Source organism: Psittacula echo (assembly GCF_963264785.1).
Source record: "Psittacula echo genome assembly, chromosome: 10".
NCBI lineage: Eukaryota > Metazoa > Chordata > Aves > Psittaciformes > Psittacidae > Psittacula > Psittacula echo.
Genome location: NC_137741.1, coordinates 19,450,322 through 19,726,331, shown reverse-complemented (window position 1 = coordinate 19,726,331; position 276,010 = coordinate 19,450,322). Strand labels below are relative to the sequence as shown.

General features: G+C 48.0%; 6 protein-coding genes across 12 annotated transcripts; 4 read left to right on the top strand and 2 right to left on the bottom strand.

Moving 5' to 3' along the window:
* Positions 1-12,458: 12,458 nt before the first annotated feature.
* On the bottom strand, positions 12,459-39,878 carry PLEKHO2 (pleckstrin homology domain containing O2). Its single transcript, XM_080626101.1, has 6 exons — positions 39,662-39,878; positions 34,736-34,888; positions 28,444-28,560; positions 21,390-21,494; positions 18,884-18,982; positions 12,459-16,878 (listed from the first exon to the last, which is right to left on the bottom strand). The coding sequence occupies exons 1-6, from the start codon at positions 39,668-39,670 to the stop codon at positions 15,640-15,642; spliced, it is 1,722 nt and encodes a 573-aa protein (XP_080482227.1). The 5' UTR covers positions 39,671-39,878; the 3' UTR covers positions 12,459-15,639.
* A 15,963-nt stretch (positions 39,879-55,841) lies between these two features.
* On the top strand, positions 55,842-89,558 carry PCSK6 (proprotein convertase subtilisin/kexin type 6; the record flags this gene model as incomplete). Its single annotated transcript, XM_080626791.1, has 21 exons — positions 55,842-56,057; positions 61,687-61,791; positions 66,080-66,190; positions 66,716-66,859; positions 67,424-67,500; positions 68,080-68,168; positions 71,489-71,661; positions 75,196-75,408; positions 76,831-76,931; positions 78,530-78,633; positions 79,084-79,201; positions 80,211-80,399; positions 80,643-80,779; positions 82,698-82,877; positions 83,459-83,561; positions 84,081-84,274; positions 85,153-85,240; positions 86,344-86,435; positions 87,607-87,736; positions 88,924-89,036; positions 89,461-89,558. The coding sequence occupies 21 exons, from the start codon at positions 55,842-55,844 to the stop codon at positions 89,556-89,558; spliced, it is 2,775 nt and encodes a 924-aa protein (XP_080482917.1).
* Positions 89,559-94,214: 4,656 nt separating this feature from the next.
* SNRPA1 (small nuclear ribonucleoprotein polypeptide A') lies at positions 94,215-100,159 on the top strand. Its single transcript, XM_080626110.1, has 9 exons — positions 94,215-94,347; positions 94,957-95,104; positions 95,638-95,716; positions 96,099-96,145; positions 96,876-96,978; positions 97,484-97,563; positions 98,724-98,799; positions 99,204-99,297; positions 99,880-100,159. The coding sequence occupies exons 1-9, from the start codon at positions 94,266-94,268 to the stop codon at positions 99,936-99,938; spliced, it is 768 nt and encodes a 255-aa protein (XP_080482236.1). The 5' UTR covers positions 94,215-94,265; the 3' UTR covers positions 99,939-100,159.
* A 93-nt stretch (positions 100,160-100,252) lies between these two features.
* SELENOS (selenoprotein S) lies at positions 100,253-113,406 on the top strand. Of its 7 annotated transcripts, none has more exons than XR_013957724.1 (8): positions 100,253-100,399; positions 100,525-100,659; positions 102,293-102,399; positions 103,162-103,251; positions 103,353-103,431; positions 105,388-105,459; positions 106,204-108,272; positions 112,168-113,406. XR_013957724.1 is itself a non-coding variant. In XM_080626104.1 (7 exons), exons 1-7 carry the CDS (start codon positions 100,267-100,269, stop codon positions 106,260-106,262), a joined length of 675 nt encoding a protein of 224 aa, XP_080482230.1. In that variant the 5' UTR covers positions 100,253-100,266; the 3' UTR covers positions 106,263-111,516. The 7 variants fall into 7 exon arrangements, 4 of the variants coding, with proteins under 4 accessions (XP_080482230.1, XP_080482231.1, XP_080482233.1 ...); XR_013957725.1 differs by lacking the exon at positions 112,168-113,406 and having other exon boundaries at positions 106,204-107,539; positions 108,043-111,516; XM_080626104.1 differs by lacking the exon at positions 112,168-113,406 and having other exon boundaries at positions 106,204-111,516.
* A 1,450-nt stretch (positions 113,407-114,856) lies between these two features.
* Positions 114,857-188,487, top strand: CHSY1 (chondroitin sulfate synthase 1; the record flags this gene model as incomplete). The annotated part of the gene is made up of 3 exons (XM_080626672.1): positions 114,857-115,125; positions 123,675-124,170; positions 186,479-188,487. 3 exons carry the CDS (start codon positions 114,857-114,859, stop codon positions 188,069-188,071), a joined length of 2,358 nt encoding a protein of 785 aa, XP_080482798.1. The 3' UTR covers positions 188,072-188,487.
* Positions 188,488-195,630: 7,143 nt separating this feature from the next.
* LRRK1 (leucine rich repeat kinase 1) lies at positions 195,631-268,711 on the bottom strand (the record flags this gene model as incomplete). The annotated part of the gene is made up of 33 exons (XM_080626528.1): positions 195,631-195,808; positions 197,776-197,877; positions 198,446-199,284; positions 204,303-204,419; positions 205,732-205,849; positions 207,453-207,604; positions 208,414-208,608; positions 208,797-209,074; positions 209,738-209,935; positions 210,899-211,065; positions 212,493-212,739; positions 214,304-214,443; positions 215,660-215,823; positions 217,258-217,429; positions 220,359-220,635; positions 221,272-221,431; positions 221,691-221,811; positions 223,735-223,907; positions 225,588-225,752; positions 227,784-227,998; positions 228,856-228,968; positions 229,507-229,636; positions 232,894-232,970; positions 234,118-234,230; positions 237,271-237,408; positions 238,118-238,281; positions 238,537-238,664; positions 239,176-239,402; positions 246,993-247,141; positions 247,754-247,936; positions 249,859-250,027; positions 250,661-250,824; positions 268,645-268,711. 33 exons carry the CDS (start codon positions 268,709-268,711, stop codon positions 195,631-195,633), a joined length of 6,000 nt encoding a protein of 1,999 aa, XP_080482654.1.
* Between the last annotated feature and the right edge of the window lie 7,299 nt (positions 268,712-276,010).

Genomic DNA, 276,010 nt, shown 5'->3' with positions numbered 1-276,010 from the left:
GCCGAGCACTGCACTGATGCAGCTGACCCACTGCAAGGACTTGACTGTGAAATGGGGAGGTAGACCCTAAGCTCTTGAGCTCGCACAGATTGTGTGTGGGTCTGTGGGTAGCTGCTGGTCTCAGAGCTTTAGATTTGGTGTTTTGTTTTCCTTTTATTCAAATTGAGTTAAAAAAAGACACCCGCTCTGCTAGGAAAAGCAAACATAAGCTCTGTCTGGATAAAGGGGAAGCCCTTCTTTTTGCACAATAGTTCAGCGGGTAAAGCATCCTCCCCGAGGGAAGGGGAAAGCTAGGTTTGATCCTTGATTCTGCCGGAGGGGAGATGCATTCCCTGGCCTCCACAAGACCCCAGAGAGTCCCATAAATAGCAGGCTGGGAGCATGTCTGGTGGGGAGAGTTTTTCTGGCTCTTTCCTGTTATTTTAAATAATTAATGATTTGATGGAGCAGGGAGTGCAGAAGGCAGGTGTCCCCTCTCCCTGGAGAGCAGCCTGTGCACTCGGCCAGACAGAGCCCTGCTCTCGCAATGAATATTTAAGTGCCTTTAGACAGATTGGAACGGCTCCAGCAGGAATGACTGAGAAGGGGTGAGCCCTTCCCACTGGGTACCCCAGAGCCTGGGGGCTGGGGAAATAGCCCTGAATAGGGCAGAGAATAATCCCTGCTTGTATGGGTGGAACATCCATCCTAGTCTTTGGTGGGACCTCTGGCTCTTGGTAGGCTTTTGTTGTGCTGCAAGAGATCCTTGGATGGAAAGCTGTCTGGATTTAACCTGCCACTGTTAATGTCATTGTCTGCACCTCCTCCAGAGGCTGAATCAGCCAGGACTGATCACTTACAGCTCTTCTGGTGCTTAATGCTGACCTCAGGAGAGAAGTAGCGCAGATGCACTGAACATTTGCATCTGCTCGTGGGCTTGAGTTGTTTCCAGCAGGCAGGAAAAAAGCAATGTAGGCAGTTCCTTCTGTCCTTACTAAATAGGTATGTGTTCAGGGATGGAAGGGACGAAGACTTTCTGCTGATACTAAGTACAGAGTGCTGCAAGGAGTTATTAACGATGCTGAACACTTGTCTAGCGATCCATTTATTAGCTAACAGACCTAAGAGAGCTTTTGGATTTTTCCACTAACGCTGTAGCATAACAAATGACAGGGGGAGGTGGTAATTTGGGCTCTTTCTCTAATATATTCCAGGTATTGACCCCATCTTTCAGAAAGTGTTAAAGTCTTTGACTCTATTTCACTTGAAGAATAATTTTAGCTAAGGCAGCTTTGTGCTCTTTCTCACTTGGAAGTGAAGCTGTCTGACATAGCATTTGTGCTCTTACCCTGCAAGCATGATTTTTATGTGTTAGTTTAGGCTAATCACTCTTTTCAATCTCCATTGAAAAATCAGGAGCCAGGCTCGTTAAATCCATGCCACCTTAAAACATGCCTCTGTTTGCTTTCTGGTTCAGTTGTATACACTGTGATTTTAAAGTCAGTCAGATTTGCAGCTAGCCATGTAACACAGCCCACAAACCAGTATGTGTTTATGCAGGAACAGTTGCTTACCTAAAGGTTTAACAAATTGGACTTTAATTTATAATCTTCCTTTGGAAACAAATCTGGAAGGTGACTCCTCCTGCCTGCAGCTGCCTGTAGTACAGGAAGCCAAGCCCCTGCTTCACTGGAGCTGCCTACAGTGGAGGAGCCAAGCTCAGGGAACTCCAGCCCTGGAGGATTGGTTTCTCTGGCATATGCTGCAAGGGAATATTGCCACTTGAATACTGCATGGGAAAATGGATGGCCATGTTACTCTTTCAGTGCCTATGGACTGTTTTTACATGACTGGGTATCAAACAGCACCATGTTCTGAGATAGCAACCATGGGCTCTGCACCTAAACCAGGTCCTTCAGGCACTGTGGCACAGAGCTGCCATTGATGCCGTGAGGAACTGTACGTTTGTGGGGCTTTATGTCCCTGCTGTGGGTTTGAAAGGAACTAACAGTGTGTCCTGGTTTGCAAACCACGCTTCCAGGTATGTCCCGTTAGAATGGAGTACACGTTACAGCTCTGGCTGCATGGCTTCATGTGTGGCTCTGTCTTATTTATTTTTTGTCTGGGTTAGGCTTTTAGTTGTCCTGTAGACTAAGTTATTTTTAGTGCTTTCTTTGATAACTCTGTTGCCGTGACATGCTGCGAAGCCAAAACTCCTCTGGGAACATCCCAGCAATGCACACAAACATCAGCCCTGTAGCTCCTAACAGTCAATACGTGAAGCTTTCAGAAACCCTGGACCCCTGACAGGACTCCACAAACCCACTCGGGAAGCCTGAGAAGGGATCCAGCACTTTCCTCAAAGGCTGCATTCATCTCCTTGCAAGACTTCCACAGAGGAACAGCTTGTCAGAGGGACCTGTGGAGCTTGGAAGCTTTGCCAATAACAATTCAGGCCCAATTCTGAAATCAAATATTTGGTTAAACAGAGACTGTCTGATGACTGGATTAAACACAGACACAGCGGAGGGAGCTCGCCGCTGCAGGGTTTTGTCAGTGTCCATTTCACAAGCCTGTAATTCCATTTTTCCTGTCTTCCCAGACTCTGCTCCTCCTGTATAGTGTTTCAGACAACGCAGGAGGAGGTATTCCAGCAGAGCTGTTGCTCCTAGCTCAGGAAGCAGCCTGTATCACAAAGTGATGCTCTCTGGTTTAGGAGTAATCCAGCATTATGGCACTGGGAGGAAATCACATGTTAGAGAAATTGAGGGGTTTGTTTGTTTGCTTGTTTGTAAGGAAAAGTCTCAAGGAAGGCAGGAAATGGCAGAGAGGGTCAGTGAGTGAGTCTTGCCTGACAAGATGCTGCTGCATGGGCTTGTTCTGTCCATGTTAACAGCAACTGGAAGTTTCAGCTGGTGAGTTTGAACTTCTCTCTGCTGTCACTCTCACATCCCAAAGCTGATAGGCCTTTAAATCCCTTGGAAAGATAAATGGGCTTAAGCTTCTATGTAGCTTTGAAAGCAAATCTTACACACAATTAGCACTGTGGCCAGGGCTGTTCCTGACGATCAGGTCACTCCTGTTGAGCCCTGGCCTCTGCATAGAGCTTATTGACATGAGTTCACCACATCTCCCAACTCAGTATATTCTCCTTCCAGGTGTGGAGAACTGGGCTCACATCTCTCCTGCAGGAATATGTGAGAAGCAAAAAAAGGGTCCAGTATCATTTGTACCTGAATGATATCTTAGAAGATACTATGGGCGGGGGGCATTTGTTGTTTCTGTGGTGCTTTGCTGAAGGAGGTCTGTAGGAGCCCATCACAGTCAAACTCTCTTAATGCACGAGTCCTAGGTTTGACCAGGAGCTGGTGTGACAACCTCCGTCTCACAGTGGTCAGGCTGGCCTTGCTTTGAATTGCATTCCTTAACGGAAGAGTGGAGGCTGGTCTTTCAAAACCAGGACTATAAGACTAATGTGCTCTTAAAACACTGTGAACAAAAGCAAGTGTAGCAGGGAAGGATCTGAAGGGCAGAAAAATCTTCTTTCTTGAATTTGAGAAGAGAAATGGAGTGATGGAGCTGGGATCCCAGCCCTCCCTGCCTTGAATGCTGAGCAAGTGTTTGCTTATGGGCAGTGGCAACGGCTGCATTGTATAAACCAAGCAAGAATGGACAGTAAATCCTAATCCCCTTGCTGACATGCCTGCAGGCAATGTTTTTATTCTCACTTTCCTGCATGTGTAAAAAGAGGGAGGATCTTCTGCTTCCTGAGCCTCTGAGGGCTGTCTGGCTCCTAAAGACAATCCCTTCTCTGCTTTTTCAGGACAAAAGTGCAGCTGAAATGTAGGAGCTTACAGCCGCAAACCTGAAAAGCTGAAACTTACAGCCAAAGGCACAGCCCTGCGCTGCTCTTACGCCATGCTGGAGGAGCCAGTGCAAAATCCAGACCAAAAGATCTTGTGTTTGAGCATTTAGTGACAGCAAAGTGGAAGCAAAGGGTCACCAGGCTGTGATGCCATCGCTCCCTTCTTCTCTGATCCCATGGGAAACCACGGAGTGCAACAGGAGTAAGAAAGCACGCTGTTAGGAGGCAGCAGCGCAGCTTTGGAAGCGTTTCATTTCTCTCTCTCGGCAATTCTCTTCCAGAGCCCAAAACATCTGTCTCTGCCTCCAGCCACATGCAAGTGCACCGAAAGAGTTTTGTTCCAAACCTAATGAGTAATTTCATGGTCTTGGAACTAGAGGCAGGAGAAGGGGGCTGGGACAGCAGCCACAGTAGTGTGCTCTCTGAGGAGCTCTGCTGATGTCAAATAGCTTTGTGGCCTTTGTTTTATTGCAGCCCACCAGGCTTCCCTTTAAAGTCTGCTGCTGGTGATCAGTGCAGGAACAGCTCCCACAATGGGCTGCTGCGTTCCAGGGGCTTCCTCGCTTCTGGGCATAAGCAGCAACATGGAAAATCATGACATCAGTGGAGAGAGGGTGAGAAGCTCGGCTGGGTGTCAGCTCTGCTCTGTGCGGAGGGCACACATGAATGCAGGAAGCACTGTGCCTGCCTGCTTCTGGCTCCAGTGCAATGAGCTGGTAGAAGGAGGGATGAGGGAACAACCAACCCCAGGCAGATGTGTCATCACATCACTTGAGCATGTAGCAGATGATGCCGAGATGTGGTGATTGCATGTGGTCTGAGAACAGATATAGAATGAGCTGATTCAAACTGTAGCTGGTCTCAGCAGCGTTTGAAAAGCATAACCCCTCCTTTCTCTTTAAGGACAGGGTTATCTGTAGAGAGAGACACTCTGTACAGAGCACAGGAAACAGAAGGCAGATGTTGTTATATATATATATCTCATATGCTTCCACCAGAGAGTCTTCCTTTGAGACAGGCTTGCAGATCCCAGGCCCTGCAGCAGGATTTGCACAGCTCCATGGATGCACCATGCAGTCAGTGTTTATCTAGAGCAGAATACACAGAGCTCTTCCTCCACCTGCCCAGGTTCTCCTGGTCTGAAGAGGAAGTTTATAGCCACTGTCTGTGACTCAGCTACTGAGCCTGACTCATTTTCATGCTGTTACTCATAGAAGGGGAGAGCCAAATGGCAACCAGTCTGTGCCTGTAGACACCTGTAATTCTCCAGCTTTCTGCTGTTAATCTCTGGATGAGTTTCTGTTTATCAGCACTAACACAGTTACCCTGCTGCAGCTTTTAATACTTCTCTCTGCAGAGGAAGACTGATGAGAAAATAAAGTTTTCTACCCCTAAAGCGAAGAGGAAGTGTGCTGAGTCTCCATGGCTGCTTGCGGAGCTCCCAAAATGGGACTGTTTCAAGTGGATGCTTCATAGGCGTAGCAACGGCCTGGAACCAGATGGAGCAACGCCCAGGAAGAGCTGGGAATGGCTGAAGAGTTACTGCAGCTCCTGAGATCTGGAGGGAGTTGCTGGTGATTTTAAAGGTGTTCAATGCTCAGTGCTAGGAGATCCTGCTTCCAGCGATGATGGCTTGTTGGTGACCAGAAATCTGCCTCACCAGCTCTCTTGGCTTCCATCCCACTGTAATACAAGGACTAGAGCTGCTTGGGGTTCTGCAGGCTGCCAGTCCTCAGAGGAAGGGATGGTGTGTTATTTGTGTAAGCCTTTGTTGCACTGCCAGCTCAGGAGTCTCTTGAGACCTGGCTGTTGCTCACTGGTGCATATTTTGTCTGCTCCTCAGGGTGCAGGGAAACAGCGGGTCCTCGTTCCTTCTTTTGCAGCACATTGAGTGGGTTACTGTATGTTAGAGACCGCATGAGCATGAGTCAGATTTGAAAACCTCACCCAAGATCTGCACAGGGAGGCTTTAGCTGAGAGGTGCAAACCAGTGCCTGGCACTATAGCTGGGCCAAACCCAGCCTTTCCCATCACAGCTTTATTCCATGTAAAAACCACAGTGCAGCCCTTCCAGCACTGCACAGGAGAGCACAGTGCAAGGCTCCAGGTGGGTGGGCTGGCCGGAGCACAAAGAGGTATCTTGGGCCTGGAGCTGTGTTAGAATTAAGGCAGTTTCCTCTGGACTGTGGGAAGCTGAGGTTCAAGTCACTACTCTTAAGTCTTCCAGAGGGAAACTTGGCCTCAAATTTGTCTCTCCCGTCTCAGCAGCCTGCTGCTGGGCAAGAGGCCACCCTAGGGTTCTGCTCTCTCATCATTCTCCTTGATCCCATCTGAAGAGCTTTGATCAGAATTGCTCCATGGACTCTCAAATGAAGAACTGGCGGTTTGGTTATTTTATGGTGAAGAAATACTTAATTGGAAAAAATTCCTACGTGGCCTTGGCATGCTTTCAGCTGGCATCCTGCCTGCCACTCTGAAAACACTGCTCATTTTCAGTGCAAGCTGTCCATGCGAGGCTGGTTCCTTTGGTTGCAATCCCTCACTTGTTAGGTTTCCTTTTACCTTGAGCAGATGGTAGGAGCTGGCCTTTTGTTACACGGCACTGAAGCGACCTTCTGGGGCTGCCTGCACGTCCTGCTGCCCTTCACAGGAGAACATGGCTCAGAGAGACCGGCGCTCCTGTAGGATTTAAGGAGCAGCCACTGCTCCTGGCTGTCTGCTGTTAATACTTGCCACCGCCTCCAGCTCTGGCAGCCGTGTCTGCAGAAAGCTCTGCAGGCAATGGAAGCAAGCTGGTTTCATCATGACAATGGAGTTATCCTTTAAGGGAAAATTCCCTCTGGGAGCCAACCCTCAATTACCTCCTGCTCCAGTGCCTTCTTGCTGGAGATGGCTCCTAACACAGTGAGTTACAGCCACAGCAACTCCAGTGAGGGCCCAGTTGCTCTGCAAAAGAAATATGCATTAAACTCTGTTGGCTTCTCTTGTTGGTATATGTAGAAATTGGGGTCAAACCCCAAATGACCAGCTCCCCTCATCAGTGCATTTGTGCATAACCAATCTATGGACATTGCATCTTCAAACCCAGATGCTATTCCCATGGTATTAATGGTGTTGTATGCACATCCTGTGTTCTTCCCTACAAAAGGTTGTTGCAATATTCAGGAGCTCTGGATAGAACACGACTGGTGATAATCAGCTGATGCAAGTGCTTGCTGAATGCCAGGGAACTGGGGTAGGCAGTGCCTGCATTTCAATTTGCTGTTATTCACTGTGGTGAATGGGAGGGGTCCTCCAAGGGTCCTGATTCAGAAGCCAAAAAATTCCTTCTATTCTGCTGACATGGCTCATAGTCCACAGGGGTGATGTCTAACCAGAACAGGGCTGCTGCAGAGGTTGCCCTCTGCCTCTGTCGCAGTGAGCAGAGGTCTTTCTGTTCTATAGGAATGGTGCCTTTGGCTGCAAGCCCCCAAATTTACATCTTGTGTGTTTAGTGCTGAAAATACTCTTCATTCTAAACGAGCTGCTTACCAGAAGAACATGACACTTTTGAATCCAAACGTGTCACAGGAATGAGACCAGACTCCTTAAAGAAGTTCTAGGGACTGCTTTCGACAAGTGACAGTTTACTGTGACTGTCAGAGAAAATAGCATTTTCTCTTGGGGCAATGACAGACTCATTTAAAACCCAACTCTGTACCTGTGCAGCTACTGCTGTGTGAGCCAAAACAAATGGACCACAGACTGGATCATCTGAGAATGAAACAAAGCTCCTTGGAGGAGCAGAGGAGCCGGGCTGGATCCCTGGGCCCATTTTGAAACACACAGGAATCCTCCTCTGTCTGCCTAGGTCAGACTGAAAGAGGTTTGAATTCTCCCAAGGGTTTGATTTCTCTTCCTTTAGCAAGAGCAAGGGAAAAAAAGAATAATTCTAACTTCTGTAAGCAGAGAGGAAGCAATCACATGAGCTCCATCAGAATATGTAATTTCATGCTTTAAAAACTCTTTGGGTAACTTAAAATGTTGTAAATGAACTGAAGTGCTGAAATGGTGTTTTCATGTTGCGGAGCAAAACTGTCCCCTTTTGAAATGTCAAACTTCTCAAAGCTTTGTATGTACGTTTGTTTAAACCAGGACACTTCCCCGCCTCTGGAGCCTCTGTTATCAGTGTGGGGTTGCTGGTTTGCCCTGAAAACATTGCGCCAGGAATTTCTCAGCAGCAATTCCCAGAAGGTCCTGATCCCACCCTTAGAGGTGGGTGGGTTTGAATCCGCCTGGATTGAGTGTGGTGGCTAAGCTGAGAGCCATCCTGTCGTTCGAATACATAACTATTGTATGAACTGATGACCTTTCAGATGTTCATTAGTTCTTGGCAGTCAAAACCAAGTGGAATTCATTTGCCTGGCTTGGGAAACTCAACCCGTGCTGTTGAAAATTCAGCATTGCTCCAGAGAAAGGGCTGGTCACCGGCTCTGTTGTTGGATGGGATGATCATCCACATGCTGGGAACTGTCACCAGAGAACGTCGGTTCAAATCTCTATCTCCTGTGATCTCCCATATGACATCTGGCCATGGTTTTTAATTTGAGCTTCATTTCCCCTTCACCACGGTCATACAATGCGTGAAGAACTGGGCAGAGCTTTGCTGTCATGGTGATGTGCTCCAAACAAACCCTGAGTATTCTGCCAGTGTTGACTTCTTGTTGCGAATGAAATAGCAGAGGAACTTGCTGTTTTGTTAGAACAGATCCTCGCCCAGTTAGTCATGCTGGCTTGCATCTCTGTTGGGCTTTTGGAGATACTCTACTATTGATTTCAGTGATAATTATCCCAGTAACTAACTTTCAAATATCCCACTTTCTGGATATGACTCTGCTGTGTAGTTCTGAGGGGAAGGAGAGTTTGGATCTGTTTGTGTTGCGTATGTGTCACATCCTTACCCATGCACAGGAGCTAGTACTTAGCATTGCTTCCCCATGTCTTGCCTTCTTCCTACCTCTGACCTCTTCTTCTCCAATGCACCCCTTTATACTCTCAGCTCCAGATGGCTTTGTCTTTCCTTTCAGAGCATCTCCAAAATACTTCAGGTTCTTACTTCTTACTTTAAATGAACAATGTGGTAGAATTAACAGCTGTCTGTAGGATTTGTGCAGTATGTCTCACCTGTTTATGGGCTAGGAATAACAGTTCTTTCACTGTCATATCACCCAAAGAGAGCAAGATTTGGACATCCATTCCCATCCCTGCTAACAGACAAGTCATCAAAGGACAGATTCTCAGTATTGGCTGGGTTTTTTTCTGCTTTACTGTTTTTAGGAGCTCTTCCTCCGGTCACTGATGTTCAGGTCATCTCATGTTTGCTGCAGAATGTCACTACTGCACCAACTGAATGTATCTGCTGCAGGAGGATGGGTTTGGAGCCCAGCTCTTCAATGCTCTGTGCCTGTGCCTTCATTCTGCAGGTTGAGAAGCTCCACTGTCTTCCCTGACTGTGCTACAAGGCAGAATTCATTCATAGCCACAAAACACTTTCAGGTCTTCATACTGAAAGATGCTATAAAGGAGAACCAATAGTGGTTTTAGTCAAAAATCTGAGGTAGTTTTAAGCCCAGCTTGGGTTTCCAGCATTTTCATTCCATTCATTCATTTATTTTGAGCAAATACTTTTAAAATTCATTTCCTGGCTCTGAAAAATGCCCACGTTCTGCAGCATAAACTTATCCCCCACGGGGATGTGGAAACTGGCTCGTGAATCCGACGGGGGCGACAACGAAGGAGGTTTTCTTGGCAGCAGCACAACTAAAACTTATGGACAGCTTCTATCAACACAGCGCCGAGCTTTCCAGGAGTCAGTTGTTCTGGCGGAGAAGGGGCATGGGATGGGAAAGTGGGGAGAGATGAGAAGTGAAATCTGGAGCAGAAGGGGAGCAGAAAGCTGGGGAGAGCAGGTCAGGCTGAGCAGGTGTGAGCAGGGTCTGTAGGGGATTTCTAGGGTACCATGTTTGTCATCTCCCAGCTCCCCAGTGAGAGGAAAACCCGGGTTAAAGACCTACATACCCTGTGGGCTTTATTATTATATTTATATTATTTATTTGCAGGCTGAGGGAGCTGGGCTGGTTCAGCCTGGAGAAGAGAAGGATCCGAGGAAACCTTAGAGCAGCTCCCAGTGCCTAAAGCGGCTACAAGAAACCTGGAGAGGGGCTTGGAGCAACCTGCTCTAGTGGAAGGTGTCCCTGCCCATGGCAGGGGGTTGGAACTGGATGAGCTTTAAGGTCGCTTCCAACACAAACCAGTCTGGGATTCTATGATTAGCCCCCGAGTCTTGTTGCTGAGGCTCCTGCCAGTGCCCTGTGGAAACAATATAGTCAAGAAAGATCTCACACAACAGTTTCATCCACCTCTCCATATGAAGGAAGATGCACCCACCTTCCCTGTGTATCTACCATTAAGAAATCCCAGTGCTGGAGGTCTCTCTGTAGAGCCCATTCTAGAATACGTCCACCTGGGCCTGGAAGACTTTCCTAAATAGAAGTTTTTAATCACTTTTTGCTGCAAATTAAGCCAACTTTGTTTTTTCCCTTTCCCCAGTCCATGTGTTAAGCTGCTGACAGCCACCCCTCCTGTAACAACTTCTCAAAACCAGCATTTTGCAGTATTTAACAGTTTTCTTCTTCTTTTTTTTCCCCTGTAGCTGTGAATACATGTGCTTTATATCTCATCTTTAGTAAAGCTGCACTAAGGTAGGATTCCTTTGCTCTTTACTCATCTACTGTATTTTACAACCTCTGAGCTGCCAGGCTGGGCTGGCTCAAGCTGAGAGGACTTACCCTGCACAGCAGATGCAAGGGCTAAAGCCTCCTGCTGCTCTCTGAAGTGAAACTGGTGGGGCTGGGCCTGTGACACCCAGGAGGGGATGGAAAACACATGGCTTAAAGTACCTCACATTGACCTCAGACAGCAGGATTGCTGCTGAGAATGAAATTGTTAATGCCTTGTAGCATCACATTGGCGGTTGTCACAGGACTATTGTGGGTAGCTTAGCTGTGAGGTAAGGTGCTAGAAGGACATGGTGATGGACTTTCCTGGAATAAATTAAGCACTGGCTTTCTGAAGTATGTGAACTTGCACAGCATAACAAAACAGGGATCTCTATCCTCTAAACACAGTGGGTATCTTCTGTCCCTGCCAGTTTGCTAACTCTTCAGCTGGAAAGAGGAAACCTTGGAGAGCTTCACTGATGGTGACTCATATTTAAGATAAACCACACATTTTTTAATAGCAAGAACACTTAGTCATCAGAGTAGAGCAGCCAATGCTGTTGTAAATCTTCTGGCACCCTGAGACAGGAAGAGCTCTTTCTGCTCTTTTTCAGTTGCAGACTGAGTTCTGTGGGATCACTGGATGGAACCTAGGACCTGCATTTTCTATTTCAGATTGCATATAACGCAGTCAATCCAGTAACCCATGACTAGCCATTGAATTGAAAGCAGTCAGACAAATATGAAATACTATGTATGTTTTCTTTTGCCTTTCTTTAAATCGTGTTGCCCATAGCGCTAGACACTTTCTTACCAACATCAATCTCAGGCCAGAATGTGATGTGTGATTTGCTTTCTTACTGTGAGAGGAAGAAAGTGCCTTTCTCTATAGTATATTTTTAGAAGTTAAACCTGTGTCTTGGAGCTTGCTTTGAGGAACAGCCTCCTTCCCAGCAAGGGAATAGAGGGTTTGCTAAGCACATTTTTTACCCAGCTGAAGCCAGGCTTGTGCAATAGGATGGCATGTATACTTGCGCTCTTACCCCTGCTTCCTTGTAACTTTTGAACCTACAGACCAGTTTCTGCCCAGTTTTCACAGAAGGGAAGCAGTCACTATGGTACCAGCTTATCTTCCTGCAGCTTACTTGCATCTGGCCAGAGGAACAAGGCTCTGGTGCTTCTCATCACCAAGGGAATAACTGCAGAGTGAGCTCCATGTTTTGTAGACACCAGAGTCCACATGAAGGTGTTAAGGGCAGCCCAGACAGCACTGCTGACGGTGGTGCTTGGTGAGGATGCTTCCCACTGCTTTCCAAGAGGAGCAGGAGCAGATCCTGGCCTTGGCTGTGCTTTCTGGCCAGGGCAGCCAAGCTGGCAGGCAGGGATGACTCAGGAACTCCACTGTGTGCAGCAGCAGCAGCTCCAGCTCTGTGTCTGCTGCAGCCCCCAGCACTTCTCCTTCCTCCAGGCTTGTGGTTAGCACAGCATCTAGCTCACCACAGCCTACCCACAGCCTGTGCAATGTGCCCCCCTTCAGAGCAAAGCCTCAATGTGCTACTCCATGTAGCTCTTCTTTGCTTCTGTTTAGGACAAATGGCTCTTAAACAGTTGATATTTAAAAGGGGGTTTTATTGCCAAGTCTCAAAGCTCTTTACAAGCAGAAGACAAAGTGCTGCCTTTCCACAGGCTGCAGCAGCAGCTTCTCACATGGACATCCACACTTGCTTGCTTGCAAACTCACTTCCTTCCTGTCACAGACACATAACCTGGTGGCACAGCCCACAGCACAGACTCACACCCCAGTGCTCCATGCCCAGAGGGGTTTCAGGCACAGAACCCCAGCCTTAGTGCAGCCAGAATTAGATGGAAGTTGAAATGGAAGATTAAAGGAAGATTTAAAAGAAAAGTGCATGGTGGCAGGATGTACGCTGAAGATGGGAGTCGCTGTGGAAGGTCAGAGGTGCCCAGCACTGCCATTTTCAGAGCAGCATATAAAAACAGAGGGCAGTTGCAGGAGAACCCACTCGCCAGCCTTAGGCAGGGCCTGCCCCATGATCGGAATATGAAGAACAAGTGGGAAAAGCGCAGATGGAACATGATGGGTTTTTTCCTGCAAAATCCAGGTGAATCAGGCTTACATCTGGGCTAGACATCTTAGGATGAAACTTCTAACCCTAGTAGAAAAAATAGTTAAAAGCAAAGAGTCTCTAATACAGCATTTTTAGCAGTAGAGTTACTGGGTGCTACAGAGATTCCACTTAAGTTATACCTATTTACAAGACATAATACAAACCTAGTAAGTTCTGTGTTAGTACAGCAATTACAGTAACTAGCTGTAGCTTGTAAAGTGATTTAACTTGCCTATTTCCTAACAGATACAGGGGTTTTTATCTGTTAAGATTCTTACTGATGAGTATTCATTAAAATGTCAGACATTTATTCATTGGAATATTCGGTATAATATAAAAATATACAGTAAATATAAGCACATCCTCTAAGTTTGGCTGTAACAGATAGGGATATCTGGGTATTTTCATCAGCACTTTGCCAGATGGGTATCCACAGAACACACTGCCACAAGAAAACACCCATGAGAGCAAAAGCATTTGTATATAATTTAGGGGATTGAGCTATCCCATAACCTGTTTTCATTCTGTGTTTTCAGTTCCAGGCTTTGATTTACTCACCCTGGAGTTCAGGACTGGCTTCAGCTTTGGGATATGAACCTGTAGCTAGAGTTTGCCCTGGTTTGTGTATATTCCTGTTAGTGTGAACTGGTCTGTTCCCTATCGAATTTATCTCTCGTTATAGCACTGCATCTTGCAAAGCCTGCCTGCTCTCTGAAGCTGATGCTTTTTGACTTCCAGTGCACACCAGGTTCTGACAGCTCACATTCATACCACACAGTGATCGGTAAACAAAAGTGCACATGCAGAAAAATACATTTAGATAGCAGATAGGCACTGAACGTTGTCTGTGTTATTAGCCCTTGTCCTAACTATGGCTGGAAAGGTGAAGAAGATCCATGGTTCACATTGAATCTACAGCAGCAAATGACACAGATCCAGAGTTTGCTCCAAGCCCTGAGCCTGGAAGTGGGCTTAGGATGCAGGAAACCTTTTGTCTCAAAGCAAAGCTTTTTGGCACCTGAGCCCTGAGTGTTTGGCTGTGTAGAACTTTCCACGTGACAGAGTAACAAGTGAATTCCCATGCACTGTCTATGGCTGACTTGACAGGGGGAAAGATCACTGAAACCAAAGCTAGTTTAAGAGACAGAAGCATCAGTTCTAGTCGCTACCTGTGTGCCTGGCTCTGGGTGGTGAAACCAGGATATTTGGAAGCCTAAAGGCAACATTTCTGTGCTCAGGCCTGAAGCGCTCACTGCTTACCCTAGGAAAAGGCTCAGATGAAGCTTTACTGGGCTGCTGCTATAGGGGGATGTTTGCAGCCCACTGCAGCCTTGTGGAACCTGCGGTATTATATAAGAAAGAAGAAAAAGAAACGGGTGAGCTAAGAGGGCAGTGCTGGCAAATGAGAGAAGAGCTTAGGTGGTGTGTGTCACTCCTTAAAACCACACTGGGAAGATCACCTTTTTCCATGCTTCCAGAGTCTGACTCAAGCAAGGGAGAAGCCCTTTGGGCTGTCATATGATTCTTCTCAAAGCAACTATAAAGAATAGGGGAGGAGACCCAGCTCAGGTACAGTTTACAGCAGTGGTGCAAAGACATGGTTTTATCACAGCTGTAATCACTAAAGACCGGGGCACTGTGGTTGCTTCAGGAAGCTGTGGGAATTCTGCAATGCCTTCCTCAGACCCTTCTGTAGCAATGCATTGCTATTTTAATACACTTAAGCCACTGGGACCAGCCCCAAAGTTGTGCGTGCAAAATGCCTTTCCCTCCATGTATTCCAATTCTGTGCCAAGGCATGGCTCTCAGGCTAGCCAGGACACAGCAGGTAGAGACACGTTAAATAGGAAGAGGGATCTCATCCAGACCCGCTGCCTGATGTGTGTGTTCCTGTCAGTTAACTCAAGACACCACAGAAAGCAAGCCTACAGCTAAGGGAACACATATCCCTAAAGCTTCTTAACGGCAGCTCTCTTAGGAAGCTGCTGGGAATCTCCTGGGCACAAGCTCTCCAAATGCATAGCTCATTGTTCCCAATAATGATGAGGGGATTCAGAGTTATCAGATAGGAATGGTCTTCAATAATAAACCTGTGGTGCTGCTACAAGACACTCCTTCGAAGGCCAATTGTAACCTCTTTGCCTCAAGTTCCCTATTAATGAAGCAGGAACAATTAATACATGCCTGGCAATGATGCATTGAGACTTGAATTCACTCACACAGTGCTTAGCTCACCTAAAGCTCTGCAGAGCCAGGCTCAGAAGAGCCCTCACAGCTGCTCCAGATCTGAGGACGCTACTCACAGTCAGGAATTGGCCAGTGCTGTTTACCTCTGTGTGAGGTCACTTTTTAACTGTGGATGTGGTTTTAGAAGTATCTTTGGAGAAGATTAAACCATTTATCTTTACATTCCTGGATGTCACTGGGCCAGGTGGGCTGGGAAACCTCGCCAGCAAGTGAACAAACACTGACTACATCTATCCTTGAATTATTTAACTGGGAAAACCAGATGGGTGCCAGTGTAATCTGGTAAATACAGACAGACAGGGGCTTTTGCTGGAATAGCCATTCTGCTCCTTTCAAACACCTGGCTTTGATTACCAGTAATTTTTTAAGGCCTGATCCATTGAAAGGACTTTGGACAGAGTCCTTAAAGAGCATTCACATTTCTGAAACTGTTCAATGTCCTGTAACCTTCTGCTGTGCTAACAGGATTAGATCCACGCTGGTATGTACAACATGAAGAAAGAGAGAAAGAGGCTGTAACTGAAAGCTCAATTCTGTCCCATACACATGGTGTGTGCACAGCAAAACACCACCTTTTAAACACTGGCCTAGCAACGGTACAAATCATAAATGGCAAATGTTTAGCTTTGCTTTGGAGAAAGAAATCTCTTTGAAGAGTATGTCAGGGCGCACTTCTCCTATAGAGAGTCACTAGAGCCTTTTGCTTTTCTTTCTGTTTCTGTGTTCCTTCTTTTTTCAGTTCTCCAAGACCTTTAATTTCTTGCAAAACTTGTGTAGCTTGCCGAAGCTGTTCTACTGCCTCATTGAGCAATGTCTCTGCCATCACTGGGGGTCCATTCCCCTCCTGGGCCTGTTCCAACCCCTCACGTAAAACCTTCTGCAGAAGTTTTTCTGCCTTTTCCCTTTCGTTAGCCACTTTCTCCTCCATTTTAGCTAAGCATTGATGGGAATCCTTCGGGAAAGCTGGGCCTGGATGTGCTCTCTGTGTAGTTTTGGAATCAGACAGCAAGTCTCCCAGAGAAGAACTGCGAAGTTTGAGACACGAAGTGCTTTCTACAGACTCTTTCTTCTCAATAGTTGCTTTTACACTCTCATGGTGTGCTTCTGTAGCTAAGGAAGTCTCTGTCTCTTCTCCTGAAGTTTGCTGTTCCTTCTCGGCAGAGGTTCTCCCATTTCCTTCTTCAGTTTCAACTGTTGGGGATGCGAGATCTGCTGCCTCACTGTCTGCAATCCCATTTACTGGGGGCTTGGAGCTGCCAGACTCCTGGTCTTCCCAGCCCCTGGATTCCAGGTCACCATGGCTGGAGTTCATTGTGGCTAGCATTTTTTCCGACAGAACCTTAGGAGGGACAGGAGGCTTTGCAACATCTCCAGCAGCAATCTCAGCGAGGTTGTCTTCACTACTGTCTCCTGACAATTTCAAGTCTTCTGTGGTTTTAGGCTCAGAGGCTGGTTGGTCCCAAGCTACTTTTAGCTTGTCTGGTACGCTCTTAGGAAGAGGAATCGGAGCTTTTGCTATGCCCCTGTTGCTGACCTCAATGAGGTTCTCTCTGTTCTCCTCACTTGTTGCTTGAGATCCTTCCACATTCTCCTCTGGGCTTACAGAGTCCTCTTGCTTGCCATCTACATTGTCCTTTGATGTTACGCTTTCCTTAAGCTTCTTATCTGGAGGCAGTGGAGGAGACAGAGGCTTTTTATGCTCCTGGTTAGGAACATTGTTCTCTGCATCTTGGTTTTCTTTTGTGCCGGTTGGTTTTGTAGGTGGCATAGGTGGCTTTGGAGTCTCTTTCTGAGGTGGCTCATGGTCACCTTCACTGATAGTGGAAGCAAAGTTTGGTGGTCCATTGTCTACTATATCCAGATCTAATCGCAGGATACCATCTGATGTAGACTTGGCAGCCTGAAATACAAGAGAGAACTTTCTCAGTATCTGCCCCATCACCAATCCTGTGCTCCATCCTTTAACTTAAAAGTGCAAGAACCCCACAACCAGCATGGCAAGCAAGGGGTTGCTGCTTCACACATCCACCCTGTTTAATCTGTTGAAACTGCAAGAAGAATCTGACTGATAACAGAAATGTTTACTACTTCCTTTGAGAAGAACATCTCAAAGCCTGTTCCACACTATTTCTGGGTTCTTCTGTTGGTGCTGGCTCCCTCTCCCTCTACCCCCATCATTTACAACGTGCCTAGCCAAAGCACATCTGCTTTCTGCTTTAGGGGCTGTTATATTTTAACTTGAACCTATAAACCAAGCTGATCTTTAGATCATTTGGCCAGGGATACTGTTGTAATACCACTGTCTTCTGCTTGCTTCTTCCAACCTGATGTCATCCCTGTCTTAATAGGGCCAAGCCTCAGCTGGCTAAACCTCCTTCAAACCACAGGCTGTGTGCAAATCACTCTAGCAAGGGGAGGTCCTTAAAAGGATGGACTTAGTAAAGATGTTGCAGTGTGTAAGCTCCCCAGGAAGGAAAAATACGGTGACAGTTCCTGTGTGAGGGAACCCAAAACCACACCAAGGTGTAGCTGCAGCCAGGACCAGGCTTCTGCAGTGCAGAGAGTTGAGTTACAGTCTCTCTTTGCCTTTCCAGCCCATTAGAGGGACGGAGACAAGGTGCATCCTGGCAGCTTGGCCCTGACCCATCCTCACCTGGCCTGCTTTGACACTGAAAAGCATCATTCATCCCATTTCCTTCATGATACTGCAGCCAGCAGCTGTGATACACATCTTTCTGCAGGCTCTATCCTCTCCCTTTCCCCTCATTCCCACTTCTGAATTCGTAAAGCCAGTTTCCCCTGAATTTGGCTGAAGGTGAGAGGTCTTACTGGTATTAACCTTGGAGGTATCTTGTGAAAACAGTGAGCGGAGCACTGAGAGATCTTTTTAATGCTTAGGGAAGGGCTTCCTACCTTACCCAACCCATATTAGGCAACAGAGAATCCACACTTCAGTGCTGCTGTGACTTTTGTCATGTGTTCTTCTGCGGTTTTCTGGAGGAGTGGATGGGAATCTATGATTCATTCCATGCATGTCTCCAGAAGAGACATTCTCCCTCCATTTCTATGCAAAGTGAAAAGTCTCAGGGCATCTCCTTTTCTGCACGAGGGGCCTGAGTGCTGTGCAGACACAAAAGTCAGAGCCTTGGAAGTCTGAAGAAACTTGAGATTAATGCTCTGCTACAATATCTATCTGTCTGTAGCAACTTCTCCACAAATCACAGGAGTCAAACACTAGTAAGAACCTCTCCCATGGCAAGGAACTGTAGGTTTATTTTGTGGTGGTTTTGCTTCCTTTTCTAAGTGACAGATCCAGAACATCAGTTACGAGTAGACAGGTAAGCCCATAAAACTGCCTGGGAGAATAATGTATTCTGTTTCACACCTAAGAAAAGGGCTTGTAAGCTTGAAAGCTTGTCTGCTTTTTCCAGTTAGCTTAATAAAAAATACAGCTTCTCCCCACAGAGAGTGCAGTTCTTCTGCCTTTACACCACTGCAGCTACAAAACCATCACTTCATAGAAAATAAATACAGGAGCTTCGTTTCCTTCTGACTGCAGTGACACTATAATGGCTCTCCCCACATGGTCAAGCAGCTCATGAGTTATGGAAAGCTAAATATATCATAACATGTTGCAGCAGCTACAATCTATGGGAACCTGAGGCTTCCTCAGAGAGGTCCTGGTGCAGGCTTTCCCGGAGGAAGCTTGTTTCCCTGTCAGCTTCTTCCAGGCTGGCTGTGCCAAAGGGGTTTTCCCTGGGGTTTTGTAGCTGTGTGGAAGGAGCAGCTCTTGGTGATCCCAGCTGGGGAGACGGGTCACGCCATTGGGGGTTGGAACTAGATGATCTTAAGGTCCTTTCCAACCCTAACTATTCTATGATTCTATGATTCTATGATGCACTTACCTCCTTTAGGTGGCTTCTCGTGGGTGGCCTGCGTCCTTGGGTCATTTTCACTCTGTCCCGAGTTACATGGTCCAAGGAAAGACTCTCATCTACTTTCACCTTCAGAAGGGAGAAGAAGAGGGAAAGAAAGAAAGAAGACGGTCATTAATTTCTCAAGATATGTCTATGAAGGTCTCACTGTCACACATGAAGGGATGCAGCATTTGGATAACTTTCACCACTACCGTCTTTCCCTCAGACCTTTACACAGCCTGCCTGCAAAGCCCTGCACATACATGATGGATATTTAAGGTATCTGACCTATATAGAGCTGTGTTTATCTAACAGACACTCCAAAGAAGTTTGCCATGGATAACCTCCCCTCTACCTCAGGGGCAGGGCAGGAAGGACACAAGGCAGCTTTGTTGTCCTCACTGCAGCCCAGCCTTGGCCCAGCTCCTGGCCGTGGCAGAGCCCAGCACTGAAATTGCTGTTGCCATCTTAGAGGTGAAAGCTCATTAATAACCGTGACCTGACTGTGAACTGCACCAGCAGTGCTTCATTACAGACCTTCCCTTCTACAGCTCTAATGACGGCAGGATGCTGAAGAGAAGGTGTGAGCAGTGACCTGGATTAATTGCAACTCTAGCTGAATTAACGAATCTATTTCCTGGAATCAGATGAGAAATCCACTGCCTCCCACACGTGGGGAGGGAGGTCTCAGCCACTGGAAGGTATTTCTCTGTGCTGGCTCTGTGACCAAGCAGCCACTCTGTGATGGAGGAAGGCTGGAGTCTCCTCCATGCAGAGGGGTGGCACCAGTGAGTGGGGATGGTGAAACATCAGTGTGTCCTTGGTTTACTGGTCTTTGTACAATCAGAAAGCTGGCCAGGGTGAAATAAGGATTTAAAGGGAAAAATGGGTCCCAATCCCTGGCTGATATGGCAGAGTGGGTTTATACGTCTTTCAGAGGAGAACGGCTAATCCAAGCCAGCTGAGAGCTTGACCCATTAGCTTGTGCTTTAAATCTGGGGTTTGATCCTTACTGGAATGAATGAGAATCGGAGGCTGGCTCCCCCTGAGAACCAAGGCCCCCATAAGGAGGATAACCCCAGGCTGTGGCAGGGAGGTGACCTGAGATCCCACCTTGCCGTGGTGCTGAGGGAGTGTGCAGAGCTTGCTGCCCACTGGAGAGCCATGAGCTGGGCCCCTCCAGGTGCTGCATTACAGCACATCACATCTCCCATCTACTGAAACATGGGAGCAGACCTGGCTGCTGAGCTCTCTGCTGCTAGGTTTTGTCTGCTCAGGCTGCTGCTGGTCCTTTTAATTCCACATGCTGTTTCCCACTTGGTCTGAAGAACCAGTACATCCCACCACCAGCTGAGTGCCATTTGCCTAGGCTAAAAAGAAGCTTCTCCTCCTGCTTTTGCCCTCTGCTGAATAAAAGCAGAACCCAAGCTCTCAGAGTTCACATCTCTAGCACCATATCTGCAATGCTTAGCCCTTTTCTCAAAGCTCTTACTCACTCTTTGGTTTCCTTTGCTGAACAGATCTTGCTATTGCTTTTTTCCCTCGTTATGCTGCCTGCTCCTTCTTGTGCCGTTCCTGTGATGGTGGTTTTGTGCACTTCCTTTCAGTTATGAACCAACTGTGGAATAGATGCTGCTCCTTTGCTTTAGCTGAGGGCTGATTTACAGGTTAACAGGGAGCAGGGCAAGGTTGGTCAGTGCAATTTTCATCCCTCCCTCTGTGCAGCAGGATGGGAGGAGGATTTGGGAGCACAGGTATGCTGAGGCCAGCTGAGAGGCAGGCAGGTTTGGCCAGGGCCATGGAGTAACTTTCCAGTAGACTTCTCTCCAGGCTGAATAGCTGGTGGACTGAGTCACTTCAGAGTTTTCCAGTCTTCAAGACTGGGCTATGTCCTAACCAAATACCTCCATTTCCAGGCTGCTTGGTACTGAGGATCATGGCAGCGTGGGGAAGATGAGTCCAGACTGCAGCCCCAACTTTACACAGCTCAGTGCTGCAGCTGCTTCGTGCACCTGCTGCTTCCATTGGAAGAGAACTTCCATGCACTCGCTGATCCCAAACCCACTGAAGCCACCAGACCATCTCCCACTGACTTTGGTAAGCTCTTGTGTCCCATGGGCCTCTTGAGAGATGTTAGCTCTTAGCAGCACAGACCATCCCTGTGGCACACCATCTAGTCAACCAGCTGCCCCTGCCTTCGGCACCTAACCCTGGCCAGGAGAGAGGGAAGGGCAGCAAGATGCAAGGAGGGTGCAAATGGCTCTGTACAAGTCCTGTCTTCTTGAGCTGGGAACTGAAGTGGCTAAGAGCTTCCTAGCCTGTGGGGAAGCAACCTGGCCTTCCTTGCATACCATCTTTCTCCTTTCTTTGACCATGGCTGGCATGCAGGAATGACAAGGAGCATGGGGGCTTGGGCAAGTTCTGCTTTTGGCTAAACCAGTGGATGAGAACTGACACAGAAATAGAGGATTTGTTTGAAAACCATTTCTCTTACCTCATCAAATACTTTGTTTTTGCCTCTATTGATCCCTTCATTAAGAGCTTTTATCCATGATTCCTTTTCTTCCAAAGTTGGAGCTTGAAATTTGATATCATGAACCTGCAAGAGCAGAGAGACAATTGTTGTCTGTCAGGACCAGCGAGGCAGCTCTCTGTTCTCACTTCAGCTTCTCTATAACAGACAGCTCCAGCCTATGTTTAAACTACAGATTCCTTCGTGCTTTGGCAAGTGCTTCACTTCATAGTTCCCATGAACAGGACTTTGTTATGCTCAACAGCTTGTTGCTGTAGTTTTATTTCTGCATCTAGTAACTAAAGTAGTACGAAAGTAAGAGTTTCTTCCTCTGCAAAACACTCAGAATAGCTCTTAGAGCAGCAGCAAGTTGTATGGTCACACTGTGTATAAAGTCAGATTGAAAGTCCAAGTCATTTTGTGTTGGTTCAAATGCAATAAAGTACTTTATCTCCAACTTCTCCACAGGCTGCAAGCAACGGGAAGGCTGCGGGCAGTGGGCTCTGCCTGCTTCCCTGTTTCTGCAGTTCTGCAGAACAGAACTGATACAGGAATCTGGGGCTCTGACCTTGGCTGCAGGAACCCCAATTCAGCTGAGCACGGACGTGATGAGACATAAGGGCAATGTAAGTGAAAAAAATCACCATATCTTTTTCTGTTTGCAAAGAAATTCAGCAGTAAATGCTATAGACATACACACTCTGGGGTTTGAACAGTTGTCCTAAGAGGAAGGGAAGAGTTGGCCATACTAGAGGGAGCTGGCAAGTAGCATGGGACACAAGTGAGGAGGGAGTGATGGGTGATGGTATGGCCTGTCCTCCAGCCAGCTCTCCCCTTCCCCCAGGGCAGTCCCATGGCTTTGCTCAGTGTTTCGGATCAATTCTTGACCACAGCAGAACAATAGTAGGGTGTTATTTATTTCACTACTGTGTTCTGTGAGCACCTCACCATATTATGTAGCTTTGCCCCAGCATACACTTCAGGTGAGAGAAATATCGTCACATTACAGGTAGCTCTACAGCCAGCTTGGATCCAAATAGCTCCATGTGGTGCCCTAATCCACACTGCACAGGCACATGGAAATACTCTTTTGCTAAAGAACATCATCAAAGTTGCAAAATCAAGCACTTGCAAATGAGATAATCCCAGCACTGCTGGACAGTCCTAACTCAGCCTGCAGTGCATGTTCCTCCTAGCACTATCTCTAATGACAGGGGCAGCACGTCTTACTGAGCTATCCCATTTGTGTTCTGTCCTCATGGGTCAATATGTCTTATTGATCACACTCTGCCCTGAAAACAGAATTACTGATTCCCCTGACAGTCTTTTCTTTGCTGTTTATCACTACAGTATCTGAGGGCTTCAAAAATTAACTTTTCAGAGCAACCAAAATTATCTGCCTCTTGCAGGTGGGAAGTGAGTTACAGAGAGGCTCATTCAAAACATATACTAGTGGGGTCTCATTTGGAATAGATTTTTTGGGTGTTTAACATCCTATAGGTATTCTGCGCTTTCCCATTGCCTTCCAAAGCAGCTGTAGTCCCAGCCTTCTTGTAAATGAGGCCCCACATTCTGAAATCACAGCAGTGTCTCTATAAACCAGGGACTATCTAAAATGAGGGGGACAAAGCTAATAGTGACTGACAGTCGAATGCTTTTAGCAGCTCCTTGTTTCGCTATGGCACAACAAAGTGGCAACTCTTTTGGGTCTCAGCAACTTCTGAAGGTGCCATCAGAAACTCTGCAGAACTAAAACCTGACCTCCTTACAGCACTCCTGCTGTTTAGCTAGAAACCCACTGCCCTTCCTGCATCTATTCCTCGCTTCATTGCATAGTTTTACATTTACACATCACAGCAACAAAGTGCCAGACCTTCACGCCCAGCACGGCAAGCAGGGAGTTAAGAAGCAATTTGGGGAAAGATTATTTACTCAATTAGTTTGCACAGAAGGTGATGGGACCACATGTCTTCCCAAGAGCTCAGAGGAGAGGTTAGGCCCTGAACCAGAGCCCTCTGGAGAAAGAGCCCTTTGTCTGGGGTGCAGAAGGGCCACACTAACCAGGGAACTTAAGGGAAGGCAAGGCTCCAAAACAGAGCGACAGCCAGGTTTTGATGTGTGCTTAAAAACTCTTTTTGTTTGGAAACAATTTTGCCCCAAAGCTTTCTGATTATAAAAGCTTATTAGAAAGCTCTGCTTGTGAGCAGCTGAGCTGCTGCACTGCCTGGCAAAGACCTGGCAGCCAGCACCAGCATTTAGAAATCTCTGTACATGTTGTTCAAGGGACGGATTCCTGCCTCACTTCAAGCTTCCTCTTCCAATGCCACTTTCTGTGCCTCGTTCTCCCGAATAAAGCTTCTGAGAGTGTGACTAAGTGCTGGTGTCAGCAGCCCTGCAGCCAGACAGAGCAAAGCCTCAGGGGGATGGTTCATCTTTAATGAGAAGCTGAGATGTCCCTTTGGCATGCAAGCCTCTGCCTCACAGCACAACACAGACCTACTGCTGCGGCCACCGAACACAACAGATAGTGAGGCAAAGGGACTCATGGGAAGATGCTCCCAAGGCAGCAGCAGGAAGATGCAGGAAGTTTCCCAAAGGACTCAGTGAAGGAGGACAGGCAGCACCCTGTGTGGGACCCTGCTCTCTGCAATGGGGCAGTGAAGACAGTGCCCCCACTGCACTCCCTGCTTGCACAAGTCCCTGGGGCTGTGACACAAAGGGGAATCAGCCTCAAGGCTCGCAGCAGCTTCCTCCCAGTATGCCCAGCTATCTGTGCTTGAAACCTTTTCCCTCCTTTTTAGAACAATACCAACAGATAGCAAGGCACAGTCAGGCTGCTGGGGCTCTGAAGCTGGTGCTTGGGATGCTGCCAGCCACAGTCTCTTTGTTACCTTGCAGTCCCTTGTCTGTCTGCATTCATCTGTGACTCACATCTTCAGCCATGGCACTGGGAAGAGGAGACTAACCCAAAGCAGAGTGGAAGCTCTCTACACAGCAGACAGCTGCAGAGCAGAGGCAGGAAGAGCTGGAGGAGTTCTCAGTCCTGCCTGCCACTGGGTACACTAATCTGAGATCCCCAGGTCCTCCACAAACAAGGAACAAATGAATTTATCTTGTCTGTATTTTTACTCATTTGGGTATTCGCAGATATCAGAGGATGCACCTGAAAATGGATACTCCCCACAAAACAGTAAGCAGGGTCTGTTCTCCAGCAGCAATTGAAGGCAGAGAGTCAGTGACACCACTATAAGAGGGTGGAAGGCAGGGTAACACATTTCCTCGCTTTCTTGCTAAGCCAGCTGAGACTGAGTCATGTCTTAAACAACAGGTTGGTGTGCCAGGAAAAGCTGTCATGGCTAAAGCTAATGGGATAGTGACCATTGTAAGCCATGAATACACACCACGCAATTTACTGTCAGTTAACCCAGAGCACAGCACGGCCAGTCAGCTCCTGCTGAATCACTGGCTTAATGTCATGCAACAAGGGGCTCACACACGGGTCACTGTGCATGACAGCAGCGAGCGCAGCCTCCCCGGCTGCTCCATGCTTTCTTGACGACATCAGTCTCCTCAAGCAGTGACAGTCTTATGGCTATGCTGACCCTGCCTTCCAGGAAGGAGAACTGTTACTGTGGGCATTTTGTTGTGCCGGTACCAAATGATTTAACAGACAAGCTCTGAAGAGCTGAATAGCTGCAGTTCAAGACCTTTACCAACACTAGCTCTTCGCTGAGTAATTCTGTTAGATGGCGCTGATCTGCAGTAGTGGTGGGTGACAGAATCCTGTGCTTGCTCCTCAGCTGATTCAGTGCCTGCTGCAATTCAGTGGGGCTGGACTGTGAACTGCTTGTGAGCTGCTGGTTTAGGTGTGGGAAGTTCCCTTCTGCTGGCTTTTGGTACAGGATGGTCACCTCCAGCAGGAGCCAGAGCAGAGCTGGATTGGTAACACCTTAAACTACTCAAGAGTGCACCAGAGTCTATCTGCCAGATGTGAGGCCATCTCCTGCCTTCTTCTACATGACTTCAGGTTAGATCCTGGAGGGAAAAGTGGAAGCCAAGGGACTGTCAGTTAGGGGATTCTTGTGGTTTTCTGCAGCTGACTTGAGCTCCATCATCCCTGGGACTAACACAGCATCTCTGCCAAACTGTCAGACCCCAGGAGCAGCCTTCTCCATGCACAGGGCAAACATGCCTCAGTGTGATCTACTGCACCTTCCAGGCTGGACCCCTGCTGAGGACAGCTACAGGTACCTCCAAAAGCGGACTACGGGAAAAATAAGCACTGGAGGTTTCCACCTCTGCCTGCAGGTGTGGCGTTTGTGTCTGGCCACAGTAGGGAGGGATGTGTGGGGAGCTGCAGCGCTTGCTCATGGACTCTTTCCCTTACTACCACCCTCTTTCTTCCCACTCTTACGACCTCCCTGTAGTGAAGGCTTTCAGACCCACTGAATACCAGACTTGTGCTAATCTCTGTAGTCTCTAGGCAGTTTGCACCAAGCATGATTTCCAGTGCTTTCTGCATTGTGAGTACATTTTCAAGTCTTCAGGCCAAGGCTGCTGCTCTTTCTTACAGGTTCAGCTCTCTGCATCCAACAGCTTTCATTTAATTGCTGTGGGCAGAACGAAGCATTTGAGATTTCTAAGCAGAACGGGTCTTTTGCACACTGCCAGCTTCCTTTGCTGGAGAATCAAAGCTCAGGGGGCAGTGCTTTCTTTCAGTTCCATACCAGTGCAGGTGTGTGACATGCTTATATTGTCACAGCTTCACAAAAATGTCATCCTTGTGAACAGGGCAAGCAGAATCTGGGGTATATCCATCAAAGACTAGTGTTTAGCAAGGCAACTTATTTATTTGAGTGCAACTTTAGTTGCTGAGTAGTTTTAACTGAGTGATTCATCTCTGCTCTTCAAGAATATCCCATCCAGTATTTAAATTGGGATTTCCTTACAGCTAAACTGGGCTCCCTGTATCCCAGAGGGAAACTCCTGTTTGTGCAGTGAAATGGAAATGACCTTTCCTAGCTTGTTCATAAGTCCCACAAACTCATTGGATTTCTGCATTTCTCAGCATCCTGCTCAGGAGAGGGGGCAAAAAAAGCCCTAGCAAGGTCTGGCAGGGCTTGGCCAGCCAGCTCACAGGGTGATTTTCAACTGAGGATGGCAGCAAGCCTCCCAAATGGAAAATGTTTAGCTGATATATATCGCCACAGCTGCGATTTCAAAACAGAAGAAGGACAGTTGTGTACATTGGCCTCCTAATTGAAGCCTGTTCTAGCATCTGCCAAAGTATGTTGTGTGTCAACACCCTCAACCGATTCCCAGCCAAAAGGAGGGTGGGAGGGGAGCTACAAACAGGGAACTTTTCATTTATAAAAGCCTTTCCTTTCACCAAAAGAGCCTTATAAAAAGTAGCCTCTATCTAGATCTCCATTTAATCCGTGGCACGCAGAACAGAGGAGCCGTACGCTTGCCAGCATGGCAAAAGGATGAAGTTACCCTTCCAAGGCACAGTTTGGGCCTATGTTTCTCCTAGCAAGAAATGAAAGGTTTAGGAACAGGTCTCATATGCCGTGCTGATTCATGTAGCAGTGCAGACATACACAGCTATTACACTCTTCTAAGTAACATATTTGCCGATAACAATAATTCCTACCGTGCCACCCATCTCTGAGCACACGGGCTTTTATTCATCTCCCCAGGAATAGGTGTGCACTAGGAGTTATGGTGCCACCCTCTAGCAAACACACCAAGGCTGCCGGGGTTAGCCACTTCTGATGGAAAATGACATGATTTCTGATTAATCAAGTTACAAAACAAACACTAAACCTCAACTCAGACTGGGGAGACTCTGCCCCAGGACCGGGTGCTGAGCAGGAGCTCACTAGCTCAGGATGCACTTTTCCATCACTATAGTGCATGGTGCTTAATATTGGTTTTCTCCTTCATTGCAAAACAATCATTCACCTTTTCTCTCCACCCCACCCTGGTCCATGTGGTGTTTTGGGGCAGGACAGTCTTGTTTTGTTGTTCTGAGTGAAGTTTAGCACAATGAAGCTCTGAACTCAGCTGAGGTCTTACTATGGGAATAAACACTAAGTGACTAGAGTGAAAGAATAAGCAACAATGACAACAAGGACTAAACAATCTCTGTTTATTTAAACAAACTGGAGATGGGGGAATGCAGGCATGGTGGTATTTTTGCCTGTTCACTTTCTTATGGAAATGAGTATATTTTGTCCCTCTCAACCTCTCAGATCTACACAGGAAGATTTAGGAAGATCTCTTAGGCCAATAAAATCACACTGCAATTAGAAGTCAAAGTGTGATGCCTCAAAGCAACAACAGAAGCATCCTAGCCCATAAAGGTGCTGAAATGGATAGTGTGTAAATAGGAACTAAGGAGAACATTCAAAGATGTGTAGTGATGATGAACCTACATAGGAAGTAAGGCAAGCATGTCCTTGCATGCAGTCAGGGCTCAGACAGATATATAGCTTCTTTGCAGCACCAGCCTGGTTGTAAGGTTCTGGATCTAACCAGAGGCTGTGCAGGATGATAAAGATGTAGAGTTTCATGAATTCTGCAAAATAAATCTTTTCTCCTAGGAACTGTTTGGCTGCAAGTAGCTTTGCACTGAGGTTTCTCAGATCAATGGTTCCAACTCCAGGAGCAGACTCCTTACATGGATCAAGATCATTGATTTCACTGGAACTTGGGCAAAGCTGCAGCATCTGCAACTGGGACAGGGATACTTCCTTGCCCAGAACACACTGGGGAACATAAGGAATGGTCCTTCTGCAATGCTCAGGGAGTACTGGAGGAAGAAAATGATAAGGCAGGAAGAACATCAAGAGGAAAGAAGAAAGCCTACAAGACACTAGCATTCCTCCTTACACACTGTACACCATTCACAGCTAGAAGTCATTTCTCCAGCTGCCAAACAGCCAGATCTCAGCCTTTCATCAGCTTTGGGTGCAGCTGCCTGGGAACTCAGTTGGAGTGAGCAGACTGGAGGTGATGAGAAAGGCAATCCTACCTTCTTACCCGGGGAGCGGATCAAAATGAAACGGTTTTTCCTTTTGAGTAGCGCTCGCAGTTCCTGGCACTTGTCATAACTCTCCAGTTCCACTGTTTCTATGCACTTCTGCTCATCCTGCAGAGAGGGAATGAAACATTATGAATAGAAGCCATTGAAATCAATCATATACCATCAAACTCTGCATGTCTTCCCTTTCCATCTGTCTAAAAGCTCTTCTGCCTTAAAAATAACCCGCATGCAGACAGCAAGCCCCCATAAATCAGGCTGGCATCTCACTAAGGAAACACCCTAGTCTTTAAGCTACAGGACAATTTGCAGCTGGAGGTCCACAGTGGCCAAGCAAATAACATATTGTGGACAGTAACACCACCTCCTGCCATCTCTGTTGGCCTCATCCTGGGATCTGCAGCCAAAAGTGAAACTACCTCCTCCCTACAATGAACACAGGAGATGTTATTCTGGTTTCTCACAGGGAAGATGACACAAGCATCACCATGGTCCAGGCAGCTCCCTAGGATGCCAGAGGCATAGTGGAGATAAGAGGGGAGCCCTGCTACCACTGGTCCTCACATCGAAAAGGTCAGCAGAAGCCACGTGCAACTGGGACACACTCCTCTTGCAGCCACGCTTTGAGCTGTCAAAGTGCTTAGGACTGGAAATGCAGTTCCATACAGCCAGCAAAACTGCGAGGGCCAGTGTCTCAGTGGGTGTATTTATCTCTGGTGTCTCTCCACTGATGACTGCCGGCCACGTCTTGGCTCGTTTCTCCCAGTAACATAACTGAAATTCCACACATGGTGCGTGGCTCAGTTCAGCTGCACAGAACCAGCCGTAATAGGAATCAGTGTAACACTGTGCAGATAGTGTTCCTCATGTCTCAGTAGCCCAGAAGAGACCAAAGCTCCCTTTTGCTAACCATTAGACAAATAAGCAGTGAGAATCACAGAGCAGCTCTTGCTCCAGTCAGCACATCCCATGAACCACCATTACCACCCTGAATTCAAACCATTGGCCATGACAATCCCCAGCCCAGGCTCCGCTCCCAAGGCAGCTCTTGGTACCCGTCTGAGTTTGTATTTAGCAATTCCTGTAGCAGAGAAGGGGGTGTGGGATGAGGAAATGTATCGCAGCCAGGAAGCTGCTGCGTGGCTGGAGGCAGGGAATGGAGAGTTCAGAGGGAAGTGGGCTGCAGGGAATTTCCTCCCTTTACTGCCTGACATTTAAGTCGCTGTGCAGAGCTCAGGCTGTGTTTAGTTTGTTTTAACCCTCCTATCTGGGGATGGGGGCCCGGCGGAGCCGATGCCGGAATGCAGTGCAAGTTCAGAGCCACTGAGGGATGTCTGGATCTAATTTAGGTTTATTATTTTAATGACATTACTGTTTATTTCATTTAACACTGAGTAGGTGAACGTGACCAGAGAACCGGGAGAACACATACGAGGAGGAGCAGCTTAATGCTGCCCAAACCTAAACCCCAGCAGATAAAATCCTGCTGACGATACCGAGCCCTTTGAAGGCACAAGGCTCCTGCTGCAATCCTGCTGTCGCAGTGTCACTGCAAAAGGACGGGGATGGAAATAATAACCCCTCAGCGGCCAACAAATGACAGAGAAGGGTGAGGTCAGGAATACATGCCTCGGGGATGGGTGATCTCATCCTGGCCTTTGGTGCACGACCGCCCACATTACAGCACTGCTGCACGGCCGGTGCGGTTACCAGCCCCGACGTGAAAGTTTGCTGAGCTCCTTCATCTCAGAGACCTGAACTTCTCAAGTTATCCTCTATAGGGAGGGCGGGGAAGAAAGCAGCCAGGGAAATAAGAACACTCCATGTCTGAGGCAAAGCAAAAGCATCTGAGTTCAGGGAGCACCAGAATGGGGCTTTTGTCTCTGTTTTACCATTGGCAAGCAGCCATCCCCTCTATGTGACCCTACCTGGGTCACAAAGAGATCCTTTATGTTTGTCCTGCACCACTAAGATAAAGACTGAAAGACCCAACCCTGCTGCAGATCTCCAGGTGCCCTTCAACCTCCTGGGACCAGGAGGATACTCAGCATCACACAGCAACAAGGTTGCTTCCAGAGTCCCATTCCAACACATGGGTGTTAGACACATGTTCTGGACAAGCTCCGGCTCCATTTGGTCTCTAGTGTCCCAGAGAAGTTAAAGCAATCCTTTTATGTCATCCTGAGCCACAAATGTTGTGTTCTTACTCAGTGGTCACACCTCCCTGCAGCACACAGCTCACAGGTTGTCCCTGCATCTGATCAAGGCAGGGAATTCCCTTCAGACCACCTTTCTCTTTTCCTTTACAGACTTCAGGGCTTGTTTTTTAAACTGCTTCTGTGCTTGCTGTAAGGGACAATCAATAAGACACTTAAAATCCTACTATAGAAACCCCTACATTCATGATTTAATGCAGAAACCCAATTCCATTAGCTATTCATTGAGCAGATGCTGCGAGTTAACATGTATCTGTCTGTAGGCTTGGCCCTTAAGAAGGAAAATACCTAACACCTAAAAACATTAGAGCACCAACCAAAGAACCACACTAGGCAAACAACTGCCTTAATGAGAAGTTGATATAAAGGGGGGGAAAGACTCACTGAAACTTGTATTTATATGAAGTATAATTTCCAGCAAAGGCCTCTTCAGTGACCCACATTCATAGGCTGTGACCCCCCCGGTTCAGTGCACAGCGTCTAGACTGCCTGCAATAATAATTTACTTCTCTATCCAAGGAGCTCAAAGTGTTTTAACAGATCACTTTTGGGTATGTATTGCTTTTACCAGGGGCAAAATACAGATGTTAACTGCATGACTGTTAAATGCAGAGTGGATCCTCTGGTCTCTAGAAGGCTCTTTGTCTAGCAGGGTTTTAACCTGTCAAACGATGCACTTTAAAAAATCCCCAAAACAACAAAACCCCCAACTCTAAAACCTAAATATAAAGCACTGTTTAGGGGGGAAAACCCCCAAACTCAAGAGTGACGCTGTCTAATCTATGGAGTGTTGATACTGGTCTGTGTAGTCTCTCTGTGCAGGATTGCCTGTTCCCTGTTCTCCTGCTTGCTGGAGTTTTGCAACACTTGATTTTGATTCTAGCAAGAATATGCAGAAACAAGAAGAGAAAAAAACCCTTTAGAAAATAACCTGCTTGGTTCTGCGTGGGCCTGCTGAATGCATCCTGCCTTCCCAGAGACTTCTGAGCAGCTTCTGAGGATCTGAGCATGCCAGAGCTGTAAGTGTTCGCACTGACGGCTCTTTTCCTGCCACTGGGGTATGTAATATCACACAAACATCTTGCTTAACTAAGCCTTCACTCATGTGAGGGTGCAGAAGTAAGGGGCTGTAGATGGAGGCACAGCAGATAACAAGAAATGCATCTCCCTTCATTTCACATCTGCTGAAAGAAACCTGAAGCCAGGTGGGGTGACTTTCACCCCCCATCTGCTCCAGGTAATACAATAGCCATTTGCAATTCTTCGTAAACCAAACCCAAAGCCTGACTAACAAATGTAATATGGAAAACACTCTCCCAGGACAGGTCAGGAGCACATTCCAGGAGGTTGCTGTTGATGAGGACAAATACAGTATTTGTATTCTGCTCAGACTGTACTTTCTGGTGATACAGTACATTACTGCCTGCATCTTGTGTTGGCCATCCCCACTGCTCTTGTTCTGCACACACAAACCTCAGCTACAAGTGCAGCCAGCCTCATGCAATTGCATAGAGAAACGTGCCTGCATTAGAAACAACTGTTGAAGGCAATATTAGCACCTCTTCACGAAGGGCCTCAACACGTGAAGGGCTCCAACATGAGGGACCCATAAAAGCACAACACATCCAAGTCGTTATCTCAGTTCCTGGAAATCTGATGGGCTCAGACCAGCTGAAAGCCTCTGAACCTGCCCTCCCACATGGAAGCTGACCTCCCTCCCATTTAACCCACCTAGGTCTAACTTAGGATACACATGGGAAGACGCTTGTATTGCTGTTGCCTGAAGCTTTATCTCCTTTCTTTTTCTAGGGCTCCCATTCAGCAAGCACTGAGCAATGCCATTTTAAAGCATTTCAGCCTGAGAATGGTCTGGGATGCTGTGTCTGTCTCCAGGGTCACACAAAGCCAGCTCTCAGGTTCCACAAAGGTATGTGGAAAAGGTCCAGCAAGAAAAATGGCAGCTTGAGCTCCAGAAATAAAACCCACACTGCACCACAGACTCTCCTTTGACACTGGCCCTTCTCATCTCAAAAACTTAGTTCCTCAATTGTAAGATGGAGACAGCAACACTGCCCTAACTCACGTTAAAGGAAGATAAATACAGTCATAAACATGAACTGCCTCAATTCTGTAGCAACAGGACCCCTCCTGAGAGCAGAAAATTGCTATTTCCTTTAGTTCCCCTGTAGTAAGTCTGCACAATCACATGCTATCCTATTGTGCTACCAGATAATTTTGTAGCAATTTCCTCTCTTAGCCATTTGACTTCACTGTAAGCCAGTTTAATAGCCTATAGATATTAACATGATCCCTTATTTACAATAATGGGACCTTGTAGCTACTGTAGCTTACAGATGCAATTTATTACAGGATGTTACCACAATCCGCAGGCTACCAGAAAACGTTATGTCTGGTTGTTACAAATGCCATTTTCCTTGTTTAGATAATAAAATAACCCTTTAAATGATTGAGATTTTTCCTTCTTCTGAACATCTGTGAAAATTAATCTTACTTTAAAAGCCTCCTTTTCCCTTGTGGTAACGAAAGCCTCCATATATCTTGTTTTTAAAGGCATGCCCTTTAAAAAACCCTACGTCATGACGATAGAATTTGAATCTCTGAGTTCCTGAAGCTTCAGCTGGAGTCAACAGGTATCTGGGGCACTGGGAAGCAATCTGCAGAGCGTCAGTGGTTTGCAGGACCAGGCTGCAGCTCCCTGTGTAAGAGAAACCCTTTCCCTGCTTCCAAGCCGCTCATCACCTGACAGTGACTTCTCATCTCATTGTTCTTGCACTCTTCCTGCCATTTCACAACTAAGAACAAACGCCTCCAGAAAGTGTTGGGATTTGGGAAGAGCAGGAGGGCTCAGTGTAAGGGAGGAGGCAACACCCTTTAACCCAAACTGTTTTTAACAAATCTTTATTAGGCAATCATGTGTTTTTTAGAAAAGAGAACCGAACTCACTGTCAGTCCTGTTCCTGAAACCATCGCATCAAGGCAGCTGCTGAAACATTTCCCCATTCTTCTTCCCTTGACAAACTGCACACAAAGCTTCACATTACTCTGGTCTTCTATCATCTTGATACCCACGAATGACCCAGATCCCCTTGTGTCAGACACCACACAGACACGTGGTCCTTGTGCCGACCACACAGTGAGAAATCCTCTTCCATCCTGATGCTCACACAAACTTCCAGCCACCATATACCAGCAGGGCTTAGTCTGACCCACTCCTAATCTCAGATGGTTGTAGCCTGTGCTCTGCACTGTAATTTCTAACTTTGGGGCAAACTCCACTCTTGCAGAAGCCCCTTCTAACCCAGGAGCCAAGGGAAGAGCTCCCTTTGCAGCCCAGCAGGACTAGCCCTGCATTTTTCATTCTTCTAGTATGAAGATGCAGGACATATTTGGCTTGGCTTTTATTTCTCATTTGATTGGAAACAGCTCTAAATGAGGCCATGAACTTAAGGCATGCAATTTATCTAGGGAAGTCCAGGACAAGGCTCCCAGGAGTCCTTCGCTCAGTACTGGCTCAAGTAAAAGGAAAAGATGAGCCAAATCCAGACCGTGCCTCTGCTTAAGGACAGCAAGCACTCACAATCTCACCCTGCATCCATCAGAGACTCTGATGAGTCTGGCTAGCAACAATCTGAGCTGCTTGAAGGGTGCCAAACAGCTGCAGGGTTGCCTGCCATTCCCTCAAGCAGCAGGTGGGAAGTCACCCTGCTACAGTCCACTTTTATCCTTTAAACTCCAAAACCACACAGCACATATCCTGCTTCCGCCCCAAGCTTCACTCCCTTTGCCTTCTCACAGGATGTCCTGCCTCCATTATTTTTCTTTGGCAATGGAACTGTCAAAATATTTACTGGCTAAAATATTTATAATATATAATATACCCTAAAATGCAGCTGCTGTCTCTTCTTTATAGCATTTACCCTTCCTGGAGATAACTGGAGAAGCCCTTTTGAAAGGAATGAGCTGGAGAGAAGAGTGAAAAATGCAGGAACTTGTGTCACCAGGGGCCTGGTCCTGCCCCTGCTCAAGACCTTCAGCTGTGACCGTACCTCATCCTCATAGACCACGAGCTGTGTTTTCCGAAGCTGGATGTAACGATCCTTCCATAATCCCAGGAGCCCCCCACTGCTTTTCTTAATCCAGCCGTATTTCTCTGCGGTTGGAGCAGGCTTTGGTTTCTCTGAGACTTCCTCCTTTGTATCCTGCAAGGACAGAGAGGAGAAGGAATTACAGCAAAAGCACTTTCCATCCATTTAATCAAGGTCCTCAGAAAGCTTGCCTAGAAAAGACCTCAGCGCTCAGCAAATGTGGTCCCTCCCCACCATATCACAAGGGAAAACACTGGCATCTTCCAGAGGAAAACTCAACCAGATCCCATAGGATCAGGGAGTGAGGATGCACTCTGGCTACCCTGGGGGACATTGTTGAGATGGCAGTAAGACCACCTTGCTCCTCTGCTTCCCCAGTGGCTCTGCTCCCCTCTCTGTGTAGGTACTCCCTGCTCAACTGTGTACCAAGTGTGCCTTCAAAACTAGCACCTTCCTCTCCACTTTGCTCCTCCAACTCTCTGTTGAATCCCAGTGGGATGGATCCTGCTGGCATCAGTAGCAACACTCATATTTTAGCCCACGGCCACTTCTGTAAATGTCTCCTCTAGGTCTCTATGTTTGGACAATGCTTCCAAACCAAATCCCATGGGCAGATCCATGGCATAGAATGGTTCACTTTGGAAGGGCCCTTAAATATCATGAGAGCCATGACTTCATCAGAGCCACACTAAAATATTTCCGGAATGCTCCTGTGTGGTTTGCACGCAGAGGGAAGGACCAGCAGAGAAGGGAACACCAAGAGAGGGGTGGTTTTAACTGTCCTGCCTTTAGGTCCTTGCTGTTTGTCCCAGCCTGCTCTCGCCTGTCTGCAGCAGCATGGGGAGCCCCAGCATCCTGCACTGGGAGGCTGCTGCCTTTCCAGGCCTGGTAAAAACCAGAAGATGGATAACTTCCCTGCTTTGAAAAACATCAGAAATATCCAATATCAATATTCACGTCAAACAGAGACAGGAAACCTAAGCCGGGAGCAGGGGCTGATTAGCTGACTGCCTTCACCAGCAGACTTGGCTAAAGCTGAGTTTTCCTCCTCGCTGGTGCACTGGAAGAGCCTTTGCAAAGGCAGGATCCCCATTTCCCCTCCCTTGGAGCACCCTGCTGCTCCCAACACCCCACAAACCCTCAATAAGCCTCTTTGCCCGGAGTGAGGTGAGGGGAATCCCTCGCTGAGCCCAATCCCCTTACACAAACACTTCACCAACCTTGACACTTGTAAGGAGAGGCCAACCCCAAACCCTCCAGCCTCCTCCCAGGAAACACACTGACCCCTCAGACTTGGTTTCCTCCACATCCCGGTCTATAACAGCAGCAAATCCTGCTGCAGAAAGCCAGCACACCAACCATCCCCAAACAGTCCCCACTGACTGCTGAATGAAACCTTTTCCCATAGGAAAAAAACCCCAAACAAAACAAGCTGGACTGGCTGGAGCTCAGACATCATGTTTCATAACATGAGGAAATCCCACATGCATGGAAAGGAGTCAGAGCTGGATGCTCCCATGGCCAGGACAGAGCGAGTCTGTCGGATGGGCTCCAAAACTTGGGAGGAGAGCCTTACTAACAAATCTCTTTTCATGCACTAGATTCCCAGTAAACACACCCTTGGACAGCAGCTTTGCTTGCTCCAAAGAGGGAGCTCACGCTCGTAAAAGGAGGAAAAACACATTAAAGACCCCATGTATCCACATTTATTCTGATCCCTGCTAAGGTCAGGAAGAGGCTTGGCCTTGCAGGTAGGCTCAGGAGCAGATGGGGAGCAAGACAAATAAATCATGTATCACCTAAAAGAAAACCAGGCGGAAACCTGCAGCATCCTTGGTGCCATTTGTAGCAGTCATTTGTGTTTGAAACAGCCACAATACAGGATGACAGAGCACTGAGAAGTTTTCCGGGAAGTGAGGGGGACTGGGGGGGGGGGGTGTTCTTTAAACTTGACTTTTTAGGTTGCCAGGAAGTTGTATTCAGTTGTGATCTGTGACTTCAGCAAACAGCAACTGCTGCACAAATACAGACCTGCTGGTTTCCTGATCGAGCACCCTTTTGATGGCATTTTTAGATGGTTGAGCACAGACTTTAACCTCCCCTGGAGCAGTTCTGCATGGATGTAGCTGTACTAAGAGTTTATTCAAGTGACTCCAGACCAAGAGCTGCCAAGAGCTTACTCCTTAAAGGGTTTTTTTATGCTTGGCAGATGAATTCTTGCTGTTCTTTTTCCTCACCTGGCAGAAAGACTTTCTGCAATCACATGGCAAATACATCTATCCCTGGCCTCTCCAGGTGCTCTGCAGAGTGAAAACTACTCTGTCTCCTCTGGATTTAAACTAAAAGTACCCCCTGTGAAGACACAGCACTTAACATCTACCTCTGCAAAACCAGCGTGTCCCAGTAACAGTTTTTGTTGGAGCTGCACTTCTCCACAAGGCAGAGCTGCAAAGCTAGAGCCGAGCTTGTCTGGCAGCCTCTGAGGCTGCCTACTCCCCATGGGCTCTCCGGTCTTCCGAGGACATCACCTCTCCTCCATGACATTGCAGGGTGGCTTTGCAGCTCACCCTGTCCCCAGGCCACCCAAGAGCCCTGGTTGGAGCATCCACATGAGGATCTGTGACTCTGAGCCTCCGCCTGCCCCAGCTGAGCAGCCCAGGAGAGGGAAGGTGAGATGAGATGGAGAGTGCTGGGCTCAGCAGATGACAGCAGCCACAAGCACAGGGCTCTGTCCCCAGCACTGCACGGGAGTCACCTGAGCTGGAGCTGCCTGGTGCCTGCTCCGGTCCCCACTACAAGATAGATGTGACAGAGCCATCTGTGTAAAAGCCCAGATGATGCAACCTGTTTGTTCTCATGAAAGCAAGAAGAGTCTTGGAGATGGTGCCTGACACCTTTGCAGACTATTTTTATGCCACCACTGCCTGGAATTGGCACAAGAAGGTTGGCCAGGGAAGGGCACCAAGAGCAGGGCTTTGTGCCCACCATTCTGCAGCTCAAACCAGGGCATGGCACAAAGAGACGAGCTGCTGTGGTTATACTTCCTCAAGTATAGCTGAGTTATTCAGCTATTCAGCTACTCAGCTATTCCTTCCACAAGAAACACCAAGATACCCTTCCCAGGATGCTCTTGGGCTGGATTCATTCCTGATGCTGGTGTAAATCCATAAGAAGAAACTCCCTTACGTCAGCTAAGTGAGCCAGTGTAAATGAAGGAAGAACTGAGTTATCCCAACACTGGCTCATGCCAAAGGAATCACTCCCCAAACCAATCTGCAGGAGCCACTTTTGCAGTTTATACCACGATGGCATTTGAAGTGAGACATGAGTTTCAGACTGATGATGTAGAGATGACAAATCAGGGGGACAGGATGGTGGTTATTTCTCCTCTCCCCATGTACTTTAAGGGCCCACAAGCCCACATACTTTCCATGTTTTCCAACACAAAATCAACCCACCAGTTGGATCACGGCAATGCTTTTACAAGTTACATGTACTGCACAGAAGCATCTCACCCAGTTACAGTCACTTCACTTAAAGTGAGCAACTCCTGTATCACACACTCCTCTCTAGCAAGGCAGTGATAGACACCTCCCAGGACACAACCTCCCTCTCCAGACCTCCACTGTTTTCCCCCCTTTCCACATCCCCTCCAAGCCCCGCTGTTGGCCCTTCCACTTCTCCCTGACCCGCAAGAGCAAAACCATCTTATTGGAAACAAACTGCTCAGATCCATGTGAAGCTTGGGAAACAGCATCAGACACCCCCCCACGCCCCCCCCGCATGCAAGCACTGGAGGACTCATTTATCATTAATGAAGAGTGGATGGTGAGATGGTTGGTGGATGCTGGGGTGGGTGAGAAGCCCCTTTGGCCACTGGCCGCCAGCTGGAAGCAGTTTCTCTGCTGTGGATTAATTTCATGGATGCCAGTGGATAACAACTCTAGGTTGCTACCAACTTGGGCTGCTTTGCCATCTCCCTGTTGGTTTAGGAAAGCTCTCATTCTTGCCACAAAATGTTGAGGGCTGAAATAATGGGAAAGAGAGGAAACAAGCCACAGCTACTGGCATCACATGCATTAGAGGCTGAAGTCCTGCAGCAGACCGCCCTACCGGGAGCTTGCTTTGTGCATGAGCAGTAAAACCTCATTTAAGGAAAGGAAGCAGGAATAATTATCTGGACAGACAAGGAGAGAAAACGACCTGTTCAACTCACTAACAAATCTGTGGTGTCCTGATCCACACAAGGATGGATTACTGGGGCGTGAGCCCACGGATGTGTAAATCTACATGTGTAGAAGCACTGCTGCTCTTCTCCGCGTTAAACCCGTCCCAGGCAGACGCGGAGGAGGAGGAGGACAGACTTGGGGAAGGCTGCTAGGTATGTGGCCATGGCCAAGCTTGCGGTCTGACCGAGGCCCAGCTCCAGTACGGAAGTACAACACCCCAGCCAGAGTCAGCAGAAGGTGGCCTGAGCAAGCGTGGCATTTGAACAAGCCCGACTCTGCCAGCACTCGTCCTTCGGCAGCGCCAGCGTTCGCCCGGCAGCCTCACCCGGCCGGCTGGAAAGTTTAAATCCCAAGAGCTCCCGGGATGCTCAGCCCCGCAGCACCCGGGCCAGGGTTGAAGGAAGCGGGGGGGCTGCTTGGGAAAAGGAACCCCCATCATCTGCGTCTCCATTTCTGCCCCCGCCGCCTCCCGCTGTCGGAACGGGATCGGGGATGTGGCCGGAGCGGTCCTCACCCCCCGTCCCGGCCGGCAGCGGCACCGAGGGGCTCCCGTCCCCTCCCGGTGGTCCCCAACAGCCCCATCTCGTCCCAGGGACTCCGCTGCACACCCCACCCCATCCCATCCCGTCCCGTCCGGTCCGGTCCCGGTCGGACTCACTTGCTCCATGGCGGGCCGGGGCCGGTCGCTCCTCGCCGCCCGCTCAGGGGCTGCGCCGCCGCCCCGCTGCCCCGCTCGGCTCCGGGCTTGCGGGCATGCCGAGCTGAGCCGAGCCGAGCCTGGACGGGACGGGACGAGCCGGGTCAAGCCGAGGCGAGCTGCACCGAGCCGGGCCCCGCGGCTCTCGCCTCCGCACCAACTTCTCGGGGAGCAGCAGCAGCAGCAGCGCCGGGTTTCCGGCGGCTCCGGCGCTGCGAGCGAGGAGGCGGGGATGCCCCCGCCGCTGGCCCCGGCCCCGCCGCCGCCTGGCCCGGCCCTCCCTGCCTGGCCCGGCCCCGGCCCCCAGCGCACGGGCGGACTGGATCTGGGGGAAGGGAGGTGGGACTGAGCCTAAGGGAGAGGGGATGTGGAGTGAACAGGGAGCCTGGGGCCAGACGGTGGGTGCTGGGTGCGACGTGGAGCGTGGGGTGGAACAGGGTCCTTGGGGTGGGACAAGGAGCTTGGGGTGGGAGAGGTCGCCAGGGTCAGGCAGGGTCCCTAGCAAAAGATAGATACCCTAGGGATTACATCGGGACATCTGGGATCAGTTTGAGATTGCAAGCGTCAGGCCAGATCCCTGTGGCAGGATGATGTCCCTGAAATCGGAGGTTCCCCAGGATCAGATAAGGTCCCCAGGGATCAGATCAGGTCGGCAAGGATCAGGCCAGATGCCCGTGGCAGAACAGTGTCTCTGAAATCGGAGGGTCCCTACGGTCAAGCAGGGTCCCTGGGGTCAGGGTGGGACAGTGTCCCTGTGGCTGGGGTCAGGGAGATCCCCAGGAGCAGCAGGACGGGGTGCAGAGGGGTAAGGGATGCTCTCTTGGCACTCTGGGCATCACAAAGCCCATGTGGAGCAATGCCTGGGGCTCAGGTCCATGTGGCCGCAGCGGTGGCTCCTGGCCATGGGGTGATCTCAGGACAGCAGGTTTCAGCAGAGGTGTGATGTGGTTCGTGAGCACAAGAGGAAACAGCTGGGGAATGGTCTTTGGTGGCAGAACTGGTTAACGCAACTAGTCACGCTCAGAGCTATTGTTCTCCACTGGTATTCAGCTCTGCAGACTTCTGCTGCTATTTCAGGTCTGCTGGAGGGCTCATGTACCCAACAGCCTGCCTGGTTTTTCTTCTAATTATTTCAGTCAGTCTAAAAAAAGATATTACCTCCCTCTGCAAACCTCGCCTCCATTGTTCTCAGCTGAGAAGATGAGAAGGAAAGGAGAAGAAGTCTCGACACCCGTTAACTCCAGGTTAAGTGATGTTCTGCATAGGTACGGCAAGTGTTGGGAGGAAAAGCAGGAGATAGCTTCTGCTCATCAGAGGTGGAAGAGATACCAGAGCATCCATCCGGGCTGGCTGCCCCCATCCTGCAGGGCCAGGGGTTAATGGAGGAGCCGGGAATCACCCTGAGACACACCAGGATTGGAAATGAGAAATCCTTGTGCTGTCACGGGGCATTGACAGGGAAATGATCGCCATGTCAGCAGAAAGACATCCCCACGGCGGGGGGAGGAAGGTGCTAATAGATGTGCTGTGGTGAATCTGGGTTTTGACAAGAGGCTGAGGCACCAATCACGCTTGGATAAGCAAAGGGATGATGATAGGGTCTATCATCCAGCACTGGTGTGAGCTGGGAGAGGACAGCACAGGCATTGCACTCACCACACTTGCCCATAGGGTTTTGGGGCAGGACCCCCCTGTTTGTTCCTCTTGCACAAGGCTACAAGAGCAGCAGGGGCTGAGCCAGGACTGGAGCTCTTAAGATCAACAACACACAAACAATTATTAGTGATAATGAGCAAAACCACACTGATGGCATCTCCTTCGTATCAGCTTAGCGCTGGGTTTGGCAAAGGCTCCAGTCTCGCTGAGATGATCTCCTTGTTGTGTAAACACCTTCTGTGGCCTTCCCTGTTCCTCCTCCGTGGCTGAGAGCCAAACTGGGCAAAGAATGAGTGGCAATGAGTGCTGGCAATGGCAATAAAGAGGCCTGGCCAGTGGCTTGGGGGATGTGAGCATCCTTCACAGCTCTCCTTAACCTGGCATGACTGCACTGCTGAAAGGTTTGACCGGAAAATCATGGCTGGCCATGGTCACCCAGAGCTGTCACCAAGCCAGGGTTAGCGCTCTGCTGCCGAGCATTGGGTGGGAGCTGCTTTAAAAGCACGGTGTCTCTGTTTAATTCGCTGAGCCATCAAAAAGGGGCTTCACCTGGGGAGTGCGAGCACCCCAGCTCACCCACAGCCTCCTCCAGTGGGTGCGGGAGAGCAAGGCAGGCTGCAGCAGTGCCGAGCTCGGCTCCAGGATGGTGCCAGCCATCACAAAATGAGCTGTTGAAAGAGGTGATATTTTATCCAGGCTTTTAAAATGACCAAAAATACCCCCAAAGTGCCAGGAATGCTGTTTGGTGTTCTCTGTTTTCCCAGCAGGGCTGGGGGAGGAGAGGGAAAACCTCTGGCCTTACAGATAGGGTGTGGGCTGTGGTTCCAGCCCTCCTGCAAAACTGTGATGGGTGAAGAAGTGAAGGATATATTTAGCGTGCTGTCAACAAGCACATGAGGATGTGTGTGCTGCGAGAGCAAACAATGCAGAGCCCACATCCCTCTGAGTTAGCAGCTATCCTCACCCTTGCAAGCAGACCCAGAGAAAGCCACTGTGACTTCACTGCGGTGGGGGGACCTGTTGTCTGCAAGAGGCTGCTCATTGCATGAGGCCATGGAGGATGGTCCGAAAATGATATGGGTAAAGCCATCAGGCCTGTGTCTGCAGCTGGGGTTGGGCTGCCCCTCCAGGATGGGATGCACTGTCAGACCATTATCTTCTTCATTGGTAAGAGGTGGTGCAATGCTGCTCCAGCAAAGTGAAACTGAGTCATGAGTATATAGCAGCCTTCCAGTACCTGAAGGGGGGCTATAAGAAACCTGGAGAGGGACTTGTTGTAAGGGCATTTAGGGACAGGCCAAGGGGAATGGCTTTAACCTGACAAAGGGGAGACTGAGATGAGCTCTTAGGCAGAAGCTCTTCCCTGTGAGGGTGCTGAGGCGCTGGCACAGGGTGCCCAGAGAAGCTGTGGCTGCCCCATCCCTGGCAGTGCTCAAGGCCAGGTTGGACACAGGGGCTTGGAGCAAGCTGCTCCAGTGGAAGGTGCCCCTGCCCATGGCAAGGGTTGGAGCTGGATGAGCTTTAAGGTCCCTTCCAATCCAAACCATTTCATGGTTCTATGAGTGGCACCAAGGAGGCTGGCTGGGTGAATCGCAAAACCATTTGCAAGGGGACCCGTGGTCCTCCTGCTCTGCACCTCAATGGCCATGTTTGGGGTCTTGCAAAACTTGTGGGGCAGGATCAGAGGAGAACAGCAGTGCCGGAGGTCAGGAGGGATGGCCACAGCGACACAGCTGCCTTGAAGCCACTGAATTGGGGCCAGCATGGGTGAGGAGTCCCCACTGCCCTCCGAAACATGGGCAAACCTGTCTCTCCAGTGACAGGTACCACATGAAAGAGCTGTGGTCACCCTCATGTCTCCCTGCCATCCTTTCCCTGCTGAGACAGGAAGCTTTGGCTCCTGCATCCAGCCCGAGGTACCTCGTGACATGGGTCAGCCACTCCATCTGCTCCCAACTTGGTTTCCCTCCACCTCAAATGGCAATAACCCATCTCCAGGGTGCCGTGAAGCCAAGTTCATTAGCGCCAGGCTTCATTAGATGCTCTGAGCAGGGCTGGGAGGGCAGAGGCCCATTATCACAATTGCCATGTTATCTGCTAAGCAGCAGGGAGGAGGAGGTGGCCATGCCAGCAAGGCTGGGGGTCAGAGCCAGGCCCCGAGTGGCCACAGGGCTTCTGCCCTCAGCTGAAGGAGAAAGTTTCAGCCCCTTCATGGCACAGCTTAATGTGGTGTCCTTAACTTAATCTATTTGGTTGGGGCTGAAATAAAGATGCTCAAAGAAAGCACTGGGTCTGAATGGATGCCCAAGGATAGGGCTGAATTCAGGCTCTTGATGCCAGGTAGAGCCCTTGGCACCTCCTCACAACTGCAGTGTGTTTGTGGGGAGAAACCACTTCTCATATGGAGTGCAATCCTCTAAGCTACCTGAGCTCGGCAGGAAGTGTGGAGGTGACCCCATCCTTAGCTGATACATGGGCAATTAGCAGCAGCAAAGGGTGCAGGAGATGGGAGATCGTAGATGTGGGGCTAGCATGGAAGAAGGGCTCTCCTCACCTCCCTGCCTGCTTCCTGGGCTTAAAGCCTGTGTTTTATGGACGAGCCATGTGGAAGGATGGTGTTTCCATCCTGAGAAGCCGATGATGCAAAATTCCTGCATGGTGGTGGAATCAAATACAGAAATACAGAGGTCTTTCCATCGATACCACCCAAATACAGCGGTTTAAGCTGCTGCCTGTCATGAAAAACCCCAAGGGAACTCTCTGTGGCTAAAAGTGCTTTCTCACAAACCACTCGAAGCCTCAGTGGCCCTCAGCCACCAGCATCACCCCTGCTGCCTTCAGCTCTGACACAGAAATACCAAAGGAGGTTGATGTTTCAATTTGGAAATGCAAAGAGTTTGCGGTCACTGTAGGGTTTTTTTCTCATTCTATGGTTATCAGTGATCTGAGCCACAGCATCCCAGCTCTGGCTTCCGGATGCTTCATTTTAGCTGGACCACTAAGCCAGTGTATTGGCTCTGAGGTGGGAGCAGGCCGCAAAGGCAGCAGCAGATCCAGGATGATGCTCTGGCTTCTTGGAGGCAGCTCGAGGAACGTCTGGCTGCTGCCCAGTTGATGGAGATGATGCTGGTGCAGGGATTTAGCTGGAAATCGATGCTGGCACATGAATTTGGCAGAGATGCCATTGGTTATCTGTGGCTGGATTTGCAGGGAGCATTGTGGGAAGCTCATTTGGATCAGGTTTTGCCTTGTAGCTGAGTGCAGGGAATGGCCTGGGGAGGCCACATGCTGCAGGTGGAAAAAGAGGTTTTCATTTTGGGGTGGATCTGGAAAATATAAAGGGGGCAGAAGGGGGAAAATCAATTGAGATTAAACTGAAACTTCCTGATCTAAAGAGAAAAATCTCCCAAACAGTGTGGGTTTAGATCACCTCAGAATAGTCAGTTTGACAAGAAATGCAGAGTTTATTTTGCGGCTCAATCAGCCCCCTTCTAAAGCTTAAGGGGAAAAAAATCCATTCCCAAATAAAAAGTTAAATTCTACCATTCCTGAAAACCCTTCAGGAACAGAGACTGGGTATTCCTGAGGGGCTTCCTTTTGGGAACCCTGCAAGAAGTGTTTTGACGTTTCCAAACCACCTTCCTTTTCAGCCTCCAGATAGCTTCCAGGTTCACCTGAAATGGGTAAAGAGGTTTGAAGACTCCTGGGAGCAGCAGGCTCAGCAGGGAGCCCGGCATCCCCATGGAGCATGGAGCAGCACCTGCAGGTTTGTTATCCAGGGAAATGCGGGATGTGGGCTCCATCTCTCCATCCATGCCTTGTTGGAGTTGCCTCTGGGTTTCCCTGAGGATGCCGACGGCCAAAAGCATCCTCGGTCCTTGCTGCCAGTGTCTGGGTAGGAAAATCCTCTGGCTCCTGGATCCAGGCTTCAGGGTGATGCTGTCCCTGAAGGTTCCTCGTGCAGCGCCAGCAGACACGAGCTGAGTCTTAGTGTGAGCAGGGAGGGGGTGAGGTTTGTGGCCATACTCTGGTTTTGGTGGTGACTTGGGAGCTAGGATTGGATCAAGTGGATTCTGGAGAGATTTACAAGTAAACCCTTTCACATGAAGGGCTTACTGTGTTGGCCTGTTGTGTCCGAGACAGGTTTTGGGGGCATTGCCCATTGGGCAGCCAAGGCAAAGTGAGGAGTGTGAAACACTCTCCTGTGATGGGATTTTCCTCCTGCCACGTGTTCACTCCTCCTTAACCCCATGGTGAGGCCATACAAGGATCACGAGCACTTTCCATCCCATTCCCAGCACTGCTGCCACCTCCCAGCATTTCCAGCAAGGGCAGGACCTTGGTGGCTGTGTCCCACCCTAGTGATACCCATTGCAGACACAGGCTCAGGAGAAGGTCTGGCTGAGAGCACCCATGGGAAGTGTTTCCTTTCTGAGACTGCAAAACGTAATTAATGCCGGTAATTAACGTGGAGACTCGTTAGGATGAGGCCAGGCTGAGCTCCCACTGGTGAGCACAGCCTCTGCGCTGCAGGCTCTGCCGAATGTGGGCCAATGGGCTGGGACAAGCCCATTCCCTGCCTTCATCCCTTGGCTGTGATGAGGAGGAGGGCGGTGTGGCTGGCAGGATCTCCTCGAACTGTCCCGATGCCATCAAATATAAAGCAAATTCCCCTCCATCTCCTTCCGGGAAGCACCTTGGCCCCAGGGGATACCAGTGGGGCAACACCAAAGGGCCCACATGTGCCTCAGTCAGTCCCGAAATACCAGCCAAGCCCATGGTGCAGGGAGGTAAAGGGCAGGACTCACGGGCAGGATCAGGCCCATTGGCTGGCTCCGGCTGTTTTGCAGGGAAAAGGCTGTGATGTGCTTGTGTGTGACTCCTCCAGGCTGTGAACTTTGCAAATTGATTTCTGCTCTGTGTAGAATTGGGCTAATATTATTTTGTTTCCCTTTTTCAGGTGGTTTATGGGCATTTTCATCCCTCCAAGGTACTGGCTTGGGGACATCAGCTTGGTTAAGTCAAGTAACATTTGCCAGGGCCTTTCTGCAGCACCCCTGCCATGCCACTGCCGGCATCCCTGCCGTGCTGACTCCAGCATCGCTGCCACACCGTTGTCCACATCTCTGCCACTCTTGTCTCCAGCGTCCCTGCCACGCCGCTGCCTGCATCCCGCCCCTCATCCCTTCCCATGAGCCTTTCCCTTCAGCCCAGCCCCTCGGTCCCCTGCCCATCCGAGCCCCTCAGCTCCCCGGGCGGTGCCGCCAGCGGCACCCGCCCTGCCCGCGGCCCGTCCCTGCCTTCCTCCATCGCTCCTCCTCCTCCTCGGCCGGCACAGGCGGTGCTGCCGTGTGGTGCCACCCCCCTCTAGTGCCGGCCCGGCGCACCCGCACCCGGCTCCCCGCACTCGGGCTCTTTCCTGCCCTTTCCTGTCTTTCCTCTGGCTTCACCATCCCCAGGCTGCTGCACGGGCGCTTCCCCTCAGCTCCCTCGGGCGCTGTGGCTCCCAAGCCCCACGGAAGGGATGCAGGGTCCCGTGGACCTTCCTCGTGGTTCAGGGGATGCTCAGAGGCAGGGATGCTGCTGCTCACCCATGGGTTGCTGCGGCGCTGCCCATTGCAATGACAACGAACCAGGCTGAGAGCAGGTTGGTGCCGCAAGTTGTGTCCCACCAGGCTTGAAAATCTCTTTCCCTGCCACAGCAGAGAATTCAGAGCTTGATGGAGATGCCAAAACAACATGTCCCATCCCTGGCAGTGTTCAAGGCCAGGCTGGACACAGGGGCTTGGAGCAAGCTGCTCCAGTGGAAGGGGTCCCTGCCTGTGGCAGGGGGTTGGAACTGGATGAGCTTTAAGGTCCCTTCCAACCCAAACCAGCCTGGGATCCTATGATGTTATTCTATGGCCAAAAACAACTGCAAGGACAGACCCTTTGCATCAATGTTTTGAGGGGTTTATTTGTGTTGTTTAACTTCAGACACCAATTATGGCTGCAGAGGAAGTACATTTTGGATGGATACTGCCAAGTGCCCTCTGAATGAGCTGGAAAGCTGGAAACATGCTCAGAAATCCATGAAGACTGCAGGAAAGCATGGGAAAGACAGACCAAGGCATGGGAGAGGAAGCAGAAAGAAAGGCAGATTAAGGGGTGATGTGGCCTCCTTCGTATTTCCCGGTGCAACACTGCCCCTATTTTATCTTGGAAAACCCCTTGCAGCTCAGCCCTGAAAGCGGGATTCAGCAGCTTGGAGTAACCCAAATGTTTCCTTTGCTGCCTTAAAGAAACTGTTGGAACAGAGCGGGCTTAAAGCCTGCTGAAGAGGCCCATTTATCTGGGAACTGAGAGAACATATTGGGATAATATTTGGAAAAGCCTGTGGATGGGCACGGCCCAGCATGAGCCGGGCAGCAGTGACCTGCCAAGCTGTGGGGGAGAAGCCACCCTCTGCGTAGGGCTAATTTTCTCCTTTTCCCTCATTTCCTTTCCATTTCCTTCCTGGCTCCGAAAGGTTTTGCTCTGCCTGGGTGGGTCCTTGGGATGTGTTTCCCTCAGGAGAGTGGCAGTGCTGGAAGAAAAGGGGATGTTTCATGGACAGGGTGGCAAACACCAGGTCTGAGCATCCTGAATGGGGGGGAAGGTGTTTCTTTCCCCTGGTTAACAACCAAGGCTGGTCTGCAGGACCTGTTTAATCAGATATCACTTAAACCCAGATTGATTTCTGCCTAATTAGTCAGCAATAAGCATTTAATTGGCAAAGCTGCAACGAAGCTGCAGCCCCCCCTTCCTGGAGCCATTACCAGTGTCTATTTTAACACTCGGAGCCTGGCTGGGATTCAATAAGTGGGTTTGGGTTTTGTGTTTTGGCCATTTAAAAACATTAGTGTGTGTTCAGAATGCAGTTGGACATCTCATTTGGGGATGAAGTATAATTATGCTTGATGAGCACTAATAAGCAGCTTTCAAAATGAGATCAGGGTTGCATCTCTCCTGCTGTCTCCTGCGGGGAAACTGATATTCCTCACCAGCGGCTGATGCTGATCTTTATGGGACTAATGCAGACAAGTCTGAGGCTCCATAAAACCCACTTTGCCTTTCACTGCCTTGTTTTTAAGGGTCTTTTTCTACCTGGGATGAGTTTTTATTGCTGGGGAGGTTTGTTCCTTGTGGGATTTCCCCCATTGTGGGTCTGGGGGTGCCTTTGCAGGATGCAAAAGGTGATTTACCAAAACCAGGCTTTCCCCCCTCCAATTTTCCAGCCTCAAAGGGAAAGAAAATAAACACTGGGTTTTTTTTTGACTGTGCAGAAGGGAAACTGAATTCTGGGCCCCAAACTGACCCCAAGCCTTGGGACCTTGGTGCTGGCTCGAAGCCTGGCTGCAGGCTGGAGCAGACGCTGCTGATGCAGTGCCCAGCACAGATGCTGGTTGATGGTCGATGGTTGAACTGGTGTCGAGGTCGGCTCTGCGTTAGCACCAGCGCCTGCCTAGGTGGAGCTGCTTCTCTTTCAGCATCCCGTCCAGCCAGAAAGCGCTGGATCCGGTTTGATCACCTAAACCCTGCCTGCTTGCAGCGCCTGAGCAGAGCTCAGGGGAAAAGAAACCCACCCAGACTGTGGGTTTGTGTTTGTTTTCCACGCTCCCCCTCTCAAATACCATGGCAAAGGTAAGCTCATGGAGATCAGGCTTTGGCAAGCCCTGTTATGCTGCCGAAACCTCCAGGAACGCCCTTGGGGAGCCCCAAGCACACCCTGTGCTGGGATGGGGAGTGAGGCCTGGCCCCAGCTTGCAGGGGGATGTGGGGACACGTGTGACACTAACCCACAGAACACCCCCTTCTCTTCCAAAACCGGTCCCTTCCCAATGGGAGAGGCAGCAGAGCCCCCCCAAAATCCCATAGGGATATGTGTACCCGTTGCCCCTGCAGCCATCTCTCTGGCAAACCCCAGAGCTGCTGCCCACTGGGCTCTGAACCCCGAAATTCCCAACTGGGTCAAAATACTCCCAAAAAGCTGAGGTGGCAAAGGAGGAAAACCCCTCCAGGCCCTGTCCCGGCCCTGCCAGGCATGGCTCTGGGGGTGGCGTGAGGGGGTTTAATGGACACCAACTGGAGTTTGGGGGGGGGAAACACCTTTAACTGGGAATGCTCGGTGCTTGAGCAGCTCTCCTGAGGTTTTCCCCAAGGCATTTTGCAGCAATTAAGGAGATGCAGGTAAATAACCAAGCCCCAGAGCCTGGGGAAGGTGCCAACTGCTCTGCGTGCAGCCCAGACCCAGGCACTGACTCCGGGCTGACCATGTTCCAGCTCTAAATAGCTGCCTTTTGGGGGCAGGTGGGTCCCAGTAAACCTTATATTTCTGGACACAGCAAGCGCATTGTGCAGGGAAGGCTTTCCAAGGATGCTCCCCACGCCCTTGTCAGGAAATACCACGCAGCTCCCTTCGTGCCATGCCAGAGTTTGTTATTTAATTGGCACAAATGACAGCCTCAGCAAGGACGCGCCGTGTTTCCCCTGGGCTCCTGGGTTCTGCCTGGAGATCGCTGCTGGTTTGATCTTTGCATCTCTCCACCTCCAGGCTCGTCTCTCTCCCTGCTCCCAGTGCTTGTTCCAGTGCAACCGGGTTTGTTAGGGAGTGAAAATGCTATCGGGGGGGTCTGGTCACAGCCGGGTCCTTCGGGGCATCGCTGGCCCTGGGGATGAAGTAAACCGGTTGTATTTGATTTAATGAAGCACCACAGGGAGCAGGCAGCCGCCATCCCTGCCCAGTGCCCGTGTGAGAGCCCAATTCCCAAGCCCAGTTTCAGCCCTGGAGCCACCATCCTCACAACAACGCTGTGATTCCTCCCAGGGGGATCCGAAACATCCTCCCCCTGCAGTGATGACACAGCCCCGGCGCAGCGCCGGTGTAACCGGCTCTTCCAACAGCGCTGTTCCAGGGTGGGGTTGGGCTGGCCCGGGCTTTATTGCAGCTCCCGCTTGGCTCCGATGCTTTTCCCCGGTGCGGTGCTCTCGGATGAAGCGGGATGGCAGTGGGGAACGGGAGAGGAGGAAGGGTTCCTGCCCCACGTACAGGATGAGTGCCCCCAGAATGCACCCGTGGGGTCCCCAGCACCCTGTCCTTAGGGATAAGCCCTTTTTGCACCCCAAAACAGAGCAAATGGGAGCCCACACAGCCCCGGCACAGCTTCATAGGGATGCAGCAGGAGCTGAAGCATCTCCCAGTCCCACCACTTGGGCATTTCCTTCCTTGCCCTAATTTTCAAACTGACAATAAACCCCAGAACTGTTTGAGATGGGTGAAAAGGTCCCTTTTAATCCCAGGCCAAGCACAGAGCCACTTTTTCTTTTAACTTGTTGATTTTCCCCCCTCTATGAATGTCTGTGCTGGGCACGGCAGTCCCTGGAGCTCCCTTTCACGGCTGAGCTCCAATTGTTTCTGAACTCCCAGATCCATCTTCTGGATACTTTTACAAGCTTCAGCCCATCGTGGGCCCTTCCTTTCTGTTTTTCATTGCCAGTGTTTGTACCAGGTGACATTTTCACTGGGCTGGGAAATCTTCCTGCCCGCAGCACTGGTTCTAACAGCTGAGATTTAATCTGAGAGGGAGAAAGCATCAGATAGGAAAGACCCATCCGGATCTCAGTGAAATGGCAGCAAAGCGGTGCAGCAGGAGGCTGAGGGAAATCTCCAGCCCAGCCTGGAGCAGCACAAGGACTGCGCAAGCCCCGACCATCACTGGACAGATGTTGGTGTAATTACAGCTAAAACCTCTGGTGCAGGGGATGCTCCGATACTCTGAGTGTATCGTCGCAGTCAGGCAGCTTCTCTAATCTCCAGTTCAAATCCCTTTTGCTGCTGTCTTCAGTGTTTGGAAGAGATGCTGGATGGTAGAAAAGCATTAGCACATCCCTGCTTGGTCATCATCCCAGACTGGTTTGTGTTGGGAGGGACCTTAAAGCCCATCCAGCTCCAACCCCTGCCACGGGCAGGGACCCCTTCCACTGGAGCAGCTTGCTCCAAGCCCCTGTGTCCAACCTGGCCTTGAACACTGCCAGGGATGGGGCAGCCACAGCTTCTCTGGGCACCCTGTGCCAGCGCCTCAGCACCCTCACAGGGAAGAGCTTCTGCCTAAGAGCTCATCTCAGTCTCCCCTCTGGCAGGTTAAAGCCATTGCCCTTGGCCTGTCCCTACGGGCACTCTCTGCCTTTCTTGTCCACTTCTATAGGTACTGGAACAATGCTCCGAGGTCTCCCAGGAGCCTTCAAACCCTGTGGTCCTGCCAGGGATCAGAGCATCTGGGACATTTGAAATGAGCTTCCCTGTGCCAGGGTTGGTGTATCCAGGGCCACTGGCATGGAGCTGCTGCTTATCGCCCACCTTCCTGCACCTTCCTTCACTGCATCCCCTCCTTCCTCTCCATCACATTTTACATCACCTCTTTGGAAACAGCTCATTCCAGGTTTAGGAAGGAAAGAGAAAAGCAGGGGCACTATTTCCATTGATCATGATTCTCCTGGGAATTCACTCAGGGTTTTACCAGCTTCAAAGCTGGTGGCTGCTAAACAGTGTCAGTGGCATTGCCAGAGCCTGTGTGCTGCTGTGACACATCACCCATGGGGATGCTGCTCCACAGCAGCTCCAAACCTTATTCTCTGCTGGCAGGCTTCACTTGTGTGCAGGATTTTACCATTAATACAACTGAAACCAGACCATCTGGTCACTGGTGAGCCTGGTGTTACTCTAACACCTAAAAGGACCAGCAGAGAAAAAGAGATTGAGAGGCGTGAATTTAATGCAGAAACACTGATTTCCCCTTCAGATTTACAGGTTCCTGGATGGAAGCAGCAACAATGGCCAAGAGCCCCATGTTTTGCCATGCCCAGTGCGTGTGCTGGGAGGGATCTGGAGTGGCTGCAGGAGGATGCTGGAGGCATCAGGTTTAAAGGCTGTTGTTAAAGGGCTGGTGTTAATGGGCACCCTGATGGCGAGAGCCCGGGCGCTGGAGCTGTGCAGGGGCTGGAGCCAGAGCTGGATGGGATTTTTCCACATGGGCTTTCACTGGCAAGTGAAGAGTCAAGCTGCAGAGTGAGTCCCTGGTGCAAACAGGATCATGAACCGCATCGCTTTAATTATGCCAGTGCAAATTTCACTCATTTGGTTAAGCCTGGGAGCTACAGAAAGAGCTATTTCCAGGTGCGCTGCTTTAATTACCGTGTGCCCTTTATTAACCACGGCACGCAGCGTGCCCGGGGCTTGCAGCCACCAGCATCACCATGGCCCTGCTCACGTCCCTGGGACGCCGCTTGGGTCACATAAATGGGTTTTAACCTGATTTTTGCTGTAATCCCTGCACTGAGAGGCCCTCATCGTGCAGAGGATAAACCCTCAGCTCCCACAGCCAGGGCCTGGTGGGGTTTATGGGGCAGCTCCCACCGGCCAATGTCCCCACCAAGCCAAGCAGCCACCCGGCTCCAGCACCCCAGGGGCTCCTCTGGGCTTTGTGCGTTTGCAAACTGCCTTTTGTTTGCTTCGATTCGTGCCCTGCAGCAGGCAGGGGCACAGCTCCCGCTGCCCCCTCTGCCTGCAGGCAGGGGCAGGGCGGCAGTCCCCCAGCGCCGGTCCTCCCATTCCACCCCTGCAGAAATAGCAGCTTTCGGGTGCTTTATTTGCACTTTCCTTTCCTGCCCTTGCCTTAAAAAGGCGCAGAAGGGTTCGGCTTTCAAACAAGCACCATTTAAGCGATGCTCTTCCCTGCTCGTCCAGCTCCCAGCTGTAACCCCACCGCCGCACGGAGCGCATGGTGCGTGGTGGGATTTGAACTGTAACTCATGGAGCGACGTAAACCTGCCAGGATTATTGTGCATTTTATAGAGCACAGTTCGAGCGTTACTGGTTCAGCAGCGCCTCTTTCTGTGCTGCCTCTGCAGCAGCTCCTCTTTAATCTCTCTGCTCGCTAAACCCATTGCAGGAATTCTCCGGGTTTTCAAATAATCCCAGGAAAAGAGTTAAAAGGGAGCCTCTGCCTCAGTGTGCATCCAGTGCAAAGCACGTGAGGCCAAAGTCTGGTTTTCCTGACCCCCCTGGTAAATCCTATGGGCTCGGCTGGAAAACTGCCCTCCAGAACATAAGGGGATACACCTCTGAGTTTCAAAACCCAGCCAGTGAGAGAGGAGGAATGTGGGGATGTGGGCAATGAAATGTGGGTCTCAGTGTGGCAGTCAGTGCTCAGGCAAGGCTCTAACTCCCCTCAATCTGCTATGCAAGGTGCTGCTGGGGTTTGGTGCCCACGGGGCTGTTGCAGTGGGATGCAGAGCGCTCCCAGGCATGGATCTGGTCTGGTCCTTCTGGGATTTGCCCATTTTTCACCACCCGACACAGGGGACATGGAGTTTTGCATCCTCCCTCCCCACAGGCAACCCTTTTTCCACGTCTGCCATCATAAAGCTTTTCCCACCATCAAACCCTAAACCTTCCCTGGCACCACCAGAGCCCATTCCCTCTCCTTTGCTCCACATGGAGATATTGCCTCCCTCCTTCACAGCCCCTGGTGACCATGGGCATCCCCCATAGACCTTCCCCAGCACAGCGAGGTGGATGTTATGAGACCAAAGGGATGGGGTTTATTTCATTTCCCCTGGCTCTGCCCCCTGCACCTCTCTTGACGTGCATCACACACATAGCAGGCACAACCCTCCAGCCCTGCTCATCCATCTACACACCTTAACCAATGGGAAACACAAGGAAAAGCCCATAAACCAGATGGGAAGTGAGGATTGGATTTGCAGCGCGCTTGTTCTAATGGAAACCATCCTTCACTGCTTAATCAGAAGAAATGGCCATGCACAAACCCATCACTTCTGCCCAGAGGGTGAGATGAGCCCTAATGAAAGCAAATGGTTCCAGTGTCCCCACATGCTGTGACTGGTACCCACAGTGATACCCCAGGGGCTGACCCCCAGTGGGTTTTGCAAAGCTTTTGGGGCTTGGGAAGGTGTGAAGGTGTTTGCATTCAGATGGAGGGGGCTGGGGCAGCCCCAAGGGATGTGTGGAAGCGTTTTGGTTGGCAGCAGGGGTTTGCGCCCAAAATACCCCTTAAATCTCTTCAGGGCTTGGGAGATAGACCCACTCTGGGAACCACAGCTGCCCCAAGGCCATCCCGGCTGGAGGAGCCTGTGGTTGGAGCTGTAGGGCCTGGCAGTGCTCGTTACTGGGCATTGTGAATCCTGGGGTCTGTGTAGGGGCAGATCTAAAGCTCCAGTGTGACGGAGGTGAAGTTCTTATGTGATGAGAGTGGAGCTCAGATGTGATGTGAGTGAAACATCGCTTCATCTCTGGCAGTTGTCAGCTTTCTGCTGGCCTCTGCCTGTGCTGGCAGGGAGGGCTGTGGAACAGAGCATCATTGACCCACTCCTGAGCCCGGCCTTTGTTTCCAGCACCACCTTCTCCCTAACAAAGCCTATTTTCTAATACCCCACGAGCTTTCTGCTGTCCTCTGAATGGCATCTGTGGGAGGCAAGGACCGTGCTCCAGCCCTCCTGCCCATGCCCATGGCTCCCCTTATGCCCACCATGGCCCAGAGTTCTGCCTCCAAATTCCCCCATCAGCTTTGCCCCTGTGAGCCCACGAGGAGCCCCAGTTTGGGGGTGCAGGAGGGGTGCCAGGGTGATGGGTGCCCTGTGGGCAGTGCAGGGGAAATGCCCAGGGGATACGGGTGGCAGTGGTGGGAGGCAGGGGGAAGCACAGTGGGAGATGCCTGCGGGGATACATGAGAATGGGGATGGAGAAGATGCAGACAGGATACCCAGAGGGTCGGTGCCAGGGGCTTGGAGGGGCATAAGTTCAGGATGGCTGCACAGCGGCAGTCAGACCTGGGGATCAGAGCTGTGGGATGGCTGAGGGGATGCTGAGGGGATGCAGAGGGTCTGTCGGGGGGAATGCAGGCGCACAAAGGATTATGAGAGACATGCGAAGGGATGGATGAAGGGGGATGCAGAGGGCTGTCAGGGGAGCAGCACTCGGGCACGCAGTGGGAATGCAGCGCAGTACAAGGGGTTGCCCATGGACAAGCAGGAAGGGCTCCGGGGAGCACCACCGGGGGATGCCGGAGGATACAGGGGGGTTTGTCGGGAGACATTCAGGGGTTGACCAGGGACATGCAAGGGACGTGCCAGGAGGTGTCCTTGGAGCTGCACCGAGGCGCAGGGGGGATGCAGGGGTGTGCGGAGGGGGTCCGTGAAGCAGCACCGGGCAGGCGGGGGGCGGTGGGGGAGCGGTGGGGGTGCCCGTCGGCGGGGCCGGGAGGCTGCAGGGGGGGTGCTCACGTCCCGCCCCGTCCGCCCGTTTCCCCGTCGCTGCCGCCGGGCCGGGCCCTCCCCGCCGCCTCCGCCTGCCCCCCCCCGGAGCATCCCCCCGCCCCCCCGGGCTCCGGGGCCGCTTTAAAAGGCGCAGCTCCGCCGCTCCGCCCAGCCCGGCTCCGCGGAGCGCACCATGCCCGCCGCAGCCGGCCCCGGCCCGGGGAGCGCGGCCGCGCCGCCGCCCGCCCGCCTCTGCCTGCTGGCCCTGGCGCTGGCGCTGAGCGGGCGCGGGGCTGCGGCCGAGCCCTCCCGCACCGTCTACACCAACCACTGGGCCGTGCGGGTGCGGGGGGGCCCCGCCGAGGCCGCCCGCATCGCCGCTGCTTACGGGTACATCAGCCTGGGGCAGGTAAGGGGCAGCGGCGGGCAGGTGCCCGGGCACCGGGAGCGCGGATGCATGGGGGGAATGGGGGCTTGTACTGGGGATCCCGGGGCCGGGAGATGGGCCCCGGAGCGGTCGCGGCGAGGCCGGTGCCGCCGGAGCCTTGGTTTGCCCTGGGGGTATCCGGACAGCCCCGGCCGCCGCTTCCACCGCACCGGTCCCGGCCGAACCGGCGGCGGCTCCTCGGAGTGCCCGGGCCCCGCCGAACCCGCTCCCGCAGCGGCGGGGAATTGCACAAGTTCCTCCCATCCTGGGAAGTTCTATTTGAGGATTTAACAAACTTTGGACTCTCTGGCCGGGTTTATCGGAGGGTTTGGGAACACGGAGAACTTTTGCTTTCAAGCCCCCGCCGCACACGGGTGGCTTAAAGGCGACTTGGAGCGTTTCTGTTCCTGTCGATTTCTTCGTTCTCTCTGTTAAACCCGGCTGCGCGCTGGTGTCCTCGGAGCTTCCTCTCGAGTTATCACCCTGTGCTCAGCGCTTTTCTGGCTGGGTGGCACTTCAGGGTGTCTGCCTGCCCAAGGTGTCTCCTGCGCTATAAATTATAACCTTGCTTTAGATCGCAACCCTCCCTTTAAGTATAATTAAAGCCAGAGGGTGCTACGTAAACACACTTTCGGTGGGGGGTTAAAGGCTGAATTGGGGACTGCCTCCTGCACCGGTGTCTGTGACCCCCGTGGGGATCACCCCTCGCATCCCACCCTCCATCTCCAACCTGTTCTGCCTGACTGTTGTCCCACCGAGGGGAAAATCACTTCCATTATTCAATGCTTCTACCGCAGGGTTGCATGAATGTGGTTGTGCAACCCAAAGGGCTTTCTGGTGTTTATCCCTCTTCAGCCAGAGAATATCTTGATCGAGCTTCCCATTCTCCCGATTTGCATCAGCCTAACGTCAGCTCCTGGTCTGGGGTTTTTGCCGTGTCCCTTCCCTGCTGGAGCATCTGCTTCCCTCCCAGCATCCTGCCTTTCCCAAGCTCTTCCCTGTGACGCTGGAATCCTTTGGCTCACGGGCACGATGTGGCCCCTCCGGAGCATCCATCCCACCCCGCTGAGCCCGCTCCCGGGGCAGCCCGACGCAGGCTGGAGAGCAAGGGAAATATTTCTGCGGTTGCATCAGGGTGTTCGTGGCTCCCGCCCGTCCCGCGGATACCGGGAGCTCCTGCACCGCTGGGGCTTCCCCAGCTGCTCTCAACTCCCTGCCTTCAGCATTCCTGCTCCACGGGCCCCTCCGGCTTTTCCCATGGGAGCTCGGCCAGGGCCAAACCCTGAGGAACCACTTTCCCTGCGTGTGTGTGCGCTTATGGGTGATGTCTGTTGTGCTGTGCTCGGGGCTCATAGGGCTGTGAGTCCCCCGTTGGGTCCTCTGCTTGTGGAGCTGCTGGGGGTAACACTGTTCCCGATGGGATGGGCCTGATCCTGTTGGAAAACCCTGCCTGAGGGCATATCACCCTGCCCTGGGGAGATGATCGGGTGGAGGCAAGTGGTGGAGTCCAATGTGGCAAGGCAGGAGGAGAGGGGACAGTCAGAGGGACCCAGCTGGGCGCCAGGGAGCCCTGTGCTGGTGGCTGCTCCTGCCTGGAAAGGCATCGCTGTGCTTTGCGCACACAAGCGTCTGCCCCATGTCCGACCTGTCCCTGCATGTTCCCATGCCCAACCCATGCACCAGGACACTCTAAAACCCTTCCGGGTCGCAGCAGTGACATTTCCCTTGGGGAATCATTTACGTCAACTTCCATTGAAGTGATGCAAACAATCGGACAAAAGGAGAAGCTTTTACACCCCCGAACTCCTGCTCCTTCTTCCCCACGGGGCTGTGCTGGGCGTGCAGGAACAGGCCCCGGCCGAGGGCCGTGCGGTGCCGGTGCTCCAAGCACTGCCTGCTCCACAGAGCCTGTTCCTATCCCGGGAACGGGGTTTATGTGAGGTTTTCCTTGTGCAGTGTCCAGTGCTGTGCATAGGGACATGGGTTAGGGGTGGACTTGGTGGTCTTACAGGGCCTTTCCAGCCTGGCTGATTCTATGATTTTGGGAGGGTTTGCAGCAGTCCTCAGCAGTGCCAGCTGCAGTGCAGGAGGTGGGCAGGATTCATTTGGGCAGGATTCATTTGGGGCTGCAAGTGGAGCTTTCTTGGATTCCTGTCATTCGGGGGATGCTGGAATGATGGTGCTGGGTTGGTCCTTGGCTGAATCTGGCATGGCCATCTGAGAACAACATTCCGGAAGGCTCAGTGGCTGGAGCCCTTATCCCCAGTGGGAACGGACGGTATCCCAAGGAAGGGAGCAGTCATGTCCTCCCCAGCTGGATCCAGCCTGCTGGAGGGCACCAGTGCCAACACACTGCATCTTGTGGGAATGGGATGGATTGGGTGAGATGCTGGAGGATTTCTCTGAATGGGGAGGGAAGAAATGGGCTCAGCAATGCCCTGACTGCCCTCGGTGGTGTCCAGCTCTTCTATGCTGTATCTCATTAGCCACAAGCAGTCTTGAACCTGCTGGAAGTACTAATGGCTGTCAATGGGGCAGGGCAGGCACCGGGCTCATCTCTGCCTGGCAGTGCATGGGGACAGCCGGGTTCTGCTGCAGGAGCATCTCCTGAGTGCCTCTCCCTGCTCTGGTTGTGCCTGGATTTGAGGGGAAAAAGGGGATGGAAAAGGAGATTGGGATGTGGCCAAACTCCTTGCAATCGTACCACTTCTTAGTGCTGTGGAGAGCTGTCTTTGTAGAGTGATCCGTGCTGGCAAGGACCTATGGAGGTCTGTGGACCAGCCTCCCCCATTAACTTTGAGGCTAAATCAGGCTGCACAGGGCCTCAGCTGGGTGAGAGCTGAAGCTCTCCAAGGATGGAGATACCAGCACCTCTCAGGGCCCATGTGTGTCCACCTTCCTTTATATCCAAACAAGGTTTCTCCCCTCGCAACTCATTGCCTCATCCTTTCGCCGTACATCTCCATCTCTAACCACCTGTGTCCCACTGGGGCCATGAGTATCTCCTTCAGCTTCTAGCTCCTCCCCATTTGGCCAGATGACATTGGCAAGTGTGTGTGTTTTTGGAAGTGGAGCCATCAACACCCTTGGCATAGTGATGATGGCTTTGCAGGGTGCAAAACGTGCTTGCATTGCTTTGGCTTGCTCCACGTGCAGCCCAGCTGAGCACTGCTTCCTGCTTCCTTTGCCTCAGATGCAGGAAGGAAGAAAACCTCCTCGTGGTTGTTGAGGTACGAATTCAAATTGCCTGGAAAAATCTCAAATTGCCCCTCAAACTTCAGCCCAAAACTGCAAATCAATTGGGAAAATGAGAATGGACCCTTGGGGATATGGGAAGCTCCTGTGGGTGTTCTTGTTGTAAGCCAGGAGTCTAAAAAAACCAAGGTTCATGGTTGTAAATGCACTTGGGGAGGGAATGAGCATGCCTGGAGCTGCTTGGTGTGGTCTGGTGGGCTTTGTAACTGCAGCTGGGGGCAACCTGGGCTATCTCCTGTGTGGTGGAGCTGGGACCTTTCACCATGGGCAGCTGTCTCCTGGCTGGTCCGGAGCCGATGGGTATGACCTGGGTGTCGGGAAGGACCATAGTGCTGCCATGTGCCTCTTGGGTGCTCCGCTGGGATTTCCAGCTTCCCCATCCCTCTGGCCATGGGGCTGTGGCCTCGCTGGTGCTGTATGCAGGAGAAGACCCAACTGCTGCGAGTCTCCAGTGCTCCCGTCCCAGCGGCTGCATTGCGGAGCCCTCCTGACCTCAAGGAGGAGAACAAATGATTTCCACTAAAAAAAGGGCATTTTAAAGGTTTTCTTCTTAGAACCCCTGATGTGCAAGGGGGCCTCTGGAGGGCACCAAGGTTCAGCCTCGGCTCAGAGCGGGGCCCCTTCTCCTTAGCCTCAACACGAGGTTTTCCTTACTTTTCCTCCCATAAATCCAGGTGAATGAAGAACCTGGAGCACCAAGTGCCTTTCCTGCTTCTCTGACCACGTATCCCCAGAGCCTGGGATGGGATCATCACCCTCCCTGTCCTCCTGCTGGTCTGCCTTGCATGGGGATTCTGCATTGATTCCAAAAGCCCTGCACCTGCTCTGATTTCCCTAAAACACGGGGAGGTTGGAGCATCCTCCTCCCCTTTCCTAAGTGCAAGCACATTTGAGGAGTGGGTTTTAAAAGCCAGGCTGCAAGGGGCAATGTGTAGATGTTAAAGGAAGTGCCCATCTGTGCTGTAGTGCAAAGAAAAGATGATGATGGGGGAGAGGAAGGGTTTAAATGAACTTGAATGGAGACAAATCACAAAAGCTCACACTAAGGGCAGTGAAATGACTTTCTGGCATGGAAGTCGAAGCAAAACTAACTAGATAGTTAATGCTTATAAGAGGCACTGGCACATCTCAGGGTATCAAGCATGGTACCATGTAAGTAGTTGTCATCCTCTGCTTCAGCATCTGGTCCGGATGAACCTGTTTGCTCTCCCTTGCCTGCTGCAGCCAGCCCTGGTCTGGCCTCGGGGATGTCACCCTGGTTCCTGGGTTGGAGATGGGTCTCACAGCATGGCTGTCCCTGGTCCTCTGAGCCAGGCACAGGGGCTGCTGATGGCTCCCTGCAGCTCCTGGCCATGGGGCAGGGTTTTTGGGGGGAGGAGGAAAACCAACCTCAGCTAAAAGGGATTTCATAGCAGAGACCCGATCCGTACCAACATTGTGTGACCTGGGAGCCACACGCAGTGAGAGCAGCTCTTGGGTCCTTCCCATCCCTGTGGCTGTGAATCCCTGTGGAATGCTTTTCATATGGCTCCTGGCTGAGTTCGCCCGGCTCATTGTGCATCCCTGGACTTGATCTGTGCCTTTGGGATGGAAAAAGAGGGGTTGCAGCATCTCTGGCTGCTGGGATGAGAGGGCTGGAGGCAGCACAGCCACCCGGGGCTTGGCAGGGTGCTGTTTTCATGCAAATGTTGGACATTTTGGCTCTGTGCAAGCAACATGAGGGCAAAAACTTGTAACAGAGGAACGTGGGGCTTCCCTGAGCCAAAGGGAGCCAGTGGGGCTGCCCTTCCCTGCCCGCCTTAGCTCCTGGGCTGCACTAACTGATGGGAGGGATTCCAGGCTGGGGCATGCCTTGTACCTCCCTCGGGAGGGATGGTTGGTTTGCTGGGAGATGATACTGTTTTATTTGACTCCTGCTGCTGTCCCTGGCCCCAGGCTTCCCAGGAGCATCCCAGTGTTCACAGGGATCGCATCCACCTCTCCTTAAGGGACTGCTCGTGCTGCTGTGGTGGGAAGAGGAGGGAGGATGAGGCAGAGCTCCCCCAGCTCTGCTGCTGCTGCTGAGCTCATCTTGAGCTCATTATTTCTGCTCGGGAGCTGATGGAAGGTGGTTTGCAAAGATGCGTTTAATGGGTGAGAACCCAAAAAGATGGGTTTGGGGCTCTGTTGTCCCGGTGCGGCGCTGTTTACCATGGTGGTGGTACCAGGTGCCAGCATCCTGCATCCCCTCCCTGAATGCCGCTTTGCCAGGGAGCTTTGTGAGCAGAGCAGCATGAAGGGATGTTGCCAGCACTGAAATGGGGGTAAACTACAAGAAACCTTAAGTTTCATTAAAGAAAACCCTCTCTTTTTGCAGATTGGGAGCTTGGAGAACTATTACCACTTCCACCACAGCAAGACATTTAAGCGCTCGACGCTGAGCAGCCGGGGACCACACAACTTCCTCCGCATGGACCCCAAGGTATGGGGCCGGGCAGCCTGGGCTCCCCCAGCCTCTGTGGGGTGGGGGTCCCTGCTTCCCATTGTCTTGGTGTGGGTCAAGGGTGAGCCCCAGCATCTTGTGATGACGTTCTGCTGGAGCTGCAGGCCTGTGCGTGCCTGGGGTGACTCACTGGACATGGGGACATCCATCGGTGATGACAAACACTTACAGTGATTAAACACTAACATCTGCCTGAAAGCCAGGAGGAAGGAAAGGAGGAGAAAAGCCTTCCAGGATAGAAAGGCTGTTGCATGCTCGGGGTGTTGATCCAGTTGCCACAACACTTGCTGCCTCAATGGTTGCTATGTGTGAAATCCTTGGCAATAGCTCTGCATTGCTTTTTCCTAGAGCAAGCATCCGAAGGGATTTTCGGCACAGCTGAATTGACAAAAGTGATGGGGCGGGGGGGAGAAGGCAGGGAGGGACAGGCAGGACTGGGTGAGCTGCGGCTCTGCATTGGCTTTTCCCTTCTCACAGCTCTACCCAGGGCCTGACCCACGGGCGATGCTACTTCTGTAGGGCAGGGGAAGGGTTCTTGTGTGGGGAGAGGGGGCCATCAATACAGAAGAAGCCATTGCAGTGAAGGCGCTGGTGCTTGCACTGGTGCCCGGCCACCCTTGGGGTGCTCCTGTTCACCTCTGGGATGCTGTTTCCCAACGCCTTTCCAACCCACTCAGCACAACCGGTCCCATCTGCATCTCTCCAGACCCACACCAGCCCTGCTGCCCAGACAGCTGCTGGGATGCATTTGGACAGGGCCCACAGCTCATCTCTGAGGAGCACACACGTGGCTGCCTCACCATGGGGGAAACATCAGCCAGGGGATTGTGGGTGCCCTGGAATCCTGCTGGGCCCTACTTAAAGCTCTTTGCCCTTGGGGAGGTGCACAGGCATCCCAGCAAAGGAGGAATTCAACTGGGCAATCCAGATGCCTCCATTTAAATGAGTCTACTTGTAATGCAAACCCAAGCAATTGGCTTTTAGTCTTATTAACATTTACCTTGCCTTGCTCTATGGGCTGCAAGCTGGAGCCATTAGCTCCTGTTCTCTTAATCCTTCCTTATCGCTTGGAGTTCAAGACCTTTTGGCATTTGCTGTGCATGGGAGAGGGGCAGAGACACTTGCAAATCCTTTTGGAGGTGTCTTGGTATTTGAATGGCACCGGCTTAGCATGTGCAATGCAGGAAAGCATCACCTCAAGGCATGAGGAAACAGAACTGGAACAGTGAAAATTGAAACAAATCTTGCAGAAATCCCACAGAATCAGCAAATCCAATGATTTGCAGATGTTGGGTGGTTCGTGCCTTCCAGGGGCTATTGTTTCCAGCACGTTGTTTAGCAGCTTGCTCTGCCATGGGAGCTGGTGGCACAGGGTCCTGCAGTAGGACCATGGGCAAGCCCTGCATCCCAAGGATGTGGGTGGCTGGGGAGAGGGAGACCAGTGAACATGGGGCAGCACCCAGGGCTCTGGTCCCTGTGGGACCACTCTGCTGCTGAGCTCCCCTCTTGCCCCAGGAGACCCCCATGGCTGGTGGCTGCTCTGGGGCTGATGTGAGCCAAGGGATGGAAAGGGAGATGTGGCAAATCCAGCCTTGTGGGGAGCACTGGGGTGCAGAGTGGGGTCATACCCTCTTATGGGCTCCACTTGCAGCTCTCATCGCTGTAAACTTTCCTGGCTCCATGGAATGCTCCTGTTGGTCCTTGGCTTGAGCTGCAGCATCTCTGCTCCTGTTCCATGGAATGGTTTGGGTTGGAAGGGACCTTAAAGCTCATCCAGCTCCAACCCCCTGCCACGGGCAGGGACCCCTTCCACTGGAGCAGCTTGCTCCAAGCCCCTGTGTCCAACCTGGCCTTGAACACTGCCAGGGATGGGGCAGCCACAGCTTCTCTGGGCACCCTGTGCCAGCGCCTCAGCACCCTCACAGGGAAGAGCTTCTGCCTAAGAGCTCATCTCAGTCTCCCCTCTTAATCCTGCCTCCTTCATCCTCGTTGAGGGATGTCCCAGCCTCAGCCCCTGTGCCTCTGGCCATGCACTGTAGCAAAATGATCCCCACCTAGCTTATTTCTGCTGTGCTTTATGACAAACACATGCTGGAGCCATCCTGTTTGTCCTGCATCTCTGCTTTTATTCTTGCACATCCACTGGAATAAATGCAGCTATTTGCTTCCTGAGGCTGCAAAAGGAGTTGCATCCTCCCCGTGCTGGTTTAGTGTTTGATGAAGCTACCTTACCCCAAAGCAAGGGAGGAACATACAAAGCTGCCCCTCTGCTTCCAGCAAGGCCAAAGGGCTCTGCTCAGTGATACCTGTGCCTCCTCACAGGCTCCTTTGATGCCGCTCACTGCTGCCTTGTTATTGCTAATTGAGGTTGGAGCAGGGAGTTCTGAGCTTTTCCCCTCCCTGCATGGGAGATGGAAGCTGATCCCAGTCTCCCAAGCTCCAGGAGCTGTTGCAGGGATGCTTCGGGCTCCTTCCCGCTCCCCTTTTGTCTCCACACACCAACCACATGAATATAGCAAATCCCCTTTGAAATCCCTGCCATTGAAATGCTGATTTCTCTGCGTCCACACCAGAATTCCCCATTGCCTCCTGGCTGGGGTCGGTCAGGAGGGTGTTGTAGGTGAAGGTGTCCCCACGAAGCAGCACAGCTCCTGGCAAAGCCCTGTGCAATCCCATAATCATCCCTGCATCCAGCAAAGCCGCAGGGAAAGGCGATAGCTGCGGCTTGGCCAGCGAGACCGGTGGTACCGCTGCCAAGGAGTGCTGCTTTAAGGAGAGAAGCTGGGTATTTGGGCCATATCCTCTATTTAATGTTTGGGGGTATTTTTAACTAGACCATGAAGTTGTATTTTCGCTTCCAATGCTTGAATTCATCCTTGTAAAGCAAAGCAGCGTGCTGCTGGCAGCCCAGGCAGCGCGGAAACTCATTTTTCTAGGAAATAGATAGATTTCTTCCTTTCAATGTTTTTTTTTTGCTTTAAAAATGTGTGTTTAAATCCCAGGCTCGAGGCTGGAAGCTGTCAGCTTCCTGATAGGCGCAAGCTCCCCATCCACCTCCATCCGAGCAGCAAGCCATAAACCATGCAAGAGGAACGCGGTTCAGCCGCTGCTTTTACATAAACGAGCCCAACAAAAACTTGCGTTTTGGAGTTTTATTCTTTTCCTTACAAACTCCTGCTCGCAGGAATAGAAAAGTCCCCGCGAGCAGCTCTGCTGTTCCCAAAAGGGACTGAGATGCCGGGAAGAAAGCGTCTGGGGAGGAGGGATGTGCTGCAGAGCCATCCTGGCTCATTGCCCCATGCTTCCTTCTCCCTCCACTATAAGCATGTGTAAAGATTTGGTCTATGAATTAGGTTTATAACCTGGTTTTGGTAAACCTGGGTTTCATCTCCATCCTGAAGGCAGCAGAGTGGGCAGAAAGGGCCTGGGGAGGGAATGCTCACCAAGGACAGGATGCGGTTGCTCCTGAACTGGCACCGTAGGCAGCTCCCAGCCAAACAAACACTGGTGTTTCCCAATCCTGGCCTTTTCCAGCTCATTTCCCGTTTGATCTTTGCGTGTCATGCCCCACTGCAATGCAAACACATGTCAGGGCGGTCAGCCCCAAGGCCACCTTGCCCTCAGCTGGTGCCAGAGATGCCTCTCTGGAGCTGGCCGCATCCCCTGGGAGCTACCATGGCCTGTGGTCATCCCGTGGTTTTGGGAAGCATGGGTTGTGCTTGGGTAAAGCCCCCCCAGTTTCATTGCTCTATCAGGAAGAGCTTGAAGGATGAGCATTCCTGGAGCTGGGTGGTGAAGTGTTGGGGCTGAGCTGCTCCTGGTGCCTCCTGGTCGGGGGGGGGAAGGATCAGCCCCAGAATGAAGCCAAGCACCCGAGTCTTCTCCAGCACTTTGAGTAACCACTGAAGCATGTGGTTTGTCTCTATTGGGACTTCAGTGTGTGCTTCAGTGCTCTGTTAAGCCAGGGTGAGGGTTCAGGCATGTGCTTGGAGGGGACATTGTTTATGCTGAAGGGTTTTGCTGCACTGGGAGAGGAATCTGGTCCCTGGCTCAGAGACCACAAATTGCTGAGCTTGCTCTGTCCATCTTCCATCCATCCTTTCTGTCCCCAAAGGAGCTGCTATTCCTGCAACCAACTCTGACGAAGGAGACGGGGGGTTGCTGGAGCATGGGGTGATGCTGGGATGGGTCCAGGCTGTGATTCGCGCTGCTCCTGCATCCCACATCCCATTCAGTGGGTGATGCTGACCCACGTCTCTGCTTGCAGGTGGACTGGCTGCAGCAGCAGGAGGTGAAGCGGCGGGTGAAGAGGCAGGTCCGAGGCGAGCCGCATGCCTTGCCCTTCAATGACCCGGTGTGGCCCAACATGTGGTACCTGGTGGGTATCAGTCTTTACTGAAACACCCTAATATCAGCACATGTGCTTGGCAGCGGGGTTTTGAAACGGTGAATTAATACATGGAGGAGTCCAGTTTGAAGTGCTTCACCATCATTAGCAGCCCCTTGCTACGATCTGCACAGCAGAGGCTTGGGAGCCCAAGAGCTGCAATCGTCTATTTGCGATATCATTTTTCTCCTGCCTGCTTCATCGATCTGTGTTTGACGGGGAAATTCATTTAAAAATAAAGCACAGAAAGGAAAAGAGCACTTCAAAACCAAAGAGCCCACAGTCTGTGAAATGGAAGAGGAAAACAATAATAGGGAGATAACATTGCCTGCGTTAACTGCTGCCGGTCGGCTTTGATCAGTGGAGTAAAGTTGCAACAAATCTACAAGTTATATGGCAGGGGATGGGATGTAAATGTACTTTCTGATTGATTAAACGGGCTCCCAGCCCTGCTGCTGGCTGAGATGGGCAGAAACAGGGACGTAGCCCTTCTGCAGCTGTGTTTTCCCCCTGTAGCACTGCGGCGATAAAGGCAGCCGCTGCAGGTCAGAGATGAACATCCTGGCAGCCTGGCAGAGGGGCTACACCGGCAAGAACGTGGTGGTCACCATCCTGGATGACGGCATAGAGAGGAACCACCCTGACCTCCTGCAGAACTATGTGAGCTGGGGCTGGATGTGCTGGGGATGGATGGGCCGGGAGTGCAGTGAACTGATTTATGGAGCGCTTCTGTGTGTAAAGATAGCTCAATTCCGTGCACTGGCAGATCGGGAGAAAAGGGATTTTAGAATGTGCACAAGATGTTTTTAAGAAGGAAATGAGGTTTTTAGACAAGAAGGTTTGGGGAAACTCCCTTTGCAGCTGCCTGGGAAGCGGCCGCCTCCCTCCGGCTCGCCAAGGCAGAGCCAAAAACACGCGTGAATCCGCTCAACCCCAGCTCAAATGGCTGTGAGAGGGGTGTAGAATGGTCTTGGACCCAGCAGGGTTTGGGGTTTGGAGGGGCTATTCCTCAGGTAGTGGGATGTTTCCCCTGGGAAACACTTAGGGCTGCAGCCCAAAGTTATTTATCCTGAGCAACTAAGGGGGAAATGGCATTTTCTGCCCTGCTCAGCTCTATTGGCCACCACACTGGCTATGGGTGAAGCAGGACTCTGCTGATGCTGAGGCTACTTTGTCCTACGCTGTGTTGGTAAGTCAAATCTAATGGTGACAACATGTTTTCAGGACCCTCTTGCAAGCTATGATGTCAATGGGAATGACCACGACCCGACTCCGCGCTACGATGCCAGCAATGAGAATAAGTACGTGATGCTAATTGCCATGGAGCTGGTGTCTGCATGGCCGGGGTGTGCGGGGGTCCCTGGGGCTGGGTGTCCCCAGTGGGGTGTCTTCCAGGTCCATGGCCTTGCCCCATCCCCAGTACGGCAGAGGATGCTGCATTATGGGCTTTGCAGCCATTGCATTTAATACAAATCCAGCCTGTAGCAACCACACCAATTGCTAATGAACCCCTGAGCCACCAAATGACAGCACCAGAGGGGTTCCTTGCTGTGGTCAGGGGTTAAACCGTGTGAATTGGGCTGGGTAGCAAATGTCAAAGCTGAGATGTGCTTCCTGGGCTTCAGTTAAAGCGGGATGGGCACCTGGTGGTGTGTGCGGAAGGGAAATGGGAATACAAAGAGCAAATCGCATCTAGATGCGAAAACCAAACAGCAAATCGCTTCCTGCATTAGTTTCCTCCATCCTTAACCCTTGGTTTTGGATGATGGCTCTCAGCTCTTGAAGCACCTTCTTCCACGGCTCCAGCCTTGGGGCTGGATGGGGGTGTTTGGAGGGATCCTTTGCTACAGGACATCAGCTCATGGGGTTTCTCATTGCAGACACGGCACTCGCTGTGCAGGGGAGGTGGCGGCAGCAGCGAACAACTCCTACTGCATCGTGGGCATCGCTTACAACGCGCGCATCGGAGGTGAGGCTGGCGCCTGCCTGCAGCTCCCCTGCCCTTCGCTGTCCCTCCACGGGACCACGGCCACCCTGGCTGTGCCAATGGGCTCCTGGGAGGGTGGTGGGATGCTGTTCTCCCAGGTATCACCAAGAGAGTCTTCTTGGGCCCTGGTTGCAGGGAGCTCCAGGGTGTCGGGGGAGGATGGGTGATATGGGATGCAGGAGACCTCGGCTTCATGTGTTTTGGGGTGGAAACCCTCTGCTTGGGCTGCATCCTTACCGTTAGGATGCACATGGATTGAGGATGTGGTGGTTTCACCCCACAAGTCCATGGCTGCTCTGGGGAGGGTTGTCTTTTGGGGTGGCCTCATTTGCTACGCTCAGTGGTGCTGGTTTAGCTTCAGAGCTGAAATCGGTTGTTCGGGAGGTTAAATGCCTGCGGATGAGCTGCTCAGATGGTGGGGTCTGGAGTGACCCCCAAAACACCTTTATGGGAAAAACACCAAGGAGGTGGGGGGCTGGAGCTGTGTGGAATAGGGGACCTTTCATGGTGCCTCAAATAACATGGTGTGCGGGAAGCAATTGAATGTTTATCACCAAATTGGATGGTAATTAGCACCATCAGAGCTCATTTGCATTAGCCCAGCTGTTTTGTAGGCTGGTTTGAGCTGGTACAGCACCCATCGGGGAGATGGGGTGTCAGGGGTTGGGAGTGCTGTGTCCCATCATAGAGGGTACAAATGCCTGGAGCTAGGTCATCATCACTGGGGGCTTTAGCCCCATCCCAGGTATGGGTGGAATAGGAGAGGGGCTTTTACTGCAACCTCTGCCACCAACCATCACACTGCTGGGAGAAGTCTCTGTTGGGAACATGGACCCAAGCACACACGGGAGGATTTGGGGCTTAATTCCTTCTCTCAGCTTCATTAGGGTTGTGTCTGCACAGGAGTAATGCACAAAGGGGGTCCTGCTCCTGGCCGAGCACCTTCAGTAGCTCCCTGTGCTGGGAAAATCCCCTGAGGGAAGAAATAACCCTGGGGGGCGGGATGATGGGGGAATGGTAGGGGCTGTAAATGCTGTGGCACATCATCCCGTCTCACCCCATCCCACCCCATCCCACCCCATCTCACCCCATCCCTATGTAGGACGGCTTCTTGCCTCTCAAAAACCATCTCCAAGCAGGCACCAAGCAGCAGCAGAGCAAGGCAAAGCCCTTGGCAGGGTTTAAGGCAGATCTGCACCCTGCAGGATCAGACCATTGCCTTCATGCTCCTTTTCAAGCCCATTTCTCTGCAGCAGCCCTGGAGATGAGCATCACTTGTTGGCTTTATAACAACTTATGGGTCTTGTTTTAATTTGCTTCCTTTAACGAGTGCTTGGGGCTGTGCTGAGGAGGTGCTGAGTGAGACAAGGCACATGGCACAGGGCTTCCCACAGCGTGAACAGACAAAGGGGAAGAATAACGTCTGTAGCCGTTATCAAGCCCAGGATCGTGGAGGGAAATACGCTATAGCTGCAGTGAGAGTGATTTTAGATGGATTACGCAAATAAAGCACCGATTAATGAGCACAACGTGTTGGAGAAGCCTATTTGTCACCCTCTGAGAGCTACCACCTCATTTCACTGGCTGCTCTTCAGCGCTCTTGCGTTGCTTTTCATTTGCTCCGGGCAAAATACATTGCTGCTCAGGAAACAGAAAGGGCCATTCCTCCTCCTCCTCATTTCCCCTCTCCTTAAACACTTGCTTCAGAGGCTGCTATTGCTCCCTGCGTGGCAAAGAGTTCGGTTGTTTTGCAGCATCCTTCCCTACTCCCTCCTGCTCCCATTATTTAACAGGGGGGTTCCAACACCGTGGGTGGTTGTCTATGGGCTGGCTTTGGGTTGGCTTTGGGTTGATCTTGAGGTCCTTTCCAACCCTAACTATTCTATGATTCTATGATTTTGAGTTACCTTTGGATTGACTTTGAGGTAGATTTGGGCTGGCTTTGGGTTGACTTTGGGTTGGCTTTGGGTTGGCTTTGGGTTGACTTTGGGTTGGCTTTGGGTTGGCTTTGGGTTGACTTTGGGTTGGCTTTGGGTTGGCTTTGGGTTGACTTTAGGCTGTTTTGGGCTGACTTCGCACTAAATTTGGGTTGACTTCAAGCTAACTTTGGGCTACCTTTGGGCTGACTTTAAAATGACTTTGGGTTTGCTGGTGAATTTAGCAAGCACAAAAGACCATCCCTGAGCTGGGTTTGCTTGCGGTGCCGCAGCCAAGTGTGGCTCAGATGCTGGGCTCAGCTTCTCAGCCCTTCTCCTCATCCCTTCTCCTCAGCTTTCCTTGTTAACGTGACAAAGGGAGCAAGTTTCTTGGGAACTGCTCTGCTCCCTGGTTTTGTATTTCTGAGCTTGTTTTTGGCTGGTAGGGGACAGGGTCAGAAAGAGATATTTGCGTTGACTGGTGTCCAGAGCACAGCTGCAGCTGTAATGACATCTGCCTGCATTTGTTTGCTTTAAGAGAAGTACATGTGGAAGGGGAAATGCATTTTGATGAACTGGACTCTCCCTGGCTGCAAAGGGCGATGCTGAAACTTCCAGCATCTCTTTTCCTGGAAGGGCTGGGTTTGGGGAGCCCTTTGGGGTACCTGGCACCTTCTGTCTGATGTATGGAGGGGGAAATGCAGCAGGGAAAGGGTGACGGGGAGCATAAAGGGTTGTAACCCCCATATTGCAGCAGTTGGGGTGTGCAGGTGTGGTTATCCCAGGTGGCATCGTCGTCCTGCCATGGGCTGTGGTCCTGGATGTGATTTTGTCTGTGTAAGCTTCAGTCTGGGGCTCCCGTAGCTCTTCTCTCCTTCCTGGGCACCGCTGGCATCATTTGGGCAGTGATGGGGTTCAGGGATGTTTACAGTCATGTTCACAGTCATTCCCACTCATGGGAAGTGCCTCCATCCTGATGTGCCTGAAGCTGGGTGGCTCTGAGCATTAGGAAACACTGTTATCTTCCAGGTAGAGAAATGAGTTCGCTAATTTAAAGCAGGGGAGAAAGGGTTTTAGTGGGTGGACTTTGACACAGGGGAGCTCAGCACTGTTCCCACCGCCCGATCCCTGTTGATGGAGGGAAGCGGGTTTGATCCCTCCCTCCCCATCCCTTGCCATGAAGCCAGCAACTCGGAAAACTTTCCAGAATAGCTCCCCAGCATCCCGCTGCCGGGCTCATGAGCGCATGGGGCCAGGGGTTGAAGCTATTCCAGGCGCGCCTGAGCCGTGCGGTTTCCGCCGCCGTTAACAAAGCCCTTTGATTGCAATCCTCGCACTTTCATCCAAGCCATTAAGCCCTAATGTCTGATGTTTTTGTGCTTTTAGGCATTCGTATGTTAGATGGCGATGTAACAGATGTTGTTGAAGCGAAGTCGCTTGGCATCAGACCCGATTACATTGACATTTACAGCGCGAGCTGGGGGCCAGATGATGATGGGAAGACAGTTGATGGACCTGGTCTATTGGCCAAACAGGCTTTTGAGCATGGCATTAAAAAGGTGTGGATCCTGCAGCGCACAGACGCGCTCGCCCTCCTCCTCCTGCCCCACGGGGAATAACACGTGCCTTGGCCATGGCTGGCCCGGGGTCTGGCGCGGGGACCCCCGAGCCAATGCTAGGGCTGGGGTGGGGGGGACGCGAATCATCCCTGATGTTCCCTTAGCTCTCCCTGGCTCCGGTGGACTGTGTGGATGAGGGTGGTGACGGCGGGAGGTGCCCGGCGATGGCGCGGCCCCCGTGGGATTCCTCGGTGCAGCCCCCAGGTTGAGTTGCGAAGCTGGGCCGGGCTGAGGAACCCAAAGCGGGTCTTGGGGGGGTGATTTGGCACCTCTAAATGTGCCCCTGGGTGCCGGCATCTTCATCCCCCCTCCTTCACCCTCCCCAGGCTGCCTGTATCCACTCCCAGAGGTCTCTATCACACCAAGCCTTTCCCTGTTTTTCCACCCTGAACGAGTGGCTGTGTCATGACTGGGGGGACGCGTGGGTCCCATCACAGGGACACAGGAGGAATTCAGATTATTGTCCCTTAAGCTCTCCAGCGAGAGGCTTCAGCCGCTGTCACGTGTGACTGAAGCTGTCAGTCCCCACTGGGGATGCTCCAGCCTTCCCACACCCCTTCTCTTTGTGGGTGCGTTAAAAAGTGCTCAATATTGGCTAAAACCATTGGGAAAAGTCCTTTCTTGGCAGCCCAACAGGTGCCGTGGGTAAGTGTTGCAGCAGCTCAGGGCTCTGCAATGGGTGTCCTCAGTGATATTGGGGTTCAGGCTGTGCTTTGAGCCCCCCCTTCTCCCTCCCTGCCTCCCTCCTGCCCCTGCTGCCTCTTCTTGGGCCGGGCAATGCAGCCTGCGTGTTATCTATAAATAGGGTGGAGTGGTTTTCCCACTATTTACTTGATTTCCTGCCGGGGCGGTGAGGCCGAGGAGCCCATTGAAGTGCCGGGAGTTCACGCCGTGTAAATATGGGGAAAAAAGCTGCTTTTTAAACCTTATTTTTCCATGCAGGAGCAAATGGGCGGCAGCGGTGTCCTTGCCCATCACGGCCCTGCTGCTCTGGGATGCTTGCTTCTGTCTCCCAAGGGATATCAGGCCCTGTGCCCCCATTGCCAGCCGTGTTTGTGGTACCCACTATTCCTTGTGCACAGCTCCTAACTGCCAGCTTCTCCTTAAGTAATGGGAAGAGCTGCAGGCAGATATTTAGCAGCCACCTTTAGCCCCAGCGAATGGCTTTAAGGAAGTTATAAATCCTTAAAATTGAGTTTTTAATGGAAACATTAAAATAACCTTTATCTATTAGCAATGGGCTTGCGCTGGGATAATTTATCTTCTTGTTCCTCGCTCCTCCAGCCACACCTTATTAGTTCCTGAGCTAACGAGGCAATATTTATCCTGGGCTCTCATGGAATGCCGTTGGGCAAACACCAAAGCCCTGGCAGTGCTGCAGGAGCAGGAAGATGCTGTGCATCCGGCATCCGACTGATGTGCTGCTGGGGTGAGCAGGATCATCCCCAGCCTTGGCCAGGGAGGGATTCACTGATTTAAATGATGCCCAGATCCAGGTTTTATAGTGGCCAGGAGCCCTTCACTAGGAAGGTGGCAGATGAAGAAGTTGGATGTTTGGGATCTGCTTGTGGGAATCTTGATAATCGTTTGTTTGGGAGCGAAGGGAAAGGGTGATTTTCTCCAGTCCAAGGGAGTTGTATGTAACGTGTGGTGAGCTCTTGCTCCACTGGAAATGCTATCAGGTGTTAGATGTCCATTGCTGTAGTGTCATTTATGTGCCTGTCTGTGTCCTTGTGCAACAGTGCTGGCTCTGAACCCACTTTCCTCCAGCACAGCCCTGCCTGGGCACCATGGGGATGCAGGTTTGCACTGGGATCAAGCAGCCTTGGTGTCTCCGGCTGCGATGCTCTGGGTGTGGGATGTAAGTGAGGTCCGGGCTCCCTGTCTGATCCCAATTGAAATCACTGCTATGTCTCTGCCCACCTTCAGCAACCGGTGCCTGGTTTTATTCCTCCAGTTACTGAATTAGGAAAGCCTGGGTTGGATGCAGCGAGGGTCATCCTCGGAGATGGGTGGATTTTAGTAGTGGAGAGCTGGACAATCACTGTGGGCTGGGATGCTGCCGCCTCTGAGATCCAGGAAACCCTGGAAAGCAGGCCTGGAGGTGCCAGCAGCAGGCTTGGTGGGCTGGGTCGAGCTGTCTGTGACATGGGGCAGGGCAGTGATTCCTGTTGCAATCGCACTTTTCCTTGCAGAGCTCAGACAGCTCTATTGACCTTTGGGAGGGAAACACCCTCCCAGCTGGGCTGAGAGGCAGTCCAGATAATGGAAGCCTCCATAAAGTAAGGGAAGAGCCTGACTTAGCCCGTGTGTCCAGAGGCAGGGTCAGCTCAGAGCCTCTGCCCGAGGAGGAGGGCGAGACAGGCAATAAACCATCCCTCTCCCCTCCGGCACGTGACCCTCCGCAGTAAATCCCAGTGGATTCCTGCCCAGCAAAGCTGCTCTTCTCCCTTTCTTTCCCCTTGTTTGTGTGGAGGAAGCCACCACAGAGCAGTGGGAGGGAGATAAACACCAGATCTGCCCAGGCTAGCGCTGAAATCCCTCCGTGGCTGCCGTAGCCGTGGGGAGGATGGGGCTGCTCCATGACGGGTGCTTCCATCGCCTGCCAAGCCCAGCAGCACCATACCCTCCCCGGAGATCCCTGCCTTACAGGGCACGGAAGCAAACCAGACACTTCATTTCCTGCCCCAAACTCCTTTAGGTCACCAAAAATCCTTCCTTGGGACCATGAATCCCCATGGAGCAGGATTATTCCTGGGTGCCCTGGCAGTGGTTTGAATGGAAGCCACCACTGTTGGCTTCACACGGGGCCCCTCCTTGGCAGTGTGGCTGGTGCTGCCGGGCGGGATTTTCCCTCTGCTCCAGGGAGGTCCCCCCAGTTCCCGGTGGGATGCTGCAGCTGTAGCCGGTGGGGACGGCTCCATCAGATGTTCCTGCCAAGTGATGGGGAGGGGAAAAAAAGCTGGGATTAAAAAAGAGGAAAACAAAAGGAACCTGAAAGTGAGGCTGGGGGAAGGTTTCTGGTGGGTTAGATGGGTTCATAAGGGGTTTGTGGGCTTGGGGCAAGGGAGATGTGGGTTTTGGGGGTATCCCTGCCAGTTCCTCTCACAGGGCTATCCCTGTACCCTAGAAAGCACCATGCTGTGTGTTACCAGCAGGTCCAGGGGGTGTTTTCCCCTGGGAAAACCTACAGAAGATGTCAAAGTCCCCATTACCAGAGGCTCTCCCATCCTCACAGGGAGTCACTGGCTGTCAGACATCAGGCACATTTGTGGGACCTGCTCCAGGAGGCTGAGCGCCGGGCAGGATGGGACCCATCCTTCCACTGTAACCAAACCCCAAGTCCGGACCCCAAAATCAGGCTTACCAACAGCATCCCAGCGCTGGAGGGGGCTGCCCCCAATCCCCCATCCGCGATGGCCTCTCCTCCTGCACAAACCCCTCCTCTCACCTCTGTCCCCTCTCTCCTTGCAGGGCCGCAGGGGTTTGGGGTCCATTTTTGTCTGGGCATCTGGGAATGGTGGCAGAGAGGGCGATTACTGCTCCTGTGATGGCTACACCAACAGCATCTACACCATCTCCATCAGCAGCACCACTGAGAACGGCTACAAGCCCTGGTACCTGGAGGAGTGCGCTTCCACCCTCGCCACCACCTACAGCAGCGGGGCTTTCTATGAGCGGAAAATAGTGAGTTTCATCCCAATATTGAGCATTCCCTGGATGTTTTCTGCATGGCTGGGCTGGATGATGGCTTGCTGTAAGAGCCAGACTTTGCTCTTAGTCCTGCGGTGGATTTTGCTTGTGTTTTTTTATGGTGGGTCCAATATTGCTCTGGTCCTTGGGAAGTGATTGGGGATGTGGCATAGTCCCTGGGAAATGGGTGAAAGGCCTGGAGGTTTGTAAAAATACCCATGCAAATATCTACCTGTTCCCCAAAGTACTGGGTCACTGTCCCTTGCTTTCAATAAAGAAGGGAATTTTGAGGTATTTTAGTCTGACAGAGCAAAAAGAGGGAGGATGGAGGCATTTTGGCAGGGATGTGGAAGTCCCAAACAGGGAGCAGAGAACGTGTGGAGCCCAGGAATTCCCTTGAAAGCATCTGCATGTGGGGATCAGTCTGTTTTCCCTCCCGCCCAGCCTATGTTTGCTCTGTCCCAACACATGCTGTGATCTCCTCACAGCAAGGCCTTTTGCTACTGACATTCCAGTGCGTCATCTGTACCTCAGGCCATAAAACATCACCCACCAGCACAGCACCTTACCCAAGCTGGGGGGTGTTTTCTATCCAAATAAGGTTTTTGGCAAAAAACGTGGAGGTTTTTTACAGGTAAATATTTTTTTGCTTTGTTTGGCCCCTAAAAGACTAATTTTCAGCCAGAAAACCAAGGACCATTTTCATGGCACTCAGGAGCATCTGCATGGCTGAGGTCAGCACCAATCGAGTGCCGCTGGAGCACTGATGGGCAAAAAAGCACTTTCCAGGGGCACCTTGGGGAGAAGCTGGGGGCTTCCCCATCCTCCAGAAATCACCAGATTAACTCAAACCCCAGGAGCCTTTAGAAAATGTACCCGATGGAGCATCTCTTTGCCCACCTCCTCTCTCCGAGCTTTTGGTACCCAAGCATCGCGCTCTGTCCTGAAACGAAAAAGCTGGAAATGGCTTTTTTCCCCCCTTTTGCTTCCTATGCAAATGGAAACCCTTGCAAAACACTGGGAGATGGAGCTTTGAAGTAAAGTGGTAATAAAGTAGTATTAAAGGAATATGGCCCAGCTCAATATGCACCCATGGGTGCATACCCACGGCAGCTCTGCCCAATTCACTGCTCCATCCATGCCTTTTCCCCCAGCTGATCCACACCAAAATTGACATTTTTTTTCCCCATTTTCCAAATAGTTTTTGTACCTTTGAGCAAAGGGAAATGTATGTGCATGTGCCAAATCTATCTGCAGCCCTTTTATGGGGGGCTCTACCACCCTGATGGCACGGGGGCCATGGCAGGGGTTGGGTACCAGCTGGCAGCATCCCAAGCAAACCTGGGTGCTCAATGGGGTATAATCCATGCCGGGAGCGTCTTTGGAAGCATGGAGGTGCAGCTCCTGTCTCCACAGGTCACCACGGACCTCCGGCACCGGTGCACGGATGGCCACACCGGCACCTCCGTGTCTGCACCTATGGTTGCAGGCATCATCGCCTTGGCTTTGGAGGCAAAGTAAGTGTAACCTTACCATGGCTCATGGGGGAGATGTTCCCATGTTTAATACCTGGTGAGCAAAGCCAGAAACAAAAGTTGGGGTTTTAACCTCTGGAGTGACTCAAAATGGGGCAGAGTTGTTCAGGATCACTCCTTTTGGCAAGGTTTGATGCAGCGTTGTTGTTTCACGTCTAATCTTCCTGCAGGTGCTTTATTGAGCTAATTCTTCACTTGTGGTGGTGTGTTGAAAAGTTGGGGTTGGTGAGATGAAGTCAGGCTTCTCATTTGATGCATTGAAAGTGCTGACAGCCGGCTCCAGCAGGAGTTTTATAAAACTTCCTGGGAGAAAAATGTCAGAAAACATCAAGGAAATGGAAAACGTCAGCAGAAGTGATGGTTTTCAGCAAGTGTTTCATTTCTGGGGGAAAAAGGACTACTTTTGCATCATGTCAAAAATCCACATGGTGTGACTGGCAGTGACATGCTCCCCAGTTCAAACAAGCTGCTCTTTGCCTCTTGTCCCCATCCCGGTCTCATCCTGCTCTCATTGTGGTCCCCCTGCCCAGGAGCAGGCTCACCCCTTGAGCATCCCCATGTTGCTCCATGGAGCATCTTTATCTTCAATAAAACGAGCTTATTATTATTACTTTTATGGGGTAGAACCAAAAATAAGGCTGGGAATAAGCGCCAGGGCAGCGCTGTGCTCATGTTTAGGGACTGTGATTGTGGCATGTCGGCTCCAGTTCCTCTCCTCCGGTTTAATCCCAGTGACCAGCTCGGGTGAGCATGATTCCAGAGATGCCGTTTCCAGTGCAAAGATATGATGAGCTTTTGATGTGATTTTTGGATTGTTTAGCTGAGGCATAAAACGCAACATCAAGTACCGGAGCTTGGTGCTCGGCCGCTCCATTATGACAAGAAGGAATAAAGTGAATTTCTTTTCTTAAATGTTGCTCCAGATCAATATAAATCCCAGCTGCTGACGTGGAGAACTGAGCATGAGGAAAGTGTGGAAAATCCTGCAGCAATATCCCTGGGATGGGGTCTTGGGATGGGGAGACACAAAAGCACAAACAGTGCTCAGTGACCAGCACCCTGAACGCACAAACCTCACATGAACCCAGTCTATCAGGGGGGTTGGAAACACTTTGGGTTTCATTTTCCTCTTAAATGAGCAATCTAAGGTTTTTTCCAAGCAATTTTTGCTGTTATTCCTGTAATGGGAAAGTTTGCTCAGCATTGTGTACCAGGGAGGTGCCGAGCCTGGTGCCATGCCTTGGGATGTGCTTCATTCCCAATTTCCTGCAAGAAAATAGGGAAAACCTTCCAGATTTGCTCCAGTTATACCTCAGAGCATGAGGCAGCCAAAGCTATTTAGCTTTGGTCAGGAATAAACCTTGCAATGCCTGTGGGCACGTGGCATCCCTCCATGCATCGCCCCATGGTGCTGGAGCACCCCAAGTGATGGCCAGCCTCCAAGGCAGGGCATCAACATCTAAATCATCAATTCCTGTTCTTTTGCAGGAAGAAAGAAGAGGGTTTTTTGGGGGGGGTTAACCCAGCGGAGGTCCCTGCTGCTGCATGGGAGCCATCCCATGAGCTATGTGTCGTTGCAGCCCCATGCTCACCTGGAGGGATGTCCAGCATCTACTGGTCAAAACCTCGCGGCCAGTGCATCTGCGAGCGGCCGACTGGAAGACCAATGGTGCAGGGCATAAAGGTGAGCGGCCATGGTGGGGAGGTGGCGTGGTGAGATGGGAAAATAAAGGTCCCCAGAGCTTCATTCATGAGAGTGTTCACCCTGGATGGTCTCTGTCCGCTGCTTTGGGTGCTCTTACCATGAGGCTGTTGAGCAGAGGGAGGAGAGGGCAGTAATTTGATGGGCAAGGTGCTTGGAAGCCTTGTTTGGTGGATGCCCTCATGAGCTGCAGCATTGCCTGCTCCTTTCAGTGGGCTGCTCCCAGAAATGGGATTTCCATGGTGCCAGTGTGGATTTGGGGTGTAATTTGGGGAGGGTGATAAGCTCTGTGTATTTTGGAGTATCTCGTAACTCAACAGGGTCAATTCTGCACCTTCCCCAGTGGTAGGAGGATGCTCCACCAAGCACTGAGGAGGAGCTCCTGACCCGTGCTTGGAAGGCAGTGGGTTTCTGAGTCTTCTCTCTTTCCAGTTAGCCATCTATATGGCTTTGGTCTGGTGGATGCGGATGCTATTGTGGTGGAAGCCAAGAAGTGGAAAGCGGTTCCTCCCCAGCACGTCTGTGTGGGAAGCCTGGACCGGGTGCCCAAGTGAGTGTTGCGTGATGGGAGCTCTCCCAGGGCATGCAGCCACTGGGAAGGAGCTTTGTTGGGTCTGGCTCTTGCAGTGCAAAGGCTCAGCCATTGTCATGGCATTTGGAAAGGGAAATCAGGAGTTGGGGTGGCAGGGACGAGTCCATGTGCAGGCGAGGTGATGGTCATGGGTTTTACAGTCAGAGTGACCTCCATTGCTGGTTACTGACCCAGAAGTGCCCATCTGGGGTCTGTGCCTATGGTTTGGTGAGGAGCAGGTCCCATGGGGCCTCTCTGGGATCAGCTTTGACAGTGGGTGATTTATTTTTGCCCTTTTGCACGCTTTTGCTTCCCAGACTGGTGATTAATAGGGGATTTTTGAGGGCTGATGGTGAGAGACCAAAACCAACTTGCCCGCTGGGTCCTACATGAGCAGTGATGTGTTGGTCTCTTCTCCCTCCTCCACCAAAGATCTCATCTTGATGGAAGACATCAAAAACTGGTGCCTGGTGCAAGGCTTTGCAGATTTCCAGTGCCTGGAGTCTCTTTGAGTTTGGCTTCAGGTTCAAACCAGCTTAGGTTTGTCCTTGCTAGGTTGAAGGGTAGGATCCGGGATATGACCACACGGACCCTCCTTGTTTACCACTGCCTGGTTGTGGAGCAAGAGAGTTTTTCATCAGAAAAGCAGTTCCTTGCATATGCAAAGCAGGAATGAATTTGGAGCCAAGTATGTTCATGAAACTGTTTATCTGATACAGACACTAATTACAACCCAGAGAGGAGCGCTGCGCTGATAATTACAATAAAGAAGCGTCCTTGCAGCCCATAAGGCATAGATCTTAGCAGCAGCTCAAACCCATCTCGTTAACGTTGAGCAATTCAGCAAATTCCATGCTGGGACACTGTACTGCAATGGAGGATGAGACAATTCTTGCCATGAAGCAGTAGGAGACCGGGTTCAACTATAAGTGGGTGTCCACGCTGCTGGGAGCACTGTGGAGCCTATGATGTTCTCCATCCCTGACAGGTACATCCGAGCAGACCATGTGCTGCGTGCCAGCACCCTCAGCAGCGCCTGTGCTGAGCACCGTGACCAGCACGTGCTCTACTTGGAGCACGTCGTGGTGCGGCTCAGCATCTCGCACCCGCGCCGGGGAGACCTCCAGATCAGCCTCATCTCTCCTGCAGGGACCAGGTCGCAGCTCCTCGCCAGGAGGTAAGAGCAGATGGGAGACAGCATGTGTCTGGGATGGGCAGCATCCTTGTCTAGGGGGTTGCTGCACTTTTTCTTGGGTATTTTGGGAAGGCAGGGGGCATGTTCTGGTTTCAGCTGCAGGAGGGCTTCAGGCAAGGGTGGGTGCATGCGAGGATGCCTAAAATCCTTCATCCCCATCTACCTATTCCCATTAAACAAGACATTCAAAGTCACGTTTCCTGATGCACGGCATTATCATTGCAGGGTGTTTGACCACTCCAATGAGGGGTTCAAGGGCTGGGAATTCATGACCGTCCACTGCTGGGGGGAGCGGGCAGCAGGGGAGTGGACGCTGGAGATCCACGACACGCCATCCCAAGTGCGCAACCCCACCGTGCAAGGTAAGGATTCCTCCTTAGCACCCATGTCCTGCAGCACCCACCGGTCCCCCTTGCCCCCAAAGCTCTTCAAAGGCTTCTTGGCTTGGCTGTAACTTTTGCTGTGAGTTTTATGGCTTTCAGCAAGCCCATAGTGCCCAAACCCTTCACAAATAGGACCAAAGCTCCATCCCCGAGCGCAGGAGGCTGCCGCTCTGCCTGAGCCGGGAACGGGTTTTCTCCCAGCAGCAACCCAAGCGCCAGGTTTCCAAAATTAAACCATAATGAGCCAAAAGAAGGAAACCCGAGCGCTGTAATTGTTGTTTGCTTGGTTTGCTGCACCGCTGGGACATCTGGCCTGTGGGCTGGTTGTGCAACGATGCCCCTTAGCCTGCGGATGACAGACCCATGGACACCCTGCCCGGGGCTGCCACTGTGCTGGGGGGGGTGGTTGGGCTCAGCATGTCCCCAACCCTGCTGTGTCCCCCCCTCTTTGGCTTGGTGCCTGCTCCCTGACCCCTTCCCGGCAGAGGAGCCGGGCTGGCGGGATCCATTCCAGATGGGAAGGGGCAGCCGCCTCGCTGGCTGATGGCAGCAGGGCATGAAGCCTCTTGCCTGGGGCTGGTGTGTGCTGTGGGGGTGTTAGAATCCACACAGCCATTGATAGGAAGCCAGGGGTACATTAAAACCTCTCCCACACAACTCTCCGGCAGGAGGTGCAGGTGGGGGTTCATGGTGCAGGGACTGTTTGTGTTTGCTGCCTTCACCCCAAGTCTTTTGAACTCGGAGAGCAGCAGCAACGCGCCCATGGAGCTGCTTTTCCCCCTGTTTGCAGTTTGTGGTGGGTGTTTCAGAGCCCCTCGTGGGCATCGGGGCTTGGCTTCACCTGGCGAGAAAAGGAGATGGAAACGAGCGAGTTCAGTCACCCCCCTCAAAGGGTCTGCGCCCGGTTTGAAGCAGAGAGGGGAGAAGGGAACATGAAGGAAGATGCTCCTAGCCCGCAGAAGAAATGGGTATTAAATGTTAATTGAATTGGTTAATTTAATACCAAATAAATACCATAGGTGTCCTGTCACTGGCTCTGCTGCATCCCCAGCATGAGCCCCATGCGGCGCAGGCTTTCCCTATGTGGGACATTCCGGATTTAAAGCAAACTACATTCTCTTGGTGGAGGCACATGTCTGAGCTCTTTCCTGGCTGATGCCACCTCAGCTCACCCCTTTGCAGGCTCCAAGCTGCTTGCAGCAAGTGGGTCCTTCTCAGCCCTTTGGGAGAGCCAAGGGTTTGATGTTGGGAATTTTAAGCCCTTCCTGGAAATGCAGAGATTAGGAGTGAAAGCCAAGCATGCCATGGCCATGAGGTGACTCCTATTGATGGGGAATTGAAAGGAAAACAGCGTTGGAAAGAAGCAACAGCGTTTTGTGACTCCCTCCCCAAAGCTGCATGGGTCAGGGAGGACCTTGGTGAGGGCATCCCCAGCTCCTGGGTGCAGTACAGGCTCTGGGGACCCCCGTGGTGTTCCAATGGACACAGAGCTCAGACCATTGTTCTGTCAGGCAAAGGAATGGCTGGAGCAACAGCAGCAGGAAATAATCCAGTGTGTGCTCGCTGGCTTTTATCAGACAGAAATAGACCTTTATTATGGAGCTTTTCAAGTTACTGGTTCTCTCCATGTGTTGGCTGTGGAGGCTGTGGTGATGCTGTGGTCCATCAGATGAGCTATAGAATAAAAATACCCTTATAGATGCCTTAAACGGCTGCATTTGTGCAGGCTGGGAGCTCCGGGGCTTGTGAGCATTTCTTGTTGGTTGATTCTACATTGACATGCCAATGGGGAAGCCCTGATGGTCCAGTCCATCCTCGCTCTGCTTCTCTGAAAGCTGGGTCCCCAGCAAGGAGCAAAACAGGGAGTGGGATGGGTGATGCTGTGCCTGCCCCACAGGGAAGCTGAAGGAGTGGAGCCTCCTCTTCTATGGGACAGCCGAGCACCCCTACACCCCGCAGAGCAGCTCCCAGTCCCGCGGGAGGACACTGGAGGTGCAGGCATCAGAGATGGAGCCATCGAGAGCCGCCTTCCTGCAGAGCCAGGTGGAGGTGGCGGAGGAGGAGGAGGAGTACACAGGTAAGTGCTGACCGAGCCGCTGCGCTGTGTGCCCCACATAACCCGGGAAAACACAAACCTGGATGCCCTGGGAGAGCCACGAGGTCTGATCCTGCCCAGGGCTGGGAGGAGCGGTGCCTGTGGCCAGCACGGGGCAGCAGGACAGTGAAATTAGAAGGTAGCAAAACGCCCCGTCCCAGCGCTCCCACCACAAATTGGTGGTGCAGCCATCTGAGGGGTAAAAAAAGCTCCTCTGCCCACCTCGTCCTGGGCATGGGCGGGTGTCCCTGCTGCTGGTCCTCAAGGAATGGGTCTGGGCCTTTGTTCAAAGCTGCTGCTGCAGCAGGGTGCTCAGCTGCGGGATGGCTGGGTGTGGGAATCATGCTGGGGAGGAGGAGCCAGAGGAGAGGCAAGCACCCAAAGCCACCTAGCTCCATAGAGTAGATAAGACCTATAAGATAATAGATATAGGATAAGGTAGGTGGAGCGTTCCCACATCCATCATGATAGGGTCATGAGAGGGTGTGCTCAGAGCATCCTGGCAGCGGGGTCTGGGGGATGCTCAGCCTCTGCCCCGGCTGAGCCTGTCTCTCCCTCCCCAGGTCCGTGCCACCCGGAGTGTGGTGATCAAGGCTGTGATGGCCCCAATGCCGACCAGTGCTTGAACTGCATCCACTACAGCCTGGGCAGTGTGAAAACCGGCAGGTGAGGGGTGGTGGGATGTCCTGAGGCTTGCACCACAACGAGAGTGATTGATGAATGTTTGCACAGAGAAAGAAGTGTATGAAAGAGAAACTGGAGGGAGGAGGAGGCAGTGTGGGGATCCCTGTCCTGGATTCAGGTATATGAGGTGGGGTACACAGAGCTGGAGAGCCCTGGAGGACCATGGCCATGTACTCATGCTGGGGAAGAAGCATTGGCTTCATCAGCTCAGGTCACCCATGCCCAAGGGGCAGGTAACTGAGGTGCCAAATCAGTTCTGGGGATTCCACTTCTCTTGGGCTGGCACAGGGAAAGTTTACCTATAGTCAGGGTTGCTGACCAAGAGTCCCCGGCTCTTTATTATAGAGCCAGGACATTCAAGGCACCTTAAATGTAAAGAATAAGGAGTAAATGAGCCCAAACCACTGAAGCTACAGGTGAGAGGATGATGGCAAATGCCTGACTGCCTGGAGGTGCCCAGCTCTTGGCACCATAGACTGAGCCCTCTGTGTTCCTCCCCAGGATGTGTGTGAGCTCCTGCCCCATGGGGTTTTTTGGTGACAAAGGGGCCCGGAGGTGCCGCCGGTGCTACAAGGGCTGCGAGCGCTGCGTCGGGAGGGGACCGACCCAGTGCACAGCCTGCAAGAGGAGCCTCTACCATCACCAGATGAGCACCTGCGTGGTGCTGTGTCCGCCTGGGTTTTACGCGGAGGAACGTAAGGATGTTTGTCATTAGCACACTGTAGCCTGAGGATAGAATCATGGAATGGTTTGGGTTGGATGGGTCCTTAAAGCTCATCCAGCTCCAACCCCTGCCATGGGCAGGGACACCTTCCACTAGAGCAGCTTGCTCCAAGCCCCTGTGTCCAACCTGGCCTTGAGCACTGCCAGGGATGGGGCAGCCGCAGCTTCTCTGGGCACCCTGTGCCAGCGCCTCAGCACCCTCACAGTCTTCCTAATATCTGGTCTAAATCTCCTCTATGTCAATTTGAAGCCATTCCCTTGTCCTGTCACTACATGCCCTCTACAGATTGTTCGTCACTCCCTTTAGGCACTGGAAGCTCCTCTCTCTAAGGTCTCCCCAGAGCCTTCTCTTCTCTAAGTTGAACAAGCCCAGCTCTCAGCCTGTCAGCTGCGTATGCAGTTGGGTTTCTTCCCCAGAGCCTGTAGTTCAGGTGCAAGCATCCTTTTTGGTTTCCCTTCCTATGCAGGGTTTCCTTCTATTTTAAATCCTATAGGTGGAGAAAACACCTTGATTTTTGAGTAGTGAATTTCCCCCCTTGGCCCGCTTTGCACAGTGAAGGGAAGAGGAAAACCCCTGGGTGTTCAGAGGGTGGTGCAAAGCCAAGGCGCTCAACTCAGCTCTTAATTAGAAGACTGTAATTAATGATCCTAGCTGCTTGCAAAGTGTATTTCTTCTTAGCAAGCAATGACAGATAAGGTCATGGGCAATAGCAGCGACCCGTCGGGGGGGATGTGGCTCTCTGCCCTGGGGACCTGGCGCTGGGGTGCAGTGGGGCTTTGCAGCTCCAGCCGCTGCCTGCAAATCACTGCCCGGGTTTTATTCTCCCCGTCTCTCTTTGTTTTTTGAAAGGTCAGAAACGCTGTCTGAAATGTCACCAAAGCTGTAAAAAATGCGTCGGCGAAGCAGACAAATGCACTGCATGCAAAGAAGGATTCAGGTAACAGAGCAGCACGGGAGGCGTTTGTACCTGCAGCATCGGTACCTGCTTGGGAAAACCGGTGGGAAATTGGGAAGTGAGTTAGTTCAAGATCCAAGATCCTGCTTCCATGGTACTGCAGCGGTGACGTGGAGTGCTGGAGGCCTGGGGATTTAAAGGGGGTGATTCATGTCCCTTCGGTAGCTGAAAAGGGTGATTTAGATTTCATTTCCTCTCCTCCAGCTCTTGCCAGGGTGGTGGGTAAGTGCTGCGGGCTCAGATGTGCTCATCCAAACCTAGTGACCTGCGACCAGAGCAGCCCTGGCGCTGCAGCATCTAAACTGGGGAGAAAAAAGCAACGAGAATGTTTATACTGCATGTTATGAAGTGCAAGTTTCCTCCTGGATGTACCTGTTGAGTGGGGCTACTATAGGATATGTCTCCCATACCACAGGATATACGGCTCCTGCGGGATGCAGAGCCCAGCCGTACCGGCAGCAGTACCAGCATTGGGAAGAAGCTGTTTCCATCCCCAAGTGTGTGTGGAAGTATGATCCCGTAGCAGGAGGGATCTTCAGGGGGAGAATCTTACACTTAAGACCCCTTTAGGGGCTGTAAGTGAGCCAGAGCCATGGTGTAGCAGCAGGGCTCTCTCAGACAAAGAAATTGCCACTGCCAAAAGATTATCTACTCCCTCAGAAGAGCAGAAGTGGACGCACTTGTCAGACAGAATCCGCTGGCGCTTGCTTTTTATTGTCCAATATCCTTTTAAGCCAGGACTTCAAATCATCCCTGCCACAGTGAAGCGGCACTGGCCCAGCCAATTTCCTTTCATTCCAGGGAGCCTCATGGTGCAAAAAGGTCTTTGGGAGAGCCTGGCTGGCTGCCCACGGGAAAAAATAGCTTTATTTCCTCCTGGATACTTAATTAAGGAAGCTGCAGCCGTCCCTTTGGTCAAGGCAGGACTTTAACTCCTCCTGAAGCACTGGCTGGGTGTGTGATGCTCCTGCACTGCGGGCAGAGGCTGCTGTAGGCACTGGGGGATGTGGAGATGGGGATGGGCTGAGTTGAGCCTCCAGAGCCTGTAGCTTTGGGTGCCAATGTCCTTTCTGCTTCCCCTGCAGCCTGGCAGGAGAGAGCTGTGTGCCGGAGTGCCAGCCCAGCATGTACCTCAGCCGGGAGCCCCGGCGGTGCGAGACCTGCTCTGCCAGCACAGGTACATCCTTCCCCCCACAGCATCCTCCAAACCCTCGTGCATCAAGAGGTGGTACCCACCATACTGAGCAAAGGCAGAGTATGCTGGAGGGGAAGCAATCCCGGCTCTCCAGCACATCCCGCTGGGAATATGTTTGTACTGGAAAGGCTTTTAGGGAGTTTTCACGTTTTTATTGGAGCCATTCTTTATTTCCTGATCCCTCTGAAGCCAGGTGCTTCAGTTTAATAAGATTGCGGGGAGGCTGTAAAACGGAGTGATGGAAGATGGCTTTGCAGTGTAAAAATGTCAGGGAGCCGAGGTGTGTTATCCCATGGGAATGGGCTGCCCACTGCTGCTTCCTCCTGCTGCCCGTGCGGCGTTCCCTTTAAATCCTGCCTTTTTCACTTCTTGAAAGTCCAATTATTTTCGATTGTTAATGTTTGCATCTGCTCTCAAAATCATCATAGATCTGATGATAATATGATCTCTAGACAATTCATGTTCAGTGGCGTGAATCTCTTCTATCGTACATGGGCAATTTCCTAAGACTGAATCCAAAATATTTATTGATCTTGTTGGCAGGCGTGGAAAAGAACGGGCTCTTAATCCCTTAAGAAAATTACTTCCCTTCTAATTCTTATTCCAGTCAGTGTAAATGTACTTTGCCACAATTATTTTTCAAGCCTTTTCTTGTCTCCTTTTCCTGCATCACCATCTCTCATGCCTGGTGCGTGGAAAACCTCTAATAATACCACCTCCATCACTGGGGTTTGCTGTCCAGCCGCAATATACCGGCGTCAGAGTGGGGCCCTCTGCTTTCCCAGCTCTTTTCCTGAGCCCTTCCCTCCTTCAGCCCAATTTAGCATCTCTTTTTCCACGTGTTAACTCTGAATGGGGTGGGAAAGTCAAACCGGTGCACACTTCGGAGCAGTGGCTGATGGTCCAGAAGGGATTTTGATGTGATGTCCACCGCCAAGCTCCTATGGCCAGCTCTTGGCTCGACAGGATGCTAGGCTTTTTGGGGGTTGGAAGCTGAGTTTTTTGAGGTGGAAGCTGGGATTTTTGGGACAGGAGCCAAGCAGCACTCTGGTGGCACAACAAGGAGCTTGTAGACTCTCGGGCAATAGCAGGGCAGAGATGGTGTCTCTCCAAAATGACCCATGTGCCATCTGCCCTATCCCCTGTCCCGCAGGGCCAGGTGAGGAGGACTGTGCACCCTGCACCCCTGAAACCTCTGCACCCCACTGGCACTGCGTCCCTGCCTGCCGTGAGGGCTTCTACCCCGCTGACAGCCATGGGCTGCCCAACAAAGTCTGCAAGAGGTAGGTACCACCCCGACCATGACCAGAGCAAAGCTGGGATCGATGGGGATCACTGGGAGAGATGCTGGAAAAAACAACGCTAAAAGCAGCTCACAGCTGGAGCTGTTTGGTAGGGAAATTAAAATAGGGATGAGGCAGCCAGGGCAGCCGTGGGGCTGGACCCCACACGCCCCTGCCCTATAGATTTAAGAGCAGCAAAGCTGCACGCTCCCCCACCGGAGGCAGCCAGCCAAGATGGCTTAGGGCTACTGTGGAAGGGGCTCAGCCCCGGCTGCAGGCTCTTTGGAGGAGGTGTGGGAGGAATGGTAATGTTTAGGTAAATATTCCAGCTTTCAATCAAACCTGCTCCGCTCGCCCGCGGCCGTGTTGGAGGAGCTGCACCCGCTCCCCGGCCCAGCACAGCACGGGGGCTGCGTGCGGGAGATGGGGGATGCCGGGAGGCAGCAATTTGCTCCCACTCTCCGGCACTCAGCGCTTTAAGTGGGGAGTGGGAGTGGAGTCAGCCTCATTGAAGCGAACATGAAAGGGAAGGAGTAAAGGTCACTTGGGAACACACAATGCAGTCCCTGCCTGCACAGGGTTTCACTCACCCGGGCTGGCTCTCCAGCAGGGAGAAACGAGAGACCAGCATCCGTTCCCAGGGATTTTGGGTACACTCTCCCCAGGCAGGAGGCACAGCTGATGGGCTCTTTTCCCTGAGTGAATAGACTGTAGTAGCAGAGGTTCCCCTTTCTCTAAGTGGGGTTGCTGGGAGAGGTGTGTGTCCCACTGACCCTTCCCAGCAGACAAGTGCTGTTGGGATGTCACTGTCACTGGGCATCGAGCTGGCATCATGAGCCCGTTTTTCCTGGGGCTTTGATAACTTTTCAAGCTTCAGATTCACCATTTACCCAGAGAAGCTGTGGCTGCCCTATCCCTGGCAGTGTTCAAGGCCAGGTTGGACACAGCGGCTTGGAGCAAGCTGCTCTAGTGGAAGGTGTCCCTGCCCATGGCAGGGGTTGGAACTGGATGAGCTTTAAGGTCCCTTCCAGCCCAACCCAGTCTGGGATTCTGTGATTTTCCACACCCTGTGGTTCAGTCTGGATGTCACAGTGCCAGCAGACACATGTTCTGGCTGCCAGCCCATTTGGCATGGCTGGGATGGGTGGTGGTGCTGCTTCAGATCACAGCAGAGCCTCCATCTCCAGGTGCGACGACCACTGCTCAGCCTGCGAGGGCTCCAGTGGAAACTGCCTCAAGTGTAAAGAAGGTTTCAGCCTCCTCGGTGGCTCCTGTGTAACAAATGAAACCTGTACCAATGGTAAGTAGCTGTGGCAGAACCGCTGGCACCATAGTGCTTCCCTGGTAGCAAAACCAAGGGGTTTGGGGGATTCCCTTCACAGTGTAAAGCTGAAAGCACTGGAGCTCCTGGGCTTGCTGGGGCACGGCTGTGGTGGGCAGGCAGCTTACCTGGCAGAGCTACTGGATATCTGCCTGTTGCTCAAACACATCCAAGCATCTGTGTTTGCTACAGCTTAGTCTTGGGGCTAATTCTCCCACTCGCTGCAAAGCTGCTTTATTCCTTCATTAAAATCATGTGAAAGCTGCATTTTAAAAGCAACTCTTTTTCGATTCTCTCCCCTCCAACACTGGAACAAGTTGCACCGCCCGTTACGTGCAATGTTTGTTTATTTAGGATGTTAATCTGCTCTCATTTTCTCTTGTTCCTCACCTCGGCCTCCCAGCTGACAAGACTTTCTGTGAGATGGTGAAATCAAACAAGCTCTGTGAAAAGAAGCTGTTTGTGCAGTTCTGCTGTCAGACGTGTCTTATGGCCGGGTAAAGTTCAGCGCCTGCATCCATCCAGGACTTCCACCAACGGCCAGCCCAGTTGTGCCAAATGTTTAGGACAAAAGTTTATGTTTTCAGCTTTGAGAGAGTTTACATGGTGCTGTCAAGCATCCGCTCGTAAGTTTGATAGCTTTAATATCACTGTCAGCGCATTTCTATAGCAATAGGGTAAGCTGAGATTGGATCGTACCCTGAATGATCAAGTCCCGAAAGGCAGCAGACAAGCGGTGATATTAACACTCTCAAACACTCCTCGTGAGCAGGGACCGGTGCATGATCCATGTATGCACGCTTGGTTCTTTACAGAGATCCTACTGATGTGCCCGCTGCGAGCGGCTGGCAGGAGCCCTCGCTGTGATGGAGGCAGGACTTGACACCTCCGCAAAGAAAGAGCCGGTCCTGGCTCGGTGTTTGGTACCCTTCCCTGCTAGGTGATGGCTGATCTAAACCCGCATTGCAAATGGCCATGCTCTGTACATAGGTAAAACGATGAATTAGGTGGTTCCGGAGCGGTGCCCACCGCCTGCTCCGGTGCTCCTGTTCGGATTCGGTCGGTAGCTGGTTTTCTCTCTGGCCATGGCAATAACTGGAGATTTGAGGACCAAAGCGAGAGCTGATCCATGTGGCTCTGCAGGCATTGTCAGCCCAGTGCGTCCACAGGGCTTTGCTGTGTAGGTAACTGAAGGCCGGCAAACCCCTTGTGCCTAAAAGGGGTCTTAGGGACTTTGGGGGGTTCATCCATCCACATGGAACAGCCTGTGGGGGTCACAGCCTTACCACACAATGTATTTCCCTCCTGGAATTGCTAGGAATCACTGATTAATAAGTTCTGGAATGAGCTAGATCCTTCCTCTATATGAGATGGTGTCCCAGTTCATCTCCTGGCATTTTATGTCATGATCCTTCCCCTGTTTCACTGGGTTCACCACTCTCTCTTACACAAAATCCTCCTGTTTTTACTTGGGCATCAGTTTCCAAAAGAGACATTCCAGGGATCCAGCCAGGAAACTCTCAATGCTACAAACCCCTTCCCCGAAACAAACCTTTTCATGCTCGGTCTTAACAGTAACGTGGTGTTTATATATAATTGTGTTTAAAATATCCTTGGCTATGTTGTTTTACAGATTTTTTAAAAATAACTTATACAATCCTTGGTTTTCCTCTGTGAACTATTTTTTATATGGGAGTGGGGAACCTTTCTGTGTCCTACGTCCTTCTCTCGGACCCTGCAGAGCCACTCTTTGCACCAGATGTATGTAAACACTCTTTCCTACGTTGCATGTTCTGATTTTCATTGTTAATAGCTGGAACAAGTTAACCTTTTGCCAATGAAATTCACAGTAGGAATTGTCACCGGCTCCTCATGGAACCGGGATAATCCCTGCTTGGTTTCAGTTGCAATGACACGAGCCCTGCCTGGGCTTGCCCGCTAGAGCTTACCTCAGCCAGGTGAAGAGGGGCAGAGCCACGCCGCCACCGGTCCTCATCTGCCTGGACCAGACCCAAAGATGGAGCTTTGGTGAACTGACCTTTAAGTTAATAAACTATTGATCTCCCCCGACCAATGAATCTGTGCTTTTTCCAAACGCACACAGCTGCCATCCCAGCCAGTGATGCATCGCATGTCTTTATCGTGCTGGACAAGGCAGTTGTCCTGGCTGGAGCTCCTCGTCATTCCAGAGCACCTGTGGGAGAAACGGCTCAGGAACAGACAAGCTGCATCTGCAAACCCCTCCCTTTTGTTCTCATAAAGGTCTTTTTACCTTCAGAGGAAACTTCTATCCCACATACCTGCCCCGTGCCAGGCAGGGCTGGCATCGCTGGTGCACCCAGGGCTGTCTGGCTGGGGTTCAGGGCTGTGCTCAGGCACAGCTGTGTGTATTCTCTGGCTGTGGGGGATCCCAGATGAGCTGGCAGGAGGGCTTGCTCCCCCTTCCCACCTGCACAAGGAGCATCCTGCAGTGCCCCACCACTGCTGGGGGCTGCAGGGCCATTGTCCCCCTTCAGCTGGTGGGGAAAGGAGAGGAGCCGCTGGTGCGTTGGGGAGAGGAGGGAGCTGTGGAGCCTTTTGTTCGTTGTGTTGGTTTTGCAATGTTTAACCATGGGCCAGGTGCCCAGGATAGTGCTGGGATACCTGAAACAGAGCTTTTTCAGTGTGGAAAGAAAGGGAAAAGAATGGAATATTCCCATGAGGGAATGCGCTTTCTCAGAGCTGCGCTGCTCTTGGGCTCCTGCATCTTAAGGTCTTCACATTTATCAAATGATAAATGTGAGTTAATCAGATGATTTATCACATCCAGTGACTCCTGCTGTTGCTCCAGGATTCCCCTTGCAGTCTCGGGCCAAACCAGAGGTCAGAAGTGTGGTAAAATGCTGCTGGCTTTTGCCCCTTGGGTTGTAAAATGACAAACTTACTTCCATTTCTGTTGCTGTGTCACAGTCAAAAGCCAGGAGCCACGAGTACTACATCAGCTCTGCTCACTGTGGCCTGCTGCTAAATACTGCTCACTGGTATATTTAGATGCACTGAACTGCTAAAAAAGAAAAAAACATGTTTACCCTTACATCCTTGGCGTAACTCAAAATACACACTGGGTGAAGCAGTGCAATTTAAGATGACCAGTCCCCAGCAGTCCCAGCTTTACCCTGCTTTCTGCTGCCCTCCAGCCTGCCAGCAAAGAGACACGAATTCTGCATCAACATCAGCTTCCAGTGTTTCCCTCAGAAATCACTCCTGGAAAGCAATAAAATTCAGATTATTTATTCAAGCTATTGCAATGCTTGCTTGGAGCTATTAAAGTCCCTCTGACACTGGTACGCTCAGAGGATCAAAGTGGCTGCTGTGTCTTCAAGATAAATGCGTACTTAGGCAATTTGTTAAAGCCCATTGCTCTGTTGTCTCCTGGCACCAAAGCCAGACCTGTAATAGCTGTTTTCTGGAAGTCCTCAATGCAGCCTGACTCCTGGATTGCTGTTTGCCTGTGAGGTTGCATCCAGGACCATCTGCATTTCACAGTTCACATCTTAAAAAATCATTACTTTAGCTTTCCATTACAAAGAAAGGGCTTTTAAGAGCGTGTGTACAGCATCCAAGACCAAGAACCTGTCTGCTCTCAGATACAATGCTATGATGACTGTAGAGCTGAGACATACAGATGTATTGTGCTAAGGGAGACAGGTCTGGGCTTTATTTGGCCTTGTCAGAGGCAGGACCTGCCTTCCAGGAGGCTGAAGAAGGTCTCCTTTTAGTGACTGCCTGAAATGACAAAAGACTCTTGTCTTTATCACCACATGATTCCTGAGTCAGGTAAAACGGTGCTGCTGATGACTTTGCTTATGACAGCTCTTTCTCTTCTTCTTGCTCTCTCCTAACTGTGTTCAAACAAGCGCAAGATGTCATAAAAACCTGACTACGTGCTTCCATATACAGCTTTGGAGAGGGCGTCTTGCAAGCAGGGAGCACAGGAGCTGCCTGACCCCAGCTGACATCTCTGCAGGGATCATCCGGCACAACAGAGCCAGCTCTGACGCTGCAATCCCGGGGAACGAGCCAGGAGTCCCTCTCGGGGTGATGCTGCAAGATGCTCCCAAAGGAAAAGCATGAGCCATCCCTGTGCGGTGCCAAACGTATCTGCAGCGTTTAACCTATTATCACATCCTCTGGGTTCACTGAAATGTCATGGCTCATGAAAAATACCCTTCCCTCGACAGCAGAGGATCCAGAAACCATCCTGCCTTGGCTTGCTCGGGGGGGCTGGAGGGCTGGGGCAGTATTCTCCGGGGCTGCAGAAGTGGCTTGGTGACATCCATCAGGCGACGGCTGGGACCTGGGACGGTCAATTGGTTCCTTTAGCCCGTATCACCCTCCAGCCACCAGCCGAGCGCTGTCACCAGCCTCGGCCACAGCAGCCTCATGCTGGCAATGGGCAGGCTGAGACCTCTGCTCTTCCTTGCTGTTCTCCGCATTCCTAAAACAGCACAGGGGATGCAGGGACACTTGAAAGCGCTCTTTGTCTCGCAGGGAAAGGATGAATACCCTTCAGAGCTTCTCTGAACCCAGGAATACACACGGAAGAGCCAGAGCAACTGTCCTAATGCTGCAGGGCAAAGCGTTTATGGGCAACCCTATACCCAGGAGCAAAGGCTGAGCTTCTGCTTGGATGCAGGAGCTGTAGCTGCGGGAAGCTGCCCTGGCTGCATAGCATGGAGGGAGGGAGCAGCGTGTGCTCGGACAAGCGCACAGCTAAAGCACACACAGTCCATAGGAAAGCAGCCTGCTCGCTGCCAGCCCCGGCCTGAAGCAGGCTCTGGAGTGCCGGGGACGCGCCTCGGGGCCGCTTCCTCAGAGGGCAGAGCCGTGCGCAGGCCGCCGGGTCCCTCTGCTGACGAGCTGCCGGCACTGCTGCGGGCCCGCCCGCGGCCGCTCCCCAGCTCCCCGGGACCCTCTGAGGGGCACGGCCTGTGCCTGCCCGGCCCCGGGGGCGAAGGGGGAGCCGCGGCTGCCCGGCGGAGAGCCCGCCGCGGCCTCCCCACTCGGGAACGGAGGAGCCGGCTGGCCTCGGGGGGGGGGGGGGGGGGGGCGCTCGGCTCGGCGCTCGGCTGCTCGGCCTGGCCGGGCGCGGCTCGGCGCTCGGCGGGTTGTCCTGGCGTGGCGCGGCGCGGCCCGGCGGTGAGGCGCGGCACGGTGAGGCCCGGCGCGATGGTGAAGCTGACGGCGGAGCTGATCGAGCAGGCGGCGCAGTACACTAATGCCGTGCGCGACCGCGAGCTCGACCTGCGCGGTGAGCGGGGACAGAGGGGCTCCGGGCCGGGGGGCTGTGCCGAGAGAGAGCGTGGCTTCAGCCGTAGGCCGGGGCTCTCGGGGTCTGTGGTGAGGCCTAGTGGGCATGTGGTGGGGCCTGTGGAGGAGGCTGTGGGTATCCTATGGTGGGGTTTGGAGTCTTCAGTGGGCTGCAGCAGGACAAGGGAAGCCGGGAGGAGGTTGTTGGAGGAGTCTGCAGTGGCCGGAGGGGATTGGGGAAGGAAGGAGTTAAAGAGGCTCCAGTGTTAGGGGAACCTGAGGGGCCTGCAATGGAAGGGAATTTGGGGTAATGTGGTAGTAACGTGCAGTGGTTGGGGTGGGACACACGAGGTGGGTTTGGGCTGGGAGGTTACAGGGAGGGAGTTGAGGTGTTTGTGGAGGGGGAGGAAGAGGGGTGCTTTGAAAAGGCTGCGGGGGCTGTTGGGTCTGAAAGGGAGAGTTTGGTCTGTGGGTGATGCGGAGGTGTCATTCCAGAGATGCTTTGACTATCTGCATCCTCAGTCTGTCCAGATATGTGTGCTCTGCCTCTTGCTTTGTTCTGCTTCCCTTCTGGGCACCATCTGATCTCTGCCTTGCACCCTTCCCTCAGGCTATAAAATCCCTGTTATTGAGAACTTGGGTGCCACTCTGGACCAATTTGATGCAATTGATTTCTCTGACAATGAGATCCGGAAGCTGGATGGGTTCCCACTGTTGAGGAGACTGAAAACTCTTCTGATGAATAACAATAGGATTTGGTAAGTGGTTGTATTTTGGCCAGATGGGGCCCTGAGGCATAGGAAGATGCTCTTTGGGAGAGTGTTTGTGCATCTTTCAGTGCTGGGTAACTGTAGAAGTGTTTGGTTTATGGAAAAAAATCTGCACTGTATAGTATATATAGAGAACTGTGTAGGCTGTCTTTGATTTTCCTTCCTCACTCAGTGCAAAAGTCAGGCTTTGTTTTTCAGACAGGACGATGAGATGCAGAGTTTGGAATCTGGCTGGAACTTTAGATTTCAGTAGTCAGTCCCCATAAAGACAAAAACCAGGGATACCTGCAATGAGTGAATGTAAATCTGATACTGCATCTAGTACTCTTTCAGCAATGGCTGGTATTTATTGCCACCTTAATTAGTAAAAGTGTTGTAGCGGATGCTGACCCAAACTCCTGCCAGCGTTGGACTGGGTTGTTTTACATGGGGATCCTTTTTGTTATCACATTTCTGTGTGTCTTTTCACCATTGCTCATTTCTGGCCTAAGTTAAACCTTTGGTTTTTTGTTCTTCTTTAGTCGCATTGGTGAAAACCTTGAGCAGGCTCTGCCCTGCCTGACAGAGCTCATTCTCACCAACAACAACATTGCTGAACTGGTAAGTTATTGGTGCAGGATAAATTGAACCAAGCTTAAAGATTGTATTTGTCATCTTTCCAATTAACCTTTTTGCTGAGAGTAGTGTCACATACTTCTGGTCGTAGTTGGCTCTTTTTCTTTAGAGTAATGCCATATGGTATTGGTAGTAGTTAATGTTGTACATAGTGTAATGAGCATAATTTGCAGCATGCAGTGGAACAGCAGTCACAAAGACTGAGTGGATTTCCCGTTAAACTAATTGCAGTAATCCTAATTAGTAACAATTACTAATTCTAATTGGTCATTAAAATAGATGTGAGTTCAGGAACTTTGTTTTCTAATCAGATTTCGATCATTCACTAAAGAGACTTATGATTTCTTACTGTGTTCTCATTACATAGGGTGAACTGGATCCATTGTCAACTATTAAATCATTGACGTACCTGAGGTATGTGATCTTGGAAAGACAAGCTGCTCTTTCCTTGCTGTTTGAACTCTGCAGCTGGCCTGGCTCTTTGCTTTGCTCTGGAATGTTCTCCTTTTTATGAGCTGTGACAGAGCCTTTATGCTTAAAAGTTCAATCGGTAAAGGTTTCTACTACGCTTCAGAAATACCTGGTACTTAATGGGTGAAGCTTTCTGTTACTGACAGACAGTTGGACTAATGAGATGTAACATCTCTATAAACCAGTATATGAGCACTGAAGTAACCTTAACCTTTAAAAGCCTAAAAACTAAAGGTTAAAACTGTTGTTACAAAATACTTTAAAATATGTGTGAACAGTGACTTTTCAGTAATGTCACATTTGGCGTGAGGGACAAAAGTAAAAGCAGCTTGTTTGGTGATTTTACTAGCTCATCGGTGTCCAGGTAGGAAATGTGATGGTTTAGGGTTCTTTTGTTTGGGTCGTTTTGGGTTTTTTTTAATATATATGTATATATAAACATATATATATATTTTTTCAGGTTGTTCTTTATGTTCAGTAAAATCGACTTAATTGATAAAGTGCAAGTTTTTACCATAGTTTTCATAATATCAAAGAACAGTCACTAGGCTTATTTAATGGTGTTGCGGAAGGTACATGGATGTATTTTAAGTATATTAATGTATTTCAGTGTAAGTGTATTTTCACATATGTTATATTAAGAACCTCTCTGTAACCTCTGTTGACTTTGTAGCATTTTAAGGAATCCTGTAACAAATAAGAAGCATTACAGATTATATGTCATCCACAAAGTTCCCCAGGTCAGAGTGCTGGATTTTCAGAAAGTGAGACTCAAAGTAAGTCTGCTTTCTTTGCTTCCAGCACAAGATGAATGCTTTTTGTTCCCTGTTGCATGCTTCAAAATTCAGCAGTAACAATAAGCTTTTTGCTGTAGTTGTAAATTTAATTGAAACTATGTATCATAAGTGGCTCTAAAAACATGCTCTTTTTCTTTCATGGTTTCATTCTGTTAAGTGTATAGTCTGTTTAATGATGCGAAGTTTTACTAGCTTTGTTTAGCCTGATTCTTTTCTGGCCCTTTGGTGTTGGTAGAAAGACTGGAGAAAGAGGCCATTTGCTCTTTGCTGTCAGTCAAGATGTGCGTGGGAAAGAGTTCTTACTAGGCTGATACATCTCGAGTCTGAATGTTTGGGCAGTGTTTATGTGCTTGTTCTTCCATCTGGTCTCCGTGTACCAATGTTGACTGATGAAGATGAGCCAAAGAGTCTTTCTTTGCAAAGACAGAAGCTTTGCAAACTGCAGTGTTCCTAAATTAACTTTGTGTGTGTGGTATCGCTGTAGGAGCGACAGGAGGCAGAGAAAATGTTCAAGGGCAAACGGGGTGCACAGCTTGCAAAGGATATTGCCAGGAGAGCAAAAACGTAAGATAAAAAACCAATTTACACTGGCATCCTCCTTCAGAAACACCACGTTCTGTGTGTGATGTGAGGCACTAAACTGAAACACCAGCTGCTAGCGGGATGCTTCAAAAGCTTTGCTCGCCAGAAGTGCCTTGTCCAAGCATCCCAAGTTTTGGATGGTGGTGAATACATCTCAGAAGTATGTTTGAAAGATGTATTTGGTCAGGGTGGGTTGACGTAAGTCAACAAGCAGGAAATGTTAATTTTTGCCGTTGTTTAATTTGCCTTTTTTCCCCCTAGATGATTGGTAGTTCCGTTTTTTTTCTTTTGCTAGGGAATATAAACTGCTGTAGTCAGGAGGGTAAATGCAGGTGAAAGTCTCCAGTTAAACTGTTACATGTTTAATGAGTTTAATTATTAAGTGGTGCAACATGTTTTGTTTCTTTACTTCTTTGGTAATCAGAATCTGGATCGTGTATGGCCACAGCATTTCCAAATCCGTAATTAAATTAAAGATACCTTGAATGTATTTAGCATTTAAAACTATAATAGATGGACTCGAGCTCTGGTTTATGAGCTCTATTCTGGAATATTTTTAGAACAAGTAGATGATTGAACTAAGTAGCTCAATAAACATAAAGAGAATCTCTAGCTGCAAAGGAGGCTGCAGCCTGGGCTGTCAGCACTTGAGGAATTCCTTCGAGCTGATCAGCCAGTAACATCCAGTTTTGTATACTACAGGTTTTTCTTTTGAGTGTTAAGATTATATCCAGTCTAGTGTTTCATATAGGCTGGTGTAATATCATATTAGACATACGAGAGCAGGAAACCCAGTTCCAGTAACTCTTTATTTATCCACCCTGCTTTTGAAATGGCAACAGCCCACCTGAGTGTTCAACAACATCCAAATCAAATAGCCTTTGTCAACTGCTTGATATCTAAAGTTAAGGCCTGCCTCTCTACAAGAGCAGATTAAAAGGTTTGGGGGGAGTGGGGAGGAATGGGACAGTGAGGACAGGCTGCTGGTGTTTCTGAAGGAGGCGATTCTTCACTGTATCAGTTTGTTAACAAAGATAAGATACTACACTTGATTGAGTGAAACGCTTCCAAACCTAGTTTGGAAGTTAAGAGAAGCGCGTGCCCTTCAAAAGGTGTAACAAGGCTTTATTTTCCCTTGGAAGCTTCATCCCAGGTGCTGCTCTGCACTTTGACAAAAAGAAAGGTGGGCCCTCTGCAGGGGACGTGGAGGCAATTAAGGTAAGTCTGTCAGGACAGCACATGTGGATCCAAATGGAACCAAGGTTTCCTCCTGGAAACCCCTGCCTCTGTTTACACAAACAGAGCAGCGTGGCCTAACTTTGGTTTAGGCCACTTTTCTGTAATTTTTCTTCTCTTAGGATATATCTGGTTTTTTTGAGAACTTAAATGAAACGTTCTGTGAGCTTGGAGTTGTCTCAGGACAAAGCAGCTCATTTAATAAGAGTGGTTGTTTTGAGTAGGGTCTTTGTCTTTTGCAAAATTTTCTAGAACTAGAATTTTGCAGAACTTTCTATAGAAACTTAGCATCACTTCACTGGGTTAAAAACATTGCTCTCCGGTTTCTTCTAAACAGACTGACACTGTGTGTGGAGATTCATTGGGTTCTTTTGTCTGTTTTTCAGACTGCTATAGCAAATGCCACGACTTTGGCTGAAGTGGAGCGGCTGAAGGGCATGTTGCAGGCTGGTCAGATTCCTGGCAGAGAACGAAAAACAGGTCACTTTAATTACTGTTTCCCAAACAGAATCTACCTCTTTTTGTTCTTTCCCGATGTTTTATGTGAGCTCTGGAGGGAGTTACGTTGGAAAGGCCAAACAGTTCAAAGAACTGTTTAAACTGAGTGTAAGTTTATCATCAGAATGACTGGACCACATCCATAGGGCTTTGTCTGCCTGGCCTCTGGAGTGCAGCTCTGGGCTGTTACTTGGGGCTCTGTTGACAGCAAGGTGCTGAACATCAGCCCTGAGCCTTCCCTGGGGAACTGGCTAAATCCCAGCAGTTCATCCCACTGATTTAACAAGCAAGATGAATTGCAGAGTCTGCCTGGACTGAGCATTTGTGCCTCAGATGAGGGTACAGGAGCATGTCTCAGAGGGTTCTGCATGGACAAATCTTAACCACAGACTGGCAATGCCATGTGTTTCTATTAGTGCTGTGTAGATTCTGCTCATGGAGCTGGTTTTAAGGGTTCGCGTTATTAGTGCCCCTCTCAGGGGCTGGAAATCAATATCCTTACCCTGTGAGAAAGAAAAGGAACCTTTGCAGTAACCACCCTAACCCTGGACCGTGTCCTTCCAGGCCCGTCGGAGGACGCTGAGGAGGAAATGGAAGAGGATACGGTTCCCAATGGATCCTAGGCCCCGGCTGGCCGCGGTCCGGCGCTTCTCCTTGCGGGGGGCTCAGCCCGGCCCCTCCGCGGAACCCCCCCCCCTTCCCGCACCGTGTCCTGGCGCCTTTCGGTGCTCAATAAATGAGCCTTTCCGTTTGCTCCCCGTGTGCGGCGTCGTGTGTGCGGAGCCCTCCCTGCACACCCCGATTGGCTCCTAGCTCCCTTCACCTCTTCTCTCATTGGCCGACATAAGCATGATTTCACCCTTAGTCTCCTTCCCATTGGTCCACGAGGGGAAGCGTCGCTTCGTGGTTGGTTCTCCAGCCCCGACGTGGCGGAGGACGAGGAGGGCGGTGATGGGTGGGCGGGCGGGGCGGCTCCCGGACGTGAGGCGACGGCGACGGAGGTGGTTGGCGATGGATGCGGGAGATGCCGGCGGCGGCCCCGGCGCGCTGGGGCTGGAGGGGATCGAGTTCCTGCAGCACACGGGTGAGGGCCGGGGGGCGAGGGGAGCGCAGCGGGTCCCGCCGGGGCGGCCTGCTGCTTTTCTCCTCCGGGCTGGGTGGGCTCCTTCCCCCGCGGCCTGCGCTCACCTGCGGCCTGTTCCCTCACAGCCGGCTCCCTGCTGTCCCGCTATGGCTGGTACATCCTCCTGGCCGCTGTCGCCGTCTATGTCCTCTTCCAGAAGCTGTCCCAGCGCCTGGCGGCCCAGTGGAGCGGGCGGCCGGGAGCGGCTGACGCAGCGATGGGTGAGTAGGGGCGATACGGGGGCCTCCTGTGGGGGCCTGCTCCGCAGTCGCCGTGGGGTGTATGGCAGCTGATTGGATCTGTTCGCACGGCATGTAGTTAATAACTAACAGATGTAGTTTGGAGAGGTTTTAATGGTGGTCGATACTCGGGATAACAGTTTAAGCCCACAAAGACATAGAGATTGTGTTACTGAATTGATCCCTGGGCAGAGGTTGGGCCAAGAAGTGTATTTTTCAAAGGTTGTCAGGGAAGGATTGTGTCCCAAAGGAACGTGGTTGGGGGTGAAGGAGCAGAACAAGGGATTAGCTGGTCTTCGATTGTGCAGAAGATGAGGGAATGGTGGTTAAAATTAGTTGTTGTCAGCTACCAAATAATAGTCTTGCCAAACAAAACCAAAACATCCAAATCTGAATACCGGGGGAGAAATCTTTTGACTAATACTAATTTTTTAATCAAAATTCATCACCCGTTTTGGCTGCCCCATCCCTGGCAGTGTTCAAGGCCAGGTTGGACACAGGGGCTTGGAGCAAGCTGCTCTAGTGGAAGGTGTCCCTGCCTGTGGCAGGAGGTTGGAACTGGATGAGCTTTAAGGTCCCTTCCAGCCCAAACCATTCCATGATTCTATGATCTCTCTCCTTTCACTTATTCCTTCACAATTCCTGCTCCAGCAGGACTGTGTACATTTGGGGTGTAACTGCCTCTCACCCGTGTTATCTTCCCAAGGGTGGCACGGGCTGTAAATCTTACACAGTCATGATCCTGCCTTATTTTGAGACTTGCTGCTGTAAAGCACAGGCTGTACTTAGGGATCAGCCAAACAATAAGTGCTTCATACCAGTTCCTTTGGCTTGTTGGCGTGGCAGTACATGGGCCCAGAAAATAGTACTCACGTGCCCTTATCCTCCTGGTGCTCTTTCATAATGCCAGTTAAATCTTCATTTAATTGCCTAAGCTGCCTGTGAAATTACTGAAAGTACTGACATTTCTTTCACGTGTGCATCACCGGATGGTAGCAAACACATGAAGAGACAAACAAATGTGGACTTCTAAAGGCCACTGAAGGGAAGTGGTGACTCAGTGTAGGTTTTGTGAGACTGCCAGTTTTCTCTTGAGATATGTGTGCTATTTGTAAGTAATTCCTCTGCTGATGGAGCGTGTTAAACCTGCCACTGCTTCGCTGCTGTAATGGGACAAGCTGGACCAGTTGGCAGGAGGAGGAGGAGTGGATGTGGGCAGGTTGCCCCATGCTTCTGCGTAAAAGAAGTTCTCTGGGTAAAAACGGAATCCCTGCAAAGCTTGGGTGCTATTGCTCAAGCTGTCTCAAACAAATCCTTCAGAAATAGAAGCAAGTATCCCAGAAGTGTGAATTTTAGTTTTTCATGGGGTTGTTAACATAGGTGCCCTTAGTCATTCAAATCCCATTAAAGTAATTGCTCTAAAATATTAAAATGTAATGCAGTTTAAATCAGCACATAAATTACTATCAAAGATCAGCTGGAAACTGAACTTGAGCTGTGATTTTCTGCTACCAGCTGCAGGGAGAGATGTGAACCTTTCCTTAGTACAAATCCTTGAGAAGAACATCTACCATTTATATTGAATAGCTTTGCAAACTCTTTCCCAATCTCCTAGAGCCTGACATGGTGGTGAGAAGGCAGGAAGCTCTGGCAGCAGCTCGCCTTAGGATGCAGGAGGAGTTGAACGCACAAGCAGAAAGATACAAAGAAAGACAAAGACAGGTAACAGGAGGGTGTTTCTTTCTTTAATTCATAAATTTGCCATCAAGGGCTTTGCTGCTACTATAGGAAGGTTTATTCCACACTAGGTACCAGAATAATAGGAGACTCACTCTCTGCTGGAATGGGGGTGCTGGGTTTTTACCCCCTTCTTTACCTGGAACACTTTTGATACAGTTTGATCCACAGAGCGGCAACAGGCAGTAGGTACCAGGATGGTATCACCTCCACAGGCACATCCCTGTATGCTGTGCTGACCTGATGTCTTGATGCTCTTTGTTAATTACAATGATTGATACATGTAGTACTTTGCTCCTTCCTGAAGTAATTAACCTCTATGGCACTTGCTTCACTGCAAGTAATTGTGTCTGTGGGACACTGTGGGCCTGTTCTTTATTTTTTAACAGGCAAATCTGTGATTACAGGAACTTAGTACAAGGCACAGAAAATGTCTGGAGGGATTTACTGGTGTTTAGGTTAACTGTACTGCTGCAGACATGCTTTTTCTGTTCCTAATGGCAAATAGAAGTTCTTAGAAACGTAGGTTATCACTGCTGTAATTTAATGGTTGGAATTTCAGCTTGAGAAAATGAGGAATAGCGTATTGCTATTTGGGGTAGCATAGAGAAGCAGATGTGAATCAGCATAGCTATAACGTTGCTGATTAGTCCCAGCCCTTGGGTTTTGTTGTAGCTGTTTCTGTAGCACTGGTGATTCCATTAGTTCTGAAATCTTAGTCTTGCATATCCTGGATTTGTTCCTTAGCTTGAAGAAGAGAAGCGAAGGCAGAAGATAGCGATGTGGGAAAGCATGCAAGAAGGAAAAAGCTATAAAGGAAACCTGAAACTGAATCAGGTAACAACTATGTTAATCAGGTTACAAGTATGTTTATGTGATTAGATGAGCTGATACTCGCAGTGATTAAATTCCAAGTAACTTTTTGCTTTCGTGAACAGCAAGAAGTAGAATCTGGTGCCTCCACCTCATCAGCAGTCCCGAGATCTAAGCCAACCAAAAGGCCCTTGCGAGAAGGTGGTAAGTGTGAAACCCTTAAGACACGGTGAGCTTGAAACAGAGCATTCTCCAGCTGCTGACATAGTCATCATACATATTTTTTTTCTTCTTCAAGGAGGAAACAATGTGCCTTGCAGATGAGGACTTTAAACAGTGCAAAACCTAGCAGGAAGTTTCTGTGGTGCTTTTCCCCTGGAAAACAGCGTTTCAGTTTGCTTGTAAATGCTTCTGCCACAATTTACTGAGATTTTTGTCGCTCAGAATTAGAGATTCTTACAATAATTCTGGGATCCCTTCCCCATTATTGTAAAAGTCAGATAATTGACTATCTGATCTGTCTTTCAGCCACCTGTATTACTGACTGGATGTAGGAAGAGGGTATTTTGTATTATGTAGATTTTGGAAGAGGAAAGACTGTATTATACAAAATGTGACCTTTTTTTATCAGGTATCATAGTAATGATCTATTGAATCTATGAATACATCTGAAATCCTGCAGATGTATAAACTTTTACCAACTCTCACAAACCACCAGAGGATCTTATTATTACACTCACAGTCAACTGCTGAAATCATCTTGATTGGTGAACTGCTTTCCATGGCCCACACTAGGATCACTGCTAGTTGGCCGTGCAGCTGATCTCCTTTGTCTCCTCTCAGCCTGTGCCGTACCTGCAAGTGCTAGTTTGGGTGTAATATTTTAATGATGATTTTCCATAGTTGGGGGGAGGATCATCTAAATAAGCCTCAATAGTATCAGACTGAAAAGGGAAACCCATTTTGGGTGCAGCACTGAGTAGGTCACTCAATTAAATGTATGAAACCTGAAGATTCTTGATTAAAGATATTAAACCTCAATAATTGTGCAGTGCTGAAATTTCTGCTTTGAATATTTTTACTGACAGCTGATGACAAAATCTGGATGAACTGATCAGTTGATCCATCTTATGTTAATATGAGCTCAAGTCTAATGTCTGATACTGTCAAATGTCTTTTACAGCTCTTGCATGGGATATTTAGCACTGTGGGGGATGAGAAGTGCCTGTAATGGCTGCGTGAAGAACCAAGATCAGGGCAGCTGGGTTGAGGCATGTTTCCAGCTGCTCCCTGTCTTAGTTTCATCCTAAATCTGCTTAAATAACAGATGATAGAATTAGAGGTCTCTGATCTTCTCATGAGGTAGGTCAGCATGACATGAGAGAACCACCTGCACTGCTCAGCTGCTGAATTAAGGTAGAAAGCAGAACTTGGCTAGTATGAGAAAAACTTCAAAGAGGGAGGTGATGCTTGAAGTTTCAGTGCACAGGTCGCTTTGAAACCTGCTTGGTTAGGAACACTACTAGGTTGTCAGTTGTCTTTTTCTTTGCCTGGTTCAGAACAAATTGAGGACATTGGCCAAGTCGTATCTTTCTGAATATGTACTCATAAAATGAAGCTGCCTATAGTTATGGCATTAGAATGCTCAACTAAAATACGTTTGTTTTCCTGCATATACTTCCCTTTTCAAATCCTTGGTAAAAATCATACAGTAGTAATGACTGGATTTACCTTTTGACCTTCAGAGTATTCCTTGCAGGACTGGAATAAAAGATTCTTTTAAGTCCTTAACTACTAGGGCTCTTGGAGAACAGATGCACTCTTACAGAGTTCACTGTAGGAGTTACTGCTCTGTTTATTCTGCTGAGCAGCTCTAAAGCTTAGTGCAGGCTTAGAGAAATTAAATGGTAATTAATTTCAATTTAATTTAATCCAAATTGATCAAATGAAAACACAGGTGTTTTGCAATGGCTTTTACTGACAGCACTACAAAAATAAACCATCTCAAGCCCGTTTTCATTTTCCTTAAAATGCTGCCTATGTAGTTAAGTATAAACAAGGCGCAAATAAATGTGAAGTTTATTTTTGATGTTCCTTGTATGTTGGTGTAGGCCTATTGAGGATGAATATTAATCCAATGGATTTCTCCTCTATTTCTAGGCTATAACCCCCTGTCTGGAGAAGGAGGTGGAACTTGTTCCTGGAGACCAGGCCGGCGAGGCCCATCAGCAGGTGGATGAGGCTAACCTCCCTAGTGTCTCATGTCACTAGCAGGCTTGATCTTATCCACTGTCTAACTGCCTACAGTTTGCTTGTCACAGTGACTCCTTTGGGACTGGGTCTAGTGCAGGTGTTAACATCAAAACAGATTTACATCATTTCCAAATAATAGTGCAGAAGGTGATACCACACAAGAAAAATACCTGATCCTCTTAGAGAGAATGAAGAAAGAAATAGTTTTCCCTGTAGAGAGGAAGTGTTGTCTGCATTGCCTGAGTTGAGAGCTGGGTTCTGTGGCTGCCAATCCAAAAGTCTGGCCTCAGGCAAATGTAATTATCTACACTCCATGAAATGAGGATATTTGCCACCCTCAAACATGTTACCAGATCTGCTCTGTTTCACTAGAAGATACTTTAGAGGAGAAGGATGTTATCATTGGCAGATACCTTAGATTTTAGGTGGAGGGACTTTGAGGCAAAACATGAAGTGACAAACTCCACACACTAGCACCAAACGCCTGTTATTTACTGCAGAAGAGTCTCTGTGACAGGCTGCTTTCAATGATGTTTTCCTTATAAATGGTACACAAACCAGTGAGGATTACTGATGGTAGACAGCAGATGGGGGATTCTTGCTACCCTTTTTTTTTTTATTATTTTATTTCAACTGCTTTGTAAAAACAAAACACTATTAATATTAAATATAATTGCAAACAAATCATAACTCTAGTATTTACAATCTTGTGGGTTTCTGCAGCATCTTTTTATATAGGAGGCACATGTTCTAGTGCAATAAATGTGCGTAAAGGAAGATGAGAGATCAAATGAAAGGATTTTCATTTGACTACCTCCATAAACAAAAGGTATTTTTTCAGCTGTTCTTTTTGTCTTAAAACTGATTTGTTTTATTTGGGTGTTCTGTGTTTCAGATCATGATTTTAGAATAGTCAGCTTCAGGTTAAGTACAATTCAAGCTTTCCCAAGTTTAAAAAGTGAAACTCCTCATTTTCTTCCCTACCTCCAATAAGTGATTCTGTAGTTGGATCAATTGCATTACTGGTTGTTAAGCACTCCAGCTGTATTTGAATCTAAATCAAGAAAGCATGTAACAAAGGCCTTGCTTAAACAGAGCAGGTTTCTTCACAGGCTACAAATATTCAAACACTGCAAGGTATTCAAAGCTAAGAAAGCCACAGATTGTGCCAAGAACTGTTGGTTTGGGCCACGAGGCTGCTTGTAGCTTTAGCAGTGCAGTGTCAGGGTTACACTGTGGGGACGTAAAGAACTGACTTTGTACTACCTTCTGCTCTGAATGTGTCTCAGGGTGGGAGCTGGTAGCTTGGCTGCATGGCTCCCCTGAACACCCCAGCTAAAGGCTGAGGTGGACTCTTACCAGCTTGTGCAGCATAAAAGCTGAGTGTGGTTTGTGCTGGAGAGGGCCTCTGGGTAGCAGACGTGTCAAACTTGCAAGTGAGGGGCTATAAGGAGTAAGTATCCGGAGTGTGTGTGGTCTTCATCCTTCTGGTGCTTAGCCAGCACTGGAGAGAAAATAAAGCTAGATCTGGCCATTGTAATTGAGCTTCCCAAACATCCCATCCCCTTGATATGCAAAACACACAATGCAACGAAAATCCAGGCTGGCTTTGATACAGAATGAAATAGTTCCTGGCAGCATATGACAAGTGTCTCAGTGTCTGATTACTGCTATTGAGCTTGTATATAGGCATTAAAATATGTACCTGTTTCATTAGCATAGCTTAGGGCTGCTTCAACACTTGTTTCTAAATAAATACTTAGGCTTGGAGTATTTGTGTTCATCCGACAGTGTAAGTGCTAACTTTGAATATGGTGGTTATACATATCAGATACTGCTCTGTATGTCAGGTGAGCTGTGATTTTCTCTTGACTGTAGATGTAAGTAATACATTACTAGTGAATTTTAAAGTTGCCAGCTAATGAAATAGAAAGTCAAAGAACATTTTGCCTTAGGGCCATGAAGTGTGTGCGTTCAGGTGTGTGTGGAAGATGAAGTGAGAAGGCTGCTAATGTTCCTACAGAAACTAGTTTTCATTTCCTGACTTCCGGGTGTTTTGGTATGTAAACTGAAATTTCCATTGTTGTAACATACTCTGGTGTATGTAACTTCAGGTTTTAATCTTTAACAAGGCAAAATAGAGGTGGGGAAGGCTGTTTTCAAGATCTGAGGTTCTCCATCAGTAAAGAGGACTAAGTCGTTATCTTACTCATGCCTCTGGGGAACATTTTCCCCTTGTGTTGGTGAAACAGGCAACAGACTGCAGCAAAACAACTGGGGGAGGTTGTTGTCTTAAGCAGAATTCCTTCTGTGGATAAAATGGTGAGGACGAGTTGATTTAATTCAGTAAAGACATTTGAAGAAATAAATAAGCAGGTCTGAACTGAGCATATGCTAATCTTTCTCTGTGTCTCAAGACTTGCTTTGGGCTGGGACTGAGAATATGGATATTTGCCCAATTCTAAGATTTATGAAGACACATCCAGTGAGAATGAAGTGATTTATGTATTTCTGGAAACTTCAACCTTCTCTCTCCCTTAATTTTTGTATTTTAATCCTCAGGTCCCTAAGTTTTTCTTGATCAGACACTTCTAAGCCATTGAACAGAGTGGGAGGAAGAACCTCAGTTTGTAAAGCTTCTCTTTTGGCTCCCAACCTGCACAAGCAGATGGAAGGGTTTTTCTTCTGACTTCGAATAGAAAGCTCTCCCTTGACCACAAACAACTATGGAGAGGTGGTTGCTTGTTGCTTTCTAGCTTGAGAGTGAAGCATGCAGAAGGCGTGAGGTGAAAGTGAGTTATTTGATGAGTCCATTGTTCCTACTTTGCCATGAATTCCCAAGAACTTGAATTACAAAAGATCATATTAAAAAGCCTTCAGGAGATTCCCCACACACACAGACTTAGAGCAGTTACAAAAAAAGCCTCTTACTCTAGTGATGCAGATGTTCTGAAAACATCTTTATCTGGAAGAAGCCAGCTAACAAACTTAGAGTTAATGCAGTGCTATTAATCTGCCATATAATTTTGCTTAGCCACTGAAGAATAATCTAGTTGGGGTATTGAAAAGCCCTAAATGAAGCAAGTGTTCAGAGGCACAAAAGAGTCTTGAAACATTAGTTGCTAGAAGTGTTTTTCATCGTCTTTTGGATGATTTATATATGGGAGGAACAAAGTTTTTTGTCTTCTTTAAGTTGCAGATAAGGTCTGGTTTATGCAGAGTTCTCTTAACTGTTCATCAGGAGATACTAAGCACTGGAATGAAAACTGAACAAAAACCCCACGTCACTCTCGTAAAATTTGTTTGGCTTTATTCATGCCTTTCAAAACCATTGTGAAACGAGGGAAAGCTTTTACAAGTGCTCTTGCATACTTTGTCGTGGTAAAAAGAATATGTTTCTTATGCTGGAAAGTTTTAATAACCAACAACAGGAGATGGAGTCAGGAGTGAGGGCAAATGGGGCGTGTGTCAGCAGAGCTGTTCCAGGTGCTCCAGGATTAATCAAAGCTCCAGTGTTAATCAGGGATAAGTGTGAATGAGAGTGCTAATTGCTCCATTTCTGCAAGTCGCCTTGAAGAGACTGAATGCAGGTGTGAAACGTTAGTACTACTGTGTTTTAAACAGTTCCGTGCTATTTTGACTCAAAACTCCAGGAATTGGGGTGCTCTGCAGCTGCTCTGTGACAGGCTGCTTTCCTTCTTAGACTGGGCTGATGCTCAGTGCAGGTGTTTAGATTGGGTTCTTTTTCTCTTGGGTTTTGTGTCTTTTCCCTCTCTAGGAGGTGACTAAGCAGAGATTAAGCATTCAGATTGATTCTGAACGAGGGTGGCACCCAGCATGAGTTTCTCCTATGCTATACCAGCAGTGCTACAGTTCATGGCTGCGTTTAAACCATGCTAACATCATCCTTTATGCCTCCTGTGCTCAGCAAAACAGTTCCCATCTCTGGCAGTTGTGCTTTCCCAAGCCTGGCTGCATATCAGCACACGTCTGCATCAGATCCACATTTGGATGAGTTTTACTCTTGTACAGGCTAAGACAGTGACACCTTTTGATGGATTGGGTTAGCCAGGAGCGGGGCACAGAGTGTTTCTGTCCACGCTATCACAGAACACTGAAACTGGATATAAAGTTGGTCTAGACTTGGATGGGCTGATGACTTGTTCCTTCTTTTCTTCCCCCCTTTTGGAATGAAGGCTTAGCTTTTGGAACAGCTCTGCAACCACAAAGGAAAAGCATACTGCTGCTGGCTGGGTGGTGTCCTGGCCCGGTTGCACTGTTGTAGCTGATTCTGTGTGAGCTTCCAAGCCAGCTGTTACAAGCCTGACACACACCCTGCCCATATTCCCAGCTCTGGAGCCAGCGACTTCAAAAACCTCCATCAGTTTTTATAAAGCAACCAATGGCTGCAGTGAAATCGGTCTCCTCAGCTCAGCTCTGGTGGTGAACATAGGTTTTCATTGCAGATTTCTGTTATGTAAAGTACTGCCAACACAAAGCAAGATCTCCACTGATAAATTAACGACGTAATTCCTCTTTCTGTGTCTACCATAGTTTACTAATCAAGATTCTTTTTATGTGCTGCTTATGAGGCTCAGCTTCAGAACTCGTGCAGTGGGTAACATTAATATAGGGATGGCAATGAAAAGGACTGAGAAAGTTCTATTTAAAGAGAACAGAAGGAAAATGGATATACTGAAATACTTCCTGGCTGTTCAATCTAGTTCTGGTGCTCTGTTGTGTGCATTAAAATGAGGAGTTACTGTCGGGCTGGCCTACAAAACATGCTTTCAAAAGAACCAGACCCAAAGCTGGCTCTTAAAGCTTTACTTCTTCACATATTGGAGGGCGTAATGTTCAATGTAAATTGGCCTGACTGCTTCTTTGGTAATGTAATACAGCAGCTTCCAGTGCCTACAGGGGCTGACAAGAAAGCTGGAGAGGGGCTATAGGGACAGGCCAAGGGGAATGGCTTTAACCTGCCAGAGGAGAGATTGAGATGAGCTCTTACGCACAAGTTCTTTCCTGTGAGGGTGCTGAGGCGCTGGCACAGGGTGCCCAGAGAAGCTGTGGCTGCCCCATCCCTGGCAGTGTTCAAGGCCACGTTGGACACAGGGGCTTGGAGCAAGCTGCTCTAGTGGAAGGTGTCCCTGCCCGTGGCAGGGGGTTGGAAATGGATGAGCTTTAAGGTCCCTTCCAACCCAAACCAGTCTGGGGTTCTATGAATTGCCACTCCATGAGCTGTTCTGTTCTTAGCTATGCTGCATCTTGACACTTGCTTTTTATATACACATTCTAGACTCTTCCAGTGTTGTTTGACACTGGTGTGGGGGTAGCATGTTAAAAACACATCACCTTCCCCTCTGTGACACAAAGCTCCAGGGCCTTTCATGCGCCATGGCCGTGCTGCTACCACCTCCCAGCCGAAGGGAGCGGGAGCTGTGTGGGGAGCAGGAGGGTTTTCCATTGCTTCCAAAGCCCTAAACGGAGCTCCTTGGCTGGGAAGAGCAGAGGAGAGCCAGGGCCTGGCCTGCACTGCGGGGCCGGGCCGAGGGATGGCAATGTTGGCCTGGCTTTACAGCAAAAGCAAACGATGACAGCTCAGGGTGGTTTTGTCCCTTGAACGGGCTTCGTCTGAGCGATTCAGAGGGGAAAGGTTGGGACTGGTCCGTGGCAGGACCAGAAGAGGTTGGGGAGGAGAAATGCTGGAGCTAGGGAAGGAGTTTCTGCATCATTTGGGAAAATGCAACGGAGCTGGAAATACTGTGACGGGGAGAAGTGCTGCGGGTTGCCCAGCTAGATTTTTTCCACCGTGAGTCTGTTACCTTGAATGTATGAAGTATGCTCATTTTCCAGTGCCTGGGTAGTTCTTACAGTATCAGGTTAAGTACTGGAACATTCATAATTAAAGCTTCTGGAGCACTTGGGAAGTAGTTCACTTCTGTAACTGTTACTTTAAAAGGTGCTAAAGAACGTCTATTGTAGAAGGCACATCCTGTGTTAGAGTGGGCTCATCACCATGGACAAAGTGGAAAGCAAAACTGATGGGAAAGAGAAGCTGTTAAAATGCAGGATATATCCATTCTCTATAATGTAGAGTCTCCTGTTTGGAATAAACTCTTTTCTTTTGGTTTTAAGCTTCTTTGTTCCAAAAGGATGACACCTATTCCGTATGGACACAAACCAGCTCAAAAAGCTGCTCCAAGGACTTGGCTTTTTTATCTTTTAAAAATAGGATTACTGTGTTGTTAATCTGATTATGAATCTAAACGGTGTGGGCCTCTCAAATGGGCTCTGGCTGGCTGGTCTGGGTGCTAATCTCACCGGAGTGACTGGGATGGGAGCACAGGGACAGAGCACATACGATGTGCATCCTCTTCAGATAAGCTCTCAGAATATTTCCTCAAGCAGTCCTACATAGAAAAGAAACCATGCTGTGTAAAATGCTTTTATACTTGCATACAGTGTTATATGAACAAAATACCATGCCTTTTAGTATATGATAGCCACAGTACATAGTGTTAATTATTTACTAAGAGGAGGAGGCACTTAAATGTGATTATGCAGTATGACCTTTCTCTGACAACCAGATTAAGGACATACTCTAGGCAGGTAATGCCAAGGTTATAACTCAGCTGGAAGAACTAAGCCATCCTCTTCCCGTTTCTGTCCCCTTTTTTCCTATAGTGGAAACAGCAGCTGCTCTATGTGAGAATAGAGAAGGAGGCATTTGCCCACCTAACACTTTGAAACGTGAGTTTGGCACAATGAATGGGCTGAAGCGAGGCACTTTGATGTGCTCAGGGAGGTTGTGTGTGGATCACAATGTTCCTGGGTGCTACCCCATTTTACAGCTTGATGTCTCAGCTGTATAGCTGGGGTGATCTCATCCGGCAGCAGTGAGAACTCTAAACATGCCTTCAATTCCGGGTTGAATCCTGACTCCTAGAAAGCACCTCTTCCTTCTCCTGCCATTCCTTGAGTGCTCTCTGCGAGGCCCTGGTCTATAAAGGAGGTGCAGGGAGGTGGGAAAGTGCCAAAGGAGAGCCGCGGGCAGAGGAGCTCTTAACACAGGAGCGTGCGGCTCCGCTTCATCGTTTCCATGTGTGCGAAGTCGTGCAAAGTTTTCAGTTCTGATGACTAACTTCTTTTTTTCATGGGAAGAAGCCAACTGACAGCTCCTCAGCCCCAATCCTTCTCTCTTTTATTGCCTTTTAACCATGCTAGCTCTGCCTCTTCCTGCAATTCATTGGCCACAGTGGCTTTCCCTTGAATCAGGAGATTTTTACTGCTGATTTGGAGCACGCTGAGAGCAATCCTGTTCCTGCTCACGAGCCTGCCACATCTCCCTCCCTTGGAAAGGAGTGCCCTTACGCTTAGTTTTAGCTTCAGTATTTCAGGACCTGATGATCGAGCTTGGAGGGGTGAAGAAGAGTTTGAGGTCTCTTTTGAAGATGCTTTTAAAAGTGGGATAAAAGATCCATGTGTGCAGAATGGCTGAGGATAACCCCAAGCTTGGCAGAAAGGGATGTGGGCACCCGTAGTTAGAAATAGTAGTGAAGCTTTGGAAGTCCTGGGAAGTAGAAAGGAATTCTGGTAGTGGTTTGGGGGTGGATTTCCCCATAAGGAAGGGATGGAAAGGACAGTATAGCAGAAAAGGTTTTCCTGGTGTAAATAGTGGGTTGGGATTATTTTACTAGGGAAGAACTGAGGTGGATCATGGGTCCCATTCCCTGTTCCCAGAGGAAGGTGCCAGAAAGGCAAAGCTCTGGCTTTGTCAGAGCAAGTGTGGGCAACAACAGGAGACCTCCTGCTCTTCTTTCCTGTTAATCGCTTGTATTTCTTCTCTAGTTTCTATTACATCTTGGTTTTGTTTAGTGCCACAAGTTGTGGTGGCACTTCCCTTGTGTTATTCATTGCTCCTGACATCACCCTTGTTCATCCGTGCTGACCTCTGTGTGAGGATTGCACCATCACAAGAGCAATAAAACGCCAAAAATAAAGGCATTTTTACCAAACTCATTGGGTTAATTTGGTGAGCAGATTGGGATATTACCTGCTAGTTCTAAGGTACAAGGTTCCTTGCTACAAGGGTTGTAGGAATGTCATATATGGCTCTTTGAGTCATTGATTTACAGTATTCAGTACAATGCCTGCTTGTGCAATGGTTCTTGCTCAAGAGCAGGCTGCTTTTATGCCTAAACTTTCTTCTTCCCAGCTCGTTGTGGATGACACCACAATATAAATAACTTTTAAACGGGGAAAGAATGGCCATTGGAGATGCAAAAATGGGTAGGAAATGGAAGAAACCACAATGATACAGCACGAGCTCAGTGAGCTGTGCTGGATGTGTTTGTTCTGTACCGACTGGAGGGCTTGTTTTCCCTCCAGGGTTTGGGGCTGCAGTATTTGAAGCTGAAGCACTCTGTAGATGAAACCCAAGTTAGTTATGGCAGACAAAGAAACAACCCTTCACCTGGTACAGCTGAAGCAGTCATTATAGCCTCTGAATGGAAGCAGACTGACCTGTTTCTGGTCGGTTTAATTAGCAAGGTGGGAGAAAATGGGAGAGCTGCCTGTGCTTCTGCCCTTCCCTGCCACCAGCATGAATCCATCAGCGCCAAGTGAAACCAGGGCTGGGGGGCTGCTCCTCGCTGCCATGCCTCCCTCCAGCTCTGGAGGCACCATGGCCTGAGACAGGGCAGCTCTGGGGCTTGGGCAGCAGGAACCCAACCGTGCAGAGATGGGAATGGTGTGTTACTGGATGTGCACACTCGACATGAGCTGTGCTGGGTCTCTGCAGGGATGGGTGATGGACCTCTGCCACCAGGCATGGTACCTAGTGCTGTTCTGGGTCAAGGTACCAGCTCCCCAATGCCTTCTCATTCAGGCCCGAAGGGATGCTCCTGTGCAGGGTGCTGGGCTGGGGTCCCTGTCCTGGGGTTGTGCTCAGGGCCTTAGTCCCAGGATTGGAGCACCCATGCTCGGGTCCTGCGGTCCCCATGTGCGGTGCGTGGCCAAGCCGCCGGTCCCTGCGCTGCGGCCGCATCCCGAGGTTCGCTGTCCCTGCTCCGCACCCCGGGTCCGAGCCCACACCGGAGCCCCTGTCCCGGGCGGGACCCGAGGGGCCGAGCGGTACCCGGGGGGCGGGTTCGGCCCCGCTGCCGGGCGGGGCTACGGGCAGCGCGGCGCGGGCCGCACACGGCGCCTGTGCCGAGGGGCAGGGCCGGGGAGGCGGGCGCCCCCTTCCCTTCCCCTCCTCTCCGCTTCCCGTCCCTGCCCCTTCCCCCCATGGCGGCGCTGGGCGACTCGTCGCGGCTGGCGGCGGCGGCGCAGCGCGGGGCGGCGGCGCTGTGAGGAGCCGCGCGGGGCGGGCATGGCGGGCCGCGGCCGCCGCGCCTGGCTCAGCGTCCTGCTGGGGCTGGTGCTGGGCTTCGTGCTCGCCTCGCGCCTCGTCCTGCCCCGCGCCTCCGAGCTGGCGGCGGCGGCGCGGCCCCACCGAGCCCGCCCGCAGGGCTGCCGCCCGCCGCCCGCCGCCGCCGCCGCCCCGCCGCGCCGCCCCGGCCCGCCGGCACAGAGCTTCCTCTTCGTGGGGGTCATGACGGCGCAGAAGTACCTGAGGAGCCGCGCCGTGGCCGCGCACCGGTGAGCGGGATGGGGGGGATGCGGCTCCGCTCGGCTGCCTTCGGCGGCGATCGGGGCTGTTCGGCTTGGGGCTCGGGTGGGCTCGGTTCGGGGTCGGGCGGGTTCGGCCGCTTTCGGCCGCTGTCCCTGAGGAGCGGCTGAGGTAAGAGCCGCCGGGATGGGATGATGCCCGTGCGGCCGGGGTCCCCCCTCCGGCCCAGAGCCCGCTCGCCCTTCCCCCGGGCAGGTGTGAGCGAAGCGAAGCGAATCGGTGCCGGCTCTCCCGGCTCCAGCCCGGGCGCGGTGTGGGCAGCTCCGGGCGGCCGGGCCGCGGTGTATGTGAGGGGGGAGAGGTGCCCCGAGCTCCCCTCTGCGGACCGGAGTCCGGTTGAGTGGCGTTGAGGCTCTCACACGGTCTGGTTGAGCCGGTACCCGGCAGATGGACCCAGTGGTCATGACCCTCACCGCAGGGAGGAACACCTACCGCCGGTCACTGAGGGAGAAGAGGTGTTCTCCCCTTCCTCCCGTTGAGTATAGCTTCCCTCGGTGCTTCTACCTTGGGCATGGCTATGCCATGCTGGTGCAGTCCTTGGGTGCTGCTTCTGAAGAGAGCTGTCACCCTGATGATAAACGATAATGGTAATAATAAAGTTTAGAGGCTGCTGTAACCCCCTGGATAGGGAGATAAGGACCACTGTGCGCTGCGAGAGCGTATGTTTAAGAATGAGACTTAGAAAGCGCATCTGGGAACAAAGAGTAAAACCAACCTCTGCTCACCGCAGCTCTAGCTAAGGCTGGACCAGGTAGGGAGACAGCTTCAATAGGGAAAGTCAGTGCGGGTGTAATGCTCCTGGCTTTGGGCTGGTGAAGCTGGTGCAGGAGCCAGGGTCTCAGAGGTGCGCGTTCATTACCTGAGCCTGTTGTCATTGTGCTCCGCACTGTGTGCCGCTTGCTGTAGCCTCCAGCCCTAACCGTTGATGGTCGTGAGCGCTGCGTGCTAACGGGACTTCTGGCCATCAGAATAGTCATGTGTTGTGTGAGAGACGTGTCTGTGGCTTTGGGGAAACTCTCCTCTCTGCTGAGATTCGCACATTGCTCTGGGGCTGGAGCCAGCGGGCAGTGCTGGGCGGCTGTGCAGGAAGCACGCTTGGGAAAGCTGAAAGAGTTAAGAGCTAAGATATCAGCTCCGGTATAGCCCGGCTTGGATCGGGAGCTGCACGGTCGCCGCTGGCAGGGGGGCGGCCAGGAGCTCTGCGGAGAATCTTTGTCTGATAAAACATCCCCTTTAGACACGCACTAGGACAAACCCTTCTCTGTCTCCTGCCTGCCCAGGTTGAAAAGTGCTTGGCCATGTTGGCCAGGTCAAGAACAGGATGGCAAAGCCATGTCTCATGGACCGTCTCCTCCTCTCCCTGCCCAGCTCTGGTTTCGGAAAGGGGTAGCTCTCTTTATATCAGCATCAAATACAGTAAAATTGCTTAATTTGGGCAATCTGAAGCATATTGTTCACCAACGAGGGTTTTAATGGAAACTTAATTCCTTCTTTCAGCAGCAGACCTGTAATTAACTTGCAGAGGGTGCGTGATTGAAGCTTTAAAACGGGTGAAAGAATCTGTTTCTTCAGGGTTATGTATTCTTCACTGTGTGGGATGGCGCATTTTGGATTGCAAATGTCATGAGCTGTGTAATTTACGTTTCCATGAAGGAAAGGCTGGAGTTGTACATCACGTAACAGGTTTTATGGCAGAATAGTTTGTCTATCAGATCAGATCCATCATCTGTCAGATTTTGTGTGATGCATTCAAGAAAGGGAAGTTTATCACAATGTTGTCCAGAGATGGGGGTTAGTTGTGGAGCATTTAACTTTGCTGGCATGGGAAGGATTCTCATCCCTGGCTTTGCTGTGCTTGCTGAGCAGTGCCGTGCTGTGAGAGCGATGGGTTTACAGAACCAGATCTGCAACATCTGCTCACACACAAGAAATAGCTAAAGATGCAATTTAACAAATCCAGCTAATGGAATAGGACTCCTTCAGCCCTCAGAAGGAGACCTGAGGTTGCTTTTTACTGCACTGCTATTTTGGTTTAACCTCTAGAGATGATGTCTGCTCTTGGAAGGGATGAATAAATAGACCTCTTAACTCTGCGGTAGGGCTAAATGCATTTTTCTCACCTCCTCCTGTAGTAAAAGAAAGGAGCTAATGTCCTGGTGACAGGAAGACATCTTTGGGGGAAGGTGAGGAGGGGGGAAGAGGAAGACAAACCTGAAATCTTAAATGGCTTTTGATTGCCATGAAGTACTCAAGCAGACAATTGCTGGGATTACTACATTGACAAAGCATCCTGGTGAGCTGAATCGCTGGCACAGCCAGGGAAATGGGAAGCTGCTAGCAAGGCATTCCCGGGGTGGCAGCGTGTGCAGAGCCTTGATACGGCAGTGGCCAGAGCGCTGAAAGGAATTAGGGATTCAGAGGCTGAATACCTCCAAATTGCTGTGGCTCAAAGGCCATTTACAGACACAGCTAAAAGGGACCAGAGCGGAAAGCATTTGCTGATCCTTGCTGCTGTGAATCCAGATAGGGTCTAACAAGAGGGGAAGCAATCCACTTCCTGAACATCAATCATGAGCAAAATGACCACTGCAAGGCAAAACGGGCCTGCTGGATATTCAGGAGACGCCAGCTCTTTGAACAGTCGTGCTTTTGTAGTCTGCGAGGCAGAGAATGAGCTTCAGATCTGCTACAGGTTTTCAGAGGACAGATTTGCAGCTTTAGCAGTGATTGCATCTGACAGCCAGGTTAGCAGAGCTTCCCTTCCAGGAGGCCAGGGAAGTGCAGCAGCAGAAACTGCAGTGTCACATCAAAAGACAAGAAATAGTTGGGAAAAGAAGCAGGCAGGCAGGAGTTAATTTATGGCTGGGGTTCAAGGAAAGTGCAGCAATATATGCTAATGGTTTTGTAGTTGAGGGGAGTTGTCCTTAAAGAGCTAAAAGGAAGGAAAGGATGGGAATAAGCAGTCTCCTAGAAGATTTAAGTCTGCTGTCTTGGGAACTATATCAAGCAGTTAACCCTCTGTCTGTCTGTCTGTCTATCCATCTATCAAATCTATCTTGTGTGTAGCAACTACATATCCTGGAAAATGTGGCAGGGCACTAGTGTGAATGCAATTCATGGTGAGATGTCCGAGGTTGGTCTCTTGCAGTATCTGCAGGAACACAGCTGCAGTACTTCCCAGTTTGGGACAGTCCCCACGGCACCTTGAAGTGCCCAGAGGCCACACACAGGAGAACCACGAGTGATGCCAGGGCTCATTCTAAGCTGTTCCAGTCCTGCAGCAGAAGCATGCTCTCAGAGAGGCTCCTGCCACTCTGTGGTCGCTTATAGGAAAGAGACAGCACTGAAATCTAAATACCTGAGTGCTTGGAAAAGCCTCAGTGAAAGGCAGCCAGAAGGATCTGGGGTCTAAAGGAGTTTGTATTATTTGTCTAAGCCTGCACTAGCTGCTGCAGCAGTGTAATACAAACCACATTTTTATCTTTGTTTCGAATTCAGAGCCTTGAATGTAAAGGTTGAGGTTGTTGGGTGCTATTTGGTTTTGGTCGTTTCTGGTTGCTAATGAGGTAGTGTGATGGATTGTAGAACGGGCACCCTTGCCTCTTGGGGAGGAGGTCATCTGAAGTGACTTTGAACATCGTGACAGCACAATTTATGTTTTGCTTAACATACTGCAGTATTGCAATAGTGAGCACTCCATGTGTCCTGCTCTTGTATCCTCTAACAGCAGTATGACATACTTGGGCTTTCCGAGCAGTTACCTAAAATTTGCAGGAATTTGTATGAAACATACATTGAGAGCAATGGGCACTGATACATGGAGGATAAGGAGAATCCAAGTCAGTTCCATACCCCAAAATAACCGTATGGTCCAGTTCTCTGGGACACCTGGGCTGTGATCTTAGTCTGACCCACGGACTATCAGTGTGCTTATGGGTGATGAAGGTGGGTGAATTTCCATGGATAGAAAACTGGTGTCACTTTAATTTGGAGGAGTTTAAATCAAGAAGCCGTCCTGCAAAAAGCTGAAAGGAGCTCTCCCTCAAAATCTGATCATAAGTGACAGGTTCCTTTAAACTGTAAATGTAAATGTAGCTGTAAATGTAATAAAAACCCCAGCTCATTTTTCTGGCCTCTTGTGATGGCCATCTGCAGTTCCACTTGCTGGTTTGGGTGCTCAGTTCCAGCTAAGCTGTAGTGTAGTGAGCATTGCTGGAAAGATGGGACCTCGAAGAACAGTTGTGCAAAACTAACCCTAATTCAACATGAAATTTAGCTGAACCATGTATTCAAGAAATCAGCCTCTCATGTCTTGCTGAGTTCTTCACAAATTTTTCTTTAGCACAGTTATCCAAGATGACTATTTCTTGAAACTTTCAATGGTTTCTCTGATCTCCTCTAAGTGAGGTCCCCAAGCTGCACAGAAAACCCAAGTTCATCTTCTGTAATTGTCTCCAGTTTGGGTCTCTACAAAGGGAGCATTGTCTGCATAACGCTGCTGACTGTGCTTCTGCTGAGTCTGCAGAGCTGATAACAGCACAAGGTAATACAAATAAATAGTAAACACTGCAGGCTGAAGATGAAACAGATCTGTGCTCCTCCTGCTCCAAACTGCGCCTTTTAAATGAAGGAATGATTTACGACAACGTTTGGGGACTACAGTACTGTTCTCTTTAGGAAATACTGTTCTATATTGTATGAATCCTGTACCACTTCTGCACCCTGTTTGCTGGTGACTTGCTCGTGTGAGGATACACATAGGATATCCAGTGTGCCAAACCAGTTACGGGATGATCAAATTGATTTGGTAGTTGCTGGTAGTGGAGTTTTACCAGGCTAATGCCCTCTGCTAAGAAATTTCTTCTAAGGAAGCGTTATCTAATTTATATGATTTTGTTTGTTTAAACTGTGCTTTCATTTCCTTGTCAATGTCTGCGTCTCGTTCATTGGAGTTATGTGCCCTGTGCACTGAGAGAAACCGGGACACACGCTGTCGTGTGTGTTTTCAGCACTGCTCCTGGGGAAGTTAATAGAGAGCCTTGCTGTCCTGATCCATGCACATCCTGCTGTTTAAGTGAGCAGATTCAGATTACATGGAGGAGATAAGGTTGGGATCTGTCAGAGTAGTTCATCTGCTGGTTTTTAAATGACCAGTTCGGTACACGTATCGGTTGTATTCAGAACCTGATACTTCTCTCTGGACAGAGTCTGAATGGCCTTGAGCTGGCTGAGGCCACCAGCAATTGCTGCAGTAGAGATGGTCTCTGCAGGTGTAGATACAGGAGTCTGGTGGCAGAAATGTGACCATATTTCTTTTAACCAGCTGAAGGTGATGGGGAGCCCTTGGCAGGGGAAGGAGGGTGTCAAGTTTGGCTAAAAGTATTTTTCCTTTTTCAATTACCAGACAGATATTCATTTGCAGATAAAGTCTTACATAGAGAAGCCTTGACCGGGAAGGCAATGTCAGCCGGTGGGAGTGGTGCTGGTGGGACCACGGAAGTAGGAAGGTGTTGAGACAAGAGCTCTGTACTTAAGGAGCTGAAGGGGTCAGGTTGCTGCCCATAACCTGAGAGCAGACACTGTAAACCGCACTGGGGTTGGGAGGACAGGCAAGAAAGGTAGCTGTTAACACATTGCTCTGCAGAACCGCTTGTGGTTGAGTCAGGTCTGATTCTTTGCAATGTGAGATAAAAAAGTTAAAAGTAGCTTTGATCAGAATTCATCCCTGCATTTACCAGTCCTTAGCTCTGCTGATAGCTGAGGTCAGAAAAATGTACTTACAGTTCATCTTACGGTCTGTGGTTTGGCTTCTTTGGCCAAGCGCAGCAACGTTTCCTGAGCAGACTGTTCTTTTTTGTATTCTCAACCCAAAAAAGGGCCACATTGAGCAGTGAGCTGTGGCTTAGACATAAGGAGTAGCACATGGTGACTCCCATTGTTTCAGCCTCTGCCGAGCAGCGCTTGCTTTGACATACTCAGGCAGTTTTCGATGTGGGAGCATATTCTGAGTCTGAGCAAACGCTCAAAGCCACAGTCACAAGTAACACAGTGTCATCCTACAAGTTGTCTTGTCTCAGGGAATGAGCAAAGGCTTAATCAAGCTGTCTGGGGCATGGTGAGATCCCAAGGCTGAAGTAACGTCGTGGTGCCGACCCAAGTCACACACTGATCGCTGGGCATGGTCTTTCTGCCTGCTCTGTGCCCCTAGCCTACAGGAATATGTCTCTGGTTTGCTCCTGTTTTAGTATGAAACTTAAATATGGCCTAGATCCGTGTTAAGATGGGGTCAGACTGGCTTTGAGCTGAGGGGTTTAATGCAATACAATGATTGGGAATCAAAAGTGCCAGGGTTCATGGACGTACACATGTTTTGTTTCCTCTTCATTGAATGGTGAATGGAAACTCTTCTCTTGACAATACTTAGGGGGGTCCTGAGGTGAGGGTACCTGGTTGGAGAGCAGAGGGTAAAGTTAAACTGGGAACCAACATATAACTTTATCTGGTGATTGGCTGGAAAGTGTCCTAGGTCCACCCAAAGCGGCACTGTGAACCGGTCACTGTGGATGCTCTGAGCTGTGTTTCTCAGCAGCTTCTGCATTTTCTTCTTAGAGATTAAAATATGGACGTGTCAAGTACCTTTAGTGAAGAAGCCTTTTAAACTCCAGGCTGGGAGTTGATATGGGAAGAGCAATTTACCATATAGTCTTTACATTCAAAACCAGATGATTTGTATGTGGAGTGTGGGTGTCAGAAAGTAAACAGCAGAACTTCCTCAATAGGTAGTGAAAGCTCAAGATGTGAGCAGGTCTCGTTTCAAAACAGGCAGTTTACAATGCTTTAACAGGATGTGACTCTATGACCACTGATACCGTGCGTTAATCGCATCACTGATGGTTAAAGACCTCATCACCTCTGTTGTGAAGTCAACGGGAATATTTCCATTGGCTTTACTCTGTGCTTCTTGGGGAAGCTGGGATCTAAGCTTTTCCTTTGAAACACTACCCATGGCAGTGAGAAATCCAGAAGACAGGTTTTAAAGTAATGGGGCGATAGTCATTACACAAAGCTGCATTAGTGTGTAGCTGTGAAGGTGTTGAAGTTGATGCTCAGTTAGCATTAATGAAATACCTTTGCATTTCCTGGTGGAACTTAAGGATTAGTTTTCTCCTGAAATACATTTGCATTTCAGCCTTTGTACAGGAGCTAATTCTGGAGATTTCAAATATTCAGATGGTCTGTACTGCCCAAAATCTGCTCTGCTTTTGGCAAGAAACCAATGCTGAGAGGCATCTGGTAAAAGTGACAGTGATGCATTGAGGGAATACTGTGTTCTTTACCTTGAGAGCTATGAATATAGGTTATATCCTGAGCAGAGTCACCAAACATAACTAGAAAGTGTTCTCCCCCAATAGAAAAAGGGACAAAACCTATTGGTTTCCCAATGGAAGTAGTTTTCTGTGAAGCCTGTGTGAGCTCTGCTTTTTCCCAGGTAGAATCTGAGAAAATGGTACTGAAAGCTTAAAATGACCAATTTTTAGGGCAAGGCTGTTTGATTGAAAATCCTCCCTGGAGGAGTTTAAGAGTTCTGCAGTCCGCCTTGAGGAATCATCCTATATCTCTTCCTGCACCAGAAGTGACCCAGTTTGCTCATGCAGATGGGTTGGATTTGGCGGAGAGGAGCACACAAGGTGTGGAGCAGATGTTGTTGCTGTGCTGCTTCACACATAAAAGGCTCCTCTTTTGTGATGTTCCCCTCTGCTAAAATCTGCTCTGAAGTGTATGGAAAGCTGCTGGAGGTGCTGGTGTTGGTAGCACCAGGTCATCTGTTGGCATCATGTTTTGATGGATCACTTTTCTACTAGTCCTTTGCTGGTATGGGCAAACCCGTTTGAGGTTACTACTGATGCCATGCACCGTGCTCCTCCGGCAGCTGCAAACAGGAGCATTTTACTTTCCTCAAAGCCCTACATACTCCTCCAGGTAGCGTCTGGAGAAGTTGCTGCTTGAGTGGTTTCCTCACAAGTTCATGTGAAATATGCATCTTCTCACTGTGGAAGTCAGTGATTCTGAATGCACATTTGAGCTTTTGTGGGGCTGAGAGTGAATGGAAGGTGGGACATGACACTGAATAACTTGCAGGGAAGCTTTGGAGGCATTAAATCGAGCCTGCCCTCTTTGCTCCCTTTGGCCAATAGCTGGTAGACCAGTGCTGGGTGTGCTTAAGCAATCCTGCCTGCCACTAGTGAACTACTACTACTGAATGAATTTTCTACCAGATAGAGATGCAAAAATGATAATCAGATGCTTGTCGTAGCAGAATCTTTTGTGTGTTATACCAATTGCTCTGTGTGCTGTGCGAATGTCCTCATTTGCATGGAAAAAAATAACCCTTCAAGGCATTTAAGAAGGGAATTTGTAAAGCAGATGAGCTGTAGCTCCTCTGAGTTGTCTCTGGTAGCACTCCCTGCCTGTCTTGCTTTGCATACTTAACTCGTCCTTATTGTCTTTTTCAACCTAGAACGTGGTCCAAAACCATTCCTGGCAAGGTTGAATTCTTCTCCAGCGAGGGTTCGGACACCTCTATTCCCATCCCCATCGTGCCGCTTCCAGGTGTCGATGACTCTTACCCACCCCAGAAGAAATCATTCATGATGCTCAAATACATGCATGACCACTACTTGGACAAATACGAATGGTTTATGAGGGCTGATGACGACGTTTACATCAAAGGGGACAAACTGGAGAACTTTCTTAGGAGCTTGAACAGCAGTCAGCCCCTCTTTCTTGGGCAGACTGGCCTTGGCACCACTGAGGAGATGGGGAAACTGGCGCTGGAACCGGGTGAGAACTTTTGCATGGGGGGACCAGGAGTGATCATGAGCCGGGAGGTCCTGCGGAGAATGGTGCCCCACATTGGCGAGTGCCTGCGAGAGATGTACACCACCCATGAGGACGTGGAAGTTGGAAGATGCGTACGGAGGTTTGCGGGAGTGCAGTGTGTATGGTCCTACGAGGTAAGGATGAGGGCATGGAGTGTGAGGTGTGTGTTCTGGGGGAGACAGAGAGGCTGGGAGAGGCTGGCAGCAGGGAATTGATGTTGAACGGCTGCGCAGCAGTTCCTTCACAGCTTTTCACCATCCAACTGTACAGTTTCTACACTCTTCTTTCCTGCAAGCGTTGCCCTGGAAAGACCAATGCAAATATGGAAGTGCAACAGTAAGGGGGGAAATGGAGCCTGACATTAGGCATGTTGGGATGAGGGGAAGATCATCTGTCATTCATAACAGATAACGTTTGTTTAGACAGAAAGGGAATAAGTTTAAATCAAAATGGCCACAGGTCCCTGCAGACTTCACTATCCAAGTCTCTTTTATCTTCTTTAGCTGGGTATGTCATAGTGTCAGTGTGGAAAATGGATGACACAATTACTGTGTTTCCTACCACAGTTGAAAGGTGTGAGGCTGGCAGATGTTTGCCCTGATAGTGATGGGTTTTCCCTAAACTCACAGCCACAGCAGAGATGTCTCATGGTGGCTGGCACTGTCACCCTGTGTGCTGAGCTGCCTCCCAGCACAAGTCTGCTGCTGCTCAAGAGACTTGCTGGCAGCCCCGTCCTGCAGAAGCCTGCTCAGCAGGTCCTTGACGTCAGCAGAGACAAGGCACCACTCTTGCAGCAGAGCTCGGGGTCTGCCCATACTGATGTGGCTGCAAATTTGGCATCTTGGGGGGGAAAAAACCATGAGTCCCCATCCTGCTTGTGGCAGTTTCCTGCTGCTGTTCCTGCTGGGAGCTGGCAGCTCGCCCCAGGGGTGAGGGGACTTGTGCCCAGTGTGCTGGGCAATGTGAGTCCTGGGTGTTTACAGACTGTCTGACTGAAAACACCTGCAGGGCTTGAGCTGCAGCTTCTCCTCTAGTTCCCAGGGAAAATGCTGGTGGAAATAAGGGAGAAGTTGAGGGCAGAATGTAGGGTGAGCAGTTTCTTTTTGCACAAACACTTGTGACTTGTACGCAGCTCTTGCTTTGTCCTTTTCTGAGATGTGGTAAAGAGGGGGATTCTTCTGCCCGTGTGACACAGAGCTGTGGTCACGGATGACGACAGACGCTGCTGCTGACCCACTGGCAAAGACTTGTGTTAAACTTTTCACACTGGCTTTCTGCTCCCAAAAGCTGTGGCTTCGTTTCAGTTCACAGTTCAGTGATGGGAAAGCCTCTGAGGAAGTGGAAGGAGGTTTTCAGCTTCTCTAATTCATTCGTATCTTTTGTGCATGAAGACTTTATGGACTAACAGTGGCTCTCCACGTTCCCGACTTACAGACCTGGAACTAGCTTGTGCATTGCCAGCATTGTGGTTAGCCATTCATAAGGAGTCAGTAACTTTTTCCACAGTCTTTAACAGCATAAAATTTTTCCTGTAGACATTCTGAGTTGAAATAACTCCTGGTGCGAATGCCTGTACCATGTGGCATTTGATGACTTACTTAAGGTCAGCACTTTGGTGTTACTGAAACTGGCAAAGACCTCCTAAACTGAATATGATCAAATTTTGGCTTGAAATAGCTGGCGATAGCACAACTGCACTGGGAATTCTACCTGACAGAATTAAATTGAGCTTTTCCTAAAGCCAGTTTTGTTTGATCAGCTCCTGCTAAATTAGCCGTATTTAACAGTGCTGGATTCTCCCAAGTGCTATGAATTACTTAAAATTGATTTGTGTGAAGTGTGTAAACTGTAGGATGTTCAGAAGTAACCCTGGAGTGTGAGATGTTAAGGCTCAGCTGCTTTGGAGAGAGGGGAGAGTTCTGGTGATGAGAGCTCACTGCTTCTGCCTGAGTAAGTCCACTCTCATTTAGTTGAGGTTTTTCAATTTAAAAACCTGTCATTTTTTCCTCTTTTTTATTTTGATCTCATCCTTTCATTGCCCAGACAACTCGATGAGAAGTGCCTGGTATTTTATTTAAGATAAAGCAATAGCTGTGTGAAATAACACAGCTGTCAGAACAGCTGTGCTAGGAGAGCTTGGGGTAAAAGCGACCTTTTCCATGTCTCGTACAGTTGTGAACATCAAGCCACAGGTCACGGCACGTGAACTGCAAAGCACTGGATTTCAGTGAGCTTCTGACAGAGCAAAAGGTTTATCTGTGCCTGCTCTGCTGCGGCACAGCCACCAAATCCTTCACAATTCCCATTGAAAGGGAAGCAGCAGTGGCACAAGGCTCAGTGAACAAAACGGTGTTGGCCTCAGAAAAAGCAAACCTCAGACTTCTCCTTTGCTTTCTGCACTTCCTATTCTGGAGAGACTCAAGTGGCAGCACAAATGAGGAGCTTGAGTCTTTGCAGTCACACCCCAGCTCTTTGGTTTCGTTCTTAGCATCTCGGACATGGAATATCCTGCTGGACCTCAGTGCGGGTGGTTGTTCCCTGTGCTGTTTGTGCCGTGGGCTCTATGCCCAGAGTTGTTTTACTCATCTCCATGACTGTCACTGCCCCCTTTCTCTGATTTTAAGATCTCACAATGTCTTTACTGTGCTGCTCATCTTCCCTGGCTCTGGCTCTGGTGGTGTGCCCAGATTCATCTCCAGGCCCAGTGCTGTGGGTTTTCTCTGCTCCCAGCAGTCTGTCTCAAAGCCCCTTTTTCCCCCCCTTCCTGTGTTTCTGTCGCTCTGCTGCTCTCTGCGGTGCTGCTCAGACCACTCCATCAGTGGCACCGGTTATTGCTCATTTCAAGACTTGTAAAGATTTGTTCACATGCTTCCTGTCATCAGGAGCTTGACAGCAAATGCAGCAGAGGAATTAACACCGGGATTCTTTGGACTTCCTGTTTCATCTCACCCAAGGAAAGAGGCAGCAATGGTATGTGCAAGTTTGAGAACTGAAGCTCCCTGGGTTCTGGGGCTTCATCTGATGCACCCAGACTGCTGTTTCAGGAGCAGTTTGCAGCCCACAATAGATTCTAGGCTCCTATGACCAGGTTTGTAGCTGTTACCCTACTTGACACAGGTTGAGTGAGCCATAGATGAGACATGCCTCTGAAATGGTAATTTTTTAATGGCAAGGCTTATCACCATTGTAAAAATAATGAGCAGCTGGAGCTACAGATTTTATGCAGCAAACTGGAAGGCAAAAATCATGGAAAGAAAGGAGCAATGAAACCTGTGAAGATTACAGATGAGGGATTGACAGTTTATGAAGCGAGATAGAGCACGGTCCTTCTTGAAGAGGACAAAAGGTTTGGACTGAACTTGCTAAGAAGTGGTTTTGCCTTTCTAGTGAGTGTTGGTATTTTGGTCTTGTGGCACGCTGCTGCTGTTCATCTCAGGAAAAGTTTATGTAGTTGTCTCCTTTCTTCTCTCATTTCCTCATGCCAGTAGTTCCAGTGTGTCCTGTGTGGATCAGAGACATGCTAGTTTTGTTTTCTCATATGCTGTCATGTGCATGATCTTGGCTGTTCAACCTGAGAACAGGTTTCAGCTTAAGTGACCAGCTATCTCATTTGTGATTTAAGTGATCCCAAGGTATTGCTGAGCTCAGTTTTCACTTTGAGTCTAATGTTTCCTTTAAGTGCATCTGAATTACAAAGCCATCACTCTGCAGCTTAGTGTTGTTTCAGCCTTGTTTGTAGCTGCTGCTGAGTATTGTTCTAATTTGTGTTTAATATCCTCACCTTGAGAACACTAGGAACTTCCATGCAAGCTCTTTGTAGCTGCTGGAAATCAAGGCAGTGCTGAGATACCCAATGAATTTCTTCAGTAATAAAACCCTTCTAACACTGCTTTCAGGTGATACTGACTGCTTCGTGTCCCCCAGCACAATAGAAACAGCTGGATGCAGCTTATGCTACCCCTAACTGTTGGTGCAGATGTTTTGTCTGGTTTTCCCTCTGTTCTGATCCAGGCATTGGAAGAAGTTAGGTAAGAAGCAGCAACCGTTTGTGGGGGCAGTGCTTTCCTCCAAACCAGCAACAAGGACTCCCTAAATGGCCTGAAGTGAGACAGGGTTTTTTTGTAATATACGTGGAAAAGATGCTGTGTCAAGGGGAGTGATCCCATTGGGAAATGTGAGCATCAAGGAAGCGTAGATCCTACCTTTTGGGCATTACTGAGGGAAAAAGTAGGGCAGTGGTGACCGGGGGGTGGTTCTGGGAGAAGGGGGTTTTGAATTAAGGTTTTGTGTGGTCTTTCATCTGGAGTAATTGAAGATAATTGCTACTCTGAAATCCACTGAAGTTAGGAAAGCCCTTCAAGTGCACGTTGTATCTGCCAAGTACATTGGCAGAGCCAGAGCACACCGTGTCTGGAATGGACTCTCCCATGGGCAAAACTGAAGCTTATGGTTTTCTGTAAGACAGCCAGAAGTTAAAACAGGATAAAAAGTGCTGCAGTGATTGATCAGAACTGAAAGGCTGGGGACAGATGGGACTCTTGATGGCTAACCTTGCTTTATCCTCTGAGAAAGAACCTTCCATTAACAGAAAAGGAGATTGATCATGCTTGTAGCTGGCTCATGTCTGGCACACAGCACACACAGCAGCAAGAGCTGTACATCTCTGAGCAGGGCAGGATGGGCTCTGTGAGAAGGTGCTTTGGGCAGGATGCTTTGCAGCACCTTGGTTCACTGCGGTGGGGTTGGGCTGTGATTATTTGGTCGCTCTTGCTCTGTGGACCCTTGCGCTGGACACAAGGCAGCAAGTGGAAGAGTTGACTTGTCTTTGTGATGGGAGCATCCAGTGGCACTTCTGAAATAGGACACTCTAATACATATACGTTGTCCTGGCTTCAAAGCTTGTATGTTTTTCTGAAGTCAGAGCATAGGAACTTGGCAAACCCTGACAGCAACAGATACCTTATATCCTGTGTATGTAGCCCATTGTATCTCTTCATTCAGGAAGCATATGATACAAATTGTATGTGTGTGTTTGAGAGAGGGAAGTTACAAACATGCCCAGTGCTTTAGAGTGGATGTTTATAAATCATCTTTCCTTAAACACTGAATTTTATCTTTGAAACACATCAGAGATACCTCTTTGGCTTCCGAGTAAGTTGGAAGTGGGTGGCCATCTATTCTGGGGATGAGGAATGGCATTTTGTCAGAGGACAGGCAGGTAAGACTAGAGAAGGGCGTTATCTGGACAGGGAAGGTGATGCATGAGGCTTGGTCTGAGTCTAAATACATAGGAGCAGAGAGGTCAGAGGAGAGAGTAAAGGCTTTAGTATGGGTTTGTGGAACCAAGATGTTGGTTAGGAGGGTTTGGAATAGGAGACAGATCTCAGATCTGCACCCAAGTCCTGACCTGGCGCTTGCACTTCAAAAATAATTAAGTATTATTATTATCATAAATAAATATTTGAGAACCAGATATTTCAAAGAGGGAAAGCTTGACATCACCGAGTCATTTCTTAGTGCCTCCTGAACTTGGAAAGGTTTCTTGTTTGTTGGAGAAATCAAGAACTGCTTTGTATATAGAACTGAGTGTTGTAACGAAGTGACTTGAGTCTGAATCCCACAGACTTTCTGCTGGTCATCACTTTAAAAGATGAAAGGCTGTGTGCTTTGTGCTTACACATACATGCCTGTCCAGTCCATAGATACCGTCTGAGACTGACCTAGTTTTTGTGAGCACATGGTTAGTCTGCCCCTAGTTAGCTGGATGACTTGGTCTAATGCCTGAGCTGAGGCATGCTGAAGTGGGGACTTTGATGGTGTGGTGCAGACTCTTAAGGAAGCTCCAGCCATGAATCCAGCAAACAGAAGGATTGCTTTTCCTCCTGTTATTATCATCTCGGACTGCAGTGGTTTGGTTGGAAATGAGGATGTGTGCAGCCTGTTGAGTTCAGGGAGCCATCAGGATTAGTTGTTATCTTGAGGACAAGTCAGGAAAGGCTAATCCTTCATTGTGTGACAGGACAAAGGACTCAAATCCCAGTTTCTTCATTAAGGCATTCAGAAGATACTTGAGGATTTGAGTTGTGTTGAGCAGCAGGGAGGATGGACAGAGAGTACATCTGAGCCTGCAAGCTTTATCTAATGTATTTTTCTCTTCTGAACTGATGGAAAAAGCCATCCCTGTCTTGCAGGATAGATTCTTACTTTATGCCTTGCTAGAGCTGTGAGACTTGGTTCTTGGAGGAAATAACATTGTGCTGTGATCAGAGCTGCACCCTGCACTGCCTCTTGTAGGTGAATCCCACCTGACTGGAGACCCTGGAAGGACACTGCTGAATTCCAAATCTGGTCAATATATAAACCCTAGGAATACCTGTGTAGTTGAGTTTCTCCTGTGGGTCAATGATGTCTGACCAAACTGAGTTGGGAAGTTTCCTTTTCCATTTTATTCAGTGTAGAAAAGGTGAGGATGGGAGAATAAACCACTTGGCTACCTCTGTGTAAACAGAATCTCTGAAATGTCCCTTGTGACTAGACAGTAAAAAAGTAATAATAAAGAACTTGTCTTTCTGAGCTGCAGTGGACATGAAGCGTCTTCAGCTGGGCTCTCAGAATGGAAGTTTTTGGCTGATATATATGTAGAGGGTCACTGTAACCTGGATAGTGGGATTCTGTGTGTTAATCATGGAAATTTGGAGAGAATATTTGCTTTTCTCCACTCAGATCTATTAAAGGCAAGGTCTGTGAGCAACTTAAGGTGCCAGCAGCATGGAGGTGTCAGAGCCTCTAAGCACGGGAGAGAAAAGCCAGGCTTGTTTGGTGATGGGAAATAGAAGTGAAGTGCTGATGTGAGGAAGGGGCTTAATATAAACTAGCTGAGGTCACCAAAGGGATGGTGGAAACAGCCTCAGCTCAAATGCTTTCGGTGCTGTGTTATACTTGGAGTATGGTGTTTTGAGAACTACTGGATTGTTTTAATATAAACGATTTATAACAGAGAAGAAAGAAAAAGCAGCTCTTTTAAATGGATGGGTGCATTGGGTTTTGAGGCCAGATCTAGTTGTTACTTTTAAAAAACCAAAACAGGTTTAATGTAAGGTAATTTTCTTTTGAACTGTCAGGGACTGAACGCAGAGAGTTGTCCAGAGCTGCTTTAGACAGTGGCTGTGGGAGCTGTATTGGTGTAGCACTCACCTGCAGTGAAGGCTTTGCTTGATGCTTTTGGAGAAAATAGGACCTGGCAGGCTAACTCTGCCTTGGGACAGCGCTGGGTGGCTGCTCTGTGAGCATCTCCCTGTGCTGGCAGGGGCCTTGAGCGCACTCTGAGGATACATCTGTGATCTGTACAATTATCTTTTACATGTTTGTGGTCTCTGGTCTGGCGCTGGGAAATAGACTGGGTAGAGCTGTTAACACCAGGTGACTCCTCACCTCAGCACAGGAGCTGCCAATTCCTCTTCTGCTTCCCTATTCCTAAAGTCCCTGTCCTCGATGGACTTTGTGATTCCCCAAGTGCTGACAAGGCAGAGGATGGCAGTCATTGTGCCACGGGGTTTCTGTTTTACAGCTCACAGCTGCAGTTACTAATGAGATCTGTCTGTCGAGTCCTCCCGTGCAGTGTACCCAAGCGCACTTAGCATATGTCGGGAAGGAGCTTGGCTTTTAGGCTATGGTGGGGGAACCACTGGTTCATTGATGAACAGGGAAGATGCAAGATGACAACTTGGACCACCCCATCCCTGCAGCAGGCAGGTAGCAGTGTAACTGGGTGCTCTGCGCTGTTGTCGGTGGCTCTGTGCATGGTGTGAGTACTCTGCCTGCACAGAGGATTAATAGTCCAGGATTTGTGTAACCTCATTTCCTGTAGAGACCTCCCAGCCGCAGAGCTGCTGCTGCTGTTTCGTGTTCCAAACCCATCTGACGTGGAGCAGAGAACTTAATTCTGCTCTTCTGGACTGTTGCACCATCTTTAATTGATCCTTATAATGCTTAAAACACTTTGGCACTAATTTCCTGTTAAAAGCTTATCTGGACTCCTGGCGGTGTGAACTTCCATGGTTATCAGCTGGAGACCTCTAAAATCTTGGCAGAAATCCTGATTGCCCCAAGGGTGGGGATTATCCTCCTGCATGCCTAGACCAAAATGACCTTTCTGTGTCACAAAGAACTGGGGAACGTAATTAGAAGAGTTTGGGGAATCAACTGGTTTTGTTCTCCTACATCCCGAAGTTTCTGCTGGAAGTGCATATGGGGGTCCTGGCAGAACGTAAAGTTGAGTTCTGGTTATTTCTAGTAGCTTCTTGCATAAAAGTGAATTTCTTCTGGTGTCTTTTAGATGTGCTTTGAGCAACTGCAGAGTTCCATTACAGTAATGAAACGAAGGTGAAAGTTGTGGCTGATTTTTATCAGGAGGGGTTCTTGAGAACCAATTGAGCTTCAAGCCATTACTTGCAGCTTGTGTGGTGGGTGACTTCAGTAAAAGAGCCAAAGCCTGCAAGTCGTTTAAATTTTGATGACCCAAAGTGGTTTCTAAGACTCTTAGAATAGGAAATGCCCATTTATCCATTTGTCCACACTGCAGTGTTGCACCCTGATGTGAAGGATTGCTGATCAGAGGAAAGCCACCACAGCAAGGTCTCTTTCCAAGTAAGCACCCGGCAGTCTGTGTGATGCTGTTTTACCTGTGCTGCTGGCAGTGCCTTCCTCCAAGGGCTGCAGCGTAGGGGAAGCTCCAGTGCTCAGTTTCTGCTCTTGCTGGTCTGATGCCCGAGGAGCATTGCTAAGGTAGGACAAAGAGCTTCATTTACCGTCTGTTCTGATTTATGGCTGAGAGCACGTGGCAGTACAGGATGGGAGCCCTAAATATTTATGCAGAGCTGTGAGAAGAGGCTCCTAGAGCCAGTGCTTTAGAGTCATTAGCTTAGAAAGAGGTTTAGGAAAAGGCATGACTTGCTCTTGTGTAACAAAGAGCGCACAGGTAGGGTCATGCCCACTGGATCTAAGCTCCATCCATGTCTCTGGGTTTAATCCTTCCTACTGAATGGCTTTAGGGACTTCCAGCTGAGTGCTATATTTTTCTTCTTGGAAGCAGTCTTCAGAAGCATCCGGTACTCTGTGGATTAAGCCCAGGTTCTTAGACAGAGGCTAGAATTAGCAATGAAATAAATGGGAAACCATAGTTTGGACACAGCCAGCAGTTCATTAGAAAGCAGAAAAGGGTGGCAGAAAGCTACTTGCATTTCCAGAAGTGTTACTGTCACCTTCTTCCAGCCGCAAAGAAAAGCATGTTGTCAGACCAATAAAGACATAAAACTTGTCTACCTTTGGATTGCCCCAGCCTTTTGGAGGAGGCAGCCAGCATTTGGGTGCTGCATCCTTGCCTGCTGTCCTCTTGGCCGTGCTCAGACCTTGTGTCAGTGTGCTTTCTGAAAGGCAAGTACAAGTTTGTTCATGAAAACTCATTGCCTGCTCTTGTTCATGGTTGCCACTTCACATTGGTGCAACTGCTTAGAAAAGTGCTCCGAGAATGGCAGCAGAGTCTTAATGAAGGTTCCTCTGCTTGTAGGCCTTCAGTGGGTATAATTACTTGGCAGTAACTTCTTTAAACCTTATTTGAATTAAAGCTGCATGTTTTGGCTGGTTATGCCACCACTGTATTAGTGAGGAATGCAGGAGAGAGTGCTAGCTTGCATTAACTGAGCTGCCTTAATCCTTTGTAACCATACTTTTTAGTCTGTTACTGTCTTATAGAGAGCAAAAACATTTGCCCAAGGGACAGCAGAGTTCATCCTCAGCATCTCCGCATAAGGGCAATATTCTTTGTCTTATTAAAGACAAAGAAAATTCTTAGTAAGTGGGTGTTGAGAATTAATAAAGTGTAATTCTGCATAAATACTCGATAGGGAACTGTCTGTATCTTAAGGCTGAGGTTTTATAATCCTTTTCCCTACAGCCCCCTCAGTGTGTGGGTGCAGAATGGGTTCAACGCCTTCCACAGTGTTTTTAATGGTTTCATACAGCCTTCAGCCCAGATGTTTCACTAGAAACCCCTCTTGTCTGAGCAGAGCGACTCCAGAGCACACACCTCTCATGTTCATTGTCCAGATCAGCACAAATACTGTTCCTTGCCTCTGTATCTTTGTTATCATGACAAAAGGGAAATTTGCTTAACCTTAACACAGATGATATGTCAATAAACCTCACCATCACCTTCTCTTCCCGTGTTTGTTCAACGTTATCACAGATCGTTTTACTGACGTACTTATATCCGTCTCCTATTAAGACACTTCCTTTGGACAAGGGGATCTTTATTTAAAAAGCAAACAAAAAACCAATCAACAACTGAAAGACAGTCACAGATTTCATCTTCATAAAGCAGCAGGGCCTTTGCTTCCCTGGGAATGTTCGTGAGCTGTGGCTTTTCCAGATTTTGGGCATAGCAATTCTGGCTTTTTCAGATAATCTTTCCCCCCTTTGTGACTCCCCAGAGTTGAAATGTGCTCTGTAGTCACTGCAAGAGCCCTTTGCAGATGTACTTTGTCTTGCTACCATTTTCCTGGGCGCAGCTGGAAGCCACCTCTGATCCTGTGCAAAAGTGAAGTTTGCTGATGGTAGCATCACTGCAGCGTGTGCTTGTATTCAGGAGAAACTGTCCACGTGGTTTCTAGGCCAAAAATAACACCAGAGCTCCTGCAGCCTTAAAGAATTAGCCTAATTTCAGAACTGGGAAGTAGGGTGAGGATGGAAAGGGTATTTCAAAATATATAAAATAGGAGCTGGGTGCCCAAGCGTTAGGATGAAAAGCTTTGTCTGGAGCTCTGGATGGTGAATCAGAAGTGTTTATGATGATCTTCTGCATGGACTCTACAGCAGGGGCAAGCCTCTACTCAATGGCAGGTCTCCTCACATTGAAACCAAGAGGTGCAGTCCTGATAGGGGAGCTGCAGGCAAGGAAGGTGGAAGGTGAGGGCAGTGCCATTTTCCTCCTGGTTGCGATGTGGCTCCTCCTCATCCCTGATGTTGCTCTGCAGAAAATGGGTCATTTCTGAGTCCACGGCGTCTGCTTTGTGCCATCTGCCCTCGCGGTTCCTGGTCCAGGGGAAGTGTGAAATGTGTAACCCCATGTATTCTGGTAGGTGGTCAAGGCCTTCTCCCTTACAGAAAATGCCTTGTTTCTGTTCAGCCAGCACAAAGGCTCTTTTATAGCTGCTTGGCTATACATCTGTCGAGGTGCCTCAGACTGTTAGCACTGGTTACTGTTTGAGGTATGCAGGCTCTGAGGCTGTGATGTACAGTGATATGTTGTTTATATGTTGCCTCCCTTTCCTTCTGAGGATAGGGAGCTGTGCTGTGTCCGGCCCTGAACAAAGCTGGTGTAGTTATGTGATGGAGCAGTAGTGGTGGATGCATTCGCCCATTAAAAGCAGGACAGGAATCTGCCTGTTTCACACTTTGAATGAAACGTCTGAATTTAGCAATGTGACTGCAGGACAATAGGACTTTCTCTGGGGAAAAGTGTGTTGAATTTCTGCTCCAGAGACAGACCTGGCTTGAAAGAGTGCATGTATCTTCACAGGGCACTTAACAACTGGATAAACCCCTGACTTCCTAAAGCTTTTGAACTCTATTGCAGCCTCTGGATTCGTTTCCCCATCTTCTCCCTTTCCTGCCCTGATATTTTTCCCCCTGTGCATGTCCTCGTGCTCATTTCACAGAGACTTTGCTGAAACCAGTCCTGCTCAGAAACGCACACTCATCTTTTGAAATGTAGGGGAAGGAGTGAGAGGAGGCTTTGTAAGCTGACAGCGTTCTGGTGAGTTCTGAATCTCTGATGTTTGTCTCCTTTGGCTTTCCGACATCTTAAGGTTTGCCATCTCTTGGCTCCTGGGTTTGGTTTGCTATGTGTTGGGTTTTATTTTAACCCCACAAAGCTATCTGACAGCTTTTCAGTTCCAGGCCCAAATAGCATCCTGATGCTGTCACTGCTGGCTTCTTGACTGAAAGTAGAGTTTTGGTGGAAAACCAGCTTTCAATCAAATTACCACGAGATAGGTCTCATGGGGTGAAGGAAGAGCATGAAAAGAATGTGCCCCGTTTCACGTAAGCTCTTCTGCCTTGACGTTGGTGTTCCTTTCTGCTCCGTTAGCATGGATAAATACTGAAACCTGGTAGATGAGGGTGGCAAAAGGTGACTTGGAACATACCAGGGACCTCCCTCCCCACTGAGTCCCCATCCCTTGAGAACAGCAGCTCTGCCCTGCCCAGGCCCTGGTGTCAGCTCTCAGCTCTGGCTTGTGAACATGTGCCTGTACTTGCTCTCCTCTCTGGGGAGTATTTCTCATCGAAGAGCTGCTTAGGCTTTGAAGATGCATTTAGGCTTTTGTGGCCTCTTTCACAAGAGGGTGAGAAGTTACTTTTCAACTTAATTTTAGCCTGGCTGTCATTCTCAAGCAAGCTTGAAGCAGTGTGGGTTTGACCTGCTCGCAGCGAGCCTTGGAGGACCCTGATTTCCCACCGCATTGAGGGAACTGTTACCTCAGGTCTACAATTTTGTGCTTCAGCATCAAAGCCCATTGCAAACCTTTCCCATGCTCCTTCTGCCACAGCTCTCCCAGCATGGCATGGGGTTATCCCCAGGGCACAGGAGGAGGCACTGGCGGGGCAAGGTGCAGTGTAAGAGGTCCTGACTGTGTCCTGCAGCCAAACCACACCTTCCCTCCCCTCTTTCACCAGTCACTTCAATTAAAATTCCACAGTCAGGGCTGCAGGGGGTGAGGCAGGAGCTGACTTGTTTTCAGCAGGGAAAGGGAGCACCAAATTTGCTGCCAGAAGGGGCCCTTTCTGACAGTGGGCTCAGGAAATGTCCCTCCCCAGCAGTGCGGTGCAGTAAAGTCACAGGTGGGAATGGCAGGAGTAATCAGCATTGTCTGCTTCAGTTCCCAGAGAGCATCAAAGAGGGAACAAATTGAGCTGGAAGTGAAGAGCCCTGCAGACAAACCTGTGGCCTCTCTGAACCATGGCCCTGAGCACTCGTGGAAGATGATTTCTCTACCAAGCGGGGGGGAGCTGCTTTGCTGGCACCAGGGAACAAAGTGGAGGAATGGGGAAGAACCTCCTGGAGGTGAGAGGTGGTGAAAGCAGGAGAGCCAGAGCGAAACCCTGGGGGGTTTTATGAGTGTGGTGGAGTCCAAGCAATTTCAAATATTCTAAACAGAGGTCCCATGAGTAGAGATGTGAGGGGAACCAAATTCCTTTGGCATTTGCAATATCAGGCTGGCGAAAGGGGCTGCTCTTGTGCAACGCTCTTGCTGAGCGGTTACGCAGCAGATGTTGATCCTTTTATAACCGCTGTTCACAGTGAAGCAGTTCCTTTCCGTGAGGGAGAGTCCAGGTACCTATGTGAAGCAGGGAGCTGTTTTATAGGTGCTCCCCATTGCATTGGGCCAGCACTGTGATAAAAGGTGAGGTTGGAAGTACTGAGACTGGAGGAGAAGCAGTCACTTGCTGAAGAAACCATCCCCTTAAGGAGTGTGAGGACAACGTGAACCTTAAATGTGCTTAATCTTGGTTGCAGGCAGGTTCTCTAATGAGAATATGGAGCATGTGGTGGTGACAGGCTGAGATACTGTTTCAGAAAGTAAATTGGTTTAAAGTGTAAGTAAACAGTAAAATGTTACAAGGTGCAAGCTAAGGAACAACCTGCTGTTCTCCCTGGCTCTTGCTGTGACACAGCTCTAATCCTTTGAGCTGGAAATCATATCTGATGGGCTACAGTAATCTTACTTTTTCCTAGCTGTAGAACTCCCCTGTTTCAGTCTCCCCTAGGCAAGGAGGAATACCTGCCAAGAAAGCAATGCACTCTGAGACTCAGCTGCGTTGGCATGCCAGCAAAACCATCCTGCACTTAAGCGACTGCATGATGCTGATGGGACATGTTCTGGTGTGGCAGCTTCATGAAATCTAAGTGGGAGCGCTCATGCTCCTGACTGATGGCCAACAGAAGAACCCCTGAGCAGCCTGCATTGTAGCTGGTATAATTTCATGCCTAGTTACCATGCAGAACAGCCAACTCTTTATGCAAAACCTGAGGTTTGAAAGTGACTTCTTAAGAGTATGTTGTCTTCCTGTCCAAGCAGAGAGTGTGCAATGAAGAGCAGTGGCTTGGGTTCTGTTTTCTTTGGGAGCCAGTATAACGTCGCTGCTTGTCTTTGTGTCTGCCTCTCTTTGTGTGGTGGGACAAAAAAGTTGTGCCCGGTTTGGGGTTGGTGCCAGTTCTATCAATATGATGATTATATGCAGGAGAAAGGAGCTGCAGTGGTTCTTGTGGTGCCTCGATGGTAAATAATAGTGAAATATGGCTGTATCTGAATCTTCTAGTTAAACTCCCCCAGTTGCCACACATTGGAAAGCACCCCTTTTCCTGTTAGTGTGTGTGTGTGTTCATGCATGCTGGGGTTAGCTAAAGTAAGTGTTCACATCCTTGTGTGTGCTGGAGTATAACAGTACCGCTGTAAAATACTCCAAGCCCTGTTCCTGTGCATTGTCACTTGGGTGATGCTATCACAGGGAGTTTTATTTCATCATTGTTTAATCCTGCAGCAGAGGTGCTGCAGTGCTTTCCCCATCAGCCTTTGGGGAGAAAACCATAGCTATAGCTTTGAAACTCGGAAATATCCGTACTGACTCAGCCCTGCATCTCACACCAGACAGCAATGAGCACTGAAAGCTAAACTGAGCCCATTGATATGTTGATGATCAGTACTTTTTTCTTTCTGATTAACATTCAACCTGTGTCTTCTATAACATTCCAAACAAACCATGGGATTGTCCATTCTTCCTAGATCCAGTTGCTGGGTGGATTTGAGCCCATCCTGCCAGAGAAGCTGCTGGTGGTCTATCCTGTTAGGGCAGTATCCATGTTTGCCTGTGGTGCTGTGGTTATACGTATGATCCAATTTGGGTTGGTTTTCATTCCCAGAGAGTCATCCTGTAGGGCTGAAGGTGACAGATTGACAGCGTGGAGAGAGTGCCTCTGTGTTTGATCTGCTGCAACATGGAGTCTGTAATCCCATAAGGATTGCTGTGTCCCTGCTGGGAGCCCGGGTGTTGGGCAGAAGGTGCAAAGGGCTGTGTGCTGCAGCCTTTGCCTCGGAGATCTTGTGTGCCAAGAGTTGTAAGAGAAGTGCATTAAATGGCAGGACACCACACAGCACTATGGGCAGCATTAAGAGAGTGAGAATAGATGCGGATTTTCTTAATATTTCAAGTTAAACCAAATTCTGGCACCTTAGTAAAGAGAGAAGTTCTTGTCTGTGCTTTAGGAGAGCTTCCTGGCTGCCCCCTTGGTCAAGCTGGCTGCTTTGGGTGCCCTTCATCTGCCCTGTTTGACTTGTAACCTCCCATGGGTGCTGCTGTGGAGTGACCACCTTGGTTCTCCTATGGCATCAAGGGTCGGTTCCCTGTAGGAGCTCTGCTGGGGGGTGAGCCTGGGCTCCCCGGAGACCCCAGCCACAAAAGGAGGCAGGCCAGTGGGCCAGTGGGCTCACACAGGTGGCTCTTTGTGGCTCGCTGTGGCTTTTCGATACAAAAAGATACTTGAAGGAGGCAGATAGCATTGAGAAGCCTGGTACCGTCCTTCCCATGCTGTAAGTTGCCAGCTTTGGGAAGTTGTACTTTAGTCTTTGAGAGTGGGGGCTCAAATGTACTGGTTAACCAGGCTGGGATGGCAGCCCTCCCAGTGGAAGGTACAGCAAATGTCATACCAGCCTCCCAAAAGGGCAAGGTGAAGGATCCGTGTCGAGTGGCCAAACACAACTTTCCTCCTGCCCCTTCCCAGCCCTTTGGTTGAAGGTGAGGGCTGAGAGGTCTGCTCTTTGTGCCAGGGTAGCCTGGGAAACTTCTTGCCTTGTAATGCCACTGAAAGTGGGAAATTCATAACGTCTGAAGGGGAATTAAAACGTGAGAGCATCCAAAGTGCTGGGGCACCTTCATCTGTGGATTGTACCTTTCCAAACAGAGCTACCGTTGCACAGAGCTTCATCTGGTGGGTAAATCCCTGCTTGCCCAAACCACAGCAAATTTAACAGAATAATAGTTTGGAGAGATGCTAAATCACTCTATTTCTGTCCTCTATTTGTGGGGAAGTGCTAGAGAGATTGGAGATTTGCACTTGTGCATGTGAGAGAGATATATATACACAGATATATATGTGCACCCCTGTTCTCTGAAGGAACAAGGTGCACCACAGTCAGTGGTGGGGAGATGCTTTCCTCGTGGTTCTCCTACATCTTCTCTCTCCGAGCTCTTGGGAGCTGGAGCTGTCGGGAGGAGCAGGGGCAGGATTACATGTGAGGCTCATCCAGGCTTTATTCCTCGCTCTGCAGTGAAGATGACCTTGTTGGCTTGATTGATTTAGGCTTGCTGCAAATCTCCTCCGCTCAGCAGGCTGCAGGAGGAAGCTGCTGGCAGTGTCTCCAGGTAACAGGCATAAAACCCCAAGTGATTATAACATTACTTCATTTATAACTAAATGAAAGACGCAGGGGATGGCAGCCACAGAGCGGTTGTATGAAAGGGCAGGCAGCTCTGCTCTGTGGGAGCAGAGGGAAGGCTGGGGAGTGGCTCAGGCTTCCCAGTGCTTTCCATAGGCAGAGCTCAGGAAATGAGCTTTTTTCTTTCTGTGTTTTCAAAAAGGGATTTCTAGGAAATGCAGGATGAAGTGGTCTTTGTTTGGACTGGCCACGCAATCCCCTCACGAGCAAACACTTTATCGTGCCTGTTAGGCTGTGATGAGTGATGTATTACAGTAGCAGGTTTGTTACTCTGTGTGACTGCTGTGGCCTTTAATAGCCAGAGAAAACCAGGCAGTGAGCTTGCTTGCAGCGGGTCAATGCTAAATCTGCTGTTAAAGCCCTTTCAGGGGAAATCCTTGTGGCAGAAGCTTTCACATTTATTAATTGGTCTAATTTCTCTACCTAGTGAAAGATGTCTTAGATCATTCCAAAAGTAAAGAGTCAGGTCCAGGTAAATGTATATTTAATGAGATAGCATTGTAACGAAAGAAAACCATTGTAGCTATGCAGAAATGCCTTAGAAATGCCTTTTGCTGTCATAAAATGGACTGAAGATGTATTTTTTTTCTCCCTTGCATTCCCTCCTCCCTCCAGCAAAACCTTGCTGAATGTGTCTGGACAATGAATGTTCTTTATGGGGGTGAACACGCAATCTTAAAGGTTAAACTTGCTCTGTAAGGTGTTTGCACTCAGATAAAGCTCTTTTGTATATGACATTTCCTGCATTGTAGCAACAAGCTTTTAAAGCAGTGTGTTTAAGGAAGGCTTAACTTCCCAAAGCAAGGCTGTATGTATGTATGTAGCTTGAGCTTCCTTTATAAAATGTCAATGTCGCTTAATGCCCTTAACACCTTCCTCAGCGCTGCTGCCAGTCCCTTCCCAGGCCTGGTGCATGGGGTATCCATGAGCTTGGGAACTGCCTGCCCTTCCCATGGTAGAGGTGTTTCTTTATGTGCTCCCCAAGCTGTGCATTGAACCCCTTTGCTACAACAACGGCCTCCAGGTTGTAACTCACTGAAGAATCCTTTCAGTCAAAGAGAACTTTGAGTAGAAACTCAGCACAAGGCTTTTGCAGCACATCTCTGCCAGGAGCAGCCTGTACGTATTGTATGTGTAAAAACATTCCTTTTATCCATTCAGGAGTATCACCTTTGGACTCTACCTGCAATACATGGACACAGCACAGCGATGCTCCCTTTGCTTGCTGTGAGCAGCTGCCTGTCCACTTCCTGGCTGCAGACTCTCCTCTGCGTGCATTTAGTTGCCTTTTTCCTCTATTTTCCCCTCTTTTTTGTTCTTTTTCCAGATAGGTTTACACTGCTTTTAAAATTGCTCAGATTTCCATCTTGACCACATGAGGCTGACCACTGACGCAACTTGCTTTCAATGCTCTTGAGGATGTGTCTTTTAAATCCTGTTTTTTCTTCCCTTCGGTCAAGTCCACAAAGAATACTCTGTTTTATGTGCTTTATATGTATGATTTCTTCTTAAAGGACGACTCATTTCCTCTACTTTAGAGCTATTTTCTTCAATCTGTCACTTCCTGTCTCTTTCTTGGCTGTCCCTTTGCCAGGTTGTACTTTTTTTTGGGAACGGTTCCCTTCATTAACTACTCAGATCCTTTGGGAATTGCGTTTTGCCCAGGCGAGGTGAAACTCCGTTTTCTTTCTCTGGCAAGAAATATTTGATGATTAATTTAATTGCTAAATTGGCTCCGAAGCAGAAGCAGCCTTGGAAAACTGAAAGGGAATTAATCATGCCACTTAACAGAAGGGACTTGAACACGTGGAGGCTTCACTACAGACGTCAGTGCAAACCAAGGTGCGCTGTAGCTAACAAGCTTGTAGTATTTTATTATGCTTCCTTTGGTTTCTTGCTGGCTTTCACTGCTTTTTGCCAGTTTGAAGAACAGACTGTTCTCTCCCAAGAAGAAAGCAAAGTTTTCTCATCTCGGAGGGCCCTACCTGGTTCTGAGGGAGCTGGCTCTGAGGTTTGGAGTGAACACCTGAAATACACGCACAGGGGCAGGCACAGACGAGGCGTGCAGGTCCTTGTGTGGCTTTTCAGAGACTAAAAATGTGGTCCACACCTCTCTATAGGTTTGGAGAGTTCAGATGTATTCCACTGGTGCATGATCGATCAGGAGGAAAAGCTCTGATCTGCTTCTTGTAGCCTCAGTGCTCATGGACCTTTATCCTTCACCTGCCCTGCAGCAAAAGGCTGGTTTTGCACCCTGGTTCTTTATGCAGAACCAGCCTCATACTTCTAAATGCTTTTCTTGACCTTCCTACAGACCTTTCTCAATCCGTTGGAGCTGTCTTTAATGTATACACAATCAGAAATGAATTCTGGTGTAACAGAGAGCTCACTTCAAAGCAGCAAGTGTTGGATCAAGATCACGGTTAAGATTATTTAATTTATTTATCCTGAAAGTGAAATACAGTTGAGTTACAAGAGCTGCTTCTAAATAAGACCTGGCATAAGGTTGATTTTTCCTCTGATGTAAATGGTGTAACTTGATCAGGTAGCAAGGTGATGCTGATTTACATCAGCTAAAGATTAGACTTTGAAATCTTGTATGTGACTGTGTCCAAGTACTGCAAGGAAACAGTGAGGTCTAAAGGATGGTTTTGTTCAGTATTTTATTAAACCAAATTGAATCCGTTTTGGAAAAGCTGCTGCCTGCAAGCCTGCATGGCTTAGAGTGAGCTCAACTTCATGGGACTCCAAAGGCATTATTACAACTTCTGTAATTACCCAAAATAGCTGTTCCGTGCATAAGATTGGCATGACATTAAAGCTCAGTGTCTTGGGCTTTTGCAGGACTAGGCTTCAGTAATGACTCTTCTATTATCTAGCTGGAATCTCCCTTTGAAATGCATAAAGTGCTTTAGAAAGCAGGGGGCTGGGTGTATAATGTCTCATTTTTATTAACCATGTCAGATCTGCTGTTGGTAGGAGGTGTCAGGTGTTGCATATCCTGTGACTTGGGGAAGAAGTGGGGAGCAAACTCTGTGTTTGGAAGGGTAGAAGCAATTTTCTGGTTGGCCTGCTGTCTCTGTTGGCAGAGGGAGAGATTAGCACTGTCATGGCAGTATGAAGGCATTAAATGTGATATTTGGAGGTTAAATTAAGTGGAGGAAAGAAATGAGAAGTTATGGATGTGAAAAATGTTCTTATGTAAGTAAACCCACCAGAGTTACTTCATACATGAATAAATGCAGTTCTTACAAGATGCACATCTAATACTGAGGTCCCCAAGATGACCGTTGTCTGATGAAATACTTTCCTGCAACCCCTAGATAAAGACATTGATGTTTTCTGCATCATTTGCCATGCTTTAATTCAGACATGCAAATAATGACTGAAGAACCTTCCTTCCGTAGTGCAGGAAGTATCTTCTGAAGAACAAGCCCTGACTGGTAGCAGCATTGTATTGAGCATGGATATAGGAGGCCTATAAGGATGCTGGGGAGGGACTCTTCATCAGGGACTGTAGTGACAGGACAAGGGGTAACGGGTTCAAACTTAAACAGGGAAAGTTTAGACTGGATATAGGGAAGAAATTCTTTACTGTGAGGGTGCTGAGGCACTGGAATGGGTTGCCCAGGGAGCTTGTGAATGCTCCATCACTGGCGGTGTTCAAGGCCAGGTTAGACAGAGCTTGGGTGCCACGGTTTAGTGTGGGGTGTCCCTGCCCATGGCAGGGGGTTGGAACTGGATGATCTTAAGGTCCTTTCCAACCTGAACTATTCTATGATTCTGTGGATCTATCCCTTTTTTGCTGGTTAAGCTGCCTCCAATTGCAAATTTTCTACTGAAGTTTAACTGATTTTGCATTTGTTTTTCAGTAAATGTTACTGCTGTGAGAACTGCAGCCTATGAATCATTTTTCCTTTATTTATACAACAATTGAGCAGAGCCAATATAAATGTGTTTGGTTTTGAGCACTGTTATTATAGTGTATCAGATGTGGTTCATGCCATTATGCTTACGATTGACTACACAACTCATGTTAACAGTTACCTTGTGCACCTAAGTTGAGATCTAAATTCCTGATTTGTAAGTATGCATTAATGTATACGCAGATGTCTGAAACACTGTCCTGCTGGGGTGCTGGAGTATTGGGGTCTTGTATGGGCTTTGACATGCAGGTGGGGAAAGGAATAGGGAAAAATACACAATAAACCAGAAGTATCCCAACTGGACTGGGGAGGGTGGTTTTGTAATAGGAAAAAGCAATGGGACTTGAGATGATGTCTGTAAACTTTATTTTTCCCCTCCCTTGACATCTCAAGGGAGAGCTGTCAAGGGAAGTCTCAAGACTTCCTCTCTGCTAGTCCTGGAAGTGCTTTTTCATTCATCACTTGGGAGATCTGTTTTTCCCCCTTTAAGGTATAACCAAATAGTGTCTTGCCTTAGGATCAGACAAGAATACCTTATTTACACTGTTAAACAGTCCCTTCATGTTTAGACTTTTGCTTTGCAAATATTTGTGAGCATTTTAGTAGATCATGCCTTGACATTACTCTTTCCTTTGTCTGTCCATGGTCTGCTGTATGTTTGGGGAGCTTGTTGCTGTGTTGGGCTTTTCCCCTATCCCTTCCTAGTTTCACAGCCAGTTTTCTGGCAGGAACATCTTCAGAAGGTGCAGTGTTGGTGTAAATGTGTGATTCTTAGCTCCCCGGCCCTGAACATGGGGATACCATTAGTACATCCCAAAGCAATTGCCTTTTTACTGCGCTGGTGATGAAATTGCTTTCTAGCTCACACTGTAAGATATAAAACCACTGTTGCTCTGCTTTTGTGGGAAGGTCTGTCAGGGGCCATTAAACATAACGGTCCAAATGCAGTTTCCAGCTCAGGAAACACTTTGCTGTCTGCTGCAAGCTGGAAAGCAATACAAGGGCAAGAACCATCCTATATCTCCCCTGCTGCTTGGATGCTTCCTGGAGGAATTCACAAGTGCCACTGTCAGAGCAGACATTACCCAGGTGGGGTTTGAATCTGGCACAGTGCGGCTGCTCTATGGTCTTGGGTTAGTTCTGGTACTGCCTCTGTCTCACTGAGTTGTCCCAGTGGTTGTCCAGCTGGCTTGTAAACTGAGTGCATGTCATCTGGTTTCACTGCAGCAATAGGACAAAATGAGATGAAATCCATTAACTGTGTGTCCTCTGACTCTGTTTTCCAGTACTGTGAGCATCTCTCTTTCATGAGAAAAGAGAGTGAAGGCTTTTACTGGCTCAGTGTCACCTTCTGGTTTCTTCCATTGTATTTAAGTGATGGGCCTCTCTTCAGAGCTTTCCCTCTCCTTGGTGGGTTTGTGTCACTGCTGCTATGTAAGCTCTTGGTGATGCTGGTGTGTTAAAGAGCATTGCTCATGTGGTGCTATGCTGCATCCTGGGGTCATCTTCTCCCCCATACCCATACTACATTTCTCCACAGGTTTTAATTTCTGGTGCTTTGCAATCTTTTCCTGCAACCAAATGACTGGGGGGCAGTTTTGTTTTTGGTTGTGCTGCATTTGCACTGCTTCAGCTTCATGCTTTGCACTGAGGGGAGGCATTCAGTTTACTATAACCCATTTTCCTCCTCTTATTGTCACCTGGAGGATCTTCTGCGCTCATTTAACAGCCTTCAGCCTCTACTTTGTACCTGTTAATATTTTTCTTTGGATCCCTGCCATCCTCTGGAGTATTGCCTCTTACTAATTGAGAGCTAATGCTAAGTAGGGCAAACATTGTAAAGGGCAGCTTTTCCATGAGGAGCCTCTTTAATTGCCGGTGGGAGAGGGGTTTATCTGTAGTGTTTCCTTTCCTTTGCTTAATGCAGGTTCAAGTATTGCCCTTCCTGCTGGTAGATGAAAACACTTTAATGAAGGCTAGTGCTTTGTATTTGAAAGGAGTGGATAATGAACCTTCACGGTATAGGATTATTTTTGGTATTAGGGAAAGGAATGGGCATCCAAATGGATGTATTCCAGTGATACGCAGCTTAAGCAATGCTGAATATCACTGGGAATGCACTTCTGTGACGTTGGTGATTGTCTTTCATTTGCTTTGAGGGAAAAGGTTACTTGGCGGTAATAGACCAAAAGGATCCTGCTGTATGAGGGAATACTAAGAAATGTTGAGTCCATGGTTTCCATTTGTACCTCACTGGATTTGGCCGGGTTTGCGAGCAGTATTCTGCATGATAGCCCAAACCCAGTACCAAGTTGCTGGAGTGTGTGCTGTCTCCTTGTTTTCACCAACAGATCTTGTGCTTTCCTCTTCTGTGTCCTGGGAACATGAAGTGTTCAGTGGAAAATTTCCTTGACCTTGGTGGGATGCTCAGTCTTGTTGTCAGTTGAACTTCCTGGTTTATAGATGGGATTGGGTTGCTTTTAACTAGGGCGGTTTTGTTTCCCTCCTCTTTCCTCCCTTTAAATCTGCTCTGGCCTTTAAAGCACTCCAAAGGGCACTGTGGCAGAGGAGGAACACCTGAGCAATGCAATGTGAAGCCAAGACCTTTTAAAATCTGAATTAATAGCCTTTCTTAAAGAAATCTGGCCTGGGGCTAGATGTGTGCAGGTGGGAAAGACACATCTGCTTTTTCTAGTGCTCTCTGATGGCTTAAGAACAGTGCCTTGGCTGTTTGCTTCCCTGGGGATCAGTACTAGTGATGAATCAGGTTTTCTGGCTCTTTTTGTCCCATTTGTGTTTCTTCTCCCTCTTGTGGGAAACCTTTCCATGTTTCAAACAGAGTCATAAGGCTGGTTAAACTGCGCCTGCCCTTCCGAGCTGGCTGGGACCTTTGTGGTTAGGAAAACCCCAGCGCTGTCAGCCCACGTAAGGTGGGTGCGGTGCTTCCCACTTGCTGCCTTGGCCCTGCCAAGGGATGAGCCACCTTCTCATTCCCGTCACCCCTTGGAAACCCAGCCCGTTGGCCTCCCTGTTGTGCAAGGTTGGTGTGAGACAGCAGGTTAAGGCACTTCTGAAATAGCAGGCACATGTGAGGAGTGCAGTGAATATCTAGTGTCAAGATAAAATGCTTGGGAGTTATCACACCAGGTGCATAGTTAGCCACATCAGCTCTCTGAGCTGGCTGGTCCCACAGCTTCATGTGCCAGTGCTAGGAGAAGGAGATGAGCCCCTTCCAGCAGTGTCACCTGCGTCTTAAATAGGGTCAGGCTGCTCCTGAACCTGAATGGCCTTTCCGTGCTGCTGTAAATCCAAAGCAGTGATGGATTTACATCCTGACCTGCTGAAGCTATCTAACTTGAAATGATGGTTCATCAAAAACTAGATACCCCTTCAGTGCTGGCCAGGGATGTAGGGCACCTTCCCTTGCCTCCCGGAATGTCTCATGTGTTCAGAAAGTGATTCCTTTGGTATGAATTTGTATCAGGATTTAGTTTTAAACCAACAGCTTAAATTTAATCAGGCTTTTGACAGAGACAAACCTGTGATTTGAGCTTTCCTGTAGCAGTTAATTTTCCAAGCATTTGTAGATGCTTGGCTGTCACTTCAGACAGTAAGGAGAGTGTCTTTGTGCTTTAAGGACAGAATGAAGTTACTCCTTGTTCTTAATTCTTCTTTCTATTCAAGCTGTTTCTGTTACAGCTCCCACCACAGAATCAGGCACGAGAAAGGGATTTTTTGCAGCAGTGCTTTGCCTTGTCTGTATTTGAAGCACAAAGATAAGCATGTTTATGCTTGAACATGACGGCACTGTGGAAAGTAACTGTTGATCTGATTAGTGTATTGAGAGGGAACTTTGCCTTCCTGTGCTTTATGGGTGTTCATCTGCCCGCGGCAGCGAAGGCAGAGCAACTGCAGCTTCTGCCTCATCCCCATTCTGCTGCTGCTCAGAGGATGGAACAAGTTTGGACAGCAGACAAAAGGCAGGCCTGCAACAGTCCCTTCTGCATGTCAGCCTTTGACAAGTTTGTGTGTGTGAGGAAGCTGGAAGTCATAAAAGCTGAGCAGAAGAGACTCCTCGATATCTTTAGGAAGACCCATATGCTTTTTATTAATGTTGCTTGATTGTTTTGTTCTTGTCTTGGTTGATTTTCGTTTCACGCTAAAATGGATTTTTATTTTCACCTTTCTTTCTTTTAATCCAGGCATTCAGGAAACCTGCAATTGAAATTGGCTTGTATTGATGGCTAGATAGAGGTGAGGAGCACACAACTGCAATTTCTCTCTCAGAAAGCAAGTATTCAGTTAAATCAGTAAATCCCCCTATGACAGTTTAATCCTAAACTGGAGCACAAAGTCTCATGCAATAAAACAAATGTCCCTGATGTTAGGGAGGATTCTCAGAATCCTCATTTGACTGCTGGAAGTAAAGACATGCTAACATGCTGCTCATTCTGTAACTGTGTCTCAGTTGTAAGCCATAATGGGTAAATGCATTACCTTTCACCACAGTTGTGATTAAAATGGTAGGGTTGCTAAGCTGGCAGCATACAAAACTCTCTAAGAATGGGCACCCACCTGAGGTGATGTCTTTCCTCTGTCCTTGATTTCTGGCGCAGATGGAATGTAAGGTTTGGGGCAGTAAAGGGTGATATTCTGGCTCCATAGAGTCAAGCTTAGGAACATCACTTGTTCTTTACCTGGACTCCATGTTTGCCAGCAGCAGTGTTGCAGAGAGGATGTGTGTTTAACATACTCAGTCTGCAAGACCACTGCATTAAGGGGTAAAGTATGATGGAAAGGTCTGCATTGCCTTGATGGGATTTCTGTTCATGATCAAGCTGGAGCCTTGTTTCCTCTTTATGTCCTTTCTAGCTGCATGTGTTTGCTTTGACACTGCTGCCTTGCGATGCTGAGGTATTGCCTCCCCTTTTGCCTTGTGCTTTCAGCTCTGCCTGTACTGGGGTGTTGTGTATCACCTTACTTTCGCTTTGTTAAATCTGGAGGTCAGAGATTGGTTGGTTTTGGTGTGTCTTTGTTTTCCTGGGTTTGTTTCTTTCCTTTTTGTATTGTTACCGAGCCTGGTGGGTTCTCCTCTGGGGTAAGAGAGAGCCTTTGGCCATCCCAGGACTATAAATTATACACAGAATTGTCTTTAACTTGCAGATTTTGAGCAGCTCTTTCTTGGAGTAGCACTGGAGGTGGTGATTAGAGCTGAGGTTGGTTGTCTGAGGAGTATGAAGTTCTCACAGCGGTCTGGCAGAGCTTCCTGCAGATCCTTGTTGCGCAGTTGGCTTGGAATCCATGGTAATAAAGTGTCTTTTCTTGAGTTCTTTTTCTTTCTTTTCTTTCTTTTTTTCTTATTATTCTTTTATTTCACCCTTCTCTGACTCCAGCACGAGCCAGGTCCTGCCTACGTGAGAACAAGATGGGCCTTTTCTGCCTGACAGTGGCATACCTGACTGCTCCCCACATCTGCTCTGCCACAGGCAGGGAGGGTGAATCTGGTTAGAAACAGCTCTAATTCTGGAATACTGCTTAAACACTCTTTCATCTCGTTTATGGGATGCATGGGAGAGCAGCCTCTTATACCTGCCCAATTTCCACTCTATGGAGCAGACATTTCCCAAAAGTCATATGGGAATTTTATGGCAAAACCTTGCCTAGAACCTGGTTTGAACAACAGTCCTTGTCTTTTAGTTTTCCTCTTTGTAAGGGATTATTCATAAAATGCTGGAGATGCTCATTTAAATTCATCCCAGAAGTTCTGCATGCTGCAGAGATTTCAGATTATTCCAGACACCAGGAAAACACTTTGGAAATAGAAGTGTACGTAACTGGATACGCACGCAGAGATCCCTGCAGGGTGTGTGTTACAGGGGCTCTTGTCTCTGCTGCTAATAACAGCCCAAAAGACCTCAGGCGTCTATTCAAGGTTTTTTTACTAAGGGGTACAGCAAAAAAAAATGTAATATAATTTAATACTAAAATACAAGTCAAATGCAAAGGTGACCTCTTATTTAAGGTACTAGAATAGCCTGTAGGTCCTTGTATTTGCACTTGGGTTTGGTTCGTGTTTTTGAAGGGAGGAGTGGGGGAAGCTGGTGTTTAAAATGTCTCAGTTTCTTTTCTTCATGGTTGCCTTCCAAGCAGTTCACAGGGGTGAGTCTCACTGCAGATTGTCTCTACCTGGCACAGGCTTCCAGAGTCACAGCTCTCACCCTTCAGCCCCTTCTGAAGGGTGATGTGGATACACTGGTCAGGCCTCTCAGCGCTGCATCTGTTACATCTCCTGCAGCCCTGCCTCTCTGCGTCCTCCTCCTTGCTGGCTCAGTGTGGCACAGTCAGGCTGGGTGCCCAACCACCCGTAACACTGGGCAGCCTCTCCGTGTCCGGGCTTGGAAGCGGAAGCGGCTGCTTGGCAGGGAGATCAAACTCTCTTCTGAGAACTGCATGGGTGTGAGACCAGACACAAGGATGGGCACAGTTCTGGGTTTCCTTCTCTGTCCCTCAGCTGTAGCTTGCTGTGGTCTCTGCTCCTTCAGCTGAGGAGTCGCAGAAGCTGTTTATCGCTGTGCTGTGTGGTTGTCACTGTTGGGGCCTGCGACATGGCAGGAACGTGAACCTGCTTGAGCAAGTCCAGAGGAGGCCATGGAGATGCTGCGAGGGCTGGAGCAGCTCTGCCGTGGACACAGGCTGGCTTGTTCAGACTGGAGAAGAGAAGGCTCCTGAAGGGGAGACCTTAGAGCAGCTCCAGTGCCTAAAGGGGCTGCAGGAAACCTGGAGAGGAGCTTTGGACAAGGGCCTGTAGGGACAGGCCAAGGGGAATGGCTTTAACCTGCCAGAAGGGAGACTGAGATGAGCTCTTAGGCAGAAGCTCTTCCCTGTGAGGGTGCTGAGGCGCTGGCACAGGGTGCCCAGAGAAGCTGTGGCTGCCCCATCCCTGGCAGTGTTCAAGGCCAGGTTGGACACAGGGGCTTGGAGCAAGCTGCTCCAGTGGAAGGGCTCCCTGCCCATGGCAGGGGTTGGAGCTGGGTGAGCTTTAAGGTCCCTTCCAACACAAATCATTTTAGGATTCTTAATGTTTCTGTGACAGTACCATCATTTACTTGCCTTGTGTAAGATGACCATATTCCAGGAGTAAAAGGCTAGGAGGGTGTATCTGTATTTCTGCCAGTAGAGCAAGTCTTTAGTGCTGGTAACTGTAATGTGAAACCCTCCCAGAACATACCCAACCATTAAAAGTGACCTTTCAAGATCCTTGCAAGCTTCTTGTATGTAGCAATATCCTAGTACAGCTCCTAAAGCAGCCGCTAGCTGTCCTTGGTGGTGATTAGATTACAGCAGTTCAAACAGCTCCAGCAATCAGACAACCATCTCCTTTAGAGGGCTGTGCAGTGTGTACAGAATGGCTCCTTCAGAAAGCCAGGTGGCCAGCTGAGATGTTCCACGCCTTGAGCACATCTTGTGGTCCTGTGGCATTTTCCCATAGGGAAGGCATGCGCCTGGTGTCTGCTCCCACACACTGCAGTCCCCAGGTGCAGCAAGGAAATTCCAGAGGTGCGTTACACCGAGGTCATGTTTCTCCCAACACAACTCCAGAATGACTTTCTGTGCGTTCCCTCTTTCATCCTCTTTGGGGTTAGTGGCATGTTCCAGTACGTCATGCGTGTGGGGACAAGCTTTTGCAAAGCGCTGCTTCCCCCCAGCCCAGCTACAAGGCAACAAAACCAGGCTCTTTCTGTGTAGCTTTCAAAGGCAAAGTGTGGAGGAATATGCATCTTCTTGGTGTTCACTGGCTGCTTAACTTGGGCTTGGGACACATCTAGTCTAGTATGTGCTGGTGAGGACATTAAGGCTGGCAGTTGTGGTGAGACGGGAAAGCAGAGGTTGGTGAGAGATGCTGTAAGACACTTCCCATACGTGGATGTAAGTCTCATTGTATAAAGTATTTCTGTATTTAAATACACCATCCAGAGGTGTACTCATCATTTAATGAAGTAATGTTGAAGACTTGACAGTTTGAGGGTACAAATGCACTGAGGTTTAGAGGAGGAGCCAAGTTTTCTAACTTCTCTCTGTATTATTTAGTCTAAGCAGGAAGGTTTTCAGGCCAACTGCCCTTCTTCAGACTGGAAAAAAGGACTTAGATGCCGAAAGCTTGTCCGTCCCTTTGGCCTCCCAGCCCCTCAGGCTCCTTGTTTGTATCTGTTGGTCTAATAAAAGGTATTACATCTCCTGAAAAATGTTTCCTCACTAAACATTTAAACATGCCGGCTTGGATTTGTCAGAACTGTCTCGGTGAATTAGGCAGCTTTCCGCAACGCTCCTGCACAGCCTTTAAATCATGAAGATAGATTTGGAAATGCTATCCAGCTTTTTTTAAGTGGGTGGTAAAGTAGTATGGACAAGACAGGGCCTTTAATGTTGCACTTATTGGAAGCTTCTCATTTTGAAGTCTAGGTTACATCTATTTAAACACTGGTCCTGCAGCAGATGTTTGCTTTGCTTTTCTCTCCTAATGGAGCTGGGCTCTTCAGTTTCTGGAGCCTCTGCTGCACCATGGTCTAGTGTTACCTGCAGCTCTCCTTATGTGCTTCTGCAGAGGTCTTTGTTTAGTGCTGTTGTCCACTGAACCCACCAAACTCTTCTATTTTCCACTAGATAGCTGCGTGTTCCTGTCTTTTGGAGGCACTGAAACATGGTCGTAGCCACCAGCCCTAATGTAACGTGGCCACAGTTACTTGCCTGCTTTATGAGGTGCTGTGCCCTGATTAGCGTTTGCTGCCAGCAGACTTGATAATCCCTCCAGAACAGACACATGAATAACACAGCTCCCAGATACCATGGACATGGTGCAAGGGATGTGAGCCCAGCCTGCTCCAGGCCTGGGGCTGCTCTGCTTTTGTCAGTGGGGTGAAGGGCTCTGCTGAGGTCTTGTGATGGGGAGGGCATCCCCTCCTTCCAAACACACAGATACTGGGAAATGGTCAGGTTCTTGACTATTGGGATTTTAGTATTAGCTGAGAAATCATATTCTTGACCTCTGTTTTCACATAGCAGGTAAGCCTTGAGGTGCTAATTTAAGGATCGTGAAGCCAGTAACATTCTTGTGACAAGTTAAATATAAAGGGCTTTGTACAATTTATCCAGTGTCTCTGATAAAAATGGGAAGTGGGTAGACTGAATTCCGTGGTGCTGAAGAGCTGCTCAAGGGTAGAAAACAGCGGATTTCCCAAAAGGTGCTCCTTCCTCTAAGGCACGGAGACTCATTTTGTCATGGGAATTTGAGAGCAGGGTCCTTTGGACTGGGAGGCCTTTCCTCTGAAATCATTGTCCATTTTTTGGTGAGGACAGAGGGCTCAGTCTTCAGTTTCTGAACCTCTTGACCCAGAGGAATTTGGCCTCTTCCACTGCCCACAGTGGCCATCATGATCCCATCAGACTGGAAGGCTCCAGAGTTGATGGGCAGCCCCGTCCTCGCTCCTCTGCTGCAGAGGCAGTTTCTCTTTTACAGTTTGAGTCCCTGAACTTCTCAGGAAGAAGCAACTGTAGGAGTTCAGTGGAAATGGCAAATTTAATGGTTTCTAAAACAAGCAAGCGTCTTATTTCTTCACATCCTACCCTCTGTGGAGGTTTCCTGCTGGTGCTGTTGATGACATTTATAGCTGTTGCTAACAGGGAAAGGGCGGAAAAAAAAGAGACTTGGTTTTTATGCTGTCACAGCAGTACTCAGGACCTCAGCTTTAGGACATTGGAACTGGAGGGCTCTCTTATTAGTTATTAATCTACTTCTCCCTATACGTGCTCCCTGAAACTTCTTTGCAGTGTCCTATAACGTGAGGCTCTGAAGCATTTGATTGTTCACTTTAACCTCGGTAACTGATTTAAATGCACTTACCTCCATAAAATCCTGCTTGTTTCTTTGAGCAAGCTGCTTTCACATCTCAAAGCCATCACATACGCTTCAGAACTGAGCTTGTTTCAAAGATGCCAGGGAAAACTCCACATTCACCTTCTGGTGTGGGTTGAAGGATATGAGGTGTTCTGTTCCCCAGCCTGTTCTTTAAGATCCAAATGGCTGTTGAAAGGGTTTTTTCCCACTTGTGAGCTGTCTGTGAAGGGACCAGGAGCTTTGTGCTCTTTCCCCACATGGGCGGTATTCCAAATGTTTAAAATGGTTTGAGAATGACTCTAGAGAAGCATTAAAACAGAGTGGAAGAGCAGGGAATGAATGTGCCATGTTTAGAAATGCAGCATTTAGTGTATAGTTGTCTTTAGCAAAAAGAATCCCAAACAACACCCAAAAAGACTGAGGAAAACTGGCAGGGAACAGGAGACTGAAGATGACAGTTCCTGCGTGGAGTGGTGTTAATCTGCAAGCTGTCCTGAAATGATGGGTTTCAAAGAGAGTCTAACTCTAGACCTCACCTTAACGCTGGTTGCATGACCTGTATTTCCAGCACACTTGCCATGTCACAGCACTTCCATAGGATTTTGTGCTGTTGGAAGCAGTCAGCTTCACATAACGCTGCTGCAAGCAAAATCTCTTCCCTGCCTTTGCTTTTGCCTGCGTCTTGGTTTAGAAGAGAGCTGAGTGAAACAGAGCTGACTAAACCCGTGTGCATGCAGCCCTCTGCAGCGGTATTGCAGCTCTTTCTGCACGCACACTCGGCTCTGTTTCATCATCCATGCTGCAGCCTTTAGGTCTGGCTCCTGTGGCTGCTTGAGGTTTTACCCGACTTCATTTGAGGAGTTGCTCTTGAGGCATCCTATGAAGCAATGATCCTGATATTTCTGCTGTCTTTAAGGTACAGTTTAAAATCTGGTCCAACACTTTCCTGCTTTTTTAGGACTTGGCATGGTGCAGACTTTGTCTTTACTCAGGACAACACTGCAGGATTTGGAAAGAACTCTTTCCTTCACATTTCCTTGCCTCGTCATTTATATGCCTTGCTTAAGAGTGCTCTGTGTCATTGGGGTGCATTTCCAAAAAGCTCTATAGGAAGGAGGCCAGTTCTGGAGACTTGTAAAAGTGTAGGTAGGCTTTGCTACTCACTTGAGAAGATGTGTAGGGGAAGAAAGTGATTCTGGTTTTGAGCTCATGCTCTCATCCAGACAGCACCATTTCCTTTGGGGTCTCAGTCTTTCATTCCGAAGTTACAATCAGTGCATTGCAGTGGCAAACTGCTAATGCTCCCCCCGATAACTTCTTCCAGAGTCCTTCCTTTGTTCATGCTTCAAATATTAATATAAGGATTAATTCCTATGGTAACACCATGGAAGTATTTCTTGATAATTATTAAAGGTAACACTTCTCATTTTCTCACTGTGCTGCTCCTGAAGCTCTCCCTAATCTCCTTGGAGTGAAACTGAAGGTTGGTACCGAGACGCTACCAGGATGAAAAGGTCAGGGGGAGAAGTAGTGACCCAGCTTTAAGATTTTGTTCTTGCCAGCTTTCAGCCCAAATCCTTGCAGCACGACAAAGGAAGAACGATCTCTTCTGCTGTGTGGGCACAGAAGAATCAAATTCAGTGTTTGAGCTTTAAATGGATTTGCTGGCGTGCACTTACAAGATGTTAAGGCTTTGACAGAGGGAGCTTTTATTGACGGGAAAAGAAGAGATGTGGTAGGTTGTTTGGCTTCCCTTCCCAGTTAGGTTCTGGTAAAACTAACTTAATTTCCCCCTCCCCTTTTAATTTGGTTATATATGCAGCTAGAAATCAAGTAATGAGAGCGTACAATTCAGTTTCACCTCTGGGAGAGCTGCTTCTACATTGCTTGCATTGGTCAATGTGGTGCTGTGGGTGAAGGAGCCAAGCATCCCTTATGGCATAGCAGCTTATGATCTTAAGTCCTTTGTGTCCAGAACCTGAGATACTTCAAGGAGGAAACACTGCTGTGCTGTTCTCTAGATCTCCAGCACCTTTGCAGCAGGGGCCAGCACAGTGCCATGCCATGCGTGTGTCCTACTTACTGGTGTGACAGAAGGACCTGCATCTGTAATCACAATAACATAATTAGTCTTGCTTGCAGAGATCAGAAGGTTGTACTCATCTTCTCGGGGAGAGAGAATGCAAATTCAAACTAAGACAATGTTAAGGTTGCTTGAAAGGGTTTTTAATAAGCTGTCTCCAGCTTTGGTTTGACTGCTCCTCTCTTTGCTACCTTGCTGTTTCCTTTTGAGTCTGAAAAAGTGTTTGCTGTGCTAACGCTGTCCTTACGTGTTGTTTCAGAGTATTATTTCCTCATGTGCTCTGCCTTCAGTGGTTCAGAGCCCATTTAATTACATGGATGACAACTTTAGGCTGATTTTCTGATCCATATCTCATCTGAGCTTTGTATTTTCTCTCACACCAAGGCAAGGACCTTTCAGGTGACCGAGTTGTTAGGAAAGGCCACCAGCACAGCGGGATGGGTGAGGATCTGCCCAGACTTGGGGTTTTGCCACGTGCCATGGCTGGTTGGTCCAAACTGGCATCCGTGGAATCACAGTTAAACAGGAGGTAAAACTTTGTCACTGTGAGAGTGGTCAGAAACAGGAACCTGGGTGCCTGGGGGGGACGAGACTCTGAACGCACTGAACACGCATTGGCAGGGTCCTGAGCAATCTGCTTAAGCTGCTCTTCTCGAGCAGGATGGTGGGACTAGAGTTCCCTCACTGCCCAAACTCATTTTGTTACGGTTACTGAAGCTCCTTAAATGGCCTTTGGACTGGAGTTCGCTATTTGGTAAACCACAGGGAAATGCAACTCCATTTTGCAACCCTTCTGCAATCGGCAGTTGCCTGTTGGATGTGTGAACCCAGCTCCAGTTGAAATTGCTCACAAGGAGTCCAAGCTGCTTGCTAGTAAAACATTTGAGACTGGGGGCTGTTGGCTGCAAGTTGGGCAATGCATCCAAACTTGGGCTGCATGCGGTAAACCTCTATCTGTGTAACACAAGGGCAGGGAACCTTTTCATTGCTAATGGCCCAGTAAATGTTTTCATCACATTTAACGGGCCACGTCTTGACACACACTTGTTACTGTGTGTATTGTGCTATGCATAATAAACCAAAACACACAACATGGCTGCGAGCCACATGTTCCCTGTCATTAGCTGACTATGGCAGAGATTTTCAGAAGAGATTGAAACCTTTGGCTTCCTTGTATGTGTTGTCTTGCTCAGTCATCTCTGTTGGTGCCAAGTAAAATTACACTTGTTCTTGGGGCTTGTGGAGTTGAGATAGAGGCCAGTAGAGATGTTAGAAGTTACAGGTCTGTCACTCTTTTAGCATCATTGCACAGTTTTTCCCCATCAGGCTGGGTGTTTGCACTGACAAGTGTCATGTGAGCCCATTAAAAGTGTAGCTAGCACATGGACATTGAACACCTGGGGGAAGACCTAAAACCTCTCTTTATTCGTTTTCAGTGTTGCCTCAGAAGCATTCCTACACAAGTAGAGCAGTTCATACACAACCCGAGGAGCTCCTCCTGCCATCCAGGCAGAATCACAGCCTGCAGTAAATAGGACTGATTGTGGGAACTGCCTTTCTTGTAAAGACACATCAGGATAGCAAGCAGCTTGATGGGTGACTTTGCTTGTTGGCCTCCTGCAGTGCTTTGAAAGCCTGGGTGGTCACTTGCAGTGTCAGCATCTTCCTCCTTGTAAAAAAAGGGAAAGAAAGAACTTTTTAAACAGCCATAAATGAGAACAAAGCACTCGCAGTGAGACAGGGGCTGAGTGCCTGGACCTGGTGCATGGGAGCCCGCAGAGGTGACAGCCTGGGGGCACTGGGGTGAGCTCTAAGTCAAACACATCCCTTTGGGGCACACATCCAGCACCACGCTTACTGCCTGCGGAGGTGCACCTGCCCTGGGGCTGGTGTGCCGGGCTGACACTGGGATGTGCACAGCCTCCCCTGCATGCTGTCCCTCCATAGAAGGCAGGGTGTGTGCTGGGGCTGCAGACCTCCAGTCAACAGCCTGTATGACTTGGAAACGACTCTTCAGAGTGCAGGAGAAGCTGCAGGACAAAACACAGGCGTATCTGCATGGTGGAGAAGGAAGATGTTCTCCCACCTCCGTCCCTTCTTCAGCTTTTCCAGTTATGGGATCCCCTGTTTTGGGAGGCCTGAGCCTCGAGGCTCTGCTCCTTTCCTCGAAAGCCCTTTGTAGAACATCCCCTGGTTTAGTTTTGGGGGGGGTTACCCCTGCTTTCTCAGCAAATGAAGTACCCCCAAGAGCAAAGTGTCCTGGCTGTGCTTTGTGTCTGAAGCCCTCCAGCAGCTGTACAGAAGAGGGTATGATGTGGAACAGCAGCTCTTTACATCCCCCTTAAGGTGAACAGCTGTTCCCAAACGAAGTCCAGTGCCTCTTTCTTTTAGTTTCCTAAAGCAGCGGAGAATGGAAGGAACACCAGGGCTTTGCTTGCCAAATCTGATCATTTAAGTGGTTTTCCGTGATTGCCATGTTTTGTCTTCTGTTGATTAAATGCCTATTTACAGGGGATGAAAACATTATGAATTAAGATGCCTTCTTTTTTCCCCTGTTATGCAAAGGGTGATTTGTCTGTAGTCTAAAATTAAAATGCTCCAAATTGAATTGTTTGTAACCCTTCTGCTTTAAATATATCTCATACGTTTACAGTTTGTTTTAAGCAGGCATTAACACTGCTTCAGGGGAGGGCACACATGTTAATATTGTCATATTATTCTGCATCTTTAAGGGCTGTCTAACAGTAAGTTTAATGTTGCCTACACCTTCAAGGCAGGGAAGTGCTGTGTTACCCAGGTTTTTATGCATGGTGTATGTATCTATGTATGTATTTTATGCATGGTGTGTGTATTTATCACTTTTAAATAGGGAAAGCAGATGATAGAGGAGAAACGCTTCCATCTGGTATCATAGGGTATCACTGAGGGGCTTAATGTGTATGGGGGGATCCTCTTAGGCCAAGGAAGAATAGAGGGGGGGTCATACCAACAACGTGTTTTGGAGCAAACTGTTCTCCTTTTATTTAGAGGGAGTGTAGGAACTTTGGTGGGCTCCGAGTTGGGATGACAGGATTGTTGTGGGGTTTAGGAGGAAAAGAAGCAGTAAAGTTCTGGATTTGGAATGGGATCATGCGTGTGATGGCTGGGAAGGACCCGGGGGTCATGGTGGGCACTAGGTTGAGAACAAGCCCAGAGTGCAATTGTCACAGATAAAGCAAAGTGTTTATTATCTACGTTAGAAGCCTGGCCAGTGAAATGGGAGAAGTTCTCACCACCTCCGCTTGACACTGGTGAGATACATCTAAAATATTATCCCCTCGGCTCAAAAAGGTCATGAGAAACTGCAGAGGGTTTAGCAGAAGGCCACCAAGCTGGCCAGGACCCATGCGTCACACATGGCCTCCAAGGAAGGAGGAAGCTGGACTCATTTCCTCTGGTGAAGAAGCTAAGGAGTCATCAAACAGCCACCTATAACTGTGTGAAGGGCAGATGTGATGATGGTGGAACCAAGCTCTTTGCTTGTGCCTCATGATACAAGGAACAATGGCCACATAATAAAGGGGTTCAAAGCTGTGCCAATAGCCCCGTCTCAAGAGGGAGGTTGGGCTGAAGTCCTCCAGAGGTCCTTCATAATCAAAGCTTCTGTAATCTTGTGAAGAGCTTGCTCAAACTTCAGGGTAAAATGTGCAACAGCTGTCTACCACTGTGGTCTTGAAGCAAACAAAACCTGATCTGGTGAGTCTGAATGTGGCTTTGTTCTGATGTCTTCTGAGTGACTAATGCCGTGAGGAGGTGGGAGGGAGGCACGATGGGGAACATCTGGGTTGTCACTGCACGGCCTCATCGCCTACGACTTTGGCCAATATTTAATGTGGCTCTGGTTGTGGTGGGTTTAATGTTGCATCTTGTTAAAATCTAAATTGTGGTGAGCCTTCTGGAGGTAGGAAGGAGGATGTTTGAGTCCTGATGTGCAAGAATGTCAAGCAGGAACCCGTGCACAAGGGACTGAAGCTGTAGACGTTCTCTGGGCTTGCCTGCAGTGGGGCAGCTTTAAACTGTTGTTGCCTGGGTTGAATTGTTAGGCAGGAGGTGGTGAGGAAATGAAACAGATCTTGTTTCACATGGAGCATCGATACTCCATTGCAGTCTTGGCAAATACTCCTGTCTCGTGACTGATGCTTGCTGTGACCCTCTGCACTAACACTGCTCAGAAACTCGTGTGTGTCAGGTTAACACCCGTGCACGTTTCTCAGCACGCCAACAACACATATGGTAAAGAAAGTGTCTGCTCAGCATGTGGGTTTGCCGTGTCAGAACGTGGCTCGAGGCAGAATAGTTTCCTTTAGGGTTTATCGGCTGATGTCAGAGTATATCAGGATATGTGGGGTCTGGTTTCTTTCCTGGGTCAGCTGCAGCTCGTCAGGGCAGACCAACAGCCACTTCTCCCCTTTTGGCTCATGCGTTAATCCTTCCCTCAACAGGACATGACGAATTTGCATTGACTTCAGCATGAGTTTGTCATCCTCTGTGGGAAGAAGTGGGCCCGGAACAGATACTGACTGCTGCTCTTGAGATCTTCCAGCAAAGATGTGGAAATAGCAGCATTTCCACTGCTTGCTGTGCTATCACGGGCTGAAAAGCCCAGTTCCCGTACATGGGAAGTGTGGGCTCAGCTGTGTCTTGGGCTCTTGGCTGTGTTTTGGGCTTTCAATATGAAACTGATAAGCTGGCCTTCAGGCTGAATATTTCTGGGGAGGGAAGAGGATGCAGCATCGTTGTGCTGTTGGTACATGCTGCATCAATTAAAGGTGAAAATACACTCTTCAAAGGCACTAAGGAGAAAATGGCTCTAGGAAAGCGAAGCTTGGAGGGTCACTACACTGCTTCACAGTGTTAGTGGATGTCTGCATTCTACCTAGTTTGGTTCTGATGGCTTAATTTAAGATTCTACAAATGCTTGTGAGACCTTCCTGGATGGGAAATGACACAGTGGAGCAACGTTGGCAGCGCTCTTCTGCTTTGGCTTTGGTTTTGGCTGGTTGGCTTAAACCATTCTATGCGGTGTCGTGGCTTTTTGTGATTCATTTTTAGAAAGTGCAAGCACGGAAAGCTGTCTGCCTGGCTCCCTTTCCACATCATGGCCCAAGATTTTCAGTAGCTTAGATATGACCACGGTCTTACTTCCTTCTGTCTGAAGGATGGCCGCCAGATTGAGAAGTAGCATGCATCATCGCGCTGACGCACATGGAGGGAAATCCGGGAGCTGTCTGCTGGAACAGATGCTTGCCCTCTTTTTGAAGGAAACCAGGGGGAAAAAAGGGATGAAATTGAGCAACAGCATGTGATACCGAGCCACCAGCGCATAGACTGATCGTCTCCACCGCCTTCTTCATCAGACAGCTGATAAGCAAGTTAGAGCAGCACTTGGGAGTTTTGAGTATAGTTGAGATGTCCCAATTTGCGCGGAGTTTCAGGGCTGTGCCTGTGGGCAGATTACTCAGAATGATGATTATTCAGAATGTGAAACTTCCAGATCAGACAGGAAGGAAAGGAAACGTCCTCAGGAGCTGGATCTTTCTGTTATTTTGAAGTGGAAAAATTCTGGTCAGCTTTTAGTGGCAAGTGATGCATTTTAATGTGTTGTTGCTTTCAGCTTGTGTTGCTGAAGAGAATTGTGCCCGATAAAGAGAATCCTCTTTAGCTCACCACTTTGGAAGAAAGAGTTGAGGGGCTGATCTAGTTCATGTTAAAATCCCTAAACTCTCTTTCTGGGGAGCAAGCAAACAGCAGAAAGCACAGAAGGATGAGAACAGCAGCGAGATCCTGTGCGGTGCTGAAGGCAGGGATGCTCAGTGCTGCAGGAAAGCAAGTATATGAAGTGAGGAATGAAGTTGAGCTGCTGTGAGCCCCTCTGACAGCCTGTCCAGTGCTGTGTTGGAATACAAGTCATTTATGTCAAGGCAGCGAAACAGAGTGTCCCTGTTGCACTGTGGGTCAACACGAGAGATGTTGAAGCTGATCCTTTTATGAAGCACAGGCTAAAGCAAGGTGCTGGGATGTGCATTCAGCATAGCTGCTCAGCACAAAACCCCCCTGATTCTCCAAGGTTTCTTTTCCCCTGCCACATGTTTTTGCTGGGCAGTTGTCAAAGGATCAGCTCATGGGTGTAAGTACTGGCATTGGACTTTCGTAAAAGGGGAAAAAAATCACTGCCTTCTGATTAACCCCTTGTTTCTGTCTCCTGCATCATCACTGCTTGATTATTGCTAATGATTATCAGGGAAGTTAAAGGAGAGGCATTCATAGAGTCAGGAATGAAATCTGGAGCTGAACAACAGGGGAGTAAAATCCCTACTCACCCAGGCTGGAGTTCAGCTGTGATAGTCAGTATGGCTCTGTTCAGCTGGGATTAGATGCAAGATTACGTGTCCTTCTGGACAGATCTTTAGCTTAACTGGCTCTGTGTGAGATGTGGGGGGGGGGATCAAGCTGGAATCCTGTCGTATGTGGAGTAAGTCATGCTTGGAATTGCACGTGTAACTTCTAACTATTTTAAAGGGGCATTTTCTGAAGAATGTTTGAATTGATGGTCAGCAAGGAAATGGCATAGCAGGGGATTTCACTAGGGTTGAGACACGTGTATTAAATAATCTAAGTGTATCTAATATAGCTTATTTGCCTGCTTTGAAAGGCTTATGGTCCTGAAAGCTGCATCTCAGCACTTCTCCTTCCAGTAAAACATCAGGTGGATAGTCTAGACAGAGGTGACGGAGGATTTCCCTCTCAACAGGAACCCAGCAGAAGCTAGAGACCGGAGTGAGTCTAACACAGAGAGGACAGAGCTTGGAGCTGCTCTGTTCTTATTTCCTTAATTTATTTATTGTTTGTCCTGTAGTTAGCTGGCAGTCCATCCAGAAACAGTTGGCTCTATTAGTTCTTCTTAAGTGAAAGCTTTACATGGGTGTAACTCTTTCTTTTCTTTGGCAGTCAAAACATTTTTATTTCCAAAGGCAGAGAAGTCTGTTGGTTTTTTTCCCTTTGGTGCCATTTCCAGGTAATGGAGCTTCAGCTAACCCGGCCCTGAGCAACATTTTACACGAAATGAGGAGAAAAGGGACATTAATACAAACTAGGAAAGTGGGACAAGGGCAGCGCTGCAGCTGGCTGCTGGGACGGACCAGATGGCACAGAAAGGACACGGTGGGAGGCATTGTCAGAACATTTCATAGACTCCTGGAATGGTTTGGGTTGGAAGGGACCTTGAAGCTCATCCAGTTCCACCCCCTGCCATGGGCAGGGACACCTTCCACTGGACCAGGACACGTTTTAAAGCTTCCAAAGGGATGCATTTTATGGAGCACCCATTAACCCCTAAACCTTGCCTCTGCAACCAGCTATCTGCCAAAGCCTCCATGGGGTTAAGAAGGATTATGGCCAGGTATCAATATTAGGTTTGGCAGCCATGCTACAACAAAAAAATATGTGCCAGGGAATAGGGTAGTGAGTAAGTGGGCTTAAGGATGGCTCTTTCAGCATAGGGATGATGCTGAATGGAAGTGCTCATTCCCAGGAGATCTGGACCTGTCTGCAGCTCCAGGTGGGACTTTGCTGCTGATCCCTATGTCTGTTGAGCTGGAAAGCCTGTTTAGTACATGAGGGAGTAAGGAGCATGGCAGCAGATGCTGGTTCAGTGTGAGCTCATGATCAACAAAGAGACCCCACAGAAGGTGGATGGATGAGCTGTGTAATGAGGAGGTACACGTGTCCTGTCACTGCCTGCATGGTGGGGAGATAACTCACGTGGGCTCCTCCTCCCTTTCTTACCCCCATGATTTCTCTCTGAGAGTTCTCCTGGGGCAGAACAGGCTTTGATATGAAATTACCTCTCCAGCTTATGTTTTTCTCCTTGCCAGGATGGCTGGTAAGGAATTTTATCTCCTTTCAGTCATTCTGCTGAAGCTCCTGCATCAAATCTTCCCTGGCACCTACCTCTTCAGCATAGCTGGGAACATTGCTGGGGTTCATGGCTCCATACCCAGAAACTGGCAGGCTCCTTCTCAGCTGTGAGATACAAACACCTGGAGTCCCAAGCCAGTGCCAAGATTGCAGATCTCTTCTGAGCAGCCTTCTGCATCCCACGGGGGACAGGTTGGTTTGATCTGTTAAACACAGGGTAGTGCCAGCTCCGTGGGGAGTGAAACATCTGGGTGTGCAAGCTCGCCCATGGAACAGCTTGTGTGAAATGTGCTTCTTTAGCTGCAGTGTCCTGTGTTTCTCCTGTCCCCCAGTCTAAAAACATCCTATGGGCTCAGCAGGATGCTTCCTTGTGAAAGAGGACTGAGTGTTTGAGTAACGCTTCATGGTTACGAGGAGGAGGGAGGTGCTGTGGGTCCTGTGTGTTCAGTGTGGAAATCCTGTGATTTTACTTTTTAATAGCACCTAGGGATTTATTTAATGCAGGGATCATTTCCCCTTCCTTCATGTCCCAGGGAGCTGCAGTGAGTGTCTGCAGGGGCTCTGTGGGGTAGCGATGCTTTCTGTGAGGGGTATTGTGTGTGGTCGGGGTGTCTGAGATCTGAGAGCTGAAGGAAGTCAAGTCTGTGTTTGCTGGATGAAATACTTGAGGAGCAATAATTGACCATAATCTGACAGCAGATCTGGCTATGCAGAGGACAGCTCATCACCACGTTAACAGAAATGGGCTCTCTAATGGAAATGGAGCTGATGGATGTTTTCTAATTATTCCCTTGTGTTGCAAGTGTTCGAGAGCCAGCTTGAAATCTCTGCCCAGAATTCAGAGCCTTAATTTGTTTGACCTTTCCACTGCTGCAGACACCAGGCTGTATGAATTGCAGTCATCTCCATTAATTTCTCTATTGTTCTGGGGATGCAGATGAGTGTGTTCTTCTGCAGATACTGTATGAGGACGGTGCGCGGTATTAGGTGATGCTTCCAGTGCGTTTGAGAGGGATGCTGAGCCGTGCCTTACTGAAAGGAGATCATCCAAAGAGGTTGAGGACATCCTGGCTGACTGGAGCTGGAGCTGTGTTTAAACCCACTGATGCTGGCGGGGTTTCTCTCCCTTTCCATGTCTTAGAAACAACCAGATATTCTGGCAGATCTGTTTCTTACAGAATTGCCTAGATTTTTGCCTTTGGAGACATTCATTTTGGTAAAGAACAGCACATTTCAGATAACCTATCTCAAGGGTGTCTAATACTCCAGTATCATCCTCTTGGCTTGAAGGATAGTACTCCTTCAACCCCTTTGAAAGTGCATGTGAGTTTTCCACTAGTTTATCAGGGAAACTTTAGAGGCTGGCTTGCTTTCATGTTTTAATGAACAAAAGCTAGAGCTGCCAGGCATCTGCTAGTTCAGCTGGTACCAAACGTGTGTGCATGTGTGTCGCTCCCAGCCCGTGAATCACCAGTGGGTGCAGCAGTCATTTTTGGTAACTGGGAGGCAGACAAAATTGCTGGTTATGATTTAAAGTCTTGCCCACAGCAGAGCAAGCAAAAGGGATGAATTAGAGACAGGAATAGTAGCACAGCCTCTTTTTTTTTCTCTTCTTTTTTGTGTGCAGGAAACCTCAAAGCACATAATAAACTCCTGCCATTTTGATTACCCAAAAAGAAAGAAAAACCCACCCCAGAAAACTGAATGCAAAGATAAAATAAGAAAACCTCAAGCTTAATGGCTTCGCCAGTAATAAAAATACAGCACAGAACAAAAGCCTGCGGAGTGGGGTTTTTTATATCTTGTGCTCGTTGCACTGGATTGAAAAGCAATTGGCAAAAGGCTGTTTTTAAAGTCCCCACCTTGCTTGTAGTTGCTCATTGTGCTTGGGAGGAGTGCCTCCGTGGCTGTGCAAGTCAGCAGCCAGCAGCAATAGCGGCGAGCATGGGAAAAGACATCATTATGATAACATTAATTGCTCTTATCAGAGGATTTCTTTTACAGCAGCCTCATAAGTCAAGCTGCTTCTTATTCAGTGGCCTCTCCAGCGGTGTCTATTGTAGTCCTGGAAGCTGTGCAGGACCTGGCTGGGGACTCATCAAAGTCTACCCTTGCTTTTTGACTCCTGTGAACACAGAGCCATTACATTACACAAACACAAAGCTCCTTTGGGCACCAGTGGGTCTTGTTTGAATTCTTATAAATACGTTGAACTGATGTTGGCACTTTAAATAAAGCCTTTCATCTCCTTTCTATATAATGAGTATATCCTTAGCCACGGCCAGTAATCTGCTTCCTTCTTGCATCCCTTCCCCCTGTTCTGAACCTGCTGCTTCTCGTCTATTGAGGCTTATCCCGCTGTCTGCTGAGCTTCCCCACATCATCGTGTACTGCTGGCAGGTCTTGAGAGAGGAGAAAAAGCTGCGGAGAACTCTGGTTTTCTCTGGACACAAATCAGGATGTGTTTTAATGACAGTTTGTTGAGGTTTGGTGCATTGCACTGATACTGATTCTCTCTGAGTGTCTTCTGCTATCTCATGGCAGAGCCCAAAGAAGTATCTTTTCCATCTCCTCTTGCTTTGGGTGCGGGAACGCAGCACCTTTCTGGCACTACTGGGATATGGTGGGGCGTGGGGGAAAAGCTAAAATCCCGAGTCAGCATTCCCTGCTCTTTTAAGATCCAACCAGGATGTTTTTGGTCTCCAGCACTGACAGAGGACACAGCTGTACTGCACAGCAAAGTGCCTTTCAGGCATATCTGGACGAGCTCCTGAGCTCCACCCAGGGTTACAGTCTAAGCAAAGCAAAATGCTGCTTAATCCCAAGTCCCTTTTTGTGCCCACAGCTTAACTTGGAGTTCCTGCTCTCAAATACTCTTCCTCTGGGGCTGAGGCTTGGATCGCTTCAAAGCGGTGTCATTACCGAAGCGGCATAAAATGCGCGCCCGGATTTGCCGGCGTCTGGAGGAATACTGTGTCCCTGCAGGTTGATGGGAGTCTCCTGTCCACGTTGATGGGGAGACTGCGACTGCTTTCAGCTGATTGTTGGCAGCGTTGAACAAACTGGCTTAGCACAGTGTTTGACAATGGATTTTCCACGAGGTGCGGCACACGGTGGTGCCCGGAGCTGGCTGCTGTCGGGCTCTTCCTCGTTATGAAACTGGATGCTCATGGTTGGCACCAACGTGCTGTGCTCACAGCAAGGAGGGAGGCAGAACAACGCTGCAGCTCATAGGGCTCCACCACACTGCAGCCTTAGAGCCACGGCTCTGAATCCGCTTTTTCAGTGTGGAGCATTAGCAATTGGAAAAGCAGGCGGTGTGTGCGCTTACTCGTAGAGCATTTAACCATGTCTCCTCGTGGACTTTGCTCATTTGATCTTGTGTACATCACAGGCTGTTAAGTTTCACCCAAGTGTCTCTGTATTAACTCAAGAATTTCAGCCTAATCTAATTTTGCTTAGGAGAGAGAAGAGGGAGGTTAATTCCTGACCTTCTCCACAGATGCATGATTGATAAAGTGAGAGGTACTTAAGTGGTCCTAAGAGAGGCATATCCCATGTTGCAGTAGGGAGAGCATGCTGGGGGAAGGATTTATTCTGCCATCTGTCCTGGGATAGGAATTATTCTTGACACCAGCTCTCGTGACCAGCAGGGACCTTCAGCGTTGCTCATTAACCAGACCTCTAAGAAAAGGTCTTACCTTACAACAGACTTGGTCTATGTGAGATGCTCAATAACTTTTCAGAGCAAAGCACCCCTGCCCCTCTGATCTCACAGAATCCCAAACTGGTTTGAGTTGGAAGGGACCTTAAAGCTCACCCAGCTCCAACCCCTGCCACGGGCAGGGACACCTTCCACTAGAGCAGCTTGCTCCAAGCCCCTGTGTCCAACCTGGCCTTGAGCACTGCCAGGGATGGGGCAGCCACAGCTTCTCTGGGCACCCTGTGCCAGTGCCTCAGCACCCTCACAGGGAAGAGCTTCTGCCTAAGAGCTCATCTCAGTCTCCCCTCTGGCAGGTTCAAGCCATTCCCCTTGGCCTGTCCCTACAGGCCCTTGTCCAAAGCTCCTGTCCAGGTTTCCTGCAGCCCCTTTAGGCACTGGAGCTGCTCTAAGGTCTCCCCTTCAGGAGCCGTCTCTTCTCCAGGCTGACCCAGCCCAGCTCTCTCAGCCTGGCTACAGAGCAGAGCTGCTCCAGCCCTCGCAGCATCTCCGTGGCCTCCTCTGGACCCACTCCAACAGCTTCACTTCCTTATCTCCATCCTTATCTCCTCCATCAATGTCTTTTGCTACCACAAATACATCTAACAACAGCAGATCTTCTCTGATCTTGACAGACAACTGCTGAAGCAGTTATCAGATCTAGTAAGAAAGATTTATTCATATAGGGCAGTGAGCAGTAGGAACAACCTGAGCAAGGTAAAGGCCATTGCATAAAGTAAGCAAATACACAACAATTCCTGGCTTCTGGTACAAACAAGATGATCACATGTAAGCAGTTGGGATGCTCTGTACATTGGGACCATGCAACAGCTCCCAAAAGCTTTAGTTAGGATATATTTTATTAAGAAGTCTGAGTAGCTGGGCAATAGTGTGTTATCTTGCCCACTATCTCTGTTTTGGTGAAGCTCTTCAAAAGTTCAGCCACTTGGACAGTGTGGTGCCCCTGTTTTCAACGCTCGGATCTCATTACACCTTTAAATCAATAATGAAGCCCCATTTCCATACTGTCAGATTACAGCTACCCACACCTCATGTTCGAATTGTGGCTCGGCCTTTGTAAATGTCTTTTCTTATTATTCTAATGCCCATTCAATTAAAGAAAACAAAGCAAATCCCAGCAGTCTGGCTTGCAACCCTCTCATTCCCATTCCTGTGCTTTTTAAGAACATCCCACCCCTTACTCCTGCTTCATCATAAACCACCCTACAATGGGCAGTCCATGTGGTGACAATTCTTTTGTGTCCCGGGCGCTGAAGTAATCTTGCTCTGTCAAAACATGCCTTTGGAGTTTGCTTTGCCCAAGAGACCTAGGTGTCAACAGCTCCTATTTCAGTTTCTCCTTGTTAGAGTTTTTGTATCGACTAGTTTGTCATCTGCTGTCTCGGTCCCTTGGGTAGCAGAGGCTAATTCTGCCCTCAGAGCCTCTTCTGAGGTAGAAAAAGTGGCGTGTTCCTAGTGCTGATTCAATGAAACCGTGACACACAGCAGCACTGCTCTGCTTTATAGTCCAAAGAGCATTTGAAATGGAATAAATCTTGCAACCCTGCTAAAACCATGCCAGAACGCTTTTCAGGCTGGGTAAATATTAATAGCTGGCTGACATGAGTTTCTTGCAGGCTGTCATCTCTAGCTTTAGCCACCTTGAGCAGGAGGATCTGCGGGGGGTATCTAGCCAAAGTCTGAGAGGCTCCTTCTGTCCTTAAGGGAGAAAAGGTCACATCTCCAAGATTGTTTCATGCGGTGCCTGTTTAAGTCACCAGTCTGGGACTGGAAAGTCGGTCTTCCCATATCCTTTAGAAGAGTCCCTCTTCCAGGATGAGGTTGCCAGGTCTTCGAAGACATTCATTGTCAGGCTGTAATTCTATCTGCAACCCTAATAAAGATGACATCTTGAGGGGTGATCTGCTTTCGTCCTCCCTTTGCATGCTGTGGGCTGATAGATGACTCTGCTTTATTGGCATTCTTGATTTTCAGGTTTTTCTCTTCGAGCAAGAAGCAAGACTGGATGGAACGCAAAAGAAGTGCAGTCAGTTGCCAGTGCAGAGTTTGCACAGCTGCCAAAACAAGGTGCACACATTTTACTGGGTGATACAAAATGAATGTTTAATTCATCGTGCATGGCACATTAAATAAGTGTCACTTGGCCACCCTCTAACGAGGATGCGCTTGACCGTCGGCACCTCGCATCCTGGATGCAGTTTCTGGGGGTAGTTTTTATGGCAGGTTCTACAGTTTTGGAGAAATAACATTCAAAATACGATTCATTCAGTCTTGTCTAAAACAGGTCTTCAATTTTGTAGCACCACGTTTGAATCCTTACATTTAAATTGCTGCTTGAAGACAGCCATCACGATCCAGCCTGGTTTTTATAGAGCAATAAACTGCAATGTCATATACCAGATGGTAGCAACATGCAGCTACTGTGTACTTTTAACTAAAGACCTTCATGTTTCTCCTCCATTTTCCCTTCCTGAGAGATGTTGGCGTATTCCCTGCATCCCGTTCCAGGCTGGATCCACCTGCATGCAGGCTCCCTAGGGCTTTACCCTGTACTTAAGGAGGGGAGCACTCAATTTTTAGGCCTGGCTGCACAAAGGAAACAGAAGTTTGCTTAATGATTATTCTTTCCCTCAACAAACAGAGACTAATGCCTGTATCCCTTCTTTTTGTTGGATAACCACCTCCGTTCCTTGGACTAACCAGCCAGAGAGTGATGGGGAAGGGAGAGTAGCTGTGCATAATGGAGCTGCTGCAGGAGGGCTCCGGCTGCTTCTTGTTATAACAGGACGAGAGCAGAAGGAAAATGTAACCACAGCCATTGTAAATATGGATTTCCGGAGTAAACAGGGATTTGTGAAGTGCAAATCTCACTCACTGAAGTGTGTTACTTGTTGCAGGTGTAGGGACTCCATTCTGTTATATCTACAGTTGTGCTTCTAATTGTGCCGTTGAATACCCCTAATTTTGGGCCACCTTAGTTCTTAAGACATTATCACCTGAATACTGTGCCCTGTTTTTTCCGGGAAGATAAGAAGTTAGGATTAAATGAAGGAAGATAAGGGGGGAGGCAGTTCTTGACCTCCATCCAGTGCACTCCGTGGGGCTGTGGGCTCCTGCAGCCCCTCTGATAGCTTTTCCTACCAGTTCTGTGCTGCAGTGAGACCCACATGATGCTGGTGCTTGAGTTTTGCTAAGGAGGGCTTGGCAAGTGATCACACACCTCTCCAGCCCTCTTCCCATTCTGCATTGATAGAGGGGCTGTCGCTCTTCCACGTGTTTCTTGGATGGGAAGCGTTGCCTGTTCTGCCGAGGAAACCTGCTCCAGAAGCTCTTGAGCAGCACTCCCCCATCTTCAGGCACAGTTCCTGCTGCTTGTGTCCATGCCAGGACTTCAACATCAGGGAAACCGGAATGTTTGCACTGTGAGCTAATCTACTCTTTAAAGATGTTAGATACTATAATAAAATAGCTCAGCGGTGCATTGCAATTACCTTTCACATTTCGTCATGCTACTAAAATTTTTGTCTTCTGAAACTAGGGCTGTATTTTTAGTACAGTGCAATCAAAAATGTCTGGCCAAGAACCTGATATAGTACCTAGGAAAATAGAAATATTCCTTTAAATGTCTTCCAGAGCTGTGGTTTCCTCTGAGTATTAAACTCCATTTGTTACGTCCTGATTACATACTTTGGTCTGGGTTATATAGGGCTTGGTTTTATAACTTCACATATAGGGGCAGTTTGATCTCTTCCTTGTATTTTTAATGACAGAAAGCACAACCTAGACCTTTATTTTAGCATGATGTAAGCATAATTATTTAGTGGGCAAGATCACATTCTTCTGTTTGCCACTGAGGCTTACGGATTATTATTGCTATTTTTTTCTTCTTGGTTATGACCAAAAGATTCATGCCTTTTAAACCCAAACCATTATGTCAGGGTAGTGGCTTCTGTAAGTTGTAAGTAAAGAAAGAAACCTAACATCGAGCTGGCTAGCGCACCAGTGGAGTGGTTTTGACATCTGGATTTGACATCATCCAGCAGTGCCAGGAATTGGTGTGTCCCTTACCTGCATCCTGGTGAATTCACTTTCTTGGCATTTTGCATCACTCAGGACACAAAGCATTAGCAGTAATCCCAGCTGGTCTCTTAAACCACTGCTCCTTACCATCTTCTGCTCTTTTCAAGTCTTCAATGTGTCTCTTTTCCAAGCTGGCATTTATCACACAACTTCCTATCTAACATGGTACCTATGCAGAACTGCTCTATGATCCCCTGCAGCTCATAAGGCTCCAAGTTCCACCTTGAGCAAGTAATCAGCTGTTGTTACTGTACACTTTCTCATGCCTGTGAACCATCTGATGCCTGCCTAGTTGCTCTCCTATGGAACATAAAGCAAAACCAGAGCAGACCAGCTTGGGTAAATGTCCTTTCAAGGTAGTTTCCAGTCTCATTACTGAGTGGGAGTTGTCTGAAGGATGAAGATGAGAAGGGTGTTTTGGATAGGGTTATTGTTTGATGTGTGCTTTTTGATGTTGTGGGGTTGTTTTACTTTCCCAATGTATTTTAGCCCTTTGAGAAGCTGGAGGAGCTGACATTAGTGAGTCGAGTGGTTTCTTTCCTGTTCAAAGTAGCCAGGATGGCTGCCATAGAAAAAGCCAACCTACAAGGAGCCCAGGGAGCTGGGATTTCAGGGCCAGGAAGACTTGCCTTGACCTACTTGTGGACTCATTGCAAAGCACTCTACATCTGCTGAGATGATGCTGTTATCCTGCTAGTGGGTCCCAAACCCTGGACACATCCTTGCTGCTACAGAGGACAGTGCTTTGTGTAAGGGGAAGGCAGCTGCAGGCAGGCACCAACTGTGCTGGATCTTCAGGTTTGGGCCACATCAGTTCCACCATAAAACCTCCTTCTTACAAATCCTCTGGGTGTGAAAGCCCAGCCCTCAAGAACAGACAGTTCTTTTGGTGAAAATCAACCTAAACCAATAAGCAGTACAACATGTTGTGTAAATCACACGTCTGTCGCGTCGCTCATCCAAAGTAAGGCAAAGAAGTATCTTTTCTGAGTTCATGGATTTAGTGGAGTTTGTATGTGGTTCCTTTTAATCTGCTTCAGTTTAGTCACAGTGCTTTATTTCCTAGGCTTCGTTACGCTTGTGCTCTGACCATATTGATAGTCACTCCTAGTAGTTTACTGAAGACTAGTTTTAATATCCTGATATAGATTTCTTCAATATCCTGCAATGCATTTCTTAGTGCTTTGTTGGATAATGCTAATGCTAAACAGTCTGTCATGCACCAGGGCCCCGAGCTACAGTTTAAAGTTAGCGTAATGCTTTTCATCTTTGTGCAACACAAACTGCTATTATGATTTGGGGTCTTTTTAGGACACTGAGTACCCAAAAGGAGCATTTTGCTTAAAAAGAACTGCGACATGACACAACGATGCTATAAGCTTGCCTCTTCTGGTCTGCTGTTGTGCCTTCTCCCTTCTACTCTCTCTCTTTGTCTAGCCATTGCTCCTCTCTTTTTAATCTGTGGAAAGGAATCAGAACAGTGCAGTGTTTCCATGGAGAACAAAATGCTCAGGAGATCACCTCTGTATCCTTCTGGCTTAGAGACCTATAGAAACAAATGTCAGTTTGCTGAATAAAAAGATGGCACACTGAAGAGACAGGGTTTGATTTGTCACCTCTGGTCCCGTGGCACTATTTGAGCTGTTGAATTTCTGTCAAGGTAGAAGACAACTGTTTTTCAAGTCAAGAGGTCAAACTTCCCTTAGAGACAGAGGGTTGTTGCTCACTGGTGTGCACTGAAGCACTTCTGCACCAGGTGTAGATTTTCTTCTCCAAACAGCAAAAAAGCCTTTGAACATAATATCATTGCCTTAAAAATAAAAGGGAAGAAACCCATGCCCTCAGGCGTTTGACAGGAGGCCAGGCCTCGGAGCACAGCTGGAGACAGGCACACACACAGGTTTCTAACATCTGCTTCTCGTGGGTGGATTGTATTTGGCTTTGGCATTCACATCAAGACGAGGCAAAGGCAGCAGGGGCACGGCTTGATGAAGAGCGTGGTCCAGCACACTGCACCCTGTCCTGCTGGCTCTTTGATTGCAAAGCCCCCCAACAGTGAGGGGCAAAACAGCCATGAGATGAGGGGTGAGAATCCTGGGGTACAGGCATAGCTCTTCCTGTAGGCTTTAGAGAATGGTGCTGATAACGTTGGATTTGGCATCCCAAATCAGGTCATTGCTGCAGAGTACTGGGGATGGCCTTGTGTGGAGTGAAGCCTTCCTCCCACCCTGAGCTCTGGGTGCCTCCAGGCCCTGCCAGGTGAGCTGTGTTGAACAGTACTGCTATTTTAAGATGCAGATAGTGTGTCAGTGCCTGCTGTGCTTTGTGACACAAGGTGCTGTCCCCAGGGCTGAGTCAGCAATGGGGGACACGTCCTTATGCCGCCAGCTGAGCCTCTTCCCAAACACTTGCTCTCAGTAGTGGTTTGAAAGCTTGCTGTTGGCTGGGAGTTGGGAGCGCACCTATTTGCTCCTTGGGTTCACGTCAGAGCCCTTATTAGCTCCAGCTCAAAACCGCATTGAACTTGGGAACAACCCAGAGCTCAGATGATACAAGTGTATCTCAGAAGAGTACTAAGGAAAATGCAGCAGAAAATAGTCCAGTGTGTCCCTCTGAAAGCCCCATTGAAGGGCTCTGGCTCCCTCATGGACGTGCCTTGGTGGGACAGCAGAAGAACACAGTCCCCATCCATGCACCCTGCCCTTCTGGGCTGGTGGCCGCCTGCGTCTGAACCGCGGCGATTTATGACACCCCGAGGAAACTAGTGCCCATTTCAATGCAGCTTTAAGCTGTCAGGCTGTAAATTGTCTTGGTTCAGGAGCTGCTTCAAAGCAGCCTCTCCTTCCTGCAGCAAGGTGAAGGCTTTTTTGGCAAACCCAGCATAAGTCATTTGCTGTTCATGAGTCAAATCCCTGAAATGTCCTCGATCAACAACTAAAAATGGGTCATAAGGAGACAAGGCATCGCTGTCTGGTGAACGAAGCTGCTGACTCCATCAGGCTTCTCCATCTCTTGGCTAAAGCTGCTTCTGCTTTCTCAGTGATTGATTTTCCTCTCTGTTTGCCTTTCTCCATTGTCCTCAGCAGCATCCAGCACACACAAGGTTTCCTGAAGCGATGGGACTTGGACCCAGTGGGCAAACCCACCCGGATCTCCTCCATGTTTCCCTGCTCCTCCCATTGACCCTGTCTCCCAGATGAGTAAAAAGTGTTGATGAGGGTAAGGGAAAGCCACTGTTAAATTTCTTCTAAGCTGCCTCATGTCCAAATCTAGAAGGGTTGCAGTGATCAAGGGAGAGGGAAAGCAAACACCAGCTGGGTGCAAGCAGAGACCTGCAGGCTGGAGGGATGGAGGCACCAGGCAATGATGACTGCAGGTAACACACTGAAGTTTTGGAGCTGGGTCCCTTCACCCAAAACGGTGTCTGCTTGGTCACAAGCAGCAGAACAAAGCATCCTCCACATCAGAAGCAGAGAAATAAAGAAAACCCTATGAAGGGACCAAAAAAGTCTCCATGTGTATGTGGCTAATGTTCAAAAGGATGTTTGTGTGTTGTGTGAGTAGCAGATCCTTCACCAAGCTTGGGACTATTTGAGGCAGTGTTTCATTTATCCATTTCTAATGGTGGCTGACACATTGGCATTCAGCCTAGCGGCATTTATTGGTACCCACATCCCTTGCTTCAACTTAGGGCATTGCAAAAGCAGCCGTTGACTCTTCTTTTTGTCAGAGCTAGATGATGGATGGCGCACATCAGCGAAGCTTAAACACACCCGCTCAGAGGTGAGCCCCTTGGTTTGTCAGACCATGTGTAATGCAAGAGGCACTTGGTTACGGAGCCCTGCAGAGTAACACTGCTCGTTACTTCTCCAAGCTGTGCCAGACAGCAATCTTCCAGAAAACCTCAGACCATATACAGTTAGCCAGCAACACTATGTGAAATCTTTAACCATATTTGAACGAACGGGCTAACTTGGACACGGCAAGGAGGGAAATGCCAGTCTGCCTGACAGCTCGTTTTCATAATGAGAAAGTTGTTCCACTGACAGGAGGACAATAAAAAGCTGTGGCTCTGTAGCAAGATGTTGCCTTTCTTCTAGTTCAGAGCATGCAGAGGAAAGGGCTGCTCCCAAACCTGTGCCCCTGTAGCTGTCCTTTCCCTTCTTTCACTGCTCTTCTTTCACCACTTTTCTTTCTGGGGTGTTGAATCTGCACCCACCCTGTGACCCCTATCCAAATGAGGCTCCAGTTTGCCTTGGTAAATGGCTACTTTCTCCTGAAACGTGCCCTGTTTAAAATAGATTATCCCTTGTGCTTCAGTGGAGCAAGTAATAAAAATGGGTGACCTTTTGTAGTTAAGAGCTATTAATGCACAGTTTATGGGGCTTTTGAGGTACAGGGCATGAAAGTCAAAGTCTTGAGAAATCTTCAGCCCTCTGAATGGGCAGACATCGTCTGCTGATTCCCAAGTCATCAAAGAGCTGTATCTGTATAACCACACTATTGTGTATTTTATAACCAAATAGAAACCACTGTGTATTTTACTGTGTCATTGTGTATTACTATTGTGTATGTAGGGTTGCACAGATTTTAGGTGGCAGAACTCTTTGAGACAGAGATCTTGTCACTGTATGGTTTTGGCAGTGCCATGTCTACGCTGGATGGTGTGCGTATGTTTTCTAGTGATGAGACAACGGGCAGATTCTGGTTTGAAACTCACACAGAATCATGGGCAGGCTTCAAGTTAATGTTATGGGCACCAGAAGAGCACTTTCGCAATCATGGCATCTCACTGTGGAAACTGTGTCTGTGGCGTTATCGCACAATGCTCTTGTAAAGCTGCGTTATTCCGGGGCCAGGGCTCAGCTGTCGGATCTTCGTGGGCTGCCTGAAACATGTGGCTTCTCCACATAAAACAAGGGTTTGTGGCTTTTATCTCCCTGCCCTCCTCTGAGCAATTCTGAAACAATTCTTTTGGCAAAAAAAGTTATGTGCACGCGTTTAAAACGCACACTTCAGAACAATGCTGTGCAGTTCAGTGAACCCTGGAAGCTGCTCCCCGTGTGAAACAAGCTGGTGATTGAGTCCAGGCCCTTGCAGACAGTCTTGAAACCAGCTCCAGAAATGGTGGCTCTGGTTGAAAAACCAGACTGAAGATGAAGAACCGATCTGAGCTCGCGGCGAAACCCTCTGCCTGTGTCACAAACGTTATGTTTGGATTGGGTACCGGTTCTGCAGCAGTTTGTAAGGAACGGCATCTCTTGTTCTTATTTTCACCAGCAGGAACAGAAGATGTTCTTTTAAATCCAGCTTAATTTAGGAGAAGCAGACGGAGGAGACTGAGCTCCTGCTTCACTGCTGGATGGCTTGGAGGGGCATCCTGCTGACAGTGGTCCCGGGCAGGAAACCCAGCACTGCCTCACTGCTGGCTCCCCTCCCGCTGGGAGGCCAACAAAGGCAGCAGCCTTGCTGCAGCAAGCAGAGGGATGCCGTGGTCCTCGCTGGGAGGCTTTCTGCTTTTGGAGGCTGTTATATAGTAATCACAGGCCCTGGTGCCTTGTGCTCAGTCACAGTGGCTCTTCCTAAGCTTGCTGAACTGGAGGGGTAGCAGAGACATGTGCGATGGCCAGTGTGCCCTTCAAACTGTGCCGAGTTGCTAACAGGGCTGGCTGTCAGACAGGGGGATCTTTCATTTGATGTAAGTCAGCTGGATTCCCATGGAGCTCCCCATCACCTGCCAGCTCAGAGCTGCTTGCAGGCTGTTTTGCTAAAGGGCTGTGGGTATTAAATCACCTTAAGTACTGGGTGTCTTCAGCATGACCCTGGAAAAAGCTGTTAGTGAGCATCACTCTGGAGCACTCGTTAAAATCCAAGCCTGGAGGAGAGATGACTGTGCCATCAGGTTACACAACAGTGATTCAACCATCACCTTGCCATTTGTGCTGTTTGCAAACCAGGCGACACCAGTGGGACTTGAGGAGATCCAAGCTTTGATCCAGTGTGTCCGCATGGATTCAGTGAGGCCAAGTGGATGGGATGAGCTCACTCTCCGAGGTTTGAATAAACTGTGTTTCAGACATCCCTGCCAGCATGAGGTGGTGTGCGGCTGCCACCTCCTAGGGGCAGATCACCACTGATTTGGAAGGGGTTTTAGGAGTGTGTCCTGAGCAATGCACAGCAGCATTGTTGTGGCAGCCGGGAGGAGGGCTCACTAGCAGAGAAATCAGAAACCCAATATACTCCTAGTTTTCCGTCGGTTTTCATTAGCTGATACTGATGCTGCTGGCACAGAAGTGGTGTTCCTATCAGTTGTTAGGAAAGCGTAAAGCAGGCTGATTTCTAAATGCAGTTGTGAATGAAGCTCTGTCACTTCAAGGCTGTTCCTGGCACTGCAGGTTCAAAGGGCTGCAGCTTTGGCATAGGCAGTTCAGCAGCTGGCCTTGTCTTGGGGATTTTATCCAGCATTCCCAGCTCCCTGCTCGCCCCTTTCCAGAAGATGTATTCTTGCCACAGGTGTGAGGGATCAGGAACAGCAAGCGTGGCCTTTTGCCATCAAAAGGGAGCTGTGTCCCTCCTCATCTAACATGATGCTGCTTAAGCTGGAAGTGCCAAAAGTCTTGAAATGACTGTGTTTTGAAAACACCCTCCACCTCTTTACAGGCAGGGAAGAACTGCAGCAGCAGCAGCTCTCATGAGGCCAAATCTTTGCCTAATTAAATTCACAGTAATCTCCTGTGAAGGCTCGGACAGATTTAGGGCTTTGCACTGATGTGACCACTCTGGTACTGTCCTTCAGCCCAGACCTGTTACTGACAGTGTCTCCGTGTAGGGCACTGTGTACCTGCTATGGGGACGGGGTTCCAGAAGCATCTTGCAGCAAAAGAAAGCTGTGCTGGTGATGGGGGCAAGGCTGAAGGGCTGGATCCTGCAGCCAGATCCACTGGGGCCAATCCTTTCCCTGGGATTCTTGCAGAATCCGGTATTGGAGACCTGGTCTGGTGTGTGCTTCAAGGTCACTGCTGTCCCCATCCCATCTGGCAGAGAGGCTACACTGCTCTGGCTTTATTTCTGATGTTGGAATGATGTTGGGATGATGTGTGGATGCCTGGGCTGCAGCTGGAGCTTCTCCAAGCAGAGGGGTTCTTCTCCGCCCTCCCTGTAGGCAGCAGCTTGTGGTAGCCTTTCCAAGTGTTTTGGGACCCAAAGGGTTTGTCATCCGTCATGGCTTGCGACTCCTACAAAACCACTGGATGTGGAAAGTAGCTCCCAAATAGGAATCTGTGAATTCCATAGACAGAAGTATTTCTAAATGATTACATTAGTGCTTCTTGAAAACACATGGTGGAAAATCACGCCGCAGTCCAGAAGAGGTCTTCTCTTTCTGCTCATCATCTCCATGAAACTGCCCTCCAAGGGTCATGTGCTGTTCCTCTGAATTCTTAACACTTAGCATGAGAAAGAGCAGATACAGACTTCCAAGGCTGCAGCTCTTTCTTTCGTGGGGCTGTTGAAATTCATAATGAAACCCAGGTTTTCCTTGAACTCTGTACCACAGAGTCCCCAAGTGTGGAGCTGACAGCAAGGAAAAGAAAGCCCAAGACGTGGTATATTCAGTCTATTCGGTGGGCCAGAAATTTGGCATCATCCCTGAGCCCGGCCTTTAAATCAACAGATCAGTGGCGAGTCGCTGTATCCTGGGTTTTGTTTGGATCTGGGACAGAGCCTGACCCTCTCTGCTGGAGTGGGAGAGCTGAATCATTTGCCCTGTGGGTCAAAGCCTTAATTTAAGCAAGGGAGAGCCATGTGCAGCGCAGCAGCTTGCACCAGGACTCCTAATTTGGAAGTTATGCTAGACACAGACTTTGAGCAGACTTTCTCAAGCAATAGCAATGATAATCATTAGCACCTATAATATTGTGCTGCTTTAACATCCGTAGCATAGAACATTTGTTACTATTCAGTGGTGTCTTATTTGGTTTTGTTTCTGTTAAATCAGAACCTTCTGGAAGAAAACCCTGTAGCTGCATCCAGCCCTCCTGTAGTTTGCTTGGGTAAATCTAAAATGGCACATTCTGCTTTATCTGGTTACTGCTAAAGTACAAAATGCTTTCAGGTTGTGTCTGGTTTGTGGTTTTAATACATCAGTCTGTCTCTAGAGGAGTTCCAGGTCTCATGGAGTGCACAATGGCACCTGTATAGTTTGCTCGTCAGATACACCCAAGGGGAAGAATGTTTCACTAAATGGGGCAACTGTCTTCTTTTGAGAGTGTTTTGTGTTTGCACTACTCTTTTCTTTACACACCAGGTCTGATACAACTCGTCCCCCTTATCCAGAATAGGGGAGACATGAAGTAATCCTGCCTTCATGACTAAGAGGAGACCAGGCTCCTCTGTCTTCACCTAAATTTAGACCAGGAAGATGAAGCTCAGTTTAATACAGGGCCACGAGAGGTTCTCTTCTGCCTCAGTTCCAGGTGCTCTGGGTTGCTCCTGTGTGTAGGTTTTGGGTAATGAGGTTGTCAAGCTCAGAGGTGAAGTACACGATGCCAGTTTTGAAGACACATTCACCCTTGCAGCTTTTCTTCTTTCTCTTGCCAAGCTGGGAGCACTTTAGAGGCTGCTTGGTTTGAGAAACCGTAAATGAATAAGTAATTTTTAAGCTCTTTTGCTTGCTTAAACAAGAAAGGATTGGGAGAAGGACAGTTGTTTAATTAGACAGCTACTTGGTATTGTTAACAAAAGACTGAACTCCAGCAGTACCTCCTAATTCACAGATTCCTTGGGAATTCAATGACCTTGAGTTTGCTGTGCTTGAAATTTGCCTTCGATACTTGGCTTCCCTTCTGGAGTACTTTGGAGAGGAGAGTGGTGCAGAAGGCGCTGTGAGGCTCGAGTGAGACAGGCTCTGTTTTGGTAATATCATATAAGAAGAAGCAATTGTGTTGTACAAAACAAACTCCTTGCTTCAGAGGATGCCTGGAGTTACTGCACTTAGAGGTCGCAGTGTATCCCAGCCGGATCTGCCTCTGCTCCTGCAGCAGTGTGCTGTGGAATACCGAGTGCTGCCTGTTGGGGATGTCCAGCTGATTCTCTTGCCCCTCTTTAATTTATGAAACAAAGCGAATGTGAACCCGTGGTACATGATGAAATCTGTGTGAGAAGTCACTCGTCTGAGGAATCACAGCATTTAACTGTGCTCCAGAGCTCGGGATCAGCTGAGAGGGAAGTCTGATCTCCCAGCACCGAGTGGTGTTTCCTGCATCCTTTCCTATAGTGGCAACTGGGGAGGTTACAGGGGTGAACGAGTGGCCAAGTTCACTGGAAATGAGTGTTTATCCATTACTTCCCTGTGTTTGTCTCCACCATAATAACTCTGCTCAGGAGTCACTTTAGTAATGTCAGTGGTTGGCTGGGGGATCGCACATAGAATCATAGAATCATAGAATAGTTAGGGTTGGAAAGGACCTTAAGATCGCATCGGGATTTAAAACAGAAAGAGCATCGTTAATAAGAACCCTGAATACCCAGAGCTGTATCCAGGGAGGTCACTACAGGGTCCCCATCCACAAAAAGCAAGTCAGCAATAAAGAAAGACCCACTTGCTTCTTTCCATTGAGTCTCCATGCAAAATTCTTTATTAACTTGGCTTTGAAAATCAGAAACCCAGTGATCTGTTTTGTTTGATCACTCCAAAGTGGCAAAGCTGTGTTAGTGCAGCGCCAGTTATTTCATACCCACTTGGGATGTGAGTGCAAAACATCTTTTCCTTTCACTTAACCAACTGACAGGAGCTGCCCCCTCGCACCACTGCAGCTGCATCTGTGGCAGGAGGAGCGAGGAGGAGATGGGGATGAGCATCCTGCATACTTTTGGCAGCAGAGCTGTGGGGCAGGGTAAGAACAGCTCTGCACCAGCTCTGGAGGGGGACCTGCAGGCTCTTGTCCTCCCAGCTGAGGTGCTCACGTGCTAGGTGACATTAGCCATCTTTCAAGCTTTTAATTCCTTTGGCTTTGTATTTAAAGCACATCTTGGGCATTTCGAAGCCTGCCATACAACATGTCTTGCCCATGGTTGCTTTTCATGAGACCTGTGGGGCTGCGTTTTCAGGGCTGTGGTAGTACAATCTGGAGCTGTGAGAGAAAGCCCTCGGGGGCTGATCCGTGGCTGCGGGCCAGTTTCTGCATAAACTGGTCTTATTTTTAAAGTCCATTTTCTCCAGTACACTTTTTTTGGCCTGCAAAAGACTTCTTCATTTAAAACGGAGAACGTAACACTCTCTCCTTTCAGTTGGTCCTTTGGACACGAGCCAGTAGTGCCCACAACAGCTGTACCACAGTTTAAACATTCAGTCTCTAATGGTTTGGGGAACATTAGGGTTTTTAAGGCTTCAACAGGTCTAGAGTAAATAGTGGTCAATAAAGAGTAGCTCTTCTTTGTATCCCTATGTTCTCAGTGCTCTGCGCTAGAATAAAGCATGCTTACAATATAATCATTGCAAAATTAATGTCCATGAAAGGTTCTTTTTTTGAAGAGAATCCCAGAGAAACCTGTTTGACTAGAAGAAGAGTTTGCAAGAGTTCAACTCACAAGAGTCTGGTAACAGGCATGGGGAAGCTTGCACGTAGTGTCTGTGAGAGACGTGCGTGTTCTGGACTTGTGTCGCTCCCTACGTGTGTGTTTAATGGTGGAGCAAATAAATTACAGGTATTGCTTTCTCTGCTGTCTTCTTCTACCCATCTGTTAAGGAGACACACAAGAGGTAACTACGATTTTCTTCTCTTCCTTGGTTTACAGTATTGTGTGGAGTCAAAAGCCCATGTGTGCTAATACATGCATAGAGTTCTGGACCCAAATGAGGTAAAAACCACATTAGCAGTGATGGGCGATGGTTGGGCATTGCCCTTGTTAAGTGATTGAGCCCAATGCTGAGGACTATCACTGCCTAAATAATAGAAACAGATTAGTGTTGGTGGAGCTGTCAAACCATATGGAAGGAACTGCTCATTTCTTTCAAGTTGTGTAGATGTGGGTGAGAAAAAACAATCCACGTGGAGCTCCTTCTCATGAAGGAAAGCCCATGGGCATCACAGCGCTTCTGTGGCTTTGGGTCAGTGTTCGCAGGCACCTTGACCCAGGAAGGGTTAAATTGCCCTGCTGGCTGCTGGCCACTTGCACTTCATCAACAGCACTTCATGCCACTGTGCAGAAATAGTTTGTAAGTCATTGTACTCTCTGCAGGGAGTTGATTAACCCCTTCCATGTGTAGGGTGTCCCTTGGCTCCTAGATGGGCGATCAGGACTGCAGGGTGCTGGCACATCCCATGCCTGCTGCAGCTTGCTGAATGCGAGGAGACAAGAGGGATGCTGGGATAGGAGAGGGGGAGACTTCGTAGGAAAAACAATGGAAGTGCCAGCCTGGCAAGGCATTGCTCTGAAAACCAGGATTATATAAAAGCCTGGCTGCTCTGGTGCTTCTCATTAGCAGGGTTGGCCGGAGCGCAGGGTTTGTTACAGTTGTCACCTTTTTGGCTGGAGCAAGGTGGCCGTTGGTAGATGTTTCAGTTGTAAATTGCTTTGCCTCGAAGCAAAAGTCTCGCTGAGATTTGTTTTATTTCCAGCTCCGTTTTCAAAGTTAGCTTGTGTTTTGGAAAAGGCAAGGAATGGTATTAAAAGGTCACAAGTTAAGCAGCCCAGCTCAGAAGTTACTCCTGCATGGCAAGCCAGAGCTTCAAAATACACTTGTTAATCTGACTTAGGGCCATTTGTTAGGGATTCGTATCTTTACTTCCATTGGGAAGTTTCATAACATTTTCCTACCCATCGGTATTCTATTAAAACTGCATTGTGTAACCTAAAAGCTTTTCTGCTTCTCATGGTTTCCTCTTGTAGCTAGTTCAGAATGCCCTAGATAGCAATTTCGGAGTAAATGCATTCAGGCTGCATGGGCTTGATGTTGTTTTCGTATAAATTCAAAGCAAGGTTTGAAATTCAGCCTTATTGTCAAATTTCCTTTAAATAAAAGTCGCCTAATGACATGATTTAAGGATTTTTATCGAGTGGTGCAACTCTTGTAGGAAAGCCTGTGCCTGTAGTTGTGTTGTAGTTCAAATGTCAGTTAAATCTCTTACCATATGCATTTAATACTTCTAGTTCTCTTTGTGTATCGTGTTAGAGAGGATAGATGAGCGGAGTCAGTGAAAATACACGTGTGGGTCCTGCAGTGTTGGTCTGATCTTGCTGTGTGAGCTCCCCATTGTAATAAATTCTTCTTACAGGACTGACTGTAAGTGGGTGTGATTTGAGGTCTACAGCCCGTAACAGGAGCAGTGAGGTTCAAAGTGGACAAAAAATGAAGTGTTATTAGTAGAGGAAACAATATTAGGGATACAAATGAAGAACAGTCTTTGGATGAGTGGAAAAACGTGCTTCTGGGGAAAGCATGAGGCTCACTCAGCTTGGATAACTCTGCTAAACACAGGATTAGACCACTGAACCTCTGCCTGTAGCACGCTCTTCAATCTTGCATGACTTCTGAAGGGATATACATCTTGACAGGCAGCTCATCTGTGGCTTGCCAGGAGGCCATCGCCAAGATGTTCTCCTTTGGCCACGTTGCTGTATGGGATCTATCTAATAAGAGGCAGCTGTTGGCCTGAATTGCTCATAGGCAGCGTGAAAGCAGCAGGGATCACTTGGGGGTGAGCAGGCAACAAGGTGAAGTTGAGCAAGAAAGGAGAAGGGGTGGGGGATTGGTGGTGACCCATGACAAGAATTGCCCTTCCTTTCCCAGCCTGGCTGGAATTCCTCCCTCCCTCCTTTGAAATGAATTACATTTGCTGGGATTCAGATCCACACGAGCCGCTCCAAGCAGAGGCAGGTCACTCCTGTGCTGTCCGCAGGGATACGCTGAACTTCACGTTTCAGCGTGCGCACATCTGGTTTGGTAAGGTAGCAGCAATGAAATCCAGGTGTGCGTTTATCCCTTAGATTCAGCGTCTGCCCACAGTAATGGGAAAAATGCAAGTGCAGGCCTGATAAAACAGGGCTTGAGCTGGGTCTGACCAGCTGGTAGAAGCATCACTCGTGCTGCCTGTGATTTCCTTTTAGTGCTGTGGTTAATTGCCATCGTATTTGAGTCATTCTCTTGCTTGTCCTTTGGATCTTAGATCTTTGCTAATCTTTATGGCCTTTTTGCATGTGCTTTATCGACTTATTACAGATAACAAATTCTGCTGCTGATAATGTAGGCTGGACCCTATATTGAATGAAGCAGTCATGTCAGGTCCTGGGGCACTGTTGTGACATGGAATCAGCCTGTGATCTTTCTAAATGCCCATTGTCTGGTGTAAACTTTGGCCTTGAGGGGTTGGGGGGAGGAGGGTTTGCCTTGTTTCTGGTTTGTTTTTCCAGTTTGTATTCCACGTTATCACCCTGCCTTGCACGAGCATTTCATTCAGCTACTGCCTGAGCAACTGAAGACTGTAAAGCTGGTTTGTCTGCTTAAGTTGTGGCTTTCCATTAGGCTGGTGAATATAACTGTAATCTCACTATCTTCTTGTTTTGAAACAGCAATTTCCACTCTAAGGATGCTTTTACCCTAGTGTATGTACACATCCTGTCTTGCCTGGAACTACTGCTCAGAATCTCAGATGCATTTTGCTTTCTATTGGCATATTTAAATGACAGGGGGACCATAGCTTTGCATTGTAGCACTTGAGAGAATGTATTTGGCATCTTGACTAAAACATTTAGCAAGGATTTTTAATGCTTAAACAGCGTTCGGGTATAACAGCAATCAAGTAAGATGCGTGATTGCTGTGTACGTGGATCCTTTTTTATTGTTCGTTATTATTAAATCCATGGGAAGCAGACAAAGAGGAAGAGTTTTGTAATGAACCCTTCATGGGCTTTTTTCCTGGTGATGCTTTGGTGTTGTGAAAAAGTGTGCTTGCAGTGGACTTCCTGCTCAGTTGTGCCGACGGTGCTATCTCTGGAATGGGCTGTAGTAATCCCAAATCCACGGTGGATGTTTCTTTCACCAGTTTACAATGCGTAATCCTCTTTAATTTCCTTGAATAGCAGCTGGTATTGCTACAACCTGTGCCTAAACCCAAGAACAGCTTAGTCAGAAAGCCTTTGGGCCCTGCGAGCAAGGAGGAGTCTTCTCCCATTGTGGGCTAACTTTCCCAAGGACAGCACTGCTGAGACTTTAACTTCTCCCATCTCTCTTCTAGATGCAGCAGCTGTTCTATGAAAACTATGAGAAGAACAAGAAAGGTTATATCCGAGACCTGCGGAACAGCAAGATCCACAGAGCCATAACACTGCACCCCAACAAGAACCCCCCGTACCAGTACAGGCTGCACAGCTACATGTTGAGCCGCAAGATCGCCGAGCTGCGCCACCGCACCGTGCAGCTGCACCGGGAGATTGTCCTCATGAGCAAATACAGCAACACAGAAATCCACAAGGATGACCTGCAGCTGGGGATGCCACCTTCCTTCATGCGATTCCAGCCCCGCCACCGGGAAGAAATCTTGGAGTGGGAGTTTCTGACAGGCAAGTATTTGTATTCAGGTGCCGACGGGCAGCCCCCTCGGAGAGGAATAGACTCTTCCCAGCGTGAAGCGCTGGATGACATTGTCATGCAGGTGATGGAAATGATCAACGCCAACGCCAAGACCCGGGGGAGGATCATAGATTTCAAGGAAATACAGTATGGCTACCGCAGAGTGAATCCCATGTACGGAGCGGAGTACGTTCTGGACTTGCTGCTGCTGTACAAAAAGCATAAGGGGAAGAAGATGACCGTCCCCGTCAGGAGGCATGCGTACTTGCAGCAGACCTTCAGCAAGATCCAGTTCATGGAGCACGAGGAGATGGACGCCAAAGAGCTGGCCAGCAAAATCAACCAGGATTCTGGATCCTTGTCTTTCCTCTCCAACTCGCTGAAGATGTTTGTTCCCTTCCAGCTCAGCAGATCGAAAGTGGAGAGGAAGGAACTCAAAGACAAGAAGATCAACATCCTGATCCCTCTCTCCGGGCGATTTGACATGTTCACAAGGTTCATGGGGAACTTTGAAAAGACATGCCTCATTCCAAACCAGAACGTCAAGCTGGTTGTCCTGCTTTTCAATTCCAACTCCAACCCTGACAAAGCAAAGCAGATCGAGCTGATGAGAGATTATCGCTCCAAATACCCCAAGGCTGACATGCAGGTTTTACCGGTGTCGGGGGAGTTCTCGAGGGCACTGGCTCTGGAAGTCGGATCTTCTCAGTTCCAGAATGAGTCTTTACTTTTCTTCTGTGATGTTGACTTAGTGTTTACTACAGAATTCCTCCAGCGGTGTCGAGCCAATACAGTTTTGGGTCAACAAGTATACTTCCCCATCATTTTTAGCCAGTATGATCCAAAGATTGTTTATAGTGGAAAAGTTCCTAGTGACAATCATTTTGCCTTCACCCAGAAAACAGGTTTCTGGAGGAACTATGGCTTTGGTATTACCTGTATTTACAAAGGTGATCTTCTTCGAGCAGGTGGCTTTGATGTCTCCATCCAAGGCTGGGGCCTTGAAGACGTAGACCTGTTTAACAAAGTCATTCAAGCTGGCTTAAAAACTTTCCGAAGCCAAGAGATTGGAGTGGTCCATGTGCATCACCCTGTTTTCTGTGACCCTAATCTTGATCCAAAACAATACAAAATGTGCTTGGGGTCCAAAGCTTCAACATATGGGTCCACACAGCAGCTGGCTGAGATATGGTTTGAGAAAAATGACCCAAATTTGGGGAGAAGCAGCAATACGAATGGCTCCGTGAGGACAGCCTAATGTCCAGCTATGCTGGAAAAGACTTTTTTTTTAATTATCTAATTTATTTTTTGGGGAAAAAAAAAAAAAAAGGAAGTTTTTTGATAATTCTCTTTTAAAAGACCACACAGGATATATTTTAGAAATCATCGTTGTTTTCGTACAAAGCTCTCATTTGGAGAAGAACAAAGCCCTCGGGTTTCTTTGTTGTGGTGGTTTGGGTTTGGAACAAAACTCCGATCAATCTTTGCCTTCAGACAACCCCAGAGTTCCTGATCGACGGAGATCTGACTCGAATTGCAGTTTCCTTAAGAACAAAAGATTGTTTCCTGCTTTGTTCCGTCGCTGTCGTCGTTGTTGGGATTCTGTACGTCGGGACCTTGCAAGTGACAAACCGGTGTCTACACGTGCGGTTGTGACTGCTGCCGCGCACTGCTTCTGCTGCTCTTGTTAAGGATGGCCAGGAGTTCTTGAACTGGGTTTGACCCAACCCAGTCAGTGTGGTGGTGCTGAGGGGGTCAATCACAGGAGGGGGTTTTCCCTAAAGGCTGATTATTCCAGTGAAAAAATACACTTCCAGACAACTCCAAGGCAGGGCAGAAAGTGAGCACAACCTCCTGTCCCGTCAGTCCCTGCCGGAATCATTGTCTTTTCTGTTCGGTCCATATATTGATGTAAGGATCCATGGTGGGTTCTGGGTGTTATCCTCAACTGTCCTGTCTAGAGTCGATGTGGTCAAGGGATGCCGGAGCAGAATGAGGGAGGGGAAATGGGAATCTCTTGCAGCAAAGCGCCGGCACGCAGCAAACAACAGGAGATCCCTGAGGAGAGTCTCCTCCAGCGAGTGTGCTGCACCCGATGGCATCGCTGTTCGGTCGGGTTCGTGATGTGACTGGGAACAGTTACGACATTGGATTTACTAGGTTTGCTTTGGGACTATGTTTTTTCCTGTATCGGATAGACCGTTAATTTATTTAATATCCATTGGTTTAGGTTCTTGACCTCTCCTTGAATATCTGTTAGTCATTTGAATATTTTATATATATATATGTGTGTGTAAATATATATATATATATTAGGAATGTATTGCATCTTCTCACTGATAAGGTAGTGTACATCAGACTTGCAGTAAATGATCTCCAAAGATTACTTTCTACAATATTTTTTCATGAATCTTTTTTTTTTCCCCAAAAAAACTGTTCTTCAACGTTTTTTGGGAATGCCTGCAGTAAGCTTAGGAATTGCTTTGGGATTCTAAGAGGAACTGGGGATGGGGAGGCCGAACACAAGGGAAGTGCGATCCCCGTGAATGAGCACCTAGCAAGGTAAGAGAAAACACACAAAATAAAGTGCCTTAAAGCCAGAAAGGGAACCCTTTACCTGAGACTTAGTGGGTGGACACTGGCACTGCAGCAGATGCTCTGCTGGGACCTGCCTGTAAATACCTGGCTCAGCAGAAACAAGAAGCAGAAACCAGCAAACAAGTCTATTTTTCTATGGTATCCTCCATGACCATCTTGTGTCATTGCTCTCAGCTCCTGCTCTTTGGGAAGTGGAGACCAGGGAAGGAACAGAGGGAAACTGATGCTTAGGTCGTTGCCGTGTTTGAAGGGATCTTGTGGAGTAATTGCTATTCCAGTAGAAGAAATAACCATTGTTTACACGTGTATGGACTATGAACTGCAACTAGTGTAGAGTCGATGTCTTATAATGTGCAGCGTTTTGGTGACAGTCCCAAGGATGTAGGTACTTGGATGGATTCAGTGCATGGAAAAAGCTTTTCTTTCCTTTTTTTTTTTTTTCATTTTCTTTTTCTTTTCTTTCCCTTTCTTTTTTTTTTTTTTTTTTACATTTGCTTCTAAGCTGCAATAAAGATTTTTTATTTGCAACCAGAGCTCCTCCTGTCCCTGTGTGTCCGTTCAGCGCAGGCACCACCGCAGAGCCAGAGCGCGCGGGGAAGCAAGGCCAGGTGAGAGCATCTCCCTCCGACAAAGGGCTCTGACCTGCGTGTTGGGCTCTGGCCTGCAGTAAACTCCACACCACGTTCCTTGGCTCTGGTTCATCGCACTCCGGGGTTGGCTCCTCCCTGGGGCAGCCGCTCGTCTGCAGCGAGGGGTTGGACCTCTCCCTGGGGAGAGAAGTGCTTCTGCTGTCCGAGAACATCCTTAACTGCACCTTTAAACTGCATCAGTGACAGGGCTGAGTAATCCCATAATGGTTTGTGTCCGAAACACAGCAAAAATAATCACTGTGTCGAGCGCTTTTAGTAGCTCTGCCAGTTTGATCCGTTCTGCAGTGTCGGCGTGAGGCTTTTCCGTGTAGGAATTAAGTCCCAAAGCAGGGATATTGGGGGTTACAGAAGCTTTTTCTTCATGCAGGGGAAAGGAGGAGAAAAGCAACAATTTGTGTCTGCAGAGAAGAGCTTGAAGAGTATGAACCGTGAGGAACTGCACCGAAAGATGGGGAAAACAAACCCTGTACTTACAGTGTATTTGTTAACATCTATGATGATGTAGGGCTTTTTTAGCCCCTAACAGCTGGTAAAAGCTGAATGCAGGTAAATGGAAGGAGCTGTTTAATGAAGAGCACCCATCTGGCTCTGGGGCTTTGTGCTCAGTTGCCACAGCTCTGGTTCTGTTACCAAACCTGTCCAGACAGCAGCACAGGTGAGTCTTGCACAGAGCTCTCTTGCAGCCTCCCATCAGAACTGAGCACAGATGTGATGGGCTTGCAGCTTAGAAGTGATGCATTTTGAGGTGAAGTTTCTGGTTATACCTGCCTAGGGTAAAGTCTGACCTCACAAACCCCATTTTATGCTAAACCGAGCAGATTTGGCTGCCTCAGTTGTAAGAGCTTGACCAGGTGCAAGTCATCGGCCGGCAAGTGCGGACCCAGCCTCTGACAAAGCCCTTCTGGGGCTGGAGCATTTCATTGGCACTTTACTGCTGTTGTTCGGTTCAGGGGGAGTTTGCTTCATGCCTGGAGGCTTTGCCTCACATCCACTGGGAAAAACAAGGACTGAGGAGACGAGGTGGTGCCTGCCTGAGACTGAAGCGCTCGGTGACCGAGAGGCTTTTGCCGGGGTTGGCTCCATGGTGCGGTGCTTCTCTTCCTTAAAGCAATTGAAGACAGCCGGCACTCCTTGTGCAGGCGGTAACTGGGCTCAGGTGCTGTGCTGCTCATGGGATGCTCACAGCAATCCTCCCAAAGCAGGGCTTTCCAGCCCCTTCCCTGCATGGATTCCAACCCTTCCAGCTGCCCACGGGTGCAAGCTCTGGAGGACAAACTGGTGAGTCCAGGCTTGGGGATGCTTTGCCATTCCCATCTTCCCAGGGCTCATGGTGAGAGGTGGGGTTGGACAGGGGGGTCCTCACCCCTGGTGGCTCCTGCTCTGCAGGTCGGTGGCTCCTTGTTCTGCTGGGCTGCAGGAGTGCCATGAAGCCAATCAAGGTCCTTCCTTCTGGTCAGGATACCTGGGGGGTGGGTTGGAGGCCTCGTCACCCCATGGGCTGTTGGGGACAGCCAAAAGCCGCTGTGGGTCTCAACCTCACGCTTGGCTCTTTGTTCACCACTCACTGCAGTTTAAATGCATGTGAGGCTTCAGGGAGAGGCAATGGGGGAGCTGGGTTTATTCCCTGTTTTCTAAAGCATTCCCCTCCCAGCAGCTCGTTTCTTTGCTCAGGGATCCATCGTGGACAATGAGGCAAAGGAGACAGGGAAAGGGCTGGGGAAGGGGGCACGATCCTGCCAGCAAGCACCCTGCTCAAGGCACAGGTGGGCCAGGTCCCACCACGTTCCTCCTCCTCTGCTCTGGGCTGTGGTGAGAGCTGGGCCCTGCTTTAAGTGGATGTTTTCATACCAGCTCCATGCTCTCAGTGCCAGTTGTTGCCCTCAACTGAGCAAACCCAGGGATTTGGTCCCAGTTGGCCCTCCATGGGGCATGGGCATCCCTGGGGACAGCCCAGCCGCCATAGCCAGCACATATCCCATGGGAGCTCCTTCCCCATCCCCTTACTGCCTCTCACTGCCAGAAGCACTTGTATTCCTCACATCCAAACTGCTGCTGACACCTTCCCAAGTGCAAGAACCGTGTCCGCAGCCATTCCAAGCTCCCAAAGTCACCTCCCGGCTCTCCTCCAACCCCGGAATCTCCTTTTAAATCACCTTTATGAGCAGGGAAAGGATTGAATTAGCATCAAACAACCCCTGCAGATCCAACACTGGGCTGCCTGCGATTGCTTTCACACCTTAATTCAGTCAAAACCTTTAACTTTAATTGATCTGAATCACCTCCAGCATTCCAGCGTGCTGGAATTGAGCATCTTGGATGTCTGGGGTGCCAGGAGAACTTTGCTGTGCTTCTCACTGACTGCATGAGAAAAGGAAGACAAAAGGTAACAGCACCTTTGGCTTTATTGATTGTTCAATAGAGGGCTCACGGTGAGGGCACAGCTGAAAGCAATTCCGCAATGAAACACCCTCCAAAGCAAACAGGCGGCTGCAGGGGCAGATCAAGGCTGTTGGCTCCGTGCTTTGGGCCGGTCAGCAGTGAAAGGTGGAGCTGGGTGGCCCCAGGCAACCTGAATGGCTGCAGATGTGCAGCTCTTGGGGCAGGTCCCTGCCCTGGTTGGGTGCCCACTGCCAGGATCACTGTGCTGTGACCCCCGGTGCTGAGCACAGCCCCATCCCCATGGGCCATGGAGCTGCCTGATGGCTCCGGTTGCCTCCCAAGGCCCCAGAAGCCGGGTACAGACAAGGAGCGGGGGCAGGTTTCTGTTTCTGTTAGAATTGGCCCCAATTTCCACTCCTGTCCTCACTCGGGGCCCCGCTCGCTGCAGCCGTAAGGGCTGGACCATCAGTGTGGTGGCCATCAAAGGGAACCCCTTTAGCAGAGGCTCAGCCCAGTGAGCCCCCCAAGGAAGGTTCATTGGGGCCGGGAGATGGTGCTGAAGCGTTCAACAGCCCAGAGACCAGCCCAAATGCAGTACCCAGGCCCTGGCAGAGCAGCGTCCTCCTGCCCGTGGCAGTTCAAAGCCAGGGCCATTGTGCCCAGGAAGCCACTGGAGCCAATGGTGCTGCGGGGCTGGGGTGAGCTGGGGACAGCCCAAAATAGCCACGGTATTTCCTGTCCTTCGAAGCCTGCTCAAAGAGAGCCGATTTCCTCCATCCCATCGGCAGCAGAACACGGAGCAGCCACCGCTGCAGCCACATCACACCTGAGGCCCCTCGGAAGGATCAGGCCGAGCCCTGCTGGGACCTGGGCTTGGGCCACAGCCGTTGTTCTTCATCCCCCGATGCCAGCAAAGAAACAGCCAAACCCAGGCCGTGATCAGGGTCCAGATGGTCACTGGTTGCTTTAATCTCATCTCGGAGCATTCGTTTCCCTCCCTGAGCCCTCTCCCTGTGCTCCCGCTGCTCCAGGATGGGCTGGGGGAAACCTGCTGTGGGTACAATGAAACTGAGCCGTTTGCTCATCTCTCCTCAGCTGCAGGAGTGAATCCCCCCTCCCGGCCCCTGCCCTGGGTTGGTTTTGGAAGCTGAAATCAAACAGGTTCCAAAAAAAGGCTTTTCCTGCTTCTAGCCTTGACTCCAGCCCTTTCCACAGGGATCATGGCGATGCCCCTCGCCTGTACCTGCTGGCGGGAGGGCTGGGAATGAGCATTGGAATCACACCTGAACTGCCCAAACTGGCAGGGTTTTGATGGCGGTGGTAATTTCTGTTTAGTTTTGCCCCTGAGGCTTCATCCGGTAGCGTTAATGGAGCCCTGATTGCACCGAGTTCCACAGCAGCACTCAGGCTCTGTGACCTTTGGGATCCGACGCCGTTCCCGGGAGGGTCAGGACACGGTTCCTGCCCATCCTGCAGCAGGGACCTCTCACACTTCTCCCCTTCTCCCACGCAGGGCTCCTGGAACCCAGTTGCAGCCCCTCTGCTCCCCCCACAACCACCCTGACCTGGCTGGGGAGCGGTGCTCAGGGCAGAGATGTTCTGGCGTGGCTGGGGAAGGTGTGTGCCGTGTCTGTGCACAGCAGCAGCTCCCAGCAGACAGCAGGGAGTGGAACAAAGCCCCTTTTGTAACCACAGCCCCACAGCGGCTGGGGAAGCAGCGCACGGCCCAAGCTGTGCTGCTCCAGGGGGAGGATGAGGAATGGCTGTGGCTGCCAGGCTGAATGAAGGCCAGGTTGGACACAGGGGCTTGGAGCAACCTGCTCCAGTGGAAGGGGCTGGAGCTGGATGAGCTTTAAGGTCCCTTCCAACCCAAACCAGTCTGGGACTCTGCGATGCAGCAGCCGCTGGAGGAGCTGCAGGGGACGGAGACAACGCCAATGAAGAGTGCCACCAGTGCCGTGTCAGTGTGGGGAGGAATGAGTTTATTTTAAGATACACTCTTGTTTCTGAGGAAGGGATTTTAGCAGCCTGCACCAGAACTGTGAACCAGAGCGTGAACCTGCCCGCTCGGCCTTGGCCAGCCTTGCCGATGCTCACACGGGTTTCTTGGGATAGAAAAGAAGAAGGTCCAAAATTCAACTGTACACCTTTATACAGGGTGCTCAGCCAGGCTCCCTTTATACACACTGCTGTACATGCTTGGGATAACTGAGTGCAATTGTAGTCAGAGCCAATACATCATCCCAGGCTAATGAAGATAAGGTGAAAGCTGTGGTGAACAGAAGCTGCACAGATACACAGGCAAATGAAGCTTATTGCGTTCCCGACACTCCCAAGTGCATTTACCAAGAGGAGTGGAGCAAAGAGAGTTTTCAAACCTTCCTGGTTAAAGGGCTCCCTGTCTCACACCAGTGAGCATCTCCCTGACTGGGGGACTTTGCTTTGCGTGGGCTCTATGTACAATGGACTTTGCAACAGTGCAACTAACCAGCTCGCTCACGTACCGAGGTTGTGCAGGATCACTGGCAGCTGATCTGAGGCTCTCTCACAGCAGCACTGTGCCGCAACAGCCTTCAGGAACCAGCAATGCAGTGGCCAGCCAAAGCTCATCACTGGGTCTTACACCCGCATGTCTCTGCACAGCAGTCACAACGGGGGCTGCACCCGAAGCAGCCTCTGACCCACTCGCAGGGATGTGGGCAGCAGCTCCAAGCGCTTCCAGCGGGGTGCATTGTCCCATGGTGAGCCACACTGCCGGCCAGCAGACAGTGGGGACCACAATGTGCTCAGGCTCCCAGGAAGAGCCCCATGGGGGTATCAGGGCTCTCCCAGCTGACAACAGACACCATGAAGCAGCAGCAGCAGCCAGGGCATGCTGAAGGTGAGGAAGGAGTTTAAAATGGGGAAGAAGAAACTGTAAGAGAGGCACCTCCACCTCCTGCTTTCCATTACTGCAGGGGAGCGTGCGATGGAGCAAGAGAGCAGGGAGGTGGCTCCACTCACACTGGCCCCTTCAGTCCCCAAAGCCCTGATGGGGCTCCAGCCACGGGAACCCCACAGTGGTCCTTAGCAGCAAACCATTCCCATGCTCCCACCCCTCGTTCCCTGCCTCTCGGGGCTGTGTCTCGCAGTCCAGGCACACTCAGAGCAGGATGCTCCCCTCGAGCCCCGGCTCCCAGCGCCGCAGGCACTACCTCCTTTTCCTCATGCAGGTTTCGAGCCTTCCCAGCTCTTCGTAGGCCTGGTAGAAGATGTCAAAGTCTCTGGCGCTCCAGCCCCTCCAGACAGCCAGGCACCGCGCCGTGGTTTCGTTCTGGAAGCAGCACACGACTGTGTCCTTTGCTATGAGAGCAGCATCCACCAGCGTCCTGCGAAAGGAAGGACAGAGCGGAGAAGGGCATCAGAGCTCTGCTAGCACAGCGCCTCGCCTCTCATGGGGCATGCACTGACTCACACGCTTCCCTTTCCAGTTACTGAATCTCTTTATAAGCTACAAATCCATGAGAAAGGAGAATGTAACAAAGAGAGGGATGAGGAACCACGGCAGGGCAGAAGCAAGCGGCTCACTGATGTGGGAAAGGGTTTTTAAAGGGTGCCCAAACATGCTGGTGGGTGCTTGTCTGCGGGACATCCTGAAGTTGCCCTCAATCCAGACTCCTCTGCCTGCTGCCAGCTGGGCATTTTGAACACAGCTCCATCACGGCACAGCTACAGGCTGCCAACAGCTTCCACAGCCTGCAGGAGTGGGATGGAGCCCAGCCCCACAGGCATGGCTGGGGCAACAGCACAGGGATCCACAAGGCTGCTGTAGGAGTCCTGTGTGACAGCATCACATTGCCTGCGCTTCCCTTCCTGGTGTCTGAGTGTGTTACCTGATCAGACAGCAGCAGCTGAAGCTGCTCTGCAGATACCCCATGGGGATGAGGCCAGGCAGAAGGTGATGCGTTTGTCCCTGCAGGGTTCAGGTCTCTTCCCTGTGAGGGTGCTGAGGCGCTGGCACAGGGCGCCCAGAGAAGCTGTGGCTGCCCCATCCCTGGCAGTGTTCAAGGCCAGGTTGGACACAGGGGCTTGGAGCAAGCTGCTCCAGTGGAAGGGCTCCCTGCCCGTGGCAGGGGTTGGAGCTGGATGGGCTTTAAGGTCCCTTCAACCCAAACCAGTCTGGGATCCTGTGATTCTACAATAGGAGTCCAGCTCTTGCTGGGCTCTATTGACAGCAGATGGGGGAAGACTGGCCCCAAGCTGAGGCCCCAGATGGGGGAACTGGCAACAAGGGTTGTCCCTGGCAGCTGTTTCTATCACAAACTGCCCCTAAGAAACCCCCTCCCTTCCCTCACCTCCCCACCCTGCCCTGCCCTTGGAGGAGGCTGCACTGCTGCTCCTTATCCTGCCGGTAAAGCAGGGTGAGTCAGTGACCATCGTGCCTGAACCAGCCGGGCAGCAAAGCAGGGCAAGCCTGAGGTGTCTGCATCGCTTCGCCTTAACTGCACACCTAATGTGGGTAAAGCAAAATCACCCTAAAGATTACCTGTGAGCAATAAAGACAATGCTCTACTCCCAGCTAGCTGATAAGGACACTCACACTGAAAGCAGAGGGAATGGCAGGACAGCTTTGATCTCTGGCTGTGTTTGCCTAGTGGTAATAAATGATAATGTATAATCCCTCGCAATCCTTAACCTCCGTTTGTCTGGACATAAACAGTACAATCCCAGACTGGTATTTAAGTGATCAGCAGGAACACCCGCATCTCTCCAGCAGCCATTTATTTGCTCGGACCCTTGTTCACTGTATGAAACATTTCAGTTAATGTATGTAACTGCTCCCCCCTGTGCTCCAGGAGCCTCCCCCCCGGCCCGTCACTGCCAGCAGCACAAAGGTGCTCATTTAGAGCCAGAACATCAACCTGATCCACGTGAATGCAGCCACAGACAAGCACCATGCTCTGCATAAATACCCCTCTTGTTCTGAGCGCAGGGCCTGAGGCTGCCAAGCTCCACTGCTCCTCTGCCAGGTGCCCTCAGAGCACCGGGGCCCAGCACCAGGCAGGATCAGAGCAATGTTCATTGCATCGTGCACGATGGTCCTGGCTGTCTCGTTATGGGGTACTTGGTCTCTGTGGCTCTTGGAGACCAGGCTGTGGTCACGGTGCCTTCCCCTCACCTATGTCATGCAAGCGCATGCCTTGATGTGCAACCACCACCTGCGTCTCCTCTATCCGGGACCTTCTCAGATGCTGCTGGAAGCCAAGAGGAAGCTCACAGGAGCCTGCAGAGCCACTTTCTGCCACCCAGCCCCCTTGTGCCCCTGGTGCAATGGGCACTGCCCCATCATCCTCACCCGTAGGGAGCCAGCTCCCCAGCCTTCAGCACGGCGATCACTCTGCCCCGCTGGGTGCCCGACTCCTTCTCCAGCCCGATAACGATGATATCCCCTCCTCTCCTGGAAGAGAAACAAGGGAGATGTCACAGGTACTGCACAACGGGGACTGCTGAGGAAGATCCATGCTGGGTATCCATCCCCTGCTGCAACTCCTGCTGCAGTTATACAGCGTTCTGCAGGGAAAGGGGACTCTGATGCCATTGAGGTGCATCTGGAATCCACTACAGTGAGAGCCCCCAGGCCAGGCAAAATCAGATCCCCAATGGTTTCCATCAGCTCAACAGAAGGCAACAGGATTTGCCAGGCTGTGTGTGAGCAAGGGAGCTGCCTGCTGGTTTTTGTTACCTCAGTAGCTGGGGAACCACAGCTGTGAGTCTTACCACCCACCTTCTCACTCTGCTGAAATCAATCTGGCATGACCCAAGCTGTGGCCATGCTGCTCAACACCAAATAGCTTTAAAAAGAGGTAGAAAATTGATGTAATGTTGTACTGGGAGCAAAGTGTCTTGATTTTTTAGTCCAGGTGAATGATGCTGGGAATGCAGAAGCTCCTGAGTTAGCCTGAGATAATCTCACATTCAGCCCAGCAGGGATTTTGATGAAGTTCTTTGATAAGTGACCCTCTTACCTGGGGATCCATATGAGGTCTTTTACTGAAAGAATCTTGACAGCTTGAAGATGCTGCTGCATGTTGTCCCCCAAAGGCACAGCATCATGATCCAGGGAAGCCTTCAGCTCATGGAATTTGCCAGACTCCTCAAAATCAATGGAGAGGAATGCACTGGAGGAGCTCGTGGGTGAGCTGGGCAGGCTGGAGGGGCACCGGGTGACCCTGTTAGGAGGCGAGGAGGAGTAGGAAGACACAGAGCAATAATCTGTGAGCGAGTCCTGGTGGTTCAGTATCTGGGTGCCAACCTCTGGGCTGTAGATAATGCTCATGTCCGCCAGCGGGCTGCTCTCCATCGCTTTGTGGTTGATGGGTGCTGTGGCTGGGATGGGTGCTGAGGGCTGCTGGATTGTGAACATGTCCCTGAGAGGGCTGCAGTCCCCGCAGAAGTAGCGTGCACAGAGCTGGTAGGTGGCAACGTGAAACATCACCAGGAAGTTGCTCTTATCATCCAGGCACCACACCACCTCCTCGCCGTGACACTCGGAGTTGCAGGCGATGGATGTGATCACCGAGGGCGGGCTGAAGGGCTCCAGCCTCCTGCTGATCTCCATCGAGGCGCAGTCTATGATGAGGATGCCGGGGCCATTGCTGTACCAGACCTCAGCCCCGCTGCTGGCAATCTCCATGGCCCTCACGGGGTACGGGTTCTGCCGGGGGTCGTCGTCAGGAATGTTGAATTTGGACCTGTTTGCCGTGTGGGAGCACAGGTAGGAGCAGCTGTCCCCTGGGATGCCCTGGGACACTGAAAACACTGCTACGAGTCCATCCGACAAACCAGCCAGCACCACGTACGAGTTCTGCAAGGAAGAGAGAGCAGAATCGCCATCGGATTCTTTACTTCTCTGCAATCATAGGATGGTTTGGGTTGGAAAGGACCCTGAGCTCATCCAGTTCCAACCCCTTGCTGTGAGCAGGGACACCTCACACTAAACCACGTTGCCCAAGGCCCATCCAACCTGGCCTTGAATGCTACCAGGGATGAAGCATTCACTACAAGAGCTTTCAGTCCCAGAGGCTCTGGCTGCCTCTCTCAATTCTACAAGTACACCAGTAACTTAACCAAATCACTCAGTGATAACAGCAACATAAAAAGAAGTCATTACATAGAAGCTGCTGCAGAGCCATACTCCTCTCACCCAGTATTACCTCTCTCTTTATTGGCAAGGGAGGACAGACAGACCTGGCAGCCTGCCCTGAAGGTTAACAAATTCAAGCTGGAGTATGTTCAGAGACAGCCATCATGATCCTATGAATCCAGCTGGAGAAACCCGGCTCATTTCCAAAAAGGAGTAAAAGCTATTGCTATCAGTGTAGGCAGGAGAGGAAGAAGAAACACAGTAGAAAAGGAAAGAGAGGGAGGCAAACAGGAGCACACAGTGATCGCTCTGCCTCTGATGTCTCTTGCTTTGACAGCCCTGCTCCTCCCAGGGACACCCTCTGGGATCCTGACAGCTCAGAGACACCCCAGCAAAGGGCACAGAAGCAGCAGCGCTTCAGCAAAGCGGATTCCAAGTGCCATGAACAAACCTGCAGGTGGTTAAAAACCTGCCTCTAACCATACAGATGTGCTGGCTGCAGGAGCCACGGCTCCGTGCTGCTCTGGAGCCCTGCTCCAGTGGATGCCGTCACGTCCCATGGATGGGAGCCGGTGAGGAGGACACGGCTCGCCGGGTCTCCGACTCCTCCAGCTCATCACAGCCGTGCAAATGCTGTTAAACAGACTGGGAAATTAATCTCTCGGGAGTAAAACTCCCCATGACCTTGGGTCTGCACCAGGAACTCCCCCGTCTGCGAGGCAGATAAAACAATACCCACCTCAAAGGCCTTTCTATTTCCTCCCTGTGGAGCAATAAATTCTATATAAAGACCCTTTGCCCAGGGCTTTTTTGCTGTTGTTACAATCTGGTTGGACTGAGAGAGGCAAAGTGAACAAACCAGACAGAGCACCACCAGCTGAATGACACCAGCTCACCCCTCTGCAGCGAGACAGGCTGGGGACTCAGCATCACCTCTTGCTGCTCATAAATTAAGCGAAAACCTGTGTCTTTCCAGGGATCTTGGCTGTGCCAGACCTGGAAGACAGCTCCCAGGCTGCTCTAAACCCACAAAGGCCAAAATCAGTGTCTTGAATTGCTCTCAGATATCAAGGGGGCAGATAGCATAGGGTAAGTATTAGTTTAATTGATTGCACTGTTTGCAAGGCTCATTAAGACTCTTGGATAAAAAGCCATTATCCTGCATACAAAGTATGAGTAAAACCCTGAGTGTGCTGAGCCCGTATGACTAATCCAAGTCACAGCAGAACTTTACTGTAATGGGAAAAAGTAGGGAAGCAAGTGGAAAGTTGTGAAATGGGACCTGGACTTTAACTCAGTCCAGTCCCAATGCTCTAACCACTAATTAAAAGAAACCCAAAAGGCCTGTACTGTCTGGTGCCATGTCCCCGCTGCCATGTGGATCTGGTGCAAAGGCTCCTGGATGTGGCTTTGCCAGGGAGTTGCGTCAGTAGGTTGGGACATGGCACAGTGCTTTGCACAAGCTGGGTTCTGGGTTATTCTTTCTTTGGAAAGGAGTTGGATTGTTTAAGACAGAACAAAACAAAGCAGAGCAGCCCGCATTTCTCTGGTGAAAATGGGCCAACTTTTTTTCAGACCCTCCACAATAGGTGCTTTTACTAAAAATGGAGAATTTTAGAGAGGAATATCTGACCTTAACCATAATACAGGTTATGGCAACGTGAACTGCTCTTAGTGTGACACAGGACACTTAAAGTCTCCAGAGATCTCTGTCATTTTGTCTCATGTGAGCTGAAATCAGTGAATTACCCAAGCACAGGCTTCATAAAAAGTATTCTGATTTTAGTTTATTAGTGTCAGCTACTGCAGAACAGAACCCAGCTTCCCTCTGGGTTCCACAGGCCAGATTGCCTCAGGGCTGAGCAATCAGCGCTGTTACCAGGCAGAGCTGCATCACTGATCCCCACCCAGCTTCACCAGTGATACCAAATTCTAGCCATGGCTGGAAAAGCACAATGGGGGAAGCAAATCTGGAAGTTATTTTGTGCTCTGAGGTGATGATTGCTCACTGCCTTGGCTACTGGGACCTGTTTCTATCCAGCCACTGTTGTTATCTCTCTGTTTAAGAAGGGAGGAGTGCTCAAGTGCTGAGAAAAGCCCCCAGCCTGCCATCCCTTGCCTAAGACAAGGGACTGACCGTATCACAGAAGACCATGGCAAAGGCCACCACCCATGGGTTCCATTGACCCACCAGACTTCATTAGGTGCCAGTGCAGCTGGACAAAACCCTCCAAATGAGGGTATTACAGCAGTGACCAGAGGTAGGCAGGGCAGCAGCCTCCAGAAACCTTAAGTAACTTTCTCAGAATTCATTTTCAACATTTGGGCTCCATAAAGAGCCAACAAAAACACACAGCAACAAAACTGCATTTGAAGTCTCCGTCCTGCCAAAAGTCCCACTGTGCCAGGGAGGAAGGCCTCTGAGCGGGGCTGTGATGGTATGTGATGTGCAGGAGATGAGCTGGCTCCAGACGTCCTGTTCTCGTAGCTAAGGACAGTGCAAGGCTTGGAGCCATCAGGAACAGGTTAAGAAGAAAAATACATCCCCCAACAGCCCAGCCTTGGTCACCTCCTCCTCTCCTCCCCGCAGGGTCTGGCACTGCTGGCAGTGAACGCCGCAGCAGGCTGCAGCCTTTAAATGCAGCTTTTGTTTTCATGTGTTCCAGGTTTCTGCAAGGGGCCAGAGGCTTGAACCATTCAGGTTTCTCTCTCCCTCAACGTCTCCTTGTCAGAACGCTGCAAACCAATGCAGAAAGCACCTTGGTTTGCTCTTTTTAACCTGTTTGTTTGCTTATCTGGGTTTTTTTTTCTGAAAGGAAATGTTCTTGTTTGCCAAACCCAGTGATGCTGGTGACAGAAAGCACGCAACAAAAAAGCTTAACTTGTACAAGACTTTTTCCTTGGCGGCAGAGTTTTGGATTCTGGGGCCCTCTCTGCTGCTTTTAAATTTCCATGATGCTTCCTTTGGATGAGAAACCACGTTTTGGAAACTATTTCTTTTGGATCAGTCTTCCCAAGGCAGTCGTAAAGAATTCCCCTTCCCAGCAACATCCCTCGGCAGTTCTCTGACTGCAAGTTACCTCACATCTCATCAGCTAAAGGCTTTCTTCCCAGGGAAATGCAGGCAGTTCTGCTCTCCACTGGACAATAATGGCTGTGTGATAACTCTGATACAGCTCCCTGTGCTGTACAGTGAGTCTGACAAGTGTAAGCTTTCCACTGAGCCTTGCTGGAAGAACTGGCTCCTTCAAAAAGTGGTTGAGTTTCTTGCCAACCTGGTCTGCACATCCCTATGGCTGCTGCTGTGGCTATTTCACTGCCAAGCTCATTCATAGAAAGGAGAGAGGAAAAAGTAAGTCCAATAAACTAAGAAGGAGTACGCTGAAGGGATGTGGATTTCTGGAAGGTTGGGTAGGGTCGGGGAAGGAAGGGAGGTGTCTAGACTCAATATTACTATTGTAGGGCCTGGCATTATTTATGACATTTTCTAGGCAAGCCACAAACTGGAAATAGAAACCAGGAGACATAAAGCCACTCGTAACCCTTGAGGAATGGCTTTGCAAGCTGTATGACAGTGGAAAAGCTGAAAGCGAAAGACTCATTCAACTGTCCTGGACAAAACCTCAGGCAGCATGAAAAAGAAATCTGCCCTGCACATCAGAAATGAAACTCCAGGTCTGGGAGCCAAAGAAAGCTGAGAGATGCAGCCTCCCGGCTGGTGAAACTCATCCCTCTGCCAGCTTCACATCTATGCCCTACTTTAGTCCTCCTGACACCATGTTTGGAAGTGAAGCAGTCCACCTTACACTAACCATCTGCCTCAGAGTCAGTCTGCAGCGATGCTGCAGTTGGAGCCAGAAACGGACAGCAACTCAGAACGGGCATGTGGCATAAAGCAGCTCCACTGTTGCTCTGAGAGCTGCTCCATACTGAGCTTTTAGACACTCACCAGTCTGATGGCATTTGCAGAAACTACACAGCTACTAACAATGCTGGAACATAATTATATGTTTTCACTTGAGGTGGCTGTAAGCAAACCAGAGGTAATTTAGCCCCGCACCACACCAGTTTTTATGCATCTCCCAAGACTCGCACGATAGGCAGTCCTGTCTCTTGCCAGTAACTGGATGTTAGCAATTCCAGAACTAGACAATATGTAACTCTTGTCATTACCTGTAATTATCCATATTATCTATAAGATTATTACCCCTATGAGCTGTATCACCCATGTGTTCTCATTCAAAACCAAAAGAGAAGTGTGGCTGAGCCTAGACAGTATTATCAAGATGACTGTGTGCACAAATGACAGGATGCACACACACCAGGGAAAGAGTAGTTACCAGAGCTAGGATATAGGATACTCAAACCCTGCATCAGCAGTTGACAAATCTCCATTCTAATTATTGTTTCATGTCTTCTCTACTTTGCTTGATCAACCTAAACGTTGTCTTCCAGTGATGTGGAAACACAGCTGGAAAACTTCCTTGCAGAGGAATTTGATCTATTTTGACCGTTTTCCCAGCAGGCTTGGAAGTGCCAGCTTTGGTCCCCGACACAGGTTCTTGCCCACACCTCTCTGTCTTCTCACAGAGGCACAAAGATCTGGAAGCCTTCTCCCCATGCTGCCAAAATGTTCCTGGGCATTGCAAAGTCCAACACGAGCTAGCAACAAGCCACACAAACTCTGGCAGCTTGGCTTAGTCCCACGAATGCCCCTTTCCCTTTAGGTTCCTCCTTACCTTTCTGACAACGGGCATTACTAGAAAGCAGCTCACAGTAGCAGGAGTGTCTAAACACTTTTGTGGAGTCTTTAAAGGACACATGCCCTGCAACCCGTACACAGAAATCTTCTGATCCTGTGAAAGAACACACAAAACTCTGTAAATCTCAATCATCTTCCATGTTTTTCATATTTTAATACCTGAACAGGATCAAATTGGTTCCAAGACCATTTTTCACTTGATATCCAAAGCCTGGATTTCTCCTTGTTTTCCCTGGAGATCACAGGATAGAAAGCAGGTACTACCTTCCCCAGAATGAGCTGTGAGCAATGGATGTGCTATCCGGAAGCCACCAAAATCACCACTACAGGTGTTTTATTACCACATCTAAAAGCAGCATTTGACAACCCTGACTGCACAAACCCCAAACATGCCAGGACAACTGAAACATGTTGTATGCTATTTTGCATGAATCTGTCAATCCAAGGAAAGCCAGTATTACATTGTATGTGGAATTATGCCTGCTCCATACCTCATAAATCTATTAAACTGATGCAGAGCACCCAGTGAAGGGAATAGCAGCACATTTCATTTTTATTGAAAAGGTGGCAATACAGTGCTTTAAGATTTTTGAATTCTATTTTTTTCCATCATTTTTGTTATAAAAAAGAGGAATATTTGAACTTTGCCTCCATTTGGGAACAGAAAACGTCAATATGTCTTATTTGCTTATGGGAAAAAAAAAAAAGCTGTATTCTCACTCAGTTACAGTACCTGTCCTAGGTTGTGGTGAATTAACCAACACAAATTATTTATTCAATAAGTGTGACCCTCTTTCCCACAATGAAACACTGAACTTCAGGAACATTTCAGTTTGTTTCAGCTATTTTTAACTTGCTTTGTGTCAAATGATTGTGTTGGGACTGGCTGACACTTAACACAGCCCTTTGTGATGGGTGGACAGGGGCTCTGGGGAGTACGTCAGCCATGCTCTCTCACTCTTATCTTCTTAGCTGCAGTTTTCCATGGCGAACACAAAACTTGGGTACCCACTTCCCACCAACTTTGAAATCCCTCAGGCCTCTTTCAAAACCCCACCCTTCCATGCATGGTTTCTTTCACTGCTTCCCTTTATCGCCCACAGATAAGGACATTTCCCAGATGAAACCCTGGGTACGGATATACTACAATTTTGCCTTGGAAAGCTGAAGTTCCCACAATTGCTTTGAAAACCAGGAGGCAGGATTTTGATCTAGGTGTCAGCTGTCTGACATGTAGAAACAACACCCCCAAAGGCAGCAGATGCAACGTCACGCTGCTCATCCAAGATGCCCATGGTCTCAAACACTCTCAGCTTTACTAATTTAATAAGCTCTTTCTCTTCATTTGTGTCTCTTCTAATGAGGCCCCTTCTTGAGCAGGGCACTTAGACTTAACCAACACTCACCTCTGTGGCAGCCCAGAGGGCATTCTGAAATTTGAGTTGGCAGCATAGCTTCATTCCTGGGCAGCTCATCCTCTCCACTTCTATGACTCCTTTCTCCAGGTTCACCACTGTGTAGTTTCTGAAAGGAGCAAATAACAATTTCCTATAGCCAGCATTCAGCCTGCACACTGCTGCAGGACAGTACGTGGCATTTTTGGCCAAGCCATAACATGACTGTCCAGATGTGCACAGGCTGCAAGGATCGACAACCCTCCAAACAGCCATTGTAAAGGAAGAGAAATACAGATGTGCACAAGTCTTCCTCAGGGGGCAGATATGCAATTGTTTCTATGAAGATTTAAACTCAGCTATCTGACTTTGTGTGGAAATGGATGAGGAGAACTATGTGGTTACTATAATTCATCTGTGAGACAAATAGCTCCAGCTGAACAGCAGTATTACTAGCTATTAATAGTAATTAATAGCTGTGAGGTCTTAGCCCATCTTGCCCATTAGGTTCTCCAGAGAATATGTGCTCATTTTCCAAGTTCACTGCCTTAGTATTATCTGGCTTCATTACTTATTCTAGTACATAAAACAGAAGAGCATGATTCTTCCAAGTAAGAGCAAAGACCTGTAACCTGATAAAATGATCTCTAAATATGCCTGATTAATATTTTTGTAACTACACATATTTTGTTTGGGGAGTTTATTGGGTTTGCACGTTTGAACAATAACTGGATATTCACACCCACATCTGTGAGCCCCAGATGTTTTACCAACTGTGGCACGAGCAATTACACAGCCTGAAATCTGTCACATATAAGTAATTTGTTATTCAGCAGTCTCCAGCAAGTGGATTGTCCAGTCAGGAAGCAGATTCACTGAGATATATTGCTGTGAATATTTGGACAACATCCACGCATTCAAATTACATCTGTGAGTCCCATGTGTTTCAACAGTTTTAGCAGGAGTACTTGTACTGTCTGCACTGAACGATTGAGCAGGCACCACGAAGAGTGAAGCAAATTGTTCATAAACAAATCACGTCCCTTTCCCATTAGGATAATGGTTACAAATAATGAACACATTAATATAAAATTTAGATCAGTTTGTGACTGTTTCCAGAGAAGACTGAGGCTATAAAAATCAGTAACATCCATAAAAATAAACCTAACTAGCCATGGGTCACATACGGCTGAGCAAAACGCCATCATCTCAGTCACAGTTTAATAACATTTTAAGCACATGCCTATTCAGTACAGCACACATTTTACTGGCAGTGTACACTTGGATGCACACACAGCTTCAGGCATGTGGTCAACTCCTGATGATTTCAATAGGATTTAAGCATGTGCTTAATTGCTCTGCGGAACGGAGATGAAACTGCAGTCGCAATTAGGAAAGGTTTAGTGTTAAATGGCCTCATTAAGGAAGACAGAACATGTCTGTTCTCATGTACAAATGCTTCATCCCGTGTGCGTGAATCACTACACTGCCCTAAGCTTCTCCTCATATTAACTGAAGCTGAGTTAAGCTCATTAAATAGCCTTTATAAAGCAACCACCATTCGCAATTAAAAGAGTTTGGGAAAACAGTGTTCACCGTATCCTTGGCACTCACCCAAATCCACTTTCACCTTCTCTTTACCTCCCTCCCAGGGGCATGAAGTGAAGATGCTGCAGGGTTTTTACTTAAAAAGAAAAAAGAAAGAAAGAAATTACAAATATGAGCTGTCTCACCTGGTGTCTTCCTTCCCGTTCCAGAACACCACAGTATAATCCTGTCCTTGGGAGCAGAAGAAGGAGGACTGCTTCCCACAGGATAGCAGGTACATAAATGTTGCAAAGGTAGGATCTTTCATCTGTCCTACCACAGAAATGGCCAGTGGACGCTGTGGGGAAAGGAAAAAGGAAAGGCATCTGTCACACAAGACAGCCGGAGGTCCAGATCATGAAAGAATTACAGTAAGTATCAATTATTAAAGCTGGAGAGCCAGGAAGTGGCCTCCTTCAATAAAGACATCTGCTACTTTCTCAAATCTGCACCAAATTCTCCTTATAAATCCCACCTCATTGGTTCTTAGTATCCTCTGTATCCCACTGAAGCCAAGCCTCTTCTGTACTTCCATGGTTTGATCAGTGATTCTCTTCCACATTTTATCAATTCATTTCTTCAGGTTTATGCATTTTGGAAGCTGCCCCACTGTCACTGCCATGACTAATAGCTGTGAGTCAAGCTGACCTTTGTCTGCAGGACAGCAGCTATTAAACACCAACTTGTAATTAATGAAAAACATAATGCAGCATCATCCTTTTCTCGTACTTCGAACCCTTTTATTCCTTACACTGCCTTTCACAATCTCAGGCGTTTGGAAATCTTTGTAGTTACACTCACAGCATAATATTGTAGAAATCATGGGTAATATCTTGCCCTGGTGAAATCAATACCCAAACTCCCACTGCCATCAAGGGACCTTCATGTCACCGCACTGTCTAAGGCCACCAATCTGCCACCATTTCATTCATAAAACTCTCATTTAAGTCAAGAGCAGTTCTGGGCCAAATCAGCAGGAGCAGTAAATGGACAAACAAGCTGTCTGCTGTACCAAGAACAAGCTCAGCTCTCCTGTGTGAAGAGGGCTGCCAGATCCCTGTAGCTGTAAGATCAGAAAACGCTGGTCACAAAAGGGCTGTCTTGTACCTTTTCTGGCTTAGTGTCCCAACACTCCATCATGAGTGCCTGCATCCTATATAGCTGCACCTCTTCTGGCTGCCCAAGAACAGGACGGATCCCTTTGGACAGCTTCTTTGCAATCTGGAGCTGGTGTTGTCCTAGCACAGGCCGCTGACCAGACAGCAGCTCATACAGGACCATCCCGTATGAGAACATGTCCACCTAGAGCCAGAAGCAGAGGAAAAAACAAGGCAAACCCCCCTTGGTGGATGGAGAAGGAAGGAAGGAAGATCTCAGTGGGAAAGCCAGTGCTGCACACCATGCATGTGTAAGGGAATTCATCCCCATGCACGAAGCCAGCACCCACTGCTGTCGCACAGGAGCTGCCCCCATGGATACACCACAGTTACCTTCTCATCATAGACTATGCGAGGCCTGATCTCAGGAGCCTGGTATCCTGGTGTGCCCTCCACGCCAAGTGCACCTTCATGGAACGACTGCCGGGAGATCCCATAGTCAGAGAGTTTGATGTTGATGTGCTCTTTGACATCCAGGGACCACACCAAAATGTTATCTGACTTCAGGTCACAGAAGATGATGTTCTTCTTATGCAGGTAGGCAAGGCCTGTTACAATCTGGTACGCTATTTTGTGTGTCAGCATGTGTCCCAGCGGCACAAAGGAAGACCCTGGCCCAAAGGAACAGCCTGTCTTCAGTTCTTGTAATTTCAACAACTGCTTTTTTCACCCCCTCCTTTCTCTTTTAAACTCAGAGCAATAACTAACAACCTTTTAAAACATCACTCAATGTCAGGATGTGAAGTGACACTGTTCGTGTTACTATTCACATCTGACAGTTCTATTATATTCCTTTTTTAAACCCTTTCACTTCTAAACCCCTAAATCTTCTGGTTAGAATCAGTGTCTTACCGAAAACTGACACAAAGCCAAGGTGCCAAGAGGTCAGATGGCCTCAACCTATCTTGGAATTAGTGTCATTCATTTGACAGTGACAGAAATATAGATAATTATGAGGGAATTCAGAGTGCCAGACACCCCTCTGCAGGTGGATGAACACAGCATTCCCCATGCAGCACTGAAGTGAGATGCACTTTTTAATTTGCAGAGAAATTGAAAATCCAGGTCTCCAAAATAAGTTTGACAATCCTGAGCATCAATTTTTACTAGGTTCCCAAAGGCACGGTTTAAAAGCAATTCCATCCCTCCCACTTCCCCTAGTCTGGAAAAAAATCCCCTCTAGTAAACCAGGCAGTAATTTAAATGTTGTTGACCATTTGCCACTATCACGACTCAGAGAATGAGCTCTCCCAGGAGGAAAACCCTGGTTTTACCTTTGGAGTTTTCAGACAATACAGTGGTGAGGCTGCCCAGGGGGGCCAGCTCTAAGGCAAAGCAGAGAGGATGGATGCTGATGCCAATAAGGGAGACGATGCACGGGTGTTGCAGCGAGTGGAGCATGCTGGCTTCCTGGCGAAACTCTGAGAAGTTCTTCATGGCATCCATGGCTCTCAGGTGTTTCAGCATGGTATCTGGCAAGACACACAAAGCCCTTCTTACTCCCCAGCTGAGAAACCAAGTCAGAAACTCTTTGGAAGGTGCTAATCACTGAGCAAATGCTGCAGGAGGTGCAGGAGGAAGGCAGCTTGTGGTGTTACACCAATACCAAGGCTTTAAGTTGCATCATAGAACGGTTTGGGTTGGAAGGGACTGTGCTTTCTGAAGCAGGGACTCTCTGGGTATGGATGTCACATTGCAAACCCTCTGGTGAAAGGAGTCTTCCCTACCCTTCCCCAGCTGCCCTGCCAGAAGAGGGACACTTCACAGTAACTGCCTTTCTGCCACAGGTCACCACAGGCTGCTCAGGCAGGCTTGGTCTTTCCCAAGGATTTTTGTCACTGTGACAGCAGCTGATCCACAGCTCAGGGGTTCAGGAACAAAAACGAGGAAAGTGAGGCACTTTTCCCTTTCCTTTGTCCATGGACTGAGGCTCTGCTGGAAATCTGGGCTTGACAGACAGCATGTGCAGTACTAGAGCCTGTCCCTGCCTAAAGGAGCTGGCAGCCTGAGGATTTCCAATTTGCTTTCTGTAGCTGCTGGCACAGATGGAGTAAAAGACTTATTCAAAGGTAGAGACTCACAAGCCCTTAGTACAAACCCATGCAAATCCACACTTCTCATTGCCAAACAGCTTGGGAACAGGAGATGAAATCTTACTTCCCACCCCAATCAAGGGCTCTGCCTTGGCACCCTGAATCCACCCGGCAGGAGAGATGCTTCCAGTAGTGCCAATGACCTTCATTGCTGAAGTGCTTTCATGAAGAACTCGAAGATGCACCCTCCTCCTCCATGGAAACACATCCATTTTGCTATATATTTCAAAGCTGTATTTAAACAGGTGCTGCCAGCACTTTGGAGAGCAAAGCCTCTTTGGTCTTAGCTTGGGATAGCAGACTGCAAGAGCCGATTCCTGACACCGATGCTGTGTACTGTACCTGCAGCTGAAGTGGGAGAACCCTTGCATTTTTTAATCTGAAATCTCTTCACAGCCACTGGTTTTCCTTGGTACCGTGCCCGATATATAACGGTTCCACTTCCACCCTGGCCAAGAACGTTGTTTTCATTTTCACTGCATTCCAGTTTGCTATTTTCCAGGAACAGTCTGCCAAAAGGAGATCGGGGCTTTTTAATTAAAAGTTTCAAAGATGTTGTAAAATCATGGTTTTAATGTGATTTCCATTTCCACAAATCCCTAATTGCTTCTTGTCTTATCTACTGAGAGGACCAAATCACCTAAACTACCTTGGTCATCTCAGCGTGCTCTATGCTGGCTCATGTTGTACAACAGGTTTCTAGCAGAAAGAAGTAACTTGGACAAATGAGCACTAAAGTCTCTTTACTAATTTATCCCACAAGAATCAAACAGATTTGGAAAGCACATAAGCTCCTTTTCCAAGCAGATGACAAGGTACAGCTATTTGTACCATTTATCTGTATTAATGATTTTTTTGCTTCATTTCCCTCTCTTCTCCACTGAGGCAGGACAGGATGTTTATGAACAGCTCCACACTCTGAAACCTGATTATTCAAATCAGCTAGCTGTTCCCAGGCTGCAATTCATCACTTCCCCACTCTTCCAGAGACTACTTTTACAGCTGTTCACACTTCAAACATCTCCACTCGCCTCATACCCGTCAAATAAATCTCTAGGAGATAGCACTGTGAGGAGAGTTGTCGTGATGAGCTGATGGGGTGTTTGCCCAGTGAAATGACCCCAAGAAAGGAACAGGGGCCAGTGGGAGCTCAGAAGACTCTGACAGCAGGCAAAAGGGCTCAGTTTGGTCTAGAGGTCTCATGGCTCTGCATCGGGCACAGAAAGGTCTGAGAGAGTGTGAACCAAAAGAGACATTGATATCTTGTCCTGCCTGCTGTCAGGAGGTCTCTTGCTCTACACAGTAAATAAGAAGGGGTGTTAGACCGAACCCATCTGGGAATGCTGTTAAGCTACTTAAAGATTTGGCAGTGCTGCTATGGGTAGGGAAGAGGCGTTTCAGCTGTTCAGAACTGCCACACTACTATAGAACACATCCAACAGCTCTCAGCCAAGCGGGAGCCTCAACTCAGTGTGAATTCTCTAGTGGAGTCTAAATTCACTCACCTATAGGCTCTTAAAACTAAAGGTGATTTCAGTGCCAGTCTTGTGACGCAGCAGCACTTCCTTTTGGTTTTGCCATATTAAAGTCTCTTTTCTGGGATCCTAGAAAGACTCAAACTACAGAAACCTCTGGCGAGAGTACTGGGCAATGCAGGACAGCTGGGGCTTTAAAAAGGGACTCTCATATTGCACCACAGTGATCTCAAAGGACCCCCTGAAGTGATGACTTGGGTCAGCACACAGTGATTGTCTAAGCGAGTGTGCTGACCACCAGCTGAGCAGTTTGGGATGAATTGCCAGAGCAGGAATTAAGAGTGGATGAATTTGTTTCCTGTGGTCAGTATGTTCCTCTAGCAGAGATTATTTAGGAAAAAGATCCAACTGAATTACAGAGGCACACTGAAACTTAATTAAAGACTATTAAATAACATTACCTGGCAGGAAAATCAGTCATGAAAAGCTCTGGGACCAGCTCTTGGAGAGAAACAGGGATGTCAGGGTGGTTTGGACACGTGATGTAGTCCAGTTCAATGGCAGTCAAGACACAGTCCTCCATGTTGAAGTACTGAGCGTCCTCTGCCCTCTCACCACACTCATTCTCCAGCTTGGAAGCTGCACAGATGTGGCAGGGCACATACTGCTCCATCAGCAACGTGCCATCACTCTCAGTGGCTGTGAGTGCTTCAAAGCAAGCAAGCAAACAGAAAACAACAACATAACCCACACAAACTGATAAGGAACAACAGCTCCAAATACAAATGTCTGCAGTCACTACCTGGATCCACTGGCTGAAAATGGTCACACTCACAAAAGCAGCAGTTTAACACTGTTGTGTATTGACTGGAGTAAGAAAAGAGCTTTTTCCAAAGTGTACACAGATAGCAGAGACAGTACTGAGGAGACAGGATTGTTGACATAACTGAACAGCTACTTTGCTTTGGTCACAGGTAACACACAGGCTCACAAAGAAAATATATTCAGGACCAGTAGAAACTCAAAGTATATGAATAGAGCTTTGGAGAGAACTTCCTGCGTGCTGGGTGTCTGTGAGCTGCATACAAGGATCAGTGTGCATGCTAAAGAGCACAACCATGCAGTGGAAGTACAGCGGCTGCCCAGGAGCCCCAGCCACATCTGCCTTGCAGACTGCAAACTGCCAGGTGGCTTCATACGGAGAGCAGGCATGGGAATGGGTTGGGAAGCATGGAATGCTGTGCTCAGGCTGAGCACTTCAGGTGCAGGCTAGGAGTAAGCACTCACCTACAGCACCCAAGTTAGGAGCACAGTTACCATGTACTCACTCATGGGCAAATTTTCAGCCCCTCCAGGGGAAACATAGATTCTACCAAAGGTAAACCTTTGGGAGGTTCACACCTCTTCCACTAACTGCAGAAGGATTAGAGGTGACAGGCTCCATTAAATGCCTACAATTAGGCAGAGTGAATATGGGCCACAGCCTTCAAAGTCATGACTCTTTTCAAGCTTTGGCAATAAATGTTATCCTTATTTTAATCCAAAGGCAAATAAAACTTTCTTTTATCTTCATAACACACAGAACATGAATATGTGAGAGTGCACAACTGCTTCCTCCAGAGAGCCTCCAATTAAGTGATTTTGGCACTGTTTTCTAGCCCAGTGTGGGACAAGAAGGAACACTTCAGATTTTGTTTTGGTTTCAAACAAAGTGCATTGGGGTTTCAAAGAGCCCGCTGGGTAACAGCAGGATCTGTGCTAATCACAGGAAAAACAACTGCAGGAGTCAAGGAAGTTACCTTGGCACAGAGTCCTTGGTATCATATTCACTCATGCCTCTCCCATCATAATTTTATAAATTACAGGGTGTTAGAAATGGTGGACAAATGCTGATCCCAGCTGACGCCAAAATGAGTTCTGCCATCGAGGGACAGAGCCAAGTAGTTTGGGCCAAATCCTGCCCCTGCAATGAGCACTGGAAGAGTCTTTTGAACTCATACAGAAGCAGGTCCTGTTTGATCTGTAATATTTCACCTGTGCTTACCGTGACTGACAGACTGAAAGACACAATGTCTAGACCAAGGTGTGCTGGCAAAAAATCCTGATCTGTCTGCAGGTTTATCAGCTTTTACCAAATGTTATTGGCTTGAGACTGTCAGAGCCTGAGGGGTCCTCAATTAACACCCAGTATTGTGCACCTGGAGAGCTCTGTCAAAGAGCCTTCTGTTAGAAAGACCTAATACTGCACAGAAAATTACAGCAGTTCTCTTACCAGGAAACCACTGGTCTATCAAAGAGTTGACATGATCTGTGATGAAAGCCATTGCTGAAAAGTCTCTCACTTCTGACTGGGAAATGATTTTAATTCCACCACTTTTTTTCTTTTTCCAGTTCACATCAGAAGACTCGACACTGTGTAAGAAAGGCAAAAGACAGCCCCATGAAGCTTTGGTGAAGTATCAGTGTCAGCAAACTTTCTTCCTCGCAGGAAACCTGAATTACATAACAACATGTAGTTCATAAGTAATCAAAAAAGAAATGCCAATTGCTCACAATGGGTGAATGCTACAGAAGGTCAGACCCAGAGAAAACTCTGGCCTAAGTGAATTCAGTATAATAGAGACTTTTGACAGAAACGCCCCTTACAGAATGATAGAAGGATAAGAATTTTATAAAATTTATAAATTTATATAATAATTTATAAAATTCCAGTGATTTTTTGTTACTATAACTTCCAAAAACTGTTTGGAAGAGTTTATGGACATAATTTTTGTGTAATGCCCACAAAAGCAAACAAACCCCAAACCCAACCCAAATCCCCCACCCATTTAATACAAAGAGCTGAGTTCTGTAACTCCCTGAGGTACATAGAGAGATAAGAGGTTGACCACCACCATGGTCCAGAATTAAGGATTCCAGTGTGTGATTTGCAACGTCTGGGTGCAAATCTCTACTCAGCCACAGACTGTGTAGATGAACTCAGGAAAGTCACCGTGCCCCTTCTGGTTTCCAACCATGCAACAGCATCAATGGTTCCTCCCTATCCTGCCAGTGACTGAAAGAGCAAATGCATCTGCAGATACTACAGAGATTAATGTCTTAATTAGTTGCCTACTCCCTACAGTTGTGAAAGAACATGGACAGCAGGTTTTTCTCCAGGCTTGCAGCCAGCACACACTCTGCCCTGGCCAGCTTAAACCTGTTGTCCACAGTCCCTGAACCACACAGTCTGATAACACAGAAGCACCTCCACTGATCTGAATTATTGCCACATGGTGGTGATGCTTTAGGATTCAGTGGAAAAGCCCCTGCTGTAACAAAATCTTTGCATGTGATAATGTATGATTTTACACTGGTAAAGAGTTCTGCACTGAGTATCGCTTTGTTTTCAGGCCTCTTTAAATCTGTGGCTGCAATAACACATTAGGTTGATATATTCAGAACTGCAAACAATCAGGTACTCATCATTTTTGTCACCAGTTGTTACCAGATGAGTTATGTCTAACAGAGGAGCCTCGTTTTCTACTGATGAGTGAGCATATACCATGAGTTAGGCTCATTCATCTCCATTCAGATGATGCGTTTCATAGTCCCCTGTCATGCATGCTGCATTATGAACACAAATTACCTAAGATAGCCTCCATCAAAGGTAACGAACAGACCTTCCTGCCAGTAAACAGTGTGAGTCCTTTTGACTCGGAATGTGCTGCAGCGGTTCCTTTGGGTGCCTGTGAAGCTGTAGATGGTCACCTTTTTGTTTCTTGTCTTGGTGTTCTTCTTGTTTTCAAAAAGCTGAAACAACAGAAAAGCATGAAAGTCATTAAATCATTGAAATTTCTTAGAAGGATGTTGGTTTAATCAAGAATTAAGGTGACTTCATGTTTTGGCCTTCACACATGTTATCATACCTTTGCCATTTAAGAGCAACTTGTCCTCATAAAATTTCAGTGACAGAATGAAAATACATACAGTAAAAGTTGTTTTATAGCAATGAAAGTATTTTTCATGCACTCAAAAGGGAACAATTTCCTATCAGTGAAAAAAGTTAATTCTGTAACTGTGACATTTGTTACATCAATTCTGCATTTGCAGAAGTCTTACAAGCCTAAAGAAGAGCTAAATGTTCTAGTGAATGATTAAGTCTGCCCTTAATGTAGAGTTAACTTTTCCACCTGTTTCAGTGGGAGGAAGATGGCTTTTCTCCAAGACACTTCAAACCAGCACTTGGAGCAAAATGTATTTTAAAACCAAAGACTTATCTGCAGAACTCCACTGTATTCATTGCTCTAATGCTTATTTGTCTGCAGATGGGTTAGATGCCTGGAATCTTTTCCATTCACTGCAGTGAGGACTGGATGAGGTCCCTAGCAAAGGTGCTCTAGGGTTACATAGTGCCCTTGAGGATGTAAGCAAGGGGTTGCCAAGACAGTCCATTAAAACAGGTAAAGTTATTACATGGTTTGAGAAGCTTGGAACACTGAGGGCCTTCCAAACCTAGGCATCATGTTTTCCACGTTCTGTACATCAATGACAGAACACACTTTAAATGGATAGCTGTTAAGAAGATACCACAGTAGTACTAAAAATATTTTGCAGGTGTTTATTGTGGTTTCCAGCAGGGCTATGTTTCTATGTTTTCAGATATAAGCTGCTGCAAAAATAAGTCTGTAATAACATTAAAATTCACTTAGCTTTCAGAACCTTACAAGCACTGCTTTAATGATAGGCATACCACTTGCACTAATAGGGTGCCTGCCTGCACTCATTATCACATTAAGGCAACAGTCCTGTAATTTTCTTCTCATTTAAACCCATATAGATTCAGATAGCTGACTTTACTGGAGCTATTCCAGATCTCCTCTGGCAAATTATGTGAGCAGAGCCTGGCCCACTGGAACGGTCATGGACAAGAGCCACAGGCAGAACTCCAATTACTTGTAATTGGAAGATGCTGGAGGTACTGAGACCTTCCAGGGGATCATGTTATAAAGAGGCTGTGGAGAACACAGGCTTTCTTCCCCAGTGCCAATCTGCTGTTCTAAATGACACCTACTGTGAAAACAGAATCAGATTTTGAGTGCAGAGTCTCATTTCTCCTTATTTACTAAAATAACATTATTGAAATCTGTGACTGAAGAAAGCTGGATATGAAGAGACACCCACTTAACACTACACTGAACAACTTTAGCTGTCTTCTTTTGCTTGCAGAGAGATACAGCAACCTACCTGGAGGTCCATCTCAGCCAAGCTAATTAACATTCGGGCTATGAATCTTTGCCAAAAGCCAACTGGGACAAAACTCATCTTGAAGACCCTTTGGACTGTGTTTGTGGTCTGGTGGCAGAGCCCATGGATATCTAATGCTGGCTTGGTAGGAAGCAGATGAGGGAGGAGGTAGCTGAAACACATCAAATTCAACAGCTCAGATTTTAGCTACAGCTTGTAACAGTGAGTGTATTGTTACTGGATAATAAGGCAATTCAGTCTCCAAAGAGATTTTTAATGGCACAGCCTACTGCATATAAAAAAGCTTTTAGAATAAAGGCGCTGCAGCAATACATGGAGAAATTCATTTACACTATGGAAGCAAGCAGGGCAAAGCAGACATTACATAATTCAGCCAGGGCTATTGGACAGGGCTAAAACTGATGTAATGAGCAGGACATTTGTGTATGCATTAAAATATAAGAGTCATTAGAACAGCTGTGATGTTGGGAGTCATTATTTTGGTATCTTTACTACTCTGGTAGTAGAGCAGAGAATTACAGCTGTATTACAGCTGTGCTCCTGTGTGGAACAGAAGATAAATGCAAGAACAACCTATACCAGCTCAGCTTCAGTAAGTCCAGAAGGTGGGGGGAGGAGGTACTGTGGGAAGTGGCAGTGAGGCTGCAAGGACTGGGGCTGCTCTCATTCTCACCCCAGTCCCAGGATGAGAGCATCTTACAGGTCAACATGATAGGGTTTCCTGCTGCACCAACACTGCAGCTGATGGACTCCCTACCACATCCCTGACAAAGTCCTGGCCAAGAGTGTACTTTGCCAGGCTGATGCCAGCAGAGATAACACTTGTCTTGCTCACTCTCCTCCTGCAACCAGGTTATTAGGTTCTTTGCCCATGTGTAGAGGAGACTCAGTTCTAGCCAAGTCAGAAGTAACAGAGCTACCCTGGTGTAGAGGACCACAAATTTTTCAGATCTACCAGTAAGCTCAGAGTATTCATTTGTCCTGATCTTTAATATTGGGGAAGCTTTTGGAAGACAAGAACTGTTTTGAAAACAATGAGCTTAGGGCTTTCAATACCTGCCAATAATCTCTTGACAATGATACTCTTCAGTACCAAATACATTCCAAAATGCCTATATGATCAAATAATCTTACATGCTTATAAACAGAAATACTGCTGCATTATCAGTGTTGAGCCTGAGAAAATGTGTTGGCATCTGGGGCTCATCATTGACGGGCACAATGACAGCAATGAGGCAAATGGCCAAGAGGCTTGACCAAAATAACAGTGGTAGGGTCTAAACACATAACTAGAACTAATGCTGGGTCCAAATTCAGTGCTTTAAGCCTATTATGTTTTCTCTCTAGCAGCTGCAATATTCTGTAAAACCTGAAATATCAGCTCAGAAAAAACAGCCATCACGAGACAACAGCTCTCTCCATATGTCACAGTCCATAACATCTGATGACATTTTAAGATTGAATTATCCGATCCATAAAACATCTTTGGAATGTAAAACTGATAAAGATTTCTCTCCACTTATAAATTACAGTAAGAATGGACATACTTTCAACCCTGTTTTAACAAGCAGAACAAAGCTAAATTACATGCACCTTAGGCAGAAAAGTGGAGTGCATCAAACTACAAGCTCTTGCTCTATAAAGGTAGTGGATGCATCATATGACAGCCAATACATTTTCCCCAGCCCATCCAAGAAAGGGTGTAGGAGAATAAGAAGGCCAGTGAGGCCCTTCTGGACCACAACTATATAGTGGATTATAATACAGATGGTGATTCGATGCTCTTGAACAACAGCCAATGCAAATTTTGAAACTATGTGAAACATGCCCTCATCCACCCTTTCAGAACAGAAACTGGCAGCTGCCTCCTCTACTGACTGCACAGAAACTCTCTCTGGCAATCTATACAATAATTGCAGAAGCACAGAAACAAATAACTGCTCTGTGTCTGGCTAGTACATTAAATTAATCCAACCTGCTAAGAGCTACAGTCCGTCAGTGGGAAGAATATTCTGCTAATGTGGCTTGGATTGCTCTAAAAAAGATTGGGCAGGCCATGAAAAAGCAGTTTCCTTGTTCCTGAGGCACAAACAATGTAATTGCCTTGGAGAAAAATGGCAGATAGTGACAAGGAGTCCAAAAGGCATTTTGGACTAAGCAGAAACATTGCTGCTTTATCTGTGTTAAGCCTGAGAAAATTTGTTGGCATCCGGGTCTGGATAAGTGACAGGCATAATGACAGCACAGAGAATGCTGCACTTGTGCTGGCATTCAGAGCTCCCGAGAGGCTCAGGGCGATGCAGCCGTGCTGTCCTGGAAGGGCAAGGAAGTGAAATGCAAATGCCACATCAAAAGTGCAATACAACTACGGTTTCACTGCTAACACAACAACAGGCTGTCGCCAAGCAGATGGGAGAGAGAAAAATAGCAGGGAACTCTGCCCAGAGGAAGAGGGATCGGGGGGCAGATGGGAGGAGGACTCATTAACATTTAAAGAGAATGAGGTTTCCTAGACCATTTCTAGGAAAACTATTGATCAACACCTATTGAGGCTAAAAATGTTACTGAAGCTCCACTTTCCTGATTTCACTAGAAATAAAACACTGCTACGTTCTGAACTGACAATTATTGACTACCCAGAGTTTTCTGCCATACTCTTAAGTGAGGATCTTTCACTGGAAACAGATGACTCCAGCCCATCTATGTTTCAGGCCTGGCAGCCAGGAGCCTCACATCCTCTCTCAGCTGCAGTCATCCTGGCTGAGCCCTTACAGCTTCCAGCTCCTCATTGCCACATCCCTGGTGGTGTCATCACCCTTCTGTGCTGGTGGCTGAGCCTCTCACTAACCTCAAAGCACCGAGTGGACAAAGACTTGCTTTGGAAAGTTCTCACACTAGCCTGTCTGGACCAAAGGATACTCATGCCAGGAAATACAGCCCAAGTGGATGGGTGCCTTCCATTACACTGTTTAATGCGCTCAAATATCTTCTCATAGCAAGATCCTTGTCAAGACAAATTCTGTTTGATTAAACAGACATTCTTCTCCAGCCTGGCTAAATATCTTTAATTATCAACATACCTGTTATTGGCCACTGGCAGTGCAATTTCAAACTTGGCCAAGAACTGGAAGTACTGCTCTTCAGTTTGCTCAGTGAAGCCCGTCCCAACCAGCAGCATTCTGAGATCCTCTGCTCTGATGACTCCATTCTTAGCTACAGACTTGGAGCTCTTGATGTTGAAAATCCTCTGTAGACACTCTGAGAGCCAGACAGGGTCAAGGAAGTAGAGGTTTCTCAGGCCATGGCTTGTGTCTGGGAAGTGCAGTAGTGTACCCGTTTCTATGAGAAAATTAATTGCTGCAAAAAATAAAGAATTGTAGATTAGCACTAGACCAACATTAGGAAACCACAGTGCAGATGACTAAGATTATGAGGCAGTCTGTGCAGTTTTAGGCATACCAGATATAGCCAGCACATAGCCAAGCCAAGAGTATAACATTTCTCTGAGGAGTGCTGCTATCTGGCACTCCGCTGTTAAACCCACATCTCATTGCTTTACAGTCAGTATTTCTGTCCCTATCACAGCTCCCCTCTACCCTCCTGCCATCCTCACAGAGAAGTGCTCCTGCAGAGCAAGGCCTCCATAAAGATCAGAGGAGTGGGGCTCTACAGAGAAAACAACCTTGAAACTATGGCAGCCTCATCCTTCACAGAGCAGAAATAACATCAAAGCTTGTTTAAAATAAGATAAATTGGTAGCCTCAGACCATCCTAGAAACTTCCCAGCCCTCTCCCCAAACCCTCATTCCTAGTTTTATATCTTACCAATTTCCAAAGTGACCTCTACACAAGTGCAGAGCACTCTGCAACTGGTTTTATTTGCACAGCAGTTACCTGGTGGGCTTCCCCTCTGCCCATTATTATTATTCATGGAATATTTCAGTTGGTCACACATACTGATTTCCAAGAAATTACTGGTCTGCTCTGACGTACCAGTCTGCAAATCTTCATAGTCTTTGATATCATTTCCAGGTGTTTGCTCAATGATCAGTTCTATCTGTCTGTCTGTTAAATACTGTACGTCATCATTCTGACTTCTCCTATGCTGTTCCGCAAGGACAGCTTCTTGAAGACTAAGGTAACTTCTTGGTATCTGCAAGCCACAAGACAAAAATAGAAGGATCGATACGAGACAGCAATCACTCTGCTGGAGATGAAGTGGCTAAGTCATCTCCCTTTTAAAGGGAAATTACAGTTCTGTCTTTTCCCAAAGCCAGATAGGCATCTTATTGTTGATGTAGAAGGCATACAAAGTATGTAACTCCTAACGTTCACCTTCCAATCCAAAACCAAGCCCCCCAAAAGCCTCCTTTTGGTAAGGATCACCACCCACTAGAAAGAGCAGTTCTCACCAATCTCCCTGCAAGTTTCTGTGAGCAAATTGAGCTGCCGACATCCTTCATGTTGCAAGTGACATGGAAAATCAGCTGTCGGAGTCCATCGAGGCCTTCCAGAGTCTTACATGAGAGCTCACTGCAAAAGTCATGCAAGGGTGAAGATTATCAAACCTTATCAGCACACCGACTTCCTTTACAGGCTCACTTTCTCCTATCAGTGACTTTCAATTTCCTGTGTGAGGTGAATGGGAGGAAGGCTGTCAGTGAACATTTTTAGCTTTGGAGAAAAGCCTGGAAAAGGTATGCTAGGCCAACCTGTGCTCTGCCTGCTTCACTCACTGTGCATTATTCTATTCCCTATGCACTGTCATCTCTGGGGACTTCCCTGGCAGACTGACCAAAATCTTTTTGACCCTCTTTCCCTTCATTGCTGCACATATCCTGTAAGGGACTTCAGGAAGAAGGAAAACACAGTGTTCTGGCAATCGCTGGAGAAGAGTCCAGTTCTCTCTCTCCTCAGATCAAAGAGGCACGATGATGACTACCAGACACCTATTCTCACCCTCGTTCAGCTGGATTCTGTAATCTGGGAATTGATGCTGGCCTTCATCGTCTCTTTAACAGCTAAAAACCTGCTTGCTCCAGCTCCTTCTATTTTTGGTCTTCTTTTGGGCTGGATAAGAATGGCTCATTTCCACTTTCCCCAACAAAGGGTCTTTCTGACTGATTCTACACATGTTCCAGTGGCAGACAGAAAATCCTCTTCTAAAGCAATGTGCCTTATCTTAAACCCCAGACATTGGTGGCACTGGGATCACTGAGATGTTGGAGGACCTGCACTGATAAAACCATTCTGGGCTCACCCACACAAGGATTTCACAACACATGCTGCTCTGGCTGCCTGGAGTGCTGCTCAGAGGAGCCCACATCTCAAGTGGATGCTGGGGTGTAAAGAGGAAGCATGGGGGAGAGGAAGTACAAAATCAGGCACAACTCCAACTGGGAGGAAATGCAGAGGAAAAGGAAGGTGAAGGGGAACATGTAGGATATGTGGCAGAGTGAAAGAAAGTCCCCTTGAGAAAGAATGACTGACATCATGTTAGGATGCTCTGTGGTGATGGGAAAAGAGGCTTGAGGAGACTGAAGCACAAAGTTTTCTCTTTCTCACTGTGAGCCTCTATGCCTCACACCGAGTCCCTGGTACTCCTCCTAACAGGAAAGAGCCAGCTGGGATGCCGGACACAGAGCCCGCATCTGCAGAACGGATCATGGGAGGTCTCCTGATGACTTTGCCAGGCAGCAGATGGAAAGCGCTAGGGACATTGCAGTGCCCTTCTTTACTTGCCAGCTGCCACCTGCTCTTTGCCCCAGGCATTGGTGATTTCACACTGCTTGGTGCCAGCCTGCTGCATCCACATTCCCCCCATGCTGTGCGCTCCTGTGGCTGACAGATCCGCTCCTTTCTCCTCTCCCCAAGGGCACTCTCTGTCAGCTGAAGGGAGAGAGCAGCATCAGACTGCATGACCTGACACTGATCTTCCAGACAGCATCACCCTCTGTTAATCACATCCTGAGAACTCAAATGACACAGGTTTGGATTGTCAGAAGGCTCAGGGGGCTGACCCACTACTTGCCCTGCCATGTGAGCTGTGTTCTCACGTCAAGAGGTCTCCTCTTAATAAACACCACAGCACCCACCCTGTAAAAGTCATGCTCTCAAGCTCTGCAGTGTTAATTACTCAATCTGTACTTTCTCTCCTTGGAACTAAGACTGTATCACCATTTAATGGTGAGAAAGCCAAGTGGAGCAGGAGCACTAAAACAAGCTGGCCTGAGGTCATGACTTTGGACCTTCCAGCTCTCAGACCCATGATCAGACCCCTGAGCAACACTGAACTTCTCTCTAATTATACTACATTATCCGAGTCAAAAATAGATGAAACGCAATGCTGACATGTCTTTTAAATCAGCTCCGTTGCCAAGGAGATTGAGTATTGCAAAATGGTTTAAAGTGACATCAAACAGAGTGACTGAGCTCCATAAAGGCACGAGTACTTACTGCAGGTGCTTGAACGTGATATCTGGGAAGCCAGTTGCTCTGGATCCAGAGGGAGACCGGCAGAGAGCCAAGACATATGCCCTAAGAGTTGCTATCCTCTCAACGCGGAACTTAGTTTCAATTAAATCAAGGTGTGTTCCAACCACTAATACCACTGAATTTGGAGCTTTGGCCTGCAAAGGGAAAACACTGACAATGATCTCATCCAGATTATGTCATGGTAAATTCAGTGAGGACATGTGAAAAGTAGAATATTTAAGAGGCGGTAGTCATACACATTAATAAAATGGAATATATATTTATATAAAAAATGGCTGCAACCTGTTGTGACAGTTTGACAACAGCAACAAGTGATATGGGTATTACAGAATTCCTCCTGCAGAATACAGCTTAATCATCTGCTGCTACTGCAAAGCAGAAAACTGTCAGTTTGGGTTTATTACATCAGGTCTTAACATACAGGGAGTTGCCATGTGGTATTAAGGTGCTATGAGCCAGCCAAACGATGGCAACTCTGTCCACCCAGACAAAGGAAAAGTTAGCTTAACCTGTAGCCAGAAGATCTGATACCCTGCGAAAGCCCAGTTACACTCTGGAATGGGTACCAGAGGAAGTTATGCAAACTTTTTCACTGGCGGTATATGGAGAGGAGAGATAAACTGTTAGAAAAGTCTCAATCTACTTAATCCTGAATCAGTGCAAAGGAATGGATTAGATGATCTCGTGTTTGTTTCCAGCTCTTCCATGATTCTCTTACAGCACTGGAATGTATCCAGATTTCAGGGAATGCGCTGCCAAATACAGTGGGATTGCACAGCCTCAAGCAGAGATCAGCCTGCTGATCCAAATGACTTTGGCCACAGAAGCCTATTCAGATGCAGAAATACATGCTTATTTGCAGCCAATCCATTTCCCTCTTATGATGCCCACTGAGATGTCCTAACTTGAATGACACCAACCTTGAACCCCGTGCAGACAAAGGAGCGATGGCTGTACCAAGTCAGACCAAAGGGCCCACTTGGCCAAACATTCTTGTTGGTGCTAACAAAGAGTACAGGCACAGGGCAGGCATGCACAGATTTTTCTTGGTGTGCTCTCCCAGTATCCTGCAGCTCACCATCTTTCTGAGATTTCCCTCAATTAATAGCACTTGATGTATTTTTATTCCACCAGTCCTTTTTTCAGCCTCTGACACCCACAGCAGATTGTAGCTTTGCCACCTAGTTTGGGGGTTTGATTGCTGCTGACCATTATGCTGGTATTTCTGTAACGTCAAGATGTTTCTTTTCTGAGCAGCACTTGCTTTGAACCCATTTTTGTGTAATATTAAAACAGATATAAAATAATAAACATTTATAAAACAACTATTAACATTGTATTACAAAAATCAACTCCAATGAACTCGCTGTAGCTCTGAGTCTCAGCTGACAGCTGTCTGGGAGATACTCTCCAGCTTACCTGAATCTAAAGTGTTAAAAATATAACCTAAAGACTAATGTGTGTCTAACCCCACAGAAGAAAGAAAATGCTTCAAACCCCCCATGGAGCACAGTGTGGTCAAACACTAATTCCAAAATAAGTATGTCCAGCCTTACTTAGCAAGGGTTTATAAATCAGCTTTTGTTTCAGTCTCTGATGTGTGCGAGGGGGAACAAAGCAAATGATAAATTTAAACCATTAAATATAGCAAAACGCCTACAGCGCAATGGAAAATTAATTCCAAAAGCTATGCAAAATTCAGAGCTTGCAGAGTTTTGGAAAGCAGACCAGAAAGAATCTGTAATATCACATATCTGTGTGCTGAGCTGCTACTTGATAAACACATACTCCAAAGTCCACCAGTGACTTCTTACCTCGATATTCAGCAACCAGAACTGCAAGTTTGCCACAGCTTCTTCCCCCAGTGCCAAGTTCCATACCACTATGTACAATGCTTTGTCTGTGAAGAAACACTGATTGACTGTAGACATGCTCGCTGGGCCTCCGATATCCCAGACATTGAACTCCACTGAATCAACCTACTTAGACAAAGAGGAGTGTTCAAATCAAACGGTCGCAGTAAATCACAGGGAGATAATAGCTGAAGTATAAACCTACGCCTGCATAATGTATGACACAAGAAGGGTTTCAATGTCCTAATTGTGCCTCCAGGAAAGATAAATCAACAAGCAATTGTTAAGCATAGCTACCACTTCCCCACAGGAAATCAAGACTAATTAGTTGCTGCTAAAATGATAGAGGTGCCCTTGATGCTGGTAAATCTCCAGTTGATGCTGTAGATTCTCCAGTACAAACAAGGGTCTTATTCTGAGCCCTGCATTTCACTGCATCTGGAATAGAAACTGTTTCATCCTTGTCAGTGCCACGCTCGACAGGACTGCTGAAGTTACTTATCTGCCATGGCTGTGGGGAACAGGAAACCCCCTGCTGAAATCACTTCCACTGAGCTCAGCCCTAGCTGAGCCAAAGAGAATATAGATGCTCAGGAGATGGGAAACTTCTCAAGCCTTTCATAAAGGCCTCCTGCACGTTCCTCAGAGGTTTCTGACGTGTGTGTCACACCAGAGACAAGGCAGAATTACAGCTATTGTAAAGCAGACTCACTGATTTTGGGGGAATGCATAAATGGAGGCATCTCTAGCTCAGGTTCTCTTCCAAGTATCTCAGCACCCATTCCTCCATGCACCCCACACAACAGCACTAAGAGGGAGGATGGCTTTCTATTTAAAAGATATTCAGGCTCCCAGCAGCTTCTGTAGGAAGCACCTACAGACCTTGGAGGCTTCTAAATCCTTTGTCCCTGTGAGGCAAGAAGCCTGTGACATGAAAGAAAACCAAACTCTGCTCTGGCCACCATCCTCAGAGCATCATGTAATGTCAAGTGGGCTCTGTTTACTGGTCCAGGTCCAAGTACTGACTGATCCCACATGACAAGTTACCCTATGAGATTTCAGCAAGGAGCTAAGTATCTCAGTAGGGCTCTGATGTCCTAGCATAGTCCTAGTTTGAAGTTTTCCAGAAACAGCTGGAAGAACTTCCATATTGTTTTAAGCCAAACCCTAATTAGCACAAGGACTGCTTTGTTCATCCAAAAGACCTTCAGCTGTGGGTGCCTGTATGGAAAGACAGAGACACAGAGGTAGGGACAAAGCCTGTTCAACATCTTGGTCCCACTCCAGGTCTCTGATGCTGTCTAGGTTTTTATTTCATTCAATTGCTCTTCAATACAAAATGAACAAATCCCTTCTCCCACCAAAGTCTTCTCTTTAAAGAGTCAGGCTGTGCTTGCTCTGTTTCTTTCTGTCTCTGGCCTGGCACTCTTTGCTGTATAATAGCTCAACTCAGCAGGGTCCTCTGCTCCTTCCAGAACAGTCTGGTGGTCATGGCTCTCCTCCGGAAATGGAGAGCCATACATTTGCACGCCCTCAGCTCCGACAAGACCTCAGGACCAATTCTGCATGCTCTAATCTCTGTGTTACTACACAGGCAGTGGACAGGGCCACCTACAAACCCTCGAATGAATGCAGTGCAGTCCAAATGAGTTCAGTATGGGTTGACACACTCCCCGAATGAGCCATCTGAGATCTGGGTGTTTGAGGCGTGCCTTAGACATCCCTGGGTCACACTTGAGGTCAGGCATCCTAACTTCCACCCACCTTCCCCATCTAGGACAGTTCAGATATCAAGGGAGTCCAGCTTTAGATAGTGATGTCCCATTTTCTGGCCCCAAATGAAAGGACAGTCTGCTTTAGAGAAGCTGATTTAAAACATTCTTTCAAAATCAGTGTCCAAAAACCACCCAAGCTGGGAAAGCCAGAGTTTAGGCTCACTTTCTTTGGGATACAAAGTTGAGTGCTCAGGAAAACAGAACTGTCCTCTAGTACTGAAACAGAGGAATTGTGAAGGGTCTAAAAACATGTCACTTGCAAGACCTGGCTCACAGGTACTGGAAGCTGTTCTCTGTAAAGGGACAGACAATTTCAGCCCAAAAGGGATACTGCAGGGCTCAAACATCCCACTGGGGCTAAAGATCCTGGAATGTTTTTCACCTTTGCCTTGTGTCCCACTGGCTTAGGGAGCTCCCATTTTGTTGTACGGATGGTGGCATCACTGTGCATCATCTGAGGGACTTTTCCTGTCTGCAGGATCTCAACCAGTGTTGACTTTCCCTGCCGTGGAGGACCGATGATGATCATCTTCATCAACTTGCACTTCTCTGCCTTGCGCAGCTGTGCTCGTAAGTATGCCAGCACTGTTTTAGGGCCTATGAGGGGGAAGTGAACAGGCTTTATCTGTGGTTCGCAGTTACAAATGTACATATGTAGAGCAGGACTGCACAAAACCTACTGCTGCAGACACATCAGCTGAATTAATATTTTCCCCGAGTTTCACTGTGGGCTGAGACAACCCAGAGAATAAACAAAGAAACCTCTAGTGGACAAACCTGAGACAGAGACCCCAGAAAAAGGTCACTGCTCTGAGGCTCCACAATGGAGCACTGTAAGAAGAGACAAATGCTGTGGCTCGTATGCTTCAGAAGCTGAAAGGAAACATAAAATACTAATTTAGTATTGGAAAATACTCAGTTTTTCCTTCTACTTTTATGTTTCCAGTTAAAATTAGATTTAGGCTTCAACAGTGTGCTGGAGAGGGAATAATTCCCAATAACTTTGTTCCCACAGGATTTTCTTATTAAAACACACAAAAAAGAAGACAGTATTGTAATAGATCCAAAAACCTAGCAGTTTACAATAAAGTCACTTCAATGCGACTCTGACTGCTGATCCTAAACACTTCAGTCTTTACAAAGGCCATCTAAATACCCTAAAATATACATATTCAGGAAGCAAGCCATGGAATTTATGTGGTATGCATAGTGCAAATGAAATATTGCATTTGTAAGTAATAATTTTAACATGTGATCTATCTTAAATTGATCTTATAGCCAGAGCTTAGCACCGATTATCAAATTTGCAAATATGCAGAAGAAGTTTCCCTGTGCAATTCCAGTTATCCACAACAAGGGCCTGGGCACCCACTGTCATTAGGAGTATTAAAAAGGGAGTGATTTTCATTATATGTTCAGTCAGTTTAATAAAGAACACATAGGCTCAGCCTTACCCTCTTTCCTGATCTCTGCAGGAACGTTACCGATACTTAGTTCCTCGATATCCAGCTGCCAGAGATTAGCCAGCTGCCCAAGCTCTGGAGGAAGCTCTCGGATACCAGGGTTACTGTACAAAAACAAATAAATCTACCAACAACCAGGCTTTGTGTGTAAGTAGCTGCTCTCACGGACTCTCAGATTACACTATTCTCTCCTTGCAGAAATCTTCCATTAACATTTTAATAAGACTACTCAGCACTTTAATAGTAATTTCCATCCTAAAAGTGATGTATAACCTCAATTTATCCTCTGAGGCAGACAACTGTAATCATCTTTACTGGATAGCTGAAGAAATAAGGGCAAAAATGATGAGTTAGTCACTCTAACGTTATAGAAGCTGACAGCAAAAAAGCCAGAATGAACTAGAGACACATTAGATTCCCAGGCCTGTGTTCAAAGCATTAGATCATCTTCCTTAATTCAAAAGCCCAGCCTCCTCCTTATCTGAAGCAAATGACAGGCACAGTTTTAACAAGGGGCTAACTATTTCCAGCGTTTTGAGTTCAAAAGCACTGGACATCTGGGCTGGGGCTCCGCAAAAGACTGGTCACTAAAACAACACAGATATAATAATATTGCATAGATTTTCCAGAACACGGACTTACTTTCCTAAATAAAGTTCTGTTAAACCTTTCAGAAGGCAAACGGATGGAGGGACAGAGTCCAGCTGATTGTCATTCAGATAAAGGACTTCCAGAGAATCACTCAGAAATGCTGGAAATTCCAAAAAAGTACCTGGAACAAGACAGGAAACAAGTTGTACCTTTAAAACATAACAGTCACCAAAGCTCTGAACCAAGAGCCTTCACCTTAACTTTGTAGGCAGGACATGAGGTCATGTTCCTTGGCAGAAACCACCATGAAGCAACAGCAGAAAAGCAAACAGTCTTCAATGGCAAGCACACATTGATGCCCACATCTCACATTTTTAAAGCCATGGTGATGCATGTGTTGGAAGGTGACAGTCTCCAGGACTTCTGGGTTACTGAAGGAGGAACTATAGGCCCGCTAACATGACTATATGTCAGAGGATGAGTGGTATTATATTTCTTGCTGTTGAATAGCTGGTAATACCTTGTGAACTGCCTCTATCCCAGCCTGACAGCTGGCAGGGAAAGGGCATACCAAGGGCACCACTGGTTCTCAACATGTTTTTCCCCATGTTGCCTGACAAAAGCCAGAAGCCAGTCAGAATTCATGTTCAGGCCCCCATGTCACATCCTGGAGCAATTTATGGTGGATCGAAGTCAATAACAACAGAGAAGAAAACCCAAACTGCAGCTTACAGACTGCCAACCTATGCCTCTAAAACACTGTTCCCATTTGCCCCTCTGCTGTCTCAGGCTGCAAGGTCTCAGGGCACTTTGGATTTCCCATGTATCTGAACAGCAACCAGCGTATTTTGGGAGCCACCCAAGCAGTAATAGCAGCGACTGCATGGCTGAGTTGCTGCTGCTCGAGAGGTTCAAACAAAGGGAAATTCAGTTGGTTCCAAAGAGCATCATTTCACTCCACAAATTACTCCTGGGATAGTGGCATGAAAAGCTGCCATGAATTGTGTTGCTGTCTTAAGAGTGTCACAACTATCTGCCAAGCAGCATCCTGAAGTCAAGGAAAAACTAGGCCACACAAGGACAAACAGATTCTGAGTCTCTGATTAGGAAAGTACAACCACCTCCATCTGCTGCCTCCATGGTCAATGAAAGCAGTGATGCTTCTATTGATGTGAGACACGTCCTTCCTCAAGGATAGGACAGTTGCACTTCCACCAAGATCTTCCCTTACAGAGAAGACTTGAGGAACTGTAACTAGACTTAGCTGAAAAGGGGAAAATAGAAAGTAAACGGAAGAGGTTTTCTCAGGAGAAAATTCCCCACTTCTAATATTAACAGCATTTCGAGCCTGAGCTATGATCAGAAAAGAAGATAGAGCCCTACTGTCTGCAGGGGTGTTTTATGCACGTGACAGAACTGTCTGCTGTGGGCAGGGTGTCACAGTCCTCCTTTGAGGCTTGAAATAAGAAAATCATCTTTGGGATTATTTTAGGAGAACAGCAGGCTCATTCATGGATTCAATTCACTTCCTTTCTGGCTCATCACTGGACTTAAACTTTTCATTGTTCCTTTTCAGTATGCACCTAGGCACAGACAGATTTAGTCCTCTTGGACACGTAGGCTCCTAAAATAGTGGCAATACTCTATTCACCAAAGAGTCCCAGGCAGAAAGGAGTGTTCTATATTGGAAGCAAGCTCGAGGTGTTTATGAATTGTAATTATTTATTCATGAGTTATTTATGATTTCTCTGGCTTCAGCTCAAATTTTCTTTTAAAGAACTGCAGAAAAATTAAAACAAATCCCATCTTGAAAATATATTTTTGGATGAGTAAACGCCATCAACCCCATGTGCGTGTGCAAGAAGTTATTCTGGGATTTATCAATCAAATATAGTGAGCACCCATAAATTATTCTCTTTAAATAATCTAGACTTAAGTAAACAGCTTTGTTGGTAAAATGAGATGAAAACCTGCCCCCCACCTCGCTTGGAGACTTCTGTGAGCAGCTGATGTACTTAAGCTTCTGTTTTCTCTTGATGTTCTTTAAATTCTTGGCCACATCCTCTAGTCTCACCAAGCTATACTTGGCAGAGGAACAGAGAGGGGAAAAAAAAGAGCTGGCTTTGCTCTGTCTCTGTGGCTGTTCAACCGTGGCACCAGCCAGGTGGGCTACTCCGTGCCTTCCTGAGGCAACCTCAGGCAGCTTGAAGTTGAACCAGGGTAATTTCAAGCAGTACTAATGCAGAGTCCATGCTCTCCTCCTTTACGCACAGGGGTTATGCTGGGTTTGCAGCATGGAGAAATCTCCATCAGCAGCAACTCCCTTTTCTGGCTGGTTTTACCTGCCTTTGCCCACTGCTCCTGCCCTTCTCTCCCCATTGGGAAATGCTGCTGTATGTAGCACTTCACGGAGAAGCTCTGAGGATATGACAGTCTCCACAAACTCACAAGGTTCAGACTCTTTTTTTCTAAATCTTCCATGTTCAGGATTTCACCAATGCCACAGCATTTCCATTTCCATTTCCTACTTGCAAAACAGCGCAGACCAATCCTGTCTCCTCCTTGGGGTGCACACACAGGACTCAGGACTTGCTGCACAGCAGCCTTTACTTCCATGAGCAGAAAAATGAGCCTCTGACCTTCAGTCCTAACCTAAAGCTATGGCTGTACTTTGTGCATTTACCAGTTTTACGTGTTCGCATTGACCTGAGACCACAATTTCTAGGGGAACAGAGGAAAGCATTTGCTGCAGGAGAGCCTCTCTCTCCTGCAGGCAGCCGAGTGCTGCTCGGATGTGCGTCACGAAGACGCCAGCTCTGTTCCACTCTACGATTTGTAAAGAATGCTTTAGAGCAAGTCATTCTTCAAGGCAGCAGAGAAAGAGAAAGCTCTCCAAGGGCTTTAAAACAAAACAAACAAACCAATATGCAGATGAAGCCCACAGAGAGCAGGAAGGAGTGCAAATATCTGCAGATATTCCTTTGTTCTCTGTAGGATTTCATCTGCATGGATCCAGAACATCTCTTCTGCTCTGCCCCACGCTGGGGGTGCAAATCACAGAGACAGGGAAAAACATGCGTTTTACAAATTCAGCAGCAGGAACAATCCTAAGAGTAATGACACTAATTATGGGTTAATTTCCTTTCAACACACCAGTTAGTACTCTGCTAAAAAGAATAACCTTCATGAAAAGGATAAAAGCTCAGTGAAAGAAACAGGTTTCACTCATTCTTCATCTTTCTATGTCAATGGTAACAACCAGCTGCACCGTTTCTTTTGAAACGTTTAATCTAAATGTATTTCCTCTCAATTTAAAAGCTGTTGCACTTGAAATCACAGATGAATTTACACTGATTTCCCTCCAGCCAAGCTCCACAGATCCCTGCTGCTTCACAGCTTGCTTGGCATTCTCAGCAGTTGCTTCCCTGTGTGCCTTACCTGCCTCTGGGCCACCGCGCACCCTGTTCTTCGTGGTGAAAAAGGGAATCCGCTTCGTTTTGAATCCCTCATCACTCCTGCAGGTCAGACAAAATGGTCACATGTTGAGAACTGGCCTGCAGCTTCATGCCCAGGACACTAGGCAGTGCAGTCTGACCCTGCTCAAGGTTGTGGGATTCACAGCACAGCTTTTACAGGTTCCTGTCTGCTTTTGAGAGATGGGATTGAAACCCGCTGTGCAATCACTCAGCTAGACTCCACCAGCACTTGTCCAGGCCCAATAGTTTTCTTCTGGCAAATTAACAGAGCTCGGCAAGGCAGTGCTTTCAGCTCCCAGGGCGAGAGCACTTGACCCCCAGCTTTATGGGTGTCAAGGTTAAGTAGTCTGTCAAACAGCAAATTGAACAAGCTTCATGAGAAGCACTGGAGAACCGACCTGCTGCCATTCCCTGCTCTCACCAGTGAGCCTCTGACAAGGTGACCCAACAACATGACTCTGGAAATCCACCAAGACATTCAAAAAACAGTAATTTGTCTTTTGCAGCTGACACAGCAACTCATAAGGACTCCAGAACATTTGCTTGTCAGGCACCCAAATGAGAAGATACAAGTATGACACAATTCACTGCAGTTCTGGAGAAGATAAGGGACCTTTAACGCTATGTTAAACATCCCTATTGTAATTTCTAAATACAAGAACACTAGAACTCTTTTATTGGATTTCCTTATTAACATCACTCTTAGAATCATAGAATGATAGAATTGTTTTGGTTGGAAATCATCTCTATGAACTTGCAGCTGGTTACACTTCCATTTCAAAACCAAAGATCTTTCATTTTCTCCAAAACAATCCTCCCACATTACAAACTGCAGTCCAGCAGATGCTTCATGGTTAAGACATACTCCCACAAACTGGTATTTGTAGTGCTGATTGACACCCTGGGTTAAAGACATTTCTACATGCTCTGAAATTGAACTGCCATTATCAGTAATCTACCCACTTAATAAATGATACAGTGTGCTAAATGCCTGAAGAATCAGTAAAGGATAATTCATCACTGTCACAGACACACAATATACTTGAGACATGGTATGTGGATATCAATGCCTGCTCTGCAGGTAATTAATTCACTAGGGACACCCTTTGTATTACACCAGGGATTGGGTTTGCTGTTATTTCTCCAGCTTTTGTTTTCTCAGGCAAAATCTGAAAGAGACACTTACTTCCCAAGTTGGTTTTTTGAAAGATCCAGTGATTTAAGTTGTTTGCAATTCCACTTATCTTGTGAAGGCAATGCAACTAACTGATTTCCCAGCAGCTTCAGGGACACCAAAGCCTAAAAAAGGAATAGCCTGGAGTTAGAAGTCAGAGTCCATCAAATGCAAAGAAAGAGGGTTTTTAACATGGCTATTAAATGACAGAAACATGAAGAAAAGTACATTTTATTCATCAGAACATCCTGTCCGTGCTGCCTAGCATGCAAACATTTCCTTCGTGTTTCCAGCAAGTATATTTTCTGCATGAAGCAACACCATTAGTTCGGGGAGATTATTAGTCTACTTGCTGACAGATGCAATTGGAAACAACCCATCTTAAGAGGACATTTGACTTTTAGTGAGGAAACCTTTCCAAATGGAAAAGAACAGTGTGATTTACCTTCACAGTATGCCACATATGAATGAGAAGTCTTATATATGCGTGTATCAGAGTGGACTTACATCCATTAAGTATACATAAAAATCACCATACAAAACGTGAACTAGTTCACACAAGGAAAATTTGTAATTGTTTTGTTATTACATGTCTATTAAAATGGAAAGGTTTTATATTAACTTTGCCCTATTTCACAGAATCATAGAATGGTTTGTGTTGGAAGGGACCTTAAAGCTCATCCAGTACCAACCCGCTGCCATGGGCAGGGACACCTTCCACTAGAGCAGGTTGCTCACTTTAGACAAGTTACCCATCTACTTTTTGTTTTCCTCACACCAGAGAGAGATTTTAAATACAAGGATTGAAGCTGATGAACACCACACAGTTAATGTCATACAGTTAGGACTCAGCTGCAAATGCCACAAATAAGGTTAATCACAAGCTCTCCTTTAAACTTAACTGAAATAGAAAAGAAAAAAATGCAGTTCCCATTCAGCTTTTTAAAGTTGATGCTCTTCCATCTGCCCTTAACAATAACATCGAGGCTCAAATGATCATTTTCATTTGGTTGAAAAGCCAGTTTCCCACTGAAAAACAGTCTTCTAAATAGAGTTTCCAACCAAGCATATTCTGCAAGTCCCCGTCCCCCCCACCATGAAAACTGAGATAAACAGAACATCAGCTGAATTATCTTGTGCCACGAGTACATATTAATGAATGATACCCCATGGAAATCATGTTTTACCAGCAGTCTTCAGCTTCAAGTGTGTTAAATGTTTTATGTGCTCCCCATAATATAAAAGGTTTATGCCCCTTTTCATCAACCAGGATTAATAACGTCTCACTAAGCCAGTCTGTTGGCCTTCCTCCCCTTTTCTCAGATTGGAAAAAGATGAGTTATCCATGTGACATCAGCCATGGTCAACCAGCTGGAATGGCCATTACCATGCAAACCGCTCCCTCTAGTGATAAGAGAGGGGCAGCACTGGGCCTTGATAGGACGTGAGCAAGGAAAAGCAAAATGTCAAACGGCAGACACAGAGAGTGAACCACTAGAGGAAAGGGTTGGAAAACCGGGCAAACTATAAAACCCTCCCTGCCACTTGAATCTTGACAGCCAATGCTTTTAGCATCATCAGTCTTCCACTGGCTCAAACCTCCCACTGGAAGGAAAACCCCTCCAGTCCACCCTTGGCGCCTGCTGTCAAGCTCTCTCCAGTACCACAGTATGGGGCTCTTCAATGACATTGCTTCAGACTTCTCCCCTGAAATATCCCTGAGCAGAAGGTGGGAGGAAGGGGAGGCTACACGTTCCAGAATTGGCACCAACTTTGTTCTGTGTGGTCTAGCTGGAGTGCTTCATTTGCCATCAACTGTGCCCATGTTACATGTCCCGTCCCTCCCCCGGCGCTCACAAAGGCCACAGTCCAGGATAGCTGAGAGGCTGGTGAGATTACATGTAATGTCCCTGCTCCATAGAGGGAATATCAGTGACTTTCAGCTGGCTAGGGCTCTTTCATGACTGTAAGTCTAGAGATCACCAGTCCTTGGTTTGTAATTGCCTCTTCTCTCTCATCTCCATTTTTGCTGTCTTTCAGGAAGAGAATGGCACTATTTAAGAGAGTCAAAGCTTCAAAGGTAACTTTGATGAGGGACCATCAGCAAAGATTGCACTATCTTCTCTGACACTCCGCACTGGTGCCTTCACATCCCTCTGCAGCCTCTGAGCAGCAGCACCCAGGGAAATGTGCCCTTGAAGCACCATCTAGCGTTTAATATCTGTCATGGTAGCTCCTACCCACTAAGCTTATTTTTAACGCATTCAGAAAAGGACAAGTTTTGGAGACAATAGCACATAAGATACATTCTACTTCAAAAGAAATGCCAATTGAAAACAAACGGTTACCAGAAAGCAAAGTCATGTCTGCAGGGATCACTCAAAGGAACTGTGGAGCAAACAACTTTCAGCCTCTTATTCCAGGCAGAAACATGAGGCACCTTTGCTGCACAGATCCAAACTGGACACAGATATGAGCCATCACTTTTGCATCCCTCCCACAGAAGCCAGCAGTGAAAATCACAAAGCTTCTGCACAAGGATTTACCTCTGTTTCTATCTCCATGGCCCTCAGTTTCACAATCCGGAAGGGAAGCTTGGAGGAAACCCCCAAGTTCTGGTTGGTTTCATGTTGAAACTTTGCAAAGCCACACATTCTGAAGAATTTGGAAGTAAAACTATGGATCTCTGGTGCCCACTGGCAAGAATTATTTAATCTACAAGCTTAGAGATGCCAACTTCCATCATCTAGGGCATTCAAACATGCTATTTTCAGCATAGGAAGATTCATCTATAATTACACAACACTTGTGTGCCAGAGTAAGAAAAAACACAACTATTTGTGAGCACACTTGAGTACATCTATATTTCAGCTAGCTGGAGCTTGCAGCTACAATGCAGTGGTTGTCTTCCAAACTGTGCTCCCAAAAATCTGAAAACCACAGACATCCAGAGAGTTCTTGGAAGCTAGACACCATATCACATTGGACAAGGGTCTGAATGTGGTCATTCAGGGGGTTACAGGCTGCTCAAAGACTCTGTGCAATTGCTGTCTTCACCAACTTAAAGCAGCAGGTAATCTCCTACCTTCATCAGGCAGCCACTGCTATGACTTCAAGGTCTGAGTAGGTATTAAGTACTGCAAAGTAGAAAGAAATGACACTTACTTCAAGCTGGAAGAGTCCTGGGGGAACTTCTTTTAGTGAGTTCTCAGAAAAATCCACTTCTCTGAGGTGATTCTTCCAGAACACAGTCAATGCATCAGGCAGGAATTCCAGTGAGTTTCTAGATGCTTTACAACATTTCTGGAAAACATAAAAGAAAAGAAAACTTATAGTAGTAATAATCTCTTTAAATAATGAGGTAGATCAGGTGTCACATGTTTAGGGCATTCACTCATTCATTCTAGGTGATCTCTTTAGATATTTTGATGTAGAGAAATTATTGTGCATGCAGGTCCATAGGATTTGCTGAGGAGATTCACTCAGTAGACAAATTCTTTGGTGGGCAAAGAAAGTTAGTTTGAAAGTTATCCCCATTTGCTTTTCAACCACTAGCAAACACTTCAGCAAAGTACACTGTCCTCCTGCTATCCCTGTAATAATGAGGAATAAGGTCACAGAGATGGGTGGATTTATAGATGCCCTTGTCAGCCATGCGTTTGGGCAGCTAACTTTGAATAAAGGTTCCATAACATGTTCTGGAACATTTTAGTGTTCCATAAAATGACCCTAACAATAATTATGCTCATATGAACTGTAAAGAAAATTAATACATCCATATAAGACACATTTATAGAAGTTTTCCCCCAATTCCATCAACAGGGTGAGAACAGAGCAGAACCTCAGAAAGACTTCGTCTGAGCCCCATAAACTGAATCAGGCAGGGACACTCAGAACCAGAGCAGCTTTTTAGCCTAAGACATCTGATAGCTTTTTAAGCATCACAGTATAGTTTTTGCATTGTTTCAACAGCTTTTTCAGCCTCTGACTCTGTCAGAGCTGTTTCACTTACCAAGGGGCAGGCCCAGGGATCTGGAAACACTTTCAGCTGATTTCTGGAAACATTCAGTATGTTTAGGGACTTGAAGCAGTATAGAAAAACCGTTGGAAGTTCCACCAACCTGTTGTCAGAGACGTCAAACTCCTGCAGCTTCCTTAACCCAATCCAATTAGTTGCTAGAAAACACAAAACATTGTGGACTTGGTGTAAGCAACCTGATCCAGCAAGATGCTGCATACTTGCTAGGTTAAGAGCAAAAGGATTTCATGAGTGCTAAAACACAGCCAGGCCTTTTCATGTACTTTGGACAAAGGACTGAGAGATGCTAAGCATCCCTAGCTAACACTGTCTTTCAGTCATTACTGACAGTTTGGAGGTCTCCCTTACAGACCTAGGCTTGAAATGTAAGCATAACACTGGGCTGTACATACTGTTTTCCTCATCAAATAACTTCTCCATATAGTTTTTGGAAGCGACGAGTTTTCTAAGGTTTTTAAGATGTAGGAATCCAGAAGGGAGAGTAGAGAGCCTGTTGCTGGATACATCGACCTCAAGTAACCTGTGAATACAGAAGATACTCAGTCAGGCATCAATAAAATGCTAGCAAAGACTCCTGTTGCCATAGACATCTATTTTACCAGGACAGATTTAGATCTGAATGAAAGCAGCTGGAATGTACTCTCACAAGGCAAAGCAAAAAACACTATTTAGAAAATTAACCCTTCCAGGGAGCAGACAGAAGTGGTCTGCATAGACAGCAGGTCTATCTATTGACAGCAAATATCAATTCGAGCCAGCTCAGGGCTTCGACTTAGAGAAGTGAGGCTCACCAGAACTGGAGAAAAGCAGAAGCAACATGAGACAGTACAGCAATAAAAGTCCCTACAACTTGGAAACACTGAGAATGCAAAAGGGCAAATCTTAAGTTAAACCTTGCAGCAGACAGAAAATAAACCAAGAAGCTCCTGCACATGCCCTTCACTTATTGCAGTGTCACACAAGCACAACTGACTCATTTGCACCTACTCTCTGCACAGGTTCAGTTTGCTGTAGGCATTGAGCACACACACCTTGTACATATAATTTCATCGGATGACTGGATGCTGGGTAACTCCGTGAGCTGGTTGTCAGCCAGGCTGAGCTTCCTGAGGTTTATCAGGCCCCATGGGATCACGGATGGAAGGGAGACCAGGCAGTTGGCAGAGAGATCAAGCTCAGTTATCTGACAGGAGATATCAATCAGCCAGTCCAGATCCACCCAGGGCAGTTTGAGGTTTGACCAGTTCACACACAAAACCTGTATATATCAAAGAAAGAGGTAAAACCACATTAGTAAAACCCCAGTTGCTCTCAGCCAGTGTTACACCACTGGGAATGCGGCAGATCAGAGCACAGACCATGAACATTTTGCTCACTTTCCAGTCTGCTTCTAGGAATTAAACTGACTCAGAGATGAAATCATGCCTGGATATCAGCAGCCTCCACCATATAGCTGCTCCATGATCTCACTCCAAAGACCGTGAGCAAGCACAAGCAGGGGGCCTGAACTTCTTCACTAGTCCATACCCCAGCCCCAGTGTGTCCCACCAGCAGCGAGCTGCTTGAAACCAGACTCTCATATGAGAGCTGGGCAGACTCTAATAGGTTGTTCATCCAACAATGTGCAGTGAGTTTCCATGGGGCTGGGCTCCCAGCCCCACAAGATGCATTCACACCCTACACTAGCAGCACAATACGGACAGATAATGGAAACCACTTTAAATCCCGACTCCACAGCCTGAACCCCACTCTGTCTCTTGGACATGGTCTGTATTGCTGCTCAGAACTCCAGGGGACTCTGAGCACCAACAGAGGCCTGGAAGGTCCAGAAAAACCCCTGTGGAGCAGTCAGCTTCTGAAATACTTATGGATCACAGAAGCAAAGAATGGTTGGGGCTGGAAGGGACCTCTAGAGATCATGTAGTCCAACCCCACTGCTAAAGTCGTTCACCTAGAGCAGGTTGTACAGCATCACCTCCACGCAGGTATTGAATACCTACAGAGAAGGAGACTTCACAGCCTCTCTGGGAAGCCTGTTCCAGTGCTCTGACAGCCTCAAAGCAAAGATCATTGCTTGTGCATCTGTAGAGAGGACAGCGACAGATCTGCTGAGTGTGGTAATGACTTCCTAGGAGAAGGCCTGCTGCTGGAATAATCAATATACACCCAAGCACTGCTCTTCCATCTTAAACCTTCCAACAAGCAGCCAAACCATTCCGGGGAAGGTTCAGGTTTTGCAAAGAAACATCTGGGAAAGGCAAGGAAAGGCAAACACCCTCTTGTAAACCATTTCTAAACACTGGAAATTTGCTCAGTATCATTTACAAACATATTTCAGTTGAGACACATGATTTGGGCAGTTGCCTCCCTTCTAGATAATGTTCTGCTGCTTTTGACAGTAAGATGAGGAAGTCTCTTTATCCTCTTTTGGAAGAACAACAGAAGCTGTTGTGAAAGGCATAACTCTTGTTTCAGGCTCCAGCTTGGACAGAAGAAAACATGAACACGTAAGGGTCATTAATGCAAGTAAACAACCCAAGGCTTCATTTTCAAGATCACTTCATTGTGTTCCAATGGGATCTATGTTCCAAAATACACATTTTTTAAATGCTAGCCCCAAAATGTTTTCACAATCTCAGTGGTTTTGACTTAATCCGTCCCAAAGACAGCCTCAATGAAGTGATCCTTACTTCTCCACCAGGAGGCAGCAAGGACCCGACAGCAATTTAGTTTGCTTTCCAATGCCCAGTACTTAGTACTTTTAACCCCAAATTTAAAGTTAAAAGGAATATATTTTGGGAAGGGAGAGAAATAAAAAGGAAACAAAAGTTTATTTCAAATACTTATTTGAGATTCAGAATTCCAAATAATGCAGCTTGCACAGTTTGAATGCCTAGGAGAATGGAATAAAGGGTAGAGCACAAACAGTTGCACTTTTTAGAAACTGATAGTAGTTGTACTTAGTGTAGACATAATGCTCTTCAAATGTTCACTAGTGAAGCCTCAAGACAGCCCTACAAAGAGGAATGGAAATATTATGCCCATTGCATCAACTTGGGAAACCAAGGCAGAGAGCCTGTTTTTCGAATGCTCCACTCCATAAGGCATGCACATAAAACACAGCAAGCCAGCAGCAACAAGAAATCAAATTAAGCAGAGTATCCACTGCTACAGCTAAATACACAGTACTAATGGGAGTTACACTGCAAAGCTTTCACACTGGCACTGAACACACTCTGCTTTACTGCTAGATTTTCCAAGCCTGCATATTTAAGAGCTTCCTGCTTACAAACTCTTGGTTTAATTCTGTATGCAGTTTTCTGTCATTTTCTGTCACCTGTAACAGCCCAAGAGCTGTTTACACCATTGTTTACAGCAATAGTTGTGAGTTACAGTAACAGAGAGTATAAACACATGGGTCAGACTCCCTTTCCATCCCTAGCTACCCCACACTTCAAGAGAGAAGGAGGGATGTGGTAGTGATGCTGAGACTGGGAGACCTTCCCAGCATGAGGAAACCTTACTGGAGAAGAGCACATTTCTGCTGAGACACCTGATCATTTTCTTCTGCTTCCTTGAATTGCCTCAAGAGCTCCTAACAGGAACCAGACTCCAAAATCCAAATAACATAGGAAACCAGCTCTACCTTGGAAACAAAATCCTCAAGTAGTATTAGTACCTGTCTGACTGCTTACACACACTTTCAGGTCACTATCCTATCCTTTAACAGTAACTCTATCTTAGAGAGAGAATTTTCAACTGGTTTAGCTCCCAGCTGAGGCCACCAAAAACTGACCTACAATGGTACACAAGAGGAGGAAGGAGCACATAGCTGGGCAGAGGAGGGCAGCAGCATCACTGTAGCTCCGTCCTAGATGAGCTAAAATTGCCCCCGGTAGAAATATAGTTTCATCAGCAATTAAATTCTCTTACTGATGTCATTTATACCATATTGTGGTTTACAGTGATGCCAGCAACAGCCTCTTTATGTCAAGACAATTAAATCTACATCATGACTTCTGCTCATACAGAAACAAACCCATCACTCTGACAGCGCTGGGTAAAATCGCATGTTCTGCATTAGCAAAACCACATACCACAAATCCCCTGGCCTAGCAAAGAGTGAAAAAGGGGCCCAATCCCCAACTACTCATGCTCCATGTAGATTTTTTATAGGAATGGACTCTTCAGGCTAGAAGACAAAGGTGTAACAAAGTATAACAAAGATCCAGGTACTGAAAGTATAATACAAGCACAGTCTGCCTAGATATGAGAAATGTTTTAACAGGGAATCAGCCATTTTAGCAACTAACCTGATCTGGCAATGAATAGTTTCTCCTGATCCTTTCTTTCCAGGAATGCTAATTTTTTCCAAAAGCTATGCTGAGACTCAGCCAAAATGGGAGAAGAGGGGTTAAATCAGAATGAATAGGGGAAAAACCAAGCTTTTAGGCAGCAGGTCCAGAGGACAAGTCTATGGTCCTTCAGTCACACCCAGGATGCACAGAACTATACAGGCAGTGATGGAAACAAAGACCTGGAGAGCTGCCTTGCTCATTTGGTTTCCTCCTCAGAGGAGAAAGCAGGATCTTGTGGGTTGGGATTCTGAATTCACACTCCAGAGCCCCAGATCTCCTGTGTGACACCAGTCACTGTCTCAGCCTACCCAGACTCTGTTTGACAGTCCATCTGCCCTGGAAGGAGTGAAAATGCACTATAGACTCCAAGTCCCTCCCTTCTCTTCCAGCTTAATTAAACTGCACCAAATAAAGCTGCAATTAAAAGGAATTAGAAAAAAAGAACTGATGGTGCTCATCCCCTCCCTCAGTTCCTTCTTTGTTTCATGATGATGCTCTTCACAGTGCAAAATAGTACTTGTCCTTGAGCACACCTACCAATGCAGTAATAATATCTGTAGCTTTTAGCGAGTGCAAGCAGGACCCTGTATCTCTGCTGTTTCCCATATCAGACTGATACTCATCTCTATTTTGCATTCAGATTGCTGTGTATCATTTACCTCAAAAATGCAGAGCCAGGGCCCCAGGGTATTTAATGTGATAGAAAAGATACCTGAAGAATTCAGATAGGGACTTCTAAAACCACAGACAAGATTATGAAATCCAACACTGGCACCGAACACTGCAGGGTAGGTGTCCCCATCTCCCAGGCAGCTTTTGGAATCTCACCAGTAAGTGCTTTGCACTCTGTCTTCCTCCCCATCCACAGCCAAGGACTGAGTCTCTTTTGAGTGCTGCAAACTCCAGCACCAGCCAAGCCCCTTCATCTGATGAGGGACAGTGGACCAAACTCATCTTGGTGCTAGCAACCCTATGTTAGTGGAGCTACCTTAAGGATTTACTTGGCCCTGCAGTGAAAATGTAATTAAGTGAAAGAAACACTGACAGCAGTGCCACAAAGAAAAGGGATTTCCTCCCCAGCTCATACTCAATCATCTCCACTACCTTCCCAGAAAATCCTGTTTCTTTGATGCCAAAGGTCTATGATGCTGAACTTGCAGAGCCCAGTGATCAGCTCAGCCCTTCTCTATTTGGCACTGGCTGGAGGGCTTGGTGAGAGACAGTGTTCAGAAGCTGTGAGCTCCTGGGCACAGCCTGACTCTGGGCAGCTTATTGCTCTTCAGAGGGCAAGGAAAACCTCTGTGCCTCTGTGGACTTCTCTCTCCTGCCAAACAAAGGATTTCTCAATACAAGTCCTGAAAACTAAATGGAAATATTCTACTGCAGTGATGTCAGGGGATGCACTGAGGGAGACAGGGACTGGAAATTGTGCAGAGGCAAGAAACCATGCTGCTCTTGGGCAAATGGTGAACTATAAATACGAAAGACATTTACTTGGGTTTGAGACCACTTGGTAAGGTGATTGAAAAGGCTGCTGTGCATTTCTCCTAAATAACGTGTCATGCCCCAACAGAACCTCACTCGTTAGATGGGATATTCTGAGGATGGTCATCTAATTCCTCCACTAGTAAAGCTGCTGAGAATCTTGAGTGGAACTGCTGCAGATATCTTCACCGTAACTGAGAAAGCCAGGCAATGATTAAAGAAATCAGAGGTGGATCACACACACAAACACACAGAGAGGTGTTTGCACGCTTCTGCATGAAATTCTTTGCAAAACATTTCCTCTTTCCTGGTCTGTAATGGGAAAAACAGATCTCTCTCACACTGCACACACTGGAAAGTTACATGGATCTCCATGCTGGTGACACCTATCAAAATCTGGAATCTATACCCAGCCACACAGGGAGTCTTTCTGGCATTAGCTACCTGTTCCTGTGAAAAAGGAGCACTTCCTCTCTTTAGCAGGGCAGTAGTTTGCTGTGGAGATAAATTTATGCCAGAAAGGAAAAAAAGAAAAGGTGAAACAGGTATTAGAAAAATGAGATGTGACTCCTTGTGTGTCAGGAAGGGCAGCACTGCAGAGTGCAGTGACTGCCTGGAAGGTGTGGCACTAAACCGAGCTCTCCAACCACATTTTATGCATAGCTGGTAGCATTCACTGCTGTGAAATCAACTGGAGGTCAACTGTGCAGTGTTTTCACTTACAGATAGCACAGAAGGGACAAACCCTTCTGAAGTTCTGGACTCTTTCTGAAATGGTCTGTGCTCCGTCTGCCCTGTTCAAGAGGAGAGACTGTCTGACACCCAGCTGCCTGCCATGCACATCACAGCCTCTGCACGATGCTTTTTGCCTCCTCCTGGTGCAAAATGCATCACAGCACTTACAAAAGCAGACTTGCATTCATGAACCTTATGAGATATGAAGAAAGCACTGAAGAAGTTTGTTTGCAGCGGCCACAAAGCTGTCTTTTAAAATCTTATCAGGGTGTGTGGCTGTCACTTCCCAGGGATCTGAGCTCTGCAGACAAACTAGGACAAACCTTCCCGCATTTGGTGCGGTCTGCCAAAATGAATTCAAAGAGAATGCATTAAATAAGCAAACATATTAAAAATAACAGCTACTAAAAGAATCAAAGTCAAGTTTCTGGGTCTTTTTTTTCTCTTGTTTTTTAGTCCAGACCTTTCTGGCAGTTAGCTGATGTTTCAAGGCTGCTCTCTTCTTCACTCAGGGTGTGACAACAGCAAAGCTGAGTCACTTTTACAGCAGCTAGGTTAAATATTGCCAGCAAGTTCACATGGAAAACAGACCTCTTCCCTGTGACTCAGACATTTATTCCAAGTTTATTCAAGTTGAATTATCCAGTTAGTTGGATTTTGTTTTCCTTCTAGAAGGCATGTAGTTTCATCAACTGTTATCCAGAAACATCTAGGATTTAGCTTCCTATCATTTACCTGTCAATGAAACTGAGATTCCCACAGCAAGGGCTCCAAATCCGTTGATGGAACCTAATGAAGTCAAGCTCACATATGTGGCCTAACATTCACAGTGTTGACAGGAATCCAGCAAGACAGGACTTTGGCAGGAAAACAGAGAATGGAGAAGTTTGTAAAACCATGAAAACCTCTCTCTTATTTTTACTTTAACAGCAAAGCAGAATCAACACCCCATGCTATTACGAGCTGAGCAAAGAGATACCCAGCTGGTAATGGGATTCATGCAGAAAGAGCCTTGATCAAAAAATCCCTCACAATTTTTCACTGCAAAATTTTTATGACCTAATGAAAACCACTGAAAGCTCAGGGCTCTCTGATGCTCCTATTTAGTGTCAGTTACTTACAGACAGAGGGGAAAACCAGAACATGCCTGATAACTATGCTGGATGAGAGTAGAAATAATACGAAATACTATGTGCTTCCCTATAAAGCAGTAACAGTGTGTGCTGAGACATTTTTCAGCTCTGAATAAAGGACACTAAGATAATAGAGATTAAGAGAATGAAGAACATAGCTTAGTTACATAAAGAAATGTGATAATCATGAGACGTAATAATACCCTGCGTGAAAACAGTGACACTCATCTGTAGATCTCAAAGCACCTTCATCATGTATTAAGCCTTCTAACAGCTGTAAGATGCGAGGAGTTTAAATCTCCCCACTTTACAGTGGAAGAAACAGAGATGCAAATGAATTACCAAAATTGTCAGAAGGCTTTAAGTGGCTGAGTAGCTAACAGAGCTCTTGCCAGCCTAAAAAGGCTTCAATTGCTTTTTGTTGGCCTTGGTTTCCCATCAAAAACCATTTGTGTGGCACAAGCTCAGCTCAACTAATATGATGTGATCACACACGATCCTCCCCACGCTGCTTCAGAAAGCCAGATCTGCCCTAAGCAAGTGACAGTAAAGGCTACCAGGCATCTTTTACTGATGGGGGTCTGAAGTAGGGAAGATATTTTGAGCAGATGTGAGCTTGCTCTACTCATGTTCCATGTTAATAAAAAGCCACATGAACCTATTTGTACGTGCTGTATCTGAGCTATCTGACGCAGGGGAAGAGAAGGGTTTACATGCTCTGCTCTGCACTGTGCTTGTGGCATTACCTTGCAACCAGAATCCACGGCAGAAACCTAAATGAAGTGATTATCCTAGAGTCACAAAGGAAGCCTGTGGCAGTGCTTATTTCTCTGGAAGACTTTGAGCGCAAAGTCTATGTTTCCTTTCCACAGCATATACCTGGTTCACACACTGACAGTAAAATTGCCAAGTGGAAGCTGCCACACACAGTGTCTTGCACAATGATGCCATTACACCTTGCAGCTCAGTGCTGGCATGAAAGCCACTTTCACAGCTTGTTCTCTTAATGGGTAGCAAACCACAAGGCTCTTAGCTGAGAAGAATCACCAGCCACATGGTACCCAAAGACAAATATCAATTATTAACATGATAGTCCTTTAAAAGAACATCTCTTCAGACAGATAAATGGCTACTTACTGGTTTTGCTGGAGCACTACCTGGCAGTGGGCTCGTCTCAATGAAATACTTCCTCAGAAGGTGTTTGCTGGATTCGGGACTGTCCATCAGGATGTAGGAACAAAAGAAAGCTCCATTCCGTAATAAAAACACGGCTACATCTTCATTCCCTTTAAGAGAAAAGCAGATTGTCTGTTCTCTTCTTCTCATGTAAATGAACCAACAAGGAGCTGAACAGAAATCCTGGGAAATAACCACTTCTGAAAAAAAGCCATGTGGTGTGCAAAAAGGAAACTGAACTTTCTAAAGGCTGTTTCCTCCAGTGACAGGATTTAGCTTGGTCAAACTGAGACAGCAAAGACACTATGTGAAAGCACGGGCCCAGCCTTGCTCTTTTTCCTCTTTCCCCATCTAATCTATACACACAGCTGTGCTTTGAAATGTAAATTATTCAGCCTAAATCAAGCATGTTTGCCAGAGAGTCCATCACAATAATACTTTCACTTGCAAAGTTTCCATTTTTGAGGGGTCTCTTCCCCAAGAGTTTACAGAGGAAAGTTCAGCCCCTCAGTATTTACAGTACTATAACTTAAGAAGGCCCTGACTTAAATCTGGCTAAGTCAAAAGATTCAGAGCTGATTTTATTTCATTTATCCCACCGGAAATTCAGGACAATTCCAGACAAGCCAGTCCACACTAATCCCTTCCTCGATGTGAACAACTCAGCCCATTCTTTAAAAAGCATTGCAGAAAAGGAAGTTTTGAAGCATGCGCATACATACCTGCCTTTATAGCAGCATAGAGGGGCAACCGGATAAGAACTGGAAACTCATTCTTCCTCACTGCACAGCTCTCTGGGTCAGCACTGTATGCACGAATTAGGAGTTTCACTATGTCTAAATGTCCCTGCTGGCAGGCTATGGCCAGCATCCAGTTCAGGAGTTGTTGGCAAGTACTAGGACCTACTGAAAAGAGACAGCATTTGACTTGGTTGATGCCAGCAGGCTGTGATGTACAAGAGTCATCCACAAATGGCTGTGCAAGGGGAGCAGGGTAAAGCTCCTGAGGACTAAGGAGCAGATTTCCACCGCACCCTAACGTCTACCACAAAAAAAAGATTCATTTCCCCTTGGAATACTTCATTTTGGGTGAATCCTTTACTACCAATTCATCAGTTAGACATTAGATAAATGCCATTTAAGGCTAAAAACTAAAGTGCCATGTCCTGATTTCTGCATGAATTTGCTAATGTTTTAGTCATCGCCAAACTGCTTATTTTGCTGAATTAATGTTTTACCAGTAGAACACTGCTTTCCTCTAGGTGTACATAATTCTGTCCATGTAACTAACTGCCCATGACAGGATTATTTCTGCTAACAATAAGCAGTCCTCAAATCTTCCCTGATGCACAATAGCACTTTACAAATTCACATCCCCTTTGAAATGCTCACAGAAACATCCACAAACCCAAGTTTACATGCTAACTTTTGGGAGTGTTTTTGCAGTTTCTCCATATGGAAATTACATTGCTCTTTGTGTTCTTAACAACCTGACTTAATCACTCGCCCTCATGCTATCAAAAACAGGCTCCACATCAGCTGTAAGCCACAAGAAGCTCACACTGAGCCAGAGAGGATCGCTGCATCAGCCAAACTGCAAATTAATGCAAGTTATTCCTAAGCCCTGGGATTGGTTTCTATGTAACTTCCCAGGGAAATGAATAGAAAGTCCCGCATAAAAACTTCTGAAAGCTGCTGTTTGGATAGAGCACCTCCCTTGATCCCTTGAAGCAAGAGTTGAAGGGAATTTGGTCAGTTCTAAGCTAAGTTTTCAGAAACCACTTAAGTCACTTCTCATTACTGAGAGCACTATATTAATATAATTTTTGCTACTAGGTTACAAACACACTGCTGTTCAGCCTCCTTTCTGGCTGAAGGAAATACTACATTTAATTGCATCCCCAAACTGGAAAGTTTCTTCCCTTATTAGTGCTCTAACAGTATAAGAACATTGAATAAGCAGGTTTCCCAACAGGTAATTCCTGTTCTCATTGAGAACACTGGCAAGTACACAGCTCCAGTGAGGAGCTAGAGCTATATTCAGGTCAAATATTGCAGAGGCATAGCTTAGCTGTTAGAGTTGGTCTGAGGTCAAGACAGCATTTTGCTCTGGCTGCTGTGCAGGACCAACAGATCTTGAATCCATAGAGGGTCCCAGTAAGAAGCAGGTGCCATGCCCCCCATCAAGAAAGCAACAGAGGACCCAAACACAGTTTCTGGTCCTGACTCAGAGCAATGCTCTTCCCTCTGCCCTCACAGCTGCTCTAAGAATTATGTCCAGGTCTAAAAATGTCTCTGTTCTGCTATAAAATAACGTATAATAACATTTGATTAAAACATTACGATTCTAAAGAAGGAATTCCCCTCACAGTCAGAACAAGATGCCAACAAGAGAGCATGCGGCACGTTGCCAGCTGTGCACCCAAACTATTACCAGCCAGCCAGTCATGCTGCATTCTTACTCCCAGCACCACTGTGTCTGCTGGATCAGCAGAGTGGGATGATGCTGTTTCCTGAAATCCCTTGATTTCTCTGTAGGGTCTGGGATGTTGCCCAGCTGTGCAGGCTGACGGGAATGAATTGCCTCCATGGCATCTTCCTTCACTTCCAATTTGCAAACAGGGAATATTTTTATGCATGTGTTTCTTCCCCCACAGGGAAAGTTTCCTTCAAACACAGCATAGATTAGATCCCTCCTCGCACTTTCCCAGGACTTAGTCCCTCCCCTTTCAAGGAACATGAAAAAACAAATGCCTGCTTGAAGCTACAGCACACACAGCTACCAACAAGCTTAAGGAAAGGCAGAGGCAACCCAACAGGCTTACCACGCAAGGAATCCAGCAGCTCCTTCACAATATCCTTGTGTCCAAAATATGCAGCCACCACAGCTGCGTTGTCATCATTAGGCTCTGTTGGTAACACCACTAATGCTTCCTTCAGTAAATACCTCACTGCCTGCAGATCTCCATATGCTGCTGCAATACCTAAAAGCTGACACTGGCAAAGAAAATACAGCAAAATACATTTTCTGTAAAGGGAGTGGGCAGATGAAGAGAGCATTTTGAGAGCTATGTATCTATTTGTGCCCATGTAAATGCATAGCCACTGTAACTGAGAATGTCATAAACACTAGTAGCCATTATAAACATAAAGAACAGGCTCAAAGGGAGGGCTCTGAAGGCAGAACCTGGCGCAGAGAATATAGTTCCAAACACAAGCAGGAAAAACTTCCCAGGAGGCCACTGACCGTCTTCCCACTGATGGGGGAACACATATTTTGCAAAGTCTATGAACTACTTCCTTTTCATGTATTTCCCTGTTTTTGTGGCCACAGCACCAGCACCCCTCCTTGCACAGCCTCCTGTTCCTAAATACACTGTTCCCTGGGGTCTCTGTGATCAGTGAGCAGTGCTTTCTGATCACTGCTTTCTCTGATCAGTGCTTTCAAGGGCAAACACCATCTCTGACCATGTGTTTCTGACACAAGCAGCTATGCATGGGACCCTGCAGTACCAACATAACATATATACCTGAATGGATTTTCTGCATGAGAAACGATGGAAGACAGTGGTTTGGCATATTGGTTTCTTTCCCAACACAATTTGAGAAAGAGCAGTAACCTAACCCTACCTTTTCCACTTGCAGTGCAGTCTCCTCACACGACAATTTAATCAACTCTTGGGCCTTACTGGTGTCTCCAGCTTTGTAAGCATCCTGAATGCTTTCTGTCACAGGTGTCTGAATGACAGAGACTCCACCAACTGTGGACTGTTTGCCACCCATGTCCACAGTTCCTGCAGTAGAGATTGAAAAGAGGAATGAAGTACCTGTGCATTACTCATGTACAGCTGCAACATCACTGCACCCTGGCAACAAAAAAAGGGGGTGAATTATTTTCAGTGGAATATTTACTGCACACAAGTAACAACAAAAAAGGAGAAACCTGAACACTTGTTTGCCTGATAAAAGAAAGGGGTAACACGGTAAAGTACTTTCCAATAGGGACATGAAACTAACAGGGACAGCGAGTTCCCCAATTGCTCCCAGAGGTGGTTTCCAAAGTACAGCATGAAAGCTCACACACAGAGACACATAGGCTCTGCAGCAGCCCACCATGCTCAGCCTTCTGCTGCAGGAACCAGAGAGGGGAAGAGCTTTCACAAGACTGGCAACTGCAGCACTTCTAAAGCAGCAAGGAGACTGCATGACCTGCAAAGCAATTCTGGCATTAACTTCACTTCAGTCACACTTCACCTCCTGACAACAGCCTAATAGAACCCCACTGTTCTTCTCCAGCATTTTCAACCAGAGGTTTATACACCTCAATGAATGTGAAAGAAAAGAAATAGGGAATATTTTTACTCTGGGAATGAGAGTAAAACGAGATTATTCAGGTTCCCAGTGATCGATCATGGAGAATCTCCTAGGCTAGACTTCCTTTCTTAAAATGCTCTTAGGACCCAGAAGAGCTTTTACACGTCAAAGCTTAAAAGCCACAAGCCATTAGAGAAGATGCTTGTGGTGAAGATGAAGAGGCAGCCATGAAGTCTTACATCCACCCACCCCCAGCTACCAGGCCAGGGAAAGCTGCAGGAAAGACACTAAATTATGAGTGAGATGTTCAGGTCCACTCCTGAACAAGAAGCAAGGCAGAGAAAAGCAGCACTTTTCACTTGAAAAGAAACTGTTTCCTACTCACTTTTTTCCTGTTAAGACATTATTATTATTGCTATTTGCAACCAGTTAAATAAAGCCCTTAAATCCACAGATTTTCATATACGTTAACAAGGATTACTCTTTTTCAGTAGACAGCTATGTCATACAGAGCTCAGTTTAGTGCAGCCTGGAAAAAAGAAGTAAATTTGGACCAATCTATAACTGTCAGTAAATATCTTTGAATAATGCAGTCTGAATCACCAACAGATTCTGACTAACGCTTCTCATCAATTATTTAAACGACGCTCAAATCACTCAGACATTGGAGATGGCTCCAGAGATTCGTGCCATTAAAAATGTGCCCACATCAATAACCTTTCTCAGATGACGCACAGCGTGTAAAGGATGAGCAGCAGAAATCACGGCAGATGAATGTGGTGCTACATTACAGCATAATAAAGAGCATCTTAGAGTGCATGTTAATAGGTGCAGTGCCTTCATAATTCCATAGTTTTTGGGGGTACCTAGGAAAAGAAATTCATCCATTGGTCCAGTCTTTTAGAGCAGACCACACACTGTAAGGGATCGCTAAGAATATTGCATATGATTTAATTCTCTTTTGAATGGACACCAAAGGTAGGAAATGCAAATGATTCTTTGGCAAGTAACTGTTAAAAGGTGGCAGAAGAGAGAACATTAAAGCAAAACAGTTCTTCAGTCTGAAGTACAGATCCAAGCAAACACTGTAGTTACTGGAACATGCAGCCTCCCTGCGCTTAGTGTCCTGTGATGAAATCCTGAACCTAGAGAGAAGCACTGGAATTCCCCTTGAAGGAAAAAATGTCTCACATCAGAGATACAGAACAGCTGGAAAGCTGAGCAGGAAGCATTGCAAATCAGGGCTGGCAGAGCACAGCAACTTTAGTCTTGTTCCTAAAGAAATGCTGAAAGGAGGGACAAATTTACTTCCTTCCAGCTTCAATCCTGACTTTGAGGACTATCATTCAAGACCCCACATCTGCAGCCATTCTGCACGTAAAGGCACATCTTTCTGTCATAGAACAAAGCAGGGCCATCTTTCTTCTTTCTTATTAAATCATGGCCAGGGAAGGTGGGGTGACAAGTATCTTGTGGTCACAGATTCATTTGGGATCTGGGAGATGCTGGTGTCACTTCCTCATGTAATAGAGACCTCTCCAGCCAACCTCTCATGCACTGCACATCAGAGCTCTCCTTACAGCAGCATTTTCCACCTCTCCTACTGGAACTGCCCCACTGTGCAGGAAGGAATACCAGATCAGTTGGCCAGGCAGCGCAAAAAGGACCACAATGTTGTTACTGAGGAAAGCAGGAACGCCACAAGCCAGATCCTAATGCCAAAACCGCTTCTGTGTTTTAACAAATGACTGCTTCACAAAACTACTTAGCTAATGTGTCATGCTTCCTCTTACAGTTTTGGCCCCCTCAAAAGTCCTTTGTAGTGTAATGGCTCAGTTACAACCATTGCTACTATCATCACCATCTGGAGAACATGGGCTGGCCATCAACCATCGCAGTCTATTCATATATGTTAGCTGCAGACTTCTGGGCTCTCCAGGAATGGGAAGGTCACAAACAGCTGGCTTCATGGAGTTCACATGCTCCCAGAATTAGCTGGCAGTTTAATCAGAGTCATTGGGGTTAATTTTAGCCCTTAAACTCAATTTTAATCTTGTCTTAGGCGAATTTTTATTGAACTAATCAAAACTGCCTACTTTTGGACATTTAAACATCCATCAAACAGAAATCAATAAAAACTTCATTGAATCTAGGAGACCTGAACAATTCTACTGTTTGAAACCAATCTATTTCTATTTAAATATTCTGGCAGAAAGATTACGTTGCTCATCATTCAAGTTTCTTACGTAACTGTCATCAAAACCTCCCCCTATGATCGCATTCTGCAGAGAAAACTGACCTCCTGCCTCAGACCTGCGGAAAAAAGCCGCCAAAGGTCTTCAGCATAAAGAACACTTTGCAATTGAAGTAATTACAAGCCTGAAAGGAGCAAAACTGATGAGCTACAGAGAGATAAAAAAGCCTGCCCTGAACCAACTGCTGGACTCACATGTTTTTGTCAAAGTTAACTTGAGATTGCAAAGGTTAAACAAGGAAAGGTGGACTATCCATTCCTAAGCTCCCAGAAACCACAGAAGCCATCCATGGTAAAGCTAAGCATCTCGCCAAGCAAATTACCCAATTCACAGAGATTTCCTGGTAGCTTAGTAAGTGATATATTGACTGAAATACAGATGGAAAATAGGAAGCAGCATGTTTCACAAGCTTAATTTATACTAACCAGTAGGGAAAAAAAAAAAAATGAGGAAAATTATATTTGACTGGCTAAAGACTGTTTTATTGCTACAAATTGCATGACTGAACTATCATCAGTACTGGCACTCATGTAGGCTGGAAGTAAAGTTTTGCCAATACATGTATCAGCCATTTTTAGCAGAAAACTGGGCTGAAATCCAAAGTTCTGCCTATGGTTTTAACCCTACAAATCTCACACTCCTTACATGAGCTCTTTGTGGCTTTCATAATAGGGTCACCTCACTTGCATACAGCCTTGAACAACACAATATGAGAGCAATACTGAAGCTGAATAAAACTGAATCTCTGTTTATCACGCAACATGCTGAGCATCTGAGCCTGGAGGTAACAAAGTGCTTTTAATTCTTAGATTGCATGGATTTAGGAACTGGCTTCTGCACTTTGCACAGGAGGGTCTGTGTTACTGTTTAACAGTGCACATTGCTATATGCAAAACAGCAGAGCAAGTTATGATATTCTAGCAGTACTTCTTGGATATTCCTGTAATAAAAGGCTACTAGAAACACCAAACTTTGGAAATATTTCCCGCTTAGATTTCAATGTTTTATACATTGGAAATGCCTTAAGTTTGGCTTTGCATTAACAGCTTTTTACAAAAGCTATGGGAAAGACTCATTTTCTCCTAAAATATATTCCAGTGGAAACACAGGTTACCAGTGAAACAAAGCAGTGTTATTTTATTGCCATTCAAAGGTTACAAGAGTAAAGAGCAGCAGACTGCTGGCCCAGCTAAAAGAAACAAAACAAAACCAAGTCTTATCATTAATAAAGGATATAATGAGAATTTCAGAGATATATGTAGTCACACTCTGCCTCAGGCCTTGTTATTATAGCAAGTGAAGAAAAACCAAACTGAAATCTCTAAACTGACAGTGTGCCTTCTTCAGTAACAAGGTGAGGGTTTGCAGGTCAATGCTGTGAATCAGCAAATGGCTGCACGACAAAACAGCGCACTGTAGAGATGATTATTACCTTTATATCCCAAATCACTGCATTTCTCTCTCTGACACATTAACTCACAGTTTGTACATGCTACCTTAGTCCCTTTGATAAAGCAGGAGTTCTTCGGCAACTAACAAGGGTATTTTTATTTAGCAGAGAAAGGTATAAGATGCTTAACGCAGGATAAAATAGGGCAGAAAGCTAACTTGCTCCAAAACAGAATTACAATAACAATAAAACTTTAAAACTGCTACTGACCTTGTCATAATGTGTGCAGGTATTTCCAGAGACAGGAACAAATCAAGATGATGACTTTAACACAGCATCCCATTCAGTGATGCTCAATTAAGCTATTAATTCCTTGGACTGTTTTGTCACCCACCTCTGCTTCTGCACAAGCAGCTCTTCCAGCAGCCACTGGATGTAATGTCTTTTGCCTGCCTGGCTGCTGCTTTGTCTGAATGAACTACTACATTTGAGCCTTGACAGTTATTTTGATCTCCATGGCCCATTACAGCGAAATCCAAGCCTCTGGTTCAGAGAGGATCTGGGGATGGGGGTGGGCAGGGAGGCTGCCCCTCTGGGCTGAGCTCAGACATTAATTCCTCAGCAGCCCCAGATGGTTACAGCTAACCTTTACCAGCTTAATCTTCCGTATTTTGACTCCTGAGCGCTGCCACAGAGCGAATAAAAAATGGGACAGAGATGAGGTTTGAGATATGTTGAATATTTAAAGCCAACCACCCCAAAATGCTTAGAAACTCCCCGAGTGTTGCTGAATATTTTTCAATACCACCTTAGAGAAGCTTTGGCCGCCTGGTTTGCAAAATTAACAGAAAGCCATGTTTTTTCTGTAACAGACCCATGTATCTTCTGTTGCTTTGAGAAACTTCAGACTAATAAACTGAACAACAGCCAAGAGGAAGCCTCCAGTGACTTCAAAGGATGATGGATCTGTCCTACATTGCGCTTCCCACTTAGATGGGTAAGAAAAATTTTTCAAGCCTCTGGAAATCTTTGAGATACTGAAAAAGAATTCCCCTTGCAAGACTGGAAGAAAAAAAAACCCTGGGTACTTTAATAAGAAAACCAGCTCAGAACCCTTCAAAGGAGGGTCCTGCAGTAGGAAGCCTATCATTTATTTCACCTTGTTCTCAGATTTAGGCAAAATACCTATGGCTCAACCAATTCTGCTGTAAAATGTACCTGGAAGGATTCAAAACTGGTTAGAACCACTTATAAACCCCACTGTGAGAAAGCAAGGAGAGAAAGGTATGGTAAATCCAACTGAGATGGTTTATATGGGAAATTCAGCACCGCTACTAGAGAGACTACACCAGAATTGGGCTATGTCCCTCTGACCCTGATTAATCTCTCTTCACAACAAGTGAGACATGCCAGCTTCTCAGGACAGCAGGAACCCTCCACAGGCTTCGTCTGCTTATTTTTTGTGGTTCCATTTCACCCAAACATCTATTATTTCAGCTAATTAAAGGAGCAGCTCCACACCAAGATTTCTCTGCCTAGGCAGTGGAAAAGATGATGCACTGAGTACAAAAGACACCCGCATCTACAACATTGCTTATAATCAATGCTCACTGCCCCAAAAGGAAACTTAATAACCCCACAAAAGACCAGATCTGAAACACAGAAGAATGCTTCAAAGACAAAACTCCAGGACTGAAGGGATATTTTTCACTTCTTATTGCATAATCTGGACTTATTTTTAAGTCCTTTGCATGGCAGTACCACGCACACCAAGTGCTCATCTGCACTGAGCATCTTCCAGCAAGCATTTAGGATCCTGTAAAGGGCATTCTGACAGTTTTAGGTACAGCCACGCAAAGTGACCAGTTATCACCGGAGCCACTGGAAATTTTCTCTTTAGAAACACTCCTAACCTGCAAGGAAAAAAAGCATTTGCTAATGCAAACCTGAAAGGAAAATATTAAGTCCCAGATGGAAAAATGCTCTGGACTCTGCCTTTTTAAGGGGTTCCAGAACTGAATTACGAACATCAGACATTTCCAAAGGCTTTAGCTCCACACTTACACAATCATTTCTTCATCATCCAGGACAATGGGGGAAGAGGGGACAGAAAAGCCTTAAACAGAGGCAGCACTGAGACTCGACAGTCTTTAGTGGGCAGCATGATGGATGCCTGAATGGCTGTGTGAAGCTGTCTGTCTGTCCTTCTGCCATGGTGAGCACTGAGCCAGGGCTGAAAAGCTCTACCAGATCTGAGCAGGCTGCTGCATCTGTGTGTGTGCCTCCCAGATCCTTGGGACTCTGGAAATGACTTGTATTGTCCAAGAAGTTAAAATGAAACTAAGCTGGTTATTCTTACTTTGCTGAAGTACAAAACAGGCTACACACACAGCCATTACAAAGCAATGAGGTTGGAGAGTGCACACACACTGGAATACAAGTCAGAGCAAACCCATCATGTCAGTGTGCAAATCACTCTGGAAAAGTAAGTCTGGGATCACTAATGGTACCTGCAGCTACCAAGGCAAAAGGAACAGGGCTACTACATGTGATGGCCCTGGGATATGGCTCTTCTCTTGCATTCCGCAACAGGACAACTCTACCTTAGACATGGTGCTCCCCAATGATTGTTTTCTAAGTGCACCCCTTCTGTTGCCCTGAGCTATATTCGATGGAAGAGGGGCAGGAGGCATATAACTTTCACCACAGAATCAGAGCAAAGGCACTCCATCAGCACCATGGGATCCAGGTGCTGCAGCCAGCCTCTTGTGTGCTGATAAACCCCACACAAATCCCCGTCTGGCAGTGCATACAGCACATAAGGCTCCCATTGTTCCCCATCCCACCTTTAGCTGCACCCTCTCCATTTATAGTTTCCTTAGCTGCAGTAGATAACACCAAGGCAACCACCATATCCCAAATGGCAGCAGCAATAACAAACACAGGGCTGCTGCCTCCTCCTCCTCTCTCTTCGCCTTCCCACTTCCCACCCAGTGGCTGGGTACAGAACACAAGCAGGCAGCCGCTCGCTAACCCTGCCCCCTCCAGCTTACCAGTGCTATGAACTGGGCTGTTGTTGGTGACAGTGATGGTTTTACTCCCTCCACTGAGTAAAAGTGTCAGGCCTAAGCAGCTCCACGTGTGCATTTTCATCCCTTTTGAACCATAGGAGCACTCAGAGCATCAGTGCATTTCTCAGTGGTCAGATTGTCTCATCACCCCTGGTAGACACAGTGCAGAGAAGGAATGGGACACGGATGACCTCCTGCAAGCACAGGGCAAAGGCTGGCTCTTGCAGAGAAGGGGGATGCCCCCAGTAGTGCCCTCTTTTGGGTGCAAAGGATCAGCAAAGCCCACAGAGAACATTGATGGTGTTCATTTCCACCCCTAAGAGAATGAGATTGAGGGAACCAAGATTGCTCCAAATGGCCAGAGAGCCAATTGCTGCATCAAAAATACAAATGACTCAGCTCTAAGTGAAAGTTTCTATTTTTGTCTTTTGGCCTCAGTGGTTTGGTTCCAATCCTACAGTTTGAATCATTCAAAAAGCTGCTTTTGCAGGCAAGGCTGGCAACACCACTCTGGCTTTCCACATTTTAAATTGGAAGATATACATTAAGCATACAGAAGTATGACAACGCTTCTGGATTTTATTTATGCCCATTTCCAGGCATGCCTGGAAAGAGGATTATTAAATGATGAAAGATGTCTCTAGTGAGACCATTCCCGTCCAACTGCATCAAACGTTATAGCCATGAAACCAAACCAAGATTGGATTTCATTTGAAACACCATAAAACAAGAATTTCATGGCTAACTTTGGTTTCTTTGGAAACTTTTCCTTAATGTTCAAGCTTTGATCAGAAGGAAAAGAAATTACACATCAGTAACTCTCTCTCTTTCAAAGAAGTAATTTGCTCAACATCCTTCTATACCAAAAGTCACTAATTATTCACACTGGGGAAGCACCGTGTCATGGCCAGCCCCTTTCTGCTATGTCCTCCTTACACATCTATTTAAAGCTAGCTTTAGAAAGAAGCAAATGCTTTTAGCCCCAGCTCCGGGAGGCTGCATCTGGAAGAGTTCAGGGAGGGACTCCCTGTGTATGTGTGAGGGGAGGACAGGCCCAAGGTCTCTGCCCAGGTCTCTTCCGAGTCCAAGTCTTCTACTGGCTCTATCAAAGACACATTCAGCGATTTCACAGCTTGTCTGAGTTGAGAAAAGCAGCTCCTAAGCTTATGTTTCACTTTAATAACACATGTAAACACCCTCCTAAATGGAAAACCCATTTAAGACACTCCAACCCAACTGCTGGTCAAAATCAATAGCACAGAAGCAGCCAACATCTGCCTCTCCATCCCCATGAAACACCACGGATGCTACTGGGAAAGACAAGCCTCAGTGGGGCTTTCAGAGAAACCTGCTTAAAGTGATAAGATGAAGCTCAAGAGCTGCTCCATCATGTCCTCTTGGGCCATAGCAGCAAGCCCAGTTCTCCATCCCTCCATCACATGGCAGGGGTCCTGGGTAGCTGCTGCCACCTTAGATGCGTGCTTCCTCCCTTCCCCAAGGACCGAGCAGGTCTGGCAGATCCTGGACATATGAAGGTTTTGGAAAGGCCAGCCAGAGAGGAGGGAAAAAAAGGGAAAGCTACATTAAAAAGATGTAAAATACCTTGCACAAGTCCAGTTTACTGTATTCAAGGAATATTAAGAGAATCTGGAAGAGGTGGAAAAGAATCAAAGCAATAGTCTAATTACAAGACTACAGACAAAAAAAGCCTAGAAAAATGAAGGCTGGATGGAGATGGGAGTACTGTCTATAAATACATGGAGAGGGAGACACCAGGGAAGGAGAAGAGTTATTTATGTGCAGGGTAGGAACACATTTTGGCTGCCAGCTAGAAGAAAGTTTGAAGTCTTGGAGAAATGAGGAACAGTCTTCTAGAAAAGCAGAAGGAACAGACAAGTTAACGTGCTTAAAACGGGCCTTAAATAAGGCTTAAGAGTGTGACACCGGCACACTGACCCACACACTCCTTCCAACCCTACAGCCTGTGCTCCCAAGTTATACATGTGCAGAAGCTAACCCAGTTACCAAGCACTAACACATGAGATGACAACAGCTTCACGGGCTACTTTAAGGGAAGTCTGTAGAGAGTATCTTTTATTAAACAAACTGACAGATCGAGGAAAAAGCAGACACATCTAAGAGAAAAAGCTCTTCAAGAGATTTGAGGGGGTCCCACTCAACAAAATGCAAGCTTAGTACATGTTAGACAAAGATCAATGTGCTTTAACTGTCTGCTAAATAAAATACTTTACCCTTTGCTATCCCCACTTCTCATTTATCACCAAGACAACAACAACTCTAGATTAGTTTAGGTACATGTGTTACATGCAGGAGAAAAGAAAACGCAATTAAGATACTGGATATGGTTGGCATCAAGGAAGCTGAACAGCCAATTCGGCAACAGCAAAGCCAAGGGAACTGCAGAGCTGGCAGGAGCATCACAGGAAAGAGATGAACACAATAGTCTGGAATAGAAAATAAAACCCCAACAAAACAGTGGAGAGAGAGATGTTCCACTCCAGCTTCTACTGAACTCAAGGTGAGCACTTCCACCAGCTTCCATGAAGGTAGATCCACCAAGATGCCAGTTTCCAGGATAGAATATCTCAGAGGGAAGATTACCTTAACAGTTGTGTCTGGAGGCAGAAGAGAAAGTCTGATAAAAAGACCTCTGCTGTTGGCCGAGACAGTGCTGGTCACAAATCAGGCTGCATAGTGATGTGCTGCCAAAGCTTTAACAGGGGCTACTAAAGAAACTAAAACCTTCCTTCACTTGTGACAAAACCTACGAGCAGCAGAGATGAAACATCTGCATTTGCAAAGAGGGAGAAGGGGGAGATCCTTTCCCTTGGTCTTCCTGATGTCTGGGAATATCAGCATTCATTTCAGTGGAGGGAGAACACGGATTCTGCCCAGGAGAATGCTATGTTCAAACAAAAGCAGATGCTGTGAGCCTACTGCAGCTCACAGCATTTTTAGATAGCTGCTTCAAGGTAGAGACAGCAAGCTTAAGCAAGGCACATTTCATCCCCCTCCCACCAGTCTATAATGAACTCTAATCCATTGCACATGAGAACCTGGCCCAATCCATGCAAATGACCTTGATTTGACAGCTTTTATTCCCACCCTGCCATCATGTGTGCCCTGGTTTCAGCTGGGATAGAGCTCATTTTCTCTGTAGGGGTGGAGTGAGCAAGGGGTTGAGTGGTCCTTAGCTTCCAGCTGGGCTGAAAACACACCAGTGTGAAAGGTTCAAGGTGCAGAACACTGGAGAACTGTGATCACGAAAACAAGCCCACTTAAGGAGCTGGACTTTTTAAGGAGCCAGACTGTTTTGTTTTTCAGATGAGATCTGAAAAGGGATCCTGTCCATTAGTGTTACTGAAAAAAAATAGAAAAGGTTCCTGTTTGATGCAAAACTAAAAGCATTTTCAAAGGCTCTTTGATGTGCAAAACAGAAAGAGGAGCAGGCAGATTTTGGAGGAGGTCTTGTCTTCAGCAATTACCAGCACTCTTTTTGAATCTGAGTCCCCAGACAGAATTTTTATGTGAAGATAATCACACTTTAGAGTGTATCAGCGCTAAACTTTGTGGCTTTTCAATTAAGCAGCAATAACCTCTAGTCAAAACACTCCTTAACCCAGATGGGAATAAAACAACCCCAAAACCAACTAACTGCAGGTGAAACAATTCCAAAGACATCTATGCTTTGAAAAGATTTCATTTTGAGCTCTCCTCGGGTAGCCATGCCAGTTTTCCAAGTGATATTCTGATCATTTAAACAAGCAGTGATGTAATTTCCACAGCGACCACAAACATACCAAGAATATTTGAGCTAAATTTATCCAGACTTCTCGTTTGAATCACTGCTTTGGTTCATTATTTTTCCATGATTTTCAACTCTGCACAGAAAAGGAGCCATGGACAGCCTGGGACTCCTGAGTTTTCCCCAGCAGTATCCGTAATCCCAACCTTTACACTTGGAAGCTAGAGGCTATTAGAAATGAAATGAAGCTGCTCTTCCAGCTCCCAATCCCAGTCCCTGCCTCCTTTCACCCTTCTCCTTCCTCCTGCCCTTCCTGTAGCAGCCTGACCCCTTTCCCTCACCCTTGGTAACATGGGGCTTGGCTTTGCAGCTGAGAAGTTCCTGAAGGTCACCACTGATCTGCTACCCTCCCCAGACAAGAGAGGGTGACCAAGAAAGTGAGGATCTGCACGACTGCTCTGTGCAGCTCCATGGCAGACCCCAAGTCCTGCCAGCCTGTCCATAGCAACACGTGAAGCTTCGTGAAGTTTGAGGCCTTTCCCTAACACTTAAAGACTTCTTTCATAAGTCCTCCCTCCAAGTAAGAGCAAGGCATAAATTCAAAGCATGGGCACACTTCTGTTGTGAAACTATCAGCAGCTTCCATAAAAGGGCTGCTAGTGTGTGGTGACACATTATCATGCAAATAAACAATTGCTGACCCACTAATGAGCACACAGACTTGGTTTAAGGATTCTAAACTGATGTAAAATCTGAAACAAAACTTATTGAGAGACAGAACTTTGCAGGTGAGTCACCATCCCTGTAAGAGACGTGTAGATGTGACTCTAAGTGACATGGTTTAGTGGTGGACTCGGCAGTGCTGGGTTAACAGTTGGATTTCATGACCTTAAAGGTCTCTTTCAACCTAAACAATTCTATGATTCTATACAGCAGATTGGGAGTTGAATGGAATAAAATCCATCCCTCACACCCTGTGAGCAACGCAAATGTTTCCCCTCAGTTACCTGCCTCCTGCCAAGCAGTGCCCTGGCAGCCCTTTTATTGATCAGACAAATGAAAACCAAACGAATCGCAGACTTAATGCTGTAGGGATCCCTAAAGATCTGGTCCCAAGCCTGTTACGTCAGTGCAAAGACTTTAAAGGGTTTTGGATAAGGGCCCCAAAGGATAAGACCTTGGAGAAGACTAAATATAGCTCATAGCACTTTCTTCAGTGCAGGTATAAAATCACCTGCAACATCACTGACAAAACCCTAAATCAGTGATAGGCCTGGTGAAGACTGAGTTGGTGGGAGCACTATCAATTGTTTTTTCCCACTGAAACAGAGGACAGTGGTTCTATGACCACGGTGTCAGCCCTCACCTAAGAGCTACCTTATAATCACACATTAGTAACATCATTAAGTAGTCCCAGTGTACAGGATCTAAGAGCAAAGGGTTTTCTTTACTACCCTATCACCTCAGCTTTGTTTTCTTCTAGGCTTCTTGATTGAGTTGTCATAAGTTACATCTTAATGTAGCGTAAATATAAATACATTTTGCATTACATTGTATGATATTGTAATACCACAAATACATTTTAACTGAAAGGTGGAAAAATAAAGCTGTACAGCAGCAGATAATGCCAGGTACTGCTCAGACAAAGCTCAATGATTTACTCCTCTCTGTAAATCAGTCTGGCTCTCAGGCTGGACTGTCTGCTTACTTAGCTTTCTGAGGTCTGCACCACACTGCTGGCACTTCCAGCAGCTAAGTCCACAAGTTCAAGATCAGGCTGGTTTTGATGGTATTTATCTGGACAAAGCTGTTCCCGTCACTACTAAGACCTAAGTTTTCCTTTATACCTCCCTGACCCTAGAGGGATGCAGCACCCACAAGACCAACACCCATTTTACACATGCACATTAAGGCATTTTCAAAGGCAAATGGTTCTTCCAGATGCCTCTGTTTCACAACAGAAGGGACGTCTTCTAAGGGTGGGTGTGAATAACAGAGCTTAGTATCCAGGCTCTGAGAATTAGTTCAGAATGTCTTAAATTAGGCTCCTAATTGTAAATACTCCAGCATTTGTTGACCTTTTCAGCAACCCAGGCTCAGCTTGGTGAGGTGGTGCAATATGCAGTTCTGTTACAGTCTGCACAGGAGGACAGGCTTAACCACATGCATTTTCTGCTGCAGGCTGGCCTTCCGCATCAGCTTTTGGCCCTGTGTGAGACTGCACCACTTCTGTAGAGTGTGTATTTAAATAGGGTTAAAAATACAGGCCTATTACTGCTTTACCAGTGTACTTCCTATTCCTGCCTAGCATTTCCTACTTCTCCTTCTGCAGGGCATCATGCAGTAAGACTAACTCACATAAGACACCTGGTTTATTTTTTGCCTTTTTAATTTTTTGCTTGCAGGACTACTTTCAATTTGCTGTTTGGACTCACAGCTTAAGGAGCAGGAAGAAAACCAGAAGACCTTCAAGGCTCATTTACTCTGATTATACAGAACTTCAAGCAAACAACACACTGCAGGTCTCTAGTGCTCTGTGTGCTCAAATCACCTCCCAGATGCTCTCCTCACCACCATGCTGTCACAGCAGGCTCAGGGTAATGTTATTACAGGGTAATGTGTGGATGGAAAAAGCAGAACAGAGGGTGCAAGTACATTTTCCCTGTTATGCAGCACAACGTGCCACAGATGGGGCTAAGTCAACATGCCCTAAGACCTGGCCCAAGCCCCATGCACACAGCTGCTGTAAAGGTTTTAAGGTTTACATGGTGATTTCATGAGGATCAAAGTGACACCAGTGGTGCTACCAACATGGATTTTCCCTTCCTCCTCTATTCGGCAGAGAAGATTTATAAGCAAAGATATTTTCACTACCAAATGCCAGTTCCTGCTCTTCACAGGTGACAAAAACAACAGTGGAAATGACAGCAAATGACACCAAAAATGATCTGGAGGCCATTTACATGTATACCCTGGAGTGGATGAGCTCTGCTGCTTTTACTGCTGCAAAGAAGTCAGTTCTTCCTGTAGACTTACTTTTTAAGTGGATTTCACACTGACAGCCTGGCAGGCTTGGGTTAGCCAGTAAGCACCAAAGGGAGAACAAGGGCACAGTATCCCAAAGTTTCCATCCCTCCACATATAGTCCTGCTGACAGACAGACCCTGCCACCTCCTCAAAAAGCCTCTGATGAAGGCCTGGGCCCCATTTGCAGATGTTCTGCCCTGATGCAAACCAGGGAGTGACGCTGGATGCACAAAGCCGTGTCCCCAGAGAATGAACCATTTCAGTTGCTATTAGCTAACCTCAAGCTGTCACCATTCAATCCATTGTGCAACTTTCCACATAGAATTGCACTCGCTCCTGAGCAGTCCCTCTTGTTAAAATGACTCTTTAACTCTTTCAGTTAAACTTCTCTTACACTGGAGACTTCTCTACGACTCAGGAAGCAGCAGCACAGGCAGCTGCTTTCCCTCTGAGTCAGTACTGAGCTGAGCCACGGCCCAGATGGGGTTGCAAAGGTCACAACAATCGTGAGCAGCTTCTTTCTGACAAAATACAAGGCCCTGGGAGCTGCTGGGTCACCACAGCCCTTGTGAAGCACAGCTTGAAGAGTCTTCAGTCCACTCCAAATGCCAACTCAAGTCATTATATTCTGGTCACTTGTTTGATTCCTCATTTTACTATTTAGGTCTCTTTTTCAGGCATTCTGCTCTTGCCTACTTGTGCTTCCATGGACAGGAAGTTGGAAGTCACCTGCTTAAACCAGATTTGCCTCAAAAGAAGCTGTGAAGGTTGATTTAGTTAATAAGTGCAAAGCTGCTATAAAATGTCAAGCAACTATCATTGGCATCATAGTCCCTAATATGTAATATTATATACATTACAACATAACACCCTTATCAATGCCCATTTCTAGATTTAGAAGGAGGAAAGAGACACCCTCTGGTGTGCTTGAAGGATAATCCAATTCCACCTCCGAGACACAAACCAGTGGCACATGAACACCGTGACTTTGAATAAAATCCTCAGTAAGACAGCAATAAGCTCTTTAACAAAACTGCCCTTACATTTCAGCAGACAATGATTGCTTTTCTGCATCTTTGCTGAACTGTCTCCTAGAATCTCCTATGAGAATTAAATCCTAGCTGTAAAATTTCATCAGATTCAAAGAAACCAACCAGCCCACAGAAAGATGACTCTCTATTCTGCTTTGGGCATTCATACAGTGGTATCTTTGGGCTTACATGGTATTTCTTACAAGCCTGGTATTATGTCACCTCCACTATATTATGTAGAACTCTTTAATCAAGTTTAAAATCCCAAAACCTGTGTTCCATAAGAAGCTGCAGCCACCCCCGTATCTCTGCTCGCTTTCTTGCCTTTAATTAGGGCAAGATGAACACATCTAGGAGAGGAGAAGCAGGGTTTGAGGAGGGAAGGGAGATCCTGACTGCACCGGAATGGAGCGTTATTCTGCACTCCAGTGACAAATCCTCTCTGTGGACCAGCGGGTGCTCAGCTGGCATCGAGTCAAGCCCAGCACCACCCCCAGAGGGTAGAGAGGGTCCAGTTCTGAAGCACAGCTCTGACGGTAACTGAGCATCCTGCTGGGATACAGGCAAGATCACTGCCACAGCCAAGAGGAATAGCAAAGGAGACGCAAGCAGTAAGGTGAGCCCTTGCATCATATCTTACATTTGCTACCTAGAGTCAGTAATGCTGTGAACCTATTCTCCACATGGACACCTGGACAAATGCATAGCTGTGGGGGAAAAAAAAAGCCCTAAAAACCTTAAGGCTTTCAAATGATCAAGGCACTGGGTGCTCATGGTACCTGCTGGAAGGTGCCTCCAGCACTGTGCCAGCCGTAATGCTGCGCTGATCCATCACTGAGGCACAAGCACTACCGTGCTGTTTGTTAAACCCCTCACACGCACCCTGTCCTTCCTGCCCCCCCAAGAAAGCCTCCAAGCTTTGGGAGCACTAATGAGGTCATCGGCATTAAAGAAATGATCTGTGATCTCACTCCACTTCCCACTGGTTCCCACTGAATGGGAGCAGGAGGCTGCATCTATATTGTTAACAAATCGTGTAAACAATAAGTTCAGATGTGGAGGCTGAATGAGTCACCTCATTCCTGCCATCAAGCTCTGTAATAGGATCCAAATGCAGAACAAGGACCAGCTAACTTAGGGAGTGGACCAGCCAGCTAATGACAATTATTCTTGGCAGGACTCAAACAAGCCTGAAATAAAAAAGAGTTTAAACATGTACAGCATGCTTTCAAAGACAAATCAACCAGGGCAGTACTCAGTCTTATGCATTCATAGGATCCCTTTGCCAACCTTCCAACACTGTTTATCAAATACAATAACCCAGACGTGTATAGAAGAGTTATACCGGTATGATTTGCCTGCTTTCAGTTAACCAGTTTAACTGAATATATTTACATAACAGAAGCATGTAATAAAGTTCCCAGAACAAGAACTGAGCTCACAATGTAGATCTGCCTTTTTTGCTTTTCACTTCATTATGCACTCCTAAACCAATTTGTTTTATTTACTGTATCTTTAAACAGGGAGAAAAACTTGTCAAATCACTACTGCAGAACAAAAATTTAGCAATTCTTAACACTTGTGAATCATTAGCACAGATTAAAATTCTTCTCATGTTTTATAGCTTAGTATTCAAGTGGAGATAATTTCTTCCAGAGAGAAACTCAGAAGATAGAATTTAAGGATATTCAATAACCAAATGCTCCTCATTATTACAGAAAGATACAATGCTGATTAACAAAAGCAAAACCAACGAGAAAAATCAGTATCACAGAATAAGCAGCATACATACAGAGAGAGGAAAGAGTCCCCAGAGCTCCCTGTGACGCTGGTGAGAAACGTCTTCAAACCAGATAAGGCGGCCTCTGAATAAACTATCAGGTTTTGCTTCATACTTGCTGATAAAATCCAAAATAAGGCTGCAAAAACATTAGCTTCTGCTGAAGCCTGCTTACTCACTACAAAGCGTCAAACACACCTTCATCCCACACTTAAAACGCAGATGCTGCCTCCTAATGAACTGCTTGTTGCAAGGGGGGAATACCGTTATACAATAACCAGGCGGCTATTTCTTGCTGCAGGAGCATAACTGGGGTTTGACTCAGAGAAAGGCAGCACTGCTGAGGAGCTGAGGGTTTCAGGGATAAAAGCCATCCAAAAATAATTTGGCTGTTCAGAAAACAAACTAAATTCACAGGAAGCAACCTGAAGCATATGCCCCTCCTGAAAGAGAAATTCCCACTATGGATTTATGACATTATATGAACACAGACCTTCCAACCTAGCCAACAATAACCCGCTGCAAGCCACTAAATCAAAGCTGACAATAAAACTGGAGCAGGCTAATATCAGGTTTAGCCTGAGGAATGATGCTCTGATTTTAGCAGCTTTCATCCCCCAAATACACACTGCATCAGCGGCTGGGAACATATTTGCATTCACACACTGAAAAAGCACAGATCTTGTAAAACATATTTAGGAACTGGTGAGACGTGATACATATATTGACTAATTCTGTAGGCCTTTGGAGAAAAATCAGTCTTCAGAGGAATGCTATTCTTACCGCCTGCGTAGTTCAACATGACTCTCCTTGGAAGTAAAATTCCTTGTTCTAACCTATACATTTTCAATGATTAGGGCTCAAATCACTCAAAGATCTTCCACACATGTAAATGTCACTGAAACTCAGTGGCAGCTGGCCATTCTTACAACCTTTTGCTCCAAATCTGAACAGGAAAGGAAAGAAATCCTCCCATTTACCATTTTGTGGATCCATGTTGCTCTCTCTGCGAACAGCGGATTCCTCAGTTCCCACACACCAGTACATTCTGGGTCGCAGCTGTAAAGATCCAACAGACAAACTTTCTGCAGCATTTAAAACTGAAGTGTTGTCAAAGCTGAATGATCTCCGTCAAGTAAATGCAGGAGCAGAGGCTGTTAGTAAGCACCATCCTGACGAAACATCATTTGCTCTGTTTAAAAATAAACAGCAAAACAAATTAATTGTCTAGAAATTGCATGAATCTTATTCCTCCACACTCTGAGGCAGTTGTCTAAATGTTACTTTGCAGAAATGCACTTATCATCCTATAAATACAATTATTTTCATAATAGCTTTGTTAAGAGCACAACATGAATTAACAGAGGAGACTAACATCTCTGCTATAGAAAGATAATGTTCCCAATCTTTCTCCACTGAAGCTGCTCAGTCTTCGGGGGTGGGCAAGGGTCACAGCTGCAGTTTCAGATTCTCCACAAGCTAGTGTAAAGGCAGAGCATTGAAACCATGCAGTGCAGCTGGAAAAATCCTAAATGCAACCTCAAAACCTTTCCCGTCCACAAAGAAGACTGCGGCTCTTGTAAGACTCCACCGTGAGAAACTGAGAAGTACTGATGTGGTTACTGAGACAGTGCTCTGTAGAAAAGAAAAGAGGGTTAAGAGAAACACACCAGCTCCTTCCCCTCTGCCCAGTGCTCCTAGAAGCCTCAGGCTTCCTCAAACATGTTCAAGGAGGCAAATCAGGCCCTGAGTAGCTCTTAAAGTTGGCTTCTTCTGAACTGTCTTGCACAACAGCCAGCAGAAAACTGCACGGCTCGGTCTCCAAAGGCATTTCCATCTCCTTACCTCTTCACCACTGCACACCTGGAATTTTCTCTTTGAATGCATCTTCCACAGGGGTTAAAAGTACAGGTGAATTTGCAGCGTGTGCCCAACCAGTATCAGTGCCTATTCACTTTCTCCTTTCGGTTTCAGTCAGTAAAAGCCTCTCAAACGTAATGTGATGCCCTTCAACTTTGACTGCTATTGGTTATTCTCACGTCTGGTGTGTGATACTGAAGTTTTGATTAGAGGCTCTAATTTGCCAAAGCATGTAACCTACATCCTTCTTCAGCCTGTAAGACCCAAGAGTATCCCTAACCCTCCTTGAGCAGAGCTGGTTTCCTGCACTGGGATCAAAGGCCAAGGAGAATATAAAAATACACTGATTCATCATCATTCTCCAGGAAGTTTTCTGCTCTTCCCCCATTTCACAGGGTTTTTAACCACCAGCTGACAATGTTAAAAGTCCCTGCATGCTACATCAGTTGTTTCTAGGCGAATAATTGAATTTTAAGTGCACTTAGCAGCAAAACTCAGCTTCTGATGACCCCTACTTTGTGGTGCCTGGCAGCAGGAACCAAAATTCCCAGCCCAAGCACTGCACACACCCTGAAATCCAGGCTCTGGGTGTTGACCACAGACTGTGGTTTGGTGCTTTGGTGTTTTTCAGAGGTGGGAAAAATAACTCGGGTGCCATATGGCAAACAATGATATGGATTGAGAGACCTGGGCCAGGCTGCATGCAAGCACTTACATACACAGGCCACAAACACCTCCTTTGCAGCAGGATGGCTGCAGCTCCAGATGGATGCAGATGCCTGAGCATCAATCCATCCCTCCCTCCACATCCCAGCCTGCTCATCTCCCAGGTCAGGCCCCAGCAGCTCTCACACCCCAGTGCAGCAGCTGGGCACATGTAAGAGGCTCTGGCTGCTGCAGGAGGCTGAGATGGAGGCGGTCTCTAAGCCCAGATCCAGCCCATGAACTGGTGAACTGGGCCCATGGCAGTGGAGGACAGGATTCTGCCCTAGAACATGCCAAGATCCCAAAAGCAGTCCAGGTTGTTAACTCTGAAAATGGAAGGGATGTGATGCTGCCAGCAGCTGCTTCCCCTGCGCCCTCGCTTATAAATGCACTGAGCAGCTATAGTAAGAATAAATACTTCCCCATGCAAAGACCAAAGGACCAGCTCTTTTAGCAGATACTGGTTTCTGACGCATTTCCTTGCTGTACGATAAGGCACACCATGTGCACTCACAGCAACTGTACAAGCAACACTGAATGGGGGTCAGTGTGGACCATAGAGGCTTGAAAACCACCCCACTCCTGATTCTTAGCTTTCTACTCAGTTTATTCCCCAGGTTGAAGCTTTCCTCATATGTAATGAAAGGAAAACACTGTCAGGAACAATAATACTGTGGTTTTGACAATCAGTTCCCTTTAACTGCAGGTAGGACACTAAATGCTGTAGACACGTATACTAATGCCGCACAGCACCCATCAAAGCAGCATTTCTGTATTTCAGGACCTTTGTCTATATAGTAACAGTGCTTTTACCTTAAGCAAGATACACCCAACTGTGACACATGCAAACACCGTGTGCTAATTTGATTTAGGGAGAGGGATCCTATGGGCTCTGCAGAAGGAGCAATGCGAATGTGCAGAACACACCTGAAGGCTGATTTAGATCCCATTTCACACATTCCCAGTTTCCCTCCTGAGACCTGCCCCTGCCAGCTATCAGTCAGTGTCCCAGTGCATCCAACCACGCCTGGAGCATCCTGAGAACCTGCTCTCCACTTTGCCCGTCCAGGTACCGTGCCTAACAGCAGCAAGGCACCCATGAACACCATGGTCTCACCGGGATCGCTTCCCAGCTCACCAGAAACATGCCCAAACTTCAGTTCTCTGCTCAAATCACCTGCTGCTTCCAAGCAGCCCATCAGGGCACTGCAGTAGGTACCACCACGGATCCAGAGAGCCCCAAAACACCCTCGGGATGGAAACGCACTGCGGGCTCCTCTGCTTGCCATCACACACTGGAACGGACACGGCCTGCCTCATTCCTGCCTGGAGACATCCCAGCCCGGCGGGACACACGTCCTTCGGTCTGCTCTGTGTAGAAAGTGCCAACCCCCTTCTCCCCACACTGAGGGGAAATGAGGCATCACCCCCATTCGAGGCGTTCCATGAGCCTTCCCTGCCTTTCTCGGTGGCCGCTCGGCCAAAGGGAGCCGGGGCAGCCCGGGAGGAGCCGCTCTCAGCCCGCAGCCCCGCGTCGATAAACCGAGTTCTCCTCAGAGCAAGTCTCGAGTGTTTCCTCTCCGCGCCGGGCCGGGGCAGCCGGGCGGGGCGGCCGCTCTCCGCCTGCCCGGGCCGGGGAGGGGAGGGCAGCGCCGCAAAGTTCCCTCCGCACTTTTATTGTATTTTAAAGAAGCTTTTCCCCCCTACTTTCTCCACACGAAAAGCCCCGGAGTGCCCCGGCAGCCCCCAGCCCGCCGCCTCCCCTCACGGCGGGGCAGGTGCCCGCGGCGCGGCCAGGCCGAAGCGGCAGCAAAGCCACGGTACCTCCTGCGTCCCGGGGCCCGCGGGGTCCCTGCGGCCGCGCCGCCGCCTCCTCCTCCTCCTCCGGCGCTCGGCCACCCGCCCGCCTCGCTGTGCGGCGCGGGAGGCGGAGGGAGGGAGGAAGGAAAAGGAGCGGGGCAGCGGCGCGGCGCCTCCTCCGCCACCGGGCCCGCGGTCGCTGAGGGCCCGCCCGGCCGCGGCCGCCGTGAGGGGCTGCGCCTTGCCGGGCGCGGCTGAGGGTGCCGGGCCGCGCCTCGCCTGCCTCCCGAGGGCTGAGGGGACGTGGAGGGAGAGGAGAGGAAGGGCCCCCGGGGCTGCCCCTCTGGGTTCCTTGTCCAGCCGGGACCAGCCGCGAGTGGTGTCCGCCGGGTCCCCACTCTTTGGGGTTGTTTCGGGGCAAAAACAGACTTTGGGAGCTGCAGGGGCTGAAGCGGGACCCTCTCAGCTACAGCGGGTTGTCAGGGGGTGCTCGCCCTCACAACCTGCTGCCATAGAGCTCCCCGGGCTCGTAACACTGCTGCCTATCTCCTGTCAGCATCAGTCGGCCGGGCCTTACCGGTAGCAGCGCTGATCCGAGATTCCTTTCTTTGAAAGTTGCTCCTTCCCCAGAAGAGAGTTTGCTCCTGTTTGGAAAAGCAAGGCGAGGTTGCCCCCTTCCTTCCGAAGGAGGTGGACATGCCGTGCTCCATCTGGAGTATCGTTTCCCCATCACAAACCCATTCATCCCCAGGTACAGGAACCTCTAACAAGCCTGGTGCTGCTCTGCTTTCCTCACTCAGTGGGTGTACTAAGAAAAGACCACTTTTGCATGCTTTTTGCTTTGTTATTCATAGTGATTCTGTAAATTACATACTGAGGGTTTTTTCTTCCCTGGTCTGTACCAAGAAATGGGTCTCTGATCAGAGCCTGAGGGTGCAAAAAGCCATATCCATTCGTGGAATGGCTGCCTCCAGCCTGAGACTTGCCTCGGGTGTTTCTTTGATGTGATCACGGAGACAGAGAGAGGATGGGTCTTCTCTGGTGCTTTCACTTGTGTTCAGGTCCCATTAATCTGCTTTTAGCTGCAGCCACAGTAGTGGTACCTGGTTTTAGCACCCTTTCTACCTTCTACCCAGCCTTTATTCCTTTTTGAACTGGAAGGAGCTGTGCTTACCCCAGCCAGCTGCAGCTCTGCTCTTCTCCTCAGCTTACTGTAATGGCGTAACTTACAAAAGTGACTGCTTAAAGGGTCAGCTAGCAGGCACATGCTGCAGTTTTTGTGTGCGAAGCACCAACCACACTTCAGGGGCTTTGCTTTTCAAATAGGCTAATCCTTCACAAACTTCAGAAATGAACCCAGGTTCAGATTCCTTTGGAATCCCCAGTGGGATACTTCATCCCCAGATACACATGTGCAGACATGCACTCTGTGTTCAGTTCTGCCACGTGGAGAAGGTACCTTGAAATGACATTGTGTCTTGTGCACGTTTCCACTTGGGGACTACTGCTGGGCTCCTGAATGAAGTGGAACAGACACAACGCTGTTTGAGGAAGAACCCACTGTAACTACAGCAATCCAGGGCCAGTCTGGTTTAGAAGAACTGAACAGTAGAACTGAACAGTAACCCTTTCTACTGTTTGCTTGTGTTGACAAAATGTGCCAAAGTCAGAGTGAAATTAAACCCAGTGAGAGTAGCATGGAGTTGAGTGGAAGACGTTTGCTGATGGAAGGAGTCTTACTACATGCGTAAGAGGGGATGTAATTACCTTAAAGCACTTATCAGTGTAAAAACAAAAGGCATTCAGCTTACTCCCCTCTGTTAGACAGTGAAGTCAATGGAAGTTTTCTGCTCCCCCACCTTCAACGTGCAGCATTTAGGAACTACTTCACAAAGTTAAACATTTATTAGGAATGAGAACTATTACAAAAAGATACCCAGAGTCTAAATATATACATGAGGTTTAAACATAGCATTTTCCTGTACCTTTAGCTATAAAAATACATTAGATTAACTGTCTCCTAATTTATAAATATAGTTCTTTTTTAATATAAAACCCCAAACCTAGTATTTCATATGAAAGCCTTGGTGTGCAATGGAAGAATATATATACCCACTAAGGGGTTATCTTAAAGTTAGTGTCTAGTGTTATATAACTTACAAAATTCAGTGTGTAGAGTCAAACCCTGATTTATACAATAAGAGATACACTGACTTTTTAAAAACTTGATAAGAAAAAAGAGGTGAAATATATATCATACATATAAAGCCAGAATACTAGGAACTTCAGAACCTCAGCTGATTTTGGTTTCAACCACTATCCATCAAAAATACAGAGCAAGATAACCAGCCTTTTACTGTTTGCCTTCTCTCCCTCCTGACTGCAGCCCTAGAAAACTGTCCAGTAGGCAAAAGTAAAATGTTTGTCTGAGACGTTGTTTGCACTCTAAAAGTGTTTTACAAAACATAGAAACTTATTTACAATGTTCCCGTTTGGCCTTTCATGGAGAAGGGAGGACCTTTCCTTCACTGGATGGGGAGATTGACCTGTCTCACATGCCCGTGTTATGCACTGCTGCTGGAGGTATGTCATTTAAGAAGTTTAAGCAGGGTTGAAGTGCAATTTCAATGTTCACTAATAAGGAAGTTTAGGCTCATGCAAACCTTTTCCTTACTTACCACCTCTTTCCTCCTCCAAAAAAAAAAGGTCCCCTCATGCGGCAGAACTTGTTACTGACTGGGTATATCTCTGAGCTAAGGAAGGTACTGGTTAAATCCTTGCTTGCGTCAGAGAAGAGAGGTTAGACCTGCATTTCTGCTTCAAGCACTGACATCTGGAAGGCTCCAGGCAGGAATCTTTATCCATGGAGATATGTTGACAGCTGTAAGGAACCTCGCTTGGTTTGCTCTCAGAGAACAATCCCAGTGAGATCAGCTGAACTCCCTAACAAGCTGGCACCACTAACTCCTGCATACTCACAGCTCCTGCAAACGCAGAACTTCCCGTATACTTGCCAGTGGTTCTCCAGTACAGAATCAGCAGGAGGAGGAGGGAGAGTAGTGAGCCCAGGAACTGGTGGCTTGTCATTAATCTCATAGTAAAGTCTGGGCATGCAAAGAAGTTACTGCAGTAGGGACTAAGGCATGAACTTGGTGTGACAGCCACTCCGTGGATGCTATTCATGTACGAGCATGCTTATACAATTGAAGGCAGTTTAGTTCTCGGTGAAGGACCAGCTACTCTGTGCTTGCCACAAGATGACAGCACTCACAGGGGCACTTACTGCAAAGCTGCTGACACATTTAAGTCCAGCCATAGCTTATTCCATGATAACTGCTTGTACACCCACATCTTTAGCACAGACTGTGTGCTTGGGAGCACCTGCCTTTTCATACTGTACTTCCAGAAATGTATTTTAAGCTATATTCATATGGGATAAAAAAGCAGTGAAGAGAGCTTATAAGTTTTACTCTCATAATAATAATTCTGGCTCAAAAAATGAAGAGATGTTCAGACTGAAAGTTACAGAGAAAAAGCAAGCAGGACAGCTTCTTGCAGCTCTTCAGCTCCCTCCCCCAAATCAGAAGGACTGGTGTGGGATATTTTCTGTGGGATATCTACCATGCTACATGCTTAGCATTCAACTCGGTGTCATGGTAAGTACAGTGCAAAATCCTCTTGCAAAAAGTGCTATAGTGAAGGTTTGAGATACAATTATGACTCATTGGGAGCTAGAAGGGTTAGAAAGTCAGTACCTTGCATTTGCAGCATGTGTGCACATCAGAACATCAGGTTCCAAGGACACTTTAAAGTCTAGCTCTGTTGGGTGAAATACTGGCCCTAAAGGAGTCCTCTAGGAAACTCCCACAGATCTCATTCAGGGCTAGAATATCACCACTATGGAGAATGCATGTATCTTTAGAGAGACCAAGACAGCTCTTTCAAAGGGAGTTTCTTTACAAATCCTTCCATGAAAGCTTG

What these genes read in the sequence shown, in the direction of transcription:
- PLEKHO2 (XM_080626101.1), bottom strand. An exon ending in TCGTGGTCTATGAGGATGAG is followed by an intron (nt 28,561 to 34,735) that starts GTACGGTCACAG and finishes CCCTCTCTGCAG; the next exon opens with GATGAGCAGAAGTGCATAGA. An exon ending in CGAGAAGCCACCTAAAGGAG is followed by an intron (nt 16,879 to 18,883) that starts GTAAGTGCATCA and finishes CTTGTATTTCAG; the next exon opens with GCTGCCAAGTCTACATCAGA.
- SNRPA1 (XM_080626110.1), top strand. Translation starts at nt 94,266, where the DNA reads ATGGTGAAGCTGACGGCGGAGCTGATCGAGCAGGCGGCGCAGTACACT. An exon ending in ATGAATAACAATAGGATTTG is followed by an intron (nt 95,105 to 95,637) that starts GTAAGTGGTTGT and finishes GTTCTTCTTTAG; the next exon opens with TCGCATTGGTGAAAACCTTG. An exon ending in ATTGCCAGGAGAGCAAAAAC is followed by an intron (nt 97,564 to 98,723) that starts GTAAGATAAAAA and finishes TTCCCTTGGAAG; the next exon opens with CTTCATCCCAGGTGCTGCTC.
- SELENOS (XM_080626104.1), top strand. Translation starts at nt 100,267, where the DNA reads ATGGGTGGGCGGGCGGGGCGGCTCCCGGACGTGAGGCGACGGCGACGG. An exon ending in CGAGTTCCTGCAGCACACGG is followed by an intron (nt 100,400 to 100,524) that starts GTGAGGGCCGGG and finishes GTTCCCTCACAG; the next exon opens with CCGGCTCCCTGCTGTCCCGC. An exon ending in ACAAAGAAAGACAAAGACAG is followed by an intron (nt 102,400 to 103,161) that starts GTAACAGGAGGG and finishes TTTGTTCCTTAG; the next exon opens with CTTGAAGAAGAGAAGCGAAG.